General features: G+C 40.5%; 3 protein-coding genes across 12 annotated transcripts; all 3 read right to left on the minus strand.

The window, feature by feature from the left end:
• Positions 1-10252: 10252 nt before the first annotated feature.
• Positions 10253-19472, minus strand: CTXN3 (cortexin 3). The gene is made up of 2 exons (XM_072860123.1): positions 19454-19472; positions 10253-10593 (listed from the first exon to the last, which is right to left on the minus strand). Exon 2 carries the CDS (start codon positions 10496-10498, stop codon positions 10253-10255), a length of 246 nt encoding a protein of 81 aa, XP_072716224.1. The 5' UTR covers positions 10499-10593; positions 19454-19472.
• Positions 19473-48045: 28573 nt separating this feature from the next.
• Positions 48046-81178, minus strand: PRRC1 (proline rich coiled-coil 1). 5 transcript variants are annotated; one of them, XM_072859775.1, is made up of 9 exons: positions 80984-81178; positions 73391-73507; positions 69166-69549; positions 67721-67878; positions 63743-63845; positions 58421-58584; positions 56952-57055; positions 54219-54321; positions 48046-49620 (listed from the first exon to the last, which is right to left on the minus strand). In XM_072859775.1, the coding sequence occupies exons 2-9, from the start codon at positions 73485-73487 to the stop codon at positions 49411-49413; spliced, it is 1323 nt and encodes a 440-aa protein (XP_072715876.1). In that variant the 5' UTR covers positions 73488-73507; positions 80984-81178; the 3' UTR covers positions 48046-49410. The 5 variants fall into 5 exon arrangements, with proteins under 5 accessions (XP_072715876.1, XP_072715878.1, XP_072715877.1 ...); XM_072859777.1 differs by lacking the exon at positions 80984-81178 and adding an exon at positions 80793-80940; XM_072859776.1 differs by lacking the exon at positions 80984-81178 and adding an exon at positions 80780-80922.
• Positions 81179-88857: 7679 nt separating this feature from the next.
• Positions 88858-199834, minus strand: MEGF10 (multiple EGF like domains 10). Of its 6 annotated transcripts, none has more exons than XM_072859768.1 (26): positions 199754-199834; positions 196407-196513; positions 169914-170045; positions 166998-167099; positions 165482-165582; positions 155334-155426; positions 140645-140891; positions 139904-140024; positions 137906-138042; positions 134254-134466; positions 128074-128248; positions 127095-127215; positions 124554-124717; positions 121290-121392; positions 111332-111478; positions 108963-109097; positions 108469-108597; positions 105275-105403; positions 103374-103502; positions 100651-100779; positions 99858-100094; positions 98376-98503; positions 98083-98206; positions 96121-96165; positions 94322-94528; positions 88858-93336 (listed from the first exon to the last, which is right to left on the minus strand). In XM_072859768.1, exons 1-26 carry the CDS (start codon positions 199763-199765, stop codon positions 93176-93178), a joined length of 3528 nt encoding a protein of 1175 aa, XP_072715869.1. In that variant the 5' UTR covers positions 199766-199834; the 3' UTR covers positions 88858-93175. The 6 variants fall into 6 exon arrangements, with proteins under 6 accessions (XP_072715869.1, XP_072715870.1, XP_072715872.1 ...); XM_072859769.1 differs by lacking the exons at positions 196407-196513; positions 199754-199834 and adding exons at positions 176673-176773; positions 196013-196085; XM_072859771.1 differs by lacking the exons at positions 196407-196513; positions 199754-199834 and adding exons at positions 176589-176773; positions 196013-196085.
• Positions 199835-244320: the final 44486 nt, after the last annotated feature.

Here is a 244320-nt window from a genome sequence, read left to right on the forward strand (position 1 = left end):
ATAGGCAATCGTATCTGAAAGAAACATGGTACTCTTTTAGGCTCCCTCTTAGGCTTTGTATGTGCTATGACTTTCAGGTCTGTAATTCCCAGCATGTCCAGCTCTGCTCTTGAATCTATAGCAAGCAGGAGTCAGCTGGCAGGAGGTGCATTTTGTTTGCTAACTATCTTGCGGAAAGTCCCTTATGTGCTCTCACCTCCACACATGCTCTCCCAGATGGGCGTTCAACCTCTAAAAATATAATTTGCCTTAAGTGCGATACAGCCTGAAGCTGAGGACACGTAGCCTTAGCCACACAGAACTGATCTTATGTGAACTTTCTTTACCCATAATACAACTGTATCAGTGAAAATCAGATGTAATCCTGGAATAAGCAAAGTCAAAATACAGATCTTACATGCTTGTTTTGATTTGGGAACTTGAAATCAATGAAAGTGGTCCAGTGGTCTAGATCTAAAAATTCCTTTCCCAGACAAATAATGGGTTTTCACAACTAATGAGGGAGAAGGTAGGTCCTAACTGAGACATGTCCCATCAACCCTATTCTTGAACTAGGAAGGATTTGAGAAATACACACATCTTTCTCTTCCCCTCCTATTCGAAATTTTTGAAAGAAAAATAGCAGAAAATGACAGCTTTTCAATAAAATATTTATATATCTTCTTGTTTTCTCTGAAAAAAAAAAGAATACTGGAGATCTGTAGGGCAAAAAAAATTAACTCTCTTAAAACTGAGGTGTGTGCACCTAGCCTCACTCAGCACAGATCTTTCTTTCTAGCAAATCTGCTATTCAAACTATAGATGGTAGCTGTACTTCTTCACATAAAACAGAAAGGCACTTTCCCTGGGTGCATTTAATGTAAACAGTATAAGCAGAGTGGAAGTGCTGAAAGCCCAAATCCTATATGTAAAAAAATAAAAACCAGAAAACCTGTCCAAACAATCTCTGGTATATCCAGCATTTGAAATACGTGTTTGACAGGGTGGGGAAACAGCTTTATGATAACTTTGAGGTGGATTTGCATTTCAGCAGCAATAATTATTTGTCATTAATCCTTGCTTTCAAAATCTGGCTCCTGAAATGAAAGGTACGTAGGCAACACTCAGAAAACCATTACATGGGAGGCTCTCCTATTCTGCTGTGGAAAAGATCAGTTCTGCCCTCAGTTGAGTCGCCATCCCTGGAAGTATTTAAAAGGTGTTTGGATGAGGTGCTTAGGGACATGGTATAGTGGTGGTCTTGGTAGTGTTAGGTTTACAGTTGGACTCGGTAATCTTAAAGGTCTTTTCCAACCTATATGATTCTGTGATTCTGATTCTGTGATAATACCTTGGCATTTGATAGCTTTAATGTTGTTTATGACAAAATGGTCTAAGCACGTTAGGAAGACTATAGGAAGAGGTAATGAGCTATACTAGAGTAAGTAATATAGTTAGGTACTCAAGTTATTTGAAAGGATTTACCAAATAGCCTTGTGAAGAGGAATTAAACTGCAGACCAGTCTTCCTCCCTTTTTCACCTACCAAGGCTAAGACAAGGACTATCTTTGCATGCCCAAGTGGTCATTGAAATTGATTGCAGAAAAGGTTTTTTTCTGTTGTTTTTCTATTTCTTTCTGGTTTTTTTTTTTTTTGAATGGGTAGGGACTGCAAGGAAGGTTTGAAAGGGGCTATAAATAAAAAGGAAATAGATTTATTTTCCTACTGCAATTACTGAATCATCAAATAAGTCTTGCTGTACTTCTCTACAAAGAGAAAAAAAGGAAAATTAATTACCTACAACTGTCTCTCTGTATTTTTAATTTTAAAACTTAACAGATGAAAATTTCAAAGAAAAAAAATCCACCTACTATTTAATTTTGCCCACGTCAAACAAAACCCCCAGAAAATAACCTCCATGAAAGCAGACTTCAGGCAGTTGAGCTTCCAGTGTCATCCTTACACTGCAAGAAAATGCACTTGGAATTACTGAACAGTGTTGCTGTGAAGAAAACAATGTAAGCCAGCAGTGTGCCCTTGTGGTGAAGGCAGCCAACCACATCCTGGGCTGTATTAGCAAGGGTGCAGCCAGCAAGTCCAGGGCACTGATATTTCTCTATTCTGCACTAGGGAGACCACATCTGGTGAACTGTGTCCAGTTTGGGGCTCCCCAGGCATGGTTATACTGGAAGAAGTCCAGCAGACTCCAAGCTGATCAGAGGGCTGGAGCACTCGATGAGTGAGGAGAGGCTGAAGGAGTAGAGTTTGTACAGCCTGGAGGAGCGAAAGTTCAGGTAAGACCTTACTGCTGCCTACAGCTGACCCCCATGGAGGGTGCAGAGAAGACAGAGGTGCACGATGGAAGGACAAGAGGCAATGTGCACAAGTTTCAGCATGGGAAATTCCAACAGGATTCTTTTTTTAGCCTGAGGACAATCAAATACTTGAACAGGTTGCCCAGAGAGGCTGTGGGATCTCCATCTTTGGAGATATTCAAAACCCAGCTGGACACAGCCCTGAGCAACCTGATCTAACCAGACCTCCCCTTGTCCTTTTTAACCTTTGTGAGTCTGTGACTCTGTGTGTTTATCAACAACTTCGGCTAATGCTGCTACTAATGTGCATATAAAAAAAAAATAAATCCTTTCTTGATCTCTGGTGTCAATGCATCCTTTGTATGTTCGCATAACTCCATACTTCTCAAACACTGTTTTTGTTCTATAAAGAGAATGAATGGGTTTTTTCCAGGGTTTTGTTTTTGTTTTTACATCATGACAGCCATCTAAATATACAACTATTATGGACAGGAGGCACAGGGATTTTTTTACTCTGAGCATTACATGGACTATGGTGAGTGCTACAGTTCAGAGGGATGGGGATGCTTGTGAGGTTTATCCCATTTAACTGTAAACTCTGTATCTTGGTTATCAGTACCAAGTGTCAACAAAGAGCTTAGCAAGGGCTGCTGAACCTATCCAGGATCTGTTCAGTGCTGAGCCAAGACATGCTTTTTAGTGCTGTGGCTGGGCTGCTAGAAATATTTGACCTTGTTAGTCCAGAGTTTAGTTGTGTTTTCCTACACGAACTGCAAGCACAGTACACATACTATGTATGTCTATGTAATGCAGATATAGATACAAACTCCACAAAGAAGGGTAGAGGAGTAATCTTAATTAGGTATACTGCGATAGCAGCTATTGTGCTTGTTTACATTAGGATTTTATGCTGTTTGCTATCTTCTTAGGAAAACATGCTCTATGCATTATGTCATAGCAGTGACTGCTTCAGGTAACACTGTCATATGTTTAGTTGTATGTGATTAACCATGTCTTCCTTTATGTAAATGCATTGGATTCTTTCTTGCATTTATGCAATCAGAAAATTTGAGTCTTTTGATAAATATGAGTTTGTACGGTCAAGAAGCATTTCAAAGCATGTAAGCTAATTTCAGCGTGCTGAAGTCAAGGGAGTACTTACATACCCAAGATGATAAATAATTTTTTTAAACGTACTAACTAGCAGTTGTGAATAATTATTTTCTAAATACTTTGGAGACTTCCTAGTCTTGATATACCATTCTGTATGGTATTTCTACATTATCCGTTTGTTTTAGGCAAGAACTTTCTCCATCTATGTCTTAACCTCCAGGATATATTTAGCAAATTGTGATTTTGTTTAGTATTTCTGTGTCTACTGCTATGTAACTGGCAACACATGGACCAACCAGTACGTACTATCAATCAAATTCCACAAAACTATACATTGCAGTCACCTCAAACCCTTCATTTTAATTATTGTATACATAAGCATTGTACTACTTTGATAACACTTATTTTCAATATGGGCTAGAAAGAAGCTCCAGAAAAATTGAAAACATTGCATCATATGGTAACTTTACACTGTGTTACAATAATTGCTAGTGAGATACGTAGGGCCAACATATTACAGTACTTCAGGGGAAGAAGCTGCATTTTTGTACGCAACCTAGTCATGTTGTCTTCTTAAGTTAACAATAATTAATGGAAGTGATCAGTCCATGATTACGGTAAGAGCTACAATGACTAAAAATAATACTCTTGACCAGGTAGCCCATAAGCTAGGTCCTGGGGATATGAAAGACAGAGATAAAAATCACAATTCTTCAACCATTTTAAAGCTCTGATTGATTGATGCAATTCTTTCATTGTGTATTTTGTTACCTTGGCCACTGCAGCATGTCTTCTTGCTTGATTACACCTGGAAATGACCCTTTCTGGGAGAAGTAAAGCTTTGGCAACAAGCAGACAGAGGCATCCGAGCTTGGAATCCCAAACAGAAGGAAGGACTACAGGAAAAAAAACTAAGGCAGAAAAATCTGAAATGACAAGGTAGGAAGAGAAAAAATTATCTTATGCAAATCATTTTTAAGAAAGAGAAGCAGCAATGTGTAATGCAGTCTCCTGGCACCACGAAATCCAGATGGTAAACAGAGGAGACATCTCATTTTACACAACTGCCATATACACAGTAATGTTGTATGGCCGCTCCTTTCTGGTTATCAAACTCTTTGCACTCTGCTGCTCACCATAAAAGACAAAGTAAAGAAAATATCAGCAAGCTTGGGGTTTTTTTAACAGCTTGTTAAACTTTACACAAGTGAGATATTTTGTTTCTATCCAAATTGATTAGAAGGCACTAGTAAAAATGTTCCAATAATCTCAAATCAAGATTCTATAGGAAACAGGACAATTTTCAAGTCTCTGCCAAAAACTGTCCAAAGTGTAAACAAATAAAAAAGGAAAACAAACAAACACCTCAACCAGTTGTAAAGCCTAACCAAAAATAGAATGATAAAATAGAAATGATGCTATCAATGGTAAATTTAATGCCTGCTTTATGAGACTGGCCCCTTAATTAGCAGTCAAACACCATGAATAAAGACATGTTCTATCACATCAGAAAGCCTGTGAAAGCATGTTGTCGCCATAGTAATGTTATGGCATTTATAGGACCTGTTAAAGCATAACAACCAATGATGGTGCTTCTAAAAACTAGTTGATTAAAAAAAAAATGACTGTATATGTATTAAATGTCACTGCAGCACTACCATTCTTTGATGTAGCTGTATGTGTTTAGAAATTTGTAGCCCAATTCTTAGTTACACTGATGTAAACCTAAAGTAATGCAGCTGAAGTCAATTACATCAAGCCAAAGACGTGGGGAATCAGCTCTTAAGAATGTGACCCTCCAACTACAAAAAATCGTAAATAAGCTTCTTTTTCTGTTGCAAGGATATTGTGACTAATATCACAAGATTAAAGACCTTTAGGTCTGCTTTGATTTACACTGGAGTCTGAAGTGATCACCAGCTTCAGCCATGGAATTACAAAGATGAGGGGCTGGCATTGTGTGAGTCTTTCTCCTGTCTCAGGCTGGGGGTTATTAAACATACTTTACTCTAAGATGTAATCCCTAGATGTTCTGACTCTGGCCTTTGTAATTTTTTCCTCATATGGAACAGAAAGTCAAAAATCTGATTTTTTTTTGCCATGGCTTCACTGTGTGTAAAGCAGTTGTCTGCTTAGATGTAATTCTCAGTATCACTTTTCTGTATTTAAACCTCTAATACCAGTTCTAAGAGGCAAGATTTTAAACCAGTGCAGATAAAAGTAGAGAATCTCACTGAAAATCAAATCCATAAGACGGAAGAACAGTCTAGTTCAGGTACTGGTTATTAAGTTGCTGGGACAGCAGCACTGCACCAAATCCCCCAGTCCCCTTGGAGATCTTGCACTGGTCCAAATAGCAGGCTGGGTGCAGCTGCCACACCACTGGTTCTCCCACAGTAAAAAACAGAGCTCATACAAAGCAGAAGGAAGTGTGATAGGACTTACTATGTTTTACAGTTATATCAGAAGTTAAGGATGCATTTTCTACTACCCTGCTGACTAGCGCACAGTGACTTCAAGATGGGCCAGAAGCCTATGCTTCACAGATCGTGCTTTAGCAATGATAACAAGTCTTCTTCGCCTCTGCCTTGAAAAAGACCTTTCACTCCTCGCTCCTCCTTCTAGACCATGAAGATAACAATGCAGATGTCTACGGGCAAGATGGGGATTGATTAGTTAGTGTGCCAAGAGGAAAAAAGAAAAATCGCTATAGTGTCAGCTGCTTTTATGGTGATGCTGGCAAAAGAACAGGAGCCACGGCAGCCTCACATATCAATGGTGCAGAAATGACACCAAATCTATGCATTAAAAAAAAGTCCAAAACTTTGCTGCAGAACTCCAGAAGCACTGAAAACAGGATGTGAAATGTGGGAAACCAATAGCTTTATTTTCATGCAAACTACATCAGTATGAATAGACACTTGCCATGTTTTACAGACTAAGCATATTTCAATAAACCAGGATGAAAAAACCCGAGATTTTATGTTGGAGAAAATTCAGGTCATGGCCACAGACCCAGTCATACTGTAGATCAAAGGTTTTCAGCTTCTTTCCTACAGTTCTTGCAGGGCTGCTTCTCAGTGGTCATTGACATGGGCAAGTTTGTTGATCCTTGCACCAAATTGAGTATAAATTCCTACCAAATAGTCTACAGATCAGAACAGAGGTTGCAACTCCTAAGCTAGACTTCTTGAAAGTGTCCCATGAGACCACATCTCAATGTGTAGCTCTAGTGTCTCTGTGTAGAGCTCCAAACCTGCAAAATCCCTGTGTACCAGTCCCATTAGGCTCACAGGGCCACACAGCCACACATCAGGTAACTCCAGGCCTTCTTCTGGGGGCATGTGTGGTAAAAGCTGACTAAGCTATGCTTCACAGATTGCTTTGTCAAAATCAAGTATTACTCATTTGCTCAGAGTACATAGCAGGCAGAACAAAAAAGTAAAAACAAGACAAGTTTGTATTCATATTTCCTCTTACTTACACAAAATTTCCTTCTTGGAAACTTTAATTTAAAGTCCATTCAATTCTATAAAACTCATCTCTAGTGAGGGAGAAGTTTGCCCTGCTGCCAGCTGCATCAGTCGGTTGATGGGTTCTTTTTCTCTCCCAGTTAGCACAGCTGTACTGGATCCCAGCTTCACCTACCTTTGAAAGAGAGCTCAGATCCTGCTAGTTGCATGGCAATGGCAGAGGCATTTCACTGCAGGTCCAACACACGTGTACATAACCAGCAGTAACTCCTACATGGCTCTTGCAGAGTGCACAGAGCTGTGGATTTCTGTGGCTGTATCATTACTGACTCCTGAGCTACTTTAAAGGTAGTTCATGTCTGCACAAGTTGGACCCAAAACTCTGACTGCAGTGGAGAAGCAGCATTGAGGCCGTTCTCACACATATGCACCCCATGCACCCCAGACCTTGCTGAGAACAGACTCCCATCTCAGCTCCATGTTAGGCCAGCGCTTTCATTTAAGGGTCATGGCTGAGACATAAAAGTCTTGAAATCCTCACTGGAGTAAAACAGCTTTACTCCCTGGTGTCTACCAATACAGTTTTATCTCTGTCCTTATTTGGCTTTATGTCTTCCCAGTAGCCCTTTGACTTAAACTCCTTGCAGTTACATTGAACAAACTAACATAAATGTGGTATTTATTAAAAAACTATACATATTCCTTCTTTCTCCACAGTATGTAAGATTGTATTTGCTTAAATGATATCAAGAAATATTCATTCTAAAAAGAGTTTTTAAAGATTGCACAGGGTTTCCTACAGAAACCGATATAATAAACAAAAGCCTATACCAGAGTGATGCAGAGCTGCCTGAGCACAGCTGCATTAGCACACAGACCCTCCCTTTCCAGTCTCATTAATATTTCAGGTCATTCCACAGTGAATACATATTCTTTTGAGGCATAGTGATGTGCCAGAGGCTACTTTGTGGACTGGAATAGTACTCTTTCCATTCAAAGTCTGATCTGGTTTCTCCAGGCAAAGGAAAAGTGAGCTATCATGAAACTGAATCGCCAGCATGTCTTCAGAAAACTACTGTTCAACTTCGAGAGTGCGAAGGAAAAAGTCTCTGCTGCAGTGGGGGAACTGGTGTGAATCTCCTATCTTTGCTATAGTCAATTTACCAATATCCACAGATAGGCTGACTTAAAGTGACTGCCCAGCAGTATAAAATTCCCCTTAATAGCCTAACTTATCCCAGCGGTTTACAAAAATATCTCCTTGGAATGCTTCCAAACATACCAGAGATGCTGGCCGGCTCACTCTCCAAAATAGTCCTCAGTTAGCAACTTCCAAACGCCACAGAAGAATCAAATTGCCTCACTTGAACACTGCTACATTCCCTTGACCAGAGTCATCACCTCCTTCTTTGGGTGAGGTTATGAGGAAAAGTCTTTTTCTTTTAAAAGAAAATAAAATGTATAGAGTCTTCAAACAAAAAGACCCTGCCACAGGAGAGAAATCCCAGGCCAGAGGGAGAAATGCTGTTACTGCTGCTTCATAAATATTGATAACACGTTGCTTTAGGCAGCACAGGTGCAACAACAGGAACGTTTCTTGCATGCCACACCATCATTACCTTTGGGAAATGATCTGAAAGTTTGAGTTTGCTTTGATCTAGGTGGCCTGGCACTGATATATATGTAGCTAAAGCCACTATCTCATGGCTTCTGGGGAACACAGTTGTGTTCCTGTCCCCTTCTGCCCCCTCCATCTCGAAGGTTACCACGCCTGCAACAAGCTGTGCTCGTATTTCAGCAGTGACAGATCACAGCCCAGCTTCTTTCTGTGAACTCGTCAGGGAGCTGTGTTTGGGCCTCTGGTTGCCCTCCTGTGAACTGCAATAGCCAGCACACAGAGCCACCCCTCCTTCCACTGCCTCTGCTACAAATAGCTGCAACCTTTAACCGATGGACAGGAAAAGCAGCAAAGGGAAATAAATAGCTCTTAAGTGCCACAGCTAGGGTCAGAGACTGGGCTTGGATGAGTCAGCACAGCCCCAGCTGTACCAGCTACGGCGCTGGCTTTGTTTCTCCATTTACAGGCTGCAAGCCAAAGCACAAAGGAAAACTTCCCAACTGCTTGTCATTATTATAGTACGAGTAAAACAGCTAAAGCTAAAGCTGTGTCTGAAAACAGGCAGCATGCGCCTTCCCTTCCCCACTCCATGAAATGTTTAAGAAGCCCGGCAGCACTAGGACCTTTTTCAAGACTTTTCTATGTTCAGGAGCGTGGCCTTTTCCCTCCTGGCAGTACATCAAATGTTGTTACCACTATAGTATTTCAATGCTGCTAAACAATGCTTGCAAACATCCACTTGGACTCTAAGTAGTTCTGCTAAATTTTATGCAATCTTTTAAATCTTTCTTTCCCCAATCAATCACACAGATAGTTTTTGTTTACATTGACTTCTAGGAATGGGTTTTCATTGTACAAATACATTCAAAGCCATTTATAAGTAAAGAGGGTGGTGGTTGTTTATTGATTCTTCGCACCAATGTTTCAGTCATCCAATTAGGAAACAAAAACAATGCAGTGTGACCTACCAAATAAACAGACTGAGTGAATGCTGGAAATGTAGTGTTTGAAATACATGCAAGACTGAAATTTGTTTGCATAAGCTGTTGTAAGAACAATGCAAAAAGTCTGTCTTAATATAAATCAGTTTTGGCACAAAAAGGCAAAGATAGGCCAAACTCGTTACATATCTTTTTCACAACAAAGATTATCGTCAGTGATTTGTTAGTATTAAGTAGCTTAATCACTGCTTAATGCTGAGAAAGGGCATCTTATTGAATACCTGGGAAAACATGGAGGAATTTTTTTCTCCTGAAGTTTCTCTCTTTCAATCTTATCTCATGGTATGGGAAACTTCCTCACTTGTCTTCAGAGCATGGGAGATAGAGTAAGAAGACTCTTGTGGAGCTTGAAAAGCTGATTTACTATATACAGATCATAAAAGCACATTCTTATTTCATTTGTGAGACACCTTCCTCCACAGACTCTTGTTAGTGGCTACACAAGAGAAGATGTGCTCTACTATCTCTTAGCTGGTTATAAGAGATCACATACACTACATATTGTTCCAATGCATTCTGAAGAAAAGTTCTGTTAATGCAACCTTTATCTTTCTCCTGATGAGGAGATTCACTAATCTACTTTCACAGATTTAACTTGCTTTGGTATTTAATTAAAATCAAATTAATTCCATGTATATATGTATGTGCAACTCCTACAATATTTGAAAAAATGTAAACCAGAAACAAAATAAAGAGACATTCCAGGATTTTTCTTTATCGGAGTGCTAAATAAGCCTCCATAATTCTCAGTCTCTAAGCAAGAGCATAGTCAAACTGGCCTTTCTCCAGTCCATCAAGTCCATCAGCCCAGGTTGAGGTTGGCATACTCCAGTAGGGGTCAAGGAGAATTTGGAAGCAGCGAACAATGAGGATTCCCAAGAAAACAAATAATAAAATCACAAAGACAAATGTTGTTTTCTGTTCCAGAGTCATGCTAGAATTTGGTCTCATGTTCCCAGATGGCACCAAAGTGGCAGTGAATATCCCTCCATCCATCATCCAGGGAAGCTGAAACGAATAATCCCACAGTCACCTTCTTTTCATCATCAGTTTGCTGAGGTCAGAGTAGAAGCCATTTAGATGCACTTTGCTATCTGCAGGGCAAGGGGGAAGCAATGTTAACTGTGAATAGCCCTTTTGTTTGTTTACTTCAATACAACTTTCTCCTAATGGAGAAAAATGAGATGGAAAAGAACTTGACAGCAGGTCTGCTTGCTTCTGTGTCATATATGAGACCTGTTAGAAACCCTGTACCGTTCTGTTGGCAGTGCAGAATCCAGCCACCAATATTAAATGTCACTAGACCCTGAGCTGGCAGTAACGTCTCCCTGCCTACCATATCATTTGGACTGGGGTAGAACATTTCTTTCCTGCAAGGGTGAAAACAAGGGGTTTAATCACACTGCTCCAGTGGGTAGCCCACAGAAGTGGCAAATTGCATGCCTTGCTGCAGGACAGATGAACTGCAGTTGATGCTACTCTAATTTGCGGGACAGGGGTTTGAAAAACAAATGTGGTTATGGTTTTATACACAATGACCAAAAATGTTTTGAGGTGGGATGGACCAGGATCCGCTGCAGGCCAATAAAATGCACGTGTCCCCACAGTGGAAGGCAGCAACCATTCAGTGCCTGTAACACTGCAGCATTTATGAAGGAAAGACATAAATAATTTGTGTTTGAAACGAGAGAAGATTTAGGAAGGCAGCCTGAAGGAAGTCAAGTAGTAATTTAGCTCAAGGGCAAATGTTTCCTTTTCTTACTTAAAATCAGAATCAGGCTTACAAACACAGTTAGCAACAAAACGTTTTTTATGTCACCAGCTCTGCCACATCAAGAGAATCGCCAGGATTTGGGACTGAACTCGGCTGTTTCTAGACAGCAGAGCATATGCTGTGCTACCGCCTGCCTGGCACGTCTGCTCCCTTGTCTGTCTGGGTGTCTGCCTACCATTACTTCCTCCTCCCTTGCACACTGGATTTTCCTTCCAGCGTGAGGGAAGCACTGCTGGATGCCACAGCTTAGGCCTGGTCATTGGCACCACTGAAATTACCTACAAAGTGCCCTCAGAAAAAGAAAGGCTTCAAAACTGGTTGAAGGACAATGCTGTCTCAGCGGAACATTTTGCGTTAATGGTAACAGGAAGGAAAAGAAATAGAATAACAAAATTCAGTACATAGCATGCACAGGTGAAACTTTCACATTATTATAACCACTCTGTCACTGGACTGCAGTCAGTAATGATTTAGAAGCATGCCTCAGTAACAACAGTTAATAGGTATAAGTGGATTAAGAAAGCACAGTCATACTGGAATATTGCCAGGATTATTCTAAAAACTGTACCTTAAACAAAATAGAGGAATTATTAAAGCAACAAAAATATTGGAACTGCATGGCTATTATTGCCTGATTTAATTTATGATGGAAAGGATAGAAAGATCAAAAATGTTAACTTCCAGTCTTTTGAAAGAGTGTCTCAGCTACCAGCTAATAAAAAATGCAGAGGACTGTCAAACAGAGAGAGCTAAAACTTTAGGAACAACCAGCTTAATAAAGCTGTCAGACTTTTTTTGGGGGGAGTGATACCTGGTGAAGGAAATAATGCATTCTGACGATAAATAATCTTGCTATAAAAAAGAAGAAACATATAAACTGAGACAGAGTGTATCACTGTGGCAGTGATGCTACAGTGAAGGCCAAAGGTAGCGATGCCCCCTTCTAAAAGACCTCTGGTATTCTGACTTCAGAAAGCTCTCCAGCACACACATTATGTCACGGTTTTTAAAGTTATTTAAGCATATGCCCTCAGCTATACACATATTGTACACACGTAACAGTCTTCCCTAAAACTGCAATCACACAATACAGTAACTGTGCTTGCTGTCATAGATCAGTGTTTTAGGAAAGGTTTTCCTGACATTTTTCTAGGCATTATCTGAATACAGTTAGCAACTGTGGGAGAAAATGCAGAAGATGGAAAATCTGTGACTGTCAGGAAAGATCAACTTTTGATATGCTGGTTTTAAACGTCAAACTTAGAACAGACAAAGGATTCTGTACACAGTATCTTTCCAGTTTTGAAGAAACTTGATTTTAAAAAGATATGTGTAATTAGTGACTCAGTGATAAGCAAATGCAGTTCATTATTTTCCTTTTGGGATCAGAGTAGGCACCTAAGTGGGATAATACAGAGAAGAGTTAGATACTAATTTTCATACCAGTGAGAACTATTGACTGATTTTAGGAACATGTGAGATGTCTGACTATTTTACAATTAGCAGCTTTTCACACTCAGAATCCTAATTTTTATGCTATAGATTATATGCAGTAAAATACGAAGACTACATTGCAAAGCTGAAAGGAATATATTTCCAAGGCTTTGGGCTTCCAGACAGCCTCTGAGTGTGCTCATTACACTGAATGATGGCAAGTTTTTTGGGGCAGGCAGTTTGTCTCCACAGAAAGGCACAATACCTGGCATAACCACATCCTTTGCCCTCTGTGGACCACTTCTTTTGCAAGCTAAAACTTAAATGACATCATTAGCCATTTCCTACGTAACAAAATGTTTAACTATCCCCACTGATCCAAGCACATGGGTACTTGAAAGTACCAGGTAACTAGCTAAAGATATTAATTGGGTGTATCTATAGCCACAAGTAATTAGGCCTGGAAGCACCCTGGCCACAGCAATGTGGGCTTCCACACTCCTGGCCTCTGGTCATTCACCTGGAGCAACTGGTGTAAGGGAGTCCCTGAGCCCCACATCTTCCTACCTGCCTGTCACTTTCTGTTGTGTCAGCAGAGCTCTGCCGGCGCTGGGCACCAGAGACTCTTTCCAACTGGAAATATTCCCTATCTAGGAGACTATACAGACTGCACATGGCAGCATAGCCTTAAGCTGTATATTCTTGCATGAGAACCTTTGCGCTCCTTGCAAGAGTTCCTCCAGCCTGCCTGAACTCCATGCCACCTTGGCAGCACTGATCAAAGGCTGACAGGGAGGAGAGGAGCCTGGAAGAGGGTGCTGAGGAGCTGCAAAGAGAGGCAAAAAGGCCCTTCTCCATGGCACGAGGGAGATTTCTGCCCGAGGATCCACCTCTAATGCAGATCCCAAGAGGCAAGAGATGAAAGTATGAGTGTGGTGCACACTACAGGTATCCCCATTTCAGCACAAAGGTATCCACGCAGCCAAAACAAATAAATAAAAAATACAGATCATAACAAGGCAAGTGGTAGAAACCAGATAATAGTAATAATAACAACACAAGCTGAATGTGTTTCTTTTCAGCTTGTTCCAATCACTAAGAGCCAAGCCAGGTTATAGCATGGGTGGAAAAGCCTCAAGGTTGTTTAAAAATTTCTTGCTGTAGCTAAGATTCTTTTCGGTGCAGACTTGCAGCTTTTTTCCCCCCCACATCTCAGTTAAAATCATAACTGATAGAACGAACAGATTATCCTTCACTTAAATGACTAGCCCTGTTTTTCTTTTTGAATGCAGAGGTGTCCCCTTCAATTACTTTCTGTAATGGGTTCCTTGCAGATGTGTCTAATCCTTTGTTTAATGAGCACACAGTTGCACATCACTCTATCGACATCAGGTTGTTATTATAATTTCTCCTTGCCAGTGTGTACACATCCATTAGGTTGTTCAATTATAGCTCTCCCTGGGGTGGTGCTTACAGTCTAAGATACTAAATTTATAAAGAAATAAAGAAACAGAGCAAAACTCACATATCATTAGTGGCATTAAATTGTCAGGTTAGTCTTTGGCACATCCTATGCCTTAATAGCCTTCATATAGTTTCAGGTGCCCACCTGCAGCCCTTTAGCTGAACTATGAGCATAGGGCCTGGTCAAATGTCACCAAAAAGTAACTTTTCTGGTCAAGCCACTAAGATTTTTGAAGTTAAAATGTCATTGGATTAATTAGTTGATAGAGCTTCCTACACATTTGTGTGAAAGATACAAATTCTCAGGACTCTGAAGAGTTAAACTTGTTCAAAGCACCTTTGATGGGTCTTTCTGTGTTTTCAGCATTTCATTTGTTTCAAAGTTGACTTCGAAAATCGCTGTACCTTAAAAGGATTTCCTTAGGGCTCACAGTTTAAAGCTTCTTACTTTGAGAACAATAGGACTAACGGAAAGAATGGCTTTAAGATCTGCACCTCTAGGAACAACATATTTACAATTAAATTTGGCTTTGTTCTGTTGTTTAAACTGCCCCCTCTTCATTACCAGGTAGAATATAAATTGCATTTTGTATCAACACCCATATATTTAGGTTCTTCCATGAAAGACTTGTATGTTGGTGAGCAGTCACAGCCAAAGAGACTGTAGGAGACCACATCCCAGTTTCCTGAGTAGAATCTTACTTCTACCCATTTTGCCAATTTCTGTATCCTACCTTTTCATAAACTTGCATGTCATCCCATCCATGTAGCTGCAATACGGCACGAATACTCTAAGACAGAAGCTCTGGAGCTGACCTTCAGTTGCCGTAAATTGTTCCAATATAGTCAGAGGTACACATAGATTAGCATTGCTGGCCCTCCATCTTTCAAAATACTGAGGAACTGCTAACTCAATAAACTATTGCAGACATTCAGACTGAGCTGTAACATACACAATCTATGTGTGCATGGATTTAAAGCAAATATTTTAATTAAAAACATTAACAATGAAATACCATATAGAGTGGCAGCATCTGTTTATTGCTATTTCTTGACAGATCATTCACTGGACAATGTTCTGTCTAAATCACATAGAACAAATAGAAAAGCCTCTGAAACAAGCAAGTTCAAAGGAGAAATCTGACCAGCAGGAAACCATTTGAGTCATAGGGGCTTGCAGCCTTGCTAACTAGACACAAGGCCAAATTTCCTGCTACTGCAGCTAGCTATACAGTTCTGCTGACTTAATTACCATCTTGCCCACTTACACTTTTGGCCCTGTAAAATCTGATTGATAAAAATTACAATTAAGCAATAAACACATCAAGACATTACACATCAAGACATTTAAACACATTAAACAGGATATTTTCCTCTCTCTTTTAAGTCAACACCCAGGGACTTTCTTTTGCCCTTCTTGTTCACTCAAGATTTACTGGCCTAATCTGTAAGGTCCAGTGACTTCACTGGGTGCTTCACAACATATGCCTGATATGCAGGTATCCTCTATTAGTGGAGCAATTGGTTTTCCATTATGAAATATCTCATGGAATGTAGCAAGCACACAGCTGTGCCAAGACCATGTGCATGATTTTCCTATACCACCCATACTAGTTTCACTGATTACTCACTTCCTTAGCTACAAAAACACATGGCAAGTTTCTTCAGGCTCAAACATCTGTCCACAAACTATTTGAGCAAAGATATTTCCATGCACTCACTGCTCAGTTGCTGTGATTGACATTTTAAACCTACCTTAAATAAACAAAACTTGATTACAAAAAGTACCAGGCTAACAAATTAAATTACACATCCCCTTCTCCTGTACCCAAATGTGTCTTACGTTCCTTCACAGTGTATCCTGTACTGTTGTTTGTTGCACAGTCTAAATAGATATATTAACAATGCCCTTTTCACCTTACGTGCTTCATCATTTTCTTCTTACAAATTTGATATCAAGCTGACATTGCCCTTCCCCTGCAGGCACATATCCTCATCATCTCTCAACAGCTTTTAAGGACAGATCTTAGTGTGCAAAAAGAGCCCCTTGGTGCACCATTCAGCTGTTGACATTGTTAAAGCAAGTTGACAGGGTTAATTTTAGCAATAAAACAATGCTAGAAAGGGATCTGTTCTTTTTTCTGTAGACCCTCTCCAATACCATGCACCTCATTTTTACTTAATGCAGTGTGGAATGTTTAAAATGCAAGCTCACCTTTAATGTGTTAATGAGCACATGCATAATATTTTGAATTTCTCTACATAAGCTGTGTGAGGATGATTTATACACAAAAAAGGCCAAAGTTATTCTAAAAGCTTGAATTACTCACTGCATTTGCTAAAGTAATTGCTAGCTTTATGAGATACTACTCGTGAAGATCTGAAGGTACAAATCTGTGAAACATCAATATATTTACACCATCCAGGAATCTGTGCAATGGTTTGAAAAATGCACCTGTTTTCCTTCCTCTGTATACACACTTCTTTTAAAAAGAGGGTGTACAGATACACAGGCATCAGTATTGCCAACCCCTCTCCACAGTGAATATCTTAAATGTATAGTAGTAATAAGATAACAAAAAATGCTGAGGTTTTTAAAGCCAATAACATGGCTAATAACCTTATAGGCTGGATCCTACATAAATCAGCAAGTTGAAATTTGTTGTCTTAGCAGTCATACTTATCAAAAAACTATCTGCAGCTCAAAATGTCAAGAAATGGGTTTTATACTACCCTTTCTGGCATCAGTAAAAGATGAACTGTAATATACTTTCCAGAAAGTAAACAGGGAATATACAACAATATAATCAGTATACATTCATTTAATTATTGTTACTCTTAAGTCTAATTAAGTTTTAGTTCCTGACCTGATATGTAGGACATAATAGACAGTATTAGCCAGGCATATGCAAGATAAAGGTTATAAGTTTATTAAATAAATGAAGAAAATTAGATAATCAATTTCTGTGAAACAAATACCTTCATCTAGTCGAGAGGGAACTTGACCCATTTCCCACTGCAGCAGTTACAGGTAGTTACAAGTATCTTTAGTTTCCATTCTTCTGGACCTTTCTTGTATTTCTATGCATAAAGATCGGGGACTGCCAAGGAACCAGTGAATACCCAAGTTCAAAAGCTGCATTTTGAAGGCTTAGAATTTTACACAAAAACCCCCACAATCTCGAATGAGAATCCTATTTGTGTGTTAGGAGTAATTAGCTGACAATACTGTCGTTTTTTTAAAGTGAGGCTATAATTCGGTTCTGCCTCAGCAGCTCTTCAATGGATTCTGCTTGCCTGAGTACGGCAGTTGCCTCGCAGCCTGTCTGAAACCATCTTCAGCAGAACATTAACATTCGAAAGGTGTACCAAAAAAACCAACCAAAAAACCCCACAGGGTATTCCCATACCTTTGCAAAATCAGACCTATAATCTGCTAGTGCTTCTCTCTTTTTCTCTATTGATTGTTGTCAGTAATCTGCCTTTTTAATGCCAATTAACACTCCTTTTATCAGTCAATCCGAGTATTGATTACAATTTGTGATCTTCAGCCAAATACCTTAATCCCTTCTACTTCTTAAAATGTAGTGGATTATATGAATGCCAGTGGTGTACTTTCTTTAGAAAATAAACTGACCTTGCAATGGGAGAGGATATAGTCAGTAACTTTTACTGCTTAACTTCTAAATTTATATCTCGGGATTTTTGCCCTGGGAGTTGTACTTGTTTCCACGTACTAAAGCTGTCCTTGATATAGTTGCTTTTTATTTTGAAGGAAAATATCTAGCTAAAGTGAGAAGGTTCCTGTTTTCCTTTCCCATGAGAAAAATGAAGTCAGTTTTAGAATGTCAGTCAGATAGGCTGATTAAAAAATGTAAGGTTTTTTTTTCTCTGAGAGTTTCTACTTAAAAGCAAGCAGAGACACACACACACATACACATACACACAGAGACCCCAAATCATTTTAGGGTGACAGAATGTAATTTGTTTTGATCTCTTACAGGGCACTTCCAGTTTTTGGATATCCCATATTTTCATAGACCAAAAAAAGAATATGGGATGTTATTCTTCTCTCATATTTCCTTCAGGCTTCTGGCATGGACAATAGATTTGAAGCTCACAAGAATTATCTTCCTTTCTCTGGCCCTTGAGGATTTTCCCGTGGAAGCATCCTTTATTTTAAAACACTAACCCTGCCAACCACATTGTGTGGTTGGCACATTGTGGTTGGCAGGGTCAACATTGTGGAGCGTGGGACCATGGTTTTGTGCATGTAGTAGGACAAAATATGCTTGCAGAGATGATGCAAAGCTGCCACCCAGATTACCACAATGCAGAGATGGTCATTATGTGGACACCCATGCAGCCAACAGAGACATCCATGCACTCTGGGGGTGGTCTGTCTTAAACCCATTCACAGTCTGGTTTTTCATGCTTTATACAACTAGAAACAAAGAGGAAAGCACCTCCTCTTGCTGCCACATAAAAACTTCCATGCAGGGCTCCCTCAGCACCTTGTCCTTTGCAGGGTTAGCAGGTAACAAGGGCTACCCAGGGACCTGGGCTTGGCAACACAAATATTCTGTGCAAGTGTGACTATTTCAGTTGCCAGCACGTTGCTTTGCGGAGCTGTTACACAAGTATACGCCTCAGTAGAAACCACAAGGCAGTCTGCCATACGAATGTGTTATGCTCACAACAAGGTATACCTCTGTCTCTGCAGGAAAACATTTCAGGAAGGAATTTTCAGGTCCTTGTTCTCCTTTGCACACATGGGCATAGGTCAGTCTGATGCTGTGTTCTGCACCCTCTGAATTCCTCAGGATCTGTTCCTCTAGACAAGCTTCAAAAAGGGCATCCTAGGACCCCTTCCTACACTTCCCTTAGTTCCATCAGCATCTCTCATTCTGTGACTTTAAAGAGCCAGCTTGTAATTTCCCTTTTTAATTCTTTGGGGATTTTCCACCTTCTGAACCTGAACTCCACACAGCTAGATTGGATCCACCCCATTGCTATAACAAGCAACTTCTGGAAGGATAATTGACAAGGTTTAGTAACCCCTCCTTCTCTGGAAGATTCATGACAAGACTTGACAAAAGAGGATGGATTACATTCCCAGAAGATTTCTAGCATAGGGATTTCATAACATCAGACAGAAGCTGATGTTATGTGTATTTTCCAATTAAGTACTCTCAAATCACAGTTTTACAGACTCAGTAGCACATTACTGCAGCACTACCACTCTGTGATCCAGGCAAGCTGGTGTGTTTTCTGGGGTGTACCTTTTTGTCATGAAGAAACTCTTCATCACATACTTCCCTTTAAACAGTTCTCCTTGTGATACAAGTTGTCATCCACTCAGCTCCAAGAAACTGAGCAAGTCTGCAAGAAAAGAAGGAATAATTCATTTATTACAAGAAGACAGATCATAAGAGCGTGAATCTATAATCCAGCAATGAGGGAACTCCCACGGAAGGGGAGTTTTGCTCCTATTACTCTAATATGCATTTTATATTAAGTAGCTATTGGATTAAAAAAAAAAATCAGAAATAATCCTGGGAGCCACCTGGTTAACATATAAAGCTGGATGCTGCTGCCACACTGTGTGAGTTGGACCCCAGAGGAGGCATATGCAGTGCTTTTGCTAGGATCTGGTCCCAGGAAGGTTAAAGCAGGAGACAGGAATTAAGAGGAAAAGCCCTGGGATGTCTCTGACCAAGTCAGTCAGAGAGGGAAGACAGGAGGACACCCTAGTGAGATCAAGCAGTTCTTAGCCAGGAAGTGTTTTGTATCTCAGTTTCAGAGTTAGGTTCCTGTAGTCCCCTTAATGCTGCTTTCGGCAGCTAAAGCTTTTGGGTGTGACTTTTGAGTTTAACAGATGCTATAGGGTCAGGTCTTGGAGGGCTTGCAATGGGTGCATCATATCCTGGCTTCCAACCCCAGAGACTGCAAACTCTTGATTTGATTTGAAAACAGTATGCTTCACATATGCCTTTGAATGGAAATAATGTAAAATTCTGAAATAAATATCAGAAATACATTGGTATTTCAGGTAATTTCCTACAGCACTAGTTGGGATGAATTTGCATCTCCAGCTGTCTAATAGGAAGGTTCCTTTAGTGTTCTGCAAAGAAGGTTTTTCTCAGCCAATATCATTAAAATATTTTCCATAGCCTTGAATTGCTTTGCTATAAAGTTGTGTTTTACTCAACAACTTTTTGAAAAAGGAGAATTGAAGATAATTATATTTAATATTTAGATGTGCTTAGTTCCAAAACCTATATGCATTTCAAAAAGTGTAAATAAAGGCAGCCTTGCAGGAAACATACAAATTTTGATTAACAGCCATAAATGCAATCCTGAGGCATTCACTGCGACTCAAGAGACACTCCTGCCAACTTGTTAGTGTGCTTCTATCTTTATCTATTCACAGATCTGTTTCGTACTTTTGTGAGGTGGAGGTAGGGGCCCTGAAGTGCTGCTTCCCACCCGTTGTACAAGCAGCGGCATTGGACATACTCAGTAGCAGGCGTCCCACTTGCAGGTCCTCCACCACCAGACTTGCACAGAGGGGAAAGGACTGTGCAAACTTGCTTTTTCCTGCAGAGGTTGCTCTCCCAGATGTTTTTACTGAGCACCCCTAACCCTCATAGCCAATGCCAAGACCCGACTTTCTGTGTCAGGCTGGTAGAGATAAAGCAAGGGAGAAAGATTTTGGCTGATTTGGCAGCATTCGCAGCCCAGCACAGCCTTCCTCTTCTCCCCTGGGAAAGGGGGGTAGGCCAGGTGTGTTTGGCCCACAGGTCACCAGTTAAGTTGCTTAACACACTGAACCCTTTTTTAACCCTGCAGATGGCTTTAATTGCCACTAACATCTGGAGGCATCCTTCCCTGTGACGTGCATTTGGCTGGAAGTACAAGCCAGTTCTGGCAGGTGCTGTGAACATCCATCACAGAGTCAGATCAGGCATCTCTCGGAGAACATGGAGGTTCCCATCCCCGCTCTTCCTCCCAGGCCCTGCAGCGCTACCACTGGCACTCCCTCACCTCCACCACAAAAGACATTTTGCAAAATAAACCCGCTTGCTATATTCATGTCGCCTCTGAGTCAACTGCACTGTCTTTTTAGGGTAACTCCATTGCTTTTCTTATTTTGTGCATGCATGGGGAAGTTTTCTTTGGCAGGCACATGAAGGTGCATGAATATCCTCCTCAACACAGGTCATTCAAAATAACAATGTAGTTTAGACATTTTCTGAGGGTAGTAGGCAAGCAACATGACTCCTAACTCCTTATTAGTAAAACTATCTGAAGCACACATGGCTCCCCTACGGTAACCTCAGAAGAAGACCTTGACATGGCATGACCTGTTTCCCTGCCTTGTCTATTTAGCACTGGAATTTAATCTCTGTGATCCAAATATTAGCCAACATCTTCCACGGCACTTGCTTGAAAAAATATCGCCCATATATGTTTGGTTTGGCACATTAAAACTATTTTTGTGGGACGAAGTAAAACTGGAAGCAATAAAAACCTAGACCATTTCTAAAGGGTGCCTCAGCCTGGACAGCAAGTATCTACCATTGCCAGAGCAAAGTAGGAAGGATAAAATGTTGGGGAGGGTAAAATATTCAGATGTCTGAAGGAAAAGTCATATTATAACTGAGATTTACTTTGGACACTGTGTAGCTTCCCTGCTCTCCTGTCCTAACGTAAGTCGTTATCTCACATTTGCATCTATTGCTGTAATCTTTAGCACCAAACGGTGCACAAAACGGCGAGCCTGGAATCCCGGCTTGGCCAGAGAAAGCCATAAGAGATTTTGTTTTGCATGCAATGTAAATATCATCCATATTCTGGACAGTCAACGTTGACATATATGATCCTAATCTACAGAGATTTCTAAAATCTGGCTAAGAACAAGGCAAAAATAGCAAACATTGGGGTGGGGAGGGCTGTTGTATCTGGAGAAGGGAGGAGAAAAAGGGAACAAGGGTAAGTTGTGGGGTGACAGCACCTTCTCTGGAGGTATCTAAAGCATGAGTATAATATAGCTAGCTTTAAATGTAGCTTTAAATCAAGCTCTCACATCCCTCTTTGTGTGTTTTACTTTTACGCAACTGTGCCCCATGGCGCCCATTTCAGACTACTCCTAAGCATCTCCGTTATAGCTTTGCCACAAAAGCTGACAAACTCCATCCTGCTTCAAACTACTTGGAAGTGCAAATTGAGTCACTCACCTCTGACTGATGTCAAAGGCTGGCAGGAATGGGGATCGGCCTCCGCAAAGTGCAGTGTAATACCTATAAAGTGCCATATGCCATCGTCTTAAACCAGAGGTGGCATTCAATGCACTAACTCATTGTTCCCTAGTACCTCAGAAGCTGTGTTTGCAAATTATATCACACTAATATTGATTTATTTTTCCTTCATTTGTATTCTTTAGTGTACACTGTAGCAATACCAAAAAAGAGCAAAATCCCTAACATCATTTACATAATTCATCATGAGAGCCAAGATTTCAAATTTAATTTACTTTCTTCACATTATTTCTCTACTTCCCAATTTTGTCTTAATACAGCCTAGATGTGACACCTAACATAACATGACAGCACTTCTGCTGACAAAACATAAAGGTTTATAAAAACTTCTACTTCTCCTCCTATAGCTGATTTGTGCAGGCAGGGTGTAAAATTCGGATGGTGTCTGCATGTAAGAGAGTACTAGATATCTTGTGACTGGCAGCTCCAGAAAAACACTGATTTAAGCTTGTATCTTGCATGGACACAATAGAATAAAAGTGTACAGATAGTTCTATCTTTACTCCATAGGCTTATTAGTCATTAAACGAGCAATGTGCAATTTTACTACTATTATGCTGAAGATTAGGAGATTGAATTAGGATGCCTTCGAAAAGACATCACTGCATTATATAGGAATTGTGATTTGGTATAATGTAGTTCAGTAATGTCAGCCAAGGCACATTTTATGTCTAACTTATTAAAAAAACCCAGAATAACGTCACTGAACAGATTTTATTGGTTAAGAAATTATAAACGCTACCTAACATTCCCATTCCCACATTAGCTAGCTTGCCTTAAAAGTAATCTCGGAATAACATAAAGAGCTTTGGAATAATGACTATGAAGAGACGTGTGAGAGCTTAATGTGGGCTTTCTTGCTGTTTGACTTTGTCCTAATTTTCAATAACTTTGCAGAACTGAGAGCTACCGCTGAGAAGTGAGAGAGGATTGTGTCAGCAGAGAGGCTGAGTGTACCAGCAATATAACTGCTGACCTTTAGAGCAATTTGGGACGATGAGTGTGTTTTTCCCTTTCAAGAATCCTGCTTCCTTTACAAAAGCTGCCCCTTTTCACAATGATGTCATCCTTCGAGAGTGTGTCATGAAAGGAAGAGGTAGATCCCTTAAATAAACCCATACAGTTAAAATTTCTATACAATGTGCTACGGAATTCCAGCTGAGGAAGCTGGTAACGCCCAAGTGATTCTTATCCACTGTTTTGGTTAAGTTAGGGCCTTAAAGGAATTAAAGTCATCCTGCTGGCTAACCCAGAAATGCCAAAGGTGACAGTGCTTTTTCAGTAAAAACCACAGAAGTTCCATAATGAATGTTTTACACACCCAGCAGTCCAACAGGTCACACTGACACAGCCAAAGTGGAACTTTTTTCCTCACAGCTAAATGCTGTCATTGATCTAATACTATACACAAATGTTATGTATTTGCATCAGAAAACAACAGAATATAATATCAGGTAATTTAAGCAAATGTTCATAAAAGCAGTTATTTAATGTAAGAGAATACTACTTGCACAAAGGCTGCAAAAAATACATTTCAAATGTGAGCATAATGATTTCATGTAACAAAAGATTAGTTATGCAATTCTCTTTTCCAAATAGCGTAATAACTAGCATATTGTAATGCTGCCTCTTACTGTCCTGTCTTGTGGAATTTGTAATACTCAAAAAATAAAATTAGTCTCCTTAATTAAAGCTAAAAGCATGTGAGCCCACATAAAGAGGCACACACAGACAGACAATAGAGCTATTTAATACTGCAGTGAAATTACATTCAAGATATGTTCACATATTTCACGATTGGGGCAACAGATTTAATTCTATTTTAAAAGGTGGTAGCAAATGTAATGGGTTTCCTTTGAAAGGCCCTTAACACATGAATTGAAATTAATCTGAAGGATTCTGTACAAAAGGTAGCATGCTCTTGAACTGTCACAAACAAGGGAAAAGTATACCAGGTCCTCAAATATACATTGAAAAGACATTTCAAAAGCATGAAAGCTTCCCTGTGTACTACTACATTTTTTCATGTCAACAAATTTGTCATTTACTAATAGAAATACACCTAAAAATTTATAACCTTTAACTTGAATCATATTATAACTGCTAGTACATCAATAAAACCCATCTACATTCCTATTTTGAAAAGCAATTGGTTTTATAGTCTTCACTTTGTTTGGGCTGATATTTCAAAAATCAGCTATGAACTCAAATGACACTTTTTTTCCATCCTTTTTCCTTTGCTTTGAAGCAGTAATGAAAAATTACCAAAATCACAAACAGAATCTAAGTTATTGTAGATTGCTTTTGGACAGGCAGCAGTGAAAGGAAGTTAACCTTCCTCCCTTCCACTCCCTCCTACAATCTCGTCCAAGTTGCTCGTATCACTTGGTACTTTCTTCCACTGCAGCCACCAGGCACGAGGAACTGATGACCTTTTCTCCTGGGAAAACCTGTAGCCAGCCGTTTATCTCCCTGCTTGCTTCGAGAGAGACTTTTCACACTGCAGTAAAGTCAGTGTATGAGCTACTGCCAAAAAGGCGCAAACTCACCCCCACCCCACCTTCCAGCCCCGAAGGTTGCCACTGCTCCCTTTGCAATCAGACACAGCTGTTGTGCAACTACAGCATAAATCGGGTATGGAAAACCCATCTGGGGAATAAAAAATGAAACAAAACAAAAAAGTTCTCATCAGATCAGTTAGCATCTCAAGAGAAACAGGCACGGGGGGGGGAACCTGAAGGCAGAGCAACAGGACTGCCTCTTTCAGCAGCAGCTTATTATTAGATTGGCTTAGTTGCAGCTTGAAACTGCATCCTAAGCCTTCCTGCAAAGCTGGGGAGGAAAATGACTATGCAGTCAGCTCTCCTCAGAGGCGGACAAAGGAAGAGATTAGAACAGATGGGAGGATCCACGGGTGTGCCACAGCTGTGGTTACCTCGAGGAGCAGATAAGCATTAGGACTGTAATAGATCAAGGTGGAAAGGGAGCTGGTTACAGATGGGCAGGGGTGATTTCAGCAGTTTGCAGTTAGGCTGCATGTGTGAAGAGAGGTGAAAAGAAGCTGTAGGAGGAGATAGGGAGAAGCTGTAGGAAGGAAGACTGAAGAGGGAGACGATATGAAGGACAGTTAAGTGCAAAACCGTGGTTTCAGTGAGGTGCACATGAGAGCAAGAGAAGAGTCTAATGACTGAAAGGAAGGGACAGGAGTCTTCTGAGTATCACAATACTGGGGAAGAACCCACAAGAAAACACCAGCTAACAAGATGTGTGCATACATGCAAACACAAATATATATTAAGATATTCAGATTGCGATCATGCCATAAACTGAGGACATTTCTGGTAAAGGAGCAGAATTATTACAGCAAACTGCAAGACTCCCAGCCATCCACACCCACGCTTCTCTACTCTATTTGTACACCCCCTGTCAGCACCAGCAGTCACATTGCCAGCTGTGAAGTGCCCTGGTCCTGGTGGAGCTGTCTGTACATCTGCTATCATGCAGGAGAATAAGAAGATGGAAGTTCATTCCCAGAGCCCCCATTTTTCTTATATTCTCACTGTAAGATCACAAGTACAAAACTGAGGGGAAAACTCCAGCGCCAGAGTTTTGGGAGGTGGCTTCTCTATCACTTACCTGCAGAGTGAAAAATGGGATTGTGGTGTTTTTAAATTTAATATGATATGCTACATCTAAAGCCCCAGAAAGCTACTTTATCCAATTAAAGAAAAATAAAAGGAATATCCAAAGGTTCTCTATCCTTCTTAAATTACTTTAATAAGAAATGCAAACCATTTCATCTTGAAATAAGAAATAAATTTTTTACAGTGAGAACAATCAGTCACTGGAAAAACCTCCCCAGGGACGTGGTGGAGTCCCCATCGCTGGAGGTTTTCAAGATTCAGTTGGACAGGGTGCTGGATAATCTCATTGATGCTCCCTTTCCCACAAAAGGTTGGACCAGATGAGCTTTCGAGGTCCCTTCCAACCTGGGCTATTCTGTGATTCTATGATTCATTTGATACAACTGATACGTCAGTTGTAGATTAAAAGATTAAAAACAAAGGAAAAAAAGAGAGGGACAACAAGCCTTGTTCTGGGAGATCTCATTACATATCATAAAGCTGCAAAAATGTCCAAAAGATTTTTAAAATCTTTTCAATACTCTTAAATTGTTCTGATTAACCTCAACCATGATACACTATTTTGAAAGCCAACTTCCAGCATCGTGACCTTCAGCCTTGTAAAATGCAGACTGCAGTCTTGTTGAAGGCAGGCACAGGAAAGGTACTGGGGCAATTTCTAACTGCAGCTTGCAGCAATGAACACTAAAAATGGTACCAAAAGACTGTTTCATTGCCTTCATGAGCACAGCCTTCATGAGCACAAGCATTTATTAATAAAGCTTTCCGATGACGTTAGACCTTTGTAGCCCTTAAGGCTTTCCAGATGATAAAACCACATTTAACATGAATTGCATTTAAATAAAAGGTATAAAATAATATTTAAACAATTGTGAAGATTATGAAAGAAGCTAGCTTAACAGAACTGGAGACTGCAAGCTTTTGTCTCTCAGGCTCTGCAATGGTATCACAGTATCTCTCCCATGCTGCCTATCAAGGTAACGTTGCTCTGGTTTGGTGAGACATCTGATGGGGATGAAAAAAGTTAATATTGATTAATTAACCCTAATTCACTCCTTTATTGCCAGCAAACAGCAAGACAAATGAGATATTATGCAAAATCCTCATGTGACTTCAAATAGAGACTGCTGCTTTTTTATTTAAAACAAAATGTTTATTGGGCTACACATTGCGTAGCTAATAGCATGAATCTCCCAGAAGCCAATATTGCTGTTAATGTTAGTCAGACAATTTATTTGACAAATCTAGTCTTTTTTCTACTAACAGAAATTACTTGAAATATTTCCTTTTGAAGGGGTGAGCAGGAACAACTCACAACTTAGTTGTGCTTGGTCACGAATCATAGCCTCTTCTCTCAGACTCAAAGCCCGTTAAGAGGCAGTGCTTCTCCCCTCCTCTGAGCAGCCTACATGCTCTACGATCATCCCTCCAAGGCTTTTGCAATTACTCATTCAAAACAACAAACCTATTAATCTTGCTTTCTGTTTTCTCCCTACGCCCAGTCATTCTGAAAATCTGCATGCATAGACCCCCCATCTCACCCTGCTGTCCCACCTCCCCTGCCATCTCAGAAGCGCTGCCTGATCCAGGTCCCATCAGAAGGCATTAACGAAGCTGCTGTCCCCTGCATGATTTTACCACTCGCAATTGCATCTACTTCTAGTCAACAGAGACACCTTAGCACCCTCTTAATCTATACCTCTAGCAGACAATCTGTGCAAAATAGCTGCACTTGAGTCACTTTCTTCAAGTTACCCTAGCTTGATAGAGAGCAGCCATCCTGTAAAACAATCCATCTGCCGTTTGCTTGTCAGCGCTGCATTCACATTTGTGAGGCAATGAGGGTGCCTTTGCAGCACTGACGCTGCAGTTCACCTTGCAGTGGTACTTGAGCTTTCTTAGGGAAAGCTCTGAGGGGGCTAGTACAGCGACTGCACTGGTTGCACTTCACCTGAAGTGAGATTCTCTGCTTTTTAGCAAGGCAATGCCCTTACACCATGAAATACAACCTTGCTTTGCCATGGCTGCAATAACTGTAGATATTAGAAACAGCTGCAAAATCATCTATTTCTGTTGTTTATCCTATGTTGCTTGCCTAAGTGTCTTTCCTTTCAGTGAGTTCTAACTGCTCACATAAATATTTTCTCTTTGCCTTAAATTTAACATCTTTAAGTTTCACCCAATTCTATATCACAATTAAGAGGGCATATTATTACATTCTCTTTGACTGTTTTCCAGTTCCAGTTCAGAAAAACCTGCTGTGCAGGTTTCTTGGTAGACTTGAACTATTTCATTTTTCTGTACAAGATCTTAGCAAAATGTTACAGAGAGAAGCCCTCTTCAGTAAGAAGGGAAGGAGACTCTATTTTGACAGATATTTATAATGAGAAACTCTAAAACTGTGCAAAAAAATAAATCAAATGTCTCTGAATTTACTTTTATTTCAGGAGAACTTGGCTTCCTGCAGCGAATTTTGATCCTGCAGATACTGCATTTTCCAGTGAAATGCATTTATCTGAAAATTCTCAAAAAAAAGCTTTCATATTTTTTCACTAAAAATACCAAAATGATGTCTTCTTTAAAATATAAAAATAGGGGGCCAACATAAAAATTGAATGGGCCAGCCTCTTTGGCCCATTCACAGCCTATTCCTGTAATTACAAACAAAACTTTAAACTGATGTCTTTTCAGTCCCATTATTTGAAGCCAACATGAGATTTTCCTAAGGCAAAACCAATTACTGCAAAATTATTCTGGCAGATGTTTGTCCAACATTCAATAAAGAACGTTTCTTCTCCTTCTCCTCCTCCTTCATTTTGTGAGCTGGTTGTGTGCATTTGGATCCCACCTGCCTTCTAATTTCTGCATTTTGATGGCTAGAATTTTCATTTTTTTCTAAGTGGAAGCTGAAGTTCTCACATGTTCACATGCCAGTAGAAACCGGGCTTTAAGTAAAACACCAAATAGCCATAATTAAACTGCAGGAGTTGCCAGCATTATCTTAGCTTGCTGAGAAAGAAAAGCAGGTGAGTTTTTGAGTAGCTGGAGGCCCTCAAGTGGTGTTCTGACTGACACAGAGGGAAACAACCTTTGTGACCCTTTGAGAGCTTCTCTTTGCACCTTAATCTAATTTGGCCGTCCTGGGGCTCAGCTGGTTTTCAGTAGAGGAGTATCATAAATCACTGTCATTGCTGTCCTTACCCACCAAGAAAGACAGACACCATATTGTCAAATTGTCTTACACCGCTTCTTCAGATATAAGTTTGTTTGGAAATGCTTTGAACTCCACATCAGATGTCCTTTATAGTACACGTGCAAGCTTCACACAAATGTTTAAACAAGAGCTGTGTACTACTTACCATGAATCACTGAATCTGTGACTGACTGACTTCAAGGTGCAGTTGTAATGCTCTGATGAAAAAGGCTGTGTTTTTTCTGTTAAGATATCCACCAGACATCTGTGGATAGGTTCTCTGTTTTCGCAGTGTCCTTATGACCAAAAGTAACAATATAAAAGAAAATAACTTTTGGACTCGTCCAATATGATTTTGAAAATATACGTCCAAAATAGTACTATCTGTAAAGATGTCATCGTTTCTTTGGCGTTAAGGACAAAAAACCCAGTAAGGACTGCTAAGGCAGCACAAGACAAAGAGGTTAATTGGATGCAGATCCTGAAGGACGTGTCAACCTTAAGCAGGTATCTGATAAAACTGTTTTTCCACATAAGCATATTGAAACTCACAGGCTCAAGTGTGACCACAGATATAGTTGGAGACAATACTAAACTAGATACGGGCTTGAAGATGTGGTGGAGAAAATGATGAAACTTAACTACACAGGCATCCTCTCATCTGCAGAAAACTGCTAATTCAGTACACAGCAATAAACAGAGAAAATAACTTTCGAGAGAAAACTGATCACAAAGTCAAACAAAAATAAAAGAACAAGCAAAGCAGGGAAACATGTTTGCTGCTCCCCTAAGAAAGGAGCAGCAACTTACAGAAAACTATGCATCAAGGGAGAAAAGAAAGAAAGCAAATCTTGACAAAACAGAGATTAGGGCTCAAAAGAGGAACTGGGCAGGCAAAGGCTCAAGAGAGACCGCAACACAGAATGGCCTTCTGACAAATGACGTCGTTAAAGCCCCAGTGCTAGGGAAGAATATGTCAAGCATAAGTGTGTTGCGAAGGATGGACAAAGAAGAGAAGATTCAGGTTATCTCCAAGGGAAGTCATTCTCTCCTTGGAGGAAAACAGCAAAAGTAGGACAGCAGAACAAAGGTCAATAGGTTGCTCTGTGTTTGGATGCTTGAGAGATGGTTAGTGGTAAGCTTTATCTTCTCAATGGATGGACTCTACCTGAGAACTTAAGTTGCTTAAACTAAGCTGATAGATCGGGAAGAAGAACTAAGAAACAATCTAAAGTTATTTCAGCTTATGCCCTTACAGAAGGTAAATATAAGTACAATGCCCTTTTGCTAGCATAACGTTTGGTGAGGAGTAAAACCAGATATTAGCCCTAGGAATAACTGAGCATACTAGTACTAGTAGCATTTCTTCTCCAGACTGTACATGAGAGACAGTAAGAACACAAAAATCTGAAATACACTGATAAAATAAAACTACTAGGAGAAGCACAGCACAAAGATATTTGTAAAGAGAGAACAATATGTCACATAAGAAGTGAGAAAACTTGAGGACACAAGTAACTGAAATGGGATTCAGTTTCAGAATAGACACCCCTGCTATGCACACAGGGACAAATAAAAAACTCCTGTTTGAAGCTGAGAATTGACTGAAAAGTGAAAGGAAAGACCTGGAAGGATGTATCTGATCACAGAATGAGTGCACGTACTCCAGATAATGACTCAGAGTGCTTTAATTAGGTTCTCAATGTCCCTTTATATGGCTATCCATCTCTAGAGACCACAGATGAGCCTCTGAGTCCTATGAGCCCTTGTTGGTTATGGGCAAGCCCAGCATGAAAAGATAGTTCAGATGTTTACTTGAATAATAAAATTAACCAATTAAATCCTTACTGATATATGTGGGGAAAAATGTTAAACAAGCAATCAGAAAAAGCTGTGCAGTAAGTCTTGTCAGTTGCTACACTGATTTTTCATTATTTGCTACTTCCTCAGAAAGTCCATGAAGCTCTGGAAAAAAACAAGATGACTGGAGAAAAACACGGTTCTAATTTAATATAGAAATGTAAGCAGAACTTTAGCATTAGGAGAGAGCTGTCCTCTCTAGTTCCCACAGCCTATCGTACGTGCCTCTGCTTAATAAACTAATTAGTCTGATTCTTCCAGTTTTACCTACGAAATGGGTTGAAACTCAGATTGTCATAATTTTAATATGTTAAAAGTAAGCTAACATAAAATTTAAGATGAGATGCAGATTACTGCATTCTAATTTTATATTCATTATTGCAATGAATGAATGAGAGAGCAAAAATTCTGCAATGTGAACATGCTAAATATAGATATTTTGGCATTGCATATTGGTTCCTTCTGTTTTAAAATTCTGTTAAAACTATTTCATCTTCATATTTCCATATTTCAAAGTATTGGAATACTATTACTCCCTTATTTAGTGTTTCTTACCAGTACTTATATGAAGCCACGTTACTCAATTTCTAATGACAAACTGTGAAGAAATATCCAAAAGGGAGTAGGACAACTTCTTTGTAAAATTGTTTCTGGGCTGGAAAAAAGTGTGCATGACAGGGCATATACAGGTTTGTTAGTATAGATATATAACCAGCAGTAGAGTCAATCACTTAGCTCATGGCACAAAATTCTGTCAGGAAAGAAAATTTATAGCAAAATTCATCTGTCTTCATGTATTTTGCTTACTTTTATTTTGGAGGATTGCTGTGAAGTGTATTTTTCTCCCATAACTTCCCTCTGTGGAGAATTTCAGCCTCTTTGGTTTTCATGCCTATTCAAGACAACATGAAATTCTGACACTTGAAAACACACACTAGGGTAGGACTCCCATCTTTCCTGCAGCTCCCCTCTTCTGCATGCCACCAAGGACACACGAATAGATTAAAAAAAAAAAAAAAAGCCCTAATTTGGCATGTAATTAAATTGTGTGTGTTGGGCTGGGTGCTCCCTCTGGAGAGATCAGTTCTCAAGTGCATGATTACTGGCATTTTTCCCGTAAGGATGGTGTTAGGAATAGGGTTTCCTCACAACCACTCTGGGATCAGGCAGCCTGTCAGCATTTGGAATGGACAAGAGCCGCGTGTTTCCTTGCCGGCTATGCCTGGATCCAGGTGTTTCCTCTTGTTCAATGACTGTATTGTGACTGTTTGTTAACCATAACTTGTATTTCCACGGCAGTGACAGGATGGGAGTAAATGCCACAGATAGCGTCTGAAACGCTCATTTTTGTGTTGTTTCCCAAGAGTTCCAGTCCACACTGAAGGAAGTTGAAGTTTTGTATCAAAGTGTACACTCCTGAACAGGAATAGGCATGGGGTTAATAGGAACAGAAAATAACCTGACATTTACTTTTTGATTAACAGAGAAATAATTAGCTTAGGCTGATGACTAAGCTCTGAATAACATTACCAGATACATCTAGTCAAGTGAAATGGATGCGCTATCTGTAAGCTAAATGCACATTATCTATCTAAATGCCTTTGCAAACAGTCACAACACTGAGATTCCAAATAGACTTGCCTTTTCCCATACATATTTCTTAAAAATACTGAAAGCTGATGATATTTTCTTTTCCATCTAGTTCAAAATCTAAGAAAAGGAAGTCTCTGTTGTATAAGAGAAAGAAGAGTTTTGCAAATTTTTTGCATATTATTTGACGTACAGGAGAAGCACTGTCAACGTAGCGAGGCTGACATTGTCATAGCAGTTTGGAGTCAGACTTGGAAAAACGAGAAGCAATACTGATAAATATGGCTAATGGAAGTAATGGGCATGAATTTTATCTCCTAGAGCCTCTATTTAAGACCTGCCAGTAAATAAACATTACTTCCAGTATTTTCTCCAGAAGCCTGAAACAATGGGCTAAATACTCATTTGTTGTAGATTAGTTATGCTTCCCTGATTTTATATGCATTTAAACTACCTAAGGATCTACAAGGTGGTACTTCGGAGTACTTCTGAAATACAGAAGGCTATTGGAAACAGCTGTTTTGAATTAATTTCTTTAATTTAAAAATACCTGTCTACCACTGTTGATCCAGTGTGTTTTGATTTCTTTGGAACTACATGATGAAAAATCCCTCCAAAAATAAAAAAAAAATCCAAGAAGAAAAAAAGAAGCAAAAATATTTCTGAGGCCTTGAAAAGAGCTGAATGTTTCAATTAAAGAAACATCTACAGAAAAAGATTCCCTCATGGAAGGAAGGGTAAGAGATTGGGAGATTTCCTGCAGATGGGAAGTTATATCATCTTGGCGGAATGGTCTTTTTGATTTTTTAATCAGTTTTTTGGTTTGTTTAGCTATAAAGTAAAATTGTTTAAAAAGCCAATTTTAATTATAAGACCTCGATGGCCAGATTAAAATTATCTGCCCAAATACTTTCAGTATCTTCATGTCTCTTTTGACCAAAACTTACTCTCTGAGCATTTCCAAACTATTTAAGAGAAACATTCAATAGGATTCTACTACCTTCCCCTCAAACAGCAAGAGTACTTTGTAGAAGTAGTTGACCTTGGTTCCAAGCTACAGGAGAGGGCATGGATACCTGAATTATCTTCAAGGTATTGTTTCAGGGGCAACACTTCCAGTGGGAAACAATTTTTGAAACACATCAAAATCTTAGGCAGAAGTTACTTGCACTGCTAACATTAAAAGAAGCTAAATGTACGTTTTCGTTATCATTACTGAGATCTTGCTCTTCTGTTCAGATTCATGACTGACCAGGAGATCTCAGATTTTTAAAGCATGGTGAGCATTTATTTGTCATATGGCAGACGGCTTATCTCCTTACTGCTGGTTAATGGAAGTCATTTATTCCTCACAGGGCTAGACCCTGCGGTCCCCTGACATCCAGTGCCATCATGTGGAGACATGAACTGTTACCGTCTGGATGCTTGCGAGCATTGAGAAGCATTTGTCCAAAGGCCCGGTGGTTTGGTTCTGTAGACATAGAGATCCTTAAGAAGGATATTTGTGTATGACAGATCTCCCAGATGTATCTTTATCACTAGCCAAGACCTAGCGACAAAGTAGTACATTCACTTAAAACTTGTATTTGCAATAATGAAACCAATTTCGAGAAACAAAAAAGTTCACATTGGTAACATGCTTGGCAATTAAGATCTTCCTTGGCTATTAAGATAATCCTTAACACTAGAGATTTGTTCAGCTAGCTGCCATGTCTTCCCTTTAGGCTGAACTACAACAATCCTTTGTTAAACAAAGATGGAGTCTCTTTTGCTCTAATTGTCTAAAATGGTGTGAAAGCATCATCCTCTGGAGTTTACTGGGTACTACACTTCTCAGTGGCTTTCCTCAAGGACAAGGCTACAGATTCCTTTCTCAAGAGGAAAAAAAAATTTAAGTTTTATCTTTCATTCATATATAAATATACACACATACATAAACACATACTGACACAAAATGTTTAACCTTCAGACAGAATTTGACGGAGATGCTGGTCTTCTTGTAGTGACCAGCCATTTTGACTTTCCTGAGCCAGGATTTCAGCCTGTGTGTGTTCCAGAGTGAATGGTGGCCTACAGACATATGAAGAAGTAGAAATAAAAGAGTAAAATAAATTGTGCTCACTTCCAAATTGTCAGAAGTTGTAAGTTTTGAATGGTCAGGTGAAGGGCTAGACAATAGAGGTGACAGTTGAATGCCCTATTAGCAAATGTCAGACACTGCTATGGACTGACTCTTTTTGGCCCACGTGTTTCCTGGCAGAGAACGCACACTTTTGGCTTTTGCACAGCAAGTCTTCTAGGGAGGTCAAAATGACCTTCAAATAAGCAAGATACCAGCATTTCTTTAAAGCGGATCCACAGTGGGTTTTCTTGTCAGAACGCATTACTGAGAATAGCAACAGCACATTAACTCTATTCAAGCTGATAGCCTGTGGTCTGCCTCATTACTATGGCTCAAACATTCAATTTGAAGATATAAACCAAACAAAATGTGTGGTTATGTTTCATCAAGTGTCAAATGCCCAGAAAGTAACCACAATTTGCCATGTGACTTTGGCAAGAGTTCTTTTAATTAACTAGAGAATGAATTAGGGTCAAGTCCATATGTTGGGGAAAATGAAATCTTAAATTCCTGCTGCAATGCTTTCTGCTCCCCCGAACACATACAGCCGCTGTGCAGCACATGCACAGAAACAAGCAGAAAAGCAGTAATTCTACATTTGTCTTACTATACCTCTCCTCAGATATGAAAGCATTAACAGTATCTCTCATGTTAGAAGTAATCACGTAAAAAGGTTATTATCCCATTTAGCAGAGTCTTAATCAAACCAGTGCGACACTTTAAGGACCACTCTTTCTTGCTGTGCCAAAACACTGTTTGTACGTCTGTGTTAGTCTGGTTTAACAGAAGAGAAGTACAGCAAAGCCAGCTCTCCTCCCCACCTGCAGAAACTTTCCTTCTTTTGGAGCCCAAGGCACCATGAAAGGTTGTGTGTTATAGTTTAGAACTGTGCTTGCAATACAATCCCTTCTACACAGCTTTCATAGTCTAGGAGGAAAAAACCCGCAAAGTATTCAAATGAGGTTGATTTGCCCTCTTTATACATACATATTTTTATATACTATAAACAATCTATAAAATATTTAATAATTATTATGCATAAACATGACTATGTATGTATGTCTGTGTGTATATACATATATATGGTCAAAGTAATAGAAACAACCAGACTTCTTGATGAGAATGCAATTTCCGCTCTGTTTTGCCCAAGCTTCTATAGGTTGGGCAACTATGGCTTCTTGATTTGGTGGGCCAGTTTAAACCAAGCCAGTTAACTACCATGTACCCAGGGTTGCGTCAGTGGGGAATAGATTAGGAGGATTCTTTGTTAAAGAAGCATCAGTAAACTGGTCTTTAGGCAACATTCATATTGGCAAATAAGCAGAATTGAGGCAGAGGCTCAAGCACAGCCCTGCAGCGCATTTAACTCGTAGGCACCACTGGCTTATGCCATACTGTGCTCTGCCTCATGATGCCTGGCACAGTTTATGTCTAGCACATGAGGGCCAAAACAAAGAGGTATTTTGGATGTGACCACTCTGCGGCCAGCGAAAGCCTTGAAATGTTATTTTAGGGATGAGCTTGACAAATGAACAGGCTTGTGCAGTGTGACCACAGAGGAAGGGATCCAACAGCTGCAATGCCACCCTCAGGCTATACAGTCCTATGTTGCAACAAAACGATGGCAATGCTCATCAAGCCAGCTTCCCAGAGAGGGATCCCTGGCTAGTTCTCCTGCCATCTGTCCTTCTCCCCCTTTCCAACAGCTGTCCTGTGGGTCCGAGACTGCACATGCAAAGGGGAGGTGTGTTATCGTCACTTCAGTGGAGGTTAGATCAGGCAATATATACTTTTCCTCTGTTTCTCCTAGTCTGTCCCTGAGCTGGTTTCTCCCATCCAAAGTCACCTGACCCTTTTTCATGCCCTCCCTCAGCCCTTTCACGTTTCTTTCTTCCACCACAAAGTCTCTTGTCAAGTCACCAAACTCAGACTGCTTGCCTGTGCTTCATATCAGCCCTGCATATATCCTAATTTTATTTTACACCTTGCTTTATTTATTCTGATACCTCCTGAATGCCTGCTGGTACCTTTTCTTTTAGCAGTCCTGTCTGATGGATATATTTCCATAAACTTTTATTTTAGTGATAATTTACTAGGCCTGGACAGTATTTTCCTCTGCTTACTGAGACAGGAACTAACAGTACGAGATAAGTGTGTAATGATTGTGGTTTAGGCTGGTTTAGGGAACTGGCACTGCTGAAACTCGAGATCTGTATTTGCTGTACAGCAGATGGGCTCAAATTATTCCCCTCCACAATAAAGCGAGTAGAGCAGGATTGCCTCCTGGAGTTCATCCTCCAAAATCTCACTGAAAACAGGAACCATTTTTTTACTTGATCCTCCAGTAACAAAGCTGCTTTGCAGTCCACCACTGAATCTCTACCCACAGTGCAACCCTACATGAATCTGAGATCCAAAGGGAATCAGACACAACCTAGGGCACAGGTTTTGGGGTGCACATTTCTGCTTTCACTTAGTTGCTTTGTCGCTATCTTGTAAGACAAGCAAGAAAAGGAATGCATGGAAAGCGTCAGGCTATTTGGTATACAGCGGTAAAACCCAAATATTTCAGGTGTGGGGAACTTGATAGTAGCAGGCAAAAGGGTGAACATGAGAAAAGAACAGGAGGAAGCCAGGAGGCATTTGTTTTCAGAAGAAAGGAAAGAAATAAATGAGAGTACACCAGAAATAAATGAGAGTATGGGGTCATGCAGATACAGATATTGCTCTGCAGAGTGTGGTAGAGCTGAAGAAAACAAATACCTATTAGCTTCTTAGTCACTCATTAATAAGAACTAGAATATAGGCTGGATGAATATTTGATTTCTACTTTTTAAGAAAATTATGGAGAAATACTTGAAAACCCATTTTCTTAGTCAACCTCTCTAGAGAGTCTTAGAGGATTTTGTCTGCGGTTCTCTTGCAACGTAAGATCACAACAGCCATGCCAGGTCAGGTCAAAGATCTCTCTTAGCTACACATCCTATTTCTGACACTGATCAGCAGCAGACTCTTGAAGTAACACAAGAACCACTCAGCACGCAATGATGCTTCTGGCGCTAAGGCTTTCCATTTTCTAGCAGATGTAGTTTAGAAACGCAGTTGTATCTGCATCTTTGTGATTAATGGCATTTTGTACTTCTCCATTAGTCTCTTTTTGAACCCATTTGTACTTTTGGATTTACCAGGATTTAGTTCACAAGAGTATTTGTTTTGACTCTGCAGATGATATGTACTGCAGTATGCATAGTTGTTAGTTCTGCTGGCTGCTTAGTCGAGCTGTAACTTGACTCAACAACAAAACAAAACCACAATTTGACCCTTTCTCCACCCTTATTTTTCAAGAATGATACAAGAATTATTCAGAAAACACCAAAAATCAGTTTTTCTGCTTATGTTTACAATAATTGAAATAAAGAATGTGGTTCTTAAAACATCTAAAGATCTACATACACCTGCTCTGGAAATCCTCAGATTTTATCTTCTCGCTCATTTGGCAGGTTTGAAGTGTGGGAGCCAAACACCAGCAGGAAATGGGTGAACGTAGTAACAACTTTCCAAAAATGAGGTTTTGAAATCAAGACATGTCTTAGACTAGAGCCTCACACTGTCTCCTGTGCATACTCTACTGTGGTGGTTACTGCATGAACAACACTGCCCTCCCCTGTATGAAATCACAGCGCCTTAGTCCTGCTCTTACTCTTGCCAAGCGACAGTGGTTCCTTGCTATATATGAAGACCTCCTCAAGTAGATGACCAAAAAAAAAAAAAAAAAGGGGGCACACAGAAAAACAACATCAGGACAACCTGAAGCTGTAAGCATCTATCTGTAACTGTCAGACCAGCTCTCCTCACTGGTGTTAGATGCTGAAGGCAAAGGGAGAGGGCCCAAAGAGCATGAAGATTTGACTGAGTTGTTGAGTTCTTCTTCAAAGAGTAAGGGTAGAGTGAAATGTTGTCAAAGGCTGGAGGAATGAAGAGGTCCCTAACAGCATCCAGGGAGAGGATGACACGCCTACCACAGCAGTAGGACTTCCCTAAAATGGAAGAAAGCCAATGAAACTCGGTGAAGAGAATTAAAAGAAGAAATGGAGACCAGGTAAGGGAGCTTCAGTGAATCAGACTAGGTTGAGGAGAAACAGAAAGATAGACTAGGATGGCTGAAATAATACAAATCAGGAAATGAGAGTTAAAAGCACAGCAGAACAAATCTGTCAGAAGCACAACAATTATGTTTTTCTTGCGCTCTGCTGTTTGTTAAAGATGTTTGCATATAACAAGAGTTTGAAACCGTAAACAAAACAGAGAACCATAGAAGTTGTCTTGGTTAAAGTAAAAAAACTGGCAAAACCAACCCAGAAAAACAACAAAACCAGCAGTGCTTCATTTTGGGACAGCATAATTAGTGTGAGAAACTTAGGAGTCACAAAGACTATGTTCACATAATATTCATATGTACCACATGCCTTATGTTAATCTTTATTTTGAAGTTTTCATCAGCTGTGCTTGCAAAATAACACTAATATTCACCCAAAATAAGCCGTTGTAAAATCTTCTTCCCTTGGCTTTGGCTGGAGCAGGACATGGCAGATTTATGCAAGCATTCATGTTCAGCAGAGATACACCAGGTACACGCAGCTGCACCAGCTGCAACCCCTGACACAGGGGTCTGGCACCTCTTGTGTTTTCCCTTGCTTTCTTGGCATTGGTATCCCTGGCATGAATAATTGCAGAACTGTTTTCAGAGTAGCTCATCTCCCTTTTAGAGGAGTACACAGAAGAAAATACACAGTGAGGGATTACACATCCAAAACTTAAAATGCCAAATGCTTTCAGCCCAGTACATGGCATGTGCAACCCAAAAAATTCATGTGGAAGTACAGCACTAAGGCTGACATATATATATATATGACACCGTGAATATATATGAATATATATGACATATATGAATAGTGCTAAATGCAGGCAAAGAAGGAAGGAAGCAAACACAAGCATTTGCTCCATGGGAACTTGCCACCACCATAACACTGCCATAGTTAAACTGAAAGGGGTTGCTGTTGCATATACAGTGATCTAGCTTGCTCAGCAACCAGCCCCACATCCCGTTAGAGGAATGTCAAACATTCAGATTCTTTCAATTTTAACCTCTCATGAATATTACATCTTCGCTGAATAAAGTAATAGATAAAGAAATAAAACCTTTAATGTGTTAGGGTACTCAAACACAATGGGATGACTATAATTAAGTACATGGACAGATACAACTTCTCTTTGTTCTGATCCTTTTGCAAGCAACAGTCAATTTTATGTAGATACCTAGGCAGAGTGTGCAAAACCGTACGGTGTTTGTGATTGCTTACAGACGACTTACATCTTCTGCCTCTGAGCTGTTTTCCTACAGTGCCTACTGCACTCACTGAAGCTGTGTAGAATATGCAATTACATTCTTTACCGAGAAACATTTCCCCCTCACTATACAAACCTAAGTAAATAAAAAGATACTCACTGAAACTATATCATTATAACTGTTTTATTCATACCAGTCTACTAGGAATTTGCTAGAATTTCCTCTACAAGTAGCAATTTTCTGAGTAGGTGCTTTGAATGGCTTCAAAAATTTCAGCACAAATATGCCTTTCTTTTAAAAACTAAATTTAAAGGTAATTAGGCAACTCCACAGTTAGAAGGATTCTGTATTGGCAGAGGCAGGATGTTCTGCTCAACTTCATCCTGAAAACATGTGTCAACACTGACCGGAGAGATCTGCTCTCACAAAACTGTGTTTATTCAGGTCTTCTTTTTAATGCCAGATGATTCAGCTAGCACTAACTAGAAGGGTGGTTTTGATCATAGCCAATGAGTAGCCAGATTAATTTCTGAGGCTGCAAAATACTGGGCTGCATATGAACTCTCTTCAGTTCCCAAACTATGAGACATTCGCAAGGTTAGATTTCTGTGGGTTTCATTCAACTTTTTAATATGTGGATTCAAACTCAGTTTGTTTCGGTTTTGCCGTAACTCAAAAGTCAAAATAAACTGCAAAGAAAACTTTTCTTCCTATTCAATTAGTTGTATGGGAGCAATGGTTTGGTATTACCCAGTTCTGCAGAACTCTGAAAAGTATATTATGCCCTGCTGTCTTTAAATGAAACCAAATCAAAATCATGAAAACATGGGGCTACCTCATCAGCCTGCATGTACTGCTGTTTCCACTTGTGTTAACAAAACAACACTGATTTAAACTAGCACAGGATTGAGAGTTTGACTAAAACCAGTCATATTTCATGCAACAGAAATGGGAGAGAGAGGTGGGCTTCTGCACCAAGAAAGCAGAGAGCAAACTGCAGATAATATAAACAGGCTGCAGTGAGAGGTAACTAAGATTGATCTATTTCATTTGCTTTGCCAATCAAAAACGTTACAAAGGTCCTTTGTGGGAAAAATGACAAAACCTTCCCTTTCATACGAGAAGAAACTTTACTACTAGAAATGAACCTAATAAAAGGTACCACTGTTTTTGTTTCTTTTGTCTAAAACTGTGTGCATTCACACACATGACTTTATGCAAGTATTGTACGGACTTTGCTAGTACTGCTTCATGTGCATCAGATAATAGCTAGTCTTTATTCTGTTTCAGTGTACCAGTCTAATCTGTAAATGCATATGTTCAACCATTTCCTACCCAGTATCAGACAGTCCTCCAAGAATAAGTAAGAAAAGCAAAGACGATCATGCAGTGGCTTCCAAAGTCATTTTGGATAGTTACAGTGGCAAGAGAAGACAAGGCAACACATACCATCATCAAGAGTGGCTGGATTTTCCACTAGCTCTGACCCACACACTTCTACCCCCCTTTACTTCACACTCTTAGTCCCCAAAATACAGCTTCAATCCCACATCCTTATCATTTTACTCTATACCATCTTAAATTAGGCTTATATCCCTCCTTCCCTCCTCCGCTTTGTGCTACATACTTCATCATTGGCTAGGTCTTCTGCAGCTTCCTATGGCAAAAGTACTGTTCCATCATGGGTGGATTTCCATACAGCTAATGGGAACCAGAAACAAGTTCCGAAATCCACCTTAAGTCAGCCATGGCATCTGCAGGCATCAGCTTTTGTTTCTTGCTTGCATTTAAGAACCCAGAAAGCAAGATGACATTGGGAACTCACTCCCAAGTTTACATTGGTTCAAAGTTGCTCACTTACTAAAACCCAGACATAACACAGAATTCCATGCAATTTTGTATTAATGAAAGCTAACATAACCTTGGAAACCCAACTCATCTGTTCTCTCCTCTACTATATGAGGTACTTCCCTCTTTTACTGGGAAGCCCATGGCTACGTTCACTCACACTTGTAGAATGCAAAGATAGCTGGAAATCACTTTCTCAACACCAAATATTTCAAATTTGCCTGTCACCTTTTTGAAGCTACATCTACTTTGACTCCAGTGTATGAAAAATCACTGCGTTAGCTCAGAAGCAGCAGTTGAGTGGTTTTGGATCTGTTATTCCTCTGCAGCACTGTGTATTCACAATTTAATTGCCAGGTCATAGTCTGGCTGTTTTACAAAGTCAACTAGCTGGAATATCCAAAGCTTTGACAGAATGCTGCACAATGAGACGATAAATCAAACCAATTGGCATTTTTTCTTTTAGCAACTGTAGCTCTATACACCATTACTTTTATGCGAATAGTTTTTCCTTAATTGTATAACTATGGCTGGAACAGAGCCATAAAGTCAAAGCCAGATGGCTCCGAGATTCAGGATTTCAAAATGTGAGTTCTTGATAGATTACAGCCAGACTTAATTGTTGAAGTTAAAATCCATATCGGAAAATTAACCAAGTTTGAAGCTATTTTTATTCTGGTTTTCAAGTCTGTTAACAACTTTTGATGGGATACAGAATGTTCTCATTTGCTACTCATTCCAGTGTCTGTTAACAGTAGGAAAAGAAGAAAGGCTTTTTTTTTTTTTTCAAATTTGCTTGGTCAAAGATTATTAAATGTAATTGTAAACTTGACCCACAGAGTTCTACCTTTCACAGTGAATACTGTTCAGTGGTAAACTCTTATTTTCCATCTGCAAAGTCTACATCACATCATACTGTTATGAAAAAAAAAGGCTACTTTTACAAATATCCTTCAGAATTTTTACTGAAATTCTCATTTTCACAGGTTTATACTTATAGAAGTTCTTCAAAAACCTCCCACTTGAAAAAGACTCAGTGAAAAATCTACCCTATGCTGCACGCAAGGTTAAACATCAAAGGCAACCTGTAAGCTTCATTAAACACAGATACTGAATCACAATTATGCTAAACCTTTCTACTGCAAGACTTGTATGTATGTGTTGGTGCTCTGCTAAAGCTGGCCAAAATCAGCAGTAGCAGACACACCCAAGTTATTCTTTAGAAGTATTTGGCAATTATACCATATTCCCATCTGATTTCTCAACTACCCTCTACCATCTCCTGCATCCACAGCACTAAATAAAATTAAGCTAATTAAAATTAAGCTAATTAAGCTGCTGTGCCTTCTCCTCCATTCCTCACTAGACAGTCCTACTTCTCTGGTACTCTCCTGATTGTTTTAGCATCCTTTCACACTTCGTTCTTTTCTTCACCCTCTTCTGCCATTGCTCACTCTCTTGCCCAAACAGAGCAGGTGTCTCAAAAAGAAGACTGGCATTGGAAGGCATTTCTAAAAACCTTTTGTTAAAGGAGAACATTCTGGAACGTATATGAGCAGTCATCGAGGTTGTTTTGTTTCTGATTTTGGATCAGGATGTTCCACCAAACTATATTTGCTGTTTCAGCAGGCCCCACATGCCCCATCTTCCTTCACAGATGTTTATGGCAAATCTTGGGAGGGGCAGCTGGTTGGAAGTTATCAGATTAGTTTCAACAAATGTGGGGAATTTTATAACCAAGATTTTTCTAACAGAACTGTGCCATTCTGAATGGTGCTGTGATGAAAAAACTGAGCCCAGGCCCAGAGCAGTAACTTTTCAACTCAGCCTAGCTGCAGCCAAAACAGTGTGAGAGCAGTCCCAGGTAACTTCAGCTGATCATGAGTAGAGAGAGCTTATTCTGCTAGGAAATCTGCAGGGGCAGAAACCTCCACCAACAGAGCTGTAAACACCCTAAGCCACTACACCTGCTTGTAAAATCAATGTCTGACTAAGGCCACAGCATAAGAGCTGGGATAACTATACACTTTCTAAGGCAAAAAGCTGTTCAGACTACTGATTCTGTGCAATGAAGTCCAGAAAAAGTTTTGTCTGAGCAAAGCAGTTTTTGCACACTTGAATTTCCAGCCCTTCTCTACTGATAAGCCAGTCACACTCTCCTTCAAAATCCTCATTTGTGAAATCATGCCTAAAATTCATCTATCTAATCTTACAGAGAGAGCATGCCAGTGTCTTCGCTCTACAAGGTACTTAAACACATTAAGGAGTTGAAAAGAATCAGTAACAGTTATTTGCTCTTATTTATGGCTGCTGTATCTTCAGTGAAATCAAATCAACTGCAACAGGACTGAATTTGACCCTGGCATCTATTTGCAGCATACATCTAATTTTAACCTTTGCTATTCTGTATTGTATATTCTTAGGGCAGGGCACTGTAACCGTAAGATAAAGATGGAAATGCAGGACACATAGCCACACTCTTGCCACCTGTACCTTGACACAATTAGCAAGTGCTTTTTTGAAAAAGCAGTGCCAAGGGTTTCATTGCAGAGTATCAACCAGTCCAAAGGAATCCAGAGCCCAAATACATCCCTGTGTGTTTTCCCTTCTGTTGTCATATGCACTAACTAGAATAAAATTAGCATATGTAAGCTCATCTCTGCTGCCACCTGATCCACACTTTGTTTCACAGGTACACCTGTAATGGCAGGCACTTCTTCCTCTTTTTGAGGATATTACTACTTAGACAAGTATCTGGCTTCTTTTCACAAAGCTTTCAGCTTGGACCTCTGTTGGATAACTTTTAAGCAGGCTACAGGTATTTCAAAAAATACGGAGTATCCTTTTTTTTTACAGAACGGATATACTAAATATGGGACCAGAATACTGGGAAAAAGAGATAAAACTAAGTCTAAGTATTTCACTCTCTCCTAAACACTCATTTTTGAACCAGACAGGCATGCAAACTGAGTGCTTGCAGCAAGCCTCTGATAAACTTCCTTTCTCAGTTCTGGCCTCCCAGCTTTCCAGTCACACAGTCAGGTCCAACTTTCACAATTCATTCATTCTGCTCCTGGGAACCTCTCAGCCCATTAAAGTTTTCAGCCTCATCACTGCATGGGCATATTTGTGGGGATACTCCTTAGCTGAGCCATCCTTTTACATTTTCTGCTTAGTTTCTTTAAACATTATCCTCTTGTGGGGGGTTACTTGTTGTGAAGTTGGACCAAAGGGGCAGAGTACATTTATTAAAAAAAAATAAATTAGAATTTCTTAAGCCCACCGATAATAAAAACTGCCCCAAACTCCTACTACAAATGGGAAAGCTCGATAGTGGCCATTAGGAGTAACTTGTCACAGAAAGTATGTGTGACACAGAATGTCTTTTTTAACAGGATGGCTGTTGACATAGCAGGTTTTTTCCCTTCAAGAAAACCAATTAGAATAAAAAAGCTGGAAAAATATCTTTAGCTTCTCTCTGACCTACTAAAATCTCACTTGCAGAAACAAACAAAAATTCTTTAACTGACTCCTAGAGCTGGCATCACATAGACATAATAAAGGAATTTCAGAGCCTTTAACACTCGCCAGCAGGTGCTCTCATTTCTTTAAACAACTTCATTAAATCCTGAAACTATTTTTCAGCCTCAGAATAAAAATTCAATATTCTTCCTATATATAAAATCCTTGCGCTGATTTTTCTGAAGACTGATCCATCTATTAGCCTATACAGATCTTAAGTTCAACCTGAATTTATCACAGGTCTGCTAAATACTACTTTCCATAGCAACTAAAAATCCTGCCATTGTGCAATGCACAAGTGACTTAAAGAGTCACTACCTTAACGTGTACAAAGCAGTTCATTTAAACACTTAGCATGAGAGGGGCTGCACAGACGCAGCAAGACTGCTTTAAAGACTCTGCCTCCGTTCAAAGATCATGTACATCTGCTTCAATTCAATGCAAACTGGAAGAATTTGGCTGCATCTATCTGAAACACTCTTTAAAAATGGTAGTACAAAGGACAAATATATATTTTGGCATACATGCAGGCATGTAGAGGGTTTTAATCAGGACATCTTTGTCAGAGTCATGAAATAGTGATTAGGCAATGCTGAGAAGCACTGGTGCAATCATCTGTCACATTCCAGCCCCAAGGATCCGAACTGACCACTTGCCAGCAGTGAATGAAATTACAGTATCATTATAAAGATGTGCAGCAACAACCATCAGTGCCACCAACTCCACAGCTGAGCATACAGTTATTACTGCGTTTTGGCTTACCTACAGATGCAGACCATCTCTCGCAGCCTGGCCTTCTGCTCCCTGCCGATTACGGTGCTTTCACACTGCAGCAAGGCAGGAGCTACAATAGAAGCGGGTCAGGCCAAATTATGTTCTTTTTACAATGTTATTTATCAATGGGTATTTTCTTGCCGAGGCAAATACCTCCAAAACATCATCAGAGTACTGAACAAGCCCATGGTAATGGAAAAATTGCTTTCAGTACTGCTTGCTACAAAAGATACAGTAAACAAAACAACTAGAACAGCAATTCCAAATGGGGAAATAAAACACAGCACTTAATATAGCTAGTCTCCCTTCCTTCTAGACGTATCACCGGGATTATTTTCAGCAATCCTCAATATCCTTCATCTTCAAATATAGGAGCTTTACTGATCTTTTATGACACTCATATTTGAGCGAACTTACCCATTCACAAAGCAGCAGAAATGGCTTCTGCAGCTGTATCTACAGTGATGACTGGCAGTTGAGAATTGTCTTTACATGTCCAAATGTGTTCCAAAATCTGCTTTTCTAAGTTGATTTCACTATAAATTTAACACAGGATGTCAGTGTCCTACCTGTTGAGCTTCCTCTCCTCTTACTGCCCACAACATGACCCAGCAGATGGTAAAAAGCTGTTATCTTAAATTGCTCCAGAATTCATCCGTGCCAACTGCAACTCAGACCCTGAAAAGGGTCTTCACTCAGATAGGAAGTAATTTCAAATTTTATTAGCTTTCCAGAGCATACTGCAGACATTTTTCCTTTCCTTGGCCTCTCAGGGAAGAAGCTGAGCTTTTATGTGAGGATGGTTTTTTTATACATAAGCAAGCAATGCTCAGTAAAGGGAGGGAACTAATCGGAAGTTACCTAGTTGAGCCATTTTGGAATTCCTGGATGAGCAGTCAAAACTACATCAAAAGACCTTCATCGAGCCAGAGATTTTGAATGGAAAAAGACCACTTCACTTCACCACGTCATATCCCAGCACCCAAACACACGGAGGAAGTACACAGAGCAGGCAGTTGCTCTCATTTTCACATAAAGAAAGCAAACTTTTACAGGAGAATAGAGACTTAAAAATTCTCTAAGGCAGGCTAGGGTGCCTTGGAGTATGCCACATTAGCAGCCTCATAAGATAGCTGGAATGCTGGGCCAATGTCACCACAATGAACCAGGTGCTACAAAATAAGAAGCTGCCTTCTGCCTCCACTCTTTATGACCTCTGAAAAACAGTGAAGGCCAGGGCCAGGAAAAAGAAAATGGAAATTCCTCTTCAGTTTTAATTTTAACTCATGCCAGGGCACATAAAGCTACTGATGATTTCATGTCCTCTTCCTTTGCATCATGGAGGATGCTGTAAGGAGGCGATAAAAGAGCAGCATTCAACATATTACACAATGTAAACTGACATTACAATAAAAGCAAAGATGCCTTTACTGAACATTGACAAGCAGGAGTCCCTGTATCATCCTTTTAGTTTATGATACAAAGAAGTGCTCCCAACAAGAGACCTCAAGAGTCAGGTTCTGTTCGTTTTGGGTTTTTTTCAGAGAAGATAGGCATTGAAGTATGTGCCAAATTTGTAACTTCACCATGTAAATATAATTTCAATAAACAGATGTTCATCAGCTATCTTAAAAAATAAATCTTTAAAATAGATACAATCCTCTAGGAAAAACATTTATTCAACTAATTTACAGAGTAAGCCAATTAAGGCAAAATATATTACTTGGAAATAGACAGGCTTTCACTGCATACAAATATGAGCTGGCTTAACAGTATATTGTATATAAAAATGTCCTTTGAAAGCATCTAAGAAAGGTAAAGGCAGAGCAATAAGCTGAAAAACTGCTTAAGGCAAACAAAAAGTATTTGTTTATTCTTCGTTTCTTAAAAAAACTATTATTACCAAAATATTTTCTTCACAATTACTTCCGTATTTCTAAATAAAGATTTAAGATTGTGTAAGCATGGATAGAGGACATTTATAGCCATGAAAAAAATCAGACACCACTGAAGACTTATATGAGAAACAGTGAGCTCATGACATCAAGAAGGCATTTAAGACTTAAAAATGTTTAAAAAACCCAGGATAGCAAAGCAAGCGATACACATCTCACCATTTTCCAAATAAAATTGCTGACAACCATAACTTGATAGAAGAAATTACATAATTCCATATGAAATATGAAGTTTGTAAGCATTGGAGTAAATTATGTTGTTGAAACCACTGAGATAATTTCATGTGTATGTGGTACCTGATCAGTGGGTACCACAGGTACCCACTGAAGCAACCTGAAATTTGTCTAGTGTTTTAATTGGACATGAATTTCATTATTGTTAACATAAAAAGAAAAAAGATGCAGCATGGAAAATGAGATTTCAAAATTGTTTAGCAATGACTTCAACTAATGGGGCATGGATTTGTGCTCTTCTTCAGCAGCTCCCTGTTATGTATTGTAAAAACTACTCAACATCACTCCTGAGAACTTACATATAGACACCAAACCTATGAGGTGTTAAGTACCACCTAAGCACAGGTCCCAAGAAAACATCTAATACAGACGGTAGTCTCTCTGGATTGAAATGCATATATAACATACATGTTATGCTGTCAACGTGTTTATATTACTAATATAATAGAAATAGCCAAACAATGATCCCCTTCTTTAAAAAAGTATACTAACTATAATATCTCAGCAAATGCCTAGTAAGGTGTCAAATAATAGCACATTCAACTTTACAAACTGTAATGCTATTTGTCCCAGTTATAAATATATGTTTGTTCTGATTTCCTGTTTTGTGAATCATATTGGAAATCATATAGTAGTTAAAAATTGCAATTGCCCATTTCCACTACTGGAAATTACCTTCACTTCTTAAAAAGTAAAATACAGTTTACAGTTAAGATTACAAATCTGTTTATCTGTGTATCTTGTATCCACTGAGAATCAGAATATGTAGCTTTCACTTCAATTCTAGAATCAAAACCAGTATTCTTTAGTGTCACGGATCAGCCTTCTTTCAATCGGTCCTGGGTGGTAAGTGTTGTTTGTACATTCCTGCTAGAGCCTTAGCTGCACTGTAGATCATCTGTCGACGGGACATGCCAGTGAACACCATGTGCCAATCAGTCCTGTTGACGTTCAGTATGCTCTTCTCAAGCACTTCGCCCACGGTCACCAACAGGCCTGACCATCTCAGACTGTAGTCCTGAGGAGTGAGACTCTTAGCCTGTGTAACATTTTGAGAAGTGATTATTGAAAGAGTTTGAAATAAGTAGTTTTGTTTCTATCTTCACCATTACCAACTTTCATAAGTAATCATTCTTATATCAATAGGACTACATGGCAAATTAAAGGGTATTGGAATCCAAATTTCAGACTGCCCCATAATTTGCCTAGCCAATTATACATTTTGGATTTCTATATATCATGATAGAAATGACATCCGAACAGTATAAAACTAAAATAAGATGCTTAAGAGAGTAAAGACATTCTGCCATTACCAGGAAGTAGTTTTCTCTTTTAAAGTAGCTAACAGATGGAATCAATAAAGATACATATTTATACAATGACTCTTACCCTCCAAAGTTTTTAAAAACGGTTAAAATATCCCTCTGAAGCAGGCAAGTAGCCAAATACAAGAAGAAAGCTGAACGTCACAGAAATGGAGGACTGAGCTATTTGCATGAGATCAGAGGGATTAGATTACATTAGACGGTGGGATTGAGTGCACCCTCAGCAAGTTTGCAGATGACACCAAGCTGAGTGGTTCAGCTGACACACCTGAGGGACAGGATGCCATCCAGAGGGACCTGGAGAAGCTGGAGAAGTGGGCCTGTGTGAACCTCACAAGGTTCAACAAGGCCAAGTGTAAGGTCCTGCACCTGGGTCAGGGCAACCTCCAGTATCAATACAGGACGGGGGATGAAGGGATTGAGAGAAGCCCTGCGGAGGACTTGGTGGTACTGGTGGATGAAGAGGTCAACATGAGCTGACAGCGTGCACTCACAGTCCAGAAAGCCAACTGTATCCTGGGCTGCATCAAAAGAAGCGTGGCCAGCAGGTCGAGGGAGGTGATTCTGCCCCTCCACTCTGCTCTGGTGAGACCTCACCTGGCGTACTGTGTCCAGCTCTGGAGCCCTCAGCACAAGAAGGACAGGGAGCTGTTGGAGCGGGTCCAGAGGAGGGCCACATAAATGATGAGAGGGGTGGAACACCTCTGCTACGAGGACAGGCTGAGGGAATTGAGGTTATTCAGCCTGGAGAAGTGAAGGCTCCGGGGAGACCTTATTGTGGCCTTTCAAAACTTAGAGGGGGCTTATAAGAAAGATGAGGACAAACTTTTTAGCATGGCCTGTAGTGATAGGACAAGGGGTAATGGTTTTAAACTAAAAGAGGATAGACTCAGACTAGCTATAAGGAAGACATTTTTTATGATGAGGGTGGTGAAACACTGGAACAGGCTGCCCAGGGAGGTGGTAGATGCCCCATCCCTGGAAACATTCAAGGTCAGGTTGGATGGGGCTCTGAGCTTCAACCTGATCTAGTTGAAGATGTCCCTGCTCATTGCAGGGAGGTTGGACTAGATGACCTTTAAAGTCCTTCCTACCAAAAATATTCTATGATTCTTCAACTCTATAAATAATGTAATTCCCTGAAGTTGGAAGCAGAAAGGAAACATCTTTTTTGGGGGAAGCATCACTGCATTTATCTGGTCTGATGCTTATCCTAGGCAACCATGTCTGGCCACTGTCACATACAATGAAGGGTAGAAGACTTTTAGCCTCAGTAAGACTGTTCTTAGCATTACTCAGTTCTTCATAGCATTGCACATTGGGCCCAATTCTTCATACAGATTTTATTTTGACAAATATTCGAGTTTGTCTGTTTCCAGTGCATGTACAGCAGCTTAAAGTTCATTAGTGTACGCTGGCCTTCCTAAAACTTCCTAAAACAACAATAACAGCATATATAAGTTTGTTAAAATAGGCAGTCTGCTCCGATATCGAAATAACTTGTTATTACCAAGAGGTATGTAAAAGGCAAATTTCTTAAGCAAAGGAAGACGAAATTTTCCTTATTAGTCAGAACATATTGGCAGTAAGAAGTAAGTAAGAGTGCACCTAGCTCCAAGTAGGGACTGAATATCTGATTATAATATCTCCATTATGATCCACAATTGCACATAACTTCATAAATTAATTATTTGGTATTTTTACTGCTAAAAATCAGTAAACTTCAAATAAAATAAAATAAAACAAAACTTGCAGTAGTTTCCCATCATGGTTGCAATTTCTGGCCCAGCAAAAACAAGATGACACCTGGTCTCTTAATAGAAAAAGGTTCTCAAAATAAGCCATCAAATCCACCTTTTTACCTCCTCAAATCAAGCAATATTTAGTTATGAACAGCCGTGAGTCTTATATTATGGGCTCAGAAAACTCTATGCCATTGGTAAAGACATTAACAAAAGAGTATCTATTCTATATAGACAGTTTTACCACTATTTCCATTACACAGAACAATAAAACACATAGCTAGCAAGAATTTCGAGGAACATAATTACTTTTAATGTTGCCTCTATTAAATCTTTTGTACTGTGAATAGCAAATAACATTGCCTGTCCAACATGTATTTCTTCTCTGTTCTTAGTCTGAAATACAACTGTACAATTGATGTTTTTTTTCCTGTCGTATTTTAGATTTTGCTTAAAGATATTGGACTAGATTTATACAAACGTATGTTTCTTGCACACCCCTGAGAGAAACCCACTCTGATTCTACAAGAGACATAATGGGAACAAAGGTAACAACTGGTGCACACACACAGTCAAGAGCCCAGTGATTCACCACCACACATTATGCATAAGTTAACTGAAATACATAATAGCAAGACCAGGAAAAATTTAACTCTGAACGTATGAAACAAAGCTATGTTTTGCTGTTGATGTATCTACAAGAACAGTTTTCTTTAAACAGGACAGTAGAATTCAATCTAATTCAAGTTTAAAGGCTTACAGTTCCACTGAATCTGTACTACACACCAAGCTATACACTAAATGGGTTGCATAAAAGTTAAAATGTTTTCTGCTATTACAAGGTAAACACTACTTTTCAAAGTTACAAAGTATGTTTACCCTAGAGAAAAAAATACGAAAAAAGTTAAGCTATCAACTATAGTTTTTAAATGACAAAATAGAGAATAGTCTGTAAAACAAAAATTAAAAGATACCTATTGTGCTTTATGTTTAAAAAAAGTTTAGTTCATATCAATGCTCCATAGAGAATGTGACAATTATTTCAGTAGTAACTTCACATTGCTGTGCCTATTTTCATGGCATCATAGAATGGTTTGGGTTGGAAGGGACCTTTAAAGATCATCTAGTCAATGAAGTTGTATCTGCGCCTAATTAATATTTTTTTCCTGTAGCTTCATGTCTTTCTCCACTCTTTTTGAAAAGCATTCTGGAAAACCACAGAGAGACAGAGCAATATTTCTCCTTTTGCCACTCATCAGCTTTTCATAGTTGTAAGAACTCTGAAAAATAAGAACTAAAAGCTATCCCACAAATGAAACAGTTACTATTTGTTTTCTCAAAACAACTCCCTGAGGATCAAATCCCAAACAGTTTTGTTTTGAAATTCTTCAGAGAAACATTTATTTAAAACGAATTTTCAGCCCAGAGTTAACTAATGTATGACTCACATCTGCTGTCAGGCAACATGCAGTAACTAGAGTTTGGAGTGATTCCCAGTGCACGCCCAAAGAAATGTAAACAATCTCATTAAAAACTTCTATTGGTGATATTTAAGAACTGCACGGTACTGCATTATTTTCAATAGGATGAACCATGATACTTCCAAGATTTAAATCTTTCCATTTCAGAAATTCTACATCCTTGTCAGAATAGCACAGTCAGAAGAGGAGACCAGTCTTGCCTTGTAGGTGAGAGTTTATATGTTCATGGTGGAATTAAGTCCGAGCACAGATCTGAAGAAGGGGTATCCTTTATTTATTTATTAGGAATGAGTTTTTTGAATACTAATCAGTACAGTATGCTGTCTGTTTGCTGGTAATTAACAATATAAATACTGAGACTTTATAAGCTTTATTAAAAATTGAGTGGTAAGAACTCAATTTATAAACTCGTGCCTAAATGAAGCGTAAGCTACTTCACTGAATTGCTCACATGTACATGTATGCACCCAGACACTTCACTGTTACACAGTTTTGTTGGCATTAGATGAAACTCCAATACATACGTGAACTAAGTTAAGGAAAGAAAACCGAGCATTTGGATGGATAAGAGCGCTTACTGCACTTTCTTGGTGCAGTTGCTTAGTGCATTACTTAAACTGCAAAGACCTCCTTCCGCACCTGAGGAAGAATGAGTATTTTTATTTTATCTATGTAAAGATTCATGAGGGTGAATTTATTTTGAGTCACTGAACCAGACTGATGACAATATTTCAATCATTAAAGTTATATTTCCTTTTTGAGGGAGTACTTCTTTGTGGTTAATTTCTTCTTGGTTAATATTTCCTCTTGGTTAATTTCTTCTTCATTAATAGAAAAGTAAAGCTAGTGCTTCCAAGTGCCATGTATTGCAGAATGAGACTCTTTATCAACAATTGCTTTGCCACAAATGCCTAAAGACTTTTAGGTAATACATAAACATGATTCAAAAATAGTTTTTAATCCTCATTTCATATATTAAAACATTCAAGTGGAGCAATGGTCAGAAAGAACTGACATCATAAATTAAATTAAAACTTAAGTCTTATGTCTCAACTGTTAATCCAACATTGGTACGAAATGAAAACTCACCTGCTGAACATACTGCAAAGGCACTGGTGTTGCTTGGGTAAAAGCCTCCAAATGAATTCCATGAATTGGATCCTCAATAATCAGACATCCAATGTCAAACCACCTGCAATGACATGCAAGTTACTTTAGAGCACTGAGTATCACTCAGTTGAAAAACAACATGTTAGCAGTTGAATTGTGACCATTTTACAAACTCTACTACAAATGTAGTAATAATGTAATAGAGTTTCGTCAAAGTGTTCTAGTATTTTTCAAGTAAAATTTGCATATATCAGTTTTTATATATATAAAATTATACTGCATGTGTATTCACATAAAATACATAATATACATAAAAATATATAAAATATCCAAAACTTACAGATCAAAGAAACAAAGAAAGACAGTGGGGTTGGCACGTGTGCAGATACATTATTTTGGCCATATTTATTATGCTAGTTTTCACTCAATCTTTGAAAGAAGGTTTCTCATTAAGATAACCTTCCCTAACAATTTAAAAAAAAAAAAATCTATTTATCATTCATATTCTATATTCAGAAGATTTTTTGGTATGTCTAATCCTATAACAATCATTTAAATGATTTATTCAGAGAAACACTTCTGCATCTTTCAGAAAAGATGGTGCCTGCTGTAGCAGACACAGTCAAGGCTACTGAAGCAGTACCCAAAACAGCTCCCTATCTAGCTTGCAAAAACATTAAATCATTTCTCCCTATCAACAAACTAACAACACTGACATGATCCAAATAAAACCAAGGGCAATGCATCCTCACTACCTCCCTGTATTCAATTCCTTTAACAGTTTTACAGTTGAGTTGCCACAGGAGGAAACATACTCCAGGGAAAGCACAAACACAAAATCAAGGCCAAGAATCATAAAAGATTTAAAAAGGAAAATATTATTGTAGTTGTTGTTTCATATATATTATATACATGTCTACATATAAATTGTATTTTATTCTTTAAAGTGTGGAAAGCAAGGATGTTGTTATAAAAAGAAATGCAAGACTCCAATTTTAAGAAATGACTGGCTGGGCCACATAAGCTTCATGTTAAGAGTTCAGTGGAGCAAGACAGGAAGAAGTACTTCACTTGCATCATCTTTGTAGCAGGGACCAGAGCACTGGAATGCTCTGTGACAGAGGACTACCTCACTTGCAACTATGAACCACTGCCGAGAAAGCTTCACAGTTAAAGATAACTTGCTCCCAATTAATGAAGGAGTTACAGTCTAAAGGGTAAAACACATAAAAGAGTCTGCAACCTTTTCTGCAAAATAGTATTCAGGACATGTAATTGGAAGGGAAAGTAATGTCCTTAAGCCATCTGATGGACAACTGAGAAGTTTAGCTGTGAGCAGTGACTGATCTGTCAAGTGTTAGGTGCAGAGCTCTTAGTATTGGTGGGTGGTTACTTGGAAACTCCACTCCTTCAGGCATGCATAAATATGGTAAACAATATCAGCAAAACACTGACTGCATTCCCCATATTAGAACTGTAACACCACACTGCTCCCTTCAGAATAATAATTAATCAATTACTAGCACCATGACCTATCATTTCATCGCAGAAAAAAACAAGGGCCAAAAGTAGTTCAAATGTTTTTTGTAACACCATGCAAGGAAGCTTTCCATGTTGCCTACTGAATAAAAATTAAAGCACACATTAAGTTATTCTTTGTTTCTACTGTAACTAATATTGAAGAGCAAGACGTTCTTGGGACCTGTAATGTGTGGACAGAAGAGCTAGCATTCCTTTCAGTAACACTGCAGGTCCTGGGTGAGCTCTTTTATTTTGAGTACTTTAAGCAACATTTTCAGATTTAGGAATGAGTAAATTCAAAGGATGAAAACAGCAATTATTTTGAAACAGATCTCATTGTCATAATTACTCCTTTGTGGAAATACAATAAAACATCTAAATCAGACTAGATGGAAATAAATACTAAACAAAAATCGAAACACTTCCTAAGTCTATTTACTTCAGAAAATTCACCATCCATCTTCTACTAAGGATACTAAATGTACCTTTAAAAACAGAACGAGAGCAGAGTACGTATAAAAAAAAATAAATCAAACCCCATCACGTGAACAAAAATGCAAATATCAGAAAAAAACTATTTAAGTTTGCATTACAAAAAACACGACATTGTCCTTAATGTTTTGGAAATTAATTATAAAGCTACTTCAAGAACTGTCTGTCAAAAAGGATGTTACAAAACCAAGTAATAATGTATTTGAAAACACCATTGTTATGTCTGTGCAGTGCAAATTAAAAGTAGTAAGTACATTCTCAGTGAAAGAAAAATGGGTAATATATTCTCTGATAAAATCATATTACTGTAAATGCCACAGCATCTCCCAATATTCTTTCTGAACCGAATACAATTTCAGAGAGAGAGAAGAGAGTGCGCATACAAGAGTGAGCAAACTACTAGCCAAATTCCAACTTTTACAGCTCCTTAATTTTGTCAGTTCAGTATAACTTCATTGTGTTTTCATAGTGCAAATCTTGAAAAACCTGACAAGGATTTTGTATATCAAAGTCTCAAGATGTCTGGACAAAAAGCTGAACATCATCATAAAAATGAAGTCTGCCAAAGCAATACTGAAGACACTCTCCTTTCTTCTGCTTAGAGTGATACTGCCAGCAACTCTTTACAGGCCCCTTTGAGTCAACAAAGAATATTCCCCTTTCCACCCCACCCCCCCGGAATATATTTAAAGTTCTCACTTGTCAGGAAGCAATTCCTCAATGAAGTTTTCTACTGATACAGCAGGCTGTTTTTCATGTATTACTCCTGTCCGACGCAAGCTGTCTATCCTTTCCTGGGCTCCCTAAATGGTAACATAAGCTGTTAGACAACATTCTCTTTGAATCACAATACACTACAATGCCTGCAGATGAATGCAAAAAGAACTCTAGAACATACTTTTCAGGTTAAACAGAAAATATGAGAGATTTTGAAAAATTACTCTTATTTCAACGTTAGAAAAACAAAAACCAAAACTCATGAAAAGCCATAATGGCAACCCAAACAGTAACAAAAACTATGATTAAACTAAATAAATATTTTTAGTTTGCTATTTTTCCATGAAAAAGACCTAGATTAGCATGCAAAGAATTCCTAACCTGTAACTGTGCCAAACTTCACTATTAGTTAAAGCATCAGCATATATTTCTGTTACTCACACAGACATTTTTGCAGCTTAAGATTTGTCAGGTTTAGATCCTTTAAGAGCTTTGGACCAATTTTGTAAGACTACGGGAGAGAGTCTCTTTGTTGTGGTACCTATCCAACTAAGATGTAAGAATAATTTGCTACAAACCTGTTATCACTCTAAAGTTGTAATAGAAATACTACTACTACTACACTGCAGTAGCTAAACAGGTAAAGGAACATAGACATTATCCTCCTTTACCTCAAGTTAAAATTGTATCAGCTAATATATTGCTATGAGGATAGGCTTTACTCAGCTGTGAACACTGCCACAGCAGTTAGGAGAAAATATTTCCTCTTCAATAAGTAAATTATTTGCTTACATTTAAGAAACAGACTACTAAATAGTTGCTTTCAGGGTTTTTAGTTATTGGCCAAGCAGGTGGATGCACCTAGATACACCTGACAAACATGTACATTTTTAAAATCTGGTGAAACAACCTTTGCTAACCCTTCCTCTGGGCCAGCACAGCTGTTTGCAAGGCTGCACAGTGAATTCTTACTTTTTAAACATAACATAGATCTGTTCGGGAAGATCCCTGACAAATGTTGATCAAACTATCTTTGATCTACAGAATTAGTGGTGAGACAACTCAGTCTCAAAGAGTCTCTTAATTTCTAACATTCCCTATATGGTGTGCTAGTAATAGACTAAGAAGAAATGCCTGATATACTTTGAAACTACAGTAATATCACAATGTATGCGAGATGTGATGGCAATCAATGACAGTATAAGAAAACTGACATAAATATTCTTCATTTGCTGTGAATGTGTTTGCAAAAAACCCAAAAACTATTTCAACAAGCAGCTTTAAACTGATCTAATGATCCAGACGGCAATTAAAAAAAAAAAAAGGCAGGAAATATTTACCTATCCCACAAATTGACCTTCCCTTTATGGAAAATCAGATTCTTCTGGGTGGATGTTTCCACACTCTCTCTTTGCATTGAGGTACTTCAGTACTGTTATATATCAACTTACTTTTAAACCTGCAGCATAGCCCACAGGCTGGGGTGCGATGTTAGACTGTGCAGCCTCTCCAGTAACAACAGCCATTCCAAAGACTTCTTGAAAAGCATCTCGAATTGCTGCAACTTTTACCTCTTTATTAGAAGTAACCACTATGTCCAGTTCTCCCCCAGTTTCTGTAAAATACATATATATACACACATATTTTTCCTCACTCCCATTATAAGCTAGTTCAAATACATTCTACATCTTAGAAGTATGCTTCAGTTGGTCTTCTCTTTCTCATGCAATATACAAAAGTTCTTTCATGAAGCAGAAGTACCTTAAGTTAGGAAGTAAAAGTTAGATGAATAGCTAAGTGATTCATGGATGAAAGGCAACAGGAACTGATGGTTGTTCAGCACCTGGAAAAAAGCATACCACTCATTTAAGATGACAATTCATGGATTTAGGAGAATAACTCAAGACACCCATTTCTAAGGATGTTTTGGTGTTCTGGGAAGTGGTAAGGAGCGTTGGTGTGACACACAAAGTCCTCCTTATGAAAGGAACCAAGAACACAGATGCAGTTCATAAAATCCAGTGAACAGCTGTCAAATTACATAAGCTTTAAAAGAAAGGCTCACATTACTTTCTAGTTGTCCTTGGATTGTGAATTTCAGTGTCATTTTATTGCCTGCCTGCCTCCCTGCAGCTTTATCCTGTTTTTAGATATTAAATATCTATGGAACCAAAAAGTTGTAAGTATTTCTCAATTATTTCCATATGGCGGTATCTCCATAAAGAAGGATGAGCTTTCACTAAGCTTTTTTAGAATAAAACTAAACAGTTCATGAATTAAAATAAATCTAAAACTACTACAAAAGATTAATAAGCTCAATTATACCTCACATCTGTCTATCAGAGCCGGATCATTTTTATTGTCAAACTTAATTTATGCAAAAACATCTCATGAAACTTGTCCCTGCTGTGACAAGCTTTCTTAAGAACAGCTTAAACTTTTTTCAAACATAGAATATGACAGAGAAAGCTGCATAAGTAAATTGCATCAGCAAGTGTAAAGGACAAATTAATGAATAACATGTCCACAAGCAGGCACTAAAAATAACAGGTATGGAAATCTTGTCATCCGTGGATGATGGAGGAGTACAAGGAGAAAGGACTACAGAAGTCACCAGATTTACTGTCATTTACCATACAGCATCTCCTGTTGCTTCTGCTGAAGACAGAATATTGAGCTAGATGAACCACTGGACTGGAGTATCTCTTCTATGAGGAAAGACTGACAGAGCTGGGAATGTTCAGCCTGGAGAAGAAAAGGCTGAGGGGATCCTATTGATGTGTACAAATACCTGAAGGGAGGCTGCAAAGAGCGTGGAGCCAGGTTCTTTCCAGCGGTGCCCAGTGACAGGACCAGAGGCAATGGGCACAAATGGAAACACAGGAGGTTCCATATGAATATCTGGAAAAACTTTTTTAGTGTGAGGGTGACTGAGCACTGGCACAGGTTGCCCAGAGAGGTAGTGGAGTCTCCATCCTTGGAGATATTCAAAAGCTGCCTTGAGGCAGTCCTGGGCAACTGGCTTTAGGTGGCCCTGCTGAAGGAGGGTGGTTGGACAAGATGACCTCCAGAGGTCCCTTCCAACCTACACCACTTTGTAATTCTGTGACCCAGCAGGGCATTTCTTATGACAACAATAGCAAACTAGTGAAGAAACAGCCTTTTAACCTGTCATTTCCCAGGCCCACTGACTGTACAAAAACATGTTAAGCTACCTCTTAGAAGAAAAAAGAACAGAGCCCAGTGGTTTTGCTTCTAAACACTAACACTCCACCTAATTACACATGCTGAGAAAGTCTGCAGTATTTATCCTGATATAAGAAAAATTCCTCCATTGATAATGATAAGCCTGAAGCATAAATGTTAAAGAAAAGAACAATTTATTCTTTGGTTCATATTACTTAGCAGACCTCAGTTACAGGAAACATCATCTTTTTATGAAGAATTGCCAGAGATATGCCAGGACAGTAGTAAAACATTCTATTTGTTCTTTAGGCTATTTTTAAACTTTTTATTTATCAATTGCTTTACTGAATGGAATTGGGTGTACACATCACTGAACTTTAGGCAATTGTTTTAAACACTGGGTAACAACAGGACTAAAAAATTATCAAGAGTATCTTTTTTCATTGATTCGTTCTTGATAGAAATCAAGTTAATATAAGTAAACAAGTGCTTAAAACTGACTGCAGGCTTTTGCTGAAGTTAACCTTGTTTGAGTGCCCAGGGATAGAAAAAACTGTTAAAGAGTTTTTAATGCAACTAATCCATAGTAAATTACTACATAGTAACTTAAGAACTGTGCCCCATGTTTGTGTACTGCAACAGCAGAATACAGATTATGTTCTTTTGTATTAAGGATCATCATATATCAAAAGCATATCTTTGTTCACAGATACTACAGAAGGGAAACAAAGATATTACATGCATTAAAAGAAACAATTTGTGACAAGATCTGTCAACACGCTATGGTAATATGGAAATATTAAAGCCTAAAATATAGAATTAGATATACCCCGGTAAATTCAGAGACAGAACTGTCACATTAAGTTACGCTGTGACACTTGAACATGAAATTTCACTGTACCTTGTGTATTATAAACTGAAATGACAGTTCCACATACAATTTAAGATTCTCTGTCATCTCTTGTTATAAAAGCATTGACATTTATGCTTATAAGGTGACCATTTCCTGTGCAGACAGAAATTTTTCATTCCACATTCTTGCTTCAGATGACATCTTCACAATGTCCCAATGAAAACAGTTCAGCTCTTTTCAAGAAAGAGATTACAGAAATACTACTTGCTCACACACACACACAAAAAAAAAATTCAACAACCTCATCCAGAAGCTTTGGCAATTTCAAGCTTTGGCATGAGAATCTGGAATTTGTTTGGAATTGCAGCAGTGGAGAAGGAGCAGAGAGAAGCGGGGCCACTTGTTGAGGATGTGGCTTTTGTTGATCGCAGAAAACATTTCTAGAAGGAAGTAAATACTAAGTTTACAAATCTCTGCCCTATTTCCACAACCTGCAACTACAAAAAAAATGCAATATATTAATGGCCAAGATGTATACAGATGCCTTCCCTTCCAACATGACTTTAGAGAACTTTGAGATAACCACCTTACTTACTCTAGAATTGCTTACTCTAACTAAAACTTACAAGCAAAGCATTTTATTAGAATTACTTTCTCCTCTAGGTAATGTTGTTCTGTTCAATGAATACTGTGTCAAACTATCCAAACCGTCATTGGATACTGACAGATCCTATTTTAAAAAGGGACGGTCATGACTGCAGTAGAAACCTTAAATACAGTTTGCCAAATTGTGCATAACCAACATTTACTGTAGCTTTGCATTGCATCCCACTACTCCTCTCAAATACTTTCTCAGTTGCTGGCTGGCCTTCTGTGCTGGTTTTGGCTGGGATAGAGTTAAATTTCTTCATAGTATCTAGTATGGGGCTATGTTTTAGATTCGTGCTGAAAACAGTGTTGATAATACAGGGATGTTTTTGTTATTGCTGAGCAGTGCTTACACAGTCAGGGCATTTTCTGCTTCTCACACCACCCCACCAGCGAGGGGGCTGGGGGTGCACAAGAAGCTGGGAGGGGACACGGCTGGGACAGCTGACCCCAACTGACCAAAGGAATATCCCACACCGTATGACATCATGCTCAACATATAAAGCTAGGGGAAGAAGGAGGAAGGGGGGGATGTTCAGAGTGATGGCGTTTGTCTTCCCAAGTAACTGTTACGCATGATGGAGTCCTGCTTTCCCGGAGATGGCTGAACACCTGCCTGCCCATGGGAAGGAGTGAATGAATTCCTTGTTTTGCTTTGCTTGTGTACACAGCTTTTGCTTTACCTGTTAAACTGTCTTTATCTCAACCCATGAGTTTTCTCACTTTCACTCTTCCAATTCTCTCCTCCATCCCACTGGGGTGGGAGTGAGGAGCAGCTGTGAGGGGCTTAGTTGCTGGCTGGGATTAAACCGTGACACTTTCTCACTGATTTCATATCCCACTATCTCCTCACTAGTCAGCTGCTGGGATATTTTCAGTAAATGTAAGACAATTAACTGCTACTCAGTAATTAGGTCATCTTCCCCTTTTATTCCACATATTGTCCTCTGGATTAGTACAATAGTGCAGCAACGTGGTTAGCTGGATCACAGAATAGGTCCAGCTGAAAAACTGCAAAAAACATTTTAAGAGTTTCTTCTCAGCCTTATCAGTTTCCTGACCAGCTTCACCTACATGCAGACAAAGAGCAGTACTGGCATAACTAAGGAGGAGGACTGCTTACCAGACTGCTGGAAGAAAAAAAACAAAACAAAACAAAACCAACCAACCAAACCCCCCACACACACACAAAAAAAAACCCAAAACCAAAAAAACCAATACCAAAACAAAACCACCACCCTGGACAAATTACCTCTTTTGCTTTCCCATTTTAATGAAGTAGAAATCTCAGGTCAGTTATATGTGACATGCAAGGTACTCTAGTAAAACAAAAAATTGTAAATATCATAATGCTTCTCCTTCCTATTAATTTTCAAGCTGTAATTGAAATGCTATGCATTTCATTCCAGGCTCAATGCTCAGCAATACTTCAGACTTCATTAGACCATTTTAGAATTTGAATGTTCCTGCTAACTGATCCAGGAACTGCTTCAAGTCTGCTGAATTTCCAAAAAATAGTATAAATACTATTATGCTAGAAATGTGGAACAGCTGAAAGTCAGAAGAAAGCCTGAAAAGCTATGTAAATACCTCTGTCCTGTGCCTCTCTGAGTACTCCTACCTTTTGGCTTGTTTTAATTTTAAAGTGATAGCTTACACAATAGTATTTAAGCATGTGATCCAACAGAACAGATACAGCGTATTTTAAACTCAACTCCATAAGGCTTAAATAGAGACACAGTGGGAGAAAACAGTATACAACTTAGGGATTACAGACAAGGTCTCTTCATTTATTTTTTTTCTTTATAACTTCCTCATCTTTCACAATCTGAATTAAAGGGTATTACTATGCCACTACCTGAACTATAGCAGAATACAGAAGTCAAACGAACCTCAAGACACACATAAAAAGTCAGCCTCCAGAGTTAGAGTTTCACTGGACAATACACTTGAGAAATCAGTACAGTATTGTGACTTTGAATTAACACGCTAGATATACAACCTTCGAGTGTAAAAGTAGTGTGCTATTATATTAACATCTCTAACATTTACATGTATTACTTAATGGTTTGTCACAAATACTTACTGATATATGGAACCATGCCAGGATCCAGTGTTGTGATCATGGTCTCCACTGAATGTTTGGTTTTATCAAGAACAGACTTCACCATGGGATTCTCAGCTACACCCTAAATTTAAGCAAATAGATTTCCATATTATCTTCTGTTTTTTTCCCAAGAAACTCAAAATGTTACAGTTAAACAAACAAACAAAAAACCAAATATTAAGCTGCTTCGTGTTCTTCTTACCACATTTACTCTTTAACACCTATTGTATCTCACTCCTCAGCACAAACGCTACAGGATATGACTATCAGTGCATAACTTTTCAGTTACAACATAAAGTTCAAATATCATCTTTACGATCCTCTTCTGCATTAATGCAGAAACAGCCACATCAGTGATGGTGGGTTGATCCAGTCCTATTCTGCGACCGGAAGCCTTGAGCATTTAGCAAAGTTGTGGATTCCCAATGCTAAATATAGGTATCATCAGACTAGGTAGCTAGATTTAGGCTGTGATAACTCAAGTTGAAGAGTCTCTCTTTTCTAACCTTCTTAAAGACAATAGGATCTATTTTTGAATGGCCCTTTATTAACAAATATTTCTAGAGCAATTGAGCTGAAAGTCCTCAATTTATAAATAGATTCTAAACATTGCTGGAAAAATGTTCTACTTTCTCCAGCCAAATCAGAGGTGGAGCTGCTGACAGACCTCAAAGTTCATGAAATATAAACACAAACACTCTCCCGTGTCCTGCAAAGAGTCTTAATGTATGTCTGTATCTTGTCAAAAGTTTATTTAAATGCAGGTAAGATCACAGGGTGAAAGAAGAAAGATACCAATGCTGAATCATTGAAAGATAAAGCACTGGAAACTATTTTACAGAAACCTTTTATAAAATTTCTTTAGTAAACAGACTGCTTTCACTCTAATATTAAAACTGCATATGCTTGTACTTGTTTCATTAAATGACAAGCATTACACAGGACAGCACTGTGCACATACATTTTTCCGGAAAGTGCTTGCTTAATACACCTACACAGTATTTCAGAGAACTGCAGAATCAGAGTAGTTTCAATTATCTCAGAATAACTTTTGCTCAGCAAAGCTCCTTTCCCATAAATCATGGAATGGTTTGGGTTGGAAGGGACCTTAAAGATCACTTAGTTCCAAGCCCCCTGCTATGCACAGGGATACTTTCCACTAGATCAGGTTGCTCAAAGCCCCATCCAACCTTTGAATGCTTTGTATTTCTTTGTAGCAAGATTAACAAAGAAAAAAAAAGCCCCATACTTCTACAACTATTGCGATATTGTATAGCTAGTAATAATGATTATCTTATTCCATGCCTCACACTGAAATAGATCACTACCGGGTTCAGGTACTTTTCTCACCACGGTGCAGAACACTAAGCCTGACTGTAGAATTTGGTAAAGAAAACAAAACAATTACTCACTCTAGCATAATTAAGCTTTTTCAAGCCAGAGCCCACTGTAGCCACTTGTTTCTCATGAATATAACACAAGACTTTTCTAAATGGTAGCATTCACTGAGTAATAAATATAGTCTTGTGACTACTCACATACCCACAGGATGCCATCAAGAACAGGCAAGTTTATATTCCTCCTACAGCTCTCACAATTTGAAGTTTGTCTATTGCTTTAACAAAAACTGAGTGAATGCTATGAGATCCTCAGAAACATTTTAAGTAGGAATTTCCAGTTCTAGCATCTCTCCAGTAATGCAAAGCCAAGCAGTACTTCTCCAACCAGCAGCCTGGCTGCCTAACTAACATGAAGTCATTATACATCTCCTGCAGATAATCAGGTTCCTGAGCAGCAAGAAGCTGCTCCTTCTAGCTGTGGAACATGCTTTTATGTTCATCAGCCTAGTACAAGCAAGGAGAAATAATCCATAGTTTTATACCAATGCAAAACATGAATTTAGCACAACACCGTGAACCATAATGCCGTTAAGTTTGGAATTTCTACGAAGTCAATTCTAAGTCAACATAAATCCAAATGGCTCAAATGGAGAATCTTCCAGGTCAGCAAAGCACAAACACAAGTCTTTTAAAAATTCAGGTCCTTGCTGTCTTCATTGCTCAAACAGTCAAATATGCAAGCTGTTAGGTGCAATGACTGCAATAGTATCCAACTTTGCCGCTGACATATTATGCGGAAACCAATCTTGGAACTGCTATGAGACTGCTCAGCCATCTTTGACAGATCAAAGGAACTGAAATGGTCTAATTCAATTCTAGACCATTAATTTGTCAATTTTAGATTGTCACAGTCTTGGATATTATCTAGCTTGAAGGAAATCTAGAAGAAACGTGTATGATTTCTTAAGAACACCAGAGGAAAAAGGGTAGTTCAAACTACCTCAAGAACAGAAATAAAGATAACTGCTGCAAATACTGTGTAAGCTCTTCAACAGTGAAGCCAGGATGTATTTCTATAATAAATTACCAGTTAGTCTCTCAGATTCTGTCTGATCTTTAAAAACCACAAAGTCTGATGTGTGCGTACACACATCAAGAACTTGATGGCTTCAGTATAATTAATGATTCCTTGTTCTTCCACCTAGGAAATTCTCAAAAAGAGGTCACTGAACACACAGAGCACATGGAATGCTTAATACTGCAACCAAAATCTAGATTCTGTTATTGAAGTCAATGATATAGAACTTCTCCATAAACAGAAACAGGACACCTTTTGGATCCTACTGGTATAAAGGCAAGAGTGATGTGGATGAGACTGGCTTTTCAACTAATCTGCAATTGCAAGCTCTGGTACTTTCAAAAGGGCTACAGAATCATGTTACAAGAAAAATGTCCTCTTCTGGAACTTTACCATCTATTGCAAATATTAAGAGGAATATGATGACCGAGAAAAGGATATTATTATTTAAAGGAAGAAAGAAGATGTGTTTTTATGATCATGAGAAGACATCTCTCCTTGAAAAGGGCAGCATGACAACTCTGCTCTCACCGTACTGATGGAGGATTAATCTTGGTCTTTAAGATTGTATCGCTGTCAAGATGTGTATTGCTGGAGTAAGGGAGGGCTCAGTCTGCCATGTCATGCACAACTTTATCTCCCAGCTTTTCATGTCCAAAAGGGCTTGAAAGTCCCTCCAAAACTCTGCAGTCCCACTGGGATGTCAATCTTCTTGATTCTTCCTTCACGTTTAGTATGAGACAGTACAGAAAATGGTGTTGCTCTTGAAGATGGTTCAGCATTCATGCACAGCCCTTAAATCTTTTTGCCACAATCTTCATGATGCTACTTATATGTAGCATTTGTCACAGCTCCAGAAAGGTTACAGGCTAAGTAAATTCTGCTACTTGATGTTGCTGTTTATTTCCTCTGTACGATTAGATCGCACCACAAGGAGTATCTGTTCTGCACTGTATACTTCATGCCTTCTAGCAGAATAGAAAAATCCTACAAAATATCTCAGACGCTTCTTAGGTAAACTGTTCTCTGGTGGAAGAAATATATATTTGTCTCTCCTTGAAGAGATTTGTTTGTTAAAAGAACAGGCAGGACTTGCATCCTATAGAAATCAAACTCAGTTCATTAGGAAATGATAAAGAAACAGGATATGCAAAGAATTCTGGTGAGGTGAAACAGACCATCTTTTTCTGCATCCAGTAGCTGTGAAGTAAAAATTAGCTTTCAGGTCTTAAAGAGGTTCTAAAGCTTCACCTGATTTAAGAACACATGACAGAACCTGTTAGGTATGCATATCTTCCTGCCACAACCACTAAAACTAACCTAGAACACCTGCATTTAGGTAGTCCTCCCTCTTCTACACAGAGGAAGAGCAAAAGCATAGTTTCAGCAAACACCACTATTAAAAACAGTCACCTTGCACATGAGGCCAGAGAAAAGACAGGATATATAGCAACATGCATTTAAAAAATAAGATATATCTTATTATAGTCAGTAAAAAATGGTAATTCCTTCTGAAGGGTAACAGACAAAACACCATACCTTTATAAATCCCCACAGGCCTCCAGAAGGGGCTCCACCTTGGGCAGTAGATACTCTGGGGTCTTCACGCTCCTCAGGAAATGTGATTGCAGAACCAGTTCCAGGAGCCACGGGTGATGAGAAAGTTGCTTGTTGAGTAATAGGATCTGCCAAAACACCTAGTAAGAGGGAAAAATAAAACACATGTTCATTTATTTTACTGCATTTAATTTGTCATACTGTAGCAACATGCAATTGTTTAACAGGAAAATAAGCAGGAAGAATAGAAGAATACTGGGCTGATTCACTTCATTTCTTGAAGGCCCCAGAACAATTCTGTTTGTTAAAGGTTAGCAGATATAGCTACTGTAAATGAGTTCAACAATATCTGCTAATAGAACCGAGACTGCCTGTACATTATGTATAAAATTAAACAATGATTTTTTTCTTAGCAGGTTAGTTTAACAGTGCTGCTTTTTATTGTATTCAAATAATCATAATAAGCCCTCAGTAGACGAAAAAGAAGAATGGGTGTTGCTCTGAACAAAGAGATAGAAATGTTCTCATACATAATAAAAGAGAGAGAAGTAGGAAATTTTCTAACCCTGAGTGCTGGAAATTAGTTGCAATAGCAAAAAGGAGCAAGCAAATGAGTAGCTTTACATATTTTAAAGGAAAACAAAAGAAACTCAACAGTAGAAAATTTAAGCATGAGCCTCTGCCCCATTACTCAAGCCTATTTTAACAGATTTTCCAACACTAGCTTTAATCAAGAGTTATTTTTATTTTACACTGCACAATTGACAGGTCTTTTTAGACATTCTCCTAATACAGACTACTTAAAAGAGATATCAACAGTAATAGTAAAAGCCTGGTCCAATTGCAGTTGAAGAGCCAAGTTTCCATTCCACTAGCAGAAAATGACATCAGTTCAGCAACTATAGCAATTGTTTGCATGGAAGGTATGTATTTTTAGCTGTCCTAATGCAATTTAGTGGCTGAAAACAAGACAATAGAAGCTGGTGTCATGTGACAGACAGCTTGTTATAGATAGCTTTTCAGAACAAAACCCTGAAAGTTATGAGATTACAGCCAGAGATATCACATCATTCTGTGGAAATATAATGGCTGAAGTTGACTCTCTGACCTAAACAAAAGATATGTATATATGTTCAGCTGGCCTTTCCTGTGCAAGTTAACAAAAAACAAGTGCTCAAACAAAGATTTTTCTGTGAGCCTGAATACTAGCAGAACTCTACTAAACTCTACTAGGACTCTCTGTCCTAGACCATGACTGTATTTTAAAGGCTACTCTCCCTTCTTTTGAGTGCAGCGACATTAATTAAGTGCACCCGGAATAATAAAGAAGCTGAACTTGCAGGACTCTAGCAGAGTGGTGGAAAAAGCTACCCAGGAGATCCCTCATCCTGTCTTGTAAACATGAAAGCATATAAACAAAAAGTTACCTGTGACTGGAGGTGCAGAAAACGATGGCATCAGTGGGCTCTGTGGTGCTCGACCAGCATGACCTCTGGTAATGTCATAGGTTGAAGATGTGGAAAACCCTGAAATGGGGGGACCAGTGGGAGGTGCAGGAAGACCAGGGCCAGCAGTAGAGCTTAATGGAGGAGGTGTAGAGAACTGGGACATGGATGTACTAAAAGCTGAAGGGGCAACAGGAGGTGGGGCAGGAGTTAGAGGTGGTGCAATAGTAGAAACCATTGTAGAAGGCACAAGTGGAAGAGAAGCTGAAGTCATCATAGGAGGAGGAAGTGGAGACACTCCAGCTGGCAAGGGTGGTGAGTATGCAGATGATGACATGCTTGGTGTAGCAAGGGGACTGGACAAAGCTAGGAAAAAAGAGAAAAAGGGAATTTTAGAAATGCTGAGCCTTGATCTCAGAGATTCGGTTATATAATTGTTCAGATATTTTACAAATAAGTTTTGACCTGGTCTGCTTTTTTCCCTTTCAGAGTGAATTCTAGTTCTGCTTGAGTTTGCAAACAACACCAATTGCGCTCAATTTTTGGTGATAGTATCTTGTAAGCCACACCTCTTTTTCTTGCATGACCCTATTTGTCATAAGCTTAAAAAGATGAGTCAACATTTGATTGCTGAATTTATAGCAGCTGAAGTCTGCCTCAGACATTTCTAGCTAGTACTGTTCTTTCTGAGTGACTGCTTAATCAACACGAATAATGATGATGCAGGAATTGCCCATCTTTAAGAATAAAACATACACATAATATCTGGGAGGATGGGAGTTACTTCAGAGGTACGGCTCTATGAGATGGGCTGAGCACCAGGCAGCCCTCTCTTCCCTGGCACCCAGCCTCCTAATCCCTCTGCTTTCTCTGTTTCAGTCTGGCCCTCAGCTGATCCTTGGATAAGCCACTTCTGCTATCTAAACCAAGTTTAGCCAGAAAATTAAGTCAGAAAACCAGAAATGACCATTTTTTCATAGCAGTAAGCTGTTGGATCAGCTCAAGCATCTCACTGGCCTCAGCCTAAACATCAATGACAGTCAAATGATATGCAAAGCTGCACTAATGCAGTAGTCTGCCAACTTTATCACACGCCTATCAGTAAAAAATTTTTTAGCATACACCCCCCAACATATGTAAATTTATTTATAAATTATTTACATGTACCACTGTACTAGTATATTATGTATACTGTAAAACATACACAATAGAAATTTTAAAAGGATAAGGTGAAAATTAATGAAAAAATTTAAAAATAATTTTTATTTAACAGTACAAAAACTTCTGCTCCCACTGAAAATTGTTTTATTAATATATTATTAATATAACATAGTATGCTAATAATGGTTAACATACTATATAGTACAATTATTAATAATATCTTTTTAGTGTGAGCAATGTGATGAAGAAGCCTCATTATTTTTTAAATTTTGGTTTAACACCTCATGATATAGAAATTTCAAGGTCTGGTTCTATATTCAGATTATTTCAATACTTAGCTTTAATGTCTGTCAGAGCTGGAAAAGGTACCTCACAAAGATACATAGATCCAAATGGAAGAAGTGCATTGTTGGCTGTGCTTACTAAATCATGCTATTTGTTTCCCACTCCCGCCCACCAATTATGCAAAGGCTTTTCTTGAAATTCAGATAGCAAACTTCCATCTTCCCTGATATCAATCAATTGTTCTTGCAAACTGATCAGAAGGTGCTGCACTTTGGTATTTTTAATAAATGGGTTCAAAACCCACTGAGACTCTTCATTTGGAAGATTTTTACACAGGTCAGGAAATTCTCTTTGCAAGTTTATGTGTACAGATCTGACAGTTTTAATATGTGACTCTTGCATTGTTTTTGACAACAGGCTTATATAACAGAAACATTTACAAATATGAATTTTCAAAATGCTCTCTCAAAAGCATGACTTTCTTACAAAAAATAGTTACTGTATCACTCCTTGTTAAAACATCACCTTTACCTTGAAGGGAGAAATTATGAGTGCATATTTTTTTGAAAATATTTCCTAGGTATCACACTGCTGACAGCCACTTGTCAACACAGAAAACCTCAGCAAATTTGGGAGACTTGTCTTTTTGTAAAAGAAAAACATTCATGTCATCTTTAAGTTCAACAACTCAACTTTTTAAAAAACACCCTGCCACATGACAACCAGCAAACCTCTGTGCGATAGAAAAAAAATTCATTGTCACTCCCTATCTCATTACAAAGTACTGTTAAAAAAATCTACTATTTAAAGATAATTTTTATAAAATTAACCACACTGATTACATTCTTTAGCACTTTGTGCACTTCCAGCTCCAGTTTCTTCACTGCAATAGCTTGTCTATGAATGAGGCAGTGAATAAATTTCATGTGTGGTGATATCTCTGTAACCTTATTCCAGAATCCATTTTTATCCTAATCAAAGCAACTGCTCCATCAGTGGTTAAACTTACACAGTTTTAATAAAAACATTGTTTTTATTAAAGAAATCATTTACCGTTGAGGATCTCTCTTCTCCGGCACACCCCTCCTTTAGCGTTTGACAATGAAGTAGTTCTTTGTGTGTTTTATTATTGAAACAGAATTTAGCAAAAACCATAAGCTGAGACGCGTTAGGAACATCTGTACTTTCAGGCAACTGTATAGCAAACCTGCCACGCTCTGTAATTTGTTCTAATACTTGTTTCTTCAAATCTTCAGCAATGTTTTCTATGCATCTTCCAAGAGCATTTGCTGATGAATGCATTTTAGTTTGTCACCATATTGTTCTCCACCTATTATTTCAGACATTTTTACCGTGTCAGGAAAAACAAGTATTTCCCCAGTGTACAGAGCTTTTTGTCTTCACTATCAGGTGAGAAATCTCTGAAGAGGCTTCTAAAGATTTATCATTAAGTTTACTGAAATTTTTAAGTATTGGATTGAGTACTGTATGACTTGAAACATTACCAAAAAAATTGTAGAGGTTTGTTTTCATGTTCTGCTTAGTTTTTAGATGTCTTGCTAATCTTAGTGGCTTCATACTATCCTTAGCTAGTATCTCAAGGCACAATATACACTTAGGACAAGGTTCATAGTCAACAATGGCAGATGTAAATTTATATTTCAAATAGTCCTCTTGAAAATTTTGAAATTTTTTGGGCCAACTTTTTGTCAGATCTGATTAGATTGTTCGCCATATTATGAGGTAAAAACAATGGCAAAGAGCTCGTACTAGGAGTCGGAGAAGTGTCAGCTCTTCCATTTTATTGTTTGCTTGTGCTCGCATTATTAGCAGTATTTTCAATCCGTGGTCCCTTTGCAGGAATCTTTTTTAAGTCACTTGTCCATTTTGTGAGGGTTAGTATATTTAAAACCAGATAACAATCTATAAATCCACTTAAGCAGGCACACAAAGACACACTACAAGGTGTTGCAGTATGATGAAAATGAGCAAACGAGTGAGGGTGCCACTGTCAACCTCTCTGCATTGTGGAACACCCACTCTTCCCTCAGGACATGTGAATGTCCAATGTATGGACCAATTGAGTGAGGACACCAGTGTCAAGCAGTATATTAAATATTAGTAAAACTTAATTTCTTTCTTATTTTTTAGATAAAAATTAATATTAATGGCAGTTCTAATATTTTCTTCCCGCACCCCAATGGATTGCCTTCCACACCCCCTGGGGTAAGGGCACCCCTGGAGTCCACTGCACTAGTGTGACTCAAGATAACAATACCAGAGGTGTCAGAAAGTTAAATATTTGGTATTCAGAATATGGTGTTCAGATTCTTGAAAAATCAGATAAACTGCTTTGATTACCACCCACAATATTAAAAACCAAGTGATTATTCAGGTTTACCACTATCCCATACAAGACTGTGAATTTGTTTTGTTTTTAACTCCTTTCTATGCTGCTCATCTAACTGTGCACTGTAGTGGAAGGTAATATTTCCCTGGCCCCACATCCTTAAAAAACACAAGTGCAACCACATGACTTCATAAAAAAGTTTCAAGAATAAAAAAAATGTTTAAAATATTCTGTGTGTCGGATGCATGTCAGATAAGAAGCACACTTCCTTGATTAAGAAACAATTTAAATTTTCCCAATTAGTCTGGAGAAGAGCACTGTAATTATGCTGATGGCGACATTTTTGGATGAATTGCTGTGCTTCAAAAGACATGAATAAACGTGACCAAGTTGCTGAGGACATTTCTGTACCTAATGAGACAGGTGTAGCAGCAGCAGCAGCCACCCCTGCTGTGCTCGGTGGGGGCGTGCCAGGTGGAGTTGTCTCTATTCCACTCTCTTCCATCATTTTCCTTCAGCTACGAAAAGCTGCAAGGGGAAAAAAAAATGCCTATCTTTAGAAACAAGGGAAAAGATTTTAAATTAGAATATAAAGGCCACAACAGTGATTTACACTCCTGAACAGAGCAGGCAATTCAAATGCCAACTCTAGAAAAAAGAAAAAAATTGACTGGTGTCAAGTACATAGTTATCCAGTATGTGTCATTTATCCTGCATCTTTGCTTTATTTTTAGTGCTATGATAATACCTCAAACTCCAAGCCTCTTTCTAAAAAACCTTACTGTGCATGACCAGTTACCACTTCCAATAAATACTGGTGGTACTTAGACAAGTAATAATAGAGAAGTAATTACACATCGCAAAACCCATATCCCATTCTAAGAAAAACTTAACTACAGGGTAGTATTTTGCTGCATTATTGAGCTGTAGTAACTGAAACAAGGACCTGTTATTTTCAGAGCTGATGCATGACAGGATGCAAAATGTGGTAAGAGGCAAGATGGAGGACCAAAGCCCCCCCGGTCTGGCAGCGAAGAACCACAACTGCCCAAGAAGTTGTAGCTCTCTTGGGCTTAAGCACTTCAGCAGATGCTCCCAAGCATCACACCTGAGCGCAAGCACCTTGCTGAACACCATGAACAGCAGCATAGCTGGCAATGGCCCAGGAGTCCTGATTCTACTTAAGGTAGACCTAAGCTCTAACCATGACCTTGTCTACCTTAAAGCAAAAGCATTTTGGGATCAGCTAAATAAACCTTCAGAAAAGCCAAATGAAACCATCTGAAATTCACGTCCAACATGAATAGAATTACACTGAAATTAATTTACACTGAACAAGCTTTCCAGTAGAGACAATTCCTGTAAAATCCAAATACCATACTGCTATCAGAAGTGAAAGGAATGGAAAACTTTGGCTTTTATTTTGAAGGCCAGTTTATGTTGGAATTGTCTTTTAATATCTCTGAGTAAACCTTTAAAATATACTACTTCTGGAAAAGTAAAGCTATATGCTTATTTAAAAATCTTAAATTAATGTAAAAGGGCTTAGGAAAAGAAAAGGAGAGGGGAAAAAATTAAGACTGTAATGAACACCTGGAGATTTTTGTTCTTCAGTGCAGAGGCAGCTAACAAAAAGCCCTGCATCCTCCCAAGTCTGGTAAACTAGACATCAATGATTTGTACCACTCCCTGAGGTAACAACTCTGAAGGAAATTTTAATGAAATAAAAATCTTATATAAAGTAATTATATGTATGAAAAATGGAAGACTCAAGAATTTTCCATCATATCCATTACATCAGCAGCTACTGTGGACTGCCAGCTTATTCCCTTTAACAATTTACAGAGGAAAAGCCTTAGATAATGTGTTGAGTAAAAATACCTATGTGTATATAAAAAGAACTCCACTTACAAAAATACAGGGTTTTTCCTCCTTTCAAAAAAAAGACTCTCATTGCCTCATTGTTGTTTTACATATATATACAACTCTTAAGTTTAATATGGAGGAAAAATTACTGTTACTACCAAATTGAAAAATCCAAAAAGTAGGATGTCCATGTTAGTCTTGACAGGCTTACAAAGAGTCTCAAAAACAAATGAAAGCATCAAAATCACATAGGAGAAATTACAGTCCCACTGACAAACCAGTATGCTTTGCATAAGTGATTCAAGATTAAACATCTGAGCCCAGCCTCAGAAAGCAAGTAAGTGTGGTTTATGTGCAGCACTCTTCATGAAAACTCATATGACAGAGGGATTTTAGCTTCTGAGTACCTCTAATTCATTTAAAAGCTTCTCTTCAGATGGGATGAAAGGGTCAGTAATTGCCTGGTGGGGAACAGACAGTCCTTGCAGAATGAATACATCTCAGCATCACTTAGGAAGGAACTGCACAGTCTTCTGTTAAACTTCACTAAGCAGAAGAATTTGCAATAATAAGATTTTGTCTTTTAATCAAGCTACAGGAGTTTACATTCCCCCTCACAGAAGTATTTCTAAAGTCATTATTTTCCCAGTTATCTGGGAAAGGAAAGCACTGCAAAGCAAGAAAGAATTTTCCATCATGCAACTGAAGTAATCACTGACCAAAACCTCCTAGAAACATTTTATTTTATCGAGGCTCTTTTAATCTGCTGCTTGATTTCACCTAATGCCATGATTAAAAACTGCTGAGACATGATTACTACTTAAAGAACTGCAGGCATGTAGAAAGACTGAAAAAGTTCCAGAGTGGCTTTTAAAAACGCCATACAAAGCTTTTTCAAAGCTTCACAGAGCTCTTAAATTGGGGGGGAGGGGGGTAACAACCTTCCAAAAAGTAACCTAACTGACATCTGGAAAGTTAGGAATAAGTAGAAATTTAAATAACTCTGTAGTTGCTTTTCTCTATTAACTTTGCAATGAGAAAAGTGAAGCAAGCATTAAACAGAAATACCAATCCCAAACTTGCAAAAATCATCAGACAGTTGCTGAAATATAATGATAAAGAACCCATGGAACCAACAAAATTTGAATTTAAAAAAAAAAGGCAAAAAATCCCTAGTCTCACATTTTCTCCTGTCACTTGTAAGCCTCTCTGGGAAAGCCAACCATCTGCAAATCCAGCCTGGCCAGGAGATGGAAGCTTGAGAGGGGAATCCTGCCAGTTGTAGGGCTTATTTCCACTCCCTTGGACTTTGCAGGTCCAGGTAAGCACCCCTTGGCAATGTGTCCCAGTAAGCTTGATACCCTCAGAGTGATGCCCAGGCAGAAGCATACTGCTGTCTCCCTTCTGTTCTGGCTTAAATTTTATCATTTGACCCTAATACATCCCATACTCTTTCATATTATTGTCCACTATAATCAACTGGGGTTTTACCACTAGCTAGGGAAAAGACCTCTCCCTACCTTTTGCTGGAAGAGTAGACAAATTCCTTTATTCTCTCACATAACTTACAACCACAATACCCTGTAGTATTTTCCTCCCACTCTCAACTTTTTCCTTCACTCTTTTCCCTTTCTATCTATCCCACCAGTTAGAGAACCCTGAAGCCTAAATGCTCCTATATTCTTTTCCCTGTAGCTTAACCATCCCCTCACACAACCACCAATCTCATTGGGAAGTCCTGACCTGGCATGGACTAAAATGAAGCCTGTACAAACAGCAGCTCCCTATACACTGAATTTTCAACATAAGCCAGTTGTTGTTTGCATGTGCTGCATGAAAAAACATAAATAATTTAAAATAAAAAAAAGTAAGGTTAAGGAGAAAACTAAGACATGGGAGTAGGGATACACAAAAGGAAAGGAAAGCAAAAAGTACAATAGGTGTAATTGGAAGCTAATAGCTCATCATGTTGAAAGAATCCAGCACTACATACAATTAAAACTGATCCTACAGGACATATGGTTTAACACTTGAATCAAAATGGCCTACCTGAAACCAGTTATATGTGAGAAATTGGGAAGCATTGGGGTGGAAGAAGAACATGGGGGGAAAAAACCCAAGCAATCCACAGACTTTAACACTGTACAGTCCTCCACAAAGTCTCGAGTGAGGGTTTCCAACTTCCCTTAGGGGAGCTGCAGGGAAAAAGTTCCCCAGTAAGATCAGCCTACAAATCCTTATTGACTACTGGGTGTGGAACTGGACTGTCTTTTCAGTGATTTAAAAAAAAAATAGTAATAGTAATAATTCTTCATAGTCCAAGCCACAAACATAATTTGCAGCAAGTAGCGCCTGAAAATTTGGCCTAACTTCTTAAGGAAGTAACTCTTGTGCCTTCTTGCAAACTAGAACATTTTGCATTACTAAATTGAAGAGACAAAGGAGAAACTCTGAGACAGGCAAACTGAAGCATGTGCAGTTGGGGGAAAATAACAGCAGTACTGCCATCTAGTGATTTGTGATCATAAATTGATTTCACAAATTTGACAATCTCACCACATTTAGCTAGAAGAAAATCTTGTCTTATGCTTTCATGTAAGTAAAAAGGAAGGGATATGGAAAAGAGAAATACGGAAAAATACAGAAAAACCACATTCCCAATGATCAGTCATCTTTAAAATAACCCCTTCAAGAAGCAGAAGCATGAATTTTCTTAGGCTTCCATCAATTATTTGGTTAAAAAAAATAACCATTGTCAATACTAATAAAGACACTATAAGGATGATGTTAAACCCTCACGTTACACAAAGAAAATATAGCATACCTGCAAGGTCTATCCCTAGTTGACTGGTAACTATATTTTACTGATTCTCACCAGCTGAATCTCATCCATTAACCTAAAGCCAAATCTCAGCCATTAACCTAATTCCCAAATGCAAGGCCTGTGTATATTGAAGGGAAAACCAGACTAAAGTTCTGACTGAAAATTTTAACAGGACTCGTATCAAAAGCAGGAATGAAATAATTTGATTTAAAGACCATAAGGTGGAACTGGCAAATTAGTCATCTTTTGACTTAAGTTTAATAGGAAGTAATTACATTTGTGCTAATATTTTGCAATAATCTTAACGACACAACCATACTTCAAAAGCATTCTTCAGGTTATTACTCTAAAATATAGAAATTCACAGTTAAAGATAGGAGTACCTACAAATGGAGAATAGCAAATTTTACATGGATAAAAACACATTATCTAGAAATCAGTCATACTTCAGAGTTTATGATGAGGCCATATTTTCAGTCATCCTTAATTAACCCCTTCTTGTATTTTGGTAGATGCTCCTGCTGATAAAAAACCCACACCATATACTTAAGAACCCTAAGAGGCAAAACTATTCTCTAAGCAGAGCCTAAAATGAAACAAAACCACAGCTGGAATACTAAAGTCAAATGCTATTAAACGTCTTGTCTTCAATCATAATAGGCATAACTATTTTAATTAAGCATGTGGAACAGGACTGGTAACACATACATTGTTAATGGCTAAGCGCAAGTTGACAACTGTCCAGAATAAGGAGCAGTCATTTATTTATTTGAACAAATCAATTGTTTGGAGCTATTCCCAGTGCAACAACTTCTTCAAATAAAATGTTACATCCTAGGTTGCATTAACTGATAAGACAGATTCACAGGAACATACTTCTACTCAACAGGAGAGAAGTCAAAGGGACAAAAAGCCCAAGAACTCATAAAGATGCAAAAGACAGATTAAAAACAGAATGACCAAGAAAGGAAATGACAAAAGAAAAAACTTCAGCTATTAAAGATGGACTGAAGCTGACATCAATCAAAAAGGCAACACCCTTTAAAAAAAAAAAAACAAAAAAAACCCGAAAACAGGGTTGAACTGTTAGTATATTAGAGAGTTGAACTGTTAATTTATTAAAGTTTCATCTGAAAAATCCCTCACATTGGTTTATTCCATTTCAGAAAGTGCGAGCACAAAGTCAGGGAAAAAACTTCATTCTGACTCTGATCTGTTAAATGCAGGCAGGTCCCAGAGGACATACAAAGCCTCACTGAAGGCAAAGGAAGGGCATAAAGGGATCATCAGTTTAACCAGCTGGTGTTAAATGACTTGTTCTAAAGTCCAAAGCCTTAAAGAGAGGTAATCGGGGAAAGGAAAAAAAAAAAAGATAACAGAACTCTCCTACACCTGTTTTACATTCATAGCATAAATAATGTTAACCACAACACCAGCATCACTTTTTCACCTTAAAAAAAAAGTCTGTTTACCAAGCAGAATCCAGTATGCCTCAGACCTAACACAGTACCAAGACGGCTCGAAACACCAGACATGCCAGAAGGGGTTGGCCCTGTCTTGAGACTACTGCAGATAGAGTTACTGTAGTCCATAGATACCACAAAAGATAGGAAGTTCCACTTTTCTAAAAGCTTCCTAATCTCTGACAATTATTTAGTTTCCACATTCTTAGTGCCATTGCCAACCCTCGGGATTTAATCCAGACTACACACACCCTTACCATCAAATATTTATTTTTAAATATCACAAAACTTATGTAGCTCCATGGACCACTTAGTTCCATGGAGAAACTGATGACCACAGTCAGGGAACTACTGATCTAGTATACAATGTTACATATGACTACATAAAACCATGGAAGAAACAGCTAAACAAAACTATGTACATTCTACCAATTTGCACCAGTAGCTATATCATATAATGTGATGCAACAGCGTCAGCACTTTCAGAGGTTTTTCCTGAAAAGAAACAATGCTTTTTTAATGTGACAATAAAAATAAATAAATCATATAAATAAAGGGCAAATCACTTCAACAATGCCTCCAGAGACATTATAATACCTAATAAACCTCCTGAAGCATCACTTCTATCAGATACTAACAGATCCTCCAGGGTGAGGATTTCCACTGTCAATCACACTAATTCAAGCTGAAAACACACACTTTTACCAGGACCAGCATTTCCATCCCTAGCTGCAAGGCTGGAATGCACAGCCCTGAGGCCAAGCACAGAAACTCTCTACACAGTGCCTGGAGGAAGCGTGGTCACTCGGAGGGTGACTCACAAGAGCAGGGTAATATATGACCTGGCAAGGCACCAGGACGAGCCAGCTAGGAATTCTATGGAGTGCTGGTCCACGTATGTGTTTGCAATGCCACCAGTCACTGAGGCAGCAAACGGTCCTACTGTAAGGACTCTGATCTGCATTCATAGTCCAGGTCCCTCACCTTACAACAAGCCTCAAAGCGTGTTCCTGTCAGCAGGGAGGACAGGAGCCGCTGCTGCCCTTTAGAAGGGCAAGATGGCTCGGAACAAGAGGAATAAGCCAGAGCGCACATAGCAGGATCAGGCCCCTGACTGCTCTCCACGACTGAGCCTGGTGAGGGGCCGACACCGGCAGCCCCAGGTGTGCTGCCCAAGGGGGAAAAACACCCGGGCGGGAGTCTCGGGACGGCTCCCGGAGCTCGTCCCGGGGCCTCTACCCGCGCAAACACACGCACACACGCGGTCGGGCCGGCAGCCGCCCCGCAGGGCCCCGACGTTGACGGGCCACCAGAGCGGCGCAGCCTAGGCCGGCAGGCCAGGCAGAGCGGCGCGGACCCCGCCGGCATCCCACCCCGCTCACCGAGAAACCCCTCAGCGGCCCCCCCGCCCTACGTGCCATAGCCTCCCACACTGCCCCCCGCCCCACCCCCTAACCTCCGCACCTGCCCAGCCGCTTCGGGCCGCAACGGCACCCAACGGCCTCGCACCCGGGAGCGCGGGGGAGCCACCGCCGCGGGACGCCGCCACCGCCCGGCCTAGCCCAGCCCTCCAGCCACTCCCTCCCCGCCGCCGGGGACGACGGGTGCCAACGCGGCCCCACTGCCCGCCACGACACGCGGCCTCACCGAGCCCAAGCACCTGAGCCCGCCGCCTCCCTCCGCCGCGGCCCGGCCGGCCGCGCTCGCCTCGCCGGACAGCCGCGCCCCAGCCCCGCCAGCGAGGAACGGAGGCGGCGACCGTCTCCGCCGCCGACTACAGCTCCCAGCAGCCGTAGCGGCGCCGCAGCCGCTCGGCCCCGCCCCGCGCTGCCACGTCTCCCGCGGCGCTACCTAACGACGGAGCGTCTCGGCCTGCGCCTCCCCTCGCCCGGCCGCCGCGCACCCGGGCGCCCCGGGTCCCAGACGGCGCGTCCCTCGGCCCGGGGCGGGGGTGCCACTCCTCGCCCGCCGTGCCCCTCGCGCGGCTCGCTCCCTGCCTCCAAAATGGCGGCAACCGGCAGCAGGACGCCTCTTTTGCCACGTTCGCGGGCGGCCGCGGGGAGGGGCCGCGGTGCGCCCAGGAGGGAAGGCGGGACGGGCGGGACAACGGGCGCTGACCGGGGCGGGGGACTGCTGCGGGGGCCTGTGCAGGCACGACGCCATCACCCCGCCATACCTGCGTGCTGTCGCGCGCTCACAGCTGCGCAAATCATTAGCGGCGTGGGTATTAACAGCCCCTCTGGCTACCGGAGGGAGAAAAATAACGACGGACTTAAATTTCACAGCCTTAAGAAGCCATCAGGCACCCTTTCTTGGATTTCTAATTCTGGGAATTTAAAGTGTATTTTAAATACACTCGCTTCTGTTAACTCTTGTTACCTCCCAGCTGTGTGCTGGGGAGGGAGGCACTCCGAGAGCACAGGTCCAGCCCCATGGTAGTCAAAGCAGGGCAACGAGGCTGTGCAAGAGCAGAGGGAGAAGCCCCACAGCGCTCTGCTAAGGACAACGAGAGGAAACGTTGGGCATAGCCCCAGAAAAAGGGGAAGAAAGCAGCACGGGTGGCGACAGCAACGCCACCGGCACTAGTATTAACACCAAGACTTTTTCTGCACTTTTCAGGCCTTTATTTTCTTTTACTGCCTGATAATTAGACTGAGAGGGTCGGGAGCCCTTGAGGGCCAGCGCATGCCCCAGCTGCTGGCCCAGCCCTGGTTTCAGCAGCGCCTGGGATGTTCTAGTGCTGCCGGCGGGGTGGCCTCTTCTTGGGGGGAGAAGAGGCCTTGGGGCTACCGGCCCTCCTCTTCGCGGGTCGCTGTGGCCCCCCAGGGGAGCGTTCCCTGCCTCGGCTGGAAGTAGACGGACGTGCCGCGGCTTCCTCGGGCTCCTCCTGGGGCTCTTCTTGCTCCCCGGGGATAGGAATGGGGGCAGAGGGAGGGCTGCCGGGACCCCCACGAAGGGCAGCTGCTGAGGTGCTGGGGAGGTCGTCGCTGTTGGTCCCTTCAGGGCTGCTGGAGGGGGCCGGGCCAGGTGTGGGAGACCCTCCTCGGGAGGCAGCAGGGCGGGGGGCAGCCACGGGGCTGCCCTCCCGCCCCCCGGCAGCGTGGCCGTCCTCCAGGCCCAGCAGACGGTGGGCCTCCCCGCTGTACCGTTGCACGGCGACATCGATAAGCTGGCGCACAAATGTCACCGCGTGGTTTTGGAGGGAGGCCCCCAGCAGCTGGACCAGAAGATCTTCATCCAGCCCGAAGAGGACCAGGAGGGGCATGACGAGGTCCTCCACTATGGCTGCCTGCGCATGCTGGTTGCCAAAGATCAGCCCCAGCTCCTGACGCACCCAGGGCAGAAGGGGCTGGAGGAGAGCTGGGTGGTCCTGGAAAAGGGATGCCCAGGTGGGTGGCTGGAGGCCACCCAGAGGAGCCCTGGGCACCGTCCCCACTGGCTGTCGTTCTGTTGCTGCAGGGCTGTGGGCAGCTGGACGGCCAGGAGCTCCTCCTGCCTGGCGGCCAACAACTGATGACGCCGCAGATGGTGTGACGACCTGCTCCTCAAAGTCGTCATCCGCCTGCACCGAGTGCACGATGGACTGCACTCTCCCCTTGCAGAGGGGGCACTCGGGCTTGCTCTCAGCCCACCGCAGGATGCAGGCGTAACAGAACTGGTGCAGGCATGGCATCACGTAGGCGGCATTGTCCCAGCTGTCCAGGCATATTGGACAGCGGTCGTCCAGCTCTGTGGCCATGATCTCCACGTGCTGTGGTGGGCTGGGGGGAGCTGGTGATGTTGAGCTGCTCCCTCTCACCGGTGCTGCAGCAGCGGGTGTCGCGCTAGAAAAGGAAGAGAGGTCACGGTCATTGGCTGGCCCGGGGAGGGGTGGAAGAAGTGCCCAGAAGTTCCCTCAAGAAGGAAACCCTGCCAGCTCCCCGCCCCAGGGCCAGGTTTCCCCTCCCAGCTCACCTCTGCTGCTGCGAGCGTGCCTCCTGGCTGCCCCGGCTGCCTGAAGCTGGCAGGGCCGGGGAAAATCCTTCAATGGCTCTGGGGTCGGGCACTGAGAGCTGCAAGGAACAACTCCCCGAGCACACCACCAGCACCAAAGGCCTCGCTCAACACTCCAAACCTCGCCGACTCGCTCAGCTGGAGTGTGGCCACAAGCCGACTGGGTGAGACTCAGCACCCGGATATAAGCAGCGAGGGACATGTGGTCACAATCCGTCGCTCGACGACATCATAGTCCATCGCTTGGAGATGTTGCAGCTCATCCCTCGGAGACATCGGAACCCATCTCTCGGGGACTCGGTGACAACAGAATGCATCACTCGGGGACTTGGTGACATCAGAAGCCATCGCTCAGGGACGTCACGACGGGCCTTCTTTGCCCGTGATGCTCTCCCTGGCAGTGCTGCAGCCCCAGCACACGCATCCGGGGTTCCCGCAACGCCACTGCCCGCTCCATCCCCCCACCTCTTGTCTTGTGCTCGGCATGGGTGTTTCACGCCAAGTCACCGAGGGGCCTCGGCCGTGTCTTCCCAGGGCCCCGTCAGGTGGCTCCGGCTGGGGCAGACGTCTCCAGGCACACGCGGCCAGAGGGTTCATTGGATAACGCCTCGTGCCTCCCTGGGAGGCTGCAGGACAAAGTCCCGCAGGCTCTCCCCACAGCCCAGCCCTGCTGGCCAGCCCTCTGGGCTCCCCTGCTTCCTGCCACGGAGGGTCACAGGCAGCACTGGGCTCGCTCGGGCGGGTTTTCTCCTCTCTTTCTCCGCTGGCCAGAGGGCACAAGGGCGATCGCCTCTGCTCAGCACTCATCAGGCCTCATCCCCGCACCACGTCCCAGCTGGGGTCCTGGACAGGAGGGAGGCCGACAAAGCAGAGGGGCTCAGGGGAGACAAGGAGGGTCTGTGGGGCTGGGGCTGGTTGAGCATGGAGCAGGGAAGGTGTCGGGGCCCCTCACAGCCCACCCCGGTGCCTGTGGGGAAGGCATCAAGGGGATGGGGACAGGCTCTTCCCAGCACGGCCTGGTGGGAGGGTGAGAGACGGTTGGACTCGATGACCTTAAAGGTCTTTTCCAACCTATACGATTCTGTGATGCTGTGAGAGACAGTGGCATCTCCTGATGCTAGGGAGGCTCAGGCTGGAGATAAGGAATCCAACCCAGAATCCTTGTGAGGACCATGAAGCCCTGGCGTGGGTTGCCCAGAGAGGAGGTGGGGTCCCTGAGCCTGGAGGTCTTCAAGACCTGAGTGGACACAACCCAGAGCACAACTGTCACAAGCCCGTCAAGGGATGCTCACTGAAGTCCCAGAAGAGACAGCATTGCCAGTGGGAAATGTAGCAAAGGCTTCCAAAGGTGCAACAGCTTCCATAAGCTGCAATTTCAGAAGACCACTTCCTGTTTTCCTTCAGTTCAGCAGCTTTCACAAATACTGATTAGAATAGAATAGAATAGAATAGAATAGAATAGAATAGAACTAGAACAGAATAGTTCCAGTTGGAAGGGACCTAGAACAATCATCTAGCCCGGCTGCCTGACCACTCCAGGGCTGACCAAAAGCTAAAGCCTGTTATTAAGGGCATTGTCCAAATGTCTCTTGTGAAGGCACTGACAGGCTTGGGGCATCGACCACCTCTCTGGCAAGCCTGTTGCAGTGTTTGACCACCCTCTCGGTAAAGAAATGCTTCCTAATCATAGAATCATTAAAGTTGGAAAAGACCTCTCGGATCATCTAGTCCAATGTCCAGTCTAAGCCTCCCCTGGCGCAGCCATGAACCATTCCCATGTGTCCTGTCGCTGGATCCCAGGGAGGAGAGATCAGCAGCTCCCTCTCCACTTCCCCTCCTCAGGAAGCTGTCGAGAGCGATGAGGTCACTCCGCAGCCTCCTTTCCTCCAAACTAGACAAGCCCAGAGTCCTTAGCTGCTCCTGACAGGGCATGCCTTCCAGCCCTTCCACCAGCTTTGTGGCCCTCCTCTGGATGCATTCAAGGACCTTAAAATCCCTCTTAAACTGTGGGGCCCAGAACTGCACACAGAACAGCACACAATACTCCTTTGGCCTTTCTGGAGCTTTTGGCAGCTGCCAGTTTTGCCTAGGGAATCTTAAGCCTCTCAGCTGTGAACTGGAAGTAATAATACTGCTAAAGCATCTCTGTAAAATTACCAAGACGCATGGCGCTGTGTGCTGGGGAGGGAGGCACTCCGAGAGCACAGGTCCAGCCCCATGGTAGTCAAAGCAGGGCAACGAGGCTGTGCAAGAGCAGAGGGAGAAGCCCCACGGCGCTCTGCTAAGGACAACGAGAGGAAACGTTGGGCATAGCCCCAGAAAAAGGGGAAGAAAGCAGCACGGGTGGCGACAGCAACGCCACCGGCACTAGTATTAACACCAAGACTTTTTCTGCACTTTTCAGGCCTTTATTTTCTTTTACTGCCTGATAATTAGACTGAGAGGGTCGGGAGCCCTTGAGGGCCAGCGCATGCCCCAGCTGCTGGCCCAGCCCTGGTTTCAGCAGCGCCTGGGATGTTCTAGTGCTGCCGGCGGGGTGGCCTCTTCTTGGGGGGAGAAGAGGCCTTGGGGCTACCGGCCCTCCTCTTCGCGGGTCGCTGTGGCCCCCCAGGGGAGCGTTCCCTGCCTCGGCTGGAAGTAGACGGACGTGCCGCGGCTTCCTCGGGCTCCTCCTGGGGCTCTTCTTGCTCCCCGGGGATAGGAATGGGGGCAGAGGGAGGGCTGCCGGGACCCCCACGAAGGGCAGCTGCTGAGGTGCTGGGGAGGTCGTCGCTGTTGGTCCCTTCAGGGCTGCTGGAGGGGGCCGGGCCAGGTGTGGGAGACCCTCCTCGGGAGGCAGCAGGGCGGGGGGCAGCCACGGGGCTGCCCTCCCGCCCCCCGGCAGCGTGGCCGTCCTCCAGGCCCAGCAGACGGTGGGCCTCCCCGCTGTACCGTTGCACGGCGACATCGATAAGCTGGCGCACAAATGTCACCGCGTGGTTTTGGAGGGAGGCCCCCAGCAGCTGGACCAGAAGATCTTCATCCAGCCCGAAGAGGACCAGGAGGGGCATGACGAGGTCCTCCACTATGGCTGCCTGCGCATGCTGGTTGCCAAAGATCAGCCCCAGCTCCTGACGCACCCAGGGCAGAAGGGGCTGGAGGAGAGCTGGGTGGTCCTGGAAAAGGGATGCCCAGGTGGGTGGCTGGAGGCCACCCAGAGGAGCCCTGGGCACCGTCCCCACTGGCTGTCGTTCTGTTGCTGCAGGGCTGTGGGCAGCTGGACGGCCAGGAGCTCCTCCTGCCTGGCGGCCAACAACTGATGACGCCGCAGATGGTGTGACGACCTGCTCCTCAAAGTCGTCATCCGCCTGCACCGAGTGCACGATGGACTGCACTCTCCCCTTGCAGAGGGGGCACTCGGGCTTGCTCTCAGCCCACCGCAGGATGCAGGCGTAACAGAACTGGTGCAGGCATGGCATCACGTAGGCGGCATTGTCCCAGCTGTCCAGGCATATTGGACAGCGGTCGTCCAGCTCCGTGGGCATGATCTCCACGTGCTGTGGTGGGCTGGGGGGAGCTGGTGATGTTGAGCTGCTCCCTCTCACCGGTGCTGCAGCAGCGGGTGTCGCGCTAGAAAAGGAAGAGAGGCCACGGTCATTGGCTGGCCCGGGGAGGGGTGGAAGAAGTGCCCAGAAGTTCCCTCAAGAAGGAAACCCTGCCAGCTCCCCGCCCCAGGGCCAGGTTTCCCCTCCCAGCTCACCTCTGCTGCTGCGAGCGTGCCTCCTGGCTGCCCCGGCTGCCTGAAGCTGGCAGGGCCGGGGAAAATCCTTCAATGGCTCTGGGGTCGGGCACTGAGAGCTGCAAGGAACAACTCCCCGAGCACACCACCAGCACCAAAGGCCTCGCTCAACACTCCAAACCTCGCCGACTCGCTCAGCTGGAGTGTGGCCACAAGCCGACTGGGTGAGACTCAGCACCCGGATATAAGCAGCGAGGGACGTGTGGTCACAATCCGTCGCTCGACGACATCATAGTCCATCGCTTGGAGATGTTGCAGCTCATCCCTCGGAGACATTGGAACCCATCTCTCGGGGACTCGGTGACAACAGAATGCATCACTCGGGGACTTGGTGACATCAGAAGCCATCGCTCAGGGACGTCACGACGGGCCTTCTTTGCCCGTGATGCTCTCCCTGGCAGTGCTGCAGCCCCAGCACACGCATCCGGGGTTCCCGCAACGCCACTGCCCGCTCCATCCCCCCACCTCTTGTGCTCGGCATGGGTGTTTCACGCCAAGTCACCGAGGGGCCTCGGCCGTGTCTTCCCAGGGCCCCGTCAGGTGGCTCCGGCTGGGGCAGACGTCTCCAGGCACACACGGCCAGAGGGTTCATTGGATAACGCCTCGTGCCTCCCTGGGAGGCTGCAGGACAAAGTCCCGCAGGCTCTCCCCACAGCCCAGCCCTGCTGGCCAGCCCTCTGGGCTCCCCTGCTTCCTGCCACGGAGGGTCACAGGCAGCACTGGGCTCGCTTGGGCGGGTTTTCTCCTCCCTTTGTGTCCTGCCCATCCAAACCATTCTATGTTTCTATGATTAGTTCTTAATGCCAAATCTCTCATCCGTGTTCAAACTGTGATAGTAAATAACAATTTCCCACACTGCTGTAAGGTCCAGAGAGGCCTTATGAGACAAGACACTTTTTGTATGATGAACACATTCCTTGCTAACGACCGTGCCCTTGAAGAAAGAGACTGATAAAAGGGGAATATACAGGCCTCATTAATTACTAACCTTAGAATAAGAAACTAAGACGAGGAATTTCAAGGACTTCAAGGATAGAGGAAACGTTGTTATAAGGGAGATTGCTGGGCTGGGAGGATACAGCACTACACGAAGTCAAGAGGATTTACTGAAACTAAGGGAAAGGTAAAGACGGCAGGAGGAGATCACGACCACTGACTCCATTAACGACCAAAGAAAGCTACCCCCCCACTTCCTGAAAGCTTTCCCAGAATATTAAAGTAGGACTCTAGCTTTAAGTTGAAATAAGAGAAATGTAGAGCAATAGAAAACTGCTTTGTGTAATTACTTATGCATATCTCTAACTAGACTGTATAAATATTGTACCTGCATGACCAAACTTTGTGCTAGCTTTGTGGAATGACCACCTAGCACCCATCTCTGCACAGACATGAAATTAAATGCCTCTGCCCTGTGTGTATATTGGTGTCTTGCACACTGGGTAAACGACCTCACACTTGTGGGATAACACCACCATCTATCTGTAGCCAGTGTTTTAGATTCATCTTAGGGGGTCATAGTTACAAAACAGAAATTACAGTATGTTATCCCCTTTTATGCCATGTTTGTACTTCGGTTACTGGCTTTTTAGTGGTTAATCCAAGGCTATTATCCTACTAAAAAGGGGAAATGCCTTGTGTTTGGTAACTCAGCTCCCCATCTTTCTCAAAGTTAAAGCTTTAAGCATTCAAGACCCAGGCTTGAAAGAATCGCCCCATTTACAGAATTAATTCCCGCAGGAACAGACAGTAATCACAAATGTTCAGCACTTCAAAATCAGCCTTGATTTTCCACAAAGTATCTCCTAAACCACTTGCTTTCTGTATGAGGGAAAATAAAACACATTACTTGGTGGTCCAGCATGGGCAAGGATAATATTTTTTATATTTCCCATGCTATTTCAAGATCCATCCTAGGCAAATGAAAAACAAAGAAAAAAAATTCAAAGCATTTCCCATCTTTCATTAGAAACTTTATTACATTAAGCTACAGGTATTTGAAGTGAAATAAATGGTAGTGAAGGGCAGAATGATGAACATCAGTCATCTTTGGAAAATAGATATATTTTCACAACAAAACACTTTTTTGTTACAGCTAAGAAAAAAAGCCAGGCATACTTGATAGGTTTTCTTTAAAAACATATTACAGTTCAATCATATCAAAGTGAAGTCTTGTGGGCTAAAAAACTGAAGATAGAAGAGTTAGGTTCAGTGCTCTAGCACTAGTATGAGTGTACCAAATGATAACATTTTCTTTACAGTAATTAATAAACATGCACCCATTTGTTTTCAGTCATTTAAACTACTATATATACAATCTTTAATATAAAGCATTTTTGTCAAAATTAGCTCTGTATTCTTCAGCCTGGACTTTAGAGCTTCAGTATAAGGATTATTATTTGGACACATATCTAATAAAAAATTAAATTGTAGTCACAGTACTTGGAAAATCCAATATATTTTAAATAACACATTGCCCACTTTTGATTTTGTTTTATCCTAACTTCACTTCAGTATTAACTTGACTTTGCAGATTGTCTCAGCAGAAAGTATGAGTACAATGAAATCTTCTTTCCCCTGTAATCTGCATGCACATCTCCAATTAAAATTAATGGGAGTTCTCTGGGTAGATCAAGATAAGGAGAAATTTTATGTGTAACAGTGTGTTGTGATTAAAAATCTTTGATACAGTAAAAAGCCTTGAGGTTCATTATGCTTCTAAATGACCAGAATTAATATGCCTACATTATTTAAAACCTAAAGTTTATACTCACTACTTACTTTAAAATCAGCTATTAACTTTGTGCAGCATTTTGCACTTTATTAAACTGATAACAAGTTGCTAGGGGATAGCTATCTCCATTTTCAATGCTATGTTTCTCACTATTGCAATGTGAATATATCAAGGCAAGGCGTCTCTTTCCATTCCTGTCTGTGGTGAAGCCAATTCTCTGAGTAGTTGGTGTTTGCTAAAATTATTATATCAACTTACTCATTAAGTTCCCACCACAATATAGTATGCATGTTCAGAAATACTAAAGTTCTCTGAAGAGCTTCCTGGGATCTACAAAAAGGGCTGTGTGACAGTCATGAGGAATTGAGTTGGGGATCTCTTAAATTGACAGCAGAGTGTGCTCCAGAGCAAGTCTCCCTAGCCGTACAGGAGACAGCAGGATTGCTAATCAAAGTCCCACGTGCTTTTTTTCCTCTGGAATGATACATGGCTATCATTTAGCAAGAATTTATTACCCCTGCAGGGAATCTGTTTTCTGAGCATCTACCAACGATCGTTCACAGAAGTAAATTCACAAGTCGTTTACTCAACCTATATGTATTGCAAATCTGGCTCAGATATATGCAGACATTGCTTATGCTGACTACACAGCAGGAGTTTTACCCACATATAGAAAGGCAGACTTCAGTAATGTGTATATTTAGAACATACACAATAGGCAAAATTGTCACAAACTCATCTGTTTTCATTAATATTTGGCTGAATATATCACTTGAGGATATGTGACATACTGGAAATTTTCAAACAAATATAATTTATTCAGCTCTTCACTTTTTCATATAAAAAAGCTGTTTATATTATGAAGATTAATTTATCTAGTGGTCTCCAAATTTTACACAGGGTAAGAAAATACAGTTTTGTGAGCTCACAATTGCTAAATACAGCATTTGCTATTCATGGCTTCAGAGAAGAAAGGTTTTATTTTAAAGTCTGTTTCACACAGTACAAACACATGTATATACCAGTAGCTCTACATGTTATCTATATGCACACAAACCCAATCAATACTTTGTCTTACAGAGGGATTAAATGGTAACTGGCTTTTGAAATCTTGCAGTTAATTTCTGTACTTGCAAAATGCAAAGATAATCGAATTATTTATGTCAAGGATATACAAGAAATGCCCAGGGAACTGCAAAACTGCCAGTGCTTGTGGCCAGCGAGAACCAAGAGCATTACAGGGCACTTCACACATGCATGTACATTCTCAGGCTTGGGCACATCCGCAACAATGTCTTTGGATGCATATCTCTCATTTATCACCACTTCAGTGACAACAAATAAAAGCAAATTGTATTTTCATTTCAGCTCTGGGGTTCCTTTTAAAAAAATTTTGCAAAAGTTTTTTCAGTTTTTCTTCCAGTTGATCCTCTGTTGCATTTAGTGTTCCAAAGGCAACTGGTTGTGATTTTCTTAGGAATACATCAATGCTGTCACAATAGTGATAATTCTTTGTCTCAGACTGTATTGCAGTCCAGATGTAAAGATAAAAATGGTTGTGGCACTCCCTGTGCTAAGCCGGAGAGCACATATACCAAACTCTTGACCTATTGACTGCCCTTCACATCGTTATCACAGGTCTCATGTACCAAAATGTGACCCCAACACAGAAAGAGAGGACTAGTGCTTCCCATTATATGCCATATGATGCAACTGCCTGTATCCTTTCCCCATCAATCAGGGATATACCAACCCTCAGGACAAGCTATTCACAAGAAGCTACAGAGTTACTGCCAGGGCAGGGTGGAAAGGCCTGCTGGGGTTATGTTATGAGCATGTTAGCAGGTAGCATCACTGACAGCAGCAGCAGCTGGAAGTAATACTGCCACATCATTTTTACATTTCTAAAGGTAACCTTCCACTGAAAGAGTATGTCCAGTCTATATCAACCATTTTATTTTTAGGCTGACGTGTCTGGGGGACAATTTTGCCTCAATGGATGGATACCTTGGCAAATTTAATTTCCACTGAATTATGCAGTTCATAACAGACTGTCTTGGAGGGAGAGAAATGAGCCTTTTGGAAAGATGGTCTCCATCCATATAGTCAACACAATAAGCTGAACTTTAAAGAGGGACTGATTTTTACTTTTCTTCTGCATTCTTGTTATTATCCTCGACAAATCACCTTAATTTTTTTTGCAATTAATTCATTAAGCTAAACTATTACGTATTAGCTAACCACCTCTGACAGACATCAGTATGACATGAATTCTTACTTTAATCCTCTCCTTCTGCCCAGAGGTCCCTTTAACCAGACAAAATAAAGGCCAGTTGGCAAAAATGCAAAAGAAATGGACACACAGTAGAATATTTTTGCAATTACAAGCTAGATCACTAGAAACACAGACACACAGCGTAAAAATGGAGACACAAGTTAATGAAGAACAGGGGGTACATGTGTCACATTATCAGCAATGCAAAAGACCAGCTTAAGCATGTGTTTCCCTATATCAACTATAAAAAAGAAAAGGTGCCTTTTTAGCAAGTATGCACAGAGATTGCTTAGTTATTTCTAAGAAAAAAAAATCAGAACACTTTACTATTTTTATCCTATATTACAGTCATTATTACTACCTGTTTATAAAATGTAAACCTTTCCTTGCAGTTAAGATTTACAGCAGTCATCACCTTTGTCCACTCCTTACATAATCAGTCCATGGTGACAAAAATAAACTGATTTAATTTACATATTTTATGAAGTAGTTACTGATATGTTATGGATTATTAGTTGTGTATGGCAGAAATAGTGGTCAGAACTGCAACATATGGAGCTGAATGGTAGCAAAAGATTTGCTGAAGACTGGTGCTGGGTCTGGAGTACCAAGAGATCTTGAAGCATCATGTAATATTGATGTATGCAATGCTTTTATCTCCAAAACTATTCAAGCAAGGTAAGCCCACCACCGTTAATAGACAAAAAAGCCTGATGATGGATTTCCCAAACAACTGCAGTATTGTGCTTACTTATCCCCATCAAATTGTTTCTTAATATGTCTTGACTAAAGATCAGAATGGAAGGTAAAATTTGGCAAGGCAGTTCTTCTTCTACATAACTAGTGAATCAGATCACCTGTACGAAGTGGTATTTGGTAAATTGCACTGTCCTGGGAGTATTTCTACTCTGAAACATGACAAACATGAAGTCTATATTTAAAGTTGCTGAAATGTGATGTTAACAAAACTGATCTGCAAACTAATATTTTTAAGCCAGTATATTACAGTATAAATGTGTTGCATACCTGTTTCTATAAAATTTACTGCCATGAAAAAAAGAATGATCAGGATCCCCAGAGTGTGGCATTTGTCCATCTGTCACTTGTATACATAATACAAATCTCATGTTGAGATTCTGTTTAATGTACAGCAATTGTCTGCTGGACAGATTAGGAGCCAAATATGATGGTAAATTAGAGGAAGGAGCACAAACATGCCACTTTGCCCCTTGAGAGTCCCATTGTGCTATGCATCAGCTTTTGGGGTCATTCACTGCTGACCTCCTTCGTAGAGGATGTGGGGCTATCTCGAACTGGTAGCAAGTCATAATGACATGGAATATGGCTGTTTTTTGGAAGATCATAAGGATCCTGGCTGAAACGTCCGCTGCTGCTGAATGCTCCCTGGACAACACTCACTGTAGGTTCTGTGATAAAAGAGAGCACATACATTCAACAGTAGAAGCAGCAAACAGAAGGCAAACACTGTACTTCATTTCAGTCTGCATTACAAAATATCCTCTCCTTTCTGCTTCAATATAAAGATCCCTTGTCATGCTGAGTCCTGAAATGCAGGTGTAGAAACAAAGGTTGATGTTAAGGTGTTTTGGCTTTACACTAAGTTACACCTGTGGACTTGCAGCGGGGCCCTACCATAAGCATATTCACTGACAGAAGCAACTGGACCAGCATCTCTTCTTTGTGTGTGGACAAACTTAAAAAAAGCCCAAATTTGGGGTTTTTAATCAAGATTTTATAAAAATCCTTAGAAACACAATGGGGATATAGATGGATTTCAGAGGAATCTCTAATTGGGGACAGAAAAGGAAAATGGTATCCTGTGAGATGTGACATACACTTTATTCCAGTCCAGACACCATTAGAATAACTACCATTCCAAAGACCCCAAAGTTTTCTGTAACTACAGGAACTGCAGTAATGCAGTAACTAGATAGGGCCCATATCAGTGAAATACTACATCTGTGGGTGAAGATGCTGTTTTTTCTGATCCAGAGGAGGAAAGAGAACTTTTCTATCCCTCCCATACACTTACTCCAGCTGCGTTCGGTACTTAACAGCCCTAATCTAGAATTTAATTACATTGCAATCAAATGCTAAGCTTATCTTATGCTGTTGTTTAAAGAAAGGCTTTCAAACCAGGGAAATTCAGAGGTACCTTGAGGTTATAGAACAGAGCTGAAGGTATTTCAAACTCTGTTCTTGTGAATTACACCACTTACCTCAAAAGAATGAGATTGTTGTTACAGCTTTTGAGCAGAAAAGAGAATCTGAACGCATCATCATTTTTTTCATTGATTTTTCATGTGTTTTGACTAAACTGATTCAAAGAAAAAACAGTCCTGTGCTCTTTGTTCTTAACCTTCAACATCTAGACATAGATTTTGTACTTACCAACTTCATAAACGTTCTTATTGGCTGAAGCAGAGCCGGCGATCTCAGCATATGGGGAGTCCCTGCGTGCTGGTGACTTCATTTCTACATATCCGCATTCTGAACTTTTTGGTACAAGAGCTGGTGGGTCTTTTATAGTAGCATACGGGTTCTCAGAACTACTTAATGAGCAATTACTTAAATTGTATTCTGAGTTCTTCACTAGATCTGCAAACAGAAAAACATATTACTCTCTGAAGCATGCTACATACTATGGACATTGCTACTAAACAGGGCATTCTTTAATTTTGAGTTCTAAGAAGTCACTCATTAATGAGTGTTTAAATGGAAACCAGTCATAACACTTCAAAATTGTTATACAGCAATTAAGGAAAGCACCTCTACTGCTATGCTCTTTTATGGGCTTGATCTTGCCATCAGCAAATTCCTGTTGCAAAGTCTGAGCACTTTCAATTCTGGTTAAAATAGCAGCTAGCCTTAAATACAGATAATGTGTAGAATCAGTTTTTAATAGACACTTCAGAATACTTTTTGCCTTTCCAAGTGCTGAACTCAGGACACTATTAAAATAAGTGATCTAAGACTGTTCCCAATAGCAATGTCTAGGCAGATGGTAAGGTGACTTATAGGGATGGCCTGTTTGGTGCAAAGTTTGAGTATGCAGCCACACTACAAGTGTAACCAGCTTCTTATAAGTTTCTGTAAGATTCGCCTAGGAGAACTGAAAAGGAACCATCAGGTGGCTTGTCATTTCAGGATTTAACTGAAGGACAGGTAACTGTAGTTTAAGAGGAGACGTATTTTCTTATGCTGGGAAGAGATTTTGTGGTATCTGTGTTACTTTGTTCTCTGTATTGTTTTGTGATATGCTGTGTTATTTAACCTTTAGAGCTGAGACTTTCTCAGCTTGTTCCTGATTCTGAATATCCAGCATGAGACTGACCTTGGTGAACCTGTCAGTAGATAGGTGCTCATAACTTTGTGAGTCCTTTAAGATATTTTATATTGGGCTTCCCCTAATCCTCCAAAACCAGGAAATGTCAGGTATAATAAATCACTCCTTCAGCTTAACTGTGCCGTATTATACACAAGGTGACAAACCAGCTGCTTTTGACTACATATTTAACTCATTATTCATATGGACTTAGCTACACTTTTCTCATTGTTTGCATATCCAGGCATTCTAGTTACCCTTGGCATACCTTAATCATACAACAAAAATAGTGACACACACCAGTGTGGTCCAGTATAAAGTCTTATGAGCAAACTGGATAATTCAAAAGATCAAAATATAATCACTACTGTGAATTTCTGAAGCTTTTCATTGCTTTCTATGTATTCATATTTTGATATCCTTTCCAAAGGCCTGCAGTAAGTGTGACGAAGCACTGCAGGCTTGTAGTCATGCAGTCCTACACTGACCATGCCAGCTGCAAGAGGAATTGGCTCTCTTTTAAAGCCTTTCATCAGAGGCAGCGTGCATCCTTACCTGGCTCACTAGGCTGAATTCAAGGGCCATCCCCCTTCTTCTGTCTAGAATAGCGCCATTTCCTGACTCAAGCATTACAGAAACATTTGATGTATGTGACACACAGGGGGCTTGGTTTGTTGTTTTTTTTTTAAAAAACCCTCCCCTCAAAAAAGAAAAAAACCCAAACTTCATGCATTGATTCAGTGTCTAGGAATAATTTAGTCCAAAATTATTTTATATTCTCTTCACACAGAAACCAAAGATAATTTAGAAGAGTAAACTGAATGTCTATGTCATTTCATCTAAATGCATCAGAAAATAACCTCACCTTTCAAGGACTTTCCCAAATATCCCCTATCAAGTCCAAAAGCACCTGAGAAAAATGATATAAAAAACAGAGTAATTTTAAAGTAAAAGAAAAGTGATTAGATAACAGCTCCTAAAGCTTTACAAATTGCTTTGGGACCAATTTCTACTTTAGCAGAGTAATTCTCTCATAAGCACTGTGAAACTGCCCAGTATAGGGTTACAGAACCATTGTTACTATTTGCCTGCACACTTTCAAACAGTAGCTTTCTGAACAGGGAAGGTGGTTAAGGTCCTCACATATGTCACAGGCCATTACGTTTCTCCCAGTTACTCTTGAATGAGCCTAATAACTGCTGTTTGATTAAAGAATATTTTTTGCTACCAGAAAGGCATTCCACCTTGACCTGAAAATCTCAGGGTATGCAAAGTTTGCTCCAATTTTTGGTACTTTGCTTCCAAAGTTAATCATTCCCATTGTGTTGTCCAAGGTCACTCTGTTCCAGTCCCTTGACCTGCAGGAATGGTCTAAATACCTAGCACCTAAGTCTACAGCTTTGCAATTATCTGTTTGTAACAGATTTCTCTCAATATAAATCCCAATATAAACATCAGCAATCAGTAATGCCTGACAACTGTCTTCAGAGACCTGGCACTTACCTCGTTACTAATCCATTCAAATAGCTTTGATTGATATCATGGAGTGCTAATTTTTTAATCAGATTGCATTGTAGTACTATGCTAGAAGCCTTACAAAAGCCTAAAATCATTTTATCTATACAGTATCTCTGTAAAAAAAATTCATAGTTTCCAAGACCCAAATTATGTTATTTGAGGAGACTTAAACCAATTAATTTCATTCCTACTCCATCTTTATTTATTAGATCTCATGTCAGCCGTTCTGTTGTTTTTACCAAGACTAATGCCCGGGTCACCAGCCTAGAGTTACCCAAGTAATCCCATTTGATTTTATAGAAAACAGACATAATATAAGCATTCATCCAGTCCTCTAGAATCTCCCTGTTACTCAAGATCTACTGGGGTGGGTTAATCACAGCCAGCATCTCTTAGAGTCTTAAGTGCTGGTACAAATGCTCTAAGAAAATGTAAAGGTAAACATTGAGCATTATGACGGAAACCCTTTTCTAAAAAAAAAAAAAACAGATCTGAGCCTGAATTGTGGTTAGACCAAGATTGGGGATGAGCAGGAAAAAAAAAATAACACTGCATGCTGTTGGTCTCATTCCCAGAATCTGATACTGATAAGGACCAGAAATGAAGGTAATTAAATTATATAAATTATACTGGTACTGAAAGTCCCTTTAAGGCTTTCACTGGTCACAGATATGGTCAGCGCAATCCAGACTTTTTGGAATGCACGAGATTGGGAAAAGATGAAAAGACAGCAAAAGATAGCATAAAGCAGGATACAGCAACTCTCACCACATCTCGGGAATTTTTCTTCTTAAGAACAATGCGCTGTCTTTTAGCAAACAGGAGGCTTAGCTGGGAAGATGCTCCTAGAATTTACAACTGAAGCAGCTCAGATGATGAGAAACTACTTTTTAAAGCACTGATTCCATTTGTGGGGAATTAAAAAAAAAAAAAAGGACATATGCAACCTCTCGTTTATTTAATACAAATATGTAATTTTGCCAAAGCAGACCCTTATTGTACAATACCCATTGTTTTATGAAACTAATTAATAAGCAAATCTTTCTATAAAAACAGTATGAGATATCTTGCATATCATGTCTGCACTGGGCATCAGACTGATTCAGCGTTCCTCACAAGGAGTCACTTTTTTATCTCTAAGGGTACTGCCTTAAAGGAAGGTCAAACCCATAACCCTGAACCTCACACACAGTCTTGACAAGCCTTGCATTACCCTGAGTGGAGAACCAGGAAAACATCCCTACTTTCCAATCCATCCCAAACACAATGAATAACATTCACATTCTCTTCCTTTTTTTTTTTTTCTTACCAAGCTCATTGAGGTAGCCACCATGTTTCCAGTCTGCAGGCAGTGTTCCTGTGTAGTCCATGACGGTGCCTCGTTTTCCAGGTTCCACATTTTTAAGGTTCACAAACAGCTGATTGTTTTTTGCCTATTTCAAAGAAAGACAGGTAATAGAAACTGAAACTGATGAGAAGTTGCTGAACTTCCAGGTCATAATCAGGGAAAGCAAAAATAAACCAAATATGAAACATTAGAGAACAAAGTGAAATAAACCAAAGGCTAATTTACACAGAAGCATCCAGATTTTTCTGATTTACCTTTGCCAGGGTCAGTCTGTCCATGTTGTTCACATGAGGTGGGGTAGTGCATTGAGTTAGGGTATGATAACTAGGGTTTGAGAAATAGTGACTGTTAGCATTTCCACCGTTACTGTGAGGGATGGTTTCTGAAAAGAAAAAGAAAGGAAAATTAACAACTAAAAATAACATGGCATTTATTTCCTAGGATATGTTTTTGAAAGTGCTGCACTGATTTCAGAATCTGATTTAGAGTTTATTGGTAAAAAATATAAAAATCTTGCATTCATTTAAAGAAATTAGAGATACAGAGCAGTAACTGACTAGTCATGTCCTCATGTTCAGCAAAGAGTATTCACAAGTGTTACTTCCTAACTTCTCTTTCTGCTGTGGTCCCTTGCTGTCATTTGCCTCTGCAGTCATAGCATTGTCCTAGTTATAGACACTTTTACCATCAAGTTCACAGCAACATTTTCTGGTGCTTCAAGAGCACCAGCACCTTTGCTGACATATCTTTCCTGACTCTGATAACTGTTTCTGCTGTCTTCTTTACCTGCTGTCTTCCTTAATAGCTATGTGCAAAAGACAGCATTGCCTGAAGTTTCATGTACCCATTGCATCCCAACTCACATACATTTTCATAGGTCAAAAACTCCTGTTTTGTTTCAGGAGCATTGCTCCTTCCCTTCATTTGTTTCAAACTCAAGCCACTCTGCTATCTGCCTCTCTACAGAATCTTGCCACAGCTAGTGTGAAATCCTGATTTTCTACAGCTATAGCAGTCCTTCTGTATTCAAGCTGTTGGCATTGCATGTAAAGTCTCAGCAGAAACCACATTTTGCCACACTTTCCAATTCTGTTTGAAAATAGGCACAGAGGAATGGAAATGTCCATAATTCCACTGTTTAATGCAGAAAAACATTTGAGGGTGCAAAACGTTACTCCGAAAAGCAAGGTATATGGTCACTTGTTCCTTACAATTAACACATTTTACCAGGGTAAGCCACCTTCATAATATCAAAAGCAGAGATTAAAAGACTATGATGCAGGACAAACTAAGCAGCTGTAGATGCTGGGGCAGCACCCTTCTGAACTCAGGTGAACTGTGTCTCATAGCTGAAACGTAAGCACACAAGTCTGCCATTGCATCCCACTGGTCTCGTGTGCCAGTTCACCAGCACCACTGTCGGTGCGGTCTCAGGGGCTGCTCTCCTGTGAAACGCAGTTGAGAGCACTGTTTCAGTCTTCCTAAAGAGGGAAGACTGCCTCTCTTCCCAGGAAGCCTCCCCTGCCTCTCTTTCCAGGAAGGCTTCCAAGGCAGAGTTGTAGACACCCTTTTCGAAATCGAGTATGTTCCTGCTCACAGCAGCCCTCGCTCATGCGAAAAGGTGAAACATGCACATTCAAGCCCTGTTAGGGGCAGACCTGAACCCCTTCAGAGCTCAGCTAAAAATGCACAAAGTCAAGAGATGGAGAAAAAAACCTGTTCTAAATGTCACTTACCTGAAACGGTGTAATCTGCATTGATGACCCTCATAGCAGGGGTATATGTCACTGAGGGCATATTTGTTTCTTTTCCTTTCTGCTTATGTCTGTAAATGATGAACAGCACTAGCAGGAAAAGCACAACCAGGACAAGAATGATGATGCCTGCTATAGCCCCTATCTGGTAAGAATCAGCAGGGATGGCAGTACTGGTACGGCTTAAACTGTTCAAGTTTCCCACTATAATTACACCAGCTGAAATAAAAGAAGAAATGAAAATATGTGGCATGAATTCAGAGGCTTATGTGTCAGGAGCAGAAGACAGTATTTCATTTCTAAATCTTTCTGCTAATTTAGCTGTATTTAATAATGCCAAAATAGAACTATGTCAGAAACCAATGTGCAGACAATCCTAGCCTTAAGGAAAAACATTCACCTTCTTCTTTTCCTTAAGGAAAAGCATTCACCTTCAGACTTCATAGAAAGAGCTATATTCATGGAGTTGAAAAAGTAAGAACATTCTCTAGGCAAAAGCACAGAGCAGGTAAAGCACATGCTCTATCAGCAGCTTTGGATAGCACAGCACTGTAAAACATTTCATGCAATCTACACTTGAGTGCTTTGCTCCAATAAACTGACGCATCTAATACTTACAAAATCTATAGAACATATATAATTTAATAGAATGTACTATTTAAACACACATGCCTTATCAAATTAATTTAATGAATGATACAGAGATGGGATTTAATAGGTTAATCCAAGTTTTATATAAAACAATTACAATAATTTTATTGCATCTAGGCTTTACCTTGATCACACCTGGCCCCTTTCCAGCCTGGGCTGCAGTAACAAGTTCCCGTGATGTGGTCACAGGTTGAGTTGTTCAGACAGTCACATATCTGCCGGCATCCATACCCATATGTACCTTGAGGACATTCTGCACAAAATAAGTGCAAATAAAAATCAGACATAGTCAATACTTCTTAAATCTTTTGGTATTACAGATCTACAGCGCCATACATGCTACCATTTGTTTCTAACCCCATATGTTTTTGTACATGGCCAGAAGATGGCAATGTGTTATTAGCGGTAGACCTCTACGGAAAAGATTTTCTTAAGAGGACCTCTCTGTGTATGTGTGTGTATGTGTGCGTGTGCAGGAAAGGAGAAGGAAAAGGAGAAGGACATTGTATTCAGAAGTTATTTCCCTTTACCTGTAATGTTGCTGCCACTAAGGCAGTGAAATTAGGAAGGGGGAAAAAAAAAACCAACCCACCAAACCAAAAAAGATTAAAAGCATAGAAGACAGTGAAGAAAGGGACAAAATGTGAACAAAGCACCAGTTGTACACCAGAATGTCAGATCTCCCAGGTTACTCAGATCGCAGTGCTTGAAAAATCACGTAATCATATGAGTAGAGCCAGACATCTGGCTGGTGTCATGTCACATGACAGATGTGCTGATGTGGTAAAAGAGCAAGAGATAAGGGCCATAAGAATGAGTCTAATATACACCATGCATTTATATAAAAATAAAACTGGTCTTAGGCTGCTTATAGCATACTTTGATACTGTAATGTATACATTGAGAAACTTCCTACAGGAGAAAAATACTAAATTATGGAGAATAAGCTAATTGGGAGAGTTTCACATGATTTTTTCTCTCCCAGAATGATTTGAATACAATAATTAATTACTGATCAAAGTGTCTCCTACATCATGTAATGAGCATGGTAGAGAATTATCCTACACTGATAAAAATTATTTCTTTTATACTGCCACCTCTGTTACTGTGTGGTTCGTTACATTATTGTAGTTCTGATGGTTTGAAGAAGTGTGGTATTTCTTCACCTTCTGAGACTCAATTTTCTGAAATCTCTCAGGAGTTTTGTAACTATATTAATTTGTTTTCCTTTTTGTCTTTTTAAAAGAATCTAACTCATCTTTTATGTATTCCTAATTTAGAATAATTTACAAGATAATGTAACACAATAGGTACCAGAGAAATGTTCTTGCAGTCTTGATAAATCCAGACTCAAGTGGAATTTCATGCTTATATACCTTCTCCTTCTCTTGGTTACATTCAATAAAACAAGATTATAACTACTGAAGTCAACAGCTGGGCAAAAACCATCACCCCACAATATATTTTGGCATTTTGAAATCTGAATTGGAACAAAAAGTCAATTTTTAAAACTGATGTTCAAATTCAGAAATACCAAAACATTTAGTTTAATATTGTTAAATCATCATTACCAAATTATAGGATAAAATATAAAATCTATAAAACATAAACTTGGTTTGCCGACATATTCAAAATTATTTTTTGGTATCATGACATCAAGAGAGGCTCTTAAAAAGTTTATCTTTTCCTAAACATTATTGCTCTTTTGAAGTGAAACATTTAAATCATCAGGGTAGAATAAGAAAATTTAAATAGCTAATAATTACATGTTGCCAGCTATTATTTCATTGAAATAAATTATTCCTCTAAACCATTCAGATTTTGTTGCAACTGTATTTTTCTTAGGAAAAAAAAAATAATCCACTTCCAAATTTTTAGTGGTTCTACGAAATAAGTTGATTAGCCTTAAAAACATAACTCCCATTGCAGCTGGGGCTAGACCCACTGCTGCGGGAATAAAGTGTGTCTATAGGGATGGTAACCTCCCCTCCCTTCTGTTACAGTGCTGCCAGGTGCGACACATGCTATCTCGGCCACTGCACATCCCTTCAGATCCAGAGGCAGCTAAATCAGTCCTGGTTTTAGGTAATACGTAGCATCCTCCCCACATCAAAAGCAAAGCCCTGTGCACGACGCTGATGCCAAAGACAGGTTTAAACCTTCCCGATAGTACACTGAATGGATTATTTTGCACTGCAGTATCATGCATGAAGTGTGGGAGCACCACTCTGTAATGTCAGAAAAAGTTGGACTAACACTTCTGTGCTTATCAGTCTGATTATTCTTTTCATGTTGTACAGCGTTATACCACCATTGATGTCAGTGGTGTTATTCTTGATTTTCTTGGGTAAAGAATCACACACACACGAAAACAAAATGCCATCTATTATGCTTTTATAATCCAATTGTACTGTAAAACCACATGGCAAAGATTAATTTTATCCACTAGGATTGATGTGGTACTTCTTATCTTCAGTTTTCTATTAATTTTCATTGCGGTTTATGCTAATGACAATTACTTGGATTCATTTGTTAGTTTTACATGACGGAGTTGTTGGGGTTTTTTTACCGTTATGTCCAAAGCAACTAGAACGTAGTACAAATGCCTCTTACATGTAGCTACAAATTGAAAGAAACAGCTATCACAATCATAATCAGTCTTAATAATTAATTCTGTGGGCTTTTATCTGTTTGGAAAAAGCCTAGGGTGAACTCCTGAAGCTCCTTCCCCATCAAAATTCCCACTGAAGCCAAAAGGTTGTATCACAGCACTAGCCAAAACAACAGAGGGTTGGCTCAGGGTTTAGTATTTGCTCTTGGGCACGAACAATTCCCGTCCCCACTCACTCTGCTCGCAGTGCTTCCCCATGAACCCTGTGCGGCAGGTGCATTGCCCAGTGATGTGGTCGCAGTCGGCTCCGTTCTGACATTGGCACGTCAATGCACAGTCCTTCCCATAAAACCCTAGGGGACATCCTGCAATACAAGCAGGGGGAGGGGAAAAGGAGTGAAACAACCACTCTAGAAATAAAATGCAAATATTCTGGTTAAGTATGTTATTGTGAAGTCATTTCTGTAGCCCCGCTACTCCACATGGCATTCTATAACCACAACAGATCAAGACCTACCCTATTTTAAGTGGTTTAAAATACACAATAGTCAAAAACTCCATAAAAATGAGGTTGGGAAATCTGAACAGCAGATGTTCAGAAGAAGGCAGCAAGAAGGGCTCCTTGAAGAAATGGGTTTAAGAAGATATTTGAAGGAGGAGAAAGAGGGCAGTTTGTGAACCAGAGCAGGGAGTCTGTTCAGTGATGAATGAACCTTTGGACCTATTTTCTGCACAGTTGATGTTGAAGCACAAAAAAATAAAAATAATAACATATTGTATCTCAGCTCCTCACAAAGATACCATTTCAGTATGAAGAAGACTTATCACCGCAAAGAGATCATTATTCACCAGCAGGAAGCAAAATAACCGTGATAGCTGGCAGCTGAACCACTACAGTGAATGTCTTCCAGAGCTACATCCATATGGTCCTATAATATATCTGTTATTTCCTGCCACTATGACAGTATTCAGTTGAAAAAGGAGAGTTCTGATTTTATGAAAAACGTTTCTTTAAACACTGAATGCAAAACACAGTTAGCGGTCTTATTTTTCTTGAGTTCAAAGATAATGATTGTGCCCACATTACAGACAAGTGGGGGTGCCTGACTGAAGATAAATGAAATTGAAGCTGTAATACAATAAAGACAAGAAGCCAACTTTATCAATACCTGTCTCTAACAAATGTTTATTTATCAAACTTTGTATGAACTCTTACCCAGCATATCATGAAGAAGCCAACTTTATCAATACCTGTCTCTAACAAATGTTTATTTATCAAACTTTGTATGAACTCTTACCCAGCATATAATGAGTGCCATATATCTACACCCAGTCACTGCACTGCTTGTGTTTTTATTTTAATGAAAAGCTCTTGGAAAAAAAATCAGTATTGATGCATTACTTACATGAAGAAAATTCCAAACCAAATTATAACATTACAGTCTAGTGAAGTTAAGTTTCTAAGTTTCAAATAAAATAGCTTCTATATCAGTATTTGAATTACAAGTGCTGAGCTAGAGCTATTGTTGCAGTTGCCCCCGGGAGGTAGCAATTACAGATATGAGATGTACTTTGTTTGCAGTGACAACAGGAACTGTGCCTCAGTAGACCACAGCCACAGCTAAGCTAGAACGTTCATGGCTCCAGTCAGCTCTGTGTTACCTTACAGTCTTGGCTGTTGGGTCCCTGCTGCTAGAGTAGTTCTTGGGGAGGTTTCAGAGAGGGAAGGAATTAGATGGTACCGTCATCCCACCATGTGGGGAATGCCTGCAGAGCTGACACCATCCACGCTATGGACTGCAGCCATAACCGCGTATCTGCAGTGGTAGCATCTGAATGCCAGAGTCATTCATTCTGCGTGTGCACACGACAGACTCTTCCACAAGGATGCCTGGCTGTGGCCATAAGTTGTCTACCTCTGAAGGAAGGCTAAAGAGGAGCCTGAATGTAGTGGCCAGCACGCTGACAGTGCTTATACAGGGGCCTCCCCTGCAACCATGGAGGTAATGTGTTGCATCTTCTGGATCAAAAAAGGTTCAGCAGCACAGGAAGAAATCAATGAATGAAGTGTGAAAATACTGAAGGAAAATTCTGTCACTGATTTGTAGACTAAGAACGCATAGCAAAAGTCACTTACTTTGTGTACAGTAAAGGCCAGTCCATCCTGGGGTACATTTGCACTCCCCATCATAGGCACTGCAGTAAGCTCCATTATGGCAGTTGCATGTGTGGATGCAGTTTGGTCCCCAGTGGGAAGGTGGGCAAGCTAAAACAACCCAGAGCAATTAATTAATCTCAAATGACAAAGATCCTTGGTACGCACAAATAGAGCTGCTTACATTCACATACGAGCACTGCTTCGTTTGGGGTTTGTTGTTTTTCTTTCAAATGCATTTTTGGGGCTGCTCCATGCTAAGCAAATAGCCACAGATTTTTTTTTTTTAAACTAAGGAATCATTTTACTCTGGATAAAAAGTGCTGGAAAATGTGTGAAAGAAACCAGGGATACATACTTGATACTCAGTAACTAGGACACTCATACCAGCTTTCTCATCGAGAAAGCCATCTAACTTTCCTTTCTCAATTTAGTTTTTAATCTGCAAACAGTTCAATTGAGCACAGTCAAGGGGATAAGCCTTTTAAGCCTCAAAAGTGAAGAAGAACAAACAGAGAAGGCTGAAACACATCTTATAGCCTATAGCTTTAGACCCAATACTAAGCTTACTTCTTGTATTTCCACTGTTAGATTCTACATAATTGCCTAAACGTGGTGCATAGAATCAGGACTGTACCTTAATCAAGTTAACTCAGTTGCTTCCATGGGTCCATTAATCAATAATATTTCTAAAAAACAAGCAATTATCTATAAAGTGGACTTTTTTTTTTCACTCACAATCATGTCGACACATTGTGAAATAGAATTTTACTGACTGCTTTGAAAATTTCATGATGAATGAATTTGATGCTACGTGCTGCCATTAGAATAGTGAAGTGGTTCTAAAATGCTAATTACTATTCGGAGACAGCAAAAGATAATTTTCTTCATGTCAGAATATCACAAAGTGCAGAGGGTACTCTAAGAATAGCCCTTTTCTTTTGATTAGGATTCACATCTTGATGTTTTTATTTGTTTCTTCAGTAAAGAGATGCATAATTTAAAAAGTTTTGTGAAAGTACAACATGAGTGTTTCATAGGAGGGAAGAAAACAGGTCAGAAACTGAAGCCTTAGCTTTATTCCTGTGTAAGTTTAAAAAGGCTGATAACTCCTTATTGTTGTGTACTGATTTGGTTGTCCAGAGACCTGTCTGAGAGCAATAAAAACTCTTGAATTCTTTAAATGTTTGCATAATGACTCATCTATGTATTCTTGCAAAGTGTTATCTTTGCCCAAATTTCAATTTGTTAAGAAATATACTATGCTGTATTGGAAAAAATTACTAAGTTTGTTTTTTGTTGTTTCCACTTCAGTTGTGCCTTATAATGATTTTTATTATTGTTTTTTGTTTGAAATTAGAGGTCAGCTAAGAAGGAATGTAAATCACATACAGACAAAAGGTTAGAAGTTTCAAAAAGGTCGCTAGTTCCAAAAGAAATTAACGGAATCATTATTTTCCATGTGAACGAAAAGCCTTTATACAAAGCAAATAAACTTCCTCTGTTACGGTCCATGAGCACAGCCTCAATAGATGCTTCCATTCATATTGCTGGCACCATTTTCTTGTTATTGATTCAGTGAGTAAGTCCCTCCTCCTCCTAAATACCCCTATTCTGCTACTCTCCCAACTACCTACTTATTTTACCATAAAAACAGGGACCTTTGTTGCTACTGGCTTCCACAGGAATAGGCCCAAGATTTATTTTGGTATCATATTGAGTTGTGCATGCTAATCACTTCCCAGTATTTAGCCAGCAAAGTTTTTTTTCCAAATTGACCAGATGTTACATTGCACTGGTACAGAGCCAGTTAACCTGGACCAGTCAAACCGTAAATGATATAAACCAATGAGGCATGTTATTAGGAAATGCACCTCCCTGGAAACCCCAGCACAATGTCTTCTAAATTTTGACATATCAGGGTCTGGTACAGCTTCTTTTATTCATAAAAATGGGTTGCCTGAAATTTTGGCATGCATTTCAGACTGTGGATTCTGGTACCTCGTGGAATTGGGTATGTTTCTTGTGAGAATTTTGCTTCAGATATTTCTTTCCTGTCATTAGTAATATGCACAGACCCAGCAAGACATCTGGAGAATACCTAATTATTTAATAAAATAACTCTATGAAACATAATAAAATTAGGGCCTAGCCCTTCTCCTTTTTAAGTCAGTAACAAAGTCTCCACTGAGTTTAGCATACCAAGACAATACTCATCGAGTGAGGTAGAAAGCAACTAAAAATGTGTATCTGTGAAACATTTCTAAAAGGAAGAAAAAGAAAAATCCATCAAAAAGTTATAAGCACTTAAAAAAAGTCATAGTGAAAAATTTCTTAACAAAGTGTTCAAATGTTTAACAAGAATAAGGATGGTCTTGCAGCCAGAACACTAACTGGTATCTGAGAAAATCTTGACTTTGTTCTGAGCCTTACCAGTAGCTCTCCACACAACTGTAGTAAGAAAAAACAGCCTGTATTTCAGTGCCTCAGCTCCTTCTTTGTAAAATAATACCTAAGTTGTTCATAAGACTGTCCTGAGGATACAAGCCCTGGGATATTCACTACACTACTGTGATAAGACTAAATAATTAGACAATCAACCAACCAAACAACAGGTCAAGAACCCTCTCTGCAATGCAAGATTCAGCAGGTCACAGACTTTTTCATGTTAGAAGAGATCTCTAGCATCACCTAGTCCAACATGCTACTCAAAGGATCTTCAACGATGATAACTTCACCGCCTCTTCCAGGCTGGAGACTTCAGAGCCTCTCTGGACAGTTGCTGTGCTTGACCACTCTCACAGTAAGGATTTTTTTTCTTGTATCTCGTAAAAGTCACCCTTGCTGCAACCTGTGAGCATTGCCTCTTGTCTTTTCACAGTGCACTTCTGAAACAAGTCTGATCCAGCTTCTCTATAACTCTTCTTTGGGAAGTGGAAGACTGAAAATTGATCCCTCCTGTTGAATGCTCCAGGCCACTTATTAGAAAAATCATAGTGCAAATGTGTTTCTGACAGTGCCGATGAAATGCAGAAAAGTTTAGGATCTCCTCATTATATACCATGAAGTTCTCATTTCTGACTTAGACAGTGTTTCTTTACCAAAACATAGAGAATTAAAATAGCTGAACCCTGATTAATTGTTTGAAAAATAAAGGAAAAAAAGCTGATACTTACGCTGAGAGCAGTCACTACCAATCCAGCCAGGGTAACACTGACAGGATCTATCAATAGGATTACATGTTCCATTATTGGTGCAGGTGCATATTCCAATGCAGTTCTTGCCAAATCTGCCACTGGGACATACTGAGAACAAGTTGCCAGAATTATAACTCCTTAGTAATCAGAACAAGATTGTATTTTCTTTATTTCAAGAGAAAGCAACTGATACTTGGATGAAGAAACGTATTGCTTAGTATAATGTTAAAGCAAGGCATTGTAAGTTCTGGAAAGCCCATTATACATACTCACTGTACAGATAAGAATACAGTGAGTTTCATACTTAAGGATCAAATGTTCAAACAGCTTAAACCTGCTTAAGATTCCTAATTTATAAACTGCACATACTACAACAGAAACTATTTTTGGTTTTATAGTTTCCAAGTGATGGAATGAAAATTATTACAGTGCTTGGTCTCTGCATCCCATAGAGTCTTTATTATAACTTGTACCTTCATTACAGAGGGCTCCTGTAAATCCAGGTAAGCAGTCACATAAACCAGTAATATGGTGGCAGGGACCACTGCTGTGTACACACTGGGGGCATGTCTGGCTGCAGCGGTGTCCATAAAACCCAGGGGAACAAACTGGAATGAGAAAGAACAAACTGTCATTGCTTCCTGCACTTTCTATACAGCTGTGAACTAATCTTTAGTGCACTTGTTACTGACTTTGAATTAGCTCTGCTTTCTAAATACACAAGAGTTGCAATGGTGGTTGTTATTATTCATACAGTTCAATGCTTTACACTCACGAAAGGAGATTTGCTCATCTTCCTCAAGGGTTTACTATATTCTAGTTAGTAATGACTTAGTTGACATTCTATTACTTGTCAGGCCATACCGTACTTGGGTTTTGTTTGAAATGCATATATACTTTATGTATTATACGTATTTGGCTATCCATTATATGTCCTCTACAACATGAACATATTTTGAAGCATATTTGAAGAAAAGTAATTTAAAAAAATAGAGTGGATAGTTTTATCTGTAGATGAGTAGGGTCATCTTAGACCTTGACTTCTTATGTGTTTCCTAACTTGGAATACAAATAGCCATTACTTCACTGAGACAAACGTACGTATGTTTTCCAGTCATCCTTTCATTTAGGTACTCACTGTACTCATTACATGGTACAGACAGCTACACATCATCTAACTTTTAGAGAGCCTGAGACCAGAAATACAGAGTTGTCCACCGAATTCTTATGCTAAAGGCACTAGTTTCTTAAAAAAAAAAAAAAAGAAAAAAAAAGGGGGGGGGGGGGGAAGGCTGTCGCATAAAATCTCCTTCTTTGTTGCTCTAATCCCTTTTGGCATTTATTTCCTGATAAATTGGAATATTAGGTAATGCATCAAGAGAAATACCTGTCGCACAGCAGCAATTAGCACTGACAAAAACTAACTTGGAATCTTTTCAATATTTTAATTTTATTCAAGATTCAGTCTTTTAATTATACACTTGATACAAGTTATGTGGCCAGATCTCTCTAGAGAGATTAACTTTTCCAAGTGAAACAGTGCCAAAAGGTCTTCCTGTTTTCTGAAAAGGCACTTTCTGACTGGGATCCAAATTATTCGTATGACCTTTGTCTTCCCAGCCTCCAGACTGTGCATCAGAGAGGGGCTCTGAGAGCCACTGGACTGGAAGCCTCTTGTCCAGGTTATAGGCACAGTTCCAAAACACAGGGAACATTTTTACATGTAGTGTTACACTTAGTCTGCTTTTGGATTAACTGATTAACTGCAAGGCCTTTACAGATTAGATAGTGAGAATAATTACTGCACTTAGTTGGAAATGCTTAAGGAATACTAATGCCACACTAAGGTGGGATTTACTAGTGCCATAGGCAATCACATTCTTCAGCTTGAAATGTTGCCATTCCTGGACTGTTAGGACTTCATCCTCCTCTGGTTCTCCTTCTACCTTCTAGTAATAATTTCATGTCGTCTCCTACCTTTTCAGCCTCTTTTGGAGGACCTAGTAGCAACTCCACTTGGCCTTACTCCACCTGCTTCTTGACCCTGTTTCTGGGAGACCGCCTCTGAAAACAGGGCTACCCTCCAAGTGCAGAGGACTCACATATCTCTTCTCTGAACACCTTTCCCTCACAGCTTCAACAATTCATACTGAAGACAGCTAGACTGCTGGCAAACTGTGACAAATCTTCTTGGGAGGGTAGATATTTTGCACATCATCTTATTTTTGCCTCCCTGCTTCTGGTATGATTTGCCTCAGTTCATCTGTATCTCTCTTCTTGCAACATTTAAATTTTACAGAGACAAATTTTTCAAATGCAACTATGGGTACCTATGATATCCTCTACTTACTGTGAGGCCTGATCCCACTGGCCATTCTTTGCTGCTTCGAAGTAAGTGTTTAAAAAAACCAATAATTAAGCCAACGATTCCTGCCAGAATCAACGGGAAGCTGAGGTTTCTAGATGCTGAAACTCACGCATGTTTTATTTACCTACTAAAATATGTATTACAAAATTAATGTTCATCAATCACATTTGGAAATGCTTGCCTTTATAATGGAATCCTTCACTAAATTTGTTTCTTAGAAAGTCATGTGCATAATGACGTCACGGCAAGTAAAGTTGTACCATAACAAGAAGGGTACTACTTAGTTGGAAAAATTTGTTAATTTTGGATAACACTTATTTCTGTACATTCACATATTTTTTACAAAATGTCCAATCAAAGAGTGTTTCATAGTACTTCGTACTACAATTAACAAAGCATTATGGTATTATACCATATGTATTCCAAGTAAAGGAGGGAGAAACAGAGATTTTAAAGCACTTGTTTCATCCTTACTTCTCTGACAAGTGGTGCCTCTGTATCCTGGTGCACACTCACAGATTCCGTCATCGGGAGAGCAGGATGCTCCATTTTTGCAGTAACAAGACAATGAGCAATTTGGACCCCACTGTCCCTCAGCACACACACTGTCACAGTGAATGCCTGCAACCATAAACAAACAAAACTGTCAGCCTTTGTAAAGAATTCTTATGCGTAGTTAGTTTAAACCTTTGGTCCTCAGATGACTCATTTTTAAAACACAGCTCACAAAACCCGTTTATGAAAATATCACTAACATCAGGAAAATAGAACAAGAACAAGGTAAACTTGCATCTCTGCTCCTGCCTCCCCCCTCAGAACAGTGAATTTCTTCGTATTCCAGCTTTAATGAGATGTACCTAAGGGCTGATCCTGAGTTCTGTAACAGGAAAGCACTTCTGCAGATTTACATGGAACATAAGAGCTCCATGGGATGCTACCTCCAGGCTTCCTGCCTGCCGATACTTTAAGATCTACGAAGATGAATGCAAACCTCTCAATAGTATAAAGAGTTCCATAATTTTCCAAGACCTTTATAGATACACAAATTTAAAAAGGTCTTTTATTCCTCTCTCTTTCACCACTGGTATCAATAAAGAGAACAGAAAGTAGAAAGTAATTCAAATGCAGTGAAATAATGGCTTTTGCTTCCTCCATAATGCCTGTTTCAAAACAGCAAAAGCTTATTTTCAAATTTTGTTAGGGAAATGCATGACAAAAGGTATTGCAGAAACTTTTCCTTCTGAATGTAAAAATTCTTAAAGTCTGACATAATTTTGTGTAATAATGGGGTGCAGGACACAGAATGATTTCTAATTAGTGGTGAGCTGATTACTGCTAAGCCTCATACCAAATGGAAAAATATAGTGCACACAAAGGGTTTCCAAACACACCATGTGAGCATTCCAAAATGCTTAGCTGCAACAGTGTTAAGGATGCTGGTCAGTCAGTTCTTTGTCTAACCATTTCTGGCATAAAATTGATTATAAAATGGTCATAACCTGAACCCCTATGCATAAATCATAATACAAACCACTAATTAAAATCATCCAATCATGGGATGATTTTTTTCTTTGCAATGCAGCAACATTAAATATAACTTTCCTGTTTGTTTTTTCCACTATCTGCTTTTAAAAAGCACGCTGCATGTTAAATGCCAGCAGGCACCACTGTGGAACTCAGACCATATTGTGTCTACAGTACTTTGCATTAACAATTAAGTATTATTGTAGCGCCTCTACTGAATGAAGCCCTTCGCTAAGGGAAAAGTGGACTGAGTCCAACCACAAGCATGTCTTGCTTTGTAAGTATTTCCAGCAAAATATGCCACAGGTTCACTGGCTGCCAGAGTTGTAAAAAAGCAAAACAGTTTCACATGTGACAAGAAAAAAATCTTTTAACTTTGAAGAGCAAAACCCACTGTTTGTAACAATATTGAAAAATAATTACACTGCTTACTGATAGACCAGACTCAGAGGTGATTCCTCAGCCCCCACAGCATGTGCCTTGTAAAGCTGCCTATATCCACAGACTAACTCTCTAATTAGAGGAAAGGTGAAAATCCAGACTCTCAAATTGTTTGTTTCTCTGCAAGACAATCAACAGATTGAATAATCAAATATGTGGTTCAACAGATTGCACCAACTAATGCCAGCAAGAGAGAAAACACTTGCCTTCTAGCATCCAGATGCTAACAAGCAGCAGACAGTACACAGGCCACCTAAAAGCCCTAATTGTACAATGATCATTGGTTAATACTGACCTAAAACAAACTTATTGTAAAAAAACGAAAGGCTTCTTATGTTTTTCATTTTTGCCTGCATAGGCAATGTCATTCTCCTATCTTAATCTACATTTGAGAGGCAGTGTAGACTTGTTTCTCAGTAGCCTGGGTCAACTTTTTCATTAACTCCTTATTTGTGGATTAATAGATAAAAGAATGGTTTGATTTTGAGAGATGCTGATGCACATGAGCAGGATGAAATCACAGCATTTTTTTTAGAAACAAGACCACTTATTTCAAATGCGTAAGATTGCTCTGCTTGAGGTTCACAAATTTGAGAACTCGGGTTTGTTAAGTCTCTGAAAGCACAAGCAGACACATGCAGAGGATTTCAGAATTGAGCCTGCCATTCTGTTCATGTGAGTGTTATCTGTCATATCATACACAGCTTCACTCAGTGAACCCTTCTAGAGAAAAGACATTTTTTCACAGAGTCTTAATGTGTTTCAGTGGTGTTCAGTATACAATGGTCACTATTAACAAGTCAGCGGTTGCCAGGAGTTACCATAGTGCATTATCTGAGATTATGTAGACCAGTGACATACAATAACACCAGGCTCAATTATTTTGTCTTGATCTGTGCACAGAGGATGCTTTATGACAGCATGGTGTCAAAGGGTGATACTGGGCACACTGGGATAGAAAAGACAATGGGCTCCATGCTGCATAGAGTCACGACACTTAAAAGAGCCAACAACTACCATTAAAAATGAAAAAGGAAACAGTTCCTCCAGTACACATCAGGGAAAATTATCCATTAGGGAAGCTGAAAAAATTACCTTTTCTTTCCCACTTTCACCCCTTATGAGGAGGTAGTCAGGTGAAGAAGGATATCTCTCTACTTAGCAAAGAAACAGTGTATCCTAAATATCACTGAATAATAATTATGACAATATAACATCCTGAAAGAGTGCTGAATATTACTTCTGTTTCACTATAAAAGGAATTTTATTACATTCACCACTGATCATAAGCAAATCAATTTCACTCCTCTGTGTGTGTCAAGAATGAATGTAGCAAAGCAGAAATACTAATTCATTTAGTGATTTATTGCATCTGTACTTATAAAAATAGTTTTATATCTCACTCCCTCACCGTTACTTAGATAAGTTCACAAGGCATTTAAAATTGAGAAACTGAGTTTCACATCTTATACCTGTAAAAATCAAATACGGGTATTTTTGAGAAAGAATAGGTTAGAAATATTAAAAAGATTAAAAAATAAAAAAAAGTATTTTTCAGACTCTGATGCTTTATATGACATTTCAGCAAAGAAAGCTATGCTTTTATAGAAAAGCTAGAAATTACTGAGGAAAACCAAACATTTTTACTAGAACTTACACAGCAAGATTAGACTCAGCTTTTACAACAATGGTATCAACAGTGTACTGGCTTATGATTGCCACAATTTCAAGTGAATGGTAATCTCTTATGCAATAAAATTGGTTTTGATAAATTTTCATGTTGATTTTGATACTGATAAGGATATCTGCGAGGAAATGTTTTTGCCAGAGCTATGGACAAAGAGCTCTTTGATGGCCTTCACAAGTTGCTAGGCAATAGCTGAATGGTCATGATAAACTTCAGCTAAGCTGCTCTGAAGAAATGCTCATGCATTTAATGCCCAGTGCTTTATGCTGGGGGCCTCACATCTAAATCAGCATTCCCCCAGCATTCGTAATTGCATGAATGAAGTAAATAATTCTTTAGGAATACCAGTGTTTCTGCCCATGCTAGCAGAGTGTTTACATACTCCCTATGCTATATTTTTAACTTGAGACTCAATGATCCATCCAAGTCAGATCAATGGAGAGCTAATTTGTTTTAGCACTAGAAGGGAAAAAAATCTACCAACTATTTCTTATTATCTTCCCAGGCAAATTTATTATTGGACTAAGTGCTATTTTCCAGCTTATTATGTTTTCATTAATCTGATAAAAAGTTATCCAAACTTTAAAAAGAAATATTTTTTTCATAAAGAATGTGTATTTGCTATACAATTTATCTTCACAACACATGGAACTTTCCAGTATAGTCTCTCAGAACTAAAACCTATTTGTATATTGGTGTACTTCCCATATGTCAGAGCTAAATTGGATAGACAACAGCCTAAACAAGAGAAGGATTAAGCCCCCAAAACTTGGGGAAATCTTGGTGTCATTAAAGCTAACGATACATTTCCATTATGGTCCAAGATCTCACCCTTCATATTTAAGAGAAACAAACACTAGATCACTTCTGTTCAGGGAAGCTGAGACTTCTGATGGTGAGAACTGCTGCCCTACTACTCTGTCAAATGATGCATGAGCAGCCCAAAGAAGGGGAAAAAAACAGCACAGGGGAGTGGTGAAAAACTGCACAAGCATTATCTAGAAGTTCACAGGCATTATTTAGAAGTACCCTCATTGTCTTTAAGGGAAGAGAAGTACCTTGCTCCCTAGCTGAAGATAGCCAGAAGACTAAATAAAAGTGTCTCAAATTAAGGAGCTAATGAAAGGATCAAAGATTTTTCTCTAGAAATTCAGACTGCTGCTCCTTCCCGGCAGCAGCAGGAGAGTTTGTGCCCGCGCGTTTTGGCAGGAAGCCAGCTACAAAAGCTTGTCAACAAAAACAGCGCTGTATCAGAGTTTGAAGGCAAACATCAGCATCTGCAAATTTTAGTGGAAGAATCACTTTTGAGATATCCCCGGTATCCTTCTGAAGGCCATACTGTTGCTACGTATTGTCATCCACTCCATTGGGGTGCTCTTCTTTTCATCTACCACATTTTAGGTAGCCACAAGAAAATAATACTTCTCCTTTTCTTACCTTCTTGATAGGTAGAAAATAAATGTACTTAATCTCCTGACTTAAAGTTCTTCTTCTAGAAGAGTGGTATTTCTTCCACATGAAGACCCACCACAACACATACACAATAGAGACAGACACAGTTAAGTCCAGATGTAGGGTAGGCCAACCCTCTTATTGAAGAATTCGTCTCCCTATGTTTGGAAAGTAAATACGCCATTTATCATGACACAGTGCTCACATATTATTTCATTTTGTGGCACGCTGAATATTCATCACAATGGGACCTCGTGCTTCAGGAGCTCAGGGGAAATTGGCCAAGGTGGAGGGAAACCCATGTTCTTGCAAGAGGTTCTTGGCTTGGCTGCATCGCATCGCCAGCACCACGCACGCCGTTCCAGCAGCAGCTCGTTTCTCAGTCTTAAGGTGAGGGAGACCCATGACAGTACTTTTTAAGTCTTTTTTCTTCTATGTAGGAGGGGAAAAAATGCATACACATTAAAAGCTAAGGAGCAAGGGAGCATTCTAGTTCGTGCTTCCCAGGGGACCTGGTTATTTGCATCAGGGGGGCGGGTGTCAGATGACAGTCCTGCCTGTTATAATCCAGCAACAAATGTGCCTCTTAGAAATAATGTCAGGAGCACATGGAAAGACACAGCACTTCCTCACAGAAACAACACATCTGGTGATGGGCAATCTGACTAGCATAAGCAGGTGTCCAGCACTGCAAAAAGTCACCAACACCCTATCTGCTGTAGCATATAGATGAATACTATGCACTCTGGTAAAATGTAGGCTGATATTACTGCATCTGTCTTTTCCATGAACCAATGCTATTGTTTTGGTAGAGAGAGCAGACTAGTGGTATTTCATATTCCCTGGCACCTCATAACCTTTAAACTGATTTTAAAAATAACAAATGTCATATCAGTATGACATGACATTTCTTCACAAACAGAAAGGTCCAGCAGAACTGCACCCAAGAAACCACAACAGTAATGCATTATCAGTAGCACCCACATTACTGTAATACAGTAATAAACAAACTGTTTGGAGAAAAACCTTTGCCCTTTTTACAATGCTTTAATGCGAAATCTCAGTTTGCAAGAATATCAATTCTCTCATCTTTTAGGCAATTTGGAAAAATTGTATTTTGACAGCTGCTTACAGAATGGATAAGATTAAGGGATGAAATTAACAGTTACCATGGTGTTTGCTGGATTGTGGTCATTGAGAGAAGTGGTAGAGGTGGCTCTTTAATGGAAGTTAACTTAAAGTTTTGGTATAAATTATTAGCAGAATTAATTATCATTACCTATTGGGGAAGTAAATTTTCTGTGTCTTTCTTCTGCTTTCTATTTTAATGGTTCTTACTCTTTTCCACTGTCTAGCTATTGCATTCCCTCCAAATGAAGAAAAGTTATTTATAAGATACAGTGAAAATGTCAAGGGACGAGAGTGTTTGGGGCAGACATCATCCTCTGCGTGGGCGGATGTTTCTCATTTGTGCCATCCTGTCATGTGGCTCCTGGAACGTGATGGAATGGTCAGATGGCCAGGAAAAAAACATCACCCTTAACTCTTGCTTTTCTAAGCAGAATTAAGCTGCTGTATAGGGAGCGCTTGGTGTAAACCACAGAGAGGGAAGGCTTTCTAACAGGAATACTGTAAACAAAGTAACTTTTTTTAGGATGAAAAATCTAAGTATCCTCATAGGCAACAGAACCTAAATTAAAACCAGAAACCCTAAATTGAAACAGAACCTAATTAAAACCAATTTTAATTATGTCTTGCATTTTCTAACAGCTCATGACAATGCAACAGTCAATAACTGAACATACACTTTTGTTCATAACTAGGACCTAAGCAGCAAAAGATAATACATTGGACATGCTCAACAATAAATAAAAAACTACTTAAAAAACCTAAACCATATAACATCTTATCGTTGACCCAATGCTCAGCTGCAGTTATATCTTGAGACTAAAGTAAAGGGTCGCATGTTAGCTAGGCTTCCCTTTGGAACACGACAATAGCACTTATGCCCACTTCAGCAGCTCGGAGCTCCCCCACTACCCAAGGGCACGTGCACCGTACCAGGGCAGTGACTACCCTCCCCGTGCAGTTTGCTTCCTGCTCCCCAGAGTTATGGTACAACTGTGTCATCCAGCAAGGGAAAAATCTTCCACCCTTCATTTATTTCGGCAAAGTTATAGAAACTATTCCCGCTGATGAAATTCCCCGGGGAAAGTGTAGACAACTGCTCTGTTCACAGGGCTGAGAAAAGTATTACATTTAAAGTATCTTTTTGGAAACTTTACATAATTTTGATGGCATCAAAACATCTGGGGAAGTTCACCTTGGATTGATCAATTTATTCTTGTTGAAAAAGAAAAAAGATTCACAAGTTCACATTTTTAAGCTTCTTCAAATGTATTTATTTTTTAACACTACCCTCCCGATGGTTTTTAAACAACTAAATCCTTAATTTGGGTTAGATAAGCACTAGACTGATCCAAAATCAGTTTCTCCCTCTCTTTGGTTTTTTTTGGTAGGTAATACTAACCACCAAAACCTAGTAAGTCTGGTTACTTTAACAAATCTAACGGAAAAAATCTAAGCTATTCTAACATAATTTGTTGCATTTTAGTACCTTCCTATTTTTTCACAAATCCTCCATCTGCTTCTCCACCTATTATGCATACAAATATGTATACACACTCCCTTCTTAATCCTACAATCTAATCCTATCTCTGCAATGTAACATTACATACAGTACAGCTATTTGAGAACCTGTTTCTTAAGTATTCTCTCTTTTTTTAAATCATTCTAAATATAAGTATCTACACAAAGACCAGATTCCTCATGCGTATTGCTCTGACATGTGAAGTGTGGGAGGAGGATTTTTCCAGACACTGAGTATAAAGCAAACTATGCCGTTTATGTCACATTGTGTGTCTAGACATCACCAACATGTTGAAACTAGTCTGTTACACACGCTGTTGTGATGACATCATGCAGGGACGGATACTCAATTTTATCTATAATCACGCATGAAGTCTCCTAGTGAAATCTTTTTCATTTCTAAATATGAAGAGGAAATAAGATTTCACTAAAGGCAAAAATACTGTCTCCTTTTCAATACCTGAGTCCAAGCACAGTCAAGATCTGCGCTATGCTTGAAGCCTTTGTCACATCCCAGGTTAGTTATATCACACTGGCTAGGTCATTTTTCTAACCTGTTATAAAAAGTTGCTAGATTTTTAGTATGGCCTTTCAAAACTGCCTATTTTAATGTGGCTTCATTCATTAACATACTTTTCGTCTCTGATGATTTGTCTCAGTTCTAGAAAACTCACAAGATGTATTTTGAGCAGTACATCTGTAACTTGTCAACAGTTCTAGCTGCTTACACCATGGTTGCTGAAGATCAGCAACTGTTCACATGTTTTTAATGTGGGTATTCTTTGCTTAATACGTTTATTAATTTAAGAAATCATATCTTGAGCAGATCCAAATATAAATTTCAGGAAGTGTGTCCAAACACGCACACACTATTACTTGAAACTACCTGAAAGTAAGAACAAAGGCCATTAACATCATAACAAAATAAACACAAACACAAAGTAATGTCTCACAAAATAGTAACAGATGGCATAATGCTAATAGTATTTTTTCATAATTCACTCAAATAACTTTTATTATTTTTTGGACTCTTGTGGTAGTCATTTCCCAGAGGTATCTGAGTAGCTGATGGTAAGTCACACTGCAGCTTGTGGGAAGAGAATAAAACCAACAAACTCCTGGCTCAGTTAGGTGAGTGCTGGCTCTAGAAACCTCTCTCTTTCACACCAAAAAGGGGGACAACGGGGAGACCCAACGGGTCTCCAAGTTCTCAAAGACCTTGGCAGAAGCTTCATATGCAGACAAATTGCACAAATAAGAAATGGGTTTGGTCTTCCAAAGCAAAGCAGGAGCCCTTCCTGCCCATGTCTGTACCCCCTACAGATCTCCACTTCCTACCCCCTAATAATCATAAAAGTCACATTCATCTGAACAGAAAGCAGAAAAAACAAAAAATAAGCTGTAATCAGCTACAACTAATCAACCTGAACTACGGACACAGAGCATTATGTACTTTGAACAAAATGCCTGTGATCCACCTACAGAGCTAGAAAAAAAAAGCATATAAAAATCAAAGTTTGAGAAAAAACTTAGTAAGACTGTATCTGAGGAAGTCATAAGCTCTATACAAACTTCTGTGAGCACAATGATTTGCTAAACTTGTCAAATAAATGACTTGCTGCAGATTGTCTGCTCACCTCCATCTACTATGTCTGGAAGCACCAGAGAAAAAAGAAAACAATTATATCGTGAACTGCAAGTCAATTAGGAAAAACATTAACTTCTAAATGAGTGAGTGGATAATAAATAATACTAGGTTATACCTGAAATCACAAAAACCCCTCCTTTCCTTTCACAGCAGAAACATGCTTTGTTCATTTAAGGTGTGTTTTTCATGCTGACTTCTTATTTTAAATGGAAGGAGTCCATACAGGCGGGTGACATGAAATCTGACCTTTGCAACACTACAGTATCACAGTGAGACACAAAAGTCCAGAACACTCTGAGAGGGGCAAACTTATAGTGTCAATTAATCCTTATGGAAGATGGAAGAGTTTTGCCAACACTTAGAGCTTAGAAATCTATGTGAGAACTAAAGCTACCTCCTAAAGGGAATATTTCATGATAGCTTGCCTTTCTGCATAGTTTCTTCATGTTTTCAAAAAATCTTGCTTTCCACCAACAAGAGAGTGCAACAACAGTGTCAAACACAAATTTTGATGAATAATTAAATATATGCAGTTCTTAAAACCACAATGAAAATGCTGGAGAAACTTTGTGAAAAAAGTGCAACAATTTTCATACAGAACAAAATATGTGCAGAGAAACTTACTTTTTTCAAAAGTTTGAGAAACTCAAATGGCAGCACAGCTCCTGCACGATTTATCCTCTTTTTGGCTGCCTGAGCAAAGTTTTCTGAGTTCCTGGATGTGATGCTTTACCTACCAAAGCTGCCAGCACAACCTTTAATATTTACAGTTATTCACCACTTTCATAAGTAATCATACTGTGGAGGTGCCCACGTTTTAAGATTTCCCCTTCTATTACCAGTTTTCTGCGGACCCCACACTCAACAAAGCTTCCATGCCTGTGAATCACAGAAGCGACACAGCAGCCATAGAACTGGCCCTTTTCTCCTTCCAACCCCACATACTCCTCCCCTACCCACAGAACCAAAAGGCAAGACCAAGTCCCACGATAGTGGAAATTTGTTGTCCTTCATGACGGCCTCTTTCATACCTGACCATCCCGGTAGACAGCGACAGTAACCAGTGGTGGGATGACAGCCGTCTGCATGGCTGCAGTCACAGCGTTCAGCACAATCCATACCATATGTGCCATCCTGTGGCAACAAAAAAAAACCAACCCAGAGATGATGACAACTGGGAGTTAGAGGAGAACAAGTTCTGGTCAGTCCTGCCTCAAAAAGCAAACACAGATCGCTCCTGAATCTGTAATCTGCTTTCTTAATATAAAACGCTTCTGGCTTTTGGAACATTTTAGCGTCCTACATTTTCATTCTTTCATTTAGGACGGGAAGATAAAGAATTAATTACATTCTCTTGAAAAATCCCAGACTAACGGACTGGGAATGGTGATTCAGAACACAGTAACCTACGCTATCAGAGGCTGCAATGAAAGCCTTCTTGTACTGTCCCTCTCATCTCCCTTACAGCTGAGTTCCCACTCCAGGACCTGGGGGTCCCTTGATGGGAAAACAATTCAGTCTCCTTTCTGCCTCAGTCCCTGAGCTCTCTATGTACTGGTCAAAAAGGACAGCACATAAAGCTACAATTTCTAAAAAAGAGTAGTAAAACATTAGATTAAAATATATCTTCAGTGTGAAGTTTATTGCATAAACAATGCAAACTGTATCACTTTATTTTGATTAAAAATCCTTCCCTCTGCACTGCAGCATATATACTATGTTAAAAAGAGAAGCTCTTTAGCTATGAGACAGTACAAAAAACAAAATTATTTTTTGGCTATGCAACATTTTTTGAACCAACAAGAGAGATTAAAGTTACCAGTTGAACACCTCTTGATGTATTCAGCTGTGCCAAAAGAGCACAGCTGATTTTCATGGAACTACATCTAAACATTTGAATTTGCCTTTTCTGCTTCTTCTGTAGAAGGTGGCACATACATTTGGGGGTAATTCCATACAAAATCAATCTGAGAAACTGAAAAGAGCAAAATCTTTACAATTGCATTCTCAAAACAAGGCAAAATACAACAGTAAATTGATCTTACAGAAAAAGTGCCAAAACCAAATTAAAAAACATGGAAAAAAGCCAGTATAAGGTAATGCTTCCGGGGTTACCCACAGCAAAGGCAAAAAGGAAAAAACATGTCAGGTTTAAAACCCAATCTTTTAAATTTGAGGCTAAAAATTGGTCTCAGTCACATTAAAAATCAGAATAAAACCTATATGAAAATTCATCTTCTGTTCTTTGATGTTCATGCCTACATTTCTACTGAGTTTCACAGGATTTAGCCATTCAATTCCCAGTCTTTCAAGTCTAAATTAGAACAAAATATTACGTTACTTGAGTATAAGGGGCCTTTTGCTCATCTCAACACTACATTTTTATATAAAGAAAAGATTAACCATTTCCCTTGCATGTAATCAGATTTGGAAAGAAAGGAAATCCTCAAATATGTTGTTGAAACACAGTATTTTTAGTCTGCCATGTATTTGGACTGAAGTCCAAACTTCAGTCAAATCTTAAGTAACAATCTGGGCTGTGATATTAATTTACTGAAGTTATTGAAACAAATTTAAATATACAGATTTAAATAAACTCTCAGATCAAACAAGAAAAAAATTCAGACAACACTGGACACATTTGAATTAGTTTTCTGTTTATTCTCCTGCTCTGGAATTTTGAGGCAGAATATGCATTTGAAATACAGAAATGCTTATGGACATCATTTGACATATACAGAAAGAGAGAGCAAGAGAGTGAGCATGGGCATGCTAAATTATCTGATATAGAAATGCTTTTAAGTGTTATTTTGCTAAATTTGGAACAGTGAAGCAAATGCCATGAAACAATACCTATCTTTTTTAATAAGTCAGTTTTAGAAGAGCTAATGGAGCTTGGGAGATCTCATCATCCTTCAGAATCAGACACTAAGTGATAAACAAAGCTGCTTTAGAAAAAAGAAAAATTAGTCTTCTGATGTAGATGCATTGTTGGAAACACTGCATAAACGTGCACAGATTATACTCTAATCAGCTTTCCAGAATATTTTAGAATTTGTTTGGCACTTTACTCACTGTATCAGTGTATGCTATACCTCATCTTAAAACCCAAAACTACCACCAAGAAAAAACTTCTGAGTATTCTCAGAGCAGTTCAACAGAACAAATTTTCATTCAAAATAAAGGTGCGGTTTACAGTCTTACGTTGTAGTTCAGCTATTCCTACCACGTTATTGCTCAGTAGAGCTAGTCCAAACTGACAGAAGCTTGAATGTGATATGGGAGGGGAATTTACAAGGTTTATGTTCAGTTCAAGTGACTCCTTTACAATTATATTAACAACCTGCTATGCAGGTAGTATTGCAAAAGTGAAGAAAAGACAGTGGAGAGGAAAAAGGAGAGCAGAGAGTTTATTAAAAAAACAAAGTTTGTTAAAAATTTCCTGGAAAATTGAAGTCCATCATTGGAAAAGATGGACTCTGGAAAACCCCATTTTTCATAAAATATTTTGGGTTTTGTGTATCAAATGTAACTGAAGACAAACAGTTACATAATAAAACAAATCAGTTTTGAATTTTACAATTTTTAAAATTTTGAAATTATGTATTTTTATGGCTTCCCCAAACTACAGATTACAAGGTGGAACAGAACTGATGAGGAACGTGCCTTTGTCAACACAATGATTTCAAATTTTGCAGTTCTCAAAGTCTGGGAGATAGTGGAAGTCAGAGTCCCAAAAGAAAGGCAAAGACTTGTCAAAGGACTGGGTAGTAAGAGTGCCTTCTCATGTCTGACTGAGAAGGAAAGAAAGTTCTTCATTCATACTGTACCATAGATATAAGCTAATTTAATTAAAATTATGTAGTTTGATGTGGAATAAATTTTGGTACATTTTTTCTCTCATCGTTTTTACTTAAAATAGTTTAACAGAAGCAGTTTGGATAGTATTTGATGCTGACAGAGAGGGAAAAATTTGATTCTGTGTTTTTCAACAAATTCTAAAGGAGCTGGTGAAAAGTTTGAGGTCCAACTTTAAAGTGTAAAAACAGAAAAAATGTTCATCTGTGCATCTTCATTTTGTGTGGTCATTTTTTGTGTGTTTTGGTGTGCTGCAAAGCAGAGTTCTTCCAGAAGAATTGTTGGTGCACGTCCCTGATCTTGAACCCAGTTGTATATGAGCTACCAGGTGCAGCACTCCTTAGGGACTTATCCCCATCAGGTCAGAAGAATGACAGGAGTATCCCCCTGCCCAGTATTATCTTACCGTGCAAAATTCAGTGAAATTATTAAACTACCTGGCAAGGGAGTTCGCATTTCTCTCCTCTCCAGCCCGGGGCACAGGTACAGGTTCCATCCAGAGCATTGCAAGCCCCTCCATTAAGACATTGGCAAGTTAAGTTACAGCCAAGACCCCAGGTACCACTGGGACAATTTATTGAGCAATCTACACCATGCCAACCTGCCAAAAATAAGAATTAAAGTGACAAATTAATCACGTTTTTCCCCATTTTTCTCTGAGGACATGCTTCCCTCCGCCTACCATGGGGCATCGGAGATGCGCAATACCAGGGTAACATTAACTACAGGCTAGTATCAGCAGTTTCAGCTGAGGACTTGTCCAGGTTTGAACAAAGGTCCTCAAGGGCACCTTGTAACATCTGTGCACAGCACAGATTTGCAGATGGGTGCCAACATACAAAAGCAATTGATGGGTGATCTGAAATGAAAACAGAGACACCTTGAAATTTCACTGAAAAGCACTAAACTATACTGCAAGTTTTAAGGCATAGTCTGAAAAGAATTAGGTATTCCTAATTCTAGGTAATTTTCCCTAGACTTAAGCTCCTGCTTTCATAATTCTTCCACCAGTGTTCCGTACAGAGAGTTCTGCAATATGGTTTTAACAGAAATCTTAGACACAAAAAAGAAGAGAAAACATAAAAGTAGTGCATAAGTTGTATTTCTCCAAGGATACAGAGAAGACCTTTTAGATTATTTCTGTAGTTCTCTCCAAATACAAAAAAGAATGTAATGGAAAATGGTTCTAAAATGCAGCATTCACCACTGATTATGCCTGATAGCAACGATTCACAGACTGCACACTGGATAGACAGAAATGTAAACAGATTTTTAAAAATGTGATCATCTATTGGATCCAAAAGAAACAGCATAAGCCAGTCATACGTTACCATCAGCAATGACACAAGCCAAGTTTCTAATTTTGTACCTTGTTTACAGTAAGCGAAGGGAAAAATAATTCTCCACTGAGCCTAATCAATAGACTATGCGAAACACATGTATTGAAATGAAGCTGCCTCGTGTCCTGGATTGATAACTTTGAATTTAGGGGTCATTTCAGGAAAAAATATTATACTATACTAGATAGAAAATTGAGACCCTTTCTCTCAAGTGTCTTTCCAATACTTATAAATTTCTTTCATTTACATGACCAGTATCTGGGTTTAGTTTAATTTCACTATTTGCTATCCTTTTTCATTGTAGTATGACTAAAAATGCACAATGCACAAGAAGATAGGATTATGCATAGCTCAAGGAATAGTTTTTCTCCTCACAACCTACCTACTTAGCAGTAGCTACTTAGCTACTTTTAACAGAGTTAAATCAGCTCCACTGTCTCTGGCAAGAGCAGAAGCTGGAAAATCTCCACATTTGCTACACAACTGATTTAATTGTATCAGTCCCTGACAAATTTAGTGGCTATTTCTCTAGGTAACTCTAACACTTCTCCTCCACTCTCAACCTTCATCTATTTTTAGAAAAACATTTTTAGATGGGGATGTCTACACTGTAGGCTGGGCACGGGATTTGCTTGGGAGCATTCAACAGCCTGCCCCTCTCTTCTCAGCAATCCAGCATCACAGCTGAGGGATGCTGGACTCTAAATCCTTCCTCCCAGCAGAAGTGAAAAAGAGAACAGGTGTATTGCAAGAGTGGATCTTTAAGTTGAGTTTAGTAGCATATTTTGGGTTGAACAGGAACACCATGTGGACCTGTAGACCTTTATATGGGGAAAGAGCTCTGCAGAACCAGCAGTGGAGGATGACTGAGATACCTTTCTTCCAGCCAAAGGCATGTGTGCTACTGGGACATGGAAAGGTGGCCACACACATACAGTTTCTAGTGGAGGTACACTGACCATCGAAATTACTGGGAGGAGAGAGCCAGCCAGAGGGGTCGAGGAGCATGAGTCCACTCGTACTATACTGGGAGACTCAGAAAGTTTCTCGCAGAAGCAGGAAACAGTAGAGGGCACAGGCTGGGAAGGTGGTTAGGCAAGGTTTTGTCAGAGAATGGCTGAGGAAAAGAGTATTTGAATAGAAAAAACTGCCAGTAGATACCAATGCCAGTGCTAAACTGGCAGGAAGAAGTCTGTGCCTCTGTGGTGCTGAGAGGAGTGAGGGTGGTAGCCACAGGTGGCTCATTCAGGCTAAGGGGAAACAGGACTACGTATTTTGACTAGGATGGCTGATGTGAGATAGATGGCATACCAGTAGTCCTTCTAGCAGACCATAGCACTGCCACAAGAGACAAGTGGTGGCCCATCTCAGGGTAAACACTAGTAATTCACCCAGCCACAGTATCCAGCCCACTGAGAACTGCATCAAGGAAACACGAGCACGAGGTACACGCACTCTTCTCTGAGCAGATATTTTCCTAGTTTTCGCCTTCTAGAGCAGCAGAAGCATAAAGTATCTAATGATATGACCTTCAAGGTGGTCTGCTTTTTAGTAAGTTTCTTTCTTCTTCTCTACTTCAAAAACTCAGTTTAATTTTATGATGACAGAAAAAGAAAATTAATCTGAAGAGACACTTACCTGCTTTGCAGGCACAAGAACCATCTACTGGTGAACAGATGGCTTCATTTTTGCAGTTGCACACAGATGAACAGTTTACTCCATACGTCCCCGGAAGACAAGGAGTACCACAAGCAGCACCCTGAATTATACAAAAATAGAGTCTAAAAAATGTTTGAGGAGGTTCAGACAATACAACTAATAAATGACCTAGACTGACTCAGGTGCTACAAAAGCCAGAAAACATACAGCCCATGACTGTCCTAAGGCTGTCACTAAGTTATCCTGAATTTAAGGGAAAGGGAGTCCTTCATGCTTTTTAAGTCTACAGTAAGCATTAGTTTTCTATTAGTTGCTGTGACAGCTCAGGTCACATAGCTAACAGCACTTGGTTAGATCAATGGACAGTATTTTCAGTAATGAAGCCCTTTATGAAACCAAAACACAGTAAGACAGCAGTTTAATGGAAAATAATGTGGATATGCAAAATATTTTTAAGAATTAATTTGGCTGAAGTTTTCACAGTTATTACTCCTAGAAGAACAGTCATACTGTAAAATGTTTTCTACGTTAGATTAGCATCCAATGCACAGGTAACAGAAAACATGTGTAAAAGCTGCAGAATAATCTGTCTGGAACTGTAAAAACAAATGTCTTTGTCTAGAGTTTCTCTGGATGGAGCATGAGGAGTTGGTGCAACAAGATAATGACTGAAACCTATCGTTCCTCCCTTTACTTACACCTCAACAGCACACCCTCATTCTTATCAATGTCTTACAAAGCAACTAACTTTTCTTTCCTAAAATGGGTTCATTTCGGTACCAAGAACCAATCACAAATTTTGCCTTTTCAGGGTCTTATAACACACCCAGTGGTACCTAAATATCCTTATCTCTCTTTTACTGTGGTGGAGAAAGGACACTCTGGCATCTTGGAGAATTTGGCACTTAACTAAAGGCAGTGGAGTCGAAAATGGACTGTGAAAGTGAGACTTATTTACCTTAAATCCAGGGGCACAGGTGCATTTTCCAGTCACACTATCGCAGTCAGCACCGTTTTGGCAGCTGCAGATCTGCTGACACGACTCGCCGTAGAATCCTGGGGAACACGTCTCATTGCAGTAGAGCCCAGACCAGCCGGGCTTGCAGGAGCATTCCCCAGACATAGGGTGACAGCTGCCAGAGGGGATGAAAGGATAAATAATTCAGGACTAAACGTGACATCAATATTTTTTTTCCAGAGAACAAAATGCTGTTAGAGATAGGTTGCATAAAGGATCTTGCATGCTATGCATAGAGAAGGTTTTAGTCCCCAAACCACAAAGCAAAGGGTTCTGTATATATAAATGTATGCCAATTAAGATAAGAAATATAACATCATACAACACATAGACATTTTGGGAGGACATGGAAAGAAAAGAAGAGGTGTTGTTTTTCTATAGCTAGTTGAAAAGAAACCTATCAGAAACACAGTTTTTACCATAACATAGATATTCATGGTTACAAATATTAAGGTGATTAAACCATTAAATTCCCCAAGATGTATTGTTACGTTTCTGCTCCAAGTATAAAAGGATCATTTGCATAACCCTGCCCTGACTCAGCAGCATATTGTCTGAGAAATATGATGCTTCAGTAAAATATTGTGGCATCCAACACAAAATAATAACACAGCACCTAACAAGTAGCAAGCACGCTCTTTTCTTTAAATCAGTGGTTGAAAAGAGGACAACTGGCATCTTTCCGGGAATGACACAAAATCATTTGCATTGGGCAGAAGTCAGATATACCATCAGAGCAGTGACCTTCTGGAGAGTTCTCTCTCCTATGTTGGCCATACCTGGTGGCAGACCAGCTGTCCCTACCTGGAACAGCAGTTTCATTGAAGGGCCAGTCAGACAGCTGTTGCCTTATAACAAATGGACATCATCAGCTGTGCAAAGATATATGTACTGGAAAAGCGGACACAATGGAGTACTCTGTAGCACTCTGGCAGACAAAGCACTTGCTTAATTCTCACCAAAGGAAAGCCTTAATATCCAAATCCAATATATTTACAATGGGAGGACTGTTTAAAGATATTTGTCTGCCACTGATTGAAGTGAAGTCCCTTTAAGTGTGCTGGAAAAAAAATGTGCCTTCGTCCAGACGCATTAAATGACCCATGACAAGAGCCTAATTTTGCAAGATTTGCTGACTCCTTGTGTGGGGGTGTGTTTGAAACTGAGCACTTTTCTGACCATTTGAAAGTTTGAAAAAATACCTAGTGCACTTTTAGGTGCTATAACATAAGTAACAACAATATTCTTTGAAAAAGTTGCAACATAACAAGGGAATGCAATGTTAGTTGCAACTGCTCTTGGACTTGAGGACTACTCTTGTCAAACTAAGAGTTTCCTATTACTGAATACAACCAACTGACAACATACTGCTGATCAAGGAAAGTATGAATTATAAAGGTTGGAATGTCATTATGCATTCTGCTCTCTCTTTATTATTACATACACTATGACATCATAAGGATTTGGGGGTCTTGAAGATATTAAAATCTCTTTGAGAGTATTAAGCTGGTTTACATAAAGTGAGAGGAAAGGTCTTTTCAACTAAATGATATATGCAGAAATGGTTCAAAACTCATGGTGTTCATAGTCAACAGTCCTGGTTATTTGTTCAGTTATATCTGCCATGAAATAAGTTGAAATGGAACTATTCTCATATAAAAGGCATGCAAAATTAGGAAAACACATGATGCAGCACGATGATCAGATTTGTCCCCTATTCCTAACTTGCTGTAGGCACCAAGTGGCATTTTGGATCCAATTCCCATGTTTCTCATCAATGGAAGAACACAGGGCAGGGAATATGAAAACATTTTTCAACCCACAACTGAATGGTCATTAGGATATGAATTAGAATATCTTTATAACACAAAATTAGTAGTACTGTCATTTTAAGACATAAATCCCAGGATTGTTTGTTGTTGGGGTTTTTTTCCTTTCAGGAGAGAGGGAGACCACACACATGAGCAAACATTGGGTATGAAGCAGAGGTATTGATATTCTGTGCCCCCCAGTGAGTGTTACTAAGGCATACTTGCACATATATTGATTGACACCAAAATTAGTATTCCGTAACTTGTAATTAGATGTAGGAAGCTGGAGCACTTCTGAAGCTTTTGATGGGTTCTCATACAGTTAGCTTAATTGGCACTAAGATTTATACATTAAGATAGGGAAATAAAGAGATATTGAGACATACTACCAGTACACCCACTTTTATTCCTGGTCTTTTGTTCACACTTTCTGGAAAAACAACCCTACTCTGCACAGACACAAAAAATTACTTGTGGGTAGTTGATATTATGTATTTGAAGGACTTAGATGAACTTAATGGTTTTCATATGATTTATATAGGTGTTTCACTATTACAATATCCAACTAAATTCTGTAGCACCCTATGCAATGTAAAATTTCCATGAAAAGCTCTTGTACATCTATGTACAAGTCCATTAGAAAAATGGAAAGTTGCAAGATGCCCTAATCTTTACTTTAAAAACACACCCAGACTATATGAACTAAGCATGTATCAGAACATAAAATTCCACCCAATCCTATGTACATATATCTTAGAAAAAGCATGAGACAAAAGAAACCCCATTAGAGTTCATGTCATGAATAAACCCTAATTCCAGCATGAACTATACCAAATTAGTTGGTGATACAGAATGACCCCAGCTGAGTGATCCTACCTACAGGTGTGAAGCAGTGGTGGAAGATCACCAGAAAGAGCTTACAAGAAAAAAAACCAGGAACTTCTCAAATTTAGCTTGTGATCAACCTGAAACCAGTGCATATGCTGTAACATAGGTGTAACAAATATCCTTTGTAAACCTTCTAGATAAATATGCAGCTACAGTCCACCCTCTTCACATTTTCTGAATGATCATCAGGTGTCACTTCAGCAAAGGCATGACAAAACCCAATCTAAAAATGGCTTAGGCTCGAAGAACATTCCTGTACACAATGAAGTGATGATGTTGAAGAAGGCAGATCGAGGTCTTTTTTGCTCATTCCTGCAAACTGGATCTTCAGAATGACAAGTTTCTGTAAGCCCCACAAACTGTGGATGGAAGTGGCAGGGACATATGGGTCTGCTCACACCAGCTCACAGCACTGCTGTTGTACCCCACTGAGGAAGCGTGTTTTATGTGGTCTTAGTCTCAGCCAGCAGGTGTTCACTCTAGTTTTTTTCTTGACTATCAAGTAAAAAGGGAAAAATCGATAGTGTCACCTAGTCACAGAGAACAGAGGTCTGTGTCTGACTTGCACGCTAGCTCAAATCCGTTCATATTTATCAAAAGATGCAATAGAGAAGAACCATTTGTGAAAACTCTTGGCACAAGAGGGTTGTTACCTACTGCTGTCCTCTGGACCCCTCAAAACAAATAAAATCTCTCAAGTATATCTGTATCTCACCCTTTATGAAGCATTTAATAAAGGTTACTGATACAACTAAGAACAAGGAACTTAGGAGCTGCCATCAACCAACAGCAGCAGCGAAATGTAGCTTAGCCTACCCAAAACGCAGATTATGAATTATTGCCAAAGCTATTTTGATGCAATTTCCTCAATCATAAAACAGTATACATTTTTTAACTATGGTGTATCATAATGTTTTTGTATCTTTAAGTATTTGAAGAAAATGGCTAGACACATACTTGTATACTGCAACTTATGTACACATATTTTACAGCAATATTTTTTGGTGCTAAGTATATTTTTTAACTAAACTTTAGTTAATTTCCATATCTATGAATACTAAAAATGTAAGTAATAACCTAGGGCTCTAAGCCTACCAACAGCTCCTCTTCGAGGATATCTAAACTAGTGGTCAAACCCAGATGAAAAAAGCTTTTACGATATCAAGGCCCCTAGAAGGCCTAATAAAATCCTAGACCTACAAACATACAAAGTGTATCTGAAGAGGGAATTGTACCCCTTTTCATATCCTAGGATTATTGGTTGTTACATTGCTGCTAAATGGGTTAGTGCTATGAAGAAGATCCTTTGCCTACAGCCAGCCCAAACAGTACTTGTGGTAAGCAAGTAAGGGATGAGGATATTCCCTGATGCACTTAAAAAGTTGTCTCCTGGCTGAATGATATTTAGCGAGAGATGAAGACAGCCAGACACAACTGGCTTCTCAAAAGATACTCAAAAGTGTAAAGTGTCCGCAGGGAGCTTTGTCTTCTATACCATTACTCACAGGCCCTTTGATTTCTGTTATTTGGTGGTCTTAATCACTTCCTGACCCAGGGGGAAGAAACCTATATATGAAAAATACACTTGTGAAGTCATGAAAATCTTTGTTTTCCTCACAGATCATTATGCTCTTGCAAATATGCTCCCGCACCTACAGGGCTGTTAAGTGCATTTTGATTTGTCATACAGGGGAGAAAATGTTCAAAAAAAGACCAGCCATATGCTGCTGTTTACATGTGAACATTTGTGGTCTGATTTGACCACAAGCTGTCTTCCAGCAGTAAAATGAAGGAACAGCTGTGCTGAACATGAATCAGAAGTAATCCCTGTAATATCAGAAATACTATACAGTGTAATGCATTCCTGTCAAACAAGGCTGCTGCAACAGTCTGCAGACAAATTTTCAGGAAAGCAGCTAACCATAATTCATAATACAATAGTATTTGGTCTACTAGCATAATTTGAGAGCTAGATAGGTCAGCATTACAGTACCATTTATTATTGAATGCATTGCCCAAAGAATGAATTGCTTGATTTTTTGTCAAAAACTGTATTCTTTCAAAAGACGTTTCAAGTAAATGGAATAAACAGAAGTGCAAGCACACAACTGTAAAAGCATATGAATGGAAAAGGAAAAGAATTCAGTTTGCTGTCACATGGTTTGTCAATGAAAGGTATGTTGAACAACTCAGACAAAGTAATTCTTCACAGAGGACTAACAGAATAGGTATTTCCATGTATGTGCTTGAGTGCTTTAACATCTCTCCTAAATTCTGACTAAAGGCTTTTGTTTTATCTATGAGGAAAAGTGCACCTTATATACAACATACAGCAGCATTCTATGCAACAGTTAATAGTTTCTGCAAATTTCTTTCACAGCTATTTTCAACAGCAAGAATTTAGATTATGCTCACAAACCTTATCTAAGGTACTGTGATTAATAATGCAATTAAGTGTAATTGAATGTCTAAGTGAATGCACAATGACCAAAGTATTTCATCAGAAGAACTGTGTTTTGTAACAAGAGAAAGCTGTCCAGAATTGTTCTATAAATACGTTGACTTGCCTCGACTGACATCTGACATTCCTCCCTCACAGCTGAAAGTTTGTCTCCAAATAGCTAGGTTTTACATTTTCATAACAATATGCTAAAACACTTCAAAATCCACAAGGACACACAAAACTCAAAAAATAGGACTCACTACTGGCTGAATAAGGGGAGATAGTAAAAGGTAAGCCAATTGGAAAACTATTTTCATTCGATTTCCAGGGATCAGATTTTACGTGCTTTCTAGAAAAATAATTTAAATGACAAAAAAAATGTATTTTTGTAACCTAGATTTACAATCGGTAAGGCTTCAGATATTTTGTATTAAAATAGTCACCTACAGCAATACATATACATGGGGGGGGCGGGGGGGGGAGAGGGAGGGAGGGAGGGAGGGAGAGAGAGGGGGAGAGAGAGGGAGAGATGGATTCTCCTCTCATGCCCGACTCATAACAACTATACATTCATTGATTTCAATTCAGTTATTTCTCATCTACAGTACACCGGGAATATGCAAAGGACGTATGATGTATACTGACTTTATACGGTGAACAATATAACGATTTATTCATGGGGTAAATATAGACAAAGGTCGTACTTTGTCTTAACACTTATTTCATGGGTCAGAGACCAAATACCGCAGTGAATATTAAGATCAAATATAGTTGCAAGCACTAAAATTCAGAAGCTCTTTTGGGTTGATATTTTCTTTCTTGATATGGTTAGAGAATACCAAATACTCTTACAAGTCTTAGCTCCTTCAGTTTGCATGAAAGTACTAGAAGAATCAGGAAATATTTATTTTCAGATTATATTTGGATTTCTACATTCTTTATAGAAAAAGAAAACAGGCTAAAGTGTACAAAGCCTACCTCCAGGTATTGGGCATGTGGCAGGGACACTTTTTATCACACTTGAGACCATAAATTCCCTCTGGGCAAAGCCTTGTTTCACAGTGCTCTCCGGTGTATCCTGGTTCACAGAGACAGGCACCACTAATATGGTAACATTTCCCACCATTCATACACTTGCAGGTCTCAGCACACTGCACTCCGTAAGTCCCCACTGGACACTCATCTTGGCATCTGTGAGAAAAACAAGTAAAAATTAGTTTTATGTCCCATAAACTACAGCTTTTGGAGATTTAAGGGAAATATGGTTTATGAGGAATCTCTTATACTGGTCAAAATGCCTCTTAAGTAGAGCAGGAATTTATATAACTTTGTATTTAAAAGTGCCTGTCTCTCTGGTTTCTTTTGCTGCCTAGCTAGACAGGCTTAAAGACATTGGCTCTGCAAATTCCTTTGGAAAAGGTCTTCCTTCTCTCCAACAACAGAGACAACATGTATACACAGACCATTCATTGCACTTTGCATTCAGGAACCAGAACTAAACCAAACCCTCTTAAATCAGACCTGAAGCATGAAGGAATAAACTTTCAAGTATTTTGTTTCAAAAGCCATCCATCTGTAACTTTTAAAAGTGATCTAGATTCTCCACTTAGCAATAGTGTGAACAGCCAGCAGACACCCACGCCCCTGCAGATGCTCAGACCAGGAAGTTCCCTGGCAATCACGCTCAGCAGTCTCTGACGAGAATATTTTCTAACTGTGTTTCCAATCACATGATGTTTCCAGAATACCTTTTTTCGGAATTTCATTCTAAACCTATTTTTTTTGTTGATTTTGCCCTTCAAAAATTCATAGGATGACATGGAAAAATCTTCAGGAGCTCAAACCCCTTCTTGTCATCTGACTTTTCTAATAGATGAAAGTGAAAATTAGTAAAGACTTGAGTTTAACCCATATGGGAGAGTAGTAATGATTTTTGTTGCTCCTTAAGGAAAATATATCCTAATAAAGAGACTTCTTCAACAAATTTTTTCTTTTTCACTCACAGACCTTTTAGCTAATCGTTTTATTTCCTTAATATTTTACATATGAAAGACATTATTTAACCTAAAGTTTGGACTGTATGTTTAGCTGTCCAGTCTGACTACTAAAAGACAATTTTCAGTATCCTGCTTCTAAAACTTGAAACTCATTTACTAATGAGTATAGCAATTTCATTTGGCGATGTATTTAAGAGATACAATATGAGTTTGATGCTTTCAGCTTTAACTTCTCTGTGTTTTACAACTGAATTGTTAAAGTTTGGAATGCCAGTACTACTACAGTATGACTAAGGGCTCCAGCACTAAATGCACTTAAGAGACTTGATTATATGTATGGGAGCAGACCTCTCAGCTCAACAGGTTCATGCCTCAGAGCCAAGGATGACAACATTTCATAGCTTACATGTCAGGGAAAATCCCCTTATTTTTCAATATAAGCATCCTATAAACTCAGAATTATGTTGACATAGACAAAAGGACAAAACAGCTAAATCCCAAAGCTTTAGGGCCAGAATATGCTGACATTGAAGTCCTGAAGTGTGCTGTGAACTCAAGAGGTGGTATCAGGCACATAACATCTTCTGCAATTTGAGTACCTCTAAGTTTTACCAAGTTACAGATTGTACAAAAATATTACTTGATAATATTTCACATTACTAATGCTTTTATCAGCTTATAACCTGCTTATTTCCCCAGTCCTATAAAAGCATCTCCTTGGTGGTCTCTTTCCATTTTTGTTATATACTTGGCTTTTTGGTTTTTTTTTTTGTATGATTGGTGGTTTATTACAGGAGACTTTCAAAGACTCATGATAACAAGGCACTGCAAAATGTAACAAAATTCAGCAGAGCGCTCTGACTGAGGCAAAATGGGTATACATGTTCATTTCATGCTTCTGCAGTATTTGCCTCAATCTGACACTGTTACCCAGAAGTTTCAAGGTGTTTGTAATTCTGCCCTGACTGAAGACAGCAATAAAATCCCCTTTCCTTCAGAGGTGTACCATAATAACAGAGCTAATAACCCTGTTTAAATGTTTCCTAATGAAGTTATACAAATAAAGCTGAGAATGAATTTTCTCCAAATGACAATCAGGAATCCCAGCCAAATTATACTAAATTTAACCTTGCCTTTTTTTTTTTTTTTCTTTTCCCAATTGCATTTTCACCAGCTTCTGGAAGACCCTTTTCCACTTCACGGTGAGGACAGGTATCAATCAAAAAGTATTAGGCAGACCAATTAGAAAGGTATTTTAAACTAGATTCCCTTGTGTTAACTCAGATCACCTAGAAACTGTTACATGCTCTAGGAGTCCTCTTTTTCTTCCTGTATGACCAAGTTCCAGGAGTCACCACCACACAGAAATCTCAGCCAAATACTCTTGAAGTTACACACAAAAGTGGAGAATAGCTTAGCATTTTTAAAAACCATCCTTTTTGCTACTAGTATGTACGTGCTAGCTCAGCCAATGCCCACACATTTCTTGTAACATTTCCCACCCTTGCCAGTCCACTGACATGAAATAAGAACCAGGTCTACAACCTTGCTGCCCACCCATTCCTGCCCTTGGAGTATCTTGAAAAACAAAGAACTGCAAACACATCCTGTTTTCCAGGAGAAGAGGGAGCTCAGACTTGCAAAAGTGATCAAAATGCTGCAGCCTGTAAGGCAGTTCAGATTAAAGTCAGATTTAAATTCCAAGACAAAAAAATTTAATTGCTTTTGGAAACACCAGTGTAGTGCAGTGTGTAGACTCTCATATGGATATTCCTTTAATTTCCTTGCTGACTTGTCTGTGTCTTCAAATGCATATACCACCTTCTGCACTGTTTTTTCACAGACGCAAATTTAATTTTAGCATCCAAATGGCTCTGGACTAATTGTTTCTCTTCTTCATGAGTTTTTTTTTCCCCTTATGTCTGGCACAGCTCTCCCTGTGTCCTGTGAACACTTGCGTGGGAAGTGCATATGGTTATAATACGTACTATTGTTGGCAGAGATCCCCTGGACTGACCCCAGTGATTAAGCTGCTGCTGACTTCAGCAAATGAGTTGTGTGCTGTTTAAAATATATGCAGGAAAACACTTCTTTCATCACTTTCCATTGCCTTCAAAAATGATGTCTTGCTATATTATCTTTCCAATCTACCAAAGATGATTTTTAACAATCAAGTCAGAAAATAAAGAAGTTTCACTTCTTCATTTGAATGAAATACTTTAGGAGACAACTCTCCAGCTTGCTCACTTTGAAGAGGAACCAAATGAGCCTCCCTTGCTACTATGACTGCCAAACATCTGCACAAAACCAAGAGCTTCCCTCCTCACCCCTTCACCATACCCCAAACTGCGTCATTCTGCAAGCCACTCAAGTGAAGACCCACAAGACACTGCCAGAGCATGGGCCACAGCAGGAAAATCCTGAAACCAACCAGTTCCTCACAGAGGGGTAATCACATAGGCACTTTTAACTTGTGACCCAGCATCAGCTAAGTGACATGGTAAACATTTCATAAGACTTTTTTAATTGTATCACAGATATTTTCATTCTGCTTTCTATCAGCTTCTTAACTTTCTCTGTCATAGCAGACCCCTTGCAGGTTCAGCAGTCTGGCAAAAATAAGTTTTCCTTACCGTTCCCCTGTGTAACCTGGGCTGCAATGGCATTGACCTGTTGCTGAGTCACAGGTCCCTCCGTTGTGGCACTGGCATTCCTGGGAACAGTTTTTCCCGTAACGACCCTCAGGACAAGGCTGACCACAGACCATGCCCTGTGTGTGCAGGAAAAAAATCTTAATATTAGATTTGGGATTACAGCTTGAATGGACAAGGAACAAAGTTTTGTAATGAAGGAAGATCAAGGAGATCTCATGCCACTCTGCTGATTTTAGAAACGCCAGACTCTGCTCCAGCTTTAAACACAGGGTATGTTTCAGCACTGGAGGAATAGTCTTGTAGGATTTCCCTTTTGGAAGCCAAAGCTAGTGAAAAACACTACCTCAAAGCAACAGTGAAAACACTTAGACGATTAAGACCAATTGATGTCAAGCTCTTCCCAATTTATTTATCAGGAGTAGTATATATTAAGACATCTGCAAATGCCCTCCAGTGAGTAGTGGTGTAGAAATCAGTAATTGCTGTAATGCCCCAATTATACTACTTTATGATAAGTTGTTTTTTTCTGATGAAAGGAAAAGCTGTTTGTAATTTCATTGAAAGCAGCGTATCTTAAAAGCTTAGGTAGAATGTCTGCTTCCCTTGAATGGGTTTTGCATTTCTGCACTGCTATTACATCCTTGGAATTAATTACACCTGTGTAGTGAGGGGATCTTAAGACTTTTAAGAAGGCATTTCAAGAAAAACATATTTACAGGCATTTCATTAGACAAAAGACATGCAGGTATTTCAGCTAACATAAGATACTGCAGAATTTATACCTGGCTACTTTAAACCTTCCTTACATGAAAAGCAAAAAAGGTTATACTGACAAAATTGTGTTTCACAGAAGTGAAAAATTTGAAACTAAGAAAGAGTTATGCTTAAATAACTACTTGGAATGGAAAATTAGTCCAAGGGCTAAACAGTAATTTATTAGTTAAGACACACACTAGTATAAATGTGTGTCTTCATATGCTATCTCATTTTTCATTAGCTGTTTTCAGGCAGATAAAGGGAGTCAAGAATTTATGCAAACATTTGTATTCTATAATCAATAATTTTGTTCTTCTAACATGAGGTGGAATAAAAAGTAAAAATGGCCATAATCCAAGTTAGGTAGTCAGGTGAGTGGTGCTATTCAAACACACAAACAGAGATGATGATTTATAGCTATGTTCTCTAGTTGGTGGAAAACTGATCTCTGCCACAGGTTATCTCAATAGAATACCTCAATTATCATGAGATAATTAAAAGTTCAGTAAATGTGGATTTTCACCCAAAATAGATATTTAAATAGAAAACATTAACAAATACTATTGATAAATATTATCTACAAATGTATTTAAAGAAATTATTTGGGCTTTGATCACTTTCCACCCCTTTAATCACCTTTCAACTCCATTATCTGGCAACTCAGAGTTGGCAGCCTGGTAGTAGGGGAGGCTACTTGCAGCTCTGAGATCAATTCTTCTTTCCCTACCCACTGACAAAAGGGTAGAAAGTCTAAAGATAATGTCAAAGTTCTGATGTCCCATTTCCATCACCAACATTTAACACAGTATCTAAAGGACTGGGGGTTTTGCCATGCATACTATACATACGAAAACAGGCAAAAACCCCACTGCTAACGTATATAATAGTGTCACCTCCCTATAATAGTAAATTATATCTAGAAATGAATGACTTCCAGACAAGATCTAAAGCATGCTGCCTCGTCACAATAGGATTCACGTCTTTTGCTTCCCAGAGTCTGATATGGTTAAAAAGGCAGCGCAGAACTGGAGGATTTTCAGTGACAGATGGTTTTGCAAGTATTTTATTCCAGTCCCTTATGCTAAAATACGTTTCTCATTACTCCTGGCTACAGGCAGACTGTGTTTGCTATCCTCATTTGCAACCCTTTTCTGACGCTGCCCGAAATACACAAATATGGAAGTTTTATGGGGTTGTGCCAATTTCAGAAAGTGGTTTTACCATCCATCCAGGCGGGCAGGCGCACTCCCCGGTGACGTGGTGACAGACGCCTCCATTCTGGCACGGGCACCTCTCCTCACACTGCGGCCCATGCTTCCCAGGGGGACAGAGGTCCTCGCAGCTGGAGAGGTGGTGGTGCACAACAGAGACAACCGTTACTTCAGCACACACTCCAGTCTCCAGCCACCTCTTTATTTTTAATGCTATCATTAACTTTTCCGGGCAAAAGTATGAAACAGAAAGCAGTCCAACATAAAGAGACGCACACCGAATATTGTACAGCATCCATAGAACAAATCTAAGGAAACAGACCTCGCAATCTAGGAGTTATTTCTTCTAAAGATATTTCTTTCTGCACTGCTTGGTGCTCATTCTTTGTTACTGACAAACCTCAAAATCTATTCAGGAAGGACAAAGCCAAATAACTCCATGTTTCGATGCGATTTTCTGAACTTGTAACCAAACTGTTTTCATGGTGGTCATGAAGAAGCTCCTGCTGCTACTTTTGTGGCTTTTACTTTAGCAGTCCAGATCAAGAGGGCTTTCTCTCAGCTACACATCTGAATGTGCACTGCAACATGGTTTGCCCAGCTGCTCCTCAGCCACCAACCCTGCCTCCCTGCATTATACAGCAGCCAGAACAACAGCATAGTGTTAAAAGTTAATCTAAACTTAATTTGTCTTGTTAGCGCTATTTAAAACTTGTATCTCTCCCTCGTAAATAATATACCCGTTGCTTACAAGGCACCAGTGTATCCAGGAGGACACCTGCACTCTCCAGTCACGTGGTCGCAGGTGGCTCCATTTTGGCACTGGCATTTTTGATGGCAATCGTTTCCATACGTCCCTTGATTGCAGCGTTCCTCGCAGCGCCAGCCTTTGAAACCTGATGCACAGTGGCAGGCTCCAGTGATGGGGTTGCACAAGGCTCCGTTTTTGCACTGGCAGCGGCTGCTGCAGTGAGGTCCCCAGTGGTCACTGTCACATGCTGAATGGGTAGAAGGAAAAATTTACAGCAGTTTTACAATAGCTCATGTTACAGCACTGAAGATACTATGAGTCAACTGTAAAAAAAGAAGAAGCTGTAAAATGGAAATAGTTATGTAGTACATCCTCAGTTCTCCTTGGTCCTCAAGGATCTTGGTGGGCAGACAGAACTTAATTTATGCACACAAATTAATTTCTTAAGTGTAAAAGCAAACACTTTAAAATGTGAAACTGTGAAGTAAATGCAAGTTCTAGTCTCTTCACTGTCAAATCTCTTCATTATGACTCTCCACCGTCAAATAACAGTTACGGTTGCAGTGAGCTCCATTTACACAGAGAAGTCTTGCTAACTTAAAAAAGTAAAAAAAATGTAGTCTAAACCCATAAACAACTGTCTGAATCCCACAAGGAAGTTGCAAAGCTTACTCAATGTAAGATTATGATTTTTTTCAAACCCAGAAGTTCCTACTTGTTTACATAATTGCAAATAGTTCCTTTTCAATCTTGCAATATATTGATAGGGCAAAAGAAAACACAAGAAGTGTTTCACCAAGCAATAGAAATTAACGATTGTATGGTTAAACTTCACCTGGATGTTACAAATTTGGTTATCCAATGTATCTTCATGATCATTCAAATGCAACTTTTCTTGTCTGCCCCAATGCAGCCCATTAAAACCCTATAAGCAAACCACTCAGAGGTTATTTCAGCATCAAAAGAAAAACCTCAATGTTAAGGAAGAAATTTTTCTTAAGTGAGAGACATGGGAGTTCTGTAAAGAGCCAGAAGATTAAGGTCACCTAGAGTTCAACAGGAATGTGCTAATCATATGGTCAAATGATCTGATTTTATTTTTATGTTCTGTTGATAACAGCAGTACAAGGGGAAAGCCTCAATTGCAGAGACTGGAAGCCTGGGCTCTCCTCTTGGAGACTGACAACTATTGTTCTCCCAGTCTCCTCCTGGGGCAAAAAAGCCAGGCAGAGAACAGGCACACTTTCCTAGACTAATGCAAAGTAATTCAAGAATCCTCCTCAGGGTAGAAATTATTCAGCTATAGGAGCTGTTCACTCAGGCTACACAAATAAAAAGGGATTAGGGTCTCTTAAAGAATCTACTCCTTAAGATTTTTTTTTCCAGGAGAGGTCACTAGAACATGCACCCATAATGGAGATATTGTGAGCACCTACACACAATAAAATACAGAGCAACAGAAAGTATTGTATGTATTATAAACACCCAGCAATACTGTCAAACTGACAGAACAACTGTCCATCTTAGTACTGGCCTCTCTCTTTGAAGATGTGTGGGTTTTGTTCTGGACTATACTACAACGCACTGCTGTCTACAGCATACAGCATTGCACAAGTTGCCTTTTGCCATTATAACTCACGCTCATTAAGAACTGCTATATGTTTATTTTCAACATGTCTGCATGGAACAGAAAGTGTAATCCTCATGCTTAACCAGTCCTCAAATTGTTGGCAGGAAACTAGCTATTTTGGGATATATATAAAACTATATGTATGGGTGGTGAGAGGACTGAGACAGTCGCACGTTCTGTCATGATAAAGCAGCCACCCTTACATTTTTTTTTGCTTAACACATTAGTCTGGATTCAGATAACAGTCTTCCTCCTGCTCCCAGACAAAACAGACAATTTCAATTTCAGCCATTTCAGCCCATTTCAGCCTCATGGAATAATTAAAAAAAAACAAAAAAACCCCAAAACAAAGCCCAAAAAACGCTGTCCTGGCATGTCTGATAAACAGAAGAATTCAGACTGATTGCCCGACCATGACTGTTCCAGTGCAGAGCTCAGTCAAGGATGAATGTGGCCTGAACACGCTTTAGATACAAAGACATGACAGGCAAGAGAAGACTTAGTCTTGGTTGGTAAGTGCAAGCTTGTGTTCTTTCACCAATAGCTGGAAACGGGGTATTTGGTGCAGTGCAACAACAACATCCATGTAGCTGCTTGAAGATCCAGCGTAATGAGTCTTGGAGCCACACAGACCAGAAACACCTAGTACCACGCATCTGCCATGGCATCCAACACGCAGGCACCAAGACTGCTGTGCTAGAAACCGCTTCACTTGCGAAGCAGCAGAGGCCTTGTACTCCCTCTGCTCTTTTTACAATCCTGTCCCTGGTCTGCCTCCCCGGGATGCGCGCTGCTGTCTCCTGGAGATTTACTGATGTCCAAGGTGAACGTGCTGTGTCTGTGAACTTGAACCTTTCTTGACTATTTTACTGTAAGAGCATGTACTGCATAGTACATAATAATTTATTAGTTTCCTGGCATGATCTTCTCATTATGTTTGCAGGAAATCATTAAAATAAAAAGCATCATATGGCTGCTAATAGGATTTCCAGTCTCACGACCATTCTCCTGGCAACGGCCAGGTGGGTAACAAATATTGACTATGTGATTTTTCACTACAGCACAATGGTGAAGCATTCCACCAGGACAGCAGTGGCCCCACCATAGTACAACTGCACGACAGTCCTTTAAGCAAGGTCTGTCACCAGCCTAGCATCTATCTGTGAGTTATGGGCAGAACTGTGGAGAAATTTGCAGGATTAATGGGAATAAATAATAATTTTGAATGAGATGGATAAATCACATATTTTACCTCTATGTCCCCTGACTGATAATCAATAATGCTCCCCATAGAAAATTAAGGTGATTTGTCAGAAACTGATGCTCAGTTTACTATCAAAAAAGAAGAGGGCAAAGGGTAGAAATGTTTCCTGTGGTGAGTTTGGTTTATTTTTAATTAGTTTTGGAGGCTAAATTTACCAACTATTACATCAGACTATTTCTGCTGCTTCCTAGTATTCAGACACTAAGAAAGCTGGGCTGGAAGTCACACAGCTGCTAATCTGGTGGAATGGGATAGTCTTTTGAGTTAATGACTATCGTCAGGTTACAGACTGTCAGCTGGAGTTTAATCAGAATAGCTGCGCTGACTGTCCTGACTGCACCAAGGTCACAGGCACACGCACATATGCAAACACTGCATGCACACACACGCAGAAGTGTCAGCTACTGGCTTCTGAACAGATTTGGAGCTGTAAATCATCTGTCTCAGCACAGGGTACATGTGAAACGGAAGCAAAGTACAGAGACAAGAGCCCCATGTTCAGAATGGTTTCAGCACAAGGACGATGCTTCTCAGCCCCAGTAACTCCTGGAAACAGTCTGAATCCTGCAGAAATCCAACACCCAATAGTAAACCAGGGATAATTTTCTGTTTTGATCATACAGAACTGGCCTAATGCTGCTCTGTTTTACGCATAGCACCTTCTTACAAAAGTCGTTCTCCTTCCCCTTTTCACATGTGTTCTATTCACCCTCAGGTTTTTCTGTTTAAAACAGAAAAACCAGCTAGCTGTACTGCTCCCTATCAGCTTTCGTAGCAGATTCATAGGGTCCTTTCTGCCTTCGCCTTAACACTGTAGGGGGAAAAAAATTCAAAGTAAATGTTTAACAAACACCATGGTATTAATGCCACATCTTTTTGTCATTTTTCTTTTTATACAGTCTGTTCATCTGGGAATATCTTTTTTGTCACCATAGTACGTGCTGTGCAGATCACACAATGCTACAAATACAGGACAGAGAACTTTTCTCTCAAAAGGCTACTCAGTGAAAGCAAAAGTTTGCCTTTGGGAATAAGGGCACTGCATTGTATAAACACTCATTTAAAATGAGCAAGTATGGTATGAAACTGTAAGACAATACAGGTTTACCATCATAAAGAAATGCTCGCTGAAACCAAGTGCCAACAACGACTTTAGAAACATAGAGAAGCTCAAGGATTCAATGGTGAAAAAATCACCTTCAAGAAGAAACTGAAAACTGTGATGCAAATTGCTATCGTTTGGGGGCCTTTTGTACCATCTTTGAAGACTTTAAGTTCTGTATTTCCTAGTATAATAACTTTAATGCACATTGTTATTATGCTGGGCTAGATGTGGTTTTATGCACATGGTTTCTGTGAGCAGCTGGTGATTTGCAAATTGGGATGGAGGGAGCCCTGATATTTTATAGCGCAAGGTATGAATTTTTATAATAATCTAAAGCACATCTGAAGAACTTGGTAACTCCTTTATGCTCCTTATAAACAAAGACATTTTTAACTAAATGTGGTCACATACTTGTAAGAGCTTTTTCTGCCTTTTTTTAAATTTCATTAAAAGGCAACAAAAAGAAAAGTGCAAATGAGTCCAAGTTTATTCCTGACAAACCCACCTTGATCACCTACAATTCTGTACTTCTCTGAAGAATGGCCTATAACGAGAACAAAATAAGGCTATCAAATCAAGTCAAAGAACATTTCAGAAGAAAAACCTCCTTAGAAACTCTGACTTGCAACTATCTCAAGTATGCTAGTTTCCTTTATAACATGATATTCAAGCCAGACAATGTTTATTGCAATGCCTTTTTTTTTTTAAGATTTTCTTCTCTTTTTGTCTTTCTTTTTTGCTAATGAGGAGGTGAAAGTGAAGAATCACAGCAAAATGAAGATTTACTTTTCTTGCTATCATTTTTTGTAGCTGTCTTATATGTAGCACAAAGACAACAGAATGAGATTTTATTCCGGCTTACATATCTTCCTGCAACACACACTGCTGTGTGTTTCTGGAAATATGTACCACTGTCGCCAAAACAGAGGAGATTCTTACCACAGTGCTAGGCTTATGTATTTTTATAGTCTTTTAAAACAACTGAAAAAAAATCCCCTACCACAGACAGCAGAAACAGAGCGAATGCTCCCTCACTTGGAATGCAATACCGTGAAGTACAAATTTAAAATAAGCAATAGTGGCAAATATGCAGAATTCCTATCTCTCTGTCTCCTCAAAACTCCAACATAATTTCTTCAGATAGGTTCAAGGAGCCACAGCCTTTAGTAAGTGAAAGCTGATTTTCCTTTCTCCAGCATGTAAAACAAACTGAAGCTGCCCATAACTTCAACATCATCTTTAACTGACCTTTCTTCCTTTCTAGGTTGTCACATCAAGGACAAGTCTAAATCTTTGTGCCTTCCTTTGCATGCCTTCTTTGACTCGCAGATCTCTGTTGCCTTGTCCTTACTTTCATGGCCTTTATGTTCTATCCCTCATCTATCATTTCTCATCCAGTATCCAAATATCAACCCCCACATTTACATCACCCATGACATTAGTCCCTTTGTTGCATTTTCAGACTATTGTCTTCCTTGTTTCTCCTCAAGTTGCCTCTACAACTTGGCACAGCTCTCCATACCCCAAGCCATAAAACTGCCATGATGTCCTCCACGTCCCTACCTTATAACTCCTTCTTCCTGTGAAGTCCGCAGAAAGTTGATGCAGCAAGTCTGTCAAAACCACTACCTGCCACGGTCATTTATCAATGTTTGCTTCCTTCCTCATCTCCCGCGTGTTTCCAGCTTTGTGTTACCTCTTTTCTTTTCCTTCCACCACAGCTCCTCTGGGGCAGAGGCAACTTTCTGTCCTGTATTTTTACTGGCAGAAGGAGTCCACAAATCCCCAGCATGGACAGCCATGAGGTCCACCAAGGAGCAAGAATGACCATCATCTACAACTAAAAGTAGACCAACTGTAACACGCCCCATTTAAAAACTATTCCAGTCTTTTGGAGCAGGGAATATAAATAAGAAAAGAGTAACATTTCTAGGAGGGCCAACAAGTGACTTGCTTTATCAGGGAATAACCACCACTAACAGCCAGGCATAGCCAGTGTAAGTAAAATAAGCCAATATTGAGAAAACTTTGATTCATCCAAAGGAGTAGCCCACCGACAATCTTGTTATAAATTGCCCTAAGACCGTCCAGAGTTTAGCATTTGGAAGAATGACTCTTCCCTCTGTTCCAGAAGCAAGAAACATGCTTGTCTTAACAGAAATATACATTAATGGAACTAATACTTTAGGTATCTAACTGGCAGTTAAGTAGAATCTGATGAATCTCAGTAAGAATTTCACAACAAAACAGAATAACTTCTTATGAAGGCCGCATTTAAATTCATAGGTTCACACTCACCTCAACTCTTTTTCTGATTACCTCAGCAAGGAAACACACCCAGGATAAGTCCTCCCTTCTCTCCATCAATAACAGATGCCCATCTAACTTTCAAGTGTCAACAGAAGGGAAATTTAATTCTAATTCATTTGTTAGTCTGGTATTTGCATACCTGAAAATATGTTTACTGTTTTGCCCAGAGGGAGTGCCATAATTACAATAAGAAGGCTTGCAAAGACATGGCATACACCACATTCCAGATTAAAATTTTGTCAAAAAACTGGATTGATGTCCTTCTTGACAGGAAAGAAGGTATTTCACATACCATAACAGTCAAATAGGTCATATATTACATTAAGGCATCATGTACCTTTGGTCTACACGAAACTAAACTTGGATAATACTTCATGGATCCTCAATTACTCTTAGCTGATAAGGACATGAAAAGTCATAGCCATGTAGATGCTACTCTTAATGATCTTCTTTTCTGAGTGTGTTTGTGTTGAGAACAATATTCATTGATTCACTAAGCAAAAACCATTACAAAAATAGGAACGTTGTCACTAATCTAAATCCACATCATCCTTATTGGAAAGTTTAGAGAGTATTCTTGAAACTACTCTCTGCTATTATAATTTGGTTATAGCTGCAGATCTAAATTGATGGTGTTCGTTTCCCTTAGGATATTCCTGCAGGATAGGAAACAGATAATAATTCTCCCAACTGGAATTTAAACCAAATAAAAGTAAATTCCCGCTGATTCTGAAAGCTATAAATACTCAAGTGTGTTCAAAATTTGACAAGATGCATTAAGTGACATCAACCTGTCTGTCAGCCTGGACTGCAAAACAGTAAATGTGGAATACGGCAAACAGAAATTTCAGAGATGAGTCAAAAAAGCCAGAAAACAAAGCCAGCTATTCTGAAAAGTAGAATAAAAACATCCTTTAGAAAACCTTCAAAGTCTTATTTAATAAAAACATGATATTATTCTCCATATATTTTGTATATGTCCTATTCTAGTCACCTCAGGATGTTATGAAAATATATGCAAATGCATATCAGAAATCTGTTTCCTTTAGAGAATCACTCATAATAATTATAAAATAGCAATGCCTTTTAGTAAAAGACTTATTTCACCCACATCCCAGACACAGAAATGCATAGTAGTGGTTTTTTTTCAGAACGCACTTTCTCTTAAATCTGGATTTTCTTTGAGTCTTTTGTTTCTATCTGATTTCATTTGTTATGCTGTAGGCTTTTTACCCTGTGGCATATTTTTCATTCTTACTTTTTGTTTTCTATATAAGAAAGGATTTTTATTCAAAATGCTAAGCTTTAATTTAATTTAGGGATTTTTCTTTTTTACTTTGTAAAAGCCTTTTGATCCGTGAAGTGGAAGAACAATGAAAATGTGTTTTTCAGATCCTATAAAAGACTGGAACTATATGCCTTTCACATGCCATAAATTTCAGAAGACTCTTTAAAGTGCTTTGGACATCAGAACACAAGGTTGGATAATTGCTAAGGAAAACACACACAGATGGCTCTTGATGTACATTTTATCTTGCTACTGAGATAAAACCTGTTAAAAATAATCACTATTATAGGAAAAGTTACAAAATTGTAAGAATCTGATTGCACTGTATAAAATGGACTGTTGCCCATGATCCTGATGTTGCACAGATCTCCTTGTAGGACCATAAATTACCCTTTTTCCTTTTTTTGAAATGACTTGAAGGTCATCCTAATTTTTAAATTAGCAACAAATGTTATCCGTCACATCCTTGAAAACCCATCAAGTGAGCCGCTGACAATACATAAGTCTGCCAATATAGAAGGCAGATTGAAATTAAACCAATACTAAAAATACTTTTGCACTATTACTAGGAAAAAAAAATTACACAGATATTATTCAAGAAATCAACTCAGGTAAACACCGCAAATATACTGAGTTTACGGAATGTTGAAAAGCAGAATTGAAAAGCATCTCTGATCCAGCACGTGTTTACAAATCAATAAAACTGTCACCATTTACTGCAATGCCTTCCTTCAGTAAATCTCAACATAAGTAAATTTAATAACTCAGTTTTGTAGAAAATATATTTTTGTTTCTGCTTTTGCTTAAAGATTGGAACCGTAAATCAGCAAAACACTGAAACATGTCCATAAAATCTCTTAATTTCCCTAAAACTTCAAAACCAAAATGCTTTATAGGACAGAAATCATATTAAACATAAGAATAATATAATTTCAAATACATCTTTGTACTGAACTCTAGAAAAGCACAGCTGCTATGTAGCTCTGGGAATTTTGATACCAACTACCCCAGTGACGCTGTAGTGACTCTGTCAACAATGAAGGTGATGGCAACTTCCATTAATACCTGTTTTCCATATTGGCACCTGATCTAACTTGCTGGTGGGTTAGTTTCTCAACCCAAAGATATTCAGCCTTGTCAGAGGAGCAAATAAAGAGTTCAGCTGGCAAAACTGAGGAGAATTCAGTTAGGGGAATTACAGAAGAATGAAGAGTAGCGAAGAGTACAGGGAAGACGCATGTAATAAGCGAAGGTTACATTTAAGACTGTTTATGACCTGCTGTCACTTTTGCTAACAGGATGCATTTGCTCATGTGGCCGTTTTGGAGCTGGGGCTGGGGGGCAGTTCTGCAGTACTTGAATGAGCTATTTCTTTACATTTTCCATAAAAGCAAATAGCTTTCTGTCAGGATACTCTGCAGTTTCACTTGCATGTAGCAGTTTCTCAGTTCTGGCAATCAAGCGTTTCTGGTGCAAGCATGTGGTTAAAACCAGAACCTATTTCTACAGCCTGTTGAATGGCTTCGAAAACTTAAGGATGAGCTAGCTCTCTAAGCATATCTTGCAAGCTGTTAGTCAAAATGCTTTTGACAAACAAAAAGGAAAGCAATGCCTTGGTCAAAGAAGCTCAATTCAAGACTCAGAAGCTGTGCTGTCAGAGTGTACAAGATGCTCCCAGGCACCTTGCCTGGTATCCGCACCAAGGGGGCTGTTTCACTTGGGGCGCAAGTCTGTCTGTGGAAAACAGTCACACATCCACCTCTGCAGGGTTAATGGAAATTATAAGCTCCGCTGAGAAACTGGCAGTGCTTGTAATTCACGTGAGTGTCTCACACAAGCTATGCCAAGGGATCCAGTTTCTGCCATATTCTGTATCTGCCAAGTCCCATGAAGAAAACAGTGAGGATTTTCATGGAATTTATGAACTTTACAAACACCCATGACAGTAAAGGAAATCTGACAGTAGCAGAGTTACTGTACCTTAAAAGTTTCCTTAAAAAGTGCATTTAAAGCTAAGAAGGTGTTTCTCTCGGATGCCAGCTTTAAAAGCTCATCTTAATGTACTAAGGAAAAAGCCTGTTCTCTCCTCATGCTTTATAAAATCCTGGAGCCAAATTATGCCTTAGTGACACTTGTTCTACCCCCATGCCCTCAGACTATAGTCCCAATGAAACTCTATTAATCACCAACAGAATCAAATTACAAGTTAAAATCCAGCGATTCAAACAAATCACAGATTACTTAACACAATAAAAATAGAAAATGCCTACTCACAGGTCCATAAACAATCCTAACACACCTGTCATAAACCAAAAACATGTCATTCCCATTTTGCTTTACTACTCAGGCCAGCTGGGGGATCACGAAGGCTATAACCTTTGCAAACGAGTCAGTGTAATATTGATTTTGCTCCAGCAAATATTGATTTTGATTATATTGATTTTGCTCCTCTGCTCCAGCTTATTCAGAAAGCGTCCTATTGATTTTGAAGGAATTATTTGTGGACTACTAGGCATGAGAAGAAAAACAAAGTGAATGTCCTGATTGCTTAGTGGGGCTCCATGTTAGGCTGCATGTGGATGTATCTTGAACACACACTCAAAACTGACAATCAGGTCCATATATGATGTGTTACAGCAAATACTGTTGCAAGAGTGTGAGCAGAAAACAGGCAGAAAACATAATCTACAAACGTAAAACATGGTTTGATCATCTCTACACATTTAGACAGCCAACTATCACGACGTGTAGCAGCTTTTACAAGACTGCTTTATACACAACCACTCTTACAACATGTAACAATCTAATCTGACACATGCAAGTTAAAAATTTGATATAAACAATAATCCAGTTTGGGAGGGAAAGGTTGTGTTCGTTTGTTTGTTTTTCAATAAAATCTATTTGTTTACATTTTAAATCTACAAGCATACTTGTCTTTACCACTGTGTCCTTTTTTCTAAGTTTTGTCCTTGTCCCCAGCCCAGAACCAATCAACTTATACTCCTGAAGTTCACAAACACTTCTTCAAAGGGGTGCTGACAGCACGCTGGTTGTGCCGATTCGCTTGCTCCCACAGATAGGTTCAACACGTCTTCTGCCCACTCATTTGTCATTGACCTGACTACCATGTTCAGTCAATAAATCTTTATTAGAATAACTTGTTTCGCATGACTGTCATCTCTCCCACTAGGATGGAAGTGTTCTGCAAATGAGTGATCTCTCAATCTACGTAGTGTTTCTTTTCAGATACATGTATGTTATCATGATCTCCTTCATCACCTCCCACTGAAATTCACTGCAAGCAAACACTGCCTAATACAGTATATTTCCTTTAACTAAAAAGAAAAGGCCTGAAGAAAACATAGGTCTCATACAGGAAATGTTTGCCAAAGATATATTATTTAATTAGCCAAATTCTGAGACCATCACTTAGGTTTTACTCACAGAGGTATGCATCCAATCCTATTTTCCTCTCAGGTGGGATGTAAGGCTTTCAGAAAGGCTGAGGATGTGATGGAGAGGAGAGTTTTGGGTTGGGCTAGAATTATGCACTGAAAGAGGACAGCCTCAGCAGTCTAATCAAATCTTCATCCCTCTTCTCCCTAAACTGAAAGCAGCGACTGACCTAGGCTATTAGGAATTGGATAAGACTCGTCACAAAAAGGAGGTAATGGTTGCTACAAAAGGAAACAGGAGTCCCCCAAAAAGTTTAGTCCCTAGAAAGGTTATTAGGCTGTAGCACATGGTGGTATGCAAAGATAGGGGAGAAAGCTTGCTGATTCAGCTTTTACTGCACAATGCACAAATTCAGTCCATGTAGTCACTCTATCATTTTTGGAGTGTTTAGGAAGTACTTGTCTGCAATTACCACCCAGAAAGCCACTGTCACATAGAAGCCGTGACATACAGTTTAAAAATTTATTTTAAACACACTGGGTAAATACAACTGAGAAACAACAGATAAAATCAAGCCGGGGGTTGGCAGATGGACAGGTGCTGCAATAGGACTAACTCTGTTCTCAGATATTGACAGATGAAATTCCTTTGTAAGGAGAATAATCCGTCCTAATAGAGAAAGGATAGTACTTTGGAAGAAAAAGTTCAGTTCTGCAGTTTTACAAAAAGTTTAGTGCTTAGGTAGAACAGTTGCTTCTGACACGTTTGTGGCCATGAAAATGAACAGATTACTAAATTAGGAAATTTGCCTAATATCTCACACTTTGAGAATAATCTCTTCCTTTTAGTTACAATATTTTATTTGGTCATCAGTAACCATTAAATCCCTGAGCGTCTGCCTTACAAAAATACTGGTCTGCCTTGTAATCATTGTTCCTTCTCCATTATTCAGTTAAATAGTTACATAGTTAAGATGTTTCTACAATAGACATTATTGCAGTATGGCAATTTGCATGTATTTTTCTTTCATGAATAACTTGCCATATCAACAGAATCATTATTTTAAAAAAAGGCATCTCTTTATTTTATCTCATTGTACCTTTCTGTTACTAAAACTAATCAAGTTGGGGATCATGCAGAAAATAGTTAAAGGCAAAATATGAAAATCTCCTATGTAGGGCAAGCAACAATAAAACTCAGTGCCAGAGAGCCAAAACCCTATCACTTACCATCTTTCTAACATTATCCACTGCTCTTCAATTGAATTTGATCTGTGCTGTAGCTCTCAGACACACAGATAAGGAAATCACACACAGCTAGCAACAAACAGCAGCACTCAAACTCAGAAGGCAATCTGGTGAAAGCAACATCTTTCTTAAGTCCACATGGAATGGGAAAAATTCCAAAACAAATGTCCCTGTAGCACATGGACAAAAATATCCTCTTCCTCAGCCTACCCCCCTTCTCCGAGGACTACACTAGTGATCCGAAACAAATTTTGGCAGTTCCAGTTAGCTCTAACGTCACGCAGAAGCTTTTAGAGGATCACCAACCTCTCCAGAGATCACACTGTTCAAAGGTACATGAACAAAAGCTCTTTCAGCTTTGGCCTGTTGTGTACGCACACCAGAAAGTATTTTTGCTATTGAGGCTGCTGTGACAAGCAATCAAAGGCAACCAACTGAGGAAGAAGCAGAGGAAAAGAGCTGCACATGTATTCAAAATGAATTATACCAGACAGGTAAGGGAAATGGACTCTAGAAAATCCTGTGAGAGGAAGGATTATTTCCAAAGACAGATTTAGAGGTTCTTGTCTCATCTAAAGTGCCCTTTCAGCAAGTTTCGAACTTGGAAATCTCAATAAATAACAGTATCTCCCCGTTCTACGTTGTCTAGTGATACACGTTTCTTCTGCACATTTGGTTAGTTACGGAAGAGCTCAATACATAAGGCTTTCAGAAAGAAAGACTTTTTGACAATTTCTTTTGACAATTCAGTGCACTAGATCAAGATCAGTATTACAGTAACATTGCATTGCTAACTCTTTCAGTTTTATGCCTTCCGCAAAACGTGGTGTTTCTTTAGAGCTGTTTATGAAAAGAATCACATGTAAGTATATACAAAGACTATACAACAAGTGTAATAATTTTTAAATGGTTAAGTTCTTCCTCATGTAATTTATTATTAATTATTTTTATTCACACACTCTCTCTAAAATTTCACAAAATATGCTGCCTGAACAACAGATCCATTCAAGACGAAGAATCACTAGCACATTGTTTACAAAAAAAGAAAATTTCCCTACTTTTTTTAAGCGGAAAAAAATGAGGGTGAAAATACAACGATACTATTTTTGTCCTGCTGATGATCTAGGGTTTTCACAGTTGTTATTTTTATAGGAATCCCACACTAAGTAAACTAGCAGCATAACATCTTTGCAAGAGATCAAACTCTGGTTTATGAATTAGAATTTTATGTGGTCTGTGAAATTTAAATTACAAACTTTTTTTTAATTGTTGACTAAAATATGTTCCTTTCAAGTGGACAGTCACTAGCAGTGATCCACTTTGAACTTGGTTGTAACAAAGCATATGGTTGTAATGTTAGCCTAAACATTAAATTTCCAAAGATCTTACAAAAGGGGAACAGAAAGATGGAATAAATAACAAATTATAATGAATTAAAAAAAGAAATCAAGAATTACTCTGAGAAACTCTATTTCAGGAAAAGGGAAGAAAAAAAAAAACAATTCATGGTCTGCACAAACAATTACCTTTGACAGAGGAAGGGATAGTGCACAAACACGCCAGCCCTGCCACTAAGGAGCTTCTGCCCTCTCTCCAGACCTTATTGCTTTATTGCAGCGTGCAGTGCCTGGTTTTACACTCAAAGAGTCTAGAAAACAGCAGTGACTTTAGCCATGAACTGATATTATTTTACTACCTCACTTTGTGGTTTTGACATTTTGCTATGTTTTTGCATCAAGTGTGTGACGGCCTTGATCTTCATAATTTCTTTATTAAGCATGACCACCTGCTCGCTGGGTTACATGTGACTGCACCCACACGCCAAGCTGGAAAGGTGCCAGCCTGCCCCTGTCTCCCACTGCGTGTGTCCTCAATACTCCTCTCTTGCTCCCCTCGTCTCCTGCACGCACTCTCATGGCAACAGGGAAGAAGAAAGTTGGAGAAACATGGCTAGTAAGTGAGACTCAAATGGAAAGAGACCGAGCAGACAGGGAGCAACTAGTAATGCAAGAGGGGAACACAGTGAGGGGAAAAAAGGATAAGTTAGTGGCAGAGTGAAAAAAGAGGATAGGGTGGTGAGGAAGACTTTGCTCATAGCTTTTAAACATGACCTGGCACCATCATTCTTTACGCATTAGGAAAATAAAAAATTAGAGATTTTCTTATAGTTAAAATATAATTTTATCTACTTTACTCCAGATATGAAGTTCTGTATTCTCTGGCATGTTTCTGAGCACAAAATAGCTCATGACATTCAGTGCTGCTACAGGGTAACATTGTTTGCAAGTAAATGAAGAAAAATCAGGTCACGCAGAGTAACCTGATAACTCAGAACAACCCCCTGACCAGAAAGCAGAAGCCCAAGCACAGGATTGATGATAATCTGCCCAAAACAGAGGACAGCACCGCGGAAAGAGCACGAGACAGGCAGAAGCAGGTGAAAACTCACCACTGGAGCAGTTGGGTCCTCCCCAGCCAGGCTCACACTGACAGGTGTTCGGAGCAATACAACGGCCGTGGACACATTTATCAGCACAATGAGCTGTCAGAGAAGGAAATAACAAAAGAATTAAAGAATTCCTAGCACTAGGAAAAATATTCTAAACTTATTCCTAATGCAGACCTTTCATGTCTCAAATACCTTTTAAAAGCAAAATAAACAGTGTATTAACGTTTGATGGCATCTCTTCAAAATAAATTTTCTTACTTCATCCTCTTCTATTTCTCCTAAGTTTGAAGGCTCCAATTAAAACCATGTTGGTGCTACTCAAATACTTTTGCATTTAACAAAGAGAAAATTGTCCACATGTAATGAAAAGAGAGTCATAGTATGATATAGGTTGGAAACCCATCTGAACATGGTCCTGGGCTCCAGGTGGCCCTGGAAGATGGACAAGATGACTTCCACAGGTCCCTTCCAACCTCAACCATCCTGTGATTCTCTGAAGCAAACTCTCATGCCAAGAAAAAGAGGGGAACTTCTGCATGCACAAAAAGAGGGATTCTCTTGCAACAGCATGGATAAAATACAATTTGCAACACATCAGTATTTTAATATTGATTTTTCTGAATGGTTGCACAGTTCAAATGAAGCACAACAAAACAGTGATGATGATTAAGGGAAGGCACAAGATATAAAGCCTATGAATCACTGCAACCTTTATTCTAAGTACTAAGCAGAGCCAATTGAAATTTTTCTTTATAATTTTTTCTTTCAATTCGCAAGCATGTGTTTCTACAGTTAAGGCTTACTTTGAAATAGAGCTTTTATGTGAAACTTCTAAGAAAAACTTGAAATGGCTTCGATACCCAGCACATCGATGTAACTGACTCAGAATACAATACACTGAAGAGGAAGAATCTGCAACCAGCAACAGTTTGCTGGCATCATATTCATCACAAAATACCCTTAACTTTCCAAAATATATACACTGTAATACTTTCCTTCTAGTTTGAACAACAATAAAACTTAAAATACGTGCACAGGATGAGAAATTTTTTTGTACCAACATTTCCAGAGAAACTATGACAGGAATCTGATTGGTACACCAATGAGTACAAGGTGAACAAGGGAAACAAAGAGTACAAGGGAAAAAGACAAAGTTGGTGTTTACAAGAAGTTTAATGCGTCTACATGTGAATCATTTCGCTTCTGAATGGACTGAAAATGCTCTACAGTAATTAGGAAAAAAACCTGCAAAATGTCCAGTTTTCTTCCTAATTAAACATGATGAAGCATGGCGGCCATCTTTATATTTTGTGTGGCCAAGAAAAAGGAAAGCCAAACAGAGATCAATCATGTATGTTATTAAAATCTTCAGTTATCTGGGATCCCAGTCATTAATTGCATACTTTTACAGTCTTTAGTCTTCATTCTTGACTTTTATTTCTAATAAGCTACTTTTCAGATGTGCATTAAAGTGATCTTCATTAGAAATCAACAGGGAGAATATGAGTTTTTAAATGTTAGATGATACAAGATATTAATACAAAGCTATTTCATTGTTCTCTATTTATTTATTATGAAAAGAATTACTTTAAATAATACATCACCATTTTCCATTAGTCTTATAACTAGATATGAATTACTTGTACCTTTGAAGATTCTTGCCTAGTAAGTGCTGCCTTAGGCACTGAAGCTCTCCCTAAACCAAACGTGTGAAAAAGCTTACCAGTAAACCACAAGCCAACAGATGATAGCTGTACACATACACATCTCTGTATGTGCACATGTATGAATAACTTACTGAATACCAACATACTTAACCCAAATTCCTGAACACCAAGGCTAAATACAATAAACTGACATTCCAAGTGACTCTGTGAGACAGAAGGAAAAAAATACAAAATTCATAATGTTGTAAGAAACTGGACCCAGCGAGAGGTACAGAAGAAGCTCTTTGAGCATCGCCTTGCACTGCCCCTCACGCCATGCTGAGCACATAGGTCCTTCCTACAAACCCTGTGTAACAGCACACGCTATGCTGCTGCACAAACAATCATCAATTACTTCCAATAATAAAATAGAGTTGTCTCAGAACAAATGTACAACAGATGAAACTTTGGGTCAGAGTGTTTACAATGCAGAGTCACCTCGCAAATTAGAGCTGTATTCTTTTCTTAGCCACAATTGCATAAATCAACAGTAGCTTCTCTTCAGCCACGGAAGTGGTGTTTCAGTTTTCCACTAGTAGAACATAAATCAAACACAACTCTTCAAAACAGGCTACCACTACTAAGTCTCTGTAAAAGTATCTATAGGTCACGATGTCGGGGGTTTTGACAGCCAAACCTCTGCTGACTCTAATGATGAAGAAATATAGTATAAGGACCACTGAAGGAAGTTGTATAATACAAATATTGCCACTTTCAAATAAATTCAATTAAGATCAATTAAAATTTTATATACATAGAGATGGCATAAAAATATATAAATTTCTTTCTCAAAGAAGGGGTACACATAATTCTTTACTTTGAAAAAGCTAAACTAAAGCCAAGAATGTTTCAAAAATGTTCAAGATATACAAAAGAATTAAAGATATCCAGTATTTCCTTTTTTTTTTTTTAAGTTTCTTAATGCCCCAAAATATATCTGATCAAAGAATGAGTTCTTTCTACACTCTGCATATACATAAAAACCTATTTTGTATCCAAAAGAAAGTATTCTCTAGACACCTTATGGGCTAACTGATTCTTGGCAACTGAATCCTAGTTAATATCCCTGAGAGACAACATCTGTAAAAAAATTATTGCACTGAACATGGGGATAGGAGAACCAAAATTTACTACATGACCTACAAGAAAGTGTAAGGTGAGGACAACATGAAAGGCACTAGAACAAGCTGAAAAGACATGAATGACATCAGGGACAGAGAAACTATTTTCTCTTGGTTTTCTATGGAATTGTTGGACATGATACAAGAAAATACTTATGTGCAAGAGCAGGTGAAAAACTTAACATGAAGTCTTTTTGATACTGAACTGTGTAAAGAAGCACCAAAAATTCACTGGCAGCAGCAAACTGCGTAAGTCATATCTTCTTTTGTAAGGGAAAAATCAATTATCATATGAAAAGCAATCTGAGCTTACTCTTGCATACTTCCTTTTACATCTTATTTCCCCTTTTCTTCTGTGTCTTATTGTTTCCTTCAAAATCTTTAAAATCTTGCCTTGTCCAACTTACAGGTCTATTTCAGCAGATCATATCCTTTCATTTTCTTAAAAAACAAAAGGCAGATTTGCTCTTTCTGATTAGAGAGTATCAGCCAGGTTGACGTATCTATAAAACATCTGCTGCTGCGTGTGCAATTCCCTGTAGCAGCCCCTTCTGCACCACAGGAGGAGCTGCCCTGTCCCCTGGACACAAGTCCACCAGGCTGCTTGAGCTCTGGTCCCACCTCAGTTGCAGGCGCTGGTACTTCTGTAACCAACTGAATGAGCACGCCTTGCTGAGGAAGCTCAGCAAAGTGAATCAATGTGAAAAGACATGTGTAACCCACCCAGGCCACCGACACCATTATTACAGCAAGGTGAAAGCGATGTGAGGCAAGGGCTTGGCCAACAGGCCCGCAGACATGCCTCGGCACCACATCTTCAGGAGGGGAGCTCATACCAGGGTGATTAAGCCAGTCATGCTAGAGGCATAGAACATATAATACAATTTTAGGTCAAGTTGCCACTTTCAAGCGCTGATCACCTGTCTCATACTGATATCAGTGAAGAGAGGGAGATGGTGCTCCAGCTGAAGAGAAGATTGCAATTCAAATACCTACTTATATGCTGATGGGCTCCAGCATACCTCCTGCGGTGCAAACGCAGATTGCTCCTCCATTGCTATACCTACTTAAAGTATTACAGCTGAGTGGAGTAACTCCTGTGCCTCACACAATTTCCACTTCCACTTCTGAACTAGAGCATATATGAAGAGTGGAACACTGTAAGACTTGAAATTCCTGAATGGCATTTTATGAATCTGCTCTCTGTGATTAAGAAAGTGACATTAAGTTACTTCATTATAAGTCACCATAGATGACATTTAGACAACTGTGCATTGCATTATCTGATGTTAAAAGAAGATACAGAAGAATTTCCAGTAATAAAATTTGAAAAAATATATTTTTATCTTTAATGAAAGTTTATGCATGCATTTTAAGATCTGCTGCCTTTTCATTTTGAAAAGCCAGACATAAATCAATTAACATAAACAAAGCTTGAAATATTTTGGCTGTAATTATGCACGAAGGTAAATGACCAGGAGAATCAACTATGGTTCCACAATTAGACTTCCACCTTTTAAACAAATTAATCACATCATCAAAGAAGCAGGTACCTGTAATCACACCTGATTTCATGAGATTTCATACCTGAAATCTATTAAATAAAATTTCTATCAACTTTACAGAGAATTCATGTTAGGAAGACTGGAGTAATATCTGAAGTGGGCCTGCTTTTGGATTGTAAGTAGATCTCCATATTATTTCTTTCAGATAAATGAATTCCCACAAAAGAAGTCATACTACATGCCTGTCTGTGCTTCGTTTTTAGCACTTCTGCTAATACCACTCTATCCTGATTTGGATACCTAGTCTTTGAAAAGAGCAAATTGAAGAAATATATCCATTTTCAAAACAAAACAAAGCTTCTTTTGCTGTTAAAGTTCTTAAAATTTTGTGAATTAAATTTGAATGCACAAACCATTTTAGACTGGAAACAGAAAAAAATCTCTTGTACATATTCAATAAAGTTTAACTTAAACTTCCTCAAAATTAATGAATTAAAATAAGGTCCCTCAGCACTTATCATGCAAAATAAAATTCAAATCTATTTTAAACTAAATTATAGGTGTGTTTTTTCAAATACATTCTTCAGTTCCATACTGTATGCTAGAACATATCCTTTGGTTAATCCTTTTTTCGTATGCTTGATGACTAGTTGCTATTAAAGTGAGTGATATCCAGTTATGCATTAAGATAGATGGTTTATTTTCTATTTCATGTCTAGAGGAAATTCAAGAGGCATAATTCTCCTTTAATGTTCTTAAAAATGTGCTACGCTGTCAGAAACTGCATGTGAAGTCTATGTTCAAGCTACCAAACTGCTACTAGGATCAATCTACCTTCTGCATCAATCTACAAGAAAACCACAAGAAAACCACCAGAAGACATCTTGAAGTCTTCGAATTCTTTCATTTCAGAAACATGCTAAAAATTGAATGGGCTTTGTAAATGTAAAAAAATAAAAGAGAAGATTGCACTTTTTGTAAAAAGTTCTGTCTGTAGCTCAGCCTAGCATCTATATGCCAAATCTCCTAGGGTTTGCCACTGATACTACGAGATAAGCGACAGTAAATTCTTTGGAATAAATAAAGAGACTATGTCAATCCCTCAACCTGGTATGGACTTTCTAAGGCCAGGAGTAAGTTCCTTTATAGAACTTAACAGAACGATTCTGTCTTTGTATCTGCATATAAACTGCATTCAGATCCCCTCAGAAAGTCCATCAGATGTTAACATTAATTACATGCACTGTAATTTTTAAGAACAAAAATAAAATAATCACCTGAGCTCCAGTTAGCCTACTCTTCTGCAGAGATACTGGCAACAGTGAAGACAGAAGTCAAAAATTTGCACATTATTCATATCCTTTATAAACAGGAGTTATATGAGGAGAGCACAAACCAGGGTAATACTGGAGGTACTAACAGATATCTTCATGCTTATAAAACAGTCCGAGTACTGACCCCATATAATGTTGGAATTAAAATTAAAATATAATTTTTTTACCCACCTGAAAACAAATCCAAATGGCACAACTAATAAAACACAGGATGATTTTTTCTATTCAGCATGACTGAACACTGCTTGCCATAATAAACTCAATCTGCAAGAGAATATATCTATACTGGCCAAAAGTTACACAAAAAAAAAAAAGTGTCTAATATAGTATTTATTAACATCATTTAAAACTTCCCCAAGAGGTTCCCTGAAAAGCTTCCAAGGGCTGCAGATGGAGGCTGACTTCTGGTGCCACTTTGTTGCTTACTAATAGTGATATAGATGCAGCATCATTTCAACAAACTCAGAAACATTCGAAAGACAAGTATCTGAGTTGCTTAACAGACTTTTTTTAAAAACTTATGGAGGCTGTCGTGGGGTGGTCTTTTCCATAAACTCTGAACAGATACCTACTCCTAGTGTGACTGTCTTCTTCTTATCAATGGCATTAGTTAAAAGAAGAGGATGCTAAAATTCTGTATCAGAGTTTGGACAATTTACAGTACAACAGTTATTTTTAATTTAGAGAAGAACAAACAAAACAAAAATTTCCATACGAGTGATAAAAAAGGCCTGTTTGTATATTTTCCATATATATATATCCCACATATATATACATACACACACACACACTGAATCCAAAGACAAAACATAAAAGGAATTTTCATCAAAAAGTGAAAACGTAACACAAGTTTCACCTATTGAAAGTTTTCAGGAACAAGTATGGAAGTTAGAGTCACAATTCTACAGAAATCTTGTATCCTAAGATGAATTCAAATTCATCTGTTCAGACTGGACTCCAAAAGACTCAAAAAACTCCCACTTAAATTTCAGCCAGTGCTTTTCTCTGGCTGTTGGTCATTCTCTTGTTTTGCAAATACAACATTTACAGACTTTAGCAACATGAGGCTGGCACATTCTTGCAATTCTTTATGCAGCGACAAGTAATTCCCTTCCCACTATAGACAGTGAAGTGGCACTACCACTAGTAAGTAATACCTCTAGGGGAACAGTGACTGGTGAGTATTCATGCTGTAGGTTCCTAATTATTAAGGAAGTCACAAGATTTCAATTAATCACTGTATGCACTGAAGTGTTGAGTTATACCAAAGTCATCTACCAGTAGAATTTTCTAATTGAGCTTTCCAAATTGGGAAGTCAAATAAAGGAACAAACAAACAACAAAACATCAACAGCACCACAAATATTTTAGCCTTTTAGAAACATCCTACTTCCTCCACTAAGTCAAAAATAATTCACACTGCATCGAAAATAAAACTACCCTAATGGAAATGCTGTATGCATTGTGGAGCAGAAAAAGCATAAAAGCAGATATCTGCAACACTTCAAATGGCTTTAACTCTCTTCTGTCTTCGCATATAAAAAAGGGGGGAGGTGCATGTGTGTTTTTCAATGTGGTCACCATTTTCTTGCAGAAAAAGATTTCGTGTTGGCTTTCTGCCAGTGATATTTCTGCTGTGATGACATAGGAGAAGAGTCCTCCCCATATCACTACCTCTTACCATTTGATCTCAGCTGACAGCATCACACTTGCTTTCCAAGTTAAACTGTATGACTAGCATTATCACAGTGTATGCAGGCATCACCTACTCTAGTATGTACAAGTTCACTACAAAGAAAGCTGGTTGAAACAATGGAAAGCATGAAGTATTTGCCGCCTTCTGTTAACTACTGAGCTCCTCCTTTGCCCTGAATCCTCAGCTCCAGTTGAAGACCATGAGGGCTGAAGGTCCCTCAATGCCTTCCAGGGTCAACCATTACAGAATCAAATAAATGCAAAGTTAGCTCCACTGAAGGATCTTTATTTTTACATAATCTGAAGTCTGAGGCATTCCAAAATTGCTTTGAAAGTCAGAGCAGATATGTCCTGAATATCAGCATTTCGCATCTTTTTATGTAGTAACAGTAAAAAATTAGTACATCCAATGTGATCTGAATTTACTAGGTTTGGAGTATTACTATGTTAATATAGAATGAATTTACTACATACGCCATAGCTATGTAAAAGCTGTAATCACATAACAAACTCGTCATCACACTTCTCACGTGATCAGTCAAACTGTTATATAATTCAAAAAGTATACTGCTTAATCAAAAAATTAAATATCATCATTCATATATGCTGTATAATAGCCAAATGAAGTTAGAAATTGGTTCTTATAAGTCTAATACATACACGTTAAGGTTAAAAAAAAAGCCAATCTGATCTCAGATAGATCCATTTCTTCAAAAAGTTGCTTTTTAAAAATATCATTTTGACCTTGTTTTTTCACATGCAGAAAACACTTTAAATTAAAGATCTTACTGCTGCGTTTTCAAATTCCAGGAAGTGCTGTAAAATAAAAATATAAATGAGGATAGTGTGAAGTGTTATGACATTCACAGGGTGTATTTTCCAGGGATACAAACAAATCCTGTCGGTCGCTGACAGTATGCACCTCACAAAAAGCAGAAAGGCACAAATTAAGAAACTATTTTGCATTTGTATTGAATAAATAAATTTAACGTACATACTGATATTGATTTTCAGACTCTCGTTTATCAGTAAAGACCAAAGACTTATCCACCGCACTGCCATCTCCTAAACTGGGTTGCAAAATCCAGTGGCAATGACAAATCTCTTGTTATCTGTTATTTCACAGAACGTTTTCCCGGACAAGCTTCTCCATACCTGAGTGCTATGCTTCACCATTATTGTTATAGCCATAAGGCAGACAATAAAGCAATGAACATTATCTCAACTTTTCTCATTCTCAGCTGAGAAAAAAACCACCAGATAAAGCAACGTGCCTTAGAAAGTTAGGCTGAAAAGGTGCTAGCCTTTCGCATGTGCCTTGGTCCAGGTCTTGCTCTGGGGAGGTGGGAACATGCCAGAGGGCTCCCTGCGCAGACCGGCCGAGTCAGGGTTTGACTTGGGGGCCTAACACAGAGCTTCAAATGAGAGGAGCCAAAGCAGCCGCCAAAACAGCTCACACACTGTGGCTTTCCCGATAAGCTGGGCTCTTCACTTTTTTCTCTTGGCAAGCCTTGCCAATCGGTTGCCTGTTCAGAAACTGGGTGGCAAGCCCAAGGGCAGCCCCTGCAGTCCAGAGGCTCCAGCCCCTAACCAGTCTGCTCTTACAGGGCCCCATATTTCCACAAAAAATTCAACTATACCACCTCAGTCCCTCTGACATTGTTCATTAAGGTTCTGCAGGTTTTTTAAATCTCATTATTAGAAGAGCTGAAGCAAAACCAAGGAATGGATATAGATGTTTTCTACTATAATGCATGCCCCTTCTGTCTCCTAAAATTAATAGAAGTATACGCACAGGTCAACATCACAAATGACGTTACAGACAAAAGATTGCCCCTGATGAGCCCAGTTTCTCAAGGAGATGAAAAGATTTGGTTCCCTGACTTCTGGAAAACTTACCGTTGCAGTCCATGCTGTGCATGTGCATTCACAGGGACAAATAACTTGAAATACTGTTGCATTAATTCCATTTTTAGCCCTACACATTGGCCCATCTCCAAGGATATGCTATCCTTCACAATTGTTTATCTATCACAACTTCCCTGCTGTCAGTCCTGCCAACAAGAGCATCTAGCTACCCAACCCGCTGTATGACTTCAAACAACGCTATGTTAAAATACTATCCATACACTTCCAGGGCTCCAGCTTTTTCATTCTGTTTTCATTTCCACCTCCTCTATTTTCATTCTGCCTTTCTACTATGCTCTTGAATGAACACCATTTTAAGAATCAGACCTTCCTAGGTCTGCACAAGGCCATACAAGAGAGAGAAAGAGAGCTGAGCCAAGGCCACCGCCAGGCTCTGGACACAGCTCTTCCCTCTTTAGACTTAGGAAGATGTGGAGACAGGGGCATGTGCCACACAAAAAGGCAGTGCTGCTGCCTTCAAACAGTTGTTACAGATCTCCATATCTGCAAGAGAGGCTAAGCATGGGGATCAACCGGGACCGGGAAATATAAGGAGAAAAACCTTATATTTCCCTTCTGGTTTTGAACCTCGTATTTATTTACTGTGTTGGAAAATGCACTGACACTTGTGCTGTGCATTTTCCTTATGATCATTAGTTAGAATCACATCAAGGCTGGTTACTTAGACATCTGAGATCCAATTATCCTGTCATTTGCATATGCACAACACCAATTGACTTGAACAAGAGCTGCACGTGCGCCACTGATGAATAACTGAGCCCCCATCACTCACCTTCCACAAGTCGCCCATCAAAGGGGAGTCAAACCAGCATTGTGATAAACGTATGGAATTTCAAAGCAAAAATAAGCTAAACTTACGGACACACATTTCCCTGCTTTCATAAAATCCAGGGCAGCACTGGGATTTACGCCTGTACATTGTTTTTTCACCATGTCTGTAGGCAGTACGGTAACTGATCCTAAAGAAAAGAATGAATGGTTGTTACGTACAATTCATGGTCCATAAACAAAACAATATATTACACATTTTAAAAAAAATTCAAGTGTCAGTAGGAGGAGAGAACAAAAGCTTGAAGAGACCTTGATTTCTCTGTTGCAGAGTTCCAGAGTCCTACTGGTTCCCCAACAAGCCCTACGTCCATGGTGGCCAGACAGCAGGAAAAAAAGTTAAGGACTTCGGCTACTTAACTAATATGCAAACCAGAGCTTCACTGTCTTTGCCATTAGCAACCCCTATGGAGGCTAAAGGCTGGCAATACAAATCAGTTTGCTTGATCATTACAGCTATCAGTTTCCAAGGGAAAGGCTTCTGGGGATCATTGTCCCAAGGGTGAGTCAGTGTTCTAGGGGCAGAGATGTCATGAGAAGAGAAGTTCTGGTTAAGGCAAGAGACGGGAGGGCTCAAGGGAGAGCTCAGACCTCCTGGGCAGCTGGCAGGACTGCACGCCTCTCGCCAGGGAAGCGCCTGCCTTTTGCCGAACGCAGCCCTGCAGGGCGGTGGTGAGCAGCACACAGAGAAATCAGCACACAAACCCCTCAAGAACTGCAGGAAATATAGCCACCTTCTGACACAAGCAAGTAGTATTTATCAGAAGCGTGCTCTCCCACCGCTCTCTCCTCTCTGCTCCCCACCATGTCTGTAAATCTCCCCCTGTGGCTCTTCTGGCTGCTGACCACATACCCCACCAAGCAGTAAACACATCCCCACAACACCTGAGACAGTCTGAACTCCCAGCAAAGAACAGTTCATATATAGACGGTGTCATAGGTAAATAAAGTGTAATCTCTCTTTGAACTCAGTATCTGCTTTTTATGTACTATCCATACTGATCTGTCTCCCCCAGCTGCTGTGCCCCAGGGAGCCTTTCCCACTACTGATGGTTCACACTTATGGGCATATTCCTTGGAGGAAAATGCTTTTTACAGCTGTCACCAGTTTTTAATCATTCACCCCTTGCTTACTTCCTGCAAGCACAAGGAGTTTCCTTTAACAAATCTTTTTATTTTTCCTTTCAAGTAGCATACGCTTTCCCCAGAACGTAAGGTTGCAAGCAGCAAGGGGTCTCTCATGACATTTCTGAACAAATACACCTTGCAGGGTCTGGGGAATTCAATTTTGTGCATTGCATGCTTTTTCCCATCCTGTTCGTTTTCTATTAGCACTCCATGGAATGATACACTCCAACCTGCTAATACAACATATGTGACATTGCTTGGACAAGCATTTTCCAGTTGACACAGACCATAGCAGTTAGGCAGATTAGTCACTATAGCTAAAATACCCTACGTATCATGCTTGATTTTGATAGACACAAAATCTTTACAAATATCTACAATATCAGCAGCAGTGACAATATTAACAATTATACATCACCTGTGTCGTGTGCACTTAAACCAGTTTAGGATGTCAGTACAACTGGTGTAATAAATTTGATCAAAAGGATGTGGATATGACTCTTGCACTGTAACTGAATAACTGGGGAGAGAGAAAAAGCAGACAGGTTATCAAGGAAATCCTTTATAGTACAGTCTGATTTAAGTAAGTCTTTTACAGAATCCTGGTATGGAAAGGAATAAATATAACAAAATACTCATGTGCAACAAAAACTCACAGAAAGTTCAAGTTTAAGTAAAACATGAAAGCTAACTTTATAAAATAGAGATATCAATTGAAAGGTTTTTCTTCCACACAAATAAAAATATATATGCGGACAGCCATCATGTCTCTACTGTGTAATACATTTGATGAAATAGTTCTACTGGACATTTAAAGAAATGTAATGTGAGCCTAAATTTAAAAAAACCAAAACACTTGTGTCTCAAATGAGCAGCAAATTGAATAGTGTGTAGTACATGTTCTCCTATGGCAACAAACTTTTGCTAACATCACTGGATAGCTGGAAAACTAGTTAAGAGCCAGAAAATGAAGGTTCTTCTGTTATCGTACAAAATAGAAAAGTCTCACTGGATATTCTGAGAAATTTCTTTTAAAAACTGTAGCTGTATCCATAGCTGTAGCCATTTTCTTTGGTAGTGGAAAGGTCTGCCAGTGTATTTAGATACTAAGTGGGTGTTAGCACAGAAATACACCTAAGTAATAATTACTGAAAATGATACAATTATGCCATCAAACAGTCTATTCAGCAATCAGAAATTATAAAATATTGAAGTCCATACCTTATTGTGTTTCCTGGCTAATTTTTAAGAGAACCTTTTTTTTTTTTTTTTTTTTTCCCCAGAAATACTACACTGAAGTCCTATTATTATTTTCTGCCAAATTATAAGCACAGTGTTCTAGAAATAAATCTACACTCTGAAGTCCAGAGCCTCCAGAGCTGTCGGTACGGCAAGAGGAACAGAGCCCTGTTGCAAAAGGGAAAAATATTGGATCATCCTAGAAGACTCTTCAGCAGGTTGTTTGTGCTGGCAGTCAGTCAGTCCTTGATTGCGCAAGGGGGTTAGCAAATACGGGAATGCATGGCAAGTTCCTGCAGTAGGACTAATTCCCAGGACCAGCCAAAACACTTAACTAAGTACATAGCCTGCCCAGCTTCCACTCACAGCCTCTTTGACCTCTTAGCACCTATTGCAGGGTAACAGCCACAATCTCCTCTTCCTATTGTCACCACCTACACTGAGGGAAAACACATCCAGACCCACTTACTCTAACTGCCCAGAACTTACTCCCTGTTTTTCCTACATCCATATGAAGGCAAGCAACCCTAATCCATCCAGCTGTCTGACCTAGTCCCACGAAAGGTTGGTGGGGTGCCGATGCTTGCCTGAGGCTCTGCGCTCTTTGTTCGAGGCAGGGCATGCTCTACCCCTTCTTGCTGTGATTGTGGTTCGTTTGTAAAGACCATTTTATTACTGGCTGGGGTAGATTTATTTAAAGCATATAGCACTGCTAGTGACAGCAGCAGTAAAGAGCTCGTATCTGGGGTTTTAGTCTTTCATATTTAGGTACCTTTGTCACCTGCTCTGAGCAACAGCATGAATCTTTTGGTAAGTTTACTTCAAGTTCCTCCGCATTTCTGACACTTAGGAGAAGAAGGAAAAAAGTTCATGCAACAAAATGGGCATGCTTCTAGATATACGTTTCTTTCTGCAAACTTTGATTAGTTTGTTTTAAAACACATTATGCAACGTAAATAGTTATATTGGGGTTTTTTCCCCCATTTTGCTTCTGCTATGTTGTGGCTTCCCTCAAAACCACTTTTTTCTATAAAAACAGTAAACAAAGCATACACAATATACAGCAGTATCCAGTAACATCATAGACATGTGCCTGAATACTGTGAACAGTTATTTAGTATGGTTACTACTTCATATACACATTGTTGTATAAGTCAAATTGTACACAACAGTAGGGGCAGAGACTCCAAATGAAGCTCAGATACATGAAGCTCAGATAAATTCCTGGAGAAAGTCCTTAAGTAATTTTTTTTTTGAGAGAGAGACTTCATAAAAAAGTAAATAAAAGTTTCAATTTTCTTTGTAAAGATTCAGCCATAACAATCGCAAATAAATGTACAGTGGCTTAGCAGCACTCCCAGTGATTAAACATAAAACACAGTTTACCTTAAATGCAGGAAATACTGACGTCCTCAAGTGAACAGTTACACTGTCTCAGGGCCTAGCCAATCAATCACGGGCATAATAATAATAATGAGACCATAAGGCTTGGTTTCACTACTATAACCTTTACACAAGAAAAGACGTACAGCAAATGTTTGTGGCTCAACCTCTCCTACCCATTCTGGTGTTCTCCTTGCAATTAATGTGAAACTAGGTGAACAAACGGACCAACTAAATTGATTAATTTATTTCTGTATGTTACAAATTTCTGAACCTCATCAAAAAAATTAAACAACAACTCTTAATTCAGATTCTGTGAATGTTGAATAGGAAAGAATCAGCATAATCAAATTTGGCCAAACTCCAATATGGTTAATTATATTTTGCATATGCAAAAGCTTCTTTTCACTTAAATTGAAAAAAGCTATTTTTATTCACTTCTTGTACCCAGATGGTTGTGTAATGTTGCTGGTGCCAGAGTAGTGTTTTTTTGCATCCTAACCCTACTGCAAAGATTACTGCATTTCAGCCCACTGTGAAATAGTCTTTTACTTTTCCATGAACTTACCTTGCCCATGCAGTAATGCAAATTTTTTTTCCCAGTTCATTACTCAACTAAAAGCTTTAAATAATTTACAATGTGCCAAGTAAAACAAAACAAAATTATTACAATCAGAATTCATGTCATGTATTTTCCAGAAGAAAATATTACCTTTCCCAGTGGCTACACACATTGGGATCTTCCAGATTCAAAGATAAAGTTGTCCCCATCCAATGGTACAGGAGTATGACAGGGAAGCCAAAAAAGGAGTTCAAACGAAGAACCATCTTTCCAAAAAGGTGGCTGTAAGAAAAATATTTATAATACTTTAACAATATTATACAATTGATAAAGGAGTTGAAACCATTGACACATATATAATCAATATACATGATACAAAGCAACAGGTACTTCAAGAAACACACACTGCTTGCCTAGCAGCAGCAATATCATGCCCATTTCGGAGAAGAACTCAAATGCGGTAGTTTCACACGAGTGGCAGGGTGGTCAGCTGGTGAACAAACTACATCTTAGAGGTCCCACTGTCCCATCAAATTGCAGGCAGCCAGGCTGTGTCTGTTTGGTGATGGTTTGTCCACACCAAATGACAGAGCCGCAATTTAAAATAAAGGCTGGCATTTGCTCAAGACCGCAAGAGTAGAAAGGTTCAGCTGATGACACACCACCAGAAGTCCTGCACATCACTTACTCACAGGAGGGGTTTGTGCTACTCCATTTATTGCCAGCAGCACCCCCACTTCCTGCAGCCTACGCTGATCTCTTAAAAACCCCAGATGCCACCCCATCTCAAGCAGCATCTTTCGTAAAAAGCTCTTCCCCAAAATTACACGCTGGCTTCAGTATGTAGCCTCCCTAAAGATACCTGAGCACCCGGGGCCTGGGCTAGCAAGAGGGGTGATGACCAGGGTCTGCTTGGGAAAGGCTCTGCCCTAACACGTGGGCACTACCTCCACCTGGGTATCTCCATAAACTGCCGTCCTGCAGGGCCCAGGCAACAGCATCACATAGAGAGATGCAAGTCAGAGGAACAAAAAGCAATACAAAGATGTTCTGCAGGACTCGGGGGGTGGTGGTGTTTATTTTTTAATGCAAATATATAAATGAAATTATATGTATATGGATGAATACTCCTTGTCAGTTCTACAAGATGCTGAACAACACTGCTGGGAGGTGCAATGCAAGCTCAGGACTTGCAAAAAAATGGCACGGTGCTTTTACGAACTAACCTATAATTATCATGCAAACAAATTAATTAATCGGGGGAAGAGTTTCTATGACTTTGCTTTACATTGTTAACAGACAGCCTCACATGTTATCCTGCATTGTTACTGCTGTTTAAAGTTGAATTCCCAATATAGTTTGCAAAAAATACCCCCTCCTCTGCCAGTCGTACAATTCCCAGATAGAATAAACATTCTGCTCATGAAAAAGTTATTGTAATAACATAAAAATCTAAAAGATTATCCTAACACTTTGACTAGGTCTATCTTTGTTTTAAGCAAATGATTTTATTTTTTTTTAAATTTGCATACCAAAACACTCCTAATCCAACCTGCCATTAAGCCACAAATGGCAGAATGAATGCTAGTAATAGGTAATTTGTAATGACTTAAGCCACTGTATTTCCCTTTCAGTGAACAATTAACCTTATAACCTCATTTTCACACAAATTTTAACACTATGTGACTACAGAGATCACAAAAAAGAGATCATTGAATCTAATCCGTAGTATATATAATAAGAAAATAATTTCTAATAAATACTTTTGTTTTGAAATAATACAAATATTTTTAACAAAGTAAATTAATCAGAAATAGAAATTTCTTACTTTAAATATTATGGAACAGAATAAAGCAAACCACACCAATAACTTCATTTTAAGAAAAAAAAGTCCACCGGACCATGAAAAAAAAAAAAAGATATTAAATAGTCTTAATTTACAATACCTTCTTCAGAAGTCAACATAAAAAAGCTCACAAAAAGAATCTATTATATTTAAGATATCAGAGGATACAGAGATGATCCCATTTTGCTAAATCCCTCTTGAAAAACCATGGCTGCTGAAAGACATTTCATGGTCTGTAACTGTTTCCCTGCATGCACACTGCATAGCAGAATAGTCAATGTGCAGTTGTTTAAGAGCAGTAAAAGCAGCTGTATTTTCAGCTAGTAATTTCAACAAAGTGGTGACTTCCCTCATTGAAAATAGTCGCTTTGATTATGCAGACTGTAAACTGTATTTCCTTTTTCTCTTTTATTCTCAACTTCAGTAACTTTCCTTTTGGACACATTTAACAAAATTTAAAATTAAAAAAAAATCATTTGCATGAACCCCCTAGTGTAAAACTTGATTGCATTCCAGATCTTTTGCTTAATTATTAAGGAAAATCAAAACAGAAAATCAGTACAACTGATTAGCATTGCTAAAGTGTTTATATTAGCAATAAAAAAATGTAGATGACTCATTTAACTCTTGCTGTCTGCAGTTTGCACTGAGATACCCTGTTCAGAGATTCACTTTTCTTATTATATATTGCTTAAATTATCTCACCCAATAATACATCAGTATCTTCACTACCTACATATACGTAGTACCTGTGGTTTAAGTACTGCAAATGCTCACATTGGAGAAGGCCCTCTCTATGCAAATTAGTGATTAGCAGATGTGTGAGAGAGTAAATAACTCATGCTAAAACAGAAAGCTCCTCTGACCTCCTACAGTATATTGTATAATTTATGTTCCTGATCCGTAAACAGGAATTTTGCTACCAGGCATCGAGCTTTCTACCATGAGTAGCACTGTTGACCTCCATGAAAAAGAACTCCAAAGAGGCAAATGGTTGTCCCCAAAATGCTCTCCAATATCCAGGAACACGTTTGCATGTAGAGGGCGGGGGGCAGGGAAAGACATTTTTCAAACTTCATATGGGAGTTAGCAAAATACGTTTTCCAATCATTTTGATTGTTAACCAGCATGTACAACTCTCTCAGTGCAGGTGAAGTCTCTGACTTCACAACCCAATGACCACACAACAAGCTTAACCTAACCCATGGCATTTTACTGCCAGGTCTTTCTTCCACTAAAGTACGCAACGGAACATGCACGTCTCAACGGAACACTAAAATCTTCTTGCCCCTTACCATTTTTTATACTATTCAAGGCAAAAAGTTTAGTTGACAAAGCTTCATCTTTACTATCATTTGGGCAGGATCTTTAAGGCAGGTTCTGTGCAATACGAGGTCTGTTTAGCTCAGAGACTTCTCTGGTTCCCTGGACTTTAATACAGGCCCACGGTTTTAAAATGTTAACAGGAAAGCAATGCAGCTGCATGAAGCAACTGCAGACTACTCCAAGTTTCTGTATTCTAATTAAGGAAATTTAGCTCATTAGATGTTTATTATATCAAAGGAAGATATTAATAGTCATCAATAATAGCCATATTAAAAAATTAATCTGATCATCCCAAGGCATATTATAATTATGAACAAGCTCATTTTAAAATAGTGTAACAGGTGTACAGGTATCCCAAAAATATACTCCCATAAATTACAGGTACTCCCCTAAAATACATTTTAAGGTGAGCAACTACACGAACTACATCCATCTCGCTAGTAAGCAGATGAAAAAGCCTGTATGTGCACCATATAAACACAGTTAACCATTACTATCCTTCATCTGAGATTTGTAGGCACTTTCTCCGCCACTACCAACTGTGTTGACAGTTTTGCACACGTTTTGCTTTGGTTTGTTTTTTTTTTTTCCTATAGAGTTCAGGATCAAAAGCAGAGAAAGAACAGATAACTAAAAAAGGCAAACAAATGCTTCTCCTCTGTTTAGTGAAAATTGAGACACAATTACAAATTAATCTCTCCACCCCCCCCAGAGCAGAGCCACAAAAAAAACTCAGGGCACATGGGTCTCCCTCAGATTTGTAATAACAAAAGGTAAGTAAATATGAGTGGAACTGGGGGAGCAGGGGAAGGTAAAACAATGCAAAACATAAAAGAAGTGAAGGTTGCTTAAGGCTGCAAACAAGTATTTTTTGGTCAGCAAAATCAAGTGCTGTCAGTGAATTAAGCAGGATTAGAACTGCATGAGCAACAGAGAATAGTACGATACAGTTACTAACATGATATAATGGACCCAAGACCAAGGGAAATGCTGATGTAGCTTTCTCATTACTGTTGTAAAAGCATTTTTACCACTGCAACATAAAAAATGCAGCAGGAGCATGCCATTTAGTTAGAAGACAAACTTCAGATTAGTAAGAGCTTTTCGTACTATGTCATGGTATCTCCAAGGTTTTACAACACTCATTTCTGCCTTTTTGCAATGGTATGACACAGGTACGTCGAACTGTTCTCTGGGCTGTCATCCCATGGGGTGCTCTTCTGAATTACACTTACGTTGCATTAACCTGCATGTATAGCAAATGCTATTTTAAAAAAATCTTCATTCTGTCCATCATAGTTAAACTCTCAGACTGAACTGTGAACCACACAGTCATTCCTGCAGAGTGCCTTGCTGGTGCCTCTGCCTTCACTCTCTCCAGAGCATGACAAAGGCAGCACCCCATAACAGACCTAGCGACTGCTACCTGCAACTGGAAATCACGGCTCCAGATGAGATAAAGGCTTTTTCTAAAGATTTTCTGGTGAAGAACTGTTTAGTCCTTCGCTTCCTACGTAGTGTTTTTCGTAACATTATATTCTCCTCCTTCCTGAGGTTCAGCTCCTCTACCAGGGGCACAATTTGTCTGTAAAATAGTCTCTTACAACTACCGATGTCAGGCAAAGCAGAATTCGAACCTGACCTAATCTTGTCAATGATGATTAGTCCTATGTTAACTTCTGTGAAAAAAAACCTGATTGCTTTTATTGATTACATTAGAGAATTAATGGGTGAAGAGCAGAAGGCATTTTTCCTATGGAAATCAGTAAAGCAGTCTGATGGTGTGTCACATGAAACCTCACTCATAAACCAAAAACAAATTAAGCTGAATTAGGAGCATTATCACACAGACCCTAGACTGGCTGAAGAAGTACAACGACAGCCAATGTAAATAAAGCAACTGGTCTTTTCTCAAATCCTCAAAATAAGTCACTCCGAAGCCAACATCGCCAGTTAGGGGAGCTCAGAAGAGACTGACATGCAACCCATCTGGCAAGGCTGAGGCTCTGCTTGACAGAAAATGTGTGGGATCTGGACAGCTAATACGACAGTTTGCTAAATGATAACCCAATAGTGCCCTAAACTGAATGTCCCTTTCACACCCCCCATGATCAGAGATTACAAAGGCCCTTCTTGATGCAGCTTAATCAAATCTGACCCTCTTAGCTCATGCTTCTTCACTTTTAAACCTCACTGCTCATCCAAACGCGTGCTAACTGACGGGTATTGCCTTAGCCACGCACTCACTGACAACCTGACCCTGCTGGATGAATTTGCTAAATATATGACTAGCCATAAACTGTACTAACCCAATCACTGAGCCCTCCCTCAAAACACAGTATTAATTTCCTCATTTCATACCCTAGCCCACAGAAGTAACAGCCCCTCCAGTTTTCCTCCTCACATGTTTATTCGTCTGCAAGCTTTTTCACTCTTGAGGTCTCTCTGGGGGTGGCAGCCATTTATCCCAAGTAAAACAAGTTTAGGCCTACAAGCCAATGCAGCCATATCCCAGGCTTCCCTTCTCAAACACTAGCAGGTCTCGCATGAAAAACGAGAGTACCCCTAAGTCACTCAAAAACAGTTATACTGCAGACAAAGTCTCAAATTTCAGTGGGTATCTAAGATTCAAACTGAAACAAACTGACACATTTGAAGAGTCCAATGGTGTTTAACATGGACTAAGCACATTAAATGGAAAAACAATTAATTTAGACTGGTACCTGAAGAATAACCAAATCAGAGCCTGAGTGTGCTAGAACAAGTCTCCTTTATGGGGACCGATATACTGCTACTTTTTTCAAGTGCCATGTTATTAAGAAAAATAAATCATTAATGAATTGCCATTTTTCTTCAGTTACTAGATTAGATCATTTTTATTTTTCTGTCTCTCTTTAATTATCAGAGGTTTCTAGGAAAATGAGGTTTATGTAACCACAATGTTTGTATATGTGTTCTGGTCTCATGCCCAATAACTTCCAAATCCATTGGTCATCTAAACTGGAGTTAACAGAAGTGAAGAAGTCTTGAATTGTCACGTTTCAGAGAATCCACTGACAACCCACAAGTCTGGAGGAGACCAGGCTTTATTTGCCCATAAGTCATGGAAATACCCATTTTGAAAGCTATGGCATCACGATCCTTTAAGCAATGTTATCATTTCACAGGCTGCATATCTGTACCATTCCTTCTAAATATAAATGCAATAATACATGACCTGATCTTAAATAACAGAGAGCACCTGTTAAACTGTATTTTGGAGTAGGTGCCTTCTCCTTAAACACAAAAACTTTGAGGTGGAGTCCTGGAAAGTTTGGGAGCTGTCATGTTTTGTAAGTGTCAAACAATCTCTTGGACTGGAGTTATAAGGACAGTTCCATTTCCAGAATGAAATAAGGTAATTACGAACATGGGAGGAAACAGAAATCTTTAACTCTCAGCAAACATCTAGCCTTATACTAGCAATGCCACCCAGTGCCGTGGCACGATCCCGGATGGCTGGTCCCTCCATAGCACTGCATGCCCCAGCATCACGCTGCAGTACAGATCCAAAAGTGCAGCACTACTCTATCACCAGCATAAACTAGGTCCTCAAGGACTCCGTATTTCCCTGCAAGTCACTCAGCAGTATCTTTTACAAGATTTGTTCTTACTGTAAAAGATGAGATGAGAGTTTCCCTAGGATCTTCTGGCCTCTTGAAAAGCAAGACTCGTTTTGGCCCACCAATTTCACTTACTGCCATGCAAGACTCCCGCTGTACAGTGAGAGCTTCTGTAGCCGCTAAGCTGGCAGGGATGATATATCCATTTATCAGTCCTCTTCTCCCTCAAATCAGTACTAAAAGGAGAGGGAAAGAAAGTTCAGTGGAAGTCAAGTTTGCACGAGGCAAGGACGCATGGTAAAGACAAATGCCAGCATGCCAGATCCTTTGCAGATGGACTCATTATTATTCCTCTGAGGCAGGCTGCCAAACATCACAAGCATGGGGTCACTTCACTGTAGCTGTCATTGTCCACTAAATCAGAGCACTGTTCACATTAAAAGAGGATTTTTTTCAGGCACATAACAAGTATAGGTCTTGAACATGCAAACCTGTGATCGTTAAGGTTACCTACAGCACATGGTACTGTATGTTTAAAGATTATTCACTCGGAAAGTCGACAGGATGAACTGTTAACAAAAATATTTTGGCTAAATGTGCTGTCCAGTTATTTTCCACCCAGATGAAAAGTTACCAAATAAATACAGTTAAAGCTGTCTAGAATCCAAACCAAAGTATTTGAAAAGCACACTTTCAGAAGACGAAATAGCAGCTAGAACATAAACCCTGATATACTTATTTTACACAAGACACTTTAAGTGAACCATATAAAACTACGTCAGGTAAGTATACTTGTTATCTATTTCTGGTCTGGGTATTAGTGGGCAATAATTTATTGCTTTAACTTCAGGCTCTCATACAAAAAAAAAAGGGAAAATTCCTCAAGATGCTTAATGCTCCTTTGTCCCAAGCCAAATAATGAAACAAGAGTAAGCATCGGTCAGAGAAGCTGTATGTGAGACAAGGAAGGACAAACAAAAGGAAATTGTTTCTAAAAAGAATTTATAATAAACCAGTTTTGTAAACACAGACCACTGAAAATCTTCACAGGGTGTGTCTGTACTGTTGATGGTAGCATTGCCTTGGGGTCATATTTTTGGGTAATGGCAACGTGCAGCTTGTCACCACGGGACAACTCAGGACCAAGAGTAGTTCCCCCTTCCACACATAGGGAAGGGCATGCAGGACCCTGGTTTTAGAAAGCCCACCCTCAATCACCATCTTTCTCTCAAGCACGTGTAGATCTTCAGAGGTCGCTATTTCCCAGCTGACTGCCTGTTTGCAGGTGAGCTACTGCAGCTGTTTGTTGACTGCACCATCCAGACAGACCTTCAAGGTCTTCCTCCTCCCCTTCCTGCCCCTCTCTACAGCTGCAGATTGCCCCAGGGAAGATTTGGAAGAAAACAGTGGTGGGATGCAGAGACATGTGGGAGCCCGGGGCTGGCTGGTGACGTCACCCATCTGGGACGAGGTTACCGACACAGGTCCGTAGATAGATGGCACCTATCAGCCCTGGGCATCTTTCCCAGGGTGGCTGTTGACAGTTAACAGTCAGTTAACAGTAATGAAGGCAAATGCCACATATTTTAAAAGAGGCTGGATGGTATAGGACTTGATACAAAAATTATACCCACACAGACAGACTTCCTTTCCCCCCTCTTCCCCTTTTCTTTTTTTCATCAAATAATGTATTCCTTACTGGACCATCAGTCTGTATATCAATCCCAGGGCTGTTTTAATAGTACAGGTGAAGGCTAGAAGGCTGAGTAAAAATGGCTGGATACATGTGTGTAAGGAAAGTTATTCCTCAAGTTAGATATTAGTGGCATGTATGAAAGCTCTGTTATTACAGAACAGCACGATAAGAAACCTGTATCAAATTTTTAGTATATTCCCTTAAGCAGATAGCATCACCAGACATCTGATTCATTTTTTTCTAATAGGAATCATAAGAAAGGATATTGTATTCATGGATGCAACTGCGAAAACTTTGTGGTTGCTGACAAGTTGCCTGGGACAATCCTGTGGTTGCCTAAATACACCAATGCCCTGGTTCCACTGCTGCGGAAATTCTCATTCATGGTTTTACCCTCTCTTGACCGTAGCTTTTGTGACACCTCTTTTCCTATTATCTCAAGTACCAGCCTTCCAGACACCATGTCACTTCCAGTTTATTGCTAGTGTATAAAGGAGTGCAATCACAAGACTCAGACAATTCCTTTAGCTTCCTATGCAATTTAAGATCCATTTCAAACGTGCCCACCTTCCTTTAAAAGTCGTCTGCTTTCCTGTTTCAGCCCTCTTCCAAGACTGCCTTGTTTCTTTCCTTCCCCCATTACACGCATGTTCTCTTTTTCCACACACATTTCCATCATACATTAGATTCTTCCCTTTCCCAGACACAGCCTCCATTATCATTGGCAAAATTCTTCAGTCTGCAGCTCCCCACATTTGTCACAGCCTTTCACTGGACCCTTTCATTATGAAAATCAGACATAGGAACACCCTCATTTGTTTATATCTTCTAGTTGCTAACAAGTTGTTGTAAGTTGTGAACAAATTTGTTGGTAAAAGTTCTTCAGTACATTTATCTTCGTAAATCATCCAAGCAAATGCCATTTTGCATTAACACTCTACCAAAAATAAAGTTGTAATTCCAGTTAGCTCCTGTTTTCATGATTTAGACTGAGAATTTCACTCCTGTAAATCCTTATCACAGTACTTTGTTACAGACTTCAATTTTCAAACGATCTGCTTTTTTTTAAAAAAAAAGTTAATTAACTTTGATGCCATCTCATTTTAACAGCTTCTGAACATTTCTATACATTACTTATCAGCTTTGCTTTTCCACCTCCAGCAATCTAGTTCAAACCATCTATGATTCATTGCACAAGCCTCCCACACCCCTGCAAAAGTAAATCCAAAACATTCTGGTAGATGAATGGGGAACCCAGAAGTGTTTCCTTTGACACTTCATTCATTCACTTCTTCCACCTTTTATTTTGGCATTTGCAAAGGTTAGAACGGATGTAGTACTCCTGCATTCCTTCCTCAAAGGGGAAAATGGAAGAACATAATGCAAAACCAAAAGAGACTGGTTAATTCTAGTTTTTTAACAAAACCACAATTAAAGGGACAAATCCTATTCCCATTAAAGTCAAAGGGAATTCTGCCCTGAACAGCTTTCAGTGAGACTACAATACAGCCTGATGAGGCCATCCTACAGAGTGAGCAGCATCTAAGACTCTGGTTTTCACAGTAAACTGGCTCAACAACATTGGGAGATCCTTTCAGTGCATCCTTTGGAGTTGCTACTGGCTGGAATAAGTGGAAGGAGCTCTATAGACCAACACATGCAAGACCAGACCCATTTTCCCACCTACTCATTTCATTTCTCACCCATCTCCCTGTCTCTTTCCACCACAGTTTATTTACTACTGCTGAAGGCCCTAACGAGGTGCCATCAAGTGATCGTACTGTGTCCATTTATACTGGTGGCAGCTGTATATCACTGCTACTGCCCTAGGAGAACTGAGGCAAGAATTAAGTTTTGTTCTAAGTGTATACCTGTTGTAACGCTTGTAAGCATATGCAGTTATGGAAACAATGCTTCTATCTGTGAGCCTTCTCCCTGACCTTCCCTTACTAGCTTGTTTGATTTGCACTGCTCCTTGACATTACAGGGTGACAATTTGGTCTCATTATCCCATCTGTGCCTTGTAATATCTGCAGACATAATATGAACAACAGGTTAAGGAGTAGCTGAATATTTAAGACACCCAAACTCAACATTACATTCTTTTTAAAAAAATATTACAAACTTAAAACCATGTTTGCAGTTGTATAATTTTAGTGCTTAGTCTCCCTACCTGTCAGAAGAGAAAAAAAAAACATTCCTAGGGAGAAATTCAGCTTGCCAGGTGCCAGTGGTGTCTGCAGGTTTCCTCTCTTTCACGTGTTTGCGTGTGTGTGTGTGCAGGCATGCACGTGCACCTGCACACTGGTGCATATATATACATGCAGTTAAATGTACACAGACACAGACAGATTCAGTATACTCCTAGATAAATAGTTGAAGCTGTAAGACAAGACGCTGTGCTTTAGTGAAAAAATACTACCTCTAAGAAATAAAACTGCTACCAACACTCATCATGGGCAGTAAAAAACCACAGTTCTTTCCAATAATGTCAAAGTAAACAACTTTGTATTTTATGCCTAAAAACACTTTGATACTAGAAGAGTAATTTCATATCAAAGTTTCCCGTTCTGATTTATATCAGTTTCAGTTTTCTCTTACCATGATTTTTAAGACATCCCAAATCATTAAATTTTTAAATTAATTTCCTTTAATGATGAATCAGACTCTCCTTTAAAAAGAGTGCCCGGTACATCATTAAAAGAAACTAATGAAGGCAAATGCTTTAGAAGCTCTGACAATCAAAAGAAGACTTTTTTGGTTGCAATTAATATCTTTTTTCCAGATAATTTCTCTTATTAAAATATGTTAATTTACTCTGGTTACAGGTTATCTGAAACCTTCCTAAATGTCTGCTGCTAATTCCAGCTGGAGGCAGTGTAATTTGAACCCAGAAGAATCAAGACCACATTTTTATTAACTTGAGCACAAGGCCTTAAATCCCTCAAAATGTTATCCTTCAGGACACATGTTGCCTTCTTTAAACCTGTACTACTTTGCAGTATGAGTTGTGAAAGGACAGCGGTAGCACGAACACATATCTGTCACTACAGAAATAGTCTATTCATAGCATTGTCTGACAAAGCACCTTTAGCAACAAGGCACCCTATTCAGAGATTAATTTTTGCAGACATTTGTATGCCAAATTAAAGAAATCTCTATGATGGTGGGTTTAATGAGGTACTTTGTTATTCTCTGTAATAAAAATTAAAAGAGAGAGACAGAATTCTTCAGCTTAATTGCTACATCTGTTATTAGGCACTTTACTGTGATTGACTGGAGTGTATGTGTCAGAGCCTGTGCCAGAAAACAGGGAAACTTTGTAAGTAGACTTATAACTTATAGCCCAACTGGCATTAGCAGCATCTTTGTTACAACTTCTGCCGCTGCTCAGTTAAAACTGCAGGAACATTGGCCTTGGTTCAGTCATTCATTAAAAATAAAAACAAGTATTGCGAATTGTGCATGGGTTTTTCTTAAAGGGAAATTAAAAGCATTCACTATTTTCAGAAGGAAATGAAGTGGTGATCTGAATGTGTGGATGTCATGTCTCATTAATGGATGAGAGACATAAGCAATCCAGAATTTGGAAACTGCACTGGATGAAATTTCGCATTCGGTAGTACCTCTGCTACTTTATTTTGCTAGCAGATGAGCAACCAGCCGAGAGGACTGTGAAAAACAGCACAGCATTTGCAGAGGGACTGCACGATCATGGTGGGCGAGCTTCTGGGAAGAGTGAAAAAGGATGGACGCTCTCCTCCGACCTGCGTGGAAATTTGGGATGAAACCTGAACTCACTCACGAAACTGCTTGTTCTCTCTGAAATCCAGAGCAGCCCAACAGCTCAACGCTGCCAGCGTCTGCCAGGTCACCTCGCTGGCTGCAGCAGGGACACTCCAAGCAGCTTAGCAGAGCACTTGGTGCAGAGACAACAAACCCGACTGCAGCTCCCTGGCAGCAGACAGTGCAAACGAGTAGGGGAAAGCAAAGCCCACATTAGAGGGAGAGATCAGAGGAGCCACCCTGACGGATTGCGTGATGCCGGGAGGAAGCACATCCCTCCTCCTGCCCGTGGTCGTATGGTGGGTGGTGCTGACAACTGACTTCTGATGACTAAAGACTCAGATTCACGATCACAACACCTGGTGAAAACTCCATGCTTGGGCTGGCCAATAACTGCTATTACACTGTTTTTACTACCAGATGATCTTCTTTTGGCTCCAAAACCAAGCTCTTAGCATCTACCAGCCCTGACATAGCAAAACAACTCTGAGCTCACACACACTTTCTCCCTCAACTAACTGTTTCTTTCCAATTTCACACAGGCTTTCTACTAAGAGTACAGAAATGTATGTTGCTATTGTCAGCAAGGAAGACAGACAGGCCAGCTGCCATATTGCTTAAAATTACTTCTTTTCATCCACTTCATCCAGTAAGGAGCAAGGGATTATTTGACCTTCCTTACCAATTTTCTGCGCTGCTCTAGAGAGTGCAAAGAAAGGTAGGAATGTGTAGAAGAGCAACAAAAACTGTACTGATATCCATTGCATCCGCTCCTGAAAGGCAGAAGGATGCCCTTGTGTTGAAAGCTAAAGCAAAGCTGTCTACCATGGGCTGAGGCAAGCGACGGGCCCTTCGTCTGACCCAACCTATCAGCTGCCCGGTGAACTAATCCATGAATAAATCTTTCTTCTCTCTGGAGGGCAGTTTGGGACACTAATTCCCTCCCTCCAGCAGAGCAAGTGACTGTTTTTTGGAAAGAGTCTCCCCCGATGGGTGAGATGAGCCAGGGCAGATGCTCTCTGTCACTGTCTGAAGGTCTTTGTTGTGCTCTCAGGAGCCCAAGGCTGCTCCACGCTGCAAGGGGTTCCAGCAAGTTTCCGTGTGGCTCTCTGTCTCTGGGGTCTCCTTCCTCTCATGTGCTTTTTGCAAATCTCCCTCAGCCTCTTTAATTTAGCAAAAGATAGGATTCACTTACTTAAGCACACTTATTTTTAGGTATATGTTATGTAATAATCTCACTTACAGTATTTTTATCAACGTAACTCCCTATAAGCTCTATAACACTTTTTCTAACACTGTAAGGCTTTTTGTTCTTACACTCTTAATAACCACATCGTATATGGAAAGCATTTAGACTCCTGTCTAAATGTTTTATCTCATTTCGTAAAACAAATCAACAGCAGAGCTGAAAACAGAATTTAGGTCTGCTAATCTCCATTTTCAGCCTACCCTTAGGACCCATGCCTCCAGTTTGATATTTTGCCGCAATAACATGCAATAACATGCACATCATGCTTACAGTGCCTGCCATGAGTATAGCATCAGAATCATGAAACACAGACTTCTGGGTCTTAGACATTTACAAAAGGAATCACAACACAGAATATCATGACTGAGAGCATTTCTAACAGATTTGGGTCACCTCTGAAGAGGCCAATAATGCCCTCTTGTCTGTCTGCTTTTTCATTTCTTATTTTTCCCATTGGTATTCTTGTTGTAAACTGCAATGAAGAAAAACACACATATATGCCTAAGAGAAAACCTCAATGTACCAAAACTTTGGTATTTCCCTGGAGATAGGCAATACAACAGAAAGCAGGGTAAGTTTTGGAAGTACAGCGAGAGACTCCCACAGGAGAAGAAGAGGAAGCTTAAAGTACATCCTAGGATGCAGCCTCCAGAGATGTTTCTGAATGCTACTAGACATTTTTGGAGTGACTGCAATGGATTTCTACTTCATTCCAAAAACCTCCTACTGAAGACCAAGAGGCAGCAACCTCAGACTTTTTTTATATCTTCTCTCATTGCTAGATGAGAAAGAGCATTTCCTGCCTGCATCCCAGCACTACTTTAGCAAACCAAACCAAACAAAACAAAAATCTATTTTCTGAACTTGATTGACTGTCAAAATAAATATCAGCTTGTAAAAGGGTGTGGTACACACAGAAAGGCTGACAGTCTGCAGAGACACAAAAAAATTCTTCTGTATTTCAGTGGCGCAGACCAGAACCCCAAATCACCGCATCCTCTGAGGTTCACTTACCATGAACACATATCCTGGCTGTTGTTACTTATACATAATGCAAATTGGCATGAACTAGTGTTCAGCAAGAAAGAATGGAGCATATCTTAAAAATGCATTAAAGCTGTAGAGGAACAATATTGTTCCAGAGATGAGATTAAGTCTCCCAGCTCTCTGAAATGTGTTATGGAGATGGAAAAATCTACTGACAGCAGCAGGGATACTTAAAATAAGGAAGCATCTCTCTTGCTGTGTTTTTGTTCTGTTTTTCAACAACTACTCACCCAATCTTCTTATTCAATAATTAAAAATGCACTCTTTTGTGGGCTCAGAGTTTAAACAACCTCCCTGGAACTAGTGAAACTCACTTCCATCCAGTATCATCTCTGTCTTAAAGTGATGAAGCCCTGTGACATACCTGCATAGCAGTATTTGCAACATGTAGTGCCTTTAATCCAAAACAACCCTAAAGCATAAAGAGCACTAATGTTGCTATGCATTCTCAGCAGAGTCTATTACAGAGCTGGCAATTCAGCTTTTTTCTGAAATAAAATTTAATAATCTATTAAAAGAGGCTAGTTGTTCTGGCTTTAGCAGAGGCAGCTTTGGGATATCTGGACAACACAGACACGTGTGTGTTCACAGATCCTACAATGCATTACCCCGGCGATGCACAAGGGATCTGTGTTCATGCACCTCACCTCAGTTACTCTGAAAGTCCACTGATTTTACTTGAGTTACTCCTGGTTTACTCAATGCTAGTAAGAAAATCAGGCCCTCACCCTCTGTTCTCTTATGCCTTTTATTTGAAAAGAAATGAAACTAGCTAAAACTAATTTATAAAAAAAAAAAAAAGGCACATTATTTGCACAGAGCTAAAATCTTCATGAAATCCCTCAATTTAAAATACGCATTTCAATCTCACTGGCAGGTACTCTTCAGAAACAGTTGTTATTTACAGTATCAGCCTGGGGAGGAAAAAAGAAAAAAAAAAGAAAAAAAAAGATTAAAAGATCAAGTTACTCTTCACTTCCAAACAAGCCCGGCCACAGCTGTACATCAGCTTCCGAGCAACTGCTCCGCAAACACACAACAGGGTTTCTGTCTTCCCACAGGGTTTGCTCAGGTCACCCGCATGTGGCGTGGATTAAAGCAGCACTAAAGCTCCATTACAGAGCAGGCGCAGCCGCGAGTTGAGCGCACAAGCCAGCGGTGCTGCTGGTCAATGCCGCATCGTCTCTGCCCCGAGGGGTCTCCCCCAGCACCGGCAGGAGCCCACACACAGCCACAGCCCTCACACAGTCCACGGCCGGGGCGGAAAATGGGACCCAAACGGTTTTTCTGCTTTTACGTTTTCACTGTCTAAGCAGAATGAAGTCAGAGGGAAGGAGATGAGTGTGTTACAAGGGGTTTTTGTAGGCAAAAAGAGGATAGTGAAGAGGCAGCCTATGATTTTGTGGTGTCAATGGAGTCAGGAGTCAATGGAGTCAATGCAATGACAGGTGTCAATGCAGCCTGTGCAAATTGTGAAGTTTTCTTTAGAAATACCATTGTCAAAACTGAAAACCAGAGGAAGGCGCAGTCCCCATGTCAAACACCTGAGTACATGGCACAGAGGCTCCCCGTACAGAGATGCGTCTTCAACCCACTGGAAAGGCAGAGCTCATCCCTCAGCACCCGGACAGGCTACACCCAGAGCGCCCAAGCCCACACGAAGCCCATAACCTGGTCAAGTTTAAGACCTCAGTCCCCTGCAGGGGAAGGGAAGGAGACAGTTTCATCAGGGCTGTTGCACTCAGTAGACCACCAGCCTTCCTGCACCTCAGCAGGCAAGCGAAACAGCCAGCAGGGCCAGGGAGGTGGGTTTCTTGCTCCTGGAATTACAATTCCTCTCTTCATAAACATGACATTGAGAAACTGCAGAGTGTTATGTATTTTTTCTTTCCTATGGGTCATGCCAGGAAAACAACACCAGCGCAAAGTAGCAGCAGCAGCCATCCAGCCACAGGTGCTGAGATCTTCGTCATGGCAGGAAAAAAATCAATGTCTTAATTGGCATTCTTATGCATAAAAGGCAATCATGTGGTTAATCAGAATCCACTAAAATAAATAAATAAATAATAATAATAACAACAACAATAATAATAATAATGCATTGCAGCCAGTGAAATACTCCTCAGCTGCAGTGTATCAGAAACTCCCACCAAAGGGCAAAGCAACACCACCCTGCAGGAATAATGGCACCAGGCATTTTATTCTGCCTCTCTTCCATGCTCTCCAACCTACACACAGCCAATGTGGACAGGTATTAATTACTTCTTAACCGCTTCACCTTCGCTGCTTTGAGGAACCTGGCCTTTGTCCAGGTGAAGGGACTGTGAAGTAGCAGCAGGGGACATGCAGTCTCTGATGGAAGAACTGCCCAGGGTTTGTGGATATTCACCTGCTCACTCACAAAGCACGTGAGTAACGGCGCTGGAAGTAGCATCACAAAATTAGGGGCAAATAGGATAATGGTACAAATGGGCAAATGGGACTCTCATTTAGGAGTTCACAAAAACTCTGTTTAGACTTAAGTGTCTGTTTATTCCTACTACAATTATCTACATTTTCTGTGAAACTAAACACCACTCTAGAGAGGATATAAACTAAGACTTGTTGAACACAACTGATAAATCTCCTTCCCATCTTTCCACGAAATCTTCTTGAGGTGTTTAGATTCCTGAAAGTCTCCTAGTTGCATAATAAAGAATGAAATTCCACAAGGTTCAAAGTTCCTGTATTTTGATGTCACTGAATAAAGTAATTTGGATACTTCCAATGCATCAGAAAATTCCAAAAGGATGGGGGGACCTGACAACATCAAACAGGACCGTGAGAGCTTACACCATGAGAGATAGCAACACCTATACCAAACCATATATAACAGGCAAGAATCACACAGCACCATCTCTGCATTAAGCCTTACTCATAATTTTTAAAAAACATACTCAAATGTCCTTGTCTTTTGTGGTCCCAAAACCAAACATGGTACAGGTGGATGCGATTTGAACAGTAAAGCACATCTAGGACATGAATTCATTTGTACAAATCCAAACATCAGTATTTGGAAGTAATACATTCCTTTCACTGAGCAAAAGGGCCATGTGAGAGATGGGATTTCAGATTTGGAGAGGCTGTTTGCTTTGCTGTCTTCAGGAGATGGACAACGTGCTGTTTCACATGACACGCGCTTTTAGGACATTCATAGGGACATTACAGTTGAAGAAATTCTTATGCACAAAAAAGTAATTATATGGATAATTAAAATCCACTGCTGTCATAAGGCTGTGCAGTGGCCTATGAACATCCTTTAATGGCAGCACATACAGAGATCACAAGCATCATTTCCATAGGGCTTGCAAGAGAAAAGGAAATCCTAACTTCTATACAGTCTGGCACCCTTCTAACAGTTTAAAACAATTATTACGAACTGATCCTTTTCTTGAGGACTGTTTGAAAAAAAAAAAAACAACAAAACAGCCTGTCTAGCCCAGCTTTACCCTCAGCAAGCATTTATTCACCTGACTTACTCAGAGAGATCACTGAATTTCTTAGACTGACAGCTCAGTCTCCCTCTGACACCAGCCGGGCTGTGTCCTCAGTATTTTTTCTATTAAAAAGATTTACTAAAACATGTAAGGTAAACACTGGAGGAGGAAAAAAATGGTCAGGAGTCTAACTATGCCAACCTTACTCCCCAAACCAAACACCTCCTGTTTTTTTACCGGGAGCAGCGAGACTCTTCAAGCACACTAAGGTTAAAGAAAGAAGCAACAACCACAAAAAACCCATCCAAGTATCAGGCCAAAATTGGCTGAGATTTTTACTGACATGTAAAATTCAGACAAAATCGTTAAGCTCCCTAGTTTTGATCCTCAACCACAAGCAACTTGGCGTAAAAGGGAATTTGTGAGCAAAAGTGCTAAGCTCATACAGAGCCTGCAACAACTGACAGTCATGTTTTTGGAGTGAGGGGGTGAGTGAAGGGAAGGGTGGCTGCCGGGGGCAGCCCTCAGCACATGTTGGATGGAGCAGGACTGAGCTTGGCCCTTGGTTGGTGCAGGCAGGAGTAACAAAACCATCAGCTCTTCGCGCGCTTGTATTGAGTATTTAAATAGAGCTACCAATATACCCTGCTTCTTGATTTACCATTTGTACCCCAAACACAAAATACAGCCTGACTCCCTTCAGATTAATTCTTCATGACACAAAACTCTTAATATAGGCATAAGTAATTTTGGTGATTGTCTCTCCCAAAAGTATAGACAAAAAACCCTCCAAAGAAAAGCCTAATGAAGGAGAACTGAATAAATAAAAAGATGAATTATTTAATACTACTCTGTCACCAGTTGCAAAAAATACTGTTCCTCTTTGCACTTCAAAAGCTTCTCTAAAGTAAAATATTCAGTAGGAAAGTGTAAACGAAGTAGGAAAAATGTGTCAGTATAAACAAAACACAACTGCAGAACAGGAAATCATTTTATATTTTGAATTTCTGTATTCAGAAAGTGTAACAGTCAGAGCAAAATGAAAAAAACCATATTTGAACCTTACATGAAATTAAAGAAATTGAACTCATGGTGCTTTGTTTTTATACCAGTACCAATATACCAACAAACAGGCAAAGACTGCTCTGTAAATGATGTGTTTCCCTCAAGCTAAGTGTTTAGGAGCAAATGTCATTCAAAAGCAAACACTAGTTTAATAAGGTCCTTAATCAGAACAAGAAAAAAGAAAAAGGAAGAGAGGAGAAAAGGAAGAGAGGAGAAAAGGAAGAGAGGAGAAAAGGAAGAGAGGAGAAAAGGGAAAAAAAAGAAAAAAGGAAAAAAAAAGAAAAAAGGAAAAAAAAGGAAAAAAAAGAAAAAAGGAAAAAAAAGGTAACATAAAGCAGTAGCTAGGGAACGAGGCCAAAGCGTCTCCGCCGAGTGCTATCACCAGCGACTCTGGTCATCATTGGGTGCCACCTCCTGTGCACTGGAGAAGACAATCCAGCCCTCAGGGCTGCAAAGGCGAAACAGTTGTTTTTAAACAAATACATATCTAATTGAAGAGCTTTCCACTCCAGCTGCCGTATCCTATTTTTTAAGTAGATTTACAATGGCTGACGCAAGTATGCTGCCTTTGGGGCCAAGATTGCTGCAGCTCACAAGTTGTCAGGGACATTTCTTCATGTATCAAGTGCTCTGATTCTTGCCAGTGGTCTTGAACCTTTTGAAGAGGGTTTATAAGTCACCAAACAAATGCTTCCCACAAACACACATAAGCATTATTTGTGCATAAGTTCCAGTTATCATAACATGTGTGTGTTGACAGACTAGTGCAGTCCAAAATTATGTAAACACTTAGAGGAAACTAAAACTCATTTATAGATGCTCAAAAGTACACTGTAGGAAGCAATCCTGTAGCACAGAGCAAAGGAACAGGCAGATCTGCTTAGTCTGTTGACATACTATGTCTAATTCCCACCATGTCTGTCCTCAGTGCTATGTTACATGTTTTTTGCTGATTCCTGACAGCAACTTCCAAAAAAACATAAACAAATCAATTATGTAATTTTGCACTTACAACTTAACCGGACCTTGGCGCACACACACACGAGCACGCACACACACGCATGTCTTTTTCTTCTTTTTTAACATGCAAGTGCTTCCAGTGTATTCACGTTCTCAGGGCGACCAAGCTTAGTCTGACTATTGGCTTTGGGAGGATCTGATGCCAGCCAGCCGTGCATAATGGCTTCTTTGTCTGGCTGTCACATGAACAGCGTTGTGTTACAATCATTGTCACTCTGGGCTTAAACTGCAAGGCATGCTTTCACACAAAACATTCACTTTGGGGGCTCTTTTTGGCAGAGCCCTGTGATCTAAACTCTTTTGCTCCTCTTCAGTTAATCAATTCAGCAATGACAAAACTTTAAAAGTCAGGATTCAAAAGCTCTCATCCAAATCAACTGATTCTAAAAACTCCTCTATGGGTCACATGAAGAAAGGGGCAAGTAACATAAAATAGCCATCATCTAAATTACTATGCGTGAATCAACACCAAACTCAAGTGTTGAGCAACATGTTTAATAAAAAATAGACTGCCGTAGTACAAAAGGTCTGAATGTAGCCAACAATAGTGAAAACACAGAAATAAGTTTCATTTAGTTCACCTCTGCAGTATGTGAGGTCAGAAGTATACCACCGTGGTAGTGGGATCCTCCTAAAACCCAGTTTAGAAGACAAGCACAGCACCGCAGCTGTAAATTCCTCCCCTTTGTTCCACCAGCTAAAAACCTCGCTGTTCCCGCCTGCGTCTACAGTGCAAGGCAGATGCACCCTGTAGCCCTGACCTTTAGATATGAATTACGACGGTCAAAACTGCATGTCAAAACTAGACTGCAGCGTCCAGCTTCCTCCAGCACATGCTGGTTCCCCATGGGAAACCCCAACGCACCGGCAGAGCCGAAGCTGGGGAGGTCTTAGGCAGCTCGCACACCCTGGGCTGGCACCACTGCAGAGCTGCGGCGTGACTGCAGAGTACAGGCACTGCGCGTCACTGCCAGATCCACTGCGAACCATGGATGCGGATCGCATCATGAGTTTTCCTAAGCCCTTTGATAGCAGAGTATTTTGTTCCAAATAACCGTTAGGGACAGGAAAAATCCCAAGTCAAAGTTACCTCCACCTCAAATATTCTTCTCCTGTACTTCAGAAAAATGTCTGCAAGACAAAATTAAAACAGGTCCACAAGATAAAAGATGAGTAACTGACCAGGTGACAATGTTACTACTTGCTGTGTAAATCCTTTAAATTCACCAAGTACCCCAAAAAAGTCCTGAATAGTAGATAAACAAGATTTCTGTATAGGAAAAACTTCAAAAGATGCTGTGAACATGCTGAACTCATTGAGACCCTGCACGGATGTCTTTGTTTTCATTAATGAAAAATATTCTCACAGGGCTAAGACCAAACTATGTCAAGAACGCCATCCTCCTGCCCTTACTGTCTCTCTGAATCATTCTGTGCTGCACATACTTGTCTCGTACAGTTACTTGTGGAATACAGCACTACTCACTTAGAAGAAGGCTTACAGGATCTACCCCTGAAGGAGATAAGCGTGATGCAGAAAGAACTCATAGCATAATACTTGTGATGTACAGAAAACTCTACAAAGCAATGGCTTCTTTCCAAAAGAAACTGGGGTGTGTGTGGAACAACAAACTACCTGCTTGCTTATTGTTTTCTGTCCAGTTCATTCTTCTTTTCTTTGCAGTCCATCAAAGTAACATATCTTCTAATAAACTCTCGTTTGATGTTCCACCCTGTTACTGCTCATAGACGTGTCAGTCACACTAAACACACATTATTGCTCTCTTGATCATTTTTCTTTCTTGACCAGCCCTCCCTCTTCTCTACATCCTCCACCACTGTTTCGAGGACACCCTCCCAGACCAGCACTGCCCATGAGAGACATCACTGGGCTGGGTCAGGGCCCCCCAGTCTCATGCCTGGACAACTTCACCCCACACCACAAAACCCTGTCGGTCTTCTCTTGTCCAGCCTGACAAATCCACCTTCTGCATCACCGTAAGATCATGACTTCTCTGAACCTCCCCTTGCCTTTCATGGTCTCTTCCTGTGCCCAACACTTCTCGTACTTAACAAGATGTTGACCCCTTTTTTGGCAGCGTACCAGCCCTCATTGGTAATATACTGGTGTTTCGGAGTAGTTCTACACTGTCTTCTATTTGAAGACTCTCATCTGAAAAAAAAATCATTAATCCCATTAAACATTTTGATTTCTATTATTTTTGATGAATAAATAATATAACAGTGGCTTGACAGATGTTTTCATTACTTCATTGTCCTTCCTTATTTCCTGTTGTCTTTTGTCTTAAATTTTAGATTATAAAAGGCAAGATCATTTTTGCTATTGTTTTTGTGCTGTTGTACAGCTCCTGTGACTGGAGTGGGGGGACACTAGAGCTGTACAACCTACAGCTGTTAGTGCTAGTGTTTCTATTTTAAATATAAGCCACATTAATATGAAGCCTTTATATTCAAGTTTCTTTGCAAGAGTTAACTTGCATCTCTGTGTGTTCAACAAAAATAATTTGGTAGGCTTAGAAGAGTGTTCTTTTACAGCAGCAGAAAAAAGATTAAATTTATTTCCTGAGGTCACCCAGCAAGTCAGTGTCAAAGTTAAAATTATGCTTTCTCCTTCCCAATCTGTATTATTTCATTGTCTTGCACATCAAAACAGCTCAGAATTAGTACCTCATTGCAGACTACGGGCTAACTTCTCTGACAATCAGATACAAAACACAGATAAAACATGAAACGCTGGCTGTCTACATTTTAATATAAACCTAATGTGTACATCCAAAGGCACGAACCACAAATCCTTACACAAGCAAAGCATCAATTAAACACCAGACAGTTTGAATGGGTTAATTAACAAGAATGCTGACACAATCAATAAAGCTATTCTAGTAAAGCCAATCCCTCCCCAGAATACTCCTCCTATTTTTCTGATAGATGGCTTTAGATGATACATACTCTTTTCATAAGAAAAACATCTAGAATATCAAGACACAGATTCTTCTCATAGAAGAAAAAATAATGCAGTTATACCTAAGTTCATGATATGCTGATTCTAGCATATGTTTCAAATCTTCAAAGGGGAATATGAGTACCAATTACTGGGAAACTCATCTCTTGATATTAAAAATCAGGGTCAAATTCCATTGCTGACAGTGAGTTGGTAACATAACTACTATATAGTGAAATCTGGTGCCACTGGCATCCTTCATCAAGGAAGACACTGCTTAATGGGAATAAGGATGTAAGAACTTTAACTGTAATTCCACTACACCATTCCACTCCACATCTCAAGAAAGGCTTATAGTGGATTTTTACTGCTCTACACTGTGTTCCGTTTAAAAAACGAATATACTGTATCACATCCATGGTACGGTATTCTCCATGGAAGAATCAACATATCTTTGTTTTGACTAAAATTGTAGCACATATGCAAAGAACCTGTTTATTTTTTTCCTTCCTCAAAAGCCACTTACTTTGCCTAATGAGAAGAAGTGAAAATGCCTAGACAAGAAAAATGTATGTAGAGGCATGGAGCAAAACTCCTGACAAGTAATCTAAATATAAATTCAAGGGATCCTTACCAGCTGCAGTCAAAAGCCCACTCCAAACTCTGTTAGATGTTAATCAAACTTAAGTATGTTAATACACAGTTCCCGTGTTCTTTGCCTAGATGAGTTAACTGCTTTTGTTAAACTGCATTTGCTTCCTAGGTGTATGCCCCCATACAGCAGAATACATCTTTTTGTGGAAAACGTGGTTATGAGAGTCACCTAAGGATCGTTCACTTGGTCAAACTCTTCTGTTCACCTACAGGGCAGGAACAGCTCATTTAACACTGTAAGCCCTGGAAAGGTCCTCCTGGTGCCCACCCTGTGGGGACACAACCCCACACCTCCAGTCACATTTACAGTGTTGGCATTAGCTATGCATATTATAGCTAGAGCAGCTAAATGGTAAAATTTATGGTGTGCAAAGGGCTAAAGCATCATGCTATTGAGGCAAAGGCAGTACAGTTTCTGCCTACTGGGGAGTCAAAACTGGCATGCACAGCCCTGCCCCTAGAGAACAGCATCAGCTCTGGACCATTTCACCACCTGATAGTCAAAACGGGAACACTGGTAAGTGATTTCCAGGGAAATTAAATAAATACAACCACTTTACTTCACACAGATCACTGAGCAACTAGCAGTTGATAATTTTTTTGCAAGATATGGATTGTAATCAGTGGGCAAGACACAGAAAATTCATTGCCTGTCCTGTGAACTGCTCATCTTCTAGCAGAGACTTGCAACACTCCAAACTTACAACTGCACCATCTTAAGAAGGCAAATGCAAAGCCATGCCATCTCCACAGCATATTAACAATCAATACTAACATGATGCAACTGATCCACCTCTTGTGGGAGCGATACGCATTTAAATTTGATTGTATGACAAGGCCACATGGTGATTACAGTTGTCTGTGTAAGATAAATTAAATCAGTTTTACTAGGTAAGGTCCCATGTTTTGATGCTGTGCAGGTGCATGAGTTATATGAGCAAACAAGTAGAAACTTGGGCCTAAATTACATTGTTTGTCCAGCTTATTAAAAATCTGGAGCACACCGGCCCAGCTGGCCTTTCTGACTTGAGACGGAAAATAAAAATAGGCTTCCTAATACCGTTTCTTTTGCAGGGCCATTGAATAGCAACCGATACAGATAATTCGGCCACCCAGGCTGTTATTTTCCCAAATTCTGTCTCCAGCTCAGACAGTTGCACGCCCCCCTGCACTTCAAGAAGAACGCACATACCTAATTACATATGCTTTCCTCCCAGTTATTGTGTTATTGGGCACAAATGGCATTTAGGGGTGTTGACAAGGAAACTGAAGCCTGAAGCCAGCTTTCAGTTTCAGTCTCACATCAGACATGCTGCTCAGTCAAAGCATCTAAGACTTTTCAGCACAGATCTGTAGCTTATCTGCTGGGAAACAAATGTCACTCCCCAGACATGGCTTTTTTTTTTTTGTTCTTCCAAGTTGCTGGATAAAAACATTTTTCCCAAATAGAGTCATTACGTTAATCTGCTTTCCAAACTGCTGCTGCCAAAGCTCAGTTACAAACCTGAGAAAGTATGCCATGAAACATCTTCAGCACTGATGGCATGTTCCAAACTGAGGTTTTAAACTCGCTCTATAGTCAAAAGTTGGTACTTGAGAAAAACTTCAGAGCTCTACACGATTCCGGGAAAGACATGTCTGCTTTGACAACATTTAAGTGCTCAATGACTGGCAGCAACATTTAAGTAATTTGTAAGATTACCAAAAAGCCCTGCATTCCCTGCTCATTCTAGGAAAAGCAGCTGCTTATTTTTCCTAATTGATTTGTGCCTGCATTTCCAGATTGAGCCTACTTCTTGGCTGAAACACGAAATAGGAAATATTTACACTACTATGACTGTTGCCAAAAGAAAATCTGTACAGGATACCACACAACTGAGAATTTCTCTAGGCAGCTTCTGCTGGAAGACGTATGCTGGAAGGAAGTCAAGTTGTTAAGCCGATGTGGATTTTCACGTGCAGGTCATGCTTATTTACATATATACACAAACATCCCTCTATCTCAGGACGTACCCTCGCTCCAGTCTCTCTTTGGGACTGCCAAAGCCCTTCCGTGAAAACGAACGGTAACCTTTAATAAAAGACCTTTCGCGAAAATCCTCTGCTCTACAGAGAGCCTGAACCGACCCGTCCCGGCTCCGGATCGCCAGCGCGGGAGACGGAGGCGATGCGAGCTGGGGGGGCGAGATGCAGCTGCCCAGAGCCCCAGGGCCGCCCCCCCCAGCCCGGACACCCACCAGCGACAACACGGAGAGAAACACGCGCGGGCTCCTGCTGCTCTGCAGAGGCGGCGGTACTGACGAGCGGGGCCGGACCCCACCGCTACCCCGAGGGCACCTTTGCCGAGGGCAGCCCCGGCTCCGCTCCGCTCCGCTCCGGGGGCGATGCCGCCTCGCCCCCCCCCCCCCGGGGCGCCACCCGACCCGGGATGCCGCCGCGCTGCTCCGCCGCACCCGCGCCCGGCACCGCGGCCTCCCGGCGCCGCACCTGCGGGGCGGGACAGGACGGGTCGCTGCCTACCTGTCCCGCGGGCGCCCTCCCCGTCCGACCGGCCGCCGGGTGCCGCCGCCGGGTGCCGCCGCCGGGTGCCGCGCCGCCGCTGCGCCGAGCGAGGGGCGGTGTGTGCGGCGGGGCCGGCGGGGCGCAGCCCCTCCTCCGCCCGGCCCGCCCCCGCCCCTGGCCCCGGCGTCGCAGCAGCGGCGTGTAGCCACGGGGGACAGACAGACAGACAGACACTTAACCAGTTACAGGCTTTTCAGGCTGGTGTCGCCCGTGGGGCGCTCCCCGGCGCGGACGCTGCCTTCCGCCCTCCCCCGCCCCAAAACAGCCTCCCTCCGGTCACCTGCAGGCACAACGAAAGCTACATAGGGGCCGCAGAGGTCGTTTTGTTCAGCCCGGTGAAGGATCAACCTACCCAGCCGGTGGCCGAGGAATAAAATCGTCAAAGCTCCTTCGGTCCCACGAGCGGGAGCTGGTCCTGGGCTCCACAGAAAAACGGCCGTCGTGTGCTCCCCTCCGGTACTGCGTGGGAAAGGAAGGACATCATTACTTTTTCACTTATATGTATTTTTGCATGTTTAAGTAGAGAGACTTGTTATTCCCCGAGTATTTCAGGTCAATCAGACCTGTGAGCCTGCTTCGCGACTAAACTTGCAGCGTGGAGCACAGAAAGGAAAAGGTTTTGTGAAACTAAGCAATCACTACTTGTGTCTTTATACAAAAGAGAACCCAAAAGAGACGGACAAATGTGTCGCACACCCACCCACCCCTTTTAACACAGCCTCTGCACGACAAAACAACTGTTCGTATGTTTTAAGCAATATGAAATGCAATCAAAAATAACGAGGACAGTACCATCTACCAAATCAGCGTTCGCAAGGGGAAATCTGCCTTGCGTAACTGGTATTATTTTGCCAGTAGATGGACTTTCACTCTTTGCGATTGACATACCAGGAAGTCGTGCCATTAAAGCATCTTTTTCGTGACAGAAGAGCGGGCAGGTTGTATGGCTGCGGATCGCTAAGGCCGGGGAGCGAAAGCAGCGCCCGGTTTGCGCAGAGCCCGGGCCGGGCGGGAGGGAGCCCGGGCCGGGAGGGCTTGGGCTGTGGCTGGATGTGCTGGGAAGCAGAGACACCTGCTGTCGCTGCAAGCCCCGGGGGTCTGGGAAACTCCTTCCAGCACAGTACGGCAGCTGCACGGCTGGAATGGCTGTGATACTATCTGTAGATAATATCTTCGATTTACCAAAAAAAAAAAAAAAGCGATAATCCAAATTTTCTTGCCACATACATTCCTCATGCCTGTCTCTAACCCTATTAGAACTAACGGCAGTTTTGCTGTGATCTCAAGCCTAGATGATTAAAAACCACTAAGAAATAGCACTAAGTTGGCAAATACCAAAAAGAAAAAAAAAGAAATTTTTCAAGGTGATTCAAATTAAAAGTCCTAATTACAGCCAGATTTTTTAAGGCAATCCAGAACGAAAAGTTAATTGTCTGCACAAGGAGTTGATCTAGCCAACTGAAGATCACCAGTGTCGGTTGTATGCTTGTTGCTTAAATTTGTTTAACTTCATTACCCTTCACAGGACCATGTATCTGTTTGCTCCTTCTCAATGTGTGTGCCTTAAGACTTATTAGTGTTTTAAAACACTACAGTTTCTCCATAGCGGTAAGTTTGTCATTTAGTTGCACATCACTGTTCCTCCAGTTTTGGTGCCAGAAACATATTCATTCTCAGATCCCTAGTTAACAAATCAAATGCAGTTAGGCCAATTGTGTGTTACTCCTTTTTGACATGTCTTACAACTTGAACTTCCTCTCTGTTTCTTTTAATCATTTGTTCATCTGTAATGTATGCATATGGATGTGAAATAGTGAGGAAATATATTTATATTTTTCATCCTCTTTTGCACTGAGAACCACATTCTTCTGGGAATTGTCTCATTTTCTTTAAGGGAAGTTGTGGAAGAATAAGGAACTACATTATAAGAATACGGCCTTAAGTGCTTATTCGAAGATAACTTCCTACGTAGTACATTTGTCATGGAAATACACATACCAGGTAGAAAATGAACAACCTTATCAACAAATGATGCAAAGAGAAGATGTTCTACCAATTAACTGGATTGCCTTTGATAAGAAGTTCCTTCTTTTTTCCTTCCTTTTTTTTTTTTTGGGGGGGGGGGTATACCTCTTCAGACTGAACTCTTCAAAGTAGTCTGAAGCTAATAACCCTGTCTTACTATCAGGATAAGAATTAGTTTAGAGATGCGCAAGACAAACAAATCAGGACCAGAGCTAAAATTATTTGCTTTAGAAGCCAGTTTCTACATCTCTCCTCAGTCTAAAAGTCCACACTGTTTCCTGATTATTTGGAACATTATTCTCACCGATAACAAATGGAGAATAACAGCATATTTTCATTTCCACCATGCTAAACTGATCTCCTTAATCAGACAAAGTTTAAAACATTGTTCAGTGAATATGCTCAAAACCAGCCTGAAATACAATTCAAGTGTCTCTATAAAAAACTAGGAACCTGTAGAGGATCAAACATTGTACTAAAATGTTTAGTAATTTACTAACCTGTAGAGGATAAAACATTGTACAATGATGCTCAATCCCTAAAGGTTGAGCATAAACTCAAGCTAGTCATCATTGCAAAGGCCAATTAAGCCTACCTGTGGTAAGAGACCTGTCATGGGATGGGGTGACCTGGCCTCTAAAGATGTTTGTCCATCACTACTGACTAGCCATGACTTAGACATCTTAACTTCTAGGCTGCGATAGGTGGCGTGAGATGAAAGCCACCCTATGTTGCGTACTCAGGGACGAGCTAGGCAGTGTATCCCGATTGCTGGCCAGAAGCACACACTGAGCTGCAAAGCCTTTCTGTGAAGAAGGTATCAAGAAGTCATGATTCTCAACAATTAATTGCAGCAATCAAGAAGTAATTCCTGTTCTGAGTGCAGGAGAGAGGTACATATCTTGAATACTGCAAGATGATAAAAATGTCTGACTTGTTAATGAAGCCTGAACACTCTTAAAAATTCTGAGGACTACAGGACAAAGAATGAGACTTACTATGTCTGCACTCTGCTGTTATCACTAATGCTCTTCAATTCAGCCAATAAGGCTTAATTTCAAAACACTCTAAATGTTTTAAAACATTATGATGCCCATATATGGTCCACATAATTTTTATGTAAGCATGATTATTTCTCCACACAAGTAACACTTTAAATAAGTAATAGCCAGTTTCACTCTCTGACTCCCCAGGAAAAATTAATTGTATGATGATGTCTTTGATCGGCTTTCTCTTTGAGTATGGAAAATGTTTCAAATATTGTGTGGAACATCTGGATTCTAGACACTGAGCAGAAATCACAGGGAGGTTTGTCTTTGACCATATCAGCATCTCAAGGCCTTTGAGTACACCCACAAGAGGTTGTGAACACATGTAAGTGACACTGGGTAGTAGTAAAGCTTCAAAAGGAAGAGCATAGGTCCAGAAGAGGAAAGGTATTGAACACTGTCTACTGAGGAAAAAAAGTTATGTAAGCATAAAATATGCATGTATATAAACAGCACAGAAAGAGTTATCTACAGATCTACCTATCCAATATTTTCCACTTCTATTTACCACTTTACCAGCCAAATTATTTGATCTGAAAATGACTAGATGTGAAAATATAGAACATGACTGATTCAGGTAGTACACAGAAACACAATTGCATTAGAACACAAAATTTGCACTCACAGTCCAGATCATGTCTGCAATTTCACACTGTCAGGATTTCAGGATGAGATATTCCTTTTCAGAAAATGAGGTATGAAGGAGAGAGGTGGTGTGACTATGAGTTACAAGCGGTTTCATCATTCTTTAACTTTGAAAGGATGGGAACACAGCGTAACGCTGCTGCATTCCCCGAATGCCTCATGCATATGCTGTTTTTCAGTGATAAGGGGAGTGCTGTTCGCTTTCAAACTGTAATTGCAGGGAAGAGGAAAAGTGAAAAAAGGGGATCACTGAACTCAGGATGAGTCTTCTAATTTGCGCTTTGGCCTTCGGAAGGCAAAGGTGAAATGAAGCGGTGATCGTAGGCTGGTCCCAGACTTTAAATTACAAGGTTCTGGGGAGTGCAGGGAGAAAAATGGAGAACAGAAGTAAAAAAAGAAACAAAGCAAGTGGGGAAAAAATACAAAGATAGTAAGAACAAGGCAAAAATAAGGTAAAAAGGCAAAATAATAAACAGAATGAGGAAGGAGAAAGGAATAAGCAAAATAATATGGAAGAGATGATGCAAGAATGGTTTTTGAATTGTCAGGTTCTTCAAAGACATCCATCCTGCAGTTCAAGACAGGCAATATTTTTAACCATTCTTTATCATTTTATAACAAAAATATTTTGGGCCTAGTGCTGGGCATGAGCACTGGTGGTAATCCTGCTATAGTATGTGGTAATGATGTGATAACAGAGAGAAACAGGACAATTTAAAAATCTCTGACTCTCCATTTCTTTTTTTGGTGTGGATTTGGGGACATGTCACAACAGATTTTGAAAACAGTTATTTCTTTGAAACAGTTATTTCTTTGAAAACAGTTATTTTTTCACTTTATAATAGTGACCAGGGACACTACCAGGTGGAAAACAGTAACTGCTGTGGCCAGCAGACAACTACTTAACATTCTAGGCACAACAAAATATGCACAGAAGACACAAGCAGTCTTGTAAGATCATCTCATCAAAACAAATTAAACTAAGATATAACTTACAGTATCAGCTTTTGGAAGTGTACAGCATTTTCTATGTACAAAAATTACCTTTACATTGCAATGATCCTTTTTAGAAAAACAGTGTTGCCATGCTTGTGTTATTTAAGGTAGCGTAATAGGAAAATCCAGGATTGTTTATCTTACTGCCAATAAAAGGGCAAACAAAAATAGCTTAAATATCATTCACCAAAATTACTCTGTAGTCTTCTATAACACTATTTATCTAAAAATTCTCAGCTTCTTGCAACCATTAATTCAGTAAGTGTTGAGATACCTATGTTTCTCGTACACATTGGTAAACTGACACTCAGACTGGCTGACTGACAGAGCTTAAAACAGGCCTTAGATGTTTTGAATCACGGTTCCTTACTTGCCAGTACTAGGTGACACCTTTAAACTGCTCCAAATGTAACTTTTTCCCCAGAACTCAGAATTAGTTAGTCTTATGCTCTGAAATCTCAGGATTAAATAAGTTGCCTTGTGTGCTTCTCAATAAACATGAGATTTTCACACACTGATAAAAAGAACAGCTGTTACAACATCTTCAGTCTTATCAACAGACATACACTCTGTTTAAAAAAAACACTACAGCAGCCTAATGGTAATGCTTTTTCTTTTTTAAAATAAGATTTTGTTCTGTAACTTCCCAGTATGCAGAAATCATAATGTCCAGGGGAGGTATTATACTCCATTCAGAAGCAACACCATTCAGGGACACTTCTACCTTGCAGCAGTCCCATCCCCATGGGATGCTCCCCACAAGATCCCCTACTTATCTTCTCACCATCTCTCTGCTATTGACTTTGTGAAAGAAGAGCACTGAGCAGTTCAGATCACTCACAACAGGAAAAAGCCTTTCCACCAGTTTACTACAGCTCAGAATAGTGCGTAGAGGCTGGTGACAGAAGCCAGGAAGTGATTTCTTCCTACCACTCCAAAATATGGTCAAGCCTAGCGCAGATGACAAGCAAGGACACTCTAAATACATCTACATAATATTGCATTTATCTTCTGTAGGAGGCAGGCAGTGATGGAATAACCTGAACAGCTCAGCATCGCCTTTGTTAACAATGCTTCAGATCTTTCAACTCTAGCAAAAATGTTTAGCTTTTCTGTTTCTTTTTTTGTCTCAGACTCATTTCCACTTAAAAATCAAAGCAACACTTTTAAAGAATATGCAATGTGCAATGTTTCTTTCTCTATTGTGTTTCTTCCTCTACTGCGCAACTTTATTCTAAGTGATGATACAGTCCCAGTGTTCAGATTAGCCAAGGACGAGGTTCTGTTGTAGTAGCACAACAGATCTACAGCCTACCTAAGAAAGAGTTTTACAGCAACATTTACAGTTGTACAAAAACTACTTTTAATGCAACGTCTGGGGTAAAGAAGTTGATTAGACTTCCTGCTGATTTGCTATTTAGTCTCTGAAATCTATTTAACGCAAAAGCATGAGTTCAGTTTCGTTCAAGTTCAGTATTCACATATAACATACTCAAAGACATATATTCATTTTTGGAAGCTGAGCATCTTTCTTTTAACATACTTGATTTGTCATTTTTCTGTGCTAGATTTGAAACCAGTTTCTGTTGTGTAGAACAGTCAAGTCAATATAAGCACAGAAGGCTTGTGTAAGAAAGAAAGTATTTCTAGTTTATGCAACCAACCCAGTTATGTCCCTTGGAACAATTAGGCCATAAATAGCACACAATCACTGACATGATCAATCAGATGTGCTTTACCACATGTTTACATGTACTGTTGAAAGTAAAGCTGTCATATCTTCTTCATTTAATAGCTGGTATTATGCTTGTAGTGTAACAGAAATCACTATCTATAAGGTCCAAACATTCACTAGAATTTGATTTTAGGTCATAGGAACCCAAGATTATATATATGCGTGTGTGTGTGTGTGCGTGCGCACGTGCATGCACATGCCTATATATAAAAAATATTATTTTTATATATCATTATATGTAAATATTATTTATTATATTATAAATGAATACGTGTGCAACATTTCTGCAAAGAATTTATCTCCCCATCAATGCAGCATCCATGGATTTCAAATATGCTTTTGAATTCAGAGTCCTGATACAGAAAAGGAATACAAAACTTTCAGTGAAATAGCTACTTAAACGCTAGCTAACCACATGCGGAAAAGAAAAGAACACACAATCCAAATTTCGATAACGTTTTTGGTAATCTCCTATTTTGAAACTCTCAGTGTTAAAGTATGGCTCTGAGGGTACTTCTTAGTTAAAATCCCTTTTTTTTTTGTAAATTAACATCATGTAAATTAACAGACCACTGAGCAGAAATAAATACAACAGATTACCATCATTGCATAAAACAAAAAGACTTATTTTTTTCATTTCACAGTTTCCCAATATCACTTCTTAAAAATAGTTTTTCCCCCATTACAAGTAAATTTTGGTGCTTTGAAAAACATAGCCCAAAATCTCTCATTGCACTAGGCTCTGATAACCTGCCACTTCAAATTCTTGAAGGTTGCTAATAAAGTCTTCAAATTTCATTTTGGGGAAAATGCTTGCTCTTCTGCAGCAATAGTTGTAGGTTTTCAGCCTGATACATTACACATGAATGAAAAAGAATATATGTAAAGGTCAACCATACCCAGACACAACTCCAATCCAATAAAGTAATTTTCATTTATGTGGTGACAACAGATGAACCTCTGCTCTCTGCAGAGAATCACAGAATCATTTAGATTGGAAAAGACCCTTGAAATCATTGAGTCCAACTGCATAGAAATAATTAAGTTTGTCTGCCCAGTTACAAACCAGGGACCTTTTGCATGTGAGCTGAATGTGATAACCACTACACTGCAGAAACACTCCCTTCTGTGCTTGCTCACATACTCTGGGAGAAGTACCTATAGCAAAACAGTCATGGCATACAATTTTATTTATTCAATGTCTAGTGTAAAAGTATGATTTCTCCTGTTCAAATATTAGATCCTATGTGTATGAGTGGTATATATTAGTACATTTGTTTGAGATGACAGAAATAAGCTCTATAATTTTCAAAAAGTTCACTAACATGGCTTTCTAACACGGTTTTCAATACAGAATATGAAGTTAGTGTTGCCATACTTGCATTTAGATCCCACACTGAGAAAAAAACCACATTCACATAAATGAAGAGCCTTATTTGAAGTTAGATCTGATTTGTGTAAGTAACATTTAAACACTTATGTTTGTTGCACTACATAAAGGCAAATGGTTTTCTTGAACCCACAAGAAGATATAGTGCTTCTCTTGCAGGTTTTAGTACCTTATAAGAACATAAAATTAAATTTTCCAGTTCATTGTGACCTCTTCATAAGGTAGATCCATTTGCATATGGAAGCAAAGGAAACTGAGATTTGGTGGCAGAGGTATTAATGTAAAAATCTTGACATACAACTCCGCTACAAAAACCCTGAGGTTGGTAAGTTGAGTAATTTAACATTAAAGAGAACTTAGAAAAGAGATAAATGAGGGAAACCCGTATGTAAATTGGCTGTTAAGAATTTCTTCAGTTTATGCTCTTTTTTTTAATCTAATCTGTTTTACAGGAAACTAAAAACAAAATAAGAGATTATACCCTTTTAGACAAATTCATCCTCAGAGTTTGGAGCAGAAAATTAAGATGTTCAGAGCCTCATAAAACTAAGTGTGGTTTAAATTAATCAAATCTCTTATATGCAGCAAACAGAAAAAAAGCATCACTCAATTATGTCCACAGTCTCTGGAATGTTACGTGCTGCCTGGCGCCGAATGCTGCCCTACTAGCTTGCATTGGGAATCATTAGAGATGCCTCATATGTTTAGCTCAGAGTTTAAACAGAACAGATTCTGTAGCATTTAAAAGAGTGGCAGGTTTAATTAACCCTCCTTAAAGATTTAGTGCTTTCTTATTTACTTTTTTAAGAAAATTGTGTTTTGGGATTACTTCTTTTGAATTGCAAATTTAGCTTAAACAGCTTATTAGTCTTCCTCACTAAAGGGATGTTCTTCAAACTGTATTAGCAGCTACATTTTCTGGCAGAGCTGGGAATTTGAAAGACTGGAAAAGCCTGCCAGGCTAGAAAAACAAAAGTGGGACACACTCCTTCCAATGAAATTCACTAGCCTGAAGTTCTATTAGATGCCACTGGTTATCTGTTACTAACACTGCTTTATCTCCAGTCCTGAATGTTCATTTCATTATGGAGTTGTGCATTTCCAATTTTTTAACATGGTGGACATCTGGAAGTGTGGACCACTGCCCTGAATGCAGCATACCAGGGATGGTTGTACTGCAAACAGTATATGGAAATAGAACTGCAAAGAAAATATGCAGATGTCACCTGCAACTCCAAGACATTGCAGATGTGTCTGCATTTAGCACAGCTCTCCTCTAATGCTGCACACATTGATATCAAAGGGGAGAGAAATCAATAAGGCAATTATATTTGCAGCTATGCAGTCTTGCTAGCAAAATCCCTATGCTGTTGAGGGCAATAGATCAGGCACAGAAGCTTCAGTGTGCCTCAGACTGGACACAGCAGCTCAGTATGCATTTATAGCATTATTAATTGCTTTGGGTTTTATTTATAACTTTTTTTTCCCTTTTTTTTTATGATGTAGTCTACCCTCACATCCCACTGGAAACTAGGCTACAACCTTTGCTTTATTCCACATAATAAAGCAGAAATGACAAATTATTTTTACACTTCAGCATTTGAAAGATGCAGAAGCTGATGTGGTGCCTGTTAATGTGTGGTCCATCAATCATGTTATAGATCCACAACCAGAAAAAGTATAATACAGTAGGAGGGGAACACTTGCATGGTACTTTATTCTATAGTTCTCTGCACTGTCTCAAGAATGATTACAGCCACTCCAGATGCTATAATGCATTTAAGTACACACATCAAGCAAAGTAAATGGAAACCACAAGTCATAGGGGCAAAGGAGACTCTTTTTGTAGGTTTTTAGAGGAAAAAGGAGTCAAGGCAGTATAGTGCAGTTTGGGGCACTTCCAGAGAAAATATCACTTCATATCCAACACTGCAATCAAAAGCATCTAACGGAGGTAATAATGTCAGCATGAATATATGTGTTTTGATTTTTAGGTTCAGGTGACCTGCACTGAAAGCCAAACTTTAAACTGAAATTGCTCTCCTCTGCCTTTGCAGTGCACAGTTAGGAGTGTGCTGGTTGAAAGCCAGAGATAGTCATGCAACAGGGACACTGTCTCCATACTTTCTTTCTCCTGGCCACACTCTAAAAGACAGTTTAGACAAGGCTAATGTAAGGCTACTCAAGGTATGTCTGAACGACATCTTTAAGTGTTGTGTAGACGTAAAGCAGCCTATGCACATCAGCATAGAGCTTTGCAAAGGGCACCATCTGCAATGGGATATATTTGTCTAAGCAGAGCATCAGATGAAAATGAAAATTGTTAGTATGCAGGAATTTGCCCAGAGCTACCCCAGGTATGTATGCATGGCCCTGAACTGGCAGTGGAAAACGTTCCTTAATCGCTGTCCCTTGCTAGGGGACCAAGCAAGGCAATAAGCAGGACCTGAGCTCCTGCCTACAGTCAAGCACTTGCAACGGCACTTGCCTGGTAAGGACGCCAAGAGTGCCCATATACTCCAAGACTCATTTTGTCACAGCCTTTTCCATAATGTTACCAGAAGGATTACCAAAAAACTGAATTTTAAAAGTTACCTTGTGTTCTGGTCCTTTGGGCTGTATAGTTTCCAAAATACACTTCGAAGCAGATATTCCTGTCTCATGTAGAAGTCTAGGTGAAAAAAAGGTATTTAAGAGCAAGAGTTCTTATTTTGAAAGACATTTCTTTAGCATTTTGATACCTACAGCAAAAGGATACTCATACAGCTTTAGTCTCTGTTCTCTGTAAGAGTTTATGAATGGAATATTACTACTGATAAAGAAATATATTAATGCTTATAAAACCACAGTACTGGTGAAGCAGGAATGAGTCTATTGGTAAAATTATACTCCGTTAAGCGGCTGTTTACATCTGACTTTTACAAAACAAATTTTTTCCTCTTGAAATTTCTGAGGTATGGTCTTCTACCGAGTAAAGTTCTTGTGGAGAGATTTTTTAAATTAAGACAAGACTTTTCCAAGCTACCAGAATTTAAGGGGTTTTATTTTCCTCCTTCAGAAAAGTTTTCTGTGCCATATAGCATCTAAAAAGAAAAGCTGCTTCTGCCTAAAATGTTTCTGTGCTTTACATGAACAGAGTTTCTGATGAAACCTCCATCTCTTTCATTCAGTTCATTGTTAGCTTTCCTAAAACTGGACGTCCAGAATTGAATGATGAGCTACTCTCCACAAACTAGTATTTGCAAGTATATAGGCTTCTTCCAGTTATAACGCATACAACCCATTACAGTAGTACATATTTTTACAACCAAATCAGTGAGATGTTGGTACTTTACATAGCTTGATATTTTTTCCATAGAATAACATGTTCAAAAATTATGAAGATTATGAGATTATGAAGTAATACTTCTGCAGTTTTATTATTAATCAGGTAATTTTCAGAGAGAACATCTAAGACAGAGTAAAGTTTATAAGTAAGCTTTTAATTATTAAAAAATACTTGAAGGTTAGAAAGCAGCTGTTAGGTTTATGGAATGGAGAGAGATACATATTAAAAAAAATCAGATTATCATACAATTATAGTATTTTTTCAGAAAGCCAGTTCTGAAATATGTTAGACAGTTTAGGATCTTCATTTAAATTTCCAAAAATTTTTTCAATAACCTAGCCAGCCTCTAAGCTAGATACCCCTTGCATGTTGCACAGCACAGGAAGCTGTACATACTTGTAAATGGTAAAATATCTTTTAATATGAAACACAACACATATTTTGCAAAAAAAGCATATATCCTTCATACCGTATTTTGACTATTTGGATTCTTTTTTTGAATTTTACTATCACCTTGTACCTTTTAAATTAAATACAAGCAGATTTTACCTGAAAACCTCTCTATACCATTTACATAATTTTCAGATTTTTTTTAATGTTCCAAGGACCTAATTATTAAAGGTCTTGAACTGCTAACACCTCCATCCAACACTAACTACAGACAGGATGTAGCACAGTTACTGAAATATTGTACTGACAGATTTCAGTCAGGTTTTCTTCTAAGGTGTCGAAAGTATTACTTCTGTTCTGCTTTAGAACTTAAATAGATAAATGATTGCAAATGCACTTATGAAACCTGATGTTTATTTCAGAGGCCAAGATCATGCCTTCCTTTCACAAATCCACTTGAAAGGTCAGGACAATGCAATATTTTCTCAAAGTTTCTTCATTAAATTTCCTGCTATATAGTTGTATCGTTCTAAAGGAGTTGGTTCCTAAGGCTTTGACAGAAGATCTAACAGCTCAAACCTGAAAGACATTATTGGCATCATTGAGTATTGATAATATGTATCGCTTGTGATAATATGTAGTACTATTAATAACAACACTAAGTAGCTATTAGTGCATAAATGTGCCAGTTAATTTCTCATTAGGGCAAATTCCCCACTGAGCTCTACAATGATTTAGCTAACCTGCTAGGTATTCAGTGCAGCCAGTTTAAAACAAGCTCAGGTATCTCTGCTGTGTTGCTGTCATTTTCCTGCATGGAAGGATAATCATAGAATCATAGAATACTTTGGATTGGAAGGGACTTTCACAGGTCATCTAGTCCAACCCCCCTGCAAGAGCAGGGACATCTTTAACTCGATCAGGTTGCTCAGAGCCCCATCCAACCTGACCTTGAATGTTCCCAGGGATGGGGCCCCCACTACCTCTCTGGGCGACCTGTTCCAGTGCCTCACCACCCTCATTGTAAAAAATTTCTTTCTTAAATCCAGTCTAAATCTGCCCTCCCTTAGTTTAAAACCATTGCTCCTTGTCCTGTCACAACAGGCCTTGCTAAAAATTCTGTCCCCGTCTTTCCTATAGGCCCCCTTTAAGTACTGGAAGGCTACTATAAGATCTCATAGCCTTCTCTTCTCCAGGCTGAACAACCCCAACTCTCTCAGCCTGTCCTCATAGGAGAGGTGCTCCAGCCCTCGGATCATTTTCGTGGCCTCCTCTGGACCCGCTCCAACAGCTCCGTGTCCTTCTTGTGCTGAGGGCTCCAGAGCTGGATGCAGTACTCCAGGTGAGGTCTCACCAGAGCAGAGTAGAGGGGCAGAATCACCTCCCTCGACCTGCTGGCCACACTTCTTTTGATGCAGCCCAGGATGAAGGTTGGCCGTCTGGGCTGCGAGTGCACATTGTTGGCTCATGTCCAGCTTTTCGTCCATCAGTACCTCCAAGTCCTTTTCCGCAGGGCTGCTCTCGATCACATCATCCCCCAGCCTGTATTAAAACTGAGGATTGCCCTGACCCAGGTGTAGGACCCTGCACTTGGCCTTGTTGAACCTCATGAGGTTCACACAGGCCCACTTCTCCAGCTTGCCCAGGTCCCTCTGGATGACATCCCATCCTTCTGGCATGTCAGCTGCACCACTCAGCTTGGTGTCATCTGCAAACTTGCTGAGGGTGCACTCAATCTCGCTGTCAATGTCATTGATGAAAATATTGAACAGCGCTGGTCCCAGTATGGACCTCTGAGGGACACCACTCATCACTGATCTCCATCCGGATATTAAGCCGTTGACCACTACCCTCTGGATGCGACCATCCAACCAATTCTTTACCCATTGAACAGTCCACCCATCAAACCCGTTTCTCTCCAATTTAGAGAGAAGGAAGTTGTGGGGGACTGTGTCAAAGGCTTTACAGAAGTCCAGATAGATAACATCCATTGCTTTTCCCTTGTCCACTGATGTGGTAACACCATCATAGAAAGCCACTAGGTTGGTCAGGCAGGACTTGCCCTTGGTAAAACCATGCTGGCTGTCTCCAACCACCTCCCTGTCCTCCTTGTGCTGTAGCATGGCTTCTAGGAGGATCTGTTCCATGATCTTCCCAGGCACAGAACTGAGGCTGACAGGTCAGTAGTTCCCAGGGTCATCCTTTCTACCCTTTTAAAAATGGGCACAATGTTTCCCTTCTTCCAGTCACCAGGGACTTCACCTGACCGCCATGACTTTTCAAATATCATGGAGAGTGGCTTGGCAACTACATCAGCCAATTCCCTCAGGACTCTGGGATGCATCTCATCAGGTCCCATAGACTTATATATGTTCAGGTTTCTCAGGTGGTCACAAACCTGATCTTCCCTTACAGTGGGAGGGGCTTTACCGCCCTGGTCCGCAACATGTTGTCCATTGACTCAGGAGGGGTGAGGAGAGTGGTTGCCAGAGAAGACTGAAGGAGAAAGTTGTTGAGTACCTCAGCCTTCTCCTCATCTGTTGATACTAGGTCACCATTCTTGTTCATCAGTGGAGGTACGCTTTCTTTAACTTTCCTTTTCTGGCTGACATACCTGTAGAAGCCCTTCTTCTTATTCTTTGCATCCCTTGCCAAGTTCAGCTCCAGCTGTGCCTTGGCCTTCCTGACCCCACCCCTACACAAGCGGGCAGCATCGCTATACCCTTCCCAGGTTACCTGTCCCTGTTTCCACTGCCTGTGCAGTTCCCTCTTGCTCTTTAGTTTGACCAGCTGGTCTCAACTCAGCCATGCTGGTCTCTTCCCTTCCTTGCCTGATTCCTACATCTGGGGACTGAGAGCTCTTGTGCTTTATGGAAGGCATCCTTAAAGATCTGCCAGCTCTGTTCTGCTCCTCTATCCTTAAAGACTGTTTCCCAGGGGGTCTTACTGACTAACTCCTTGAAGAGCTGGAAGTTTGCTTTCCTAAAGCTTCCTTTCCTAAAGCTTCCTTTCCTAAAGCTTTCCTAAAGCTTTCCTAAAGTTTGCTTTCCTATACTCCTTGCCTGTCCCATATTCCTCAGGACTGTGAACTCCACCAATGCATGATCACTGCAGCCTACGCTGCCTCCAATCATGATGTCACTGATGAGCCCACTTGCATTGGTGACCATCAGGTCCAGTACTGCATCCCCTCGGGCAGGGGTGTCTGTTACCTGGGTAATGCACTTCAGGAGTCTCCTGGATTGCCTACAGCTTGCCATGCTACTTTTCCAGCAGATGTCGGGGTGGTTGAAGTCCCCCAGTAGGACAAGAGCTTGCAAGTGTGTAGCCTCCTGTAGCTGGAGGAAGAAGGCTTCATCAGTAGGCTCTCCTTGATCAGGCGGCCTGTAGTAGACACCACCACAAGGTTGGTGTCTGATAGATAATCTGATAGATAGCTGTCAAAAAAGAAAAATAAAATAAAAGGGTCTTCTTTGTTCTCCTTCTTGCACATGTACACCCACCAACCCATTTTCTCTGCCCTCTTCCCCTTTGTTTTCTTACATTTGCCTGTCAAGTTGCTCTGGGATTTCTTGCTTCAGTACTGTTGCCTCCATACCAGCCACAACCAGACTGTCAATTGCTCACTCTGAAATGGTAGTTCTCATTTGAACGTATCTGAGAAGTAATGTCAGCTCGCAGAGGCTACTTGGTGGTTGTTTCAATATCTAAGCAAACCCCTGAAATATGGGTGCAAAATTAGCATGCATGGGATGTGGCATATGAAATAAGCACCTCCAATTTGGTTGCATTACCAATATGTAAATGCAACACCCAACAGATACTACTGGAAGTGTTTCACAGGCTGGTCTGGTTTTGGGCAGTATGCCCTAGTCATGCCTTACTTTCACCTATATAACCAAAATTCTACCCAAACTCAGTCCAGCTAACATACTTTAAACTTCTCTGGGTGCTTTAGGAATACTTTACTCATCAAGAAACACTGCTTATTGTTTATATTGCATGGTCAAGACCAGGATTTATAGGTCTGTGTTGCTGGAACGAAATCTGTTACCTGGGATTTCTGTTGTTTGAGCCCTGCTGAGCACCGAAAATTTGGTGGTTAGCAAAACAGAACCACATCAGTGTTTCCATTTCTTTCCAAGTAGAGCACCAATCTCTGGAGTGATTTATTAATAGAGGAACATCATCACATGGGCTGTGAAACAAACTGTAGTGATTTTAGGGTTGGTTTACAAAGAATAGATAAAACAGTAGAGTAACAGTGCAAACATTGGTATCCTTTGTTATTATGTCACTGCCTCAGTTTTGTGACAGGTGTGACAGGATTTCGTCAAAACGCCATGAGTGACAGTGACACTCAAAAGTGTCACAGAGCCCCCCGCCCCAACCCTGGTCCCAGGGGCCAGATGCACAGGAGTACAGTAGGTGTGATACTGGAAGGTGCTCAGAATACCATCTCGTTACTGAGAGCCCTTTGCACTAGCAGAAAGAAGGGTAATCAGGGCCTCCAGAAATTACTAGCAGGGCCCTTATTTCAGAACTGAATTGAAATAATACATATTAGGTTTCTAAATATTAGGAGACTAGGTTGGCCCCCTACCTGAGGCACTACTTGAGGTCCAGGTCAATCTGATTCATTGTAATCCATATTGTTGGATATATACATGCCTGTATATGAGCTCAGAGATAGCTTCATATCTGTCTGTGAATAATGAAAAAAAGTAGACACACAGTAGTGAAGGTTAACAGCAGAGGCTGAAAGCTATTGGGTTTTAATAACTTTTCGAAGATGGAGTCATATTCTTGCCCCGAATACACTCTATCTCATATGCAGAGAATCAAGGTTTCTAAAACAAAATCTGCTGTCTTTCATGAGCTAAAACAAGTTACTTATTTTCATGTGCGCTATAATAATAACCAGCATGCATGGGAGGGATTCAATCAGAGAGATTTTAATGTAGGATTTTAAATGTTGCAAAGCAAAGTCAAGCACAAGCCACAGGGTGCCGCTATTCTCACCGTCAAATAACCAACATTTTCTGCATTTTACTTGCCCAATGAATTCAGGACAATAGGAAAAGTTGTAATGATACCTAGAAATGCAGTTAGAAGAGCCTAGGAATGATTTTGCATCCTGATGACTCTCCTTGATGAATTACAAGGTACGTTATGATTGCTTCACTGCAATTAAACCCATTAAAACAAGGAATGAAATTCAGCATTAACAGAACAACAGAAGGGAGTACAACACAGAGATAGAGCCAGACAAATTCCAAACAACTCCTTGCTTCTTTCCACTCCATCATCACCCAAAATTCTGATCAGATGCTTTAGTCTATGGTGTAATTAGTTTGTAATGTATTTAGACAGGCTCTTAACATTTTGGAGTTGATCTCCCAAGATCATGGTGCTCCACCTGTTATGGTATTATGCACAGATTTCTCCTTAATTTAAAATCTGTCTCATTCTTCAGCTGCAAATGCCTTCTGGCAGTCTTGTCCTTCTGTACCTGTGAAGTATATGAGGTTAAGTAATTAATGTCTCTTTCCAGTGCTTGCTTCAAGAAAAATTGGTCTTCACTGATTGGTTTAAAATCCATAATGAAATGACTTTGGCAGAAATTAGCTCTTATTGATCAATAGATGTTATTGATTCATTTGCTTTGTAAGGAAAGTTGCAAGTACCTTGTTAAGGAAATTATAATGCTTTGCAGTTGCTTCTTGTAGTAACCCCAAAGTGCTGAAGTGCTTGTTGAAATGTATGCTGTCTTTGTAATAGCTTGCAGCAATAATTCTCAGGAGTGACAGATTCTTCTGGGTTTTAGTAGCTACTTTGCTGAGGAGAATTTAATTCCTTCTCCATCAACTGCTGTAGAAACATGACAAACAGCAAATTGTCCAACTTCAGCTCACTGTAGGACCTAAATTTTTTTTATTTATTAATTTCTGTTGCTTACACTTCTCATCTTAGTTCTCAGCTAAGAACTGGAACCTAGTTCCTATAGCTTTTGCTGAGGTTCTAACATATGAATGGAAACCAATCATCAGCACCTCCTCACTGCAATGCAAAACCAACAGCAAAGCTAAATGAAAAATTACATATCAACTAACTTTACTACAGGTAGAACAGTGCAATACTTATTTCCAAAATAGCTGCTAGGAAGTAGTCATGGAGTGCAGCAGAGAGAGATTAGCTGGGTTAAAATATACCAAAAACCATCTATGTAGGATTTGGAATTAAAAAATTAAAGGGTGGTAAACACTAGAGTAAGTATTGAAGCATAAACGGATAAAATTATTTTAATCTTGTACTCATTCCTATATAAATATATAATCATCTTCTCTACAAACTTCCCACCTGTCTGTGCAACTACACAGAAATATCGTTAAGAGAGACTGTGCTTTGATTTTATTCAGTATAATATAGTATTTCCAGTATCATTCTATAGTTACCCAGACCTCCAAACCTATTAGGTAAATGCTAGAGTACTAATAACTAATAACAACAAAATACTAATAACAACAAATATAATAATGAATCTGAATTATATTCAGAATTATATATAAATTATATATAAATGTACTAATAACAACAAAAATAATAATAATCCATTAGAGATTCTATGTGCACATCATTTCACTATTGAAAGTAATCAGGGATGAAAAAACAGTGAGTGTGAAAAATGTTATGCCACTGAACTAGAGTGCTTACTATATTGGCAGACAAAATCAAAATATCACTAAGAAAGGGCGGACTGTAGGTTATTTATTAGGTTTTTCTTAGTACATATGGTATGATGTTCAGTAGATTTATCATCCAGCTTTAAAAGGGCAAGCTTTCATAGCCCGTAGGCTCACTTCTTAGATTTGTAAAGAGTGTATGTGGTAATTCTTACCATACAGTTAATCACTATATAACAAAAAAAAAAACCAACCCTAAGGAAAAAAATCTGACTCTTCCCAGAATGGCCTAGTTTTAAAGGGATCTGATTTTCAGACAATCTGTTGAACGCTTTGTGGAAATCACTCTTGGAAATCTCCAGTAGCTCCATGGAATTCAGGAACTCCTTGTTGTGACACGGAAAGTTTTTTTCAAATTCATGGGTAATATTTATCTTTTAAAGTTCAGTAATGAATAATGATTGATTAATTGAAACATGAGATATCCACAGGCTTCTCATGAACATCCGGTACGTCAATACGGTCAGTAAAATTACTGAAGATTGTGTTTGAATGAAAATATTGCAGAAAAGTTGGGAATAAAGTAAAACTCACTAATATGTTGTCCTGAGTATATGTTAAAGCCTTACGACGTCAAAACATTTTTAGCATCTCTTTCTATATAACAATTTCAAAAGGAACAAGGATTGGATAGTTGATAAAGTCTGCAAATGCATTTAAACTTTCACTTCTGCTTAGGCTACTTTATACTGTTTTGGCAAGGACGCAAATGAAAATTTGCTGATCAAATGTCAGGGTGAGAAGGCTCAACATGAAAGCAAAACTTTAACAACTGTGAGACAGCTACAGACTTCTGCTACATTGCCTATATGGAGTCAAGTATACAATTAATTTATGTCTCAGGAACAGATTATTTTATCCCGTATTGTGAATTACTTTTCACCAGGTCATCTGCATCACAGAATGACCTGCAAGTAGATTTGACATATAAAAAACTTTCTAAAGGTACTGTACAAATTCTGGAGTTGTAGTAAGTAGGTCCTGCAAGTTGCAGTAGGAAAAATGTTTAATCTCCTTGTAGCTGCCATTTGAAGACTTTGTTTACACTTTCTTGCAAACAGTTTAATGTAAAGCAACACAGTACCACCTCTTCTCTAATATGCAGTGTTAGAGCAGTATTCATGGGACAATAAGTAAGTCAAAGCTCAGACTTTCCTCAGCTGCTCTAAAGAGAAGACAGCAAATGGCTAAAGACACTTTAGGCACAAGTAATAGTGCATAAAAACACTTGTTCAAAGAGTTGGAGTTTTGCAGCCAGAATGCCTTCTTTCACTAAATAGTTTTCAGAACTCTTCCCATTTCTGTTTATATAGCTATTGATTTGATATTTTTTACATAAAGCTGAGACTTCCCATTTTCTTTTAATTTCTCAGCTGGTCTACTTTGTTGTTTAGATTGAACTCTTTGGGCAGAGACCCTGTGTTTGATTTTGTTTGAAACACTATAATTTGTTTCTGATATTTTCCACAAATTTAAATAACAGTTTCCTGTGATGCTATTGAACTTGTGATTTTAAGGATTAAAAATAAGGATTCAAAGGCTTTCAAGATTTTTTCATTGCCAACTATTTAATTGTCCAGTTTTTCAGACAATGCTAATTTATAACCAAAGAAAATGTCTGCAAGTCTGATGTCATTCTTTATCCATGCTAGCACACTGTAATTATGATTAAACCTAAGATTAAAAGTACTTAAAACTTTATATGGCTTTATGAAAACTCAACAAATACAAGAAACATTTGGAAGCTCATTACAGTGAAAAATTTTTAATTAAAATGAAATATTACACCTACAAAATTTGATTGCTTGATTCAAAGTCTTTGATGGATTTATACTGCCTGGCTGAAGAATCATAGGCACATTTTAAAAGAAATAGATCTGTACTGGTTACAGCCTTTGAATCATGGTGTATTGTTCTGTTCTGACAAACTGGAAGTCCTTGAACAGATTATTATATACAAAGTCTTGAGGCTCAATTTTGCCTCCTGACAAGCACTCCACTTAGCTGAAACCAAAGGAACATCACAGCTTATCTTCTGAATCAAAACTGAACTTCCTTGAAGCATAAGGAAAACTTTTAAAAGAGACCCTGAATGCTGCATCTCACTCACACCAGAGTGAACAAAGAAGTGACTACAACAAATTACTAATACTGCACTTCAAGTTTATCATCATCATCATAAATCCAGATTTGTTACTTCATCTGTTATTTCATTTCTTTGATTAGTAATATTGCATTGACCATGTAAGTACTCATGCACTATCCCTAGCACCCAGCTATGAACTAAAAATATGTAAAGCAGCATGAACTCATCCTGTCCATACTTAATGCTGTTTTCCCAAGATACTAGTTTTCCACTAGTTAACAGGAAGATAGTAAAATAGGACTGGAGTTCTTCACCTTTTACCCAAAGCTGCACCCAAAAGGATAAGTTTAGCAGCATGTCAGAGAGATTAGTAAATTAAATAAATCAAGGAAGTAAAGAATTTTTCCTGAGGAAGCTCTTATGGAGCTCCTTTTCTATGTAGGCTGACTCACCAAATCCCTATCTACACAGCCCCACTGAAGCCAAAGTAAGAATTATGCATTTTCTTTTAAAACTTTCAGCCTGTACTGCTCAGATAAAGCTAGCTTGTCCTTTGCATTGCAGGACTAAAACTGAGTTACTGAATTATTCTTCCCTACTTAGGAATCTTTTTACCTTGTTCGGAACTCTTTCGGTATCTTTCCCTCTCTTTCTCTCACCAAAAAGAAATACAATGCAACACATCATACTGAAACAAAGTCTCATAATATAACTGCAAGAAGCCTCTGCAGGTGTCCTCAGAAATCAATTTTGTTGAATATCTACTGTGTTATTTAGATGCCTGTGCAGTATGCAGTCACATTCCAGCTGTGCTTAGCATCATACAGATGTACCAAGAAGACAGCCACAATTTTTCTTGAAGTTACAGGCTGCCTGACAGCAGGGTCCTTTTTTTCTTGAATATGAAACAACAGTTGAAGGAAGTGGAAGAAACCACATAAAATGAGGGCACACATATGAATAGTATAGGTACCAACTGACTACATGTTATGTGTCCAGTTAGTTTCTGAAATAATGAAAACAGCTATCTTCAACACATATAGGCTGTTCTGTAGAAAGTCTTTCTAATGAACTGGATCATTGTCTTGAGCAAAGTTGAGAAACTGACTGCCATGAGAACATTACAGTGCCAACACATGGATCTCTCTGTTGGCTGTCAGTGTACAACAGATAATATTATTCATATTAACATTACTGTAGCAGTTTTGGAGACCTAATCAAGAGTCAAGGCTGACTCATATATAAAGATCAACATATTAAGGATATGTGCTACAGAGATCTAACCTAAGCATAAGGCCAGAGATAAATATGGATAGTCAGAGAAGCTTGGACAATTAGTATGACTGAACAGGCCATCATCACACTGAAGTGAATACTGTACTAGATATAAAAACAATAAATTATATTAAAAATCAGAGATGGCAGGTAAGCTTTGAGGGCTGTGTAAGTAAGGAGAATACTTGCATTTGATATGACAGAAAGCGAGAGTCATGGGCTGAATGAAACTAGATAGGTGACATGATGAAAATAATAGGCTAAGGAAATTTTATGTACATTGAGAACAGATGCATAGGAAGCAAGACTGCATCTTTCCTCTTCTCAAGGACGAAGGAAGGCTTTCGCAGCAACCAAGTCATAAATTGTGATCCCAGGCAAGAATCTTAGCCGCATAAATAAATAGGAAAGGCCATGGATTAGAGATGTTATATGACAAGATCTAAATAGATGAGAAGTAACAACTGAAAAAGAGGTCTGAATTGAAGAGTTTGCCCAGTTATCAGCCTGAATAACACACACTATGTTGATATTCCACAGAGACAGAGAAAACAAGTTGGCAATGGAGAACCCAGAGGGAGATTGTTGTTGTTTTACTCCTGCAGAACTAACAACTAAACAAACAGAAATTAATAAAAAGGGACTTAACCAGCTACATTTTCATTTGGAAAGTAGAAAGAGGTCCAGAATAAAGAATTTTCAATTTAAAACAGTAGCTGAATATGTGTTTGAAGATTTGATCACTCACAGAGAAACAAAGCGTTGAGAACAAACGAGGTGAATACTGTGGGACCCTCCTTCCTTTACCTATTTTCAATGCACTAATGCATGCACACATGTGCAAACACACAAGCTGATCAGGAGTTGAAGAGCCCAATGCTAAAGTAGTGATTAGAAAACAATAAATTCTTCCTCCCATTCTCCCTTATGCCTACTGAAAAACACACAGTCTTGCTGAATCTGACTTTTGGATAAAATCTTGTCTTTTGGATACAAAGGACAAAATGCCCACTCTTAGTAGATGCATGCTGTCTTTTTAAATTGCAGGATCTCCAGTTTAACCTAACAGTTCAAAGAAAGTACTGAATGGAGTCGCAGAAATACTGTGAAATTAACTCAAACAATTAAGAATAGAGGGTTTTGATATATATCTGCGTTGATTAGGAACAGAACAAAAAGCTCATATTTGATAGCATCTGTGCACAAATTACCATAGAATTGCTTTAATTGAGAAATGCTGTTGAAATAGAGCTGCCATCCTGTCTGGCTATTTATTTTATGAAGATCCCCGGGCAGCTGATAAAGCACAATGAGAAGCTTTACGTCAGTAGCAATAATCAGGTGTCACCATCATTGTTGCCTTACAACTTTTCTGCCATGGGATCATAATTATAGCCAAGGTATGAGTTAGCCCAGCATGTGTCTCTCTGTAGTATCAGGGGCAGTATTGCCCTGCATGCTAGGGGATAACCATTATTAGAAGCTTAGCTTTGAATACAGTTTGAGATCAAATCCACTCAATGATCCACGCAGCATACCATAACTGATTTTTGCTGCTGTCAAACCAAATCCTTGAGATGTCTAGATGACGAAGATCATATAGCTCAACACATTTTTGGTAATGCAAGCTTTACACAGAAAGTCAGAGCCCTCATCTATGAAAAAATCGTAGTAAGATCACGTTCAGCTAGATCACATTATATTGAAGGGCATAAAAACAACAGCCTTTTCATCTTGGCAATCCAATTCCTTTAAACACGCAAATAATAAGTCTATCTATATGACTGTTGCCAAAGTCAAGAAGCAGAGTAAACTAGAATGGGCTGTTTAAAGCATGAACCAGCATGTTTAAAGCTTGTCTGGGCATCCTCAGACTAAGGAAACTATTGCTGTGCAGCCATCCCAAAAGACAGACATCTTCATGAACCTTGAAGCTAGCTTCTTTCTTTCTAGTCTCCCTCGCCTGACAACAATACATTAACAGTCCCCCAGATTTCTGCAAAAAGGCCCATGGATCATCCCCCTGGGATCTTGGCATGCTAAAACAGCTGCTGAAAAAAACCCAGATTCTACAGAGGAAAGCCCAGGTAAAGGGCCCAGCAGAGAATGATGAAGACACTTTTCCATGCCTTTAGGTACCTACTTAAGAAAAGAACAGTAAATCCACAATGTAACCATTCTCATGCCTTGGAATAGTTCTATTCAGGAGGCAAACTCTTATGGATTTTGAAGTTGCACACTTTTCCCTTTGTTCGTCTTCCATCTTACTGTTGAAAGGAAAAACTTTATCATAAAAATTATGCTTGTCACATCCCTAGACCTGGAAGCCCCTTCTACAGTTGAACCACTATGAATAAATGTGGTTCATTCCCATTACTTCATTTGAAAACAAAGAACATGCTCTCTTTTTCAGAGAATGTGGGTCCCTGTGCAGTCCCTAGCTTATGCACTCACCTACGCATACCTAGCATTATTGAGAAGAGTGCTAGAAGATGCATTTCACAGAAAAATTGAAGGGTGCAAGCTAACAAGACAATGGTATAGACACTTGTGTGCCAATACTTAAGGCTGCTGCTGTGGCTCAGTTTAGCTTAATGGCATTGCCACAACCCAGCAGCCTCACATGGAGCAGCATGTGTGGGGCTGGCACTGAGCCATGGCTCTGTGGTGCAGACGAGTCTGAGTGACACATCCACAAATGAAATGTTGAAGGGCTTGGGGAGGGTGTTGGGACTTTGAATGTGTGGAGTATATATCAGAGGATGTAGATAGGGAAAAGGGAAAGAAGAAGAACAAAGAACAAAGACGCCTTGAAGAAGAACAAGGACACCTTAGTTTAGGGAAGTCTGTGGCTGTAAGCAAAATGTTGCAGTTTGCTTGTTGCAATTTTGTTTTATCGGCCTATGAGGCCTGCTTTTAACAAATCACAATATGCATGGCACCTGTATGCTAGAAGCTTATAACCAATCATAATGTGCACGTACTCAATGTGTCGCGTGGACAGTTTAGAAAACAGATATAAGCAATGGAAAGGTGAATAATAAAGGAGCTTGATTCCACATCATATTGGTGTGCTGTTCTTCTCCGTTCACCCCCTGGGCCGCAACATCTGGTGACCCCGACGTGATAGCACCAGGCGCTATCGAAGGACTAATTCCCCTGAGGGGATGGCTAATGCGAACGAGAGACTGGACGACTAATGCGGACGAGAGACGGGGGGTGAGGATCCCGGCCGCTCGAGAGAGGCGGGTAGCGATCGCATGACTGACCGGTGAGTCAGGCAGACCGAGGTCTGGAGTTCAGGATGGGAAACGCTGTATCAGCGATTGAAAAGGCAGCCATAGATGGCTTGATGAAACTAGCAGAAAAGACTGATCATAAATTAGAGCGTATGGACCTCACAGACCTGCTGTTTTGGTGTAGGCGGCGCGGGTTAATTAGCGCGACCTCGCAGGTCTTTGATGATGAACATTGGAAAAACATAGGGCAAGAGATATGGGAGAGTGTCCAAAGTGGAACAAAGGGGGCGAAACAACTGGCACAAACGTATCGCCAGGTCCGCTTGATGTTAGAAAAACTGCGGGCTGATGCGGTTATGACGGGCGCATTACAGAGTGCCATTATCTCGGCACAATTAGAGGCAGTGGGAACCGCTCACGGGACTTATGGAATGGAAAATAATGATGACACCAGGAGCCCGGGTAGCTGGAACGTGTTACCTTTGTCGCCTGAGGTTGTTAATAATCCACCTCCTTTCACGAATTCTTTTGTTTCTGCTCCGGTTGGGCGTAAGGGGCCTTATGATGATTTGATCCCGCCGTATATACCGGGGGACGGAGGGCTTCCTAAGCCCAGTGCGCCGGCTATGGAAACAATGGAGGTAGACCCCGTAAAGGTGCCGTTGCCCCCTGAGCCCGGGGAGTCGCTCAATTTTAAGGCACAGGAGGAACTTATGTTGCAAGTGCTAGAAGAAATGAAACGCTTGGACGGGGGAGCATCTCGGGCCGTTAGAGCTTCTGTTTATGACCGTGCCACAAGTGCGATAAAACAGGGTTTAGAGGCGATGGAGCAGTGGGTGGCAAAGGCGCAAGGCCAGGGGAATTCTGGATCAGACCTCACGCCAGGGAAACAGCAAAGGGAGCGACTGATTGAGCAGGCGGAGAAAGGGGAATTAACAGAAGAAGAGTTACATACCTTTCTAAAATCCCACTTTGGTCCCGGAGAAGGGTTAACCACAAAGGAAAGGTTTAGAATTCAGAAAGGACAGGGGGGTCTTATGGATAGAAGTTTAATTAAGAGGCTCCCTGACGACTCACAGTCTAGTCCGGCTGCGACGCGACCGCGAGAACCACCGCGAGACTTAAACTTTGATGCAAAAACAAGGTGGCGGGGCATTGTAACCAACGCGCAGCTAGAAGGGGATTTTATTTTTGAACCGTTATTATTGGCACCTGTCATTACGACCGGGAACGGACGGGAGTGGCAGCCTTTGGACTGGAATCTTATTCAAAAGATGCAGAATTCTATCTTGAGTTATGGCATTGATAATAAGCTAGTGAGGCGGCAAGTGCAAGCTCTGTTTAAATATCAGGAATTGATCCCTTCCGATATTCGGGCGATAATGGAATTGATACTTGGGCCCACCTCGTTTACGCTGTTTTTAACAAAATGGCAAGAAATATTAGAGAATCATCAGTTAGACAATATTACTCTCCCCCCCGAAGATCCCTTGCGTCTGGCCACGTTAGCACAAATGATGGGTTCCGGAGAATACCGAGACCCTCAGAGGCAAGCGGCGCTCCACCCCAGAGTCTTAGGGCAGTCAAAGGCGGCCGCTTTAGAGGCATTTGGAGCGCTTCCTCAAATCGGGAATCCGAGTCCGCCTTACATCAAGATAACTCAGGGTGTGGGAGAACCATTTCTGGCCTTTGTCGATAAGGTACGAGAGGCTGTAGAAGCAGCACCTAATGTACCCCCGGAAATGAAAACCATTATGGTTAAGGAGGTGGTCGTCCAAAATGCAAATACTACTTGTAAAAGAATTATAGCTGCTCAACCCCCTACAGCTACCCTTTTAAAGTTGGTAGAGGCGTGTGCCCATGCGCCCTGGGAAGATGAGAGAGAAAAGGCAAAAATTCATGTGAAGGCAATGACAGTAGCTTTAAGGCAAGGATTGCAGGGCAAGGGAGACCGGAGGTTAAATTGTTATAACTGTGGACAACCTGGTCACATAAAAAAGAATTGTTTGCAAAAAGGGATTCCACCACAAAGGGGTGCTATAGCTCCGGGTTTTTCAGGAACTTGCATGAGATGCGATAAGTACGGGCACAAGGCACAGGAATGCCGGTCACGGTTTAAAAAGGATGGTACGCCCCTGAGCAGCGCGGGAAACGGGAAGAGCCGCGGCCCGAGCGCGGCAAACAAGTACTCGGCCAACCCAGCTCGGATGGTCAGTCTGGCTGCCTCAACCAGCTTGCAGCAGCCACCTCAGGAAGCGCCGGAGTTGATCTGGCCTTGGCAAGAACAGTAAGCATTACATCGAGTGAGGTTCAGGTATTGGATACCACCACTAAGGGGCCTTTAGGGCAAGGTTTATCAGCTTTACTTATAGGAAGGTCCTCAATCACTCATCAAGGCATATTTGTTTTACCCGGACTAATTGATGCGGACTATACAGGCATAATTAAAATTATGGTAAAGGTTTTTTCTCCTCCCGTGACTATCCCACAAGGCAGTAAAATTGCACAGTTAATACCGTTTAAGGGCATGGTACCAAAGAAAAACCCAAATGAACGAGGGGAGAAAGGTTTTGGGAGCACCGGCAACAATCTGGTGCTATTTACAGCCCGGGTTGGACCTGAGCGCCCAGAAAGAAGAGTTAACATATGGCAAGGAAATGAATCCTTGCAAAGGGTGATGAATTTGCCAGACATTAAAATGATGATAGATACGGGCTCTGATATTACTATAATCCCGTTACAATCATGGCCATCACAGTGGACACTTATGAGCGTTGGCAACACCATCACAGGGATAGGGGGAAGCCAAGCAACGCAACAAAGTGTGAACTGGTGTCTAATCACTGACGACGAAAACAACCAAGCTTGGGTCCGGCCCTATGTGGTAAATACCCCTCTATGGATATTGGGCCGGGATGTACTTTCCCAGTGGGGACTGGAGCTCAGATCAACGCCTTTTGCGGGGCGGTCACTGGGGGAAAGGGCCTACCCGTATTAAAACTACAATGGACAACCAGCGATCCAGTTTGGGTAGCCCAGTGGCCGCTCACCACGGAGAAACTTGAGCCCTTACATCAACTGGTGGAGGAACAACTAAAGCTGGGGCATCTTCGTCCATCAACAAGCAACTGGAATACTCCTGTTTTCGTGATCCGTAAAAAGTCGGGGAAATGGCGCCTATTACATGACTTACGAGCAGTCAACGCCGTCATGAGAGATATGGGGGCGCTTCAACCTGGACTACCATCCCCAGCTGCCTTGCCCAAGGATTGGCACCTGCTAGTAATTGACTTAAAAGACTGTTTTTTCTCCATCCCATTACATCCAGAAGATATGGAGAAATTTGCGTTTAGCGTACCTAAAGTAAATAATAGTGGCCCAGCACAGCGGTATGAGTGGACTGTTCTACCGCAAGGTATGAAGAATAGCCCGACCATTTGCCAATGGTTTGTGGACTTGGCATTACAACCATGGAAAAAGCAATTTCCAAAGACACTGGTCTACCATTATATGGATGACATTTTAATAGCCTCAACAGATCCACTTACTACGCAAGCAGAACAGCAGTTGCGGGACAGTTTGGATACATATGGGTTGAAAATAGCGGAAGAAAAGGTTCAACGTGTTGCACCTTGGACATACTTGGGCATGACAGTGACCAATGCCCGAATCCGTCCCAATAAACTGCAATTAACGCCCACTATTCGCAACGTCAACGACGTCCAGAAATTAGTAGGGGATATTCAGTGGATACGCACATGGTGCGGAATCACCAATAACGAAATGTCTCCTCTGCTGGAAATGTTAAAGGATTCTTCGAACCCCGCCCAGCCCAGGATCTTAACAAATGAGGCATTGGAGGCCCTCGAGAACATTGAGCAAAAGATTGCTGGAAGCCAGACTTATAGATACCAACCACAACTGCCAATTTATATTGCCATATACCAGAAATCAAAAGATATCTCGGGAATAATTTTGCAACAGAATGAAACCTCTATTTTTATTTTAGAATGGGTTTTCCCCCCAGCAAGACCAACTGCATCTATACAATCCTATGTGGATACTGTCAGCGCCTTGCTTTTAAAGGCTAGAAGGAGAGTCCGTTTGGTGTTTGGCATAGAGCCATCACTGATCTACTTGCCGTGGAAGACGCAAGACATATTGCAATTTTGGACAGATCAAAGTATAACTTTTGCTATTGCCACACATGGTATTCCTCTTAGCGTACATTACCCAGCGCATCCATTGTTTAAAACGGCTCTGTCCCTGGGGGAGCGTCCGGTCATTGCTTCTGCCCCCCTGGAACAGGCCCGTACAGTGTTTACTGATGCCAGCGGTAAAACGGGAAAATATGGGTGCACCTGCTGGGAAGACGGTCGATGGAAGGCAGAAATCAGACAAAGGCAAGGTGTCTCGGTCCAGGTGTTAGAACTACAAGCAGTAGTACTTGTTACTTATTCATTTACTACTGAGTCGCTGAATATCGTTACGGACTCCATCTATGTAGCAGGATTGGTGAACCGCTTAGAACATGCCTTTTTGGGGCATGTGGGGAACAATGATATCTATGCCTTATTAGTCCAACTAAAAGGCCAGCTAGAGGAAAGACGCCACCCTCTCTGGTGTACCCATATTCGCAGTCATACAGGGTTGACAGGATTCCTGGCCGAAGGTAATTCACATATTGACGAACTTGTCTCTGCCGTGACCCGACAGCAGGACCCCACGGTCCAAGCTCAGCAATCTCATACATTTTTCCACCAGTCCGCTAGAGCATTAAAAAGGGAATTTAACATCACAAAACCCCAGGCACGTGCAATTATTGCGGCCTGCCCGGACTGTGCTCGTGTAGCGCCACTTCAACCCTATGGAGTAAACCCAAGAGGTTTACAGCCGAGACAATTGTGGCAAACTGATGTGACAGACCTGCCCAGTTTTGGTCGACTGAAGCATATCCATGTCACAGTTGACACATGTAGCAAGGCAACATGGGCCACGGCTGCCCCTTCTACATCATTTAAATATGTTAAACAACATTGGCTGGCAGCCTTTGCGGTTTTGGGCCATCCAGAAGAGATAAAAACAGACAACGGGCCTGCCTATACTAGTCGAGCCTGTGCACAGTTTTTAACAGACTGGGGGATTACCCATAAAACCGGTATCCCCTATAATAGTACAGGGCAGGCCATCATTGAGCGTCGACACCAAGATCTGAAGCGACTTATTCTTGTTTTGAAAAAAGAGGGGGAGAGCTCCCCCCAAAATGTAGTAATGAAGGCATGTCACGTGCTCAATTGGAAAAATGTAGTAGGAGGAAAAGACGAGCCAAATGATGTGCCAATGAAACTTCATTTAAGCAATAATCCAGCTGATTTTTCGCGCTTTGTAGTAGATGTAGAGTTATGGGATCCTGTATCGGGAACCTGGAAAGATCTGTATAAATTATTAACATGGGGTCGAGGATATGCTTGTGTCGTTACAGGTGACAAGACACGGTGGGTACCTGCAAAGTGGGTGCGACCGAAGGTGACTGACAACAAGGAAAAACCCGAAGCAGCAGAATTGTGAAAGATCATTGATGACAACGCTGTGAAAGATGACAACGCTGTGAAAGTATCTCGACTACAAAATGTCTGACAGAATAATATTTGTATTGCTTATTAGTGCTGCTTGTGAACTTTTGCAAGGCTTGCATATCCCGCGAAAAAACGTATGGGTAACATTTGCTAATGTAACTGGGCAAGAGGCCTTTTGTTTAGGGTTGGGAGATGCTAAGAACCCCTTTCGTACATGCTTGATCGGAGTCCCTGTGTGGGAGGTTACTGAGTTTAAAGGATGGGTGAACACAACATTGAATATTAGCTCATATGATAGCCTGAATAAAACATGTGCACGAAACGGAACAGGGGTGACTAGCAATCAACAGCTGGCAGACGGTAGGGTGCAGTGCTGTCTGATTCTTAGCCTAAACACAACCTTGAAATCCCCCCCTGAGGAATTGGATCTTTTTGGAAGCCTTCACGCCACTAATGCCACGAATGGCAAAAGTGGGTGGCTATCCTTTGTACCCAGAAATAAGGAGAACTTTAACACGAATAGAGCAGGTTGGGCTACTCTAGACGGGAGTCTACAGTCTTCCGAAGTGTTTAGTAATCTGTACTCCAGCTGTAACGGCAGTCAGCTTTCTGAACCAAGGGCATTGCCAAAAGGCATATTTCTCATATGTGGAGACCGTGCATGGAATGGCATACCAGCCTATCCCCAAGGTGGCCCATGTTACTTAGGGAAATTATCCTTATTTCACCCAAATCTAACAGCACTGATGCAATGGGGACACAATTCGAGCCGTTCAAAACGGTCTATCCATGAATTAAACTGTCATGACATAGGGGATCCTACATTCTGGTCAAAGACAGGGAATTTCTTCTCTTCCCTCTTACTACCTGGCTTAGCAGTGGCAAAGGCATTGGCAATAGCAAAACAAATGGCTTGCTGGACAGAAAATGAATTAAACATAACCACGGAGGTCTTAAACATGCTGACCCAAGATATCCATAGTGTCAACCATGCAGTCCTGCAAAATCGAGCTGCAATTGACTTTTTACTGTTAGCTCAAGGTCACGGATGTGAGGAATTTGAAGGGATGTGTTGTATGAATTTATCAGATCACTCTAGTTCTATTCATGATAAGATCAAGCAGATGCGAAACGGGTTCCAGCACCTAAAGGAGGTATCGGGGCTGGGTATTAAGGAATGGTTAATGGCCAATTTGGGAATTGGCCCCTGGCTTCGTAGTATAATAATGATGCTTGCAGGACCCCTTTTGATGATTTTGGCTATTATGTTATTTGGTCCCTGTATTATACGTTGTGTTCGAAATCAAATGGAGACCATAAGCCACGCAGTATTTGAAAAAAGAGGGGGAGATGTTGGGACTTTGAATGTGTGGAGTATATATCAGAGGATGTAGATAGGGAAAAGGGAAAGAAGAAGAACAAAGAACAAAGACGCCTTGAAGAAGAACAAGGACACCTTAGTTTAGGGAAGTCTGCGGCTGTAAGCAAAATGTTGCAGTTTGCTTGTTGCAATTTTGTTTTATCGGCCTATGAGGCCTGCTTTTAACCAATCGCAACGTGCATGGCATTCGCGTGCTAGGAGCATGAAAGTTGCTTTTAACAAATCACAATATGCATGGCACCTGTATGCTAGAAGCTTATAACCAATCATAATGTGCACGTACTCAATGTGTCGCGTGGACAGTTTAGAAAACAGATATAAGCAATGGAAAGGTGAATAATAAAGGAGCTTGATTCCACATCATATTGGTGTGCTGTTCTTCTCCGTTCACCCCCTGGGCCGCAACAGGAGGGGATGTTTGTTTGTTTGTTTGTTTAGTCTCAACAAGCATAAATGGAAGAGTGAGAGCACACCCATCCCCTCCAAAGGATCATGATCCTGAGGCTCCTATGACAGCTGCACAGCATCTTAGTACTGCAGTTTGTATGACTCACTATGTTTATTACAAAATGGGAATGTAAATGAATGGGATTACCCAACGATTAAAATCAAGTACACATTGGATGAGCATTTTGCTGTATCAGAGTTAAACTCCACATTGGTCCTTTATATCTTCCAATATTAAGTTTGAGATCAGTTTTTAACTGATTTTGAATCAACACAAAACACAACATTGCTGCTGTTATGAACTGGCAGAAAGCGCTTACCTAAAAACGTCCATGGCATCAGAGGGGATGGGTTACAACACAGATTAAGCTAGTACTGAGTCAATTATTTATTGTTTAGCAAAAGAGAAAACAGTACTAAGAAACAAAATATCCCTGAAAAAAATCATGTGAATAGAAGTATTTGCATGCCAGATATAGCTTTTAAACAGATAGTTAGATTTAAATTAATTATAATTTCAACTGTAAAGCCACTGCTTTACTTTTTTACTCAGTGTCCTGGTTTTGGCTGGGATAGAGCTAATTTTCTTCCTAGTAGCTGGTATAGTGCTGTCTTTTGGATTTTAGTATGAGAATAATATTGATAACACGCTGATGTTTTAGTTATTGCTGAGCAGTGCTTACACTAGTCAAGGACTTTTCAGCTTCCCATGCTCTGCCAGGTGCACAAGAAGGTGGAAGGGGGCACAGCCAGGATAGTTGATCCAAACTGGCCGAAGGGCTATTCCATACCATATGGCGTCATGCTCAGTATATAAACTGGGGGGGAGTTGGCCAGGGGGTAGCAATCGCTGCTCGGGGACTGGCTGGGCATCGGTCGGCGGCTGGTGAGCTGCTGTATCACTGGGGTTTTTTCCTGGGTTTTGTTCCTCTCTCACTCTCTTGTTGTTTTCCTTCTCATTACAATTTTCTTGTTGTTTTTGTTGTTCCAATTATTCAACTGTTCTTATCTCAACCCACAAGTTTTCTTACTTTTGCTCTTCTGATTCTTTCCCCCATCCCACCGGGGGGGAGGGTGACCGAGCAGCTGGGTGGTACTTAATTGCTGTCTGGGGCTAAACCACAACAGTCCTTTTTGGCACCCAATGTGGGGCACAAAGGGTTTGAGATAATAACAGATTAACCAGAGCTTAAGGAATTTAGATCTGTTAATAGTTGCAGGCCATGATATTGATTAATCTGTTCTCGATATTGGTTTACCTGATCTGCACCATGCTCATTTTTTTGCTGTATATGTTAAAGATCGGTGTTGGTTTTTGCAGTTTGCTGTGCTCTGCAATGATTAGTGATGTTTTGTCTGCGAGATTTGTTATTAAAACAGTGACCTTGGGTTTATTTTGGTATCTAAGTGTCGTACTGAAACCATTACTGTATGTCAGTTACCACCTTATGGAGACAAGTAGCAATTACACTTCTTCCTCTGAGAGGTTTTTTATGGAGGAAATACAAAATGGCACCTTTGCTACTTTCTTCTACAATGTTTCCTCCTTTGTTACAATAACTTTTCAGTATCTTGAACATCCTTGGGTAGTTAAGATACAACTAGTGGTATTGCTTGGGAATATTGTTTCAGTTTTGTCTAAGATTAGTAAGAAATTTAAGAATATCATCCAGACATCTGCGCCAAGGCCAGATACTTAGGAGTGGCAGGGTGTGTGGGATAGCATGGGCAAATGCCTAGGACGGTGGGCACCTCCAGTATTCTGGAACTTCACCCCTGAACAAGTGCAGAATCCTGAAAAATTAGTGAAATATTTGGAAAAAGTATGTCGTCACCCTGGCAATTTTAGGGAGACACAAATCACTGCAATGTGCCGGGGCCTGGCCCATGCCTACCAAGCCCTGTCCAACACTGTTCAGAACCCTCAAGGATCTGGTGACAAAATGACAGGCACCACAGCAACTCCAGCCCCCCCTGTGACAGGCACTGTGGCTACTCCAGCCCCCGCCTGCAACAGCCACTGTGGCTACTCCAGCCCCCCCTGCAACAGGCACTGTGGCTACTCCAGCTCTCCCTGTGACTGGCCCAGAGGCTCCGTGCATCCTTGGCATAGACTACCTCAGGAGAGGGTATTTCAAGGACCCAAAAGGGTACCACTGGGCTTTTGGTATAGCTGCCTTGGAGACAGAGGAAATTAAACAGCTGTCTACCTTGCCTGGTCTCTCAGAAGATCCTTCTGTTGTGGGGTTGATGAGGGTTGAAGAACAACAGGTGCCAGTTGCTACCACAATGGTGCACCGGAGGCAATACTGTACCAACTGAGACTCCTTGATTCCCATCCTTAAACTGATTCATCGAGTGGAGAGCCAAGGACTGATCAGTAAGACTTGTTCACCTTTTAACAGTCCTATTTGTCCAGTGCAAAAGTCTAATGGAGAGTAGAGACTAACAGTAGACTATCGTGGCCTGAATGAAGTCACACCACCGCTGAGTGCTGCTGTGCTGCACATGCTGGAACTTCAATACAAACTGGAGTCAAAAGCAGTCAAGTGGTATGCTACAATTGATATCGCTAATGCATTTTTCTCAATCCCTTTGGTAGCAGAGTGCAGGCCACAGTTTGCTTTCACTTGGAGGGGCGTGCAGTACACTTGGGATCGACTGCTCCAGGTGTGGAAACACAGCCCTACCATTTGCCATGGACTGACTCAGACTGCACTGGAACAGAGTGAAGCTCCAGAACATCTGCAGTACATTGATGACATTATCGTGTGGGGCAATACAGCAGAAGAAGTTTTTGAGAAAGGGAAGAAAATAGTCCAGATCCTCCTGAAAGCTGGTTTTGCCATAAAACAAAGTAAGGTCAAGGGACCTGCACAGGAGATCCAGCTTTTAGGAATAAAACGGCAAGATGGACGTCGTCAGGTCCCAATGGATATGATTAACAAAATAACAGCCATGTCTCCACCAACTAGCAAAAAGGAAACACAAGCTTTCTTAGGCATTGTGGGTTTTTGGAGAATGCATATTCCAAATTACAGTCCAACTGCAAGCCTTCTCTATCAAGTAAGATGAATGATTTCAAATGGGGCCCTGAGCAACGACAAGCCTTTGAACAAATTAAACGGGAGATAGTTCATGCAGTAGCCCTTGGGCCAGTCCGGGCAGGGCAAGATATAAAAAAATGTGCTCTACACCGCAGCTGGGGAGAATGGCTCTACCTGGAGCCTCTGGCAGGAAGCACCAGGGTAGACTCGAGGTCAACTCTTGGGGTTTTGGAGTCAGGGATACAGAGGATCCAAGGCCCGCTATACTCCAACTGAAAAAGAGACATTGGCAGCATATGAAGGGGTTCGAGCTGCTTTGGAAGTGGTTGGTACTGAAGCACAGCTCCTCCTGGCACCCCGACTGCTGGTGCTGGGCTGGATGTTCAAAGGGAGGGTCCCCTCTACACATCACGCAACTGATGCTACATGGAGTAAGTGGGTTGCACTGATCACACAACGGGCTCTAACAGGAAACCCCAATCGCCCAAGGATCTTGGAAGGCATTATGGACTGGCCAGAAGGCAAAGATTTAGGAACATCACCAGAGGAGGAGGTGACGCGTGCTGAGGAGGCCCCACTGTACAATAAAGTACCAGAAAATGGAAGCAATATGCACTGTTCACTGATGGATCTTGTCATATTGTAGGAAAACATCAGAGATGGAAAGCTGCTGTATGGAGTCCTATACGACAAGTTGTAGAAACTGCTGAAGGAGATGGTGAATCCAGCCAATTTGCAGAAGTAAAGGCCATCCAGTTGTGGCCCAGGTGGATCTGGACTGGCAACATAAGGGTGAATTATTTATAGCTTGGTGGGTCCATGACACCTCAGGCCATCAAGGAAGAGATGCAACATATAGATGGGCTCGTGATCGAGGGGTGGACTTGACTATGGACACTATTGCACAGGTTATCCATGAACGTGAAACATGCGCTGCAATCAAACAAGCCAAATGGTTAAAGCCTCTGTGGTATGGAGGGCAATGGCTGAAATATACATATGGGCAGGCCTGGCAGATTGATTGCATCACACTTCCACAAACCCGCCAAGGCAAGCACTATGTGGTTACAATGGTGGAAGCAACCACGGGGTGGCTGGAAACATATCCTGTGCCCCATGCCACTGCCCGGAACACTATCCTGGGCCTTGAAAAGCAAGTTCTTATGGTGACATGGAACCCCAGAAAGAATTGAGTCAGACAACAGGACTCATTTTTGAAACAAAGTCACAGACACCTGGGCCAAAGAGCATGGCATTGAGTGGGTATATCACATCCCCTATCATGCACCAGCATCCAGGAAAATCAAATGATACAATGGACTGTTAAAGACTACACTATGAGCAATGGGTGGCGGGACATTCAAACATTGGGATACACATTTAGCAAAGGCCACCTGGTTAGTCAACACTAGGGGATCTGTCCATCGAGCTGGCCCTGCACAATCAAAACTTTTATGCACTGTAGAAGGAGGTAAAGTCCCTGTAGCGCACATAAAAAACATGCTGGGGAAGACAGTCTGGGTTACTCCTGCCTCGGGCAAAAGCAAACCCATTTGTGGGATTGGTTTTGCTCAAGTACCTGGGTGCAGTTGGTGGGTAATGCAAAAGGATGGGGAAGTCTGCTGTGTACTTCAAGAGGATTAGATTTTGGGTGAGACTAGCCAATGAACTAAATGGTATGATGTTAATTGCTATATAATACTGTATGTCATCACTTTTATGATTGCTATACACCATATCAATGGTATTTCAGTGAGAATCACCCAGATTAATGAAGAATGAACTTTGATGAAACCAAGTAAAGTGCAGCAGTGATGGAACCAGAACTGGCTTCAGCATGCAACAATCCAACACCACACACCATCCCTCCCTGCCCTGAAGAACTGTTATGACAGATGGAGCCCAAAGTCATGGACTAAATGAACTCAACAGACATTTTAGAGTGATGGCCCATAGACAAGGGAATGATATCTGTGCATATATATCAAAAGAAAGGAAAAATGGTGGTGATTAATTGGAATGTATTAGAAAGGGTAGAACCTGGGCATGGCATAGATGGTATAGAATAAGGGGTGGATACTGTTGTGGTTTCAGCTGGGACAGAGTTAATTTTCTTCCTAGTAGCTGGTAGAGTGCTGTGTTTTGGATTTTAGTAGGAGAATAATATTAATAACACACTGATGTTTTAGTTGTTGCTAAGTAATGTTTACACTAGTCAAGGACTTTTCAGCTTCCCATGCTCTGCAAGGCACAAAAGACACTGGGAGGGGTGCACAGCCAAAATAGTTGATCCAAACTGACCAAAGGGCTATTCCATACCACATGACGTCATGCTCAGTATATAGACTGGGGGAGTTGGCTGGGGGGGATCTCTCGTCCCACTCGGTGGGTTGCGAGAGGGGTGAATCTTTTTGATTCCCCGACTGTTTGTGTACCGACAAAGGCCGATCTCTGCTCGGCAGAGCCGCGTGGTCGGTAGAGTCACGACAATGACCCAGAGGAACAGGCTGGCCAGCGACTTTATTAACTGGCGAATTCCACAAACGGACAATCTTAACGAACTGGCGAGCTTAACGAACGAACAAAGGCGATTTGGCGGGGGGGGGCGGGGGACACACACACACATGTTTAATACTCGCCTCCAGGTACGCTCCTTCAGGACTTACATGGTTCTTGTTCTAGAAAGTTCTCAGTCTTCTGCGCAGGCGCTGGGGGAGGGGGGTGGTCACGAGGGGTCTCTCGGGCGGTTGCAAGCCCCTTCCTCAGATGAACCCTGTGTGACCTCTGGCCATACATGGTCAGGTCCGGCAGAACCCGGAACCGCGCATGCTCCGACGCGCTCTCCACATCTCGCTCTCGCTGTCCCCCGCGCCGTGCTCGCCGACCTTCCGTCGCCATGCAAATAGCGCCTCAAGTCGCCACAATGTTTGAGACATTAACTCTTTCAGTCTCTCACAGGGGGCAGCAATCGCTGCTTGGGGCTGGCTGGGCGTCGGTTGGCAGGTGGTGGGTGGTTGTATCACTGTTTTTTTTTCCTGGGTTTTGTTCCTCTCTCTCGTTGTTTTCCTTCTCATTACAATTTTTTTTTTTTGGGGGGGGGGGAGAGAGGGAGTGTTCCAATTATTAAACTGTTCTTATCTCAACCCACAAGTTTTCTTACTTTTGCTCTTCTGATTCTCTCCACCATCCCACTGGGGGGGGAGGGTGACCAAGCGGCTGTGTGGTACTTAGTTGCTGACTGGGGCTGAACCAGAACACTCAGGTGGAATTCAAAATAGGGAAGAATTTTAACACTTTCTAACTTTTCTTTTTAGCAGAGGGACAGAATATGACCTTCTTGTGTTTGATTATAAAGTGGGAATAACAGCAAAAATCAGCCTTTGCATGATAGTAACTATATTTTGTGTGAATTTTAAAGGAAAGTGTTAACAGTGTGAAGGTATTGGGAGAAGATCCATTTCCTTTAGATTAAGAGAGAGGAAATAAAAGCAACACATTTTATATTAGGTAGTAAATCGTTACTTAATACCTCATTACACAGTATGTCATTACCCTGAGAATGAAACTGTTTCTTCTTTGGATAGCTGAGAGAAGAATACGAGAACCTCACATTCAGCCTTTTTTCTCATTTTCTTTCAAACTAAATGTTTTTTCAAGCGATGATTCTTGCAGTATGATACAAGGAGAGGCTCTTTTTGTCTTAAGAGGTAAATCCATGTAAAACACAGGCAGACATTTCTGGGAAAAAGATATGAATGTACAGGAGTAAAATGAAATCTCTGCTATTCACTTTATAATGCCAAACAACTGCTACTTGTTCACAGCCCATTTATGTGCAATCAGAGGCATAGTATGTGATGGGAAAATTTTGGTTAGAAAAATGACTGCTGAGACCTTCACATAATTTACTAAGGACACATGGACCAAAATTATATACATTATTTCACTGTCCTGTTATTCTTTAACTACATGATCTTCAAGATGAGGGGAGTAGGACATTTACAATCACCGTTTATCAGAGCAACCTTAACATTTATTTGAAGATAAGGCTAGTGCTTATTCTAGCTCCCATAAAAACTTCTGTCTTCCTACAAATACTCTCTACTGAGCTAAAATTTATGTAAAGGAAGTGTTACTATTAAAAAAGCTGTTAAACTCAACCATACTCTTTTTTAGCACTCAAAACACACATACCACAATTATTTTCTGTGCTGCATGCAAAGGAATGGTCTGACCCAAAGCTTTTTAAAGAGAAGGGAAAGAATAACATTGATTTCCAAAGGGCTCCAAAGGGTTACAGGCTCAGCCTGTAACCCAGTGCTCTATTGGTGATCAGTAAACTAATGTGCAGATATCGTAACAGTCATCACAGCAATGTTCCAATAGAAATGATTAGATATAAAAATAAAGTCAAAGTACTGTCCAAACCACTATTATGCAATGTGTCATTTATGTGTCACTACATCTAATGTTCAGATGATCACTGGGCTAACAGACAGTGAAAGTTCATAGGCAGGCGGTCCTCTAACTTTCACTTATGTAGGTCATTTAGGCAAATGAAAATGCTCTTCAACTGACATTGATCATTTAAAGAAACATATTGTATTTTTTTAATATATTCCTCAAAGTGCTTTGCCTTGGGCTAAGGTCTCTAAGAGCTGTTCCTTGCAGTTACTGCAAGAACTTGCCCTAATCTTAAAGCCAAATTTACTTCTCTAAAATATTTTCCTGCTTTTCCTCTACTCCTTATGTAAGTTATTGAATCTGTGCCACTGTGATTGTTTTTTCAGTTTGTTACCTTTTTCTTATTTAAATTTCTTGAGCATTCAGAATTTCACATTTGACCCATACAAAACGATTCCCTCCCCTGGGCAGCCTGTTCCAATGCTTGATAACCCTTTTAGTGAAGGAATTTTTCCTAATAACTGCTCTAAACTTCCCCTGGCACAACTTGAGGCCATTTCCTCTCATCCTATCACTTGCTACTCGGGACAAGAGACTGACCCCCACCTCACTATAACCTTCTTTCAGGCAGTTGTAGAGAGCAATAAGGTCTCCCCTCAGCCTCCTTTTCTCCAGACTAAACAGCCCCAGTTCCCTCAGCTGCTCCTCATAAGACCTGTTCTCCAGACCCTTCACCAGCTTTGTTGCCCTTCTCTGGACACGCTCCAGCACCTCAATGTCTCTCTTGTAGTGGGGGACCCAAAACTGAACACAGTATTCGAGGTGCGGCCTCGCCAGTGCCGAGTACAGGGGCACAATCACTTCCCTAGTCCTGCTGGCCACACTATTTCTGATACAAGCCAGGATGCCATTGGCCTTCTTGGCCACCTGGGCACACTGCTGGCTCATATTCAGCTGGCTGTCAACCAGCACCCCCAGGTACTTTTCCACTGGGCAGCTTTCCAGCCACTCTTCCCCAAGCCTGTAGCATTGCACGAGGTTGTTGTGACTGACTTGCAGGACCCAGCACTTGGCCTTGTTGAACCTCATCATACAATTGGTCTTGGCACATCGATCCAGCCTGTCCAGATCCCTCTGTAGAGCCTTCCTACCTCAAGCAGATCAACACTCCCACCCAACATGGTGTCGTCTGCAAACTGACTGAGGGTGCACTCGATCCCCTCATCCAGATCATTAATAAAGTTATTAAACAGTGTTGTAGTAGTCCCTTTCTAGCCCAAATGGAATCCAATACATAGCATTAGTGTCAAGGCTTGCTGAAGCCTTAGGCCGCAAGCTGTGAACTTTCACCCACATCCACTGACTGTGCACTGAACTTTTACTTGGCTACATGAAGGAAGGCCCCTGAAACCAGTGCAAACCAGAAAGATAAGAAAGCTCCAACCTTAGCAGAAGCTTCAAACTTAGAGATAAGAGAAGAATCGGCATGCCTAGAGACAATGAAAGGGCCCAATGAAGAATGGGAAGACCCCAGATCCCAATACTACTATTGGTCTGAACTGTCTCCTGAGGGGAGGGGAATTTAAATTGTAAGGGTATAATTTTTCTTTCTTTCTTCTTCAGGGATTTCTTTCTTCTGGGTCCCTCTCCAAGACAACCAGCTCAAGCTGTTTTCACCGCTGTGCCAATCAATAAATTCATCTGGCATATGTCATATCGGAGACTCTGCTTCGGGAAGCCAGAGGGGAGACAAAGCGCCCGAGAGTGAGTGTGTGTGTGTGTGTGAGCAAGGAGTCGAAAAGGGGCACCCGTCAGCTCAGTGGAGCTGCCGGTGTGAAGGGACTCTGGTCCTAGCAGTTAAAAGTCTCCCTGAGTCGTGTGTGAGTGTTCGGGCAGCGGCTTCCCCTTTAACAACAGAACTGGCCTCAACACTCTGCCCTGGGGAACACCACTTATGACCGGCCACCAACTGTATTTAACTGCATTCACCACGACTCTTTGGGCCCGGTCATCCAGCCAGTTTATTACCCAACAAAGCATACACCTGTTCAAGCCATGAGCAGCCAGTTTCTCCAGGAGAATGCTGTGGGAAGTGGTGTCAAAGGTTTACTAACGTCCAGGCAGACAACATCCACAGCCTTTCCCTCATCCACTAGGTGGGTCACCTTGTCATAGAAGGAGATCAGGTTGGTCAAGCAGGACCTGCCTTTCATAAACCCATGCTGGCTGGGCCTGATCACCTGGTTGTCCTGTATGTGCCACATGAGGGCACTCAAGATGATCTGCTGCATAACTCTCCCCAGCACCAAGGTCAGGCTGACAGGCCTGTACTTCCCTGGATCCTTCTTCCAGCCCTTCTTGTAGATGGACATCACATTTGCTAACCTCCAGTCAACTGGGACCTCCCGGGTTAGCCAGGACTGCTGATAAATGAAGGAAAGTGGCTTGGTGAGCACTTCCACAAGCTCCCTCAGTAGCCTTGGGTAGATCCCATACGGCCCCATAGACTTGTGTGTGTCTGAGTGGTGTAGCAGGTCGCTAACCATTTCCCCTTGGATTATGGGGGCTTCATTCTGTTTCCCTTCCCTACCTTCCAGCTCAGGGAACTTGGTACTCAGAGAACAACTGGTCTTACTACTAAAGACAGAGGCAAAGAAGGCATCAAGTACATGAGATTTTAGCGATCATTTCACAGTATGTTTCCACCGCCACCCACCACACAAGCACCAGGGTGGGCTGTGAGGGGCCCCGACACCTTCCCTGCTCCATGCTCAACCAGCCCCAGCCCCACAGACCCTCCTTGTCTCCCCTGAGCCCCTCTGCTTTGTCGGCCTCCCTCCTGTCCGGGACCCCAGCTGGGACGTGGTGCGGGGATGAGGCCTGATGAGTGCTGAGCAGAGGCGATCGCCCTTGTGCCCTCTGGCCAGCGGAGAAAGAGAGGAGAAAACCCGCCCGAGCGAGCCCAGTGCTGCCTGTGACCCTCCGTGGCAGGAAGCAGGGGAGCCCAGAGGGCTGGCCAGCAGGGCTGGGCTGTGGGGAGAGCCTGCGGGACTTTGTCCTGCAGCCTCCCAGGGAGGCACGAGGCGTTATCCAATGAACCCTCTGGCCGCGTGTGCCTGGAGACGTCTGCCCCAGCCAGAGCCACCTGACGGGGCCCTGGGAAGACACGGCCGAGGCCCCTCGGTGACTTGGCGTGAAACACCCGTGCCGAGCACAAGACAAGAGGTGGGGCGATGGAGCGGGCAGTGGTGTTGTGGGAACCCCGGATGCCTGTGCTGGGCCTGCAGCACTGCCAGGGAGAGCATCACGGGCAAAGAAGGCCCGTCGTGACGTCCCTGAGCGATGGCTTCTGATGTCACCAAGTCCCCGAGTGATGCATTCTGTTGTCACCGAGTCCCCGAGCGATGGGTTCCGATGTCTCCGAGGGATGAGCTGCAACATCTCCAAGCGATGGACTATGATGTCGTCGAGCGACGGATTGTGACCACGCATCCCTCGCTGCTTATATCCGGGTGCTGAGTCTCACCCAGTCGGCTTGTGGCCACACTCCAGCTGAGCGAGTCGGCGAGGTTTGGAGTGTTGAGCGAGGCCTTTGGTGCTGGTGGTGTGCTCGGGGAGTTGTTCCTTGCAGCTCTCAGTGCCCGACCCCAGAGCCATTGAAGGATTATCCCCGGCCCTGCCAGCTTCAGGCAGCCGGGGCACCCAGGAGGCACGCTCGCAGCAGCAGAGGTGAGCTGCGAGGGGAAACGTCACGCTGGGGTGGGCAGCTGGGAGGGCTCCCTTCTTGAGGGAACTTCTGGGCACTTCTTCCAGCCCTCCCCGGGCCAGACAATGACCGTGGCCTCTCTTCCTTTTCTAGCGCGACACCCGCTGCTGCAGCACCGGTGAGAGGGAGCAGCTCAACATCGCCAGCTCCCCCCAGCCCACTGCAGCACGTGGAGATCATGGCCACAGAGCTGGACGACCGCTGTCCAATATGCCTGGACAGCTGGGACAATGCCGCCTATGTGATGCCATGCCTGCACCAGTTCTGTTACGGGTGCATCCTGCGGTGGGCTGGCAGCAAGCCCGAGTGCCCCCTCTGCAAGAGGAGAGTGCAGTCCATCGTGCACTCGGTGCAGGCGGACGACAACTTTGAGGAGCAGGTCGTCACACCATCTGTGGCGTCATCAGTTGTCGTCCGCCAGGCAGGAGGAGCTCCTGGCCGTCCAGCTGCCCACAGCCCTGCAGCAACAGAACGACAGCCTGTGGGGACAGTGCCCAGGGCTCCTCTGGGTGGCCTCCAGCCACCCACCTGGGCATCCCTTTTCCGGGACCACCCAGCTCTCCTCCAAACCCTTCTGCCCTGGGTGCGTCAGGAGCTGGGGCTGATCTTTGGCAACCAGCGTGCGCGGGCAGCCATAGTGGAGGACCTCGTCATGCCCCTCCTGGTCCTCTTCGGGCCGGATGAAGATCTTCTGGTCCAGCTGCTGGGGGCCTCCCTCCAAAACCGCGCGGCGACATTTGTGCACCAGCTTATCGATGTCGCCGTGCAATGGTGCAGCAGGGAGGCCCGCCGTCTGCTGGGCCTGGAGGACGGCCACGCTGCCGGGGGGCGGGAGGGCAGCCCCGTGGCTGCCCCCGGTCCCGCTGCCTCCCGAGGAGGGTCTCCCACACCTGGCCCGTCCCCCTCCAGCAGCCCTGAAGGGACCAACGGCGACGACCTCCCCAGCACCTCAGCAGCTGCCCTTCGTGGGGGTCCCGGCAGCCCTCCCTCTGCCCCCATTCCTATCCCCGGGGAGCAAGAAGAGCCCCAGGAGGAGCCCGAGGAAGCTGCGGCACGTCCGTCTACTTCCAGCCGGGGCAGGGAACGCTCCCCTGGGGGGCCACAGCGACCCACGAAGAGGAGGGCCGGTAGCCCCAAGGCCTCTTCTCCCCCCAAGAAGAGGCCACCCCGCCGGCAGCACTAGAACATCCCAGGCGCTGCTGAAACCAGGGCTGGGCCAGCAGCTGGGGCATGCGCTGGCCCTCAAGGGCTCCCGACCCTCTCAGTCTAATTATCAGGCAGTAAAAGAAAATAAAGGCCTGAAAAGTGCAGAAAAAGTCTTGGTGTTAATACTAGTGCCGGTGGCGTTGCTGTCGCCACCCGTGCTGCTTTCTTCCCCTTTTTCTGGGGCTATGCCCAACGTTTCCTCTCGTTGTCCTTAGCAGAGCGCCGTGGGGCTTCTCCCTCTGCTCTTGCACAGCCTCGTTGCCCTGCTTTGACTACCATGGGGCTGGACCTGTGCTCTCGGAGTGCCTCCCTCCCCAGCGCACAGCACCATGGGTCTTGACCCTCTGCTCTTGCAGGGCCCCCTTCCCTTGAGCAAGGTGCCATGGTGCCTGGCCCTGTGCTCTTGCAGGGGCCCTTTCTCCTGATTTGAGTGCCGTGGGGCCTGGCCCTATGGACCTGAAGGACCTCTTTGCGCTGATCTGAGCGCCGTTGAGTCCTGTTGTCTGGTCTTGCTGAGCCCTCTTTCCCCTCATTCAAGTGCTATGGGGACACTAGCCGAGAAGGATGGATGTACTGCTGCCCTCGAGCACAGGCTTTGTTCCCGCTCTTCTAGATGCAGCCTTGGCACTGGCATTTCTTCTCCTCTGCTTGGAAAGGACCCGTCTTTGGCAGATGGGCTCCATCACTTCCCCATCGCCCCTCACCACCGTCCCCACCACCCCTCCCCGTCGCATTCTCTGTGCAGGACTTCCCCCTGCAAGTGAACCCTGCAGAAAAGGCAGCGCATCTTCTCCGTGCTCCCCAGGGCCCCTCGCCCTCCTTTCACACACCGCTCCGTGACCCCTTCTGCAGCCAAGCTGGCCACGCAAGATGAGGGGAGAGACAGAAGGTGGCTGCTGAGTTTGGCACCAAGAGCTGCTGCCAGGCCCCAAAGGAAGACCCAGGTCCCAACGGCACGAAAGGCCAAAGCTCAACTAGAGTTGAAACTGGCCAGTATGTGTCAGACAACAAGAAAGGGCTTTTTAAGTATGTTAATAGCAAGAGGAGGAAAAAATTGGACTGATACTTGATGAAGATGAACTGGAACTAGTCTATTCTAGTCTATTTTATTCTATTTTTTTCTACTATCTGTTGATTGAAGAGAGGAATGGATAATTCATCTTTTAACGGTGTTATGCTGCATTTTAAATACAGTATTTATTAAATTTCCAAATAAAAGAAACCATGCAAGGTAATGAAAAGCATATTGTGATATATATATCAGATAGAAAAACTTGAAGCTATACATTAAGTCAAAATACCAGGGAAATAAAAAAGATGTCTGGAAGAGAACCTAATTGAAGGCCATTGGGAACAGCAATCCATCACAACACGAGTTCTTTTTAGTCCAAAATTTTGGAAGCATGTCCATACTTTACTTAAGAGATATTAAAAAAAAGATAGGAAGACTTGTGCAACCATATGAGGATACCTATGCAGCAAATTTAACCATTGAGCCATAACTGCCCTTGATATTTAAAGACATGCTATGTGCCAGAATGAAAAATAGGGTGGAGTTGCAGTACTTTCAGATCCGAGAACACGTTTTTAAATAGCAAACTTTACAGCAAACCATCTTATTCTTAAGCACAGCAATAGTGACGCATGTTCTAAGGTAATAATTCTATCTGCATCTGTAATATTTTTCTTCTCAAATCTCTACGAACATTATAGAAGATTCGTCACATAACTAATGTATCAAAACCAAAGGTAATTTTGTGCTGAACTATCCACAATGGTGTACCAGAAACCTGCCAAAACAAAACTGGTCAATTACAAAGCACTCTAAATAGTAAATTCTCTTTGCAGAACTTTGTAGTATAAGGAATCTTTTTTTTTTACATATTTATCCCAGATTATAAAGAACCTGGTTTAAGGGTGAAACCAGCACACACCAGATACACCTAAACACAGAACAAATAGAAACAAGTGACAATGTAAAACTGAAAGCTCTTGAAAAATATTTTTCTCTTGCAGACATCACAGAATCAAATGAATACCGTTCTGAACAGTTACCTCGGCAGGGCCAGTTAGTGGTTTGGAACTGAGTTCGGCAACATGACAGTCACACTGAAATCAGGAAAGAAACACAGCCAGAGCAGCAATTCTGGCTTCAGCAGCAATTCTGTTTGAATAAACCAACCAGTTTGGGAACTATGTGCCTATGTTCTCTAGGTTCCTTTGGGAATTCTAGACACAGATCCCAAAGTAGGCTAGACTCGTTTTTGGAGTGAGATGGATAAAACTAATCTGGGACCTGAGATGGCAAGAACATGCTTATCTCTTTACTTACCGCTGCTTTTCAACCAGCCTCTGCTGAAATTGCCCTCTCCCTAAATGTCTTCCTTCCACTCCTTCTCAGAGATTAAAAGCTGGGTGGGAGCCAGTTCAGTGATTCCCTCATGTGAGGCTTGACAGGTCTAGCATATAACAATGTCAAACGCCAAAGTCTGATACTGGCTGTTCTGATTCTGACACAAAAATGAGCAGCTAGTGTCAGCTGCCAACATTACATCTCTGTTCAACAGAAGGGATTAAGATAGTGGTTGAAAATGAGTCACTAGGATCTGGAGCTGACTAATCCTCATGTTAGTTTAGTCTGCTAGTTAATTAGGTATGTCACATCAGCAGGGTAAGACTGCTCTCCTGGAGGGCCTTCCCACTACATGCTGTTGTACTTCTCAAAGCACAGATGAAGAGGGAAAGCTGACTTGAGTCTATACCCCAGAAGATTTTTCTCCCATTCTCAGCCTAGGAACAACTACAAAAACACAACCAAAATCCTGACAGAAATATCGCAACTAAAAGAACATAAGCCTACAGCTTTCATTCCCCAGCAGTGAACACTTGCTATTTTTTACTTAAAACACTTTTCTGGAGAAAGGAAAATGAAGACACCTGGCAACTAAAACACTGCAAGTAGTGAAACAGAGCATCAAGAGCAAAGAAGGGCACACTACACATTTCTTTACACAGGGACCCTCTCTTGTGGTCAAATATCTGTCACAACGGAAGGGACAAAAAGCTTGCAGTTTCAGACAAGAATGTGGCAATTCATTTCAGCAGGGAAAGAATCCTCCCTGACACTGTCAGTTTGATAACTTCTTTAAATTAATCTCTTTTCTGCTTTTATTGAATCCCATTGTGTTAATTTGAGCCTATTTCCAATTTAATTTGAATTTATTCATATACACCAAAATATTCTTGTTTGATCCTAGCTTCATATCACCCACTAATTTGCTTAGCATACATATCATGTAATGCTTCAAGCTGTTAATGAAAATTGTAGAGTATTGTGTTTAGAATAGATGTCTGTAGTCTCCCACTCTTTTTCCCAACGTTACGCTCAATCATGACTATACTTGCTGCCTGAATTAAATTTTAAAAGGTAAAAATTAAAAAAAGAAACAATCACATCTTTAATAAAAATTTATTTTGTCTACATTGCTGCTGCTTGATCACAGGAAAATGGAAAGTCTCACTAAAACTGAAATACATA

The sequence above is a fragment of the Ciconia boyciana genome, chromosome 4 (assembly GCF_034638445.1).
Source record: "Ciconia boyciana chromosome 4, ASM3463844v1, whole genome shotgun sequence".
Lineage (NCBI taxonomy): Eukaryota > Metazoa > Chordata > Aves > Ciconiiformes > Ciconiidae > Ciconia > Ciconia boyciana.

What these genes read in the sequence shown, in the direction of transcription:
- CTXN3 (XM_072860123.1), bottom strand. Translation starts at nt 10,498, where the DNA reads ATGATGGATGGAGGGATATTCACTGCCACTTTGGTGCCATCTGGGAAC.
- PRRC1 (XM_072859775.1), bottom strand. Translation starts at nt 73,487, where the DNA reads ATGATGGAAGAGAGTGGAATAGAGACAACTCCACCTGGCACGCCCCCA. An exon ending in TTCTGCACCTCCAGTCACAG is followed by an intron (nt 67,879 to 69,165) that starts GTAACTTTTTGT and finishes CCCTCTTACTAG; the next exon opens with GTGTTTTGGCAGATCCTATT. An exon ending in TGGCATGGTTCCATATATCA is followed by an intron (nt 58,585 to 63,742) that starts GTAAGTATTTGT and finishes TGTATTTTACAG; the next exon opens with AAACTGGGGGAGAACTGGAC.
- MEGF10 (XM_072859768.1), bottom strand. An exon ending in AGGACCCAACTGCTCCAGTG is followed by an intron (nt 140,892 to 155,333) that starts GTGAGTTTTCAC and finishes CTACCCATTCAG; the next exon opens with CATGTGACAGTGACCACTGG. An exon ending in TGGCTACCTCAATGAGCTTG is followed by an intron (nt 96,166 to 98,082) that starts GTAAGAAAAAAA and finishes CATTTTTCTCAG; the next exon opens with GTGCTTTTGGACTTGATAGG.